Source organism: Myxine glutinosa, chromosome 7, assembly GCF_964187855.1.
Source record: "Myxine glutinosa chromosome 7, kmMyxGlut1.1, whole genome shotgun sequence".
Classification (NCBI taxonomy): Eukaryota; Metazoa; Chordata; class Myxini; order Myxiniformes; family Myxinidae; genus Myxine; species Myxine glutinosa.
Window position 1 is genome coordinate 40591531 of NC_136267.1, and position 235693 is coordinate 40827223.

The 235693-nt window shown below is 45.0% G+C and overlaps 3 protein-coding genes across 3 annotated transcripts in view; all 3 read right to left on the reverse strand.

Moving 5' to 3' along the window:
- Positions 1–29023: 29023 nt before the first annotated feature.
- On the reverse strand, positions 29024–125278 carry LOC137416542 (fibrillin-2-like). The gene is made up of 43 exons (XM_078781561.1): positions 125161–125278; positions 122998–123222; positions 122644–122769; positions 120862–120990; positions 120532–120657; positions 119865–119990; positions 119455–119577; positions 118154–118279; positions 112153–112278; positions 110098–110220; positions 109832–109954; positions 108579–108704; positions 107157–107279; positions 106053–106175; positions 105739–105900; positions 105259–105327; positions 103192–103317; positions 95275–95400; positions 91890–92039; positions 91644–91715; positions 88750–88875; positions 86012–86137; positions 85280–85405; positions 85026–85142; positions 83549–83677; positions 79170–79289; positions 78569–78694; positions 77106–77258; positions 76786–76851; positions 76563–76688; positions 75748–75867; positions 70044–70166; positions 69789–69920; positions 69222–69347; positions 68893–69099; positions 66984–67109; positions 65450–65572; positions 64006–64122; positions 49983–50111; positions 49636–49755; positions 37091–37322; positions 35965–36148; positions 29024–30554 (listed from the first exon to the last, which is right to left on the reverse strand). The coding sequence occupies exons 3-43, from the start codon at positions 122663–122665 to the stop codon at positions 30180–30182; spliced, it is 5430 nt and encodes a 1809-aa protein (XP_078637687.1). The 5' UTR covers positions 122666–122769; positions 122998–123222; positions 125161–125278; the 3' UTR covers positions 29024–30179.
- Positions 123517–170069, reverse strand: LOC144893056 (fibrillin-2-like). The gene is made up of 14 exons (XM_078782677.1): positions 169976–170069; positions 167202–167351; positions 141404–141523; positions 137225–137350; positions 131942–132064; positions 130591–130713; positions 130253–130405; positions 128584–128709; positions 128316–128441; positions 127797–127916; positions 127013–127150; positions 125719–125769; positions 125161–125286; positions 123517–123581 (listed from the first exon to the last, which is right to left on the reverse strand). Exons 1-14 carry the CDS (start codon positions 170067–170069, stop codon positions 123517–123519), a joined length of 1641 nt encoding a protein of 546 aa, XP_078638803.1.
- Positions 170070–173649: 3580 nt separating this feature from the next.
- LOC144893057 (fibrillin-2-like) overlaps positions 173650–235693 on the reverse strand; it is a 147289-nt gene continuing 85245 nt past the window's right edge. The window contains exons 6-9 of the mRNA XM_078782678.1: positions 182383–182508; positions 178051–178203; positions 173762–173983; positions 173650–173678 (exon numbers count right to left, since the gene is read on the reverse strand). Coding sequence (XP_078638804.1) covers positions 173650–173678; positions 173762–173983; positions 178051–178203; positions 182383–182508 — 530 coding nt within the window. The remainder of the gene's footprint in view (positions 173679–173761; positions 173984–178050; positions 178204–182382; positions 182509–235693) is intronic.

Consider the following 235693-nt stretch of genomic DNA (forward strand, 5'->3'; position numbering starts at 1 on the left):
CATTCCCAACCCGTACATTCGCCCTCTCAACTCAAGCTTGTATTCGATTCGTATTCGAAATCGAAAGGGGAAAGGGGAAATCCTTCGTATTCGAATTCGTAAACACGAAATATGAATTAAAATTTAATTCATATCGCACAAAGTCGACACAAAACACGATCGCATAAAGGTGAAAAAACGCAATGGCTTTTCGCCCTGAATTACGTGTAAACGTGTGACGTGTGACGGGATGGAACATCATGTGATCGGTCTGAGCGAATCAGCGAGCTGCTCGCACTGGCTGAGATTAGCGGATACTTCGCTGAAATGCGCTGAGGTAAATATGAATAAAAATATGGATCTCGTCAAATATTGTCTCGGCCATGTTCGTCCCAGGCTCAATGGCCATGTCTATGCCAAATATCAAGCACGTGAGCCTCTCCGTTTCAGTCTTTCGGTAACATTACACACACACACACACACACACACACATACACACACACACACACACACACACACACACACACACACACACACACAAACTGTGTTTTTATATATAGATTAATTTATTTTTTAATTATGTACATGTTCCCATTAGAGCAACAATCAATTCCATTGTTTAAAATAAACCTTTTATCATCATAAGCTTCCAGGGCCTTCTTGTTCACCTCCTCCGTATATAATTGATGTGCATAACTTCTTATCGTATTCATTTTTCTAAACTCCTCTTTCTTTAAAGTTAAACAATTATAATAATGTTCAAACTCTATTTCTTCTTTGATAACACCTTTCTTTATTCCTTTTAACTTCTTATCTCATCTTTCAATATTATTATCATCAATATATTCATAAGCATAAGCCTGAGCTCTCAATCCGACATATTCAGTCATTACCTTTCCTCCTAATTCATCCTTAAACTTTCCAATAACCTTTTTATTCTTTGAGGAAAACAACTTATCAGTTAACTTATAATTACTCGTATCATACGAGTCACTATCATCAAGCATATCTGAATGAACATCTTCCGTTTTAATTTCTAAAATGAAACTATCCGTATCCATATAAAGTAGAGAAACACTATTTTGATATTTCTTCTTCAATTATTGTAAAGGTAATCATGACATTAGTCATTTTGATACATCAAAAACCAGCGTTCCTATATAAATAGGTTTATCCATCTTAATACTCTCTTTTTGCAAATGAATAGCAACAAAGTTCTCTGAAAACACCACTTCTCTTTGAAAACTAGGTTTATTAATTAATTTTGCTGCTTGCTCTAAAGATGTAGTAAGTCTTATGTTTTCTCTATTCCTAGGATTTTCCATCGTCTTTCCAAATACAGAATTAATCATCAATTTATAAAAGTCTTTCTCAAAATCGGTTTTTGCTTTGGTTCTCCTTTGAGTGTTAAAATCAATATACTCCTTCATCCAATGACTTTGCTTAAACTGTATAACTCTATGGACTTTCTTTACTATCAATCCTGCCGATACATATTGCTTTAAGTTCCTTTGGTGTAAAACATAATTTTCTTTATCATATAATGTAGTAAGTAATTTTTCTGTTGGTTTACCTTTTATATTAAACGTTCGTTGATATTCACTTAGACATTCTTCTTTCGGACATTCTTTGGTAGGGGCATAAGGTAGGTCGTCGTGTTTATTATGGCGTTCTTCAGGATATTTCAAATCAACCTCAAAATAATATCCAACTTCCGAATTGTCCAATTCTTTTTGTGAGGATGTAACGATTTTTTTGTAAAACCTTTTCATAATCTTTCTCTTCAACCCATTTGAGCCCTCCATAAGGTAGAGCTGAAGACATAGCCCATCTATACAAATTATTAGCATCGTAATACATCAGGTAAGATGTATGTAGTCTGGTGTTGGCTTAGCGGTTAGGATGCCGGCTTGGGATCCTAGGATCCTGGGTTCTGAATCCCGGTTGATCGTTGAATTAACGCCGGGGGTGGTGGCTCAGTCTGTCATCCTTCCGAGGTCGGCAAATTGAGTACCGGTTTGCTGGGATGAATGATCCCAGTGCGTACACCGATTTAGAATAGGTACACCGTATCCCTGCGCATCGTAAGAGCGTGACCAAGGGTTGGCGTCAGGAAGGGCATCCGGCCATAAAAACATTGCCTCAAACAGGGAACCATGATTGTCATGGAGCCCGCAAGGCCACCCCCCGCTCTGGTGGGGAAAATGGCCTTAAAACATTCATTCATTCATTCATTTTGTAATACATCAGGTAAGAACTATCTTTCGTATCATCATAATTAGGAAGATATTTATTGTTAGCCTTAGCATATCTCTTAGAACATACTTGTGATATTCCTCCTCTTTTAGCCTCTTCTATCATCAAAAGCATATCTTCATCACTGATTAAATCCAACTTCTGTTTCGTCATTTTTAGCATGGCACTCCAAGCTAACCCAGGAGCAGTGTAGTAGTGAATGGGATCTAACCCATATGATTGTTTATTATGACAAACTGTTTCAAAGACGTCGGCTGGTAGTAAGACGTCGGTTTTAAGATACAAATCATGATACTCCCCAAGGTTATTTATGTTAAACGTTTTCCAAATATTTTGTGCTTGAGTATATTCTTTATCGGTTATATGACATTTATTTAACTTGTTATAGAAACATTCTTTAGGGGGAAGTTGTGTTTCTTTAAATCTCTCAAATGAATCCATGTAATCATACGGGTATATTAGGGTGGCCAATTTTTATATGGCATTGTTTTTTTAATTTTATATCGCACACCCTCTCATTTTAGGGGGTTAGATGAACAAATAACACAGTAAAATCTTTTATGGCATCCAACAAGATCAAGCGGTCTCCCAGAACCCTCTAAAAGTACTCTTTGTGACAGTATTTGGTGAAATTTCTGGTGTCCATAACTTTGTTTCTTCTCAGACAATTCTTGTGTTCGATACTTTGCCGCTGTGTTCGATACATTGTTTACCTCAAAGGGACCAGAGATTGAGCTTTTTCGTCGACTCAAGTCACAGTGGGATGTTATCGACAAGTCGAAGTTTGATGCTCTTGATAGCGACGAGGCTGGTGCAGGTAGTTTGAGTGCATCAGAGAAAGCATGGCTGGAATCTCGCCGTACTCTTGTTGTCCATAACCTTCAACAACACCTGGAGACTGTCCAACCTCGTGAAGACTACCTAGAGTTCGCGAGACTCACACTTTGGCTCCTGGGAGAGGATATCGACATTGGTACAGGATTTTGTTCTCCTGGTGCTTATCATCACGCGAGATGGATGGCAAAAGGGATTTATTGTCTTAAAATCTTTGGATTTCGCCATCAATTCCACATGAGCAAGCGTGAGATGGACTCATTGCGACGAATTTGTTTGTTTGTTTGTACAATCTATGCAAGCTTCTGGTTTGCAGCACCTTTGGTGACAGCTGCTCCTACAAATGACTTATTAATGCTACAGCTGATCGAAGATTACCAACAAGTTGACAGCAAAATTGCCAAAGTCGCAGAAAATAAAATGCATCTGCACTTGTGGTACCTAAGTGAGGACCTCGCAGCACTGCCTTTGTTCAGCGATGACAGCACTGATGAAGATAAGGCCAGGGGGCTATCGTCAATGCTCTGCAGAGAGATCTACTCCCAGAAGATGTTCGATGTATGGCTCCAAACAAGATCCCTGAGTTCCGGAACCTTTCCGTGGCACGGTTTGTCACACAGCGCTCGCTCAACCTCTTTGAGTCACTTCATTTGTCACAGGAGTTCCTGACGGCCGCAGTAGACACATGGTTCGAGCATGATGACTACATTGCAGCATGAACGTGCAGTCACTGTGCAGAACGTGCAGATGTCTTGCACGCTGCAATGCAGCGTGTTCGTGCGCTGAAGGTGGTGAACGACTGTGCAGAACGTGCAGTCAAATTGGCTACTGACTTTAATGAAGTCCTTACTAAGAATGACCAGCAGCGCCAGCTCCTCTACCATGTCGTTGAGCATCACCGGAAGCTTCTGCCAACCAGTGCCACTAAACATCAACTGGTCAAGAGCACCAAGTAACACTGATAGCCTGACTGCCCTGGCACCATTGGTTTGTTACGAAACAGATTTTGTTTTTAAACACTGTTTTTGTTTGTGTTAAAAGAATGCAGTTTCACATTCACAATTATTTAAACAAGTGAATCCTCTTGGATTGCGCTGAGGTTCGGGCATGGAATTTCGAGCCTCGATCATGGTTCGAGCCTCGATCTTGTATACAAAAATAATAATAAGAAGAAGAAGAACCTTGGGCCGAATCTCGCGCTTCACCAGTGCGCGTGCGCGAATTTACGTCACGTCGGCAGCGAGAAGGGGTTCCCCAACACGAACCAATCAGGAACTGCCACGTCACACTTATATGATCTCAGAATTCCTGTGACAGGAATTCGCGTTACACTGGCTGGAAGTCATTCGCTAGAGGCGCTTCCTCAGCGCTAATAAAGTGTGCTTGATTTTGGATTCGATGATGTTCATGGGGGACTTTGGGGGCCATTTGTGGGTCAATGGGGATGATGTGTTTTTTTTTAAATATGAAAGGACTTATTAGATCAAGCTAAAATTTGGGTACACATGGAGGCTGGTGTAGATTTGAAAAGAATAGGACCAGAGAGAAAAAAGTTATGGACACCAGAAATATCAACGAATCCGGTCATGCAGAGTACTTTTAGAGGGTTGTGGGAGACCACTTACTGTTATTGGATTGCCCTACGATTTCTACTGTGCTATTATCTCATCAAGCCACCTGAAATGAGAGGGTGTGCTATATACAATGCAAAAATGTAATTTTTCGGGCCACCCTATGGTGTATTCCCTTTTGTGATAAGAGTTCATTTTCTTTTTTATCTGATAAATACTCTGAAAGACACGGAAAGTTTTTAATATTTGATGTTCAGGTAGATAATGGACTTGCCATAAATTTAAATGAGTCAAGAAACCTGATGTGAGTCGTATCATATATAGCTTTACATTTTTTTTTCATCAAATCCTATTTTTGTGTGGATTGTTTTTGTGAATGAAATGTAGTCCTGATCTGTGGTAGGAATTGCTGAAATGTTTCCATATGTTTTTGAAAGCTCCTTAATAAATAGATGTGTGTCATAATGAGCGTTGTTGTGAAAAAAGACCGGAATGAAATTGGGGGTTTTATAATTAAGATTACATTCATTATGAGCCGGACCCCTATATTTACCGGTGAGATGACAATGGTCTCTAACCTTTGGTCCCCCAGTATCTTCCTTCCCATTAATTTTCTTCCCACAGATATGACAGATACAATTTGGTTGCTTAAATTCTGTTTCTTCTTCTTTTGTTAAGGGGTTCATCGGTTTATTGGTTAATCTCGTTATATTTCTTAAGCGTAGACAGTCCTTTTCTAATCGTTTCATAAACTCAGAAGCCACTCCTCTATAAAGTTCTTGTTTGTTGTATTTGTTCCCAACGGATGGTTTGATATAATAACAGAAACCACAAGGAGTATGTTTTTGATATTTATTCGTGGATGTTTCGTTTGGTTTTGAAGAAGCGTCATTTATCTTTTCAAGAATACATTCAAAGTCGGCATAAATCACGAACGGATGTTTTATTGTTTTATCAAAATCTTTGAATGTTGTGTTTGAACCTTCTTCAGGCGTAGTAATTCTGACGGCTTTATGTTTACCACAGAATTCTAAGTGTTTGTCTAACGCTTCTTGGCTCCTGTGGGTGAGGGAGTGACATCGCAAACAGGGGTATATTTTACCCTGATGTTTACTTGCTTGTGAAGAAATTAATCTTGAATTTTTTTTGATGTAAGCGTAATGTGAATTTTCTCCTGAATTATAATATAAAAGGTTATTAGGCTGAGAAAAATATATTTCCAGTCTCTGGTCAGCGCGCGCATCGATTTTGACCCTGCGCGTCAACAATTTTTATTTATTTATTTACAACGGTACCTACAACAGCGCGCGCTTGTTGTTGCCGGGCCGGCGCGCTATCTCGGGCAATACGGGTGAATAGGGACAGTCACTAATAAAAAAAATAATAATCAGGAAATAGGGACAGTTTGGAGAAACTTTATATCCCATTTTTTTTTTCATTGGCACCATGGTTTATATTATGGGTGCATATTATGTGCATCCATCTGAGCTATCAATTTAGCAATAAGTTGGAAACTCAGGATTGTTTCTTGATTATTATTTTTTTGTATTAGTGACTGTCCCTATTCACCCGTAAAACGGGGTGAATAGGGACAGCCATATGGGGTTAATAGGGACTATAAGTTGCTTTTTAAAAAAACAAGAGAACACTTTCAACCCAAATATCAACAAATCAGTATGGTTATCAATTTTCAGCGAAAAGAGTTTCCGAACTTTTTTTCAGTTTGTGTCCCTATTCACCTTGCTGTCCCTATTCCCCCCATGTTACGGTAATAGTAAATCCACTACCCACAAGCGAATGAGCTACCTGTTCTTCTTGTTCTATAAGTTTATCATAAACGTCCGTTAATAAGAATCCCTGAAGTGATGCAATAAAGTAAGGTTTTTGATTTTTTCAATTCCATTTTTACTCCCATATAAAATTTAAGGGGTTTAAACTCATCCAAAACATTCTTTACATAGCTTACAACGGCGGGTTTGACTGTTTCAACCGCCTCAGCTATTGTTTTTGGTTCTGGGGTGGTAAATTAAAAATCCTTATTTTAATGTCCATTAAATGCCCCCATCACAGTCCTTAATAGTGTATCCCCTCAACTTAATGTGTTTTTGTGATTTAAGAAGAGTAGGAAAGCTCCTCTTCAAGACGGTCTTATCAAAAACGCGACAATATTTTGTTTCTCGTTCGGGTGGAGCTACCATATGTAAAAGTTTGAGTGTGTGTTTGCGTGATTTAAGATGTATTTTACGTTCAATTTTATAATCACGTTTACAAACATCACAATACCATGTTTTTGGTTTTTCTTGTTCAAGTGGAGCCATCATCTGTGAAAGTTTGGCTTTGTGTTTGTTGGATTGAAGGTGTTGTTTATAATTGTTTGTATAATCGTGATCACAAACATTACAATATGTTGTGACCCGCTTTTTATATGTCCTCATATTGTTCATTTTATATAAGAGAAAATTCTTTAAACTAAAAATCATTTTTTTTCACAACATAAAATGAATAAAATTAAAATGTTGGTGTAAATGTCCACCCCAATGTGTTAAATAAGTTATGACAAATCTTATCATGAAATTGTTTTCGCTCAATTGTTTTTAAACCAGTAAAATCTTCAAGATTACATTTATGATTATGTTTATGCAATAACTGAAATAATAAATATTGCATATTCAGATTTTTTTTTCGATCTAGTGCTTCAACCTTATCTCCACCATGTTTTTCATAGTGTAGGTTTAATAATGTTTTATAATCGGTAATTAACGCTTGTTCTAAATGAGAAATATCATCCAATTTCTTCTTTGTTAATGTTACATATATTAGATTAATATTACCATATTGTTTAGTGTATTTTAATTCTTTTAGAAATATAGTAATATGAAATTTTGTAATGTTTGAATATTTCTTCACACTATCCTGTTCATCATCGAACAAAAGCCTATATGCTTTAAACTTTTCATTCAGATCGTTATAAATCTTTTCTGGTATTTTACAATATTGTTTACCTTGATATTGAGTAATACATTTTTGAAAATGAGAAACTCTATTGTAAATATTTTTTCCTATTACATTTACTCTCTTATAATCATTATAAGTCATATTAGTGTTAAAACTTAATTGTTGGTTATTACACCACAAACATGTTTTAATAGTCAGGGCCCTTTGGGATATTTTGGGGCCGTTTGGTTCAAATTCTTCCAAAAGCACCAAATTTGGCCCAGATGTTGCCCATGCCATACTCTTTCGATTTTTGACGAGCGCCAAGACGGGCGCCCCCCCCCCCGGGGGCCCCATATTGGCGAAATACTAAATGGCCGCCACCCGGATTAGAGGAAAATCAGTTAAATAACCAAAAGGGTTGGAATCATGCATGATACCACTTTTCAGGGATTTTCGAGGTCGAGGAATCCAATTATGATGTTATTTTGATGATTCGAGGTCAAGGTCAACCCTCAAGGTCATCTTAAAGGTCATTTTTGAGTCAAACATGTCGGTTTTTGAGTTTTTTGTCAAGATTTATGCGAGGTTCACCATTTTATGTTTCTGGGTTGGGTAATCGAACTCTGACCTTATTTTTTACAATTAGAGGAAATATTTACATGTCTATTTCCTAATTTTCAGGCATATTCAGTTCATCAGTCTAATTACAAAGGTACGGATTTTGATGTTTTATGAACTGTATGCCATATCCTTGTGTTTAATTTTTGTGCGATCATGATCCGGGTTCATGTATACATGATTGCATATATGTCATAAATATGACGTCATAGGTCATGTGACCTGGCGGCCATATTGGATTTTATGAAAACCTTAAAAATGGATCCCTGCCTTCATTTTTCGATCGATTCATTTTGAACTTTGACCACTTATAGTACGCCATGTGATTGGATGCATATCCTAATTATGACGTCATAGGTCAGGTGACATGGCGGGATGGACCGGTATGGTCCCCGGATCATACCGCCCTTGGCGCCCGTCAAAAATCGAAAGAGTATGGCATGGGCAACATCTGCGCCAAATTTGATGCTTTTGGAAGAATTTGAACCAAAATATCCCGAAGGGCCCTGACTATAATATTTGTGTTAGTTATTTCAAAATCAGATAAGTTTTGATTTTTACAAAATGTACAAGTAATATTCGCGATAGGTTTAATTTCATATAAAATGGGTATATTCCATAATTTTGACCTTTTGGGTATATTCCATAATTTTGACGGTTACCAATACCATATGTTTGGTCTAATTCACATGCACGGGCTTATGGTTGTGTGGTCGTGACGCACGCGCGGCTGTTGGAGCCACGCCCTCCGAAGAGGGTTTTTGGTTTTATATAAGCCGTTACGACTTCCGTTCGCGAGCAGTTGCTGGAGATTTCTGTACAATAAACAAGCTTTGTACCCAACGAAATGGCCTCTTCTTCTCGTCTTCGGCAACTCCTAAACTGGTGACCTCGGCCACCCCCGAACATATTCGGGGGCTGCAAATGAACACGGCAGTATTTCGACCGCAATTTCTTCCACAAGACCTAAACTCGAACTGCCGGAGTTTTAGCAACGACGAGCGGCCATGTGGTTCGCGCACCGCGCTCGGTTCCTCCCCTACGACTAGAGGGGCGAGCCTGCTCCGGGACCCTCCGAAGGAACGCCGTTACGAGGCGTTGGCGGCAGGGCTACTTCGTCGCTGTTGGGCGACGAAGCCCCTGGTTCTCTATTCGGGCGCTTTTCCGTCGCCAACAACCAGCACAGGTACGCCTCGCATTGGCCGGGACCGTGATAACGGAACCCCGAGCACTGGCCGCCGAGGCAGACAGGTACTTCGCGGCTTCGGACACGCGGATGAGAGTCGGTGCGGCCGTCGCGGATCTCGAGGCTGATGCTGCTGCACACCTCATGGATCCCGAGGCTGATGCCGATGCACACCTCGTGGCTGCCGCCACGCCCCGCCCATCACCGCGGAGAAAACCGCCACCGCGGGGAAAACCGCCGGCTCCGCCAGCCTGGCGGAGCCAGCCGCGCTCCTCCAGCTCCACCACCTGGTGCCGGTTCCACGCCAGGTTCGGCCACAAGGCTCGACAGTGTCATCCGCCGTGCTCCTTCGACAGGTCGGGAAACGCCCGGGCCGGCGCTCGATAGTGGCAATGAGCGCCGGCCATTCGAACAGCCTACTGTTCACAACGGACACCTTATCCGGGCGCCGTTACCTGTGCGACACGGGAGCGCAGGTGAGTGTCATTCCTGCCGATACGTCGGACAAGCACACCGCGGGCGGGGGCCCCGCGCTGCTTGCCGCGAACGGGACGCCCATCCGTACGTACGGAAAACGCTGCCTCTCTCTGCGGTTCGGAGGGCAGGTTTTCCGATGGCCGTTCGTCACCGCCGACGTGCCCATGGCATTGCTTGGCGCGGACTTCCTGTGCGTGAATGGGCTCCTGGTCGACATAAAGCACAGACGTCTTGTCCAGGCCGAGACGTTCAGCTCGCTCGCTTGTGCGCTGCCCAGCTCGTCGAGCAGCTCACTGAGCGGCTCACCGAGCGGCTTGCCAAGCGGCTTGCCGAACGGTTCAGTTCCGGCCACGTTGATCTGTACGCTTCCGGCAGCGGACGAATTCACCCGCCTCCTCGCCAGCTTCCCGGCCCTCACGTGGCCCACCTTCTCGGCGGGGGCCGTCAAGCACGGGGTGGCCCATCACATCCCCACCATCGGGCCACCGGTCTACGCCCGGGCACGCCGCCTCGAGCCGACGAAGCTAGCGGTAGCAAAAGCGGAGTTCGCTACCCTGGAGCGACTCGGCATTGTTCGGCGCTCGGAGAGTGCTTGGGCATCACCGCTGCACATCGTGCCGAAGCCGGCGGGGGATGGCGACCGTCTCAATGACGCCACCACCCCCGACCGCTACCCCGTCCCCCACATTCAGGACTTTTCCGCCCGTTTGGTGGGCATGTCCTTCTTCTCGAAGGTGGACCTCATATGCGGCTACTATCAGGTCCCCGTCAGGCTGGAGGACATCCCGAAGATGGCGGTCATCACGCCATTCGGACTCTTCGAATTCCTGTGGATGCCCTTCGGTTTGAAGAATGCGGCTCAGGCATTCCAGCGGCTGATGGACAGCGTCCTGCGTGACCTGGATTTTGTATACGTCTACCTGGACGATATCCTCGTCACCAGCGCGTCCCGCGAAGAGCACCTACACCACCTCCGCACGCTCTTCGAACGCCTGGGCCAGCATGGCCTGATTGTGAACCCGCAAAGTGCCGGTTCGGCGTCGCCGAAATCGATTTTTTGGGGCACCGCGTCACCAGGCACGGAGCCGTCCCCCTGCCGGCCAAGGTGGAGGCGGTGAAGGGGTTTCCGCGCCCCCGCACGATCAGGGGGCTGCAGGAGTTCCTGGGCATGGTGAACTTTTACCATCGGTTCCTGCCCCGTATCGCCCAGCTCCTGCGCCCCCTGCACGGAGCTCTCCGAGGTAAGCCGGGCAAAGGTGACGTTACCTGGACCGAGCAGATGGACGCGGCGTTCACGGGCGCGAAGCTCGCCTTGGCTAATGCCACCATGCTCGCGCACCCGGCGCCCGATGCACCGATCGCCCTCACCACCGACGCCTCGGACTACGCGGTGGGCGCGGTGCACGAGCAATGGGTGCGTGGAGCTTGGCAACCGCTGGCGTCCTTTAGCCGGCAGCTTCGCCCGCCCGAACGCCGTTACAGTACCTTCGACCGCGAGTTGCTCGGGCTTCACTTGGCGGTCAGGCACTTCCGCCATCTGCTCGAGGGCCGTGCGTTCACGGCCTTCGTCGACCACAAGCCGCTGGTCTTCGCGATGGGCAAGGTCACCGAGCCGTGGTCAGCCCGGCAGCAGCGTCACCTCTCGGCCGTGTCCGAGTACACGACGGACATCCGACACGTCGCGGGGAAGGACAACCCGGTGGCGGATTGCCTTTCCCGGGCCGTCGCCCACGCAGTCCACCTCGGCATTGACTATGCCCGGATGGCAGCGGACCAGGCCGCTGACCCCGACGTCCAGGCCTTGCGGACCGCCGTCACGGGCCTCCGTGTCACCGAGGTGCCGTTCGACGGCGCGGGCGCGGCCCTCTTGTGCGACGTCTCCCTCGGGCGGCCTCGCCCCATCGTGCCCGCGGGCTGGCAGCGCCAGGTGTTTGACGCCATCCACGGCCTGTCCCACCCGGGCACGAGGGTCTCCCAGAGGTTGATCGCTGACAAATTCGTCTGGCATGGCCTCCGGAAGGCCGTCCGCGGCTGGGCCAGGACGTGCCTCGTGTGCCATCGCGCCAAGGTGCACCGGCACACCCAGGCCCCATTGGCCCCGTTTACGGTGCCGGAACGCCGGTTTGACCACGTCCACGTGGACGTGGTGGGACCTCTGCCCCCCTCGCGGGGTTTCACCCACGTCCTCACCATGGTGGACCGCACCACCCGGTGGCCGGAGGCCGTGCCCTTGGCGTCGACGACGGCGGCGGACGTCGCGCAGGCGTTCATCGCCACCTGGGTCGCCCGGTTCGGTGCCCCCTCAGACATCTCGTCCGACCGCGGCCCCCAGTTCACCTCGGAGCTCTGGGGGGCGGTCGCGCGGGGGCTCGGGGTCCGGCTGCACCGAACCACGGCCTACCACCCCCAGGCTAACGGCCTGTGCGACGATTCCACCGCTTATTGAAGGCCGCGCTCCGGGCCACCCTCCGCGACGGCGGCTGGGTCGACAGGCTCCCCTGGGTCCTGCTGGGCCTCCGGACGGCGCCCAAGGATGACCTGCGCGCATCCGCGGCGGAGTTGGTCTTCGGGCAACCGCTGCGGGTGCCGGGAGAGTTCCTCCCCGACTCCACGGCACCATGGTCCGCGGCACAGCAGCGCTCCGCTCTGCAGGAGACCGCCCAGAGGTTCGCCCCGGTGCCAACGGCACGCCACGGGCACCCACCGACGCACGTCGCCCCGGAGCTTCGCAAGGCGGAGTACGTCTTCGTCCGCCACGATGCCCACCGGACACCACTGCGGCCCCCGTACGACGGGCCTTTCCGCGTGCTGGAGACCGGGGTGAAGCACTTCACCCTGGACATCGGCGGTACGCCTGACCGCGTTTCTGTGGACCACCTCAAGCCGGCCCACCTCGACGTTGACCATCCACCGCCAGTGGCCCGACCCCCGCGTCGGGGCCGCCCCCCTGCGTGCGGACCCCCAGCACCGCCCAGCCCCGCCGCCACGCCGCCCCCCGGTCCTGCACCCATCCCAGGGGCAGCCGGAGGCATCCCTGCATCCCGGACGCCACCAGTCGCCAGGGGGCGCTTCGGCCGAGTCATCCGTTTGCCCCGCAAACTGACCCTTCAGGTGCGCGGGGATTCTGGGGGGCGCGTGTGGCGGACACGAAAGCACTGACGTGGTGACATCACCCCGCACACCAAGTGGGGGTGGGCCACGCCGGGGAGAGAGGCGTGGCCTCAGGATATACACGGGGTGCGCAGCCCCGAGCAGCTCAGTGCTGCAGTTTGAGTGCTTTGAATAAAGACTCTTTTGTATGAACCGCGTTGTCCGCTTGCTCCTTTCGTAAGTCTTAGCGCGCGCAGCATCCGCGCTTCAATATCATTTATAATTGTATTCATTTATAATCGGAGGAACGACTTCTGGTCCCTCGAGCGACGAGACTTGCTTCGATCTCTCCACGGCATCGAAGTTTGAGTGTTTTCCCGTTCGTGTCTTTGTCAAATTTCCGCTGCATATTTTGTTGTGTATGTGTTATTGTGTTTCTATTTGGTTTTGGTTTTGTAGTTGTTGCAAATTTGTGTGTAATTAGTCGTTTTTTTGTTCGCGTCTCTCCAGGCTCCCCCCTACCCCCCGTCAGTGTTTTGTGAATATGGGTTCTTTCCTTCATACTATTTGCTTGTTTGTTTGATTTTCTTTTCTCCCCCCCCTACCTCTCATGAACATCTTACCCTTTGTCCAGCGTTTTGAAAACAGATTTAAAATAAAAATAAAAAAATTCTATATTAATTCTTTCTCTCCACCCGGACACGTGCTTGTTCGCTCTCCTCCTCGTCTCGACTTGTGCCCCGCCCCCTATATCTCGTTTTTCTTCCACCTCTGCTCCTGCTTTCTCAAATCCACGTTCTCACTTAGAGACTTTTCACAGATTGTTTTTCATGGTTTTGTTTAAATATTATTTAAATATGTTTAAACCGCACCCGTGATGCTGACGCCGCCCCCCCCCCATCCCCCCACTCTCCCAGAATTTCCATGTTTTAAACGTTTCCCAGTGTGTACACTGGATTAGAATAGGTACACCGTATCCCTGCGTGTCGTAAGAGACGACTAAGAGGGTTGGCGTCAGGAAGGGCATCCGGCCATAGAAACATCGTCTCAAAAAGAGAACCATGACAATTACAACTACATTTGGGCAGGGTACAGCCCGAAGTGGAGATCGGTTAATGAGGTTTGGGACATGGAATGTAGGGACAATGACAGGGAGATCAGGAGAAGTGGTGGAAGTATTGGTCAGAAGAAGAGTGGACATATGTTGTGTGCAAGAGACGAGATGGAAGGGAAGTGGTGTGAGAATGGTGAAGGGTAGGCAAGGACAGAAATACAAGTTTATGTGGCAAGGGTGCCTGGAGGGCATGAATGGTGTTGGTGTCCTGTTTTCTGAGGTGTTTGTAGACAGTGTGGTGAGTGTGACTAGAGTGAGTGATAGGTTGATGATGGTGAAAATGATGACTGGAAAGCTCTTGGTGAACGTCATCTCGGGATATGCTCCGCAGGTTGGTCGGAGCGATGAAGAGAAGGACAAGTTCTGGTGTGCGATAGAGAAGCTGATGGAAAACGTGAAAGATGAGGAAGTTGTTGTGGTAGGAGGAGACCTAAATGGACATGTGGGAAGGAGTATGGATGGTTTTGACGGAGTTCATGGGGGTTACGGATATGGTGTGAGAAATGGAGAAGGTGAAAGGATTTTGGAGTTTGCTGATGGAGCTGATTTGTTGATTTGTAATACTCAGTTCCAGAAAGAGGATAATAAGCTTGTTACATACACGTCAGGTGGGTCGACGACAACCGTTGACTACCTGATGGTGCGTAGGCGAGATAGGGGGCACCTCCGGGACACAAAGGTGATCCCGGGGGAGGAGGCTATTTCACAGCACCACCTGGTTGTCTGCGACACACGGGTGAAAGGTGCGAGGAGAGCTCGGCGGGTGAAGTACCAACCGAGAATGACGGTGTGGAGGTTGAAAGAGGTGAGAGTAAGGGAGGCATTAAAAGAGAGGCTGAGTTGGGTCGAGGATGATGTGGTTGAGCTTGAAAGTGGTTGGGTGTCAATGAAAGCTAGTCTGTTGGGAGCCGTTGTTGGGGTATGTGGATGGACAAAAGGACCACCGAGGCACTCGGAAACATGATGGTGGGATGATGAAATTGGAAAGAGGAGTGACGAGAAGAGGAAGAAGTTCAAGGAGTGGCAGAAGGCGAAGGGTACGGGAGCAGAAACAGCAGAGCATGAAAGTCTTTGCAGCCTTCCTGGCTGCCTTATAAAAGAGGTAGCAAAGGCGCAGGAGGCATGTAGGAAAATGTTCGGAGAACGCTTGGATTCGGAAGAGGGTCAGAAAGCAGTATTCAGGATTGCAAAGCAGATAGCGAAAGAGAGGTGTGATGTGATGGGGGTGAGTTGCTTGAAGGATGAAGTGGGACAAATCGTTGTCGACCCAGATGGAATTAAAGGAAGATGGAAAAGATATATGGAAATGCTGTTGAATACAGAGAATGAATGGGATGGCAACATAGAGAGTAACCCAGTTTTAGGACCGGCAGAGAAGATAACTGAGAAGGAAGTTGAGGAAGCGATAAAAGCAATGAAGGGTAGAAAAGCGGGAGGGCCGACGGGAGTTGTGGGAGATATGTTGAAGGCAGCAGGAAGTTGGGGTGTGAAGAAAATGACAGAGATCTGTAATCTGGTGGTGAAACAAGGCCGCATTCCAGTGGATTGAGAACTGAGTACCCTCGTCCCTCTATACAAGGGGAAAGGTGACCCTCTGGAGTGTGGCTCGTACCGAGCAATAAAGTTATTGGAGCATGGAATGAAGATATTGGAAAGGGTGTTGGAGAGGAGGATAAGGAAGAAAGTGAAGATCGACTAAATGCAGTTTGGATTTATGCCAGGAAGAGGAACGACAGACGCGCTTTTCATTGTGAGGCAGTTGCAGGAGAAGTACATGGAGAAGAGGAAGAAGTTGTTTCTTGGGTTTGTTGATCTGGAGAAAGCATTCGATAGGGTTCCACGCAAAGTATTGACATGGGCATTGAGGAAGTTAGGAGTGGAGGAATGGTTGATCAGAGTAGTGATGGCAATGTACAAAAGCAAAAGCACAGCTGTAAGGACGAAGGACGGGAACAGTGGTGAGTTTGAGGTGAAGGTGGGAGTGCATCAGGGGTTGGTACTAAGCCCACTACTATTTGTAGCTGTGATACAGGTGCTGGCTCAGAACGTAAAGGAGGGTTTATCATGGGAGTTGTTGTATGCAGATGATCTGGTGTTGATTGCGGAAAGTATGGATGGACTGAAGGAAAAGATGAACAAGTGGAAGGAATGTATGGAGGCAAAAGGTCTGAAGGTGAATATCGGAAAGACGAAGGTGATGGCAAGTGGTAAAGCATGTGGTGAGGTGGAAAGAACTGGGAAGTGGCCCTGTGCTGTGTGTAGGAAGGGTGTCGGAGTGAACTCCATTCAATGTGCAATGTGCGCTGAGTGGGTTCATCAAAAATGTAGTGGTCTGAGAGGGTCATTAACCAGTGTGGCAGCTACATTCAAATGTAAGGTGTGCACAGAGGGAGCTGCAGATGGAAGAAATGTTGAGTTGGATCTTGGAGACGGCGTGCAGCTGGAAGGTGTGAAAACATTTTGCTATCTCGGAGACATGCTGAATGGAGAAGGTGGATCAGACTCGGCAACGGTTGCTCGAGTGAGATGTGCATGGAAGAAGTTTCGGGAACTGAGTGGTGTGCTGATGATGAGGGGAGTGTCGTTGAAGCTGAAGGGAAAGGTGTATGCTGCATGTGTGAGAAGTGTTATGATTTATGGGAGCGAGACATGGGTAATGAACGTAGAGCAGCAACGAAGGTTGGAAAGGGTGGAAATGCGAATGGTTCGACGGATGTGCAGAGTATCGTTGAGAGAGAGGAAGACAAATGATGAATTGCGAAAGATGATGGGAATAGAGCCTGTGATTGATGTTGTGAAGAGGAACAGGTTGAGATGGTTTGGTCATGTGTTGAGGAAGGATGAAAGTGACTGGTTGAGAAGAGTGATGGAAATGAATGTAGAAGGAAGTAGAGGACGGGGAAGACCGAGAAAGACTTGGCTAAAGATGGTGGAAGAAGAAATGCGGGCAAGGGGGTTAACAAGGAGAGATGCAGAAAATAGGGCAAAATGGAGATTGTCATGGGGACCGCAAGGCTAACCCCCGCTCTAGTAGGGAAAATGGCCTTTAAAATGCATGTTGTGTTGTTGTTGTATTTGTATTTATAATTCTCACCTGTTGAATGAAAAATTCAATATTTTTATTTTTTATAATTATTTTAGGGAAAATCGGATATTTTGGGGAATTTTAGAAAATTCGAGAAAATCGTGAAAATGTGAAAAATAAATAATTAATTGGTCACTTCCAGTTTGTGGTGAGTCACTTCCTGTTTTTGGTTGAGGTTGTTTCGGTTTGGGGGCAAGGGGGGTGGGAGGAATGTGGGGGAATGTGGTCTGGCCTGGAACTCTCCTTTTCTATCAACTAATAATCCCGCTAGTTATTTATTAATAATCCCGATTGTTATTTATTAATAATCCCACTAGTTATTTCTTAATAACCCACTAGTTATTTATTAATAAACCTGCCAATTATTTATTAATAATCCCACTAGTATTTTAAAATAATCCTGCGAGTTACCCATATTTATTAATCATGCCGCCAGTTATTTATTAATAATCTCGTCAGTTATTTATTAATAATCTCGTCAGTTATTTATTAATAATCCTGCCAGTTATATATTAATAATCCCGCCAGTTATATATTAATAATCCCGCCAGTTATATATTAATAATCTCACCAGTTATTTATTAATAATCTCGCCAGTTATTTATTAATAATCTCGTCAGTTATTTATTAATAATCCCGCCAGTTATATATTAATAATCTCACCAGTTATTTATTAATAATCTCGCCAGTTATTTATTAATAATCCCGCCAGTTATATATTAATAATCTCGTCAGTTATTTATTAATAATCCCGCCAGTTATATATTAATAATCTCACCAGTTATTTATTAATAATCTCGCCAGTTATTTATTAATAATCCCGCCAGTTATATATTAATAATCTCACCAGTTATTTATTAATAATCCCGCCAGTTATTTATTAATAATCTCGCCAGTTATTTATTAATAATCCCGCCAGTTATATATTAATAATCCCGCCAGTTATATATTAATAATCCCGCCAGTTATTTATTAATAATCTCGTCAGTTATTTATTAATAATCTCGTCAGTTATTTATTAATAATCCCGCCAGTTATATATTAATAATCCCGCCAGTTATATATTAATAATCCCGCCAGTTATATATTAATAATCTCACCAGTTATTTATTAATAATCTCGCCAGTTATTTATTAATAATCTCGTCAGTTATTTATTAATAATCCCGCCAGTTATATATTAATAATCTCACCAGTTATTTATTAATAATCTCGCCAGTTATTTATTAATAATCCCGCCAATTATATATTAATAATCTCGTCAGTTATTTATTAATAATCCCGCCAGTTATATATTAATAATCTCACCAGTTATTTATTAATAATCTCGCCAGTTATTTATTCATAATCCCACTAGTTATTATTAATAACCATGCTCATTATTTCTCAATAATCCCGCTGGTTATTTCTTAATAATCCCACAAGTTATTTAATAATAATAACGCTTGTTATTTATTAATAATTCCACTAGTTACTTATTAATAAACCCGCACACACGGAGCGAAAATCAGGGTTAGGCATGTGGTTAACTTCAGTCTGTCTGTCTGTCTGTCCTTCTGTCTACAGACGTCAGTTTATGATCGAGGAATTACTTAATTTCAATTGAATGTCATTTTTTGAACATGAATCAGAAAAGAAACCTGTCATTTAGCAGTCCGTTGGCTCTGAATTTGTCCCAAACGCACATGCGCAGAGAGTAAGATAATATTTTTTGCTCTGTCTGTCTGTCTGTCTGGCAGTTAAACAAAATTGAAAATAATTTCAAACATGAAACTTACTGTTTTGAGAATGTCAGAAAGCACACAAACAACAGGCACGAAGAACTAATGTAATGTGTTAAATAAGGTGGTGAAAAATACGCTATATCAATGGAGGTAAACTTCTGGAATTTAATTTCTACAACCTTTAAAATCCTTATTCTATTTTAAACTAACAAAGGTGCCGGGCAAGGCAAAGTCGCTTCACTGACGGGAGTATTAAGAGAAGAGGGTGAGAGGAGGGGAAGAAAGGAAAGAGATGGGATGGGTGGAGAGGGGAGGGGAAGGCAGGAGAGTGAAGTGGAAAGGGGGAGAGGGGAAGGGTGGGGAGAGCAGCAAGGAGTAGCAGGACAGGGAGGGGGAGAGCAGGGGGATGAGAATGGGGGAGAGCAGGAGGACGGGGAGGAGGGGAGCAGGAGGACGGGGGAGAGCAGGAGGAAGCAGGGGGACAGGGAGAGGGGAGAGCACGAGGGAGCAGGGGGAAAAGGGGGAAGAGCAGGAGGGAGCAGGGGGACAGGGAGGTGGAGAGCAGGAGGGAGCAGGGGGACGAGGATGGGGACAGGGGAGAACAGGAGGTGATGGGGGAGAGCAAGAGGGAGTAGTGGGATGGGGACAGGGGAGAGGTGGAGGTGAGGGGAGAGATCAGGAGGAAGCAAGAGCAGGAGGATGGGAACAGGGGAAACCAGGGGGACGTGGAGGGGGGAGAGCAGGAAGGAGCACGAGGATGGTGAGAGGGGAGCAGGAGGACATCGAGGAGAGCAGGAGGATAGGAAGAGGGAGCAGGAGAATGTGGCAGAGCAGGAGGAAGGAGCAGGGGTGTTCCATTACCAATAAGCTTGAAGAGTGCTCACCAAGAGGTTTAAGCACTCAATGTAACACTCCAATGAAACAGTTGATAATAGTCAGGCAGATAGGTGTATCCATCATAAGAATTGTGGGTTTAGACCTACAAGCATGAAATTTGGCACAGTCATAGATAATAATCTAATGAATAATTCCAGATATGGACCCACCGCGAAAACGTCCTATGGTAGCCATGGCGGCCATTTTACAAAATGGCCGTTTTGACCGTGATTATTTTTTACCGGACGACACAAATGCTTCTTTTTGTTCTAATGAAATGACTCTAGATACACATATATGCCATAATTGTATTCTCCAAATGACCACAATTTGCGTTTGTGTTGCCAGCAATGTCAATTAACCCACCAAGCACTGTAACGGTAACTTATGTTACTAGATAGTTCCAGTTTGATCTTGTTTATACGTCACAATTTTCTCCACCACACTGGCACAAAGCGGTACATTTCAAACTAGCTTGTTTGCACTTGCATCGTCCCTTGCAACCCTTTTTGCATTTACAACAAATCAGCTCCCTTGATGAAATGCTGGCTTCAGGAAGCATGGACCACAGGGGTTTCCAGTTGTGGGGATCGATCCATCCCCAATCCCCAGGTGAGGGCAGATCCATAACAACCTTGAGCATGTTTCCCCAGCAGTGGCCACCCGTGTACACAGCCCTCTTAATTTGTTGTACCAGGGCTCCTCTGGTAGGGGGAATAGCTTGCATGGCTCGTCCTTTCTTCGTGAAGAGTGCCTGTCGAGCTTCGTCTATGTTGACGAGATTGCTGGTGCGATCGTAGAGAAGAATGGTGAACCGCTCGAGCACTGCCACAACGTCATCAGAGATGTCTGCTGTCCCCGTGGAGAGATGAACTAACGCTGGCGTCAATTCGTCAAATACTTTCCAGGTATCCCAGGCTGTATTCTTGCCCCGTGTATTAAATGACGAGACTGTGTCACACCCTGTGTATGCATGGAACATCGGGAGGGCCTGTGACTTATCTGGTCCGAGGAATGCTGCAATTTCATGTGCTGGAATATACCTGAAGTGCTGGCCTGTCCCAAAGGCCACCCAAAGCTCCTGGATTTTGAGTTTGGTTGTTGCTGCCACAGCCAATACCACTATATCTGTATCCACCGTACGCAGAAGAATTTTCTGAAATCCATCACGGACTGCATCCGCGAGATGTATCATCATTCGTGTATCAGCCTCCTCATGGTCACATGGGGCAAGATGACTGGTGTCGCATGCGGGAATGCACGTCACATCTGAACCATCCGTGGTGACTATCTGCTTATCTGATACAAGATGTGTGATGTGTTTTGTCAAGAAGGCAAACAGTTCTGTTTTGTTTGCATCAATTCTCAGGAACTGCTGCCAATTTCCTGGAAGAACAGTGGATCCGTCAACTCTCCTTCGAATGCCTTTCCCACGTTTGTCCCTGGCTTGAGATTTCAGGCTGTTGTCACGGTACTGGTCCCAGACTATATCCACACGACAGGCTCTTTGCAAGTGACCTTGTATGTGTGGCAAGAATACTTTCAGCGCATAATCATCAAAGGTTTTGGCAGCAACTGGTTTCAGAACGTTCACCAACACTGCCCCGTCAAGGATAGTGACGTCAGTATCTGGTTTTGGAGCATCACCTCTGACCTCTGCGCAACTCTCTAGACACACCAATAGATCTGATTTGGTTCCCAGTCGTAACTTCCCAAGCTGAGATAAAGACGGGGGACATGCTTGGTTTTCATGGCGGAAAAATTCTGCAAGATCACCATCTCGTGTTTGAGACGCAATGTAGAGTCTTGAGAATAAAGAGCAGTCACTCTTTAGCGAAGTTACTTGCAAACTTGTCTTGGATTTCTCTCTTGGAGACGATCGACTAAACAATGGGAGTTTATTCTTCTTTATTGGCTCAGTAAGAGGTACGGTTCGCTCCAGTAGACGGTCTGCTACGAAGGTCTTGTACTGTTGCTTACCTATCTCCTCAGCCTGTTGAACAGTAGAAACAACAGTTGGGTCAGCAATGTCTCTTGTGTCCAGCCGCAGCAAGTCTGTACTCTCTTCTAGGAAGGGGTTTCCCATTTCCTCTATTACTTCAACCAGACGTTTGACATGTTGAGTAAAGATTACCTGTGAACTATATGTTTGCTCATGGTGGCGTGTGTCTTGATTAATCCTTATTTTCCTTCCCTCCATGGATGCTTCAAACTCGGTAGTCATTCTAACCAGTTCCGGCCCAGCCACCATCCATCTTCTAAGAGCATTTGGATTTTGAGTGAGTCCAACAGCACCACCGTCACTCTTCACAGCAGCATTATTTTGCTCATGAGCCTGGTCAATGGCCATAGGTGAGAAAACTCGTTTTGTCTTGTGAACTGTGAATTTGCCATTGGTGAATTCAGTAGCAATATCTGGGTGTGACTTGCTAAGACTCATCATGTCTCGAATGTGGACAGGCACCCATCGTGCATAGTTGGTGTGGTCCATGCTGAAAAACCATGGTGCAAGCTGTGTGAGGCTGTCCATGTACAGGGGGAAGTTTGCTGTCCTCAGTGACTTGACAAACGTTAAGAGGAGGACTTCCAGTTGAAGAGTGATGTGCCAGAATTGGAACTGTGGCACATCTCGAATTCGTTGACCACACCAGTCATCAAAGGATTCAGGATGGCTTTCAGACTCCAGAGACTCTGTGTAATGGGCGTAAGATTTTGTCAGTAGGATATATAAGCTGCTTGCTGTCACTTGATGTGCATGTCTGGTTCTTGTAACATGAGATGCATGCAGAAATGAATCTGCAGTTCCAGGAGAAGCAACTTTGGCCTGAACCAGGGCTTCCACCCATCCAGCATCTTCCAGCCAGTCTCCAATCACTTTTAGTCCAGCCATCTCTATATGCAGCCCTCCCAAGATGATGACGAAATGATCTTCCCCGTACGTTGATGGCCAAGTCCACTGTATCTGCTTGGAGATGGTGTAGAGTGGTTGATCCACAGTGATCACTGGTTTCTGTCCTTGGTTGACTTCCATCACAGCTTTTTTAATCACGTCCATGGAGTGCCGTATCATACCAACAGACTTGGAGTCGTCCGGAAAGAGGGGAAGTAGTGCTGTGATCGCCGGCAGATTATCTTGTCCTGACTCCTTACTGGCGTGGTAGGTTGCCCATGATAAGTTACTGTCACTTTGTGGGATTTCTTGATACCTCTGTTTCACAGTATCCAGCCATCTGTAAATTAAGCAAAGTACATTAGAATTGTCAGAAAACAAGCAAACATTTACTCATGGTATAACAATAATGTTATTGCATCACGTTCTTATGGCATGGTATTATGTTAGAATGTTACAAGTACTCACCATACTCTTGGTGCAATGCCTGGGTGATCTCCTGCCCATCACTCTTCAATGAACCATCAGCCTTTGGGAGTGGAGGATCCTTCCGAGGTAACACCAGCGGACGAACACAGGTGTAGGACTCTGGGAGCTCTGACAGTGTAGTGGTAGTAGATGGCTGTTCAAGGACGCTGTGTTCCCTGCGGTCCGTCCCATTATTTTGCAGACTGGGGTGCTGGAAAAGTGATATCCCAGTACCGTGAAAGGAATCTGTCGACGTTGTGGAGCTCGGATTGTGGTCGATATTATCAAGCTCGGATTGTGGTCGATATTATCAACCGCTGCCGTTGTGAATAAGCCCTCGCGTAGATTAGGTGGACACACTACCTCATCTCGGTGATACTGCTCACACACTCTGTTTCCCATGGATGTGGAGATTGCCATCACTCGGTCATAGGAGATGGACAGTTCGAGATCAAACAGCATCTCAATGAGGTCACGTTTCCGAGTCCTTGCATGGACTGTGAGTCCCACGTAGATGGGCAATGGGGTTTCTCTGTCTTTGTTGTGACGCACAGTAGTACTTCCCACTCTGCGACGGATGGAGCTATTGTACTGCAACAACTGAGCTGTGCTGAGGGTTGCTTGGGTTACACCATCACCTGATTGAGACTTGATGTTGGGGCCGTCGAGGATCATGGACACCAAAGTCAACAGTGACTGAGGTACTGATTTTACTTGGCAGTCCTCATCAAATGAACCTGTGAATGTAGCTGCAGTTTGGAACATTTCTCTACGTACTATCTCCGCTGCCCTTGCAAGACATATGGCTTCGTCATCGTAGTCTTCTTTGCAGACTTTACGGAGGGCAGGTCCTACATCTTTATCAAATGCAAGTAGTATATCACGCCCTTCCTTATGAGCCGTAAGGTCTGGGATTTGGGCCAGGATACGATTTTTTAACTCTGTGCTATGTTGTCTGACATGCTGCTCCACTCCAAGTTGTTCTAGACGATTAGAATAAAGTTTGACGAGATTTGCAAGTTTAAAGACAGGGGCATGCTCTTCATCTATTCTTGTTTCATCGATAAATGACAGCAACTCGGCTAGTGCAATCCCATGGTTGACTTTATCAGTTGTGTCCATCTTCTGTTTATCTTGTAATGATTTAGTTTTGTTGTAAAGTGAAACAAGACACCTTGGATGATATTTTGCATCTTGTGCGACCATGTCCCCAGCACTCAATTTTGCAAGTAGCCTCTCGTCCTGCAGGTCTAATGCACATCTTCGTACGCATGAGTCTAGACGAAAAGTTGATGCCTCACGGAGTGGTTCGGAAGTTGACACATCTTCGCATAAAAAACAGACATCCGATGCTGCCACTTCATGATGAGCGACTTGACGAGTGTATTTCTTGGATGGAGTAGCATCAGGGTCGCAACCCTGTGTGCATTTCCTTTTTTCTGCTCGTTGTAGTTTTATATTATTGAATTTTGTATGGCAAGATTTGTGCCACTTGGCATTGTTCTCCAGAAACGTAGCTTCAATGCCATTCCCGTCATCAAGGCGTCCTAATTCTAGTGGCATCGGTAATTCGTGAAGTTCATTGAAACGTCTGATGTTGAAGGCAATGGTAGAATAACCAACTCCAACATCGTGCCGTTTTGATTCTGCTGGGCATTGCAAACTTTCTCGTGTGATTTTTTGGCACAAAACGCACTTGTTCCAATCCGTCTGTAACTGCGCCTTTGATTGTCCAGGTTGCAGTGGATCCACCGGCTGATAACTCTTAGACATTTCGCTGTTCGAAACACCAACTGAAAAAAAAGATAAGATACGATAACAAGTTGCAATAAATAAATAAAAACTTTATTTAATTTGCTAATTTGCACTTTATTTAATTTGCTAATTTGCACTAATTTGCATAAAAATGATACGTGGGACATTTTTTCAACTATTTAACATAGCAAATCATTTTCTACACATTTTTTCCTATCTATAGACACCAATGAGTAGTATATTTCGGGGGGGGGGGGGGGGGGGGGGGTGCACGAGATCTCTATCTAGCCACTAGACTAAAAGCGGCCATTTTACAAAATGGCCGCCACGGCTACCATAGGACGTTTTCGCGGTGGGTCCATATCTGGAATTATTCATTAGACTATTATCTATGACTGTGCCAAATTTCATGCTTGTACGTATAAACCCACAATTGTTACACCTATCTGCCTGACTATAAGGAATGGCGGGCTTGGTAAACGATAGTAAAGCTGATTGGTAATGGAACATTCCTCAGGAGGATGAGGTGGGGAAGAACATACCCTTGGCCTATGTTTCGCAGACACCATTGTTAATCTGACTGTATGAACACCATGGGGCCGCACCGCAGGTCTCTCTAAAAATACCACCCGTTGCTTGGCTGAATATTGAGGAGGGATCTTTTCCATCTTAATTTAAAGTTTTCACGGTCTATATGCACCATGTACCTAGACATAGCAGTGGTGAACAAAGGAGCCTTTAGATAATCTATAACTGAGTTTCTTTGTTAACACTTTCTGAGTTTGAAGAATCATCAGTGGCTGAATTTCTCCGTAATGCTTTATGTTATTTGAAGAAAAAGTTTCTCGTCAAGTTTGAAGAAGAACTGGGCGGTGTATGTTGCCAAAAAACAGAGAATAAAAAAAAAAAACGCATGGATCATTTATGTTGATGTTTTGCCAATCTCATTAGTAGATGAGTTTCTCCATCATGCTTTGAAGAAGAATATGCGCTAATGCTTTGTTCTTGCTGTTTCTCAATATTCTGTTTGTTTACACTCACAATAATGAAATTATGACAAATGGGAAGAAGTTGAAGCATTTTGCAACTTTAAAACATTTGATGCATCATCTCATCCATATATATTCCCAAAGTATATTGCATATCCCATCCAGTAGAGTGACATACTATCCTATGGAGTAATGAATTAAGACGACAGTGCAGAAGGAGGGACACACCCTTGGACATCGCGACAGCATACAGTATAAGGTCGGACCCCGCTATTCACGGTTGATAAAATGCGACATGTTTCTCTATTTGCGGAAAAATGTCCTGCAAATTCGCGGATTTTTTTTCTTTTCACGGCTGTGTTCCGCGAAATCAAAGTTTGAGGAATTCTTGGGATTTTAATTAGTCACCATCAGCATCATCATCACCATCATTTGAAAGTTGCGTGTGTTTGTGAAATAAAAAATGTAAACGGTACATGATGTTGTGTTTTTTTTACTTCCACGGTATGGTATGGTTAAGGACTTTCCCCCTTTTCCCCATTGAAACAAAGCCGTGGCATACATTCACGTGATTTTCATCGACCTTCGCGGATTTTCGTCGAACTTCGCGGATTTTCATCGACCTTCGCGGATTTTCATCCACCTTCGCGGATTTTCATTGACCTTCACGGATCTTGGTAGTGTTACGGATTCGTCACTTCCGTTGTTGTGGTTTTCATCCACTGTAAATATTTTTGATTCCATGTACTATTATTGTTGTCGTTTAAGGGAGATGGAGATTACTATTTTCAAAAGGTAAAAAAGTTAATGTTTTAACCTTCATTCAAAAAATTGAAAAATAAAAATCAGAGGTTGATGAGATGGAGTTTGGCTTTGCAGGAGTTAAACTTGGAAATTGAGCATGTAAAGGGCAGGGACAATGTCGTTGCTGATGCTTTGTCCAGAGTGAACTAACTTTGGAAATTTCTGTAGGTTGTTTGGATGTTTTGTTGCTTTATTTTGGGGAATATTAATTATTGTTGCTCACATGAATTGATAATTTGGGTGTGAGTTTTACTTTTGTTTGTTAAAAGAGTTTTTGCCTGCAAAGAAAGTTTTCACTATGTTCAAACTTTCTTTCTTGAGGGGGGAGAAGTGTTACGGATTAGTCACTTCCGTTGTTGTGGTTTTCATCCACTGTAAACATTTTTGATTCCATGTACTATTATTGTTGTCGTTTAAGGGAGATAGAGATTACTATTTTCAAAAGGTAAAAAGTTAATGTTTTAAATGAAACCGGAACCGGAAGACGACGAAGAGGAAGAGGAGAAAGAAGGCGGAGCGAGTGAGTCGGACAAGAAGCCTAGTTGCTTTGAGGTCTGGAGCGAACGTTGGCGAACGAGAGTCACGAGTGAACTTTGGGTTTCCCAGGAAAGGGATTCCTGCGACAGAGTTGTTATCGCTGTGACAGACCAACCTGCGTGTCAGGTTTTGCGGTTGATTCCGAGGAGAATCATCGTAGTGCCGTTACGCCACGAGAACGGGCCGTCGGCCATTTTGACTCGAGCGCTCTGCGCATCGCTCAAGGTTTTTCTCTTCGCTTCAACCATTTTCACCGCATTCAGACGTTAATCTGGTGTGCGTGTGTCACGTGGCTTTTGAGTGGGAAATCTGCAGTTCGCCGATTTGGAGCCGTGGAACGTCCATACCTGAGGGTGTGATTTCTCAGTCGTCTTGAGGGCACCTTTGCGCAGCTTTGGCAGCGGGACTGTGACTGTCATCCGAAACGGGATTCTGGTCTCGATTGGACATCGTTCTGACGATCGCTGGAGCGGATCGACTTTGGCTTGATGCCGGAATAGAGACATTGGGGAATGTTCTTCTTTTCGCTCACTTGGAGCACAGTGAGTTATATTGTATGAATCTGATGGTACCATCATAGGAAATATATATTGGTTGTACAATTGATTACTATTGTTGTTGTACTGTTATTCTTGTGTGATCTTAATACAATATTTGTTTGTTGGTAACAACTGGTGTGGCTTCACCATTGATCTTTGACATACAGAATAACACATCTTTCTGCCATGACTCCTCTCGGGGTTCGGAGGTACACCGTGACCGGGGTTTGGGGAGGAGCACGTAACAGTAGACCTTTGCGGATTTTCGTTGACCTTCGTGGATTTTCCACGACCTTCGCGGATTTTCGTCGACCTTCGCGGATTTTCGTCGACCTTCGCGGATTTCCGTCAACCTTTGCGGATTTTTGTCAACCTTTGCGGATTTTTGTTGACCTTCGCGGATTTTCGTCGACCTTTGCGGATTTTCGTCGACCTTCACAGATTTTCGTTGACATTCGCGGGTTTTGTCTCGCCATTTTCGGGACATTCATCGACCTTCGTAGATTATCGCAGACATTCGCAGGTTTTGCCATGCCATTTCCGGGACTTTCATTGACCTTCGCGGATTATTGTCGACATTCTCGGGATTTGCGTCACCATTCGTGGATTTTGCCTTGCCATTCACGGTTTGTTCCTCTCTATTCGCGGATTTTCGCGACTCGGGAACCTATCCCCCCTTTTTCCATTGAAACAATGCCCCGCTATTAGCGGGTTTCGCTATTCGTGGATTTTCCAGGAACGTATACCCCGTGAATACCAGGGTCCGACTGTACATCCAAAATTCCAACAAAAGGACAGTCATACCTGCAGGACCCACACCGGTCCACCAGCAACGGTCTCCTAGTGAAACTGGCAAAATCTCGAATCACTGCTCACCTCCGCTCATTGTTCCTCTTTTTCCAGCCTGTGGAACCAACTTCCAGACTCTCTTCAATCTCATTCTTCCCTCCGGGTCTTTAGTACAGCTGTTCACCACCATCTCAAATCACCTGATTCCCCTCTCCCCTCCCCATCCAAAACCATTATCTTTTCCGTTAGACCACCACCACCCCTTCCAAACTTTGGCCTCTGTATCCATCTTGGCCACCTTTTGCGTTCTTCCCTACCCCTCATAGTTATCTGCTTCATGGTTGTCCATTTTCGCCTATTTCTCTCTCCGCCCTGCTATTGGCATTTCCCCTTTCTCCTGAAGTTCCTTTTGTTATGTTCTGTGTTCTATAGCTCTTACACAAGCCTATACCATGAATAAAAAAGAAAAATACTTTGAAAGCAGACAAAATGTATACCACAGGACGTTTCCTTTGACATTTTTGACCAAAATACGTTTATTGTACAAAATACAAGTTTAAAAAAAGCTGAGACTGACATCATCAGCAATCTCACACTTTGAGGGTCAATAGTTCACGACACACGCACGATTTTTTACACAATAAAAAGTTTTTGGTTTTAAAAAAGAACTCAGCAATTAAACCTGATAACGAAAAACCTGCATGAGCCCAAACAGCAAGCTAAACCAGAATGATAAATTAGATTAGATTAGCACCATCGTAAATCGCTGTCTCATAGAAGGGGAGAACTAACAAAGTGGGGGAGTTGAAATGGCTGGAAATTGATAAGGAGGGAAGAAGGGGGAGAGATTAGTGGAGAGAGCGCGAGGGGAGATGGAGATGGGGGAGATCAAGGAGATGGGGAGATCGATGAGAGGAAATGGAGAACAAGATCGGAGATGGGGAGTGAGATAGGAGATGGAGAGCGAGTAAGAGAAAGAGAGTGAGAGAGGAAGAATATGAAGAAGAATGAGAAGAAGAAGAGAAACAATATGATTAATAAATTCAAACTAGCCACCATTACAGGTTTTTTTCTTCCATTTTTTACATGATTTAAAATAAAAGTGTTTACTGAATACCAACTACTTCAATGTATTAAAAATAAGTAGCATATAAAAAGTAGGACAATGCAGTCCATCAGCCTTGAGGAGTTTAAAAGTCACAGTAGCTTTTCTCTCTCCCAGTATTTGAGTGGAATTGTTGACTACAATCAGTGAGTGTGACTGTCAAGTTTTGGTCCAAACTTAGAAATCAGCACCGGCTACTGCTTTGATACGTGTGAAGACATGATTAACGCAATCTATGTGGCTGTGTTCGTACAGACACAGACATTGAGGATACGAGTGCCCTTTGATGCATTGTGCAAACCTACCCTGACTTTTTGCGGTTTCCCATTACCACCAACTATTTGCATTGCATACTGAGTTTTGTGCGTACCCCACTTGAGGAAGTAGTTGGTGGCAAGCTGACATGGGATGCAAAGTCCCCAGTAGGCTGAGTGGCAAGAAGGGCGAGGAAGAAAGAAAAAACAGTGCGAGGCCCACAGAAGTGATGGACGAATGATGTTTGTGTGATGACCGGGTACGACGGTGCGTGTGAGCGTGCGATGTTGTATTGGATGTCACTAGACTAGTTCCAGCAGCAGGGTGAGATGCAACGTGTTTCCTCGCTCTCCATCGAGGTAGTTTGTCTCATGCTTGGCATTGAGCTTCCTCAACTCCTCCCGGCGGAAGGCTGGAATGGCGATAAGTTTGAGATGGTACACTCCTGGGCGTGCTTGGCCTCGCCGTTTGCTGGTCAGCGTGCTCACGCCGTTGTGATGGTGTAAACGGAACAAGCCGAGGCTGTTTCCATCTGTGATGCCATATCGGATGTGGTGCTTTAGGGCAGAAAGAGCTGGTGTGAACTGTAGGATACGCGTATGAGGGCCAAAGGTGCTGACGTTGAGCCGTACATGTAATGGCCAGTCCAGATCCAAACTGGCCTGCCTGGATATTTTCTGTAGAGGCAAAAAAGAAGCAAAATATGGAGATAAAAGCACATGGAATGGAGAAGATGTGGGGGAGGAGGAAAGAAGGCATAGTAAGGAGAAATCCTACAATATAAAACAAGGCAATGTCTGTATGTCTGTTCCTTATATAATCAAAAACAGTGTTGCGGACCTCCACAAAATTTTAAATTCGTGCTTGAGGTATCCAGGGTCAGATCATGAGCATTAAATCTCACTTCCACCCCCCACCCCCCAACCCCCCCAATACACAATCCGCAATTATGGGGATATGACTTGTGAAGGGGGTATTATGGGTAGGGTAACAATGCAAATTCTGAAAACAAATCCTTTTGCTACCAGAAGAAGTGGGTATGACTAGTTATACAGTTTAACAGAAACATGTGTTATCAATCTATTTTTCACGTCTTCCGGTTTTGGGTCTGAGCATGTTGGACTTTTGGTTATGCGATTCCTCCTTCCCGTTCATCAAAGCTGTTTTCCAGACCATATCAGTTATGTCTCTCTTTTATCTTTTCTTCCCTATGTTGCTGTTTGTGTTTTCGTCCAATTTTCCATGTTTAACCGTACTTTGTTGTGCTGCATTGTGCCACTGTTAGTGTCTGGTCTACTTGCAAAGGCCTCAGTTAGTTGATGTGCACATTCTGTCTTTAACCTTCCCCAAACCCAACTCTTTACAGGTGTCCAGCTTTTTCTTCCCGATAATTTGCAGCTCTATCCATCTTGTCTACCCCGTGGATCCTCCTCTAGCTCTCATTTTATCACACATCCATTATTTGTCCAAGTCTCCCTCTATTTTGTCCATCATCCCTGATGTTAGTGTGTTTCCCCCTTTGTTTCTACTTTTCGTTTTATTACGTCCTGGTCCATTCTATATGCTCGAGCTCCTCCACGAGCCTCTACAAAAAAAGTCTTCTTTCTGTGTTTGCGGGATTTTCAGCACTGTCTCTGTACCATACTTTCAAGCTCATGTTTCTCTGTTAGCCTGTTTGTCCTCCTTACGATTCAGCTTCGTTAGCGGTGACAGTGGTTCAGGAAGCCATTTATGATACACTACATGACCAAAAGTATGTGGACACCCAAACATCTAACATATCATTCCAAAATCATGGGCATTAACATGGAGTTGGTCCCCCCCTTTGCTGCTATAACATCCTCCACTCTTCTGGGAAGGCTTTCCACTAGATGTTGGAACATTGCTGCGGGGATTTGCTTCCATTCAGCCACAAGAACATTCGTGAGGTCGGGCACTGATGTTGGGGGATTAGGCCTGGCTCACAGTCGGTGTTCCAATTCATCCCAATGGTGTACGATGGGGTTGAGGTCAGGGCTCTGTGCAGGACAGTCGGGGTCTTCCACACTGAGCTCGACAAACCATTTCTGTATGGACCTCGCTTAGTGCACAGGGTGCTGAAACAGAAAAGGGCCTTTCCCAAACTGTTGCCACAAAGGTGGAAGCACACAATCGGCTAGAATGTCATTGTATGCTGTAGCGTTAAGATTTCCTTTCACTGGAACGAAGGGGCCCAGCCCGAACCATGAAAAACAGCCCCAGACCATTATTCCTCCTCCACCAAACTTTACAGTTGGCACTATGCATTCGGGCAGGTAGCGTTCTCCTAGCATCCGCCAAACCCAGATTCGTCCGCCGGACTGCCAGATGGTGAAGCGGGATACATCACTCCAGAAAACGTGTTTCCACTGCTCCAGAGTCCAATGGCGGCGAGCTTTACACCACTCCAGCTGACGCTGGCATTGTGCATGGTGATCTTAGGCTTATGTGCAGATGCTCAGCCATGGAATCCCACTTCATGAAGTTCCCGACGAACAGTTGTTGTGCTGACGTTGCTTCCAGAGGCAGTTTGGAACTTGGTAGTGAGTGTTGCAACCGAGGACAGATGATTTTCAGACGCTACGCGCTTCAGTACTCGGTGGTACCGTTCTGTGAGCTTGTGTTCCTACCACTTCGCTGCTGAGCTGTTGTTGCTCCTAGACGTTTCCACTTCACAATACCAGCACTTACAGTTGACCGGGACAGCTCTAGCAGGGCAGAAATTTGACGAACTGACTTGTTGGAAAGGTGGCATCCTATGACGGTGCCACGTTGAAAGTCACTGAGCTCTTCAGTACGGCCCGTTCTACTGCCAATGTTTGTCTATGGAGATTGCATGGCTGTGTGCTTGATTATATATATCGGTCAGCAATAGGTGTGGCTGAAACAGCTGAATCCACTAATTAGAAGGGGTGTCCGCATACTTTTGGTCATGTAGTGTATGTACCATGCAAAATATATATTACTGGCCTCAACTTTTGTCCTGATTTATTAATTTGCCTTTGTACAATATGTATGCTCAATACAATTTTAATGTAATTAGAAACAATGCTATAAACCAACCATAACAGCCTGTTTCTTGAACTGGGATATTGATCCAATCACTTAATCTTAAAGTAGTCTATGGATTCCTACTTTTCCCACATACAGTGCCTTCAGAAAGTATTCACACCCCTTTGACTTTTTTCACATTTTGTTGTGTTACTACATTTATTCATTCATATTGTTGCGGATATGGCATTTGGCCTCCATATCCGCTTGTAAATATTCCCCTATTTCCCCAATACTCCCCAACTATCCCCAATCCCCCATTCCCTAGTCCCATTGCCTGTAAATAACACTCTGTAGAACCGACCTTCCCCTTTTTCCCCCATTAAATGTCGTGCCCAGGTCCACCGCATCTCACGTAGACAACTTTCGGACATCTTGCTAGTTATTCTTAGTCTATGTCAGTTAAGGACTCGTTTCCATTAATTCTGACTCTTCGTTGCACCAGAATGTGATCGTATGGCACCAGTAGTGAGTTTAGGACCTCCCCATACCTCCTCCCATCTTCCCCATGCAACAACAACAACAACAACAACAACTACAACCACAACTACAACAACAACTACCACAACAGCGCGCGGGGAGTGTGCGTCCTCACTCCGGCTCGGTTAGCCGCCATTACCCATGTGTGCCGACGGGGTTACCACGAAGGGGCTGCCTGTCAGCTCCTCGTCAAGGGCGGAGCCCGGTAACCCCCCCGCACCCAATAAGAAGGGCGGACCGATTCCATCTGGGGCGGAGCTAACTAGCCGAGGGCGTGTCACTCCCCGCCGGATATGCGCAGCCACTTACCGGACGTGAGGTCAGATGCGCCCCCAGCTTGAACAGACAAGTCGCGACCTCCGAGCGCTGAGCGACCTCCCCGCATCTACTGGACCGGACCGGATCGATTCTGTCCCTGAGCCAAGGTGCACCTTGAGCCATCGACTACCCGCTTTCCTTGCCATCAATCCCCGTGTGAGTCAGTTTTGTCCTGTTTATCTGTCGTCTGTCGGGGCTACTATAAGACCGTAATTAAGTGCCTACCTTACTATGCTGTCTCTCTCATCCCTGTAATCTGACCTTCCGCAATATTATAACCTCCTCCGGAGGTCTTGAGAACTGAACCCTTGGTGTCGTGTCATTTTAACCCAGCCGTTGTGTCCTTTTCCTCAATTGATTTAGCGTAGCGCGACTCGGCAAACGTTCGAGTATAATCGGGTAAACGTGCAGACGCGGTCATACCAAACCGCTCGGTAAACCAACATCCACAACCGCGTCTGTAACAATATTATTCATATTATTCACATTATTCATTATTCATTCATATTATTCACAACATGAATTTAAAATGGTTTAAATTGAGATTTTTTTGTCACTGATCTACACAAAATACCTCATAATGTCAAAGTAGAATTTTGTTTTTTAGAAATTTTCACAAAATAATAAAAAATGAAATGCAGAAAAATCGAATTTACATATTTTCCCACATCTATCAATTTAATAATCTACATTAAGTAATCAGCAACCTGAGTCAATACTTTGTAGAAGTGCCTTTGGCAGCGATTATGGCTTCAAGTCTTCTTGGGTATGTATGTATCAGCTTTGCTCATCTGGATTTGGGGAGTTTCTCCCATTCTTCATTGCAGATTTGCTCAAGCTCTGTCAAGTTGGATGGGGAGAGTCAGTGAACAGAAATCTTCAAGTCTTTCCACAAATTCTCAATGGGATTCAAGTCTGGGCTTTGCCTGGGCCACTCAAGGACGTTCACGTTCTTGTTCTGAAACCACTCCAATGTTGCTTTGGCTATTTGCTTGGGGTCATTATCCTGTTGAAACGTAAATCTTCGCCACAGTCTAAGGTCTTTTGCACTCTGAAGTAGGTTCTCCTTAAGGATTTGCCTGTATTTGACTCCATTCATTGTTCTCTCTATCCTTAGAAGTCTCCCAGTCCTTACCACTGAACAGCATCTCCATAGCATGATGCTGCCACTACCATGCTTCACAGTAAGTATGTTGTTAGATGTGTGATGAGCTGAGCTCTGTTTCCATCAGATGTAGCACTTTGCATTCAGGCCAAGTAGTTCAATTAATGTCTCATGAGACCACAGAATCTTTTGCCTCATGCTCTCAGTCTTTCACGTGCCTATTTGCGAACTCCAGACGTGCTGTCATTTGCCTTTTGCTCAGGAGTGGCTTCCGTCTGGCCACTCTCCCATAAAGTGTAGATTTGTGAAGTGCTGCAGAGAATGTTGTTCTTCCGGCAGGCAGGTTCTCCCAACTCAGCCAAGGAACTCTGTATTTCTGTCACAGTGGTCATTGGGGTTCTTGGTCACCTCCCTGACCAAGGTCCTTCTTGCCTGGTTGCTCAGTATTGTCGGACGGCCAGCTCTAGGAGGAGTCTGGGTAGTTCCATATTCTCTCAATTTCCTATTGCTGGAACTCACTGTGGTCTTGGAAACTTTCAACGCTCTAGGAATTGTTTTATACCCTTCCCCAGATCTATGCCTTCTCGCAATTCTATCTCGGAGTTCTACGGACAGTTCCTTGGACCTTATATAGAAAGGTGTGTTTCTTTCTAAATCATGTCCAATTAATTGAATTAACCACAGGTGGACTCTAATCAAGTTGTAGAGACATTTCAAGGATGATCAAAGGAAATTGGATGCACCTGAGCTCAATTTGGGGTGTCATAGCAAAGGGGTTGAATACTTATTGACTCCAGACATGTCAGCTTTTTATTTTTAATTAATTTGTAAAAAATTCTAAATAAATAAATAAATTAATTCCACTGACATTATGGGGTATTATGTGTAGATCAGTGACAAAAAATAACAATTTAATCCATTTTAAATTCAGGTTGTAACACAACAAAATGTGAAAAAAGTCAAGGGGTGTGAATACTTTCTGAAGGCACTGTATTTGTAGATACAAATAGTCATTCCGAATTGCATTCCCTCAATGGCCCATATTCTTACCCACAATTCCCAAACAACTACAGGTGAAAACTGTCAATCTAATAAGCACCGACTTATTCACACACCTTTTGTGCAGTGTGGTTGTGATGAGCACTGCGACGTCTTCTGCCCGCGTCATAGCCATTCAGCTGGCACTCGTAACAGGTGTCAGGGGAAAGAATGTCCTCGTGATCATCAGTGACCCCTTCGTCACCAAATGTTGAAACAAGAGGTGCGTCGGTGCCAAAGCCCAGGCTGCTGACACAGTGTCTGAAATGATGAGAAGAGTAGAGTTAGAGATGGACAAAAAGATGAGTCACACAAAAAAGAGAAAACATGAGAAGAGTTTGAAAGGAAAAGACTCTTAAGCAAGAGTTCAGAAGGTCTATTTTATTTGAGGTTCGAGGCTCATGGAAAAGCTGGACAAGGGAGGATGAGATATCAATGCACTAACAAGTAGGATATAGCAAAACAGGCAGATATGTAATGAAAAGGTAAGGGTTTAATTAGACAGAGAGGGATAAGACAGGTAGACAATAAAAAGGGTAGAGATTGCAGGGTGGGGATGGGGGCTGTTAGGTCTTTTCTACATTTGATGGTGACACTTGACATCAGCCACAATACTTTAGGATAGTGGTCTCTAGCACTGCCTCCATATTTAATTGAATCACCTCCTCTGTGGATGCAAACATCATGTGATTCTTGATCATTATATTTCTGCATTCTCTGTGTCTTCTTTTACAAGTATCTAAGCTTTAATCATACAATTAGATATCCTAGCATGGAGTGGTGTTACCTGTAGGCCAGACTATATTGGATAGTTATATTGAGTAGATAACCCCTTGGATGACTCAACAATGATGGAGTCCGGACATTAGATGTCCGGATGTTGTGTGTACTGTACATAGTCATTGTGGGGGGAAATATTTTCAGCACAAACCGATCACCCCACCTGGAATTTATTGGTATTCCTATCATCATATTTTGGTCTGTTAATTCATTTCCTTCGAAAATATCTACTGTCTTTTCTGGAAAGCACAATTCCAGAGGCCAGATCATCTCTCATTCAGGTCAATTTATGTAGTTGCCAAACTTTAACAATGTGTGTTGATATAACCATGATCAGTAGCGGAACGAGAGTCAGCAATTGATAAAGGTCAAGAGTTTCAGGACAGGGGTGATGGATGGGAAGATTAGATGCGGAATACCCACCCCTGGCCGGCACGAAGGAAACCAGATGGGCAACCACACTGATAGCCTCCTTTTGTGTTTGCACATCCAAAGCTACACGGAGCTTCGGCCATCGAGCACTCGTTGACATCATCACAGCCGCCCATAAACTCATCGAATGAGAATCCTGAAGGGCAGACGCACTTGTACCCTCCAAGCGTGTTGAAGCAGGAAGCAGAACCACAGGCCTGTGGGTTTGAGCATTCGTTGTCATCTGTCGTAAAGAGATAGGTGGGAACAAGACCGAGGAGTCACAAAGGTGGTGTTTCTGCAGGATCTAGCTCTCAAGTTAAACGTTAAAAATGGTGTTGTAGTGATCAATGAGTTTTAGCCACATGACAAGTAATCATTAATCACTTTTGGTCTTCCATTTACACAGCTAGGTCAAAGGTGAGAGGCACTGCAATCAAGGCACTCTAACCCCTCATACTTAGTTATATTTAAAGGTTCATTATATTGTTGATTTTACGAAGTCGAGCAAGGCTGTTATTTTCTCAACTCGGTTAAATACTGTGCAAGTGCTCTTGCTGGTAGAAGTTGTGCTAAAAATGTTTACATGCCATTTCCTGCTTGGTATGGCACGTCTGCTTGAGGTATTTCTAAGTCACCTTTTCAGGTAGTTTTAATGTAGTGATTTCTTTAAATGAAAACACAAATGAAACCTGGAAAAAACGCACTATTTCCGGTTAATACTGAATTCTTTATTTTATTTTTTTAAATAGGTGCCAATGCTAATTAATGTACGATCTGCTTCACAGATCATATATATATACTAGCAGAAGTACCCGGCATTGCCGGGCGGGGGAGGGGAGGGGGAAGGGGAGGGATATGGGGGAGGGGGAGGGGGGGAGGGGGAGGGGGGAGGGATAGGGGGGACGGGGAAGGGTAGGGGGAGGGGGGGCAAGGGAGGGAGAGGGGAGGGAAAGGGAGGGGGAGGGGAGGGAAAGGGAGGGGGAGGGGAGGGGGAGGGATAGAGGGGAGGGGGAAGGGTAGGGGGAGGGATAGGGGGGAGGGGGAAGGGTAGGGGGAGGGGGGAAAGGGAGGGGGAGGGGAGGGAAAGGGAGGGGAGGGGAGGGAAAGGGAGGGGGAGGGGAGGGAAGGGGAAAGGGAGGGGGAGGGGAGGGGGGAGGAGTGGAGGGGAGGGGGGGAAGAGGAGGGGGAGGGGGGAAGAGGAGGGGGAGGGGGGAAGAGGAGGGGGAGGGGGGAAGAGGAGGGGGAGGGGGAGGGGGAGGGGATGGGGGAAGGGGAGGGGGAGGGGATGGGGAAAGGGGAGGGGGGAAGGGGAGGGGGAGGGGAGGGGGGAAGGGGAGGGGGGGAGGGGGAAGGGGAGGGGGGGAGGGGGAAGGGGAGGGGGGGGGGGGAAGGGGAGGGGGGGAGGGGGGAAGGGGAGGGGGGGAGGGGGAGGGGGAGGGGGAGGGGGAGGGGGGAGGGGGAGGGGGGAAGGGGAGGGGGTAAGGGGAGGGGGGAAGGGGAGGGGGAAGGGTAGGGGGAGGGGGGGAAGGGAGGGGGAGGGGGGAAAGGGAGGGGGAGGGGGGAAAGGGAGGGGGAGGGGATGGGGAGGAGGGAGGGGATGGGGAGGAGGGAAGGGGAGGGGAGGGGGGAAGGGGATGGGGGAGGGGGAAGCGTAGGGGGAGGGGGAAGCGTAGGGGGAGGGGGAAGGGGAGGGGAGGAAGGGGGAGGGGGAAGGGGAGGGGAGGAAGGGGAGGGCCAGTCAACAATGACGTTGCAGTTCTCATGGTAGGAGAGCAGCACAACAATCGCGACATCGTCCTGCATCTTCGCAACAACAGCACGAAGCGGATTTTGGAGACTCACCGATCCTGTGACGCCCTCCAGTACCGGCGTTGCCAGGCGGGGGAAGGGAGACCCGTACATTCCCAACCCGTACATTCGCCCTCTCAACTCAAGCTCACTCGGACAAAAGCCTCGCACAAATTACACCGTGAAGGCCCAATGGCCATGTCTATGCACTGAATTGAAAATATATAGAACGCTCATACTCCGTGAAAAGTGAAGCCGCCGTGTCGCCATCTTGGTTAGCACGACTCGACCAACTCGCTTTGCGGATCACGTTTGTTTTGAACGTGTCCCAGATTTTAAAAGCCAGACAAATGTTAAAATGCCATTTTATGTGGCAATAAACTGCTCCAATCGGTTACGGAAGGGTTGTGGAAAGACGTTTCACAGCTGTTTCAAAGATGTTTAATTAATATCGCACAAAATCGACACAAAACACGATCGTACAAAAGGTGAAAAAACGCAATCGCTTTTCGCTCCGAATTGCGTGCAAACGCGTGACGGAAATCACCATCGCGCAGCATCGAGTGCCAACCAAGATGGCGCCCGGTAGCTGCATCTCCACCTATGTGGTGTGAATGGCAATGGTCATTCTATATATTTTCAGTTCAATGGTCTGGCGGCGGGGATGGAACATCACGTGATCGCTCTGAGTGAATCAGCGAGCTGCTCTGGCACTGGCTGAGATTCCGTGTATAATGTTCCTCGCTGAAATGCGCTGAGGTAAATATGAATAAAAAATATGGATCTCGTCAAATATTTTGAGGTAGGCCCTGTCCTTCCCAGGCTCAATGGCCATGTCTATGCCAAATATCAAGCACGTGAGCCTCTCCGTTTAGGAGTCTATCGGTAACATTACACACACACACACAAACTGTGTTTTATATATATATATGATGATATGATATGTGTGTGTTGGCTTAGCGGTTAGGATGCCGGCTTGGGATCCGAGGATCCTGGGTTCGAATCCCGATCGATCACTGAATTAACACCAGGGGGGATGCCTCAGCCTGTCATTCTTCCGAGGTCGGCAAATTGAGTACCAGCTTGCTGGGATGAATGATCTCGGTGTGTACCCCGGTTTAGAATAGGTACACCGTATCCCTGCGCACCGTAAGAGGCGACCAAGGGTTGGCGTCAGGAAGGGCATCTGGCCATAAAAACATTGCCTCAAACAGGGAACCATGATTGTCATGGGGCCCGCAAGGCCAACCCCCGCTTTAGCGGGGAAAAATGGCCTCAAAACGATCATTCATTCATTCATTCAATGTGTGTGTGCGTGTGCCTGGTGTTGGCAGAGCGGTTGGGGTGCCAGCTTGGGATCCGAGGATCCTGGGTTAGAATCCCGGTCGATCGCTGAATTAACACCAGGGGGGTTGACTCAGCCTGTCATCCTTCCAAGGTCAGCAAATTGAGTACCATTTCACTGGTAATTCCCTGTGTGTCGCAAGACACATGAAAGCCCACAGAATCTTATTTCTCACAGTCTGAGAGTCCTTTAGGTGCTTTTTTGCAAACACCAAGTGGGCTTTCATGTGTCTTTCACTGAGGAGAGGCTTCCGTCTGGCCACTCTGCCATGAAGCCCAGATCGGTGGAGTGTTGCAGTGATGGTTGTCCTTTTGGAAGTTTCTCCCATCTCCACACAGGATCTCTAGACCTCAGCCAGAGTGACCATCGGGTTCTTGGTCACCTCTCTTACCAAGGCCCTTCTCCCCCGATTGCTCAGTTTGGCCGGGCGGCCAGCTCTAGGAAGAGTCCTGGTTGTTCCAATCTTCTTCCATTTAAGAATTATGGAGGCCACTGTGCTCTTGGGAACCTTCAATGTCGCATAATTTTTTTTGTAGGCTTCCCCAGATCTGTGCCTCGACACAATCCTGTCTCTGAGCTCTGCAGGCAGTTCCTTCGACCTCATGGCTTGGTTTTTGCTCTGATATGCATTGTCAGCTGTGAGACCTTATATAGACAGGTGTGTGCCTTTCCAAATCATGTCCAATCAATTGAATTTACCACAGGTGGTCTTCAATCAAGGTGTAGAAACATTTCAAAGATGATCAAGAGAAATGGGAGGCACCTGAGCTAAATTTCAAGTGTCATAGCAAAGGGTCTGAATACTTATGTCAATGTGATATTTCAGTTTTTTTCTTTTTAATAAATTTGCAAAACTTTCTAAAATCCTGTTTTCTCTTTGTCATTATGGGGTATTGAGTGTAGATTGATGAGGGAAAAATGAATTTATACGATTTCAGCAAAAGGCTGCAACATAACAAAATGTGAAAAAAGTGAAGGGGTCTGAATACTTTCTGAATGCACTGTATATGCAGAGACATTAAACAACACTGGACGTGGCCAGACAAATACATCTGGTGACCTTTGGGAGAAGTGACCTAACTTCCCTTTGCAATTTTAGTGCTTGCGATGCGATGCCATATTGTGACTTTGCCTTTCTCTCCGTAGTCCGAAGAAATTGGATGGGGGTGGAGAGTTTGGAGCGTGGAATCTCCCACCCCGCCCGCACCCCACCATGCACAAATGGCATGCCAACCCACTAGGTTTGTCCATGCTTTATCCTCAGAATGCCAAACATCAAGCGAGGAAGTAGCATGTCCCATTTTTTGAAGACCATGCATGGTATGATTCGGCCAGGGTAGGAATCCAATCACGGACTGACCAAGGCCAGCATGCCGACAGCAAGAAGCAGTTGAAGATTTTTTTTATTGCAACTGCAATGTTTCTAAGGCTACGACCCAAAGAAAGAGCGAATACGCTGGCTTGGTTTGGCATGACTCCATTACCTTTCCCTCGACTGGATCCGATCCAGACTGCACACAACACCACCACTCTGCATCCATAGTTTTCAATTTTTACCCCCATACATTTTATAAAAAGGCTTTTGTGTGACTGCCTTGCTTGGAAAGCATCTTTATAAGTTGCCTTAAAAATTATTCACAATATTGCACTTTATTCAATGCTTCGACAAACACATAATTCTGTTCTTAAGAATTTCAGGGTCTGGCTAACTTGACAGATTAACTGATTTGTGATTATTACCTCCATTACATTCGTGTTTGACAGGATAGTGCAGAGGTAGCATATTTACCTTTGACCTTAGTCTCGGTTCGATTGATGATAAACGAACGGATTTTGTGTTTCGCAGCAAGGGCGTTGCATTGCAAGATGCACCATCCCTCAGATGGATGTTAAGCTGGGTGTACCACGTGCGAGCGCAGCAGTCGTTGGACGGTAAAGATCCCACGGTGTCTTTTAGGAAGTGTACATGAGCTATCGTCGACACTCTGAACGAATTCCAAATTTCTACCAACTTCAAATCGAACGTCAGCCCCGGCTATAAAGTTCGTCAAAACCTGGACGAATATGTTCCATGGCCGAGCACACAAAGTGGGAATAATTGGGGCCGTGAAAGAAGAAGAAGATCAAACACGGTGGGCGGTGGCCAATCCTTTGTAAGAGGTGATGTGGGATGCCATTGCTAGCAGACACGATGGCCATTCAAAAGGTCCTGAATGCTACCAGACGGGCCACAAATCCTGACACCCCTTCCAATGAACAGCTCATTGTTGCAACACTCTGCCTGTAAAGCACCAGGAAGACCGTTTACAGCCGTGCCTGGGATCAAATCCAGATAGGACAGCCCTACCATGAGTACACTACCACCGAGATATCCTCTCAGCTCAACGATATGTCGAAATTTTGAATACAAGGTACAAACAGCCTTCACTCTCTTTACTCTAACAGTCGAACTCAAAGACGATAACGTTTAGTTGTTGTGTGTGGTCTTGTTATTCATTGGTCTGGGTTCAATTTCTGGTGGATTTGGAACCCGAATCGAAGCTACAGCTTCCTGGTGCTTCGCAGGCAATGCATTGCATCATTGCGTACACTTTCCTTTGTAGGCCGGGTTCAGCGGCCTATTCCGCCTGCCCACTCGTGCTCGTGGATGTTCAAGATCTCACAGTATATTTTCAAAAGAGGAAGTCATACACGGCTTTGACAATTGCACTTAACCTTAGATGGATCGTCTTTGAGATGCAATCACAACAGGTTTGGTGAGGGTGAACCATGCAACAGTGAGGGTAAAGTATGTTTTTAATCACCTCCATGTCTACACTGCCTATTCGAACATTGACCTCTGTACAAAATATCATTACTTGCATCACCAGGGTTGGTTAACCATTGAACTTCAATGCAAAAACTTGTTCGAGCATACTAGAGCAGTAAAGTCATCATCAGTTGCTGTGTGAATTCCACCGGGTTTAACTTCTGTCGGTTAACGCCAGGGGGGTTGACTCAGCCTGTCATCCTTCCGAGGTCGGCAAATTGAGTACCAGTTCACTGGTAATTCCCTGCTTGTCGTTAAAGGCGGCAAAAAGGGTTGGCGTCAGGAAGGGCATCCGGCCGTAAAACATTGCTTCAAAAGGGGGACCGAAAAACAACAACAACCACGGTTCCCGAAAAAGGCCAACCCCCGCTTGCGGGGAAAAATGGCCTCTAAAGGTGTTTTTTTTTTTTTTTGGTGCTGCTGAAGCATGGCGTGGGTTATGCTGGATGGCGTGTAGTTGCCTTCCAAGCAGTCAGTCAGGGCTGGAGTTTGGAATTGTTTCAGAGTGCTGGTGACAACAGGCCTACTCTTAACGAAAGGCAGCATGGGATCTTTAACACCCACCAATGACTAGTACTGGCAGACAGGTGTTGGGGTTTAACATCACTCTGTTGGATGGCACACACACACTAATGCCTCACCCTGACTGTAAAACACCAGGGCGATAGTTTAATGCTGGGCCGAGATTCAAAACGATGTGAGACAGGTCAAAGGAAAAGAGTGCGTGCCTCTAAGCTGTCCTGCTCCCTCATCCCACTCGCCCCTCAATGTGCACGGACACCCTGCCCTGATCTACAGCGGTACACAGAATTGCTTGTGCTTGTTGACGATCGATGAAATTCAAGCATCCCTGTTCTATAACACCCTCAAAGGAGGTTTCTTGCAGCGCCGGGCTCAACAAGCCTGCAAGGCCCAAAATCACTTGCTTCTCAAACCACCCAACCTCACGAGTACAATGGACAGCACTGACCAAAACAAAGCATCCATTGTGTTAAAGCAAAAGGGTCAGCATAAATCCCAATGTCGGTGGGACATTCAAAAAGTTGAGATACTCACAATAGTCCAAGGCATGCCAAAGTTATTTATTTATTTATCAGAATATGGGGATATATAATCGGTAATAAACAGATATTTGTGCAACTCTGACTATTTGAATATGTCATTTGCAGGACTTTTTGAATGCACCACACACAAAACTTACAAACAGGCAAGAAAGAACAGTAGGAGGTAGGTTTTTTATTTTGTCGTGATTTGCTGATATCCTTCACTGAGATATTAAAATTAATTCAGCACAAGGGATCTATAATTTTACATCTTACGAATACTATCCGATCCGGATTACAAACATTGTAAAGATAGACAGCACACTGAATATACCAGTGTCTCTTCCCATCTGCTTTACTTGGAAGTCAGCTAAGATCACTCCCATTCACAAGAAAAGGTGCAAACAGACCATCATTTTGGATTCCGTCCCAGGTCACAACTCTGAATGTGCTGCTGCTCTTCTCTCAGCAATGGTTGGAGGTCCTAAATGTCACAGACCAAGTTTGGACCTTATCCCTGGACATTGTTTTTGTACACATGATCGAGGCTCATGGACGAGCTGGAAAAAGAGAGTGATTGGGAATGGGCTCATTTGGGGTAGCAGAGATATTTTGGGTATTTGACACTGTCTGGTGTTCTCATGCTCTGCTTGCCAAGCTCTCCACCTGTGACGAATGAGCTGCCTTCATAACTGCCTTTTTGACTTCCTCCACTCGCACAGTCAACAGGTTTCTATCAATGAAACACTTTTGTATCCCAGTGGAGGCTGGAGTCACACAATGTAGTGTCTTGGGTGCAGTGCCGTTCCTCATCTCCATAAATGACAACTTGTAAGTGGTCATTTATGGAGGTTTATTTATGGATATTCAATAAGTGGCGAAAACAGATCCTTGCAACTACAGACCAATCAGCCTGCTCCCAATAATCAGCAAGGTCATGGAATCAATCATCGCTTCTGACATCAAATCCTTCCTCTCCTCCAATGGCTTGATATCTGATCATCAATTTGGATTCAGACCAAGTCATTCTACTCTGGACATGCTGCTTCTGCTGTCTCACAATGGATGGAGGTCCTCAATGCCAAACAGGAAATCAGAGCTGTCTCCCTTGACATATCACGTGCCTTCGATACGCACTTACACCCCGCTCTCCTCACAAAACTCTCCTCCTATGGTATCCATGGAAATCTCCACGCATGGCTTGCAGACTTGCTCTCTGGTCGTAGTCAACGTGTGGCCCTGAATGGATTTCTCTCATCTCCCCTTCCTGTTCAGGCTGGAGTTCCCCAATGCAGTGTTCTGGGCCCTGTGTATTTTCTGGTCTTCACCAATGATCTATCCGACTCTCTGGAAAATCCTCTCTATCTCTTTGCTGATGACTCCACTCTCTGCCGCTCCATTCCTCATCCCTCAGATCAGCAGTCTGCAGCCTCCTCACTCTTTGCAGACCTGGACAAAATCACAGACTGGTCAAACAAGTGGAACATGTCTTTCAATCCTGACAAATCTCACACTCTTACTATGTCTCTCCGAAATGACCAACCGGACAACCCTCCCATCAACTTTCTGAACAATCCTCTCCAAGAAGTTCTGTCACTCAAGTTTTTGGGTCTCACTATCTGCCATGATCTTTCCTGGGAAAACCATATTTCCAAGATGGCCTCCAAAGTCAGTCGCCGACTGGGCATCCTCCGTCGTGTGAAGTCCTTCCTTGGCACACCTGAGCTCCTCACCACATACAAGGCTTTCATCTGCAGCTCAATGGAATACTGCTCTCCCCTCTGGGCTGGTGCTCCTGCCTCACACCTAGCTCGTCTTCACACTGTTGAAACCAAAGCTTTCAGAATCATTGGAATCTCCTGCGATGAAGCTAACTCCGTGGGCCTTTCACTCACTCACCGCCGGCAGGTTGGTGGTCTTTCTGTCTTCTACCGACTCCTCTCCGACCTAGCTCCCCAGCTCTGTCTGTGCTCTGACCCCCAAATATTCCTACAGGTCGCTCAAGATCTACCAGCAACCCTCTTATGGTTAAACTGCCAAAATCAGGACTCTCTATTCACCTTCACTCTTTCATTCCTCTTTTCTCCCACCTCTGGAACAAACTCCCTCACTCTCTTCAATCCCACTCCTCCATCCAGGTCTTTGAAACAGCTGTTCACCACCATCTCTTATCTTCCCCCATCCAAATGCTTGATCTTTTCTACCCCCGTTAATTCACCCCAGATCCACTTTTTTGAAATACCGACCTCTTTCCTGGAAGTCCTAGCAGTGTCCATATGTTTTATACCTCTCCCCCCCCCCCCCCCCCCTTCCCATGCCTCCTCCCCCCAAGCCCTCTCCCTCCCACAGATCTCCTGATGTCCCTGTTCTCTCCTGTTGTACTTGTGTGCTTCCCTCTCTCTCGCCATCTTGTTTTCTACTCCCTTTATCATATGTTTTATGTGTCGGTTTGTTTTTGTGATTAATGTTAGCTCTAACATGAGCCTCGATCTTGTATACAAAAACAAAACAAACAAAAAAAAACAGTGTAGTCCTGGAAAATCCTTTCTTCCTTTTTACAGATGGCTCCACATTGTGTGGTACAGTACCTCGTCACAATGACCGGCAGACAACAATGGCATCACTTTCTGCTAATCTGTAATAAATTCGATTCTGATCTGACAAATGGAACTTATCTTTAATACTGGCAAATCTTTCAGTCTCACATGATCGCTCCAGAAGGATAATCAAACTAACCCAAATATATATTTATATTGTCAGGTGCTGGAGGTGTTTCAGTCTCTTGAACCATTTAGGCTTCACCATCAACTTTTACCTCTTTTGGACAAACCACATAACAAAGCTGGCCTCCACAACCAACCGCAGACTGGACATTCTCCATCGATCCAAGTCTTTCCTTGATAAATTGGAACCACCCAGTCCATAAGGCCTTTGTCTGTAGCTCATTGGAGTACTGCTCTCCCATATAGGCTAGCGCCCTATGAGCGTCACCACCTCCTATATCTCTCTATATATCTCTCACTCTTACACACACTCACTCACTCTCTCTCTCTCTCCCTCTCTCTCTCTCTCTCTCTCTGTACACATCAACCTTTTCTTTTATTCCTCACTTCTCCTGTCTGAGGCTGTTCTGTCTCACTAATCCCTCCAGGGCTTCAAGAAGGTAGTGCACCACCACCTTGTATCATCTTGACCCTTCATAATTCTTACTCCCATTAATCTTTCCTAATATAAAAAGCTTACTTGCTGATTTCAGTATTTGCTCCCCTTCTCCTGTCCTGCTCGTTTATACCCTTGCTGATTGTGCCCAAATGTTACCCCGCTACCCTCACTGTCAACTTAACCTTGCTATTCCATGACCCCAACCTGTGGTAGAAAAGAAAGAAAGAACCCCCAGGCTTCAAGCAAGTGGTGCATCACCATCTCATGCCACTTCCCCCTCTCCCACCCTCAATACCTACTCGTGATGTTTTAAATCCCAATTAACCTTACCTAACCAACATCACCCTTCTTGCTTGCAGGTTAGTGTTTCCTCTTTTCCTGTTCGTTCATTTCCTCCCTTGCTGTGTCCAACTGTTGCCCCAATGCCCCACGGTCACTACTTTGCCCTTTTCCATTTATCACCTCGCTCTTCCATGAGCCGAGATCATGTATTTTAAAAACAATTGTTTTCTCCCTCTCTGTTGTGTCTTGCTCTTCCCTCAATCTTCTGCTACCTAAGATTTTATACTAACTATGAAAAGAAAGAAAAAAAGCAATTACAGTAAATGATGCAAAGAAAATGCATTTTGTTATTTCAAGTTTCTTACTTTAGATGTACAGGTGGCCTAAAAGTCACTTTACCCTGGCTAATTCTAGCACCTCTCTCCCTCACTCTCCATGGCGGTCACAAGTTGTTCGTGTCAAAGAGCGGTTAGTTGCTTGTGTTTTGGTGCATGAAAGGGCACACACAGGCCAAAAAATTGCACAAGTGCAGACAGCTTTCACGGAACGCTTTGGAAAATCTCCTCCACCAAAACAGATGTTAAAGAGAGAAAAACGGGCTTTTGAAATAGGAAGTGTGAAGGCCAAGAAGCGCAGTGGAAGACCGGTAACAAGAGGAAAAATGTACGCTGATGTGTTGGCATGAGTTGTCCGGTCACTCTGAAAGTCAACAAGAACCATGGCATACTGCAGACCACAATGCAAACTCACATGAAAATATTTTCAGTTTTGAAACCCTGGCGTCTGCCATTTGTGAATGAACCGAGTAATACTGACATGGATTGACACTGTGCAGTGTGCATCATGTGATGTCTTGCTTGACACCTTCCCAACTGCCTGTCTCAAAGAAGTGTTGTTTTCGGATGAATGGGCCATCTATGGAAGCTCACTGGTACAAGATGTGGTGTTCTGGTCTAAGGAAAATCCACATTTCACATTGGAACTGGAGCATCATCTTCCGCACATTCCTGATATGAGCAGGAGTGACTCCAAGACATTTATTTGACCCCTATTTTGATGGACCGGTAATGGCGTACCTTATGAACAGGTGTTAAGAAACTGGGTGATATCACGACTTGTTATTGCGAGAATAGCCAAAAGTGTCTGGTTTCCACAAGACGACACACTCACGCATTGTGCATTGCATGTTCAGGACTATCTCAATGAAACGTTCCCTCAACGGTGGATTACACATGGATCATCAACATCACCAGCTCCTCTACAGTGGTCACCATGTAGTCTAGATCTAACGACTACAGACAACTCTTTGTGTGACTTCATCAAGGAGAAAGTGTCGCCAAACCGGTAGAAATTGATTGAAGAATTGCATGCTGCAGCCTCTTTTGCACAATGTGACTCCAAAAATGCTACACAAGATGTCTAAGTAACAAATTCAGTGGTGCAAGGAGATAAGAGTTTAAGAACGAAGACTTTACTGGGGGAGGAGGGGGGGGGGGGGGGTGGGAGCTGAGGGTGAGGGGAGGATGTGACTTTTGGGCCACCCTGTACAATAAAAACCACCTTTAGAGGCCATTTTCCCCCGCAAAGCGGCGGTTGGCCTTTTTCGGGGACCGTGGTTGTTGTTTTTTTGGTCCCCTTTTTGAAGCAATGTTTTACGGCCGGATGCCCTTCCTGCCGCCAACCCTTTTTGTCGACTTTTTACGACAAGCAGGGAATTACCAGTGAACTGGTACTCAATTAGCCGACCTCGGAAGGATGATAGGCTGAGTCAACCCCCCTGGCGTTAATTCAGCGATCGACCGGGATTCGAACCCAGGATCCTTGGATGCTAAGCTGGCACCCTAGCCGCTAGCCCAACACCAGGCTTTACAGCACCAGCCACCCTGTACAATAAATGAGGAAATTTAACAATATGTAGATGGACCTGCCGGGAAACTCTCCTCTGACGAGTGAATGATCAAACTATAAAACAAGGCATTTTCCAACAATGCACACAGCTATCATGGAGTATGGCAGTGCTACATATGGAGGGATGGCATGGGAAATTTAATAAGGTTTGACTGAGTGCAGAAATTTTGTGAGCTGAGAGCAATAATCAGGTAGACCTTCACGATACGGAACTCACCGATACATTGATTCCATTGGTAATGTTGCAGGTAGCCATGCGGGCAGGAACAGCGAAAGCCTCCCATCATGTTCTGGCAGCCGTGTTGGCACTGGTGGTTCCCATCACATTCGTTCACATCTACACACAAGTATGAGCCGGGATTGGTGGGTTTACAACTCGCATCACATGAGTTAAATAAATGGGTTGATGACTCCTCCATTGTGGAATTTGTTACAAATTTCTCTTTTGTACACTGAGGTCACACAATGACTGGCCCACAGGAGGAACACTATATTAGGTCTACTGAGTATTCAAACAAATGCAAATGGCAACACCTCTCATTTCCTCTTAGTCTGGTACCGTACCATGGCAGTCCACCCCGGTACCATCGAGGGAGAAACCCCGTTGACAATCACAGGAGAAGCTTCCAGGGGAATTCTGGCAGACTCCTCGTGTCCCACAAAGAGATGGCTGGTTTACGCACTCGTTATTATCTGCACAGTCAAGAGTAAAAACGGTTAAAATAAAATTGGCAGATAGGTTGATACATTCTTTTTAATTTGTGAGGTTATGGTAAATTGTGAAGTTGAGTCGAGGACAAAGTATAATACATCTCCGAAGACGAGAATCACCATTTATCTATTCCATGGATCCCATGTTATGTCAGCAAAATAATTTGTCTGTTCATTTTGCTTATTTGTGCAAAGATAGAGAGAAACACAAACTCGTCTCCCAGTCACAGATGTTGATGTAGAGGATTCTACAGTGGCCCTAGCGGGCCCCACCCCAGAGACTGCAACCTCCAATTGGAGCGCTGAACACTGAACAGGCTCCTCCCACGTAGAGCATTGGAAGGTGATGATGTCAGCAGAGAGCATTCAATCGGAATTGGTCTTCTAGATAGGTGGCCTATATAGGTTCTTCCTCCATGTCTCATTCACTTTGTAAAAGCTTTGTGGTTCTTTTTAATTCTGCGTTACGGAAATGTCCTTCAGATGTCTCTGCTTATGTCTATATTACAGTTTTGTAGTACTAATCATATATATATATATATACTGAAACGCAAAAGAAACTTACCACCTTTGAAACCTTTAAATAACAACAATAACACTGCGTGTAGTGTTACGAATTCCGGATTTATGTGAATTACTATTCAGGTCATTTCTTATTAATGTTTTGAAGGAGCTGGGCTCCAACGCGAGTCGAAAGAATTGACGCGACCAAAGACGGAATTCGTCCGAGTTGCTTTATTGAAACAAAACAGCTCAGGTATTCTGACAAGCCCGTTTTTCGGGCAACAATATATATACACATTTATGTCGGGAAGTTTGCCCGGCAAAAGCTATACCGGGCATGCCCGGGTATCAAGGGCGAGCCTTGGAAAGGCGAGTCTGGACCTGCCCGGGCGTGTTTGGCTGCGGCCTGGCAAGTCGAGGCTGGGCGTGCCCGGGCGCTCTGGGTGAGCACTGGAAAGGCGATAGCGGGCATGCCCGGACGCTCTGGGCGAGCCCTGGAAAGGCGATAGCGGGCATGCCCGGACGCTCTGGGCGTGCCCTGGAAAGGCGATAGCGGGCATGCCCGGACGCTCTGGGCGAGCCCTGGAAAGGCGATAGCGGGCATGCCCGGGAGGTTCGGGCGTGCCCGGGAACAATGAGTCCGGGCATGCCCGGGAGAGGCGCGTCTGGCCGTGTTCTGGCCGGTGCAAGGCGATTATGTACATCCAGCGGTAACCGCTACACACGCCCCTCCAGAATCGACCTGCACCGGCAGGGTCAATTTAAGGGGGGTCCGGATGACCCGGCCGAAGCGACCCCTGGAGGTTCGTGGGGAGGGGTCTGACGTGGTGGTGGGTGGTCGAGCGGGGGGAACTGTGGACGGGGGGCGGCCTCGCCGCGGAGGAAGGGCCAACCGTGGTGGTCGGTCGACGTCCATGTGCGCCGGTTTGAGGCGGTCCACAGAAATCCGGTCCGGCCGGCCGCCGAAGTCGACGATGAAAGACTTGTCGCCCCGTCGCAGGACCCGGAAGGGCCCGTCGTACGGCGGCCGGAGTGGCCCCCGGTGCGCGTCATGACGCACAAAGACGTACTCCGCTGTGCGAAGCGCCGGGGGGACGTAGGACTGGGGGCCACCGTGGCGGGACGTCGGCACGGGGGCAAATCGTCGGGCGGCCTCCTGGAGGTCCGAGCGCTGGCGAGTGGCGGACCAGGGACTGGTAGCGTCAGGCACGAATTCGCCCGGGACGCGGAGTGGCTGGCCGTAGACGAGCTCGGCGGCGGATGCCTGGAGGTCTTCCTTGGGGGCCGTGCGAAGGCCCAAAAGGACCCACGGCAGCCGGTCGGCCCAACCGTCGTCCTGAAGGCCGGCCATGAGTGCGGCCTTCATGGAGCGGTGAAACCGCTCGCACAACCCATTGGCTTGGGGGTGGTAGGCCGTGGTGCGGTGCAGCGTGACCCCCAACGAACGGGCGACCGCGCCCCAAAGCTCAGACGTGAACTGTGGGCCGCGGTCGGACGAGATGTCCGCTGGTGCGCCGAAGCGCGCGACCCAGGTGGCGATGAACGCCTGCACCACGTCGGCAGTGGTGGTGGAGGTGAGGGGCACGGCCTCCGGCCACCTGGTGGTCCTGTCCACCATGGTGAGCAGGTGGGTGAACCCCCGCGAGGGGGGCAGGGGACCCACCAGGTCCACGTGGACGTGGTCGAAACGCCGTTCAGGCACGGCGAAAGGTGCCAGCAGGGCCTGGGTGTGGCGGTGGACCTTGGCTCGCTGGCAGGCCGTGCAGGCGTTGGCCCAGTCGCGGATGTTTCGTCGAAGGCCGTGCCAGACGAAACGCGCCGACACCAGCTTCTGAGAAGCTTTCCGGCCCGGGTGAGACAGGCCGTGGATGGAGGCGAAGATGCGGCGCTGCCAGGAAACGGGCACGATGGGGCGAGGCTGGCCCTGGGAGACGTCGCAGAGCAGGACGGTGCCCGCGAAGGGGATGTCGGCCAGGCGGAGGCCCGTGTCCACCACGCGGAGTGCCTGCACCGAGGCGTCGGTGGTCTGGTCGGCCGCCATGAGCGTGAAGTCCACGCCGAGGTGGACCGCGTTCGCGCTGGCCCGCGAAAGGCAGTCGGCCACGGCGTTGTCTTTGCCGGCGACGTGCTGGATGTCCGTGGTGAACTCCGACACGGCGGAGAGGTGGCGCTGCTGGCGGGCCGACCACGGCTCCGTGACCTTAGCCATTGCGTAGACCAACGGCTTGTGGTCGACGAAAGCCGTGAACGGGCGGCCCTCCAGGAGGTGTCGGAAATGGCGAACGGCCAGGAATAGCCCGAGCAGCTCGCGGTCGAACGTGCTGTAGTTTAACTCGTTCGGCCGGAGTTGCCGGCTGAAAAAAGCGAGTGGCTGCCAAACCCCGTCCACCCATTGCTCATGGACGGCGCCCACCGCGTACTTGGAGGCGTCCGTAGTGAGGGCGATGGGCGCGTTGAGCACCGGGTGAGCCAGCAGCGTTGCGTCGGCGAGGGCCCGTTTGGCACTGGCGAAGGCCGCGTCCATGGCCGCGGACCAAACAATGTCATGCTTGGCCGGCTTGCCCCGGAGGGCCTCGTAAAGGGGCCGCATGAGCTGAGCAGTGCGCGGCACGAATCGGTGATAAAAATTCACCATGCCGAGGAACTCTTGGAGGGCCTTGATGGAACGGGGACGCGGGAACGTGGTGATGGCCTCGACCTTGGTCGGCAGCGGCACGGCCCCGGTCTTGGTGATGCGGTGGCCCAAAAAGTCAACGGTCGTCGCGCCGAAGTGGCATTTGACCGGGTTGACAATTAAGCCGTGCTCGCTGAGGCGACCGAACAGTGTTCGGAGGTGGAGGAGGTGCTCGGCGCGGGACGTGCTGGCGACGAGGATGTCGTCCAGATAGACGAAAAGAAACGGCAGGTCGCGCAGCACGCCGTCCATCAAGCGCTGGAACGCCTGGGCCGCGTTCTTGAGGCCAAACGGCATCCGCAAAAATTCGAACAGGCCGAACGGCGTGATGACGGCCGTCTTCGGGACGTCGGCCGCCCGGACAGGTACCTGGTGGTAGCCCCGTATCAGGTCAATTTTCGAAAAGATGACCCGTCCCGCCAAACGGGCGGAAAAGTCCTGAATATGCGGGATCGGGTACCTGTCGGGGGTGGTAGCGTCATTGAGACGGCGGTAGTCGCCACACGGGCGCCATCCACCCCCCGGCTTTGGCACGATGTGCAGTGGCGAGGCCCACGCGCTATCGGAGCGCCGCACGATGCCGAGGTGCTCCAACGCGTCGAATTCGGCCTTTGCCACGGCGAGCTTGGCTGGGTCGAGGCGGCGGGCCCTGGCGTAGACCGGCGGGCCCGTAGTGGGTATGTGGTGCTCGATCCCGTGCCGCACCACGACGGCCGAAAACGTCGGCCGCGTGAGGGCCGGGAATTCCACGAGCAGGCGAGCGAACTCGTTCGTTGCCGGGAGGGCGCACGCCAGTTCGGTCAGCGCGGAGCTGCTCATTGTGCACGCCAGGGAGCTGAAGGTCTCGGCGTGGACAAGGCGACGTCGTTTGACGTCGACCAGCAGCCCGTGCGCGCAGAGGAAGTCGGCGCCCAGCAAAGCCACGGGGACGCTGGCGGTAACAAAAGTCCATTGAAAGCGCTGGCTGCCGAAGCAGAGGGTGACGACGCGTGGGCCGAAAGTGCGTATGGCCGAGCCATTGGCAGCGACCAAAGAGGGGCCGCAAACTGCGTCCAGCCTGTCCTGCTCGGAGGCAGGTATGACGCTCAGTTGGGCGCCGGTGTCGCACAGGAAACGCCATCCAGACGCTTTGTCCCGAATAAACAGCAAGTTGCCCGAGTGGCCGGCGCTCATGGCTGGGAATGAACGCCGGCCCGGCCGTTTCCCGACCTGCCGAAAGTGCACGGGGGCCGGCACGTCCGAGCCTTGTGTCCGAACCTGGCGTGGTAATAACACCACGCCCGGTCAGGTGGAGGCCCCGGCCGTCGTGTCGGAAGCGGGCGGTGCGGCGTGGCGGCCGCCAGTTGCACCGGCAGTTCGGCCTCCAACCGCGCAGGGCGCTCGGGCGTCGCCTCGGACGGCGGCGGGCTCCAGGTAACCGCGCCGATGTGCTGGCCCGCCGAGGAGATCTTATCGGCTTCCCTGGCGAGGGCGCGGGAATCCGTGATCAACGTGCCAGCCAGGGCGAGGCGTACCGGGTTAGGCAGCTGACGGAGGAACAGCTCCCGGAACAGGAATGCCGGAGAGTGCTCGCCGAGCAACGAGAGCATATAGTCCATGCGCTCGGACGGGCGCGTGTCGCCGAGCTCGGGCAGGTCAAGCAGGCGCCGTGCGCGTGCTGCCGGTGAGAGGGCGAAAGCGCCGAGGAGGAGCGTCTTCAGCGCGTCGTATTTGTCAGCAGCCGGCGGGTGCTGGAGGAGGCTCAAGGCGCGGGCCGCGGTGGTGGAACCGAGCGCCGCCACAACATGGTGGAAGCGGGTGTCGTCCACGGTGATGCCTCGCAGGGCGAACTGGGAGTCCGCCTGGGCGAACCAAACAGCCACGTGAGCCTCCCAGAAGGTAGGCAGTTTAAGCGTCACTGCCGTATCCATGTCGGTAGGTCACCAATGAAGGAGCTGGGCTCCAACGCGAGTCGAAAGAATTGACGCGACCAAAGACGGAATTCGTCCGAGTTGCTTTATTGAAACAAAACAGCTCAGGTATTCTGACAAGCCCGTTTTTCGGGCAACAATATATATACACATTTATGTCGGGAAGTTTGCCCGGCAAAAGCTATACCGGGCATGCCCGGGTATCAAGGGCGAGCCTTGGAAAGGCGAGTTTGGACCTGCCCGGGCGTGTTTGGCTGCGGCCTGGCAAGTCGAGGCTGGGCGTGCCCGGGCGCTCTGGGCGAGCACTGGAAAGGCGATAGCGGGCATGCCCGGACGCTCTGGGCGAGCCCTGGAAAGGCGATAGCGGGCATGCCCGGACGCTCTGGGCGTGCCCTGGAAAGGTGATAGCGGGCATGCCCGGACGCTCTGGGCGAGCCCTGGAAAGGCGATAGCGGGCATGCCCGGACGCTCTGGGCGAGCCCTGGAAAGGCGAGAGCGGGCATGCCCGGGAAAGACGAGACCGGGCGTGCCCGGGAGGTTCGGGCGTGCCCGGCAACAATGAGTCCGGGCATGCCCGGGAGAGGCGCGTCTGGCCGTGTTCTGGCCGGTGCAAGGCGATTATGTACATCCAGCGGTAACCGCTACAGTTTATTCTATTAAAGGTTGTTGTGGTTAAATGGTTAGAAGCGCTCCTGGTAAGAACGAGGCCGGAAACGGGATCGTGAACCGGAAGAGAAAAAAAGGGGAGACAAGGTCTGGAGAGAAGCGGCCATCTTGATCCTTGACCAGCTCCGACGCGAGCCGAGTCGATCTTTACCTGCTTTGGGAACGTTGAGTTTGAAAAGCCCGTCTGGCGAGAGGAGTTACCTGCGCGGGGTGATTGCCTGTTACGTGTCAGGTTGCCGTGGGTTCCTGGAAGGAACCAAGCATCCGGCACGGTTCGCCTCGGTGCCTCCGAGGGCGTGTACGGGTCGCACCTTGGGCCTCGCGCGCTTTGCGAGCCGTTCACAGCCCAGAGGCCGCGATCACGGGCTCCGACCCCGGTGGCGTCCCGAGGAGGTGTCCGCGGCAGCAGCTGTTCCCGGTACGTGACGTGCACGTTTGGAGCACGTCAGCCAGGGGTCCGTTCAACCGCCCGTGTGCGGAGAAGTCGACCTTCACCTTGGTCTGGAGGGGCCCAGAGACATTGTGAGGGACAGTGACTATGGAGGGTGCAGTGAGTGGGGTCAAGGGGGGAAATATATGAGATGGCCATCTTAGTAATATTGTTGATTGATTGTTGATTGTTGTTGATTGATTGGGAATATATTATTGATTAATCCGGATCCTTGGTGTGGGGTTTCTTATTGACTGGAATTCATATTGATTGCGTTACGAAAGCGTATAAATCATATATCTTTCTGGCGGGGTTCCTCTCATGGTCCGGGGGTCACCGAGACCAGGTAGTCACCGGGAGAACCACGTAACAGAATTGGGGGCTCGTCCAATTGAATTCCGGGATATAAAATTGTATATAATAATAAAATAATATTTTTATTAATTAAAATTTATTAATTAAGTATTAATTGGTAAATTTTTAGGAAATTGTGGTAAGGTCTTGGGTGAAGGTTAACAGGTGTTAACGATAGGCATCATGGCGTTTGTGGCACAGAACTTTGCGGTAACCCCGAGTGAGGCACAGTTCCGAGCGTTACTAAAATCGGACCTCTTGAAATTGGCCAAACATTTTAACTTGGAGGTCCGAACTAATTTGAGGAAGGCAGAGTTGCAGACCGCGGTGATATAATCTATGGTGGGATTAGGAACATGGGACGAGTTAGCCTGGGAGTGGCTACCCGAAGAACCAGAAGACGTTGAGCTCCGGAAACTGGAGTTGCAATTACGGAGCCAGGAACGGATCAAAGAAGAAGAAAGGAAAGCAGAAAAGGAAAGAGCAGAAGAAGAAAGGAAAGCAGAAAAGGAAAGAGCAGAAGAAGAAAGGAAAGCAGAAAAGGAAAGAGCAGAAGAAGAAAGGAAAGCAGAAAAGGAAAGAGCAGAAGAAGAAAGGAAAACAGAAAAGGAAAGATCAGAAGAGGAAAGGAAAGCAGAAGAGAGGAGAGAAGAGAAACAAGCAGAGGAAAGGAGAGTGGAACGAGAACTCCAGGAAAGGTTAGAAGGGAGAAAAGCAGAGGAGAGGAGAGCTTCAAGGGAACTCGAAGCAGAGGAGAGAAAAGTCGAAAGGAAATTAAAGGAACGTGACATGGCGCTTCAGCAAGAAATTAAATTCAAGGAGCTGGAGTTAATGAGAGAACGGGGAGAGGTTCCACCCTTGCTGACTGGGCCGACACCTAGCCAGAACACCTGGGATGTGGGCAGACATGTGAGGCTGGTTCCACCCTTCAGTGAAAAGGAAGTCGCTAAATTTTTTCCACACTTTGGGAAAGTGGCTCGACAGATAAACTGGCCGGAGGAGGCCTGGACCATACTAGTGCAAAGTGTGCTGGTGGGTAAAGCTCAAGATATTTATTCTGTGCTACCAATGGACCAATGTGTAGATTATGAGGTATTGAAGAAGCACATTCTCAAAGCCTATGAGTTGGTTCCTGAAGCTTACCGGCAAAAATTCAGGAATGCCAGGAAGAGGGGGAGTTGGAACCCTTAGAGGTATGGGAAGACAACTCGGAAAGGGGAAATAACCGGGGGAGTGATACCCAGGGATTTCGAGAAACGGTAGCGTCTGGAACGAAACGGGACGTGGAGTGTCCGTCGGAGACCGCGGGGAACGAAGTTGAGCAAACCGCGCTGGTCCGAATGAGACTGGTGGAAGAGGCTACGAAGATACCTGTTGGGTATTTCATGAAGGGGGAAACCCTAATGAGGAAATTGAGGCCACCAGAGGTGCCCGCAGACGATGAGTGGAAAGTTCACTATCAGATTGTGGTGTCACTGCTGTACCGGAAGGAGATATTGAGTTTGGCACATGAGACCCCTTGGGCTGGGCACCTGGGAGTGAACAAGACCTGTGACAGGATATTGGTACATTTTTTCTGGCCGGGATTGCGACGGGATGTGGCGGAGTTCTGCAAGTCCTGCCATTCTTGTTAGCTGGTGGGAAAGCCGAATCAAAAAATCCCATCCGCCCCTTTAAAGCCAATTCCAGCTTTTGAAGAGCCATTCAGCCGAGTCATTGTGGACTGTGTGGGCCATTTACCCAAAACCAAAGCTGGACATCAATACTTACTGACCATCATGTGCGCATCCACCAGGTTCCCGGAGGCAGTGCCTCTGAGGAAAATCACGGCGGCAGTTATTGCAAAGGCCTTGATTAAATTTTTCACTTTGGTTGGTCTACCTAAGGTCATCCAATCTGATCAGGGTTCCAATTTCATGTCCACGCTTTTCCAGCAAGTGGTACACCTGTTGGGGGTGGAACAAGTAAGATCCAGCGCGTACCATCCCGAGAGCCAAGGGGCCCTGGAAAGGTTTCACCAGACTTTAAAGAATATGATCCGAACGTATTGTTTTGAATGTGCCAAGGATTGGGATGAAGGGATACCCCTATTGTTGTTTGCTGCGAGGGAGTCCGTGCAGGATTCCTTGGGATTCAGTCCGTTTGAACTTGTGTTTGGACACGCAGTGCGAGGACCGTTGAAATTGGTGAAAGAACAGTGGTTACTACAGGAGTCCCAGACACCGATGGTGGAGTATATGTCCACAGTGAAACACCGATTGGCAAAGGCTTGTGACGTGGCACGACGGAACTTGAGAATGGCCCAGGGGAAAATGAAGGAGAGACATGACAAGACCTCGCAGATAAGGAATTTCAGTCCTCAGGACCGGGTGCTAGATTTGCTTCCCGTTCCAGGTCAGCCCCTCCAGGCTAGATATTTCGGTCCTTATGCAGTTGAGGAGAGGGTGAATGAGACAGACTACGTGGTGACCACTCCCGACCGACGGAAAAAGCGACAGTTGTGTCATGTCAACCGACTGAAGAAATATCATGAGAGGGAACCGGTGGAAGACATAGTTCCTGTCTCACCTGTCGTACCGGTGAAAATGGACGGAGACGCCGGTGTGAAGTTTGATAACTTGGATGACCAGGCCTGCCCCAAATTGACGAACACCGAAGTGTTGAGTCATTTGAATGAGAAGTTAGGTCATTTGACGAGGGAACAGCAAGGACAACTGTCCAGCCTAATTTTCGAATTTAAACATTTGTTCACAGATGTACCTGGTCGTACGGACTTAGTATATCATGATATCGAGGTGGGGGAGGCCACTCCGGTGAAACAACACCCCTATCGGATGAACCCGGTGAAGATGGAGTATCTTCGGAAGGAGATGCAATATATGTTAGACAATGACATCATCGAACCAAGCAACAGTGAATGGAGCTCCCCATGTGTGTTGGTTCCGAAACCCGATGGCAGCTTTCGGTGTTGTACAGATTTAAAACGGGTGAATGCAGTGACCAAGACCGACTCCTATCCCCTCCCGAGGATTGACGACTGTATTGATCGAATAGGCCCAGCTAAATTTGTTACCAAATTTGACTTGCTGAAAGGGTATTGGCAGATTCCTCTTACCGATAGAGCCAAAGAAATCTCAGCTCTGGTCACTCCGAATGGGTTATATCAGTACAAGGTCCTCCCCTTTGGATTGAAGAACGGGCCGGCTACATTTCAACGACTGATTAATAGGCTCATTGCAGACCTGGAGGGGGTGGAGGCATATCTGGATGATGTAATCATCCACACCATGACCATGGAAGACCACCTTAAGCAAATCCATGCATTTTTTCAGACGATGTCCGAGGCAGGGGTGACCATCAACTTAGCCAAGAGTGAGTTTGTAAGAGCACAGGTAGTGTTCCTCGGCCATGTAGTAGGGCAGGGTCAGGTACAACCAGTGACCGCCAAGGTGGAAGCTATCGATCGCTTCCAAGTCCCAAAGGAGAAGAAAGAGCTGATGAGATTCTTAGGTATGGCGGGGTGGTACCGGCGGTTCTGTAAGAATTTTTCGGATGTGGTAGCCCCTTTAACGAGTTTGTTGAGAAAGGAGACCCCATTCGTTTGGGATGGCAAATGTCAGGCGGCCTTTGCCCACGTCAAAGCGATACTAATGAGCTCTCCGGCCCTAACCGCTCCGGACTTTCAAGCACCTTTCAAGTTGGCCGTAGATGCCAGCGATGTGGGGGCTGGAGCAGTCCTGTTACAGGAAGATGAGGATGGGGTGGACCACCCCGTGTGCTACTACTCCAAAAAGTTCAATAAACATCAGGCAAATTATGCCACCGTGGAGAAAGAGACCCTTGCTCTCCTGCTAGGGCTTCAACATTATGAGGTGTATTTAGGAATCACGTCCTTTCCCATAAAGGTCTTTACGGATCACAACCCCTTAACCTTCATTCAAAGAATGAAAAATAAAAATCAGAGGTTGATGAGATGGAGTTTGGCTTTGCAGGGGTTCAACTTGGAAATTGAACATGTAAGGGGCCGGGACAATGTCGTGGCGGACGCTTTGTCCAGAGTGAATTAATCTGGGGGTTTTGTGAAATTTTGTTGCTTTATTTTTGAGATGTGATAATTGTGCCCGGGGGAACTGATGATTTGGGGTGTGAGATATCTTGTTTGTTTATCAAAGTTGGCCTGCAAAGAAAGTTTTCGCGGTGTTCAAACTTTCTTTCTTGAAGGGGGGGAGTGTTACGAATTCCGGATTTATGTGAATTACTATTCAGGTCATTTCTTATTAATGTTTATTCTATTAAAGGTTGTTGTGGTTAAATGGTTAGAAGCGCTCCTGGTAAGAACGAGGCCGGAAACGGGATCGTGAATCGGAAGAGAAAAAAAGGGACGACAAGGTCTGGAGAGAAGCGGCCATCTTGATCCTCGACCAGCTCCGACGCGAGCCGAGTCGATCTTTACCTGCTTTGGGAACGTTGAGTTTGAAAAGCCCGTCTGGCGAGAGGAGTTACCTGCGCGGGGTGATTGCCTGTTACGTGTCAGGTTGCCGTGGGTTCCTGGAAAGAACCAAGCGTCCGGCACTGTTCGCCTTGGCGCCTCCGAGGGCGTGTACGGGTCGCACCTTGGGCCTCGCGCGCTTTGCGAGCCGTTCACAGCCCAGAGGCCGCGATCACGGGCTCCGACCCCGGTGGCGTCCCGAGGAGGTGTCCGCGGCAGCAGCTGTTCCAGGTACGTGACGTGCACGTTTGGAGCACGTCAGCCAGGGGTCCGTTCAACCGCCCGTGTGCGGAGAAGTCGACCTTCACCTTGGTCTGGAGGGGCCCAGAGACATTGTGAGGGGCAGTGACTATGGAGGGTGCAGTGAGTGGGGTCAAGGGGGGAAATATATGAGATGGCCATCTTAGTAATATTGTTGATTGATTGTTGATTGTTGTTGATTGATTGGGAATATATTATTGATTAATCCGGATCCTTGGTGTGGGGTTTCTTATTGACTGGAATTCATATTGATTGCGTTACGAAAGCGTATAAATCATATATCTTTCTGGCGGGGTTCCTCTCACGGTCCGGGGGTCACCGAGACCAGGTAGTCACCGGGAGGACCACGTAACAGTAGTAAATGTGTGAACTTATTTGTGGACAATAGTGTCCTCACTGTCAGACAAAACGGTCACGGATGGTCACTTGAACCTTCAATGGTCACTTCATAGCACAGCTGTTGAACAGCCGTTTTGACTCTCAGTGATTAGCCAAGGGGTGCCGGATGATTTCAATGAGCTGCACGTGATGTCTTGATATTGGCTTTAAAAAGGCCAGTGCAAAATGGGCATTTTGACCGAAATATTTGACCATTTTGACCATTTTGACCAACTTCAAAAAGACCGAAAACGCAAAAGAAACTTTCCACTTGTTTGAAATGTAATAAAATTGTAACAGTTCAAAATAAAACAAACCAACAATTGCTAATTGAAACATTGGCATTTTATTGATGACATGTCAAGTTTTTGACCAAGATACACCATCTCATCAGTTTATTCTACAGTACAGAACAGCACAGGGTGCAATGTCAGTCCCATTTCAATAGCGTGTGTGGCCACCATTGTTTTGGATACAGGCAGTGCATCGTCGGTGTATACTGCCTACCAGTCTTTGGATGGATTGCTGCTGGATTCTGTCCCACTCAGTCCTCAATGTCTGAAGCAGCTCTGCCCGTGTCCTGGCCCTGCCAACTACGCGTCTTCCAAGCTCATCCCACAGGTGCTCTATGGGATTCAGGTCAGGGGAGAGCGCAGGCCACTGCATGGTGTTGATGTTCTCGCCTTGGAGAAATGCAGTGGTAAAGCGAGCAGCATGGGGACGAGCGTTGTCATGCTGAAAGGTTCTAAGTTCTGGGTGGTCTAGCAGGAATGGCAGCAGATGAGGTCGCAGGATGTTATCCACAAACCGCTGGGCGTTAAGATTCCCATCCACAACCACCAGTGGCGTCCTGTACCGGCCTGATATGGCGGCCCACACCATCACACTTGGGCCACCCCACCTGTTGTCTTGACGCACGCAACTATCGGCATATCGCTCACCAGTTCTTCTCCAGACATGCTCACGCCCATCAGGACTGTCCACACAGAACCTTGACTCATCGCTGAAAGCGACCTCGTTCCACTGCGCCAAGGTCCACCGCTGATGCTGCTGGCACCATCTCTGTCGGTTGCGGCGATGGGCAGCCGTCATCACGGGGCCTCTGTATGGTCTTCTGGCAGTCAGACCATAGTCATGCAGTCGTCTTCGTGCAGTATCATTGGAGATCCATGGGTTTGCACGCCCTGGAGTTTCTGCCGCAGTGCGGGATGCTGGACCGAATCGATCCCGCAGGTGACTTCAGACCATCTGCCTGTCCTGCCTTGCAGTGGTGACTCCTGGCCTCCCTGATCGAGGTCTGTCACCTGCAGAGTTGTGGAGGGTGTCTCTGTCCACCAGGGCCGATATCGTCTGGTGTGAACAGCCAAGGCGACGTGCCACCTCACGGTAGCTCAGTCCGCCTTGCAGCATGCCCAGGGCACGCTGCCGTTGATCCCTTGACAATCGTGGCATGTTGATTGAAATGCCCATTTTGCACTGGCCTTTTTAAAGCCAATATCAAGACATCACGTGCAGCTCATTAAAATCATCCCGTACCCCTTGGCTAATCACTGACAGTCAAAACGGCTGTTCAACAGCTGTGCTATGAAGTGACCATTGAAGGTTCAAGTGACCATCCGTGACCGTTTTGTCTGAAAGTGAGGACACTATTGTCCACAAATAAGTTCACACATTTACTACACGCAGTGTTATTGTTGATATTTAAAGGTTTCAAAGGTGGTAAGTTTCTTTTGCGTTTCAGTATATATATATATATATATATATATATTCCATTATACAACCTACAGCAATACCATGACCTCACCATCACGTTATACTGCGGCCCCTGCTTTTCTTTTTTGTACATTAATACAATATCTGGTCGCAATGCTTTGTTTTCCATGTTCATGCTTGATGGGATCATTAGGTCATACGTGAGGATTAATTCCTTGTTTTCAGTAATTGCTAATTTGGTTCATATTTCCACGAGTTTTCTGGAACTGGGATATAGAGGTTTGCAGATGTGCCAGTGGATTACTCGACATACTTTGTTGTGCCTTTGGGTGTACAGCTGCTCTGACATGAGTTTTCTTAATCCTGATAGGAGGTGGCTCGTACTTTCTGTTTATAAGATCGTGTGTGTGTATGTGTGTGTGTGTGTGTGTGTGTGTTTGCATGGCGACAGTACGATATGGATGAAATGCCAGGGGAGACGTTTATGACACACTGACCGATACACGCAGAGTGGTGTTGGGCGAAGCCAGGTGGACATTTGCAGATAAAGCTACCAATTGTGTTCACACACAGGAAATGACAGTTGTGTTGTTTGCTGGTACATTCGTCCAAATCTGTGGAGGAGAAATGTCATTTTTGGTTAATGTTCATTCATACCTCAGAGGCAAATCACACAACAATCTCAATCTCAAAAATAAATAATTCGCCGCAATATATAGATTAATCATACACATTTGTATCGGAAACTGCATAATGATACACATCATGAGAATACAGAATGCAATGTCATCATTTGGCATTATTTCACACAACGACAATGCCATGCCATGATTTAATAAGAAGCTACAGTATCAAGGAAGCACCACTTTAAAAGAATGACAGTTGACTTTGGTGTGATAAGATTAAAACGATCTGACATTTGAGAGTGACAGAACGATCCCATTGGCATTATTTGCCATATAATAATGGCAAAGCAACACATCTCCATCTTCGGGTGAGTAATTTTGCAGAGAAGGAATTTGGTTTTGGCCAGTATGACGAGCACACAATCACCTCCTCTTCTCAAAAGGAATTGTGGGATCCTTATGAGAAAGCTGACTTCAGGTTTTGCCTGAAAAGATGGCATACTTTGTGAGGAACCTGTGGAATATTGGGACAACAATTTGTAGTTATATCCCATTTCTTTAGAATCTAATACAGATTGGATGCCATAAAGCCACAATGCATCAATTGCATCATAAACTGAGATTTCAAAAAATGAATTATGGAAAAAAGGAAACTGTTCAATCCATTAGGTAGCTCGAGCCATCACAATTCTTCTTCTTCGTTTGTATGCAACACATGGCTGTGGGTAGCATCAAATGCTGGGGGCACAACCATGAGGCCGATGCAGCGCCCCCTCCAGGTTAGGGCAGGAATTTGTAACTTGGCCAGTGTGTCAGTGATAGCTCATCATGAAGGACACCATGGGATCTTTAACATCCCCCAACTAATACTAGCAGAAGAAACGAGTAGTTTAACGTCCATCTGAGGGACGGCACGCACATTGATGAATTTGCCCTGCCTATGAAACAACAGGATGGTCGTTTATAGCTGGATCGGGATTCAAACCCAGGCTCGACAGCTTTGAGGAGAGTACTCATACCTGTGGTCGACCCTGGCAGTTATGCCAGAACAATGACAGTGGGTGATGTGAGTTTTACTCGGATGGACTTACCAGTCGTTGTTCTAAATATCCATCTTACTGAAGGAAACACATGCCGTATTGTAAATGTGTCGCAACTCCTTTTAACAACTGTTCAACATAAAAACATCTTACGAGTCACACAAAGACGTGTTCTGCACAAGTTTGGGAATGAAAGAGGCATCAGAAGCGAATAAGAAAAACAAAACAGGTAAACTATAATCACAGGGAAGTAAAATGAAAGGTTTTGTACAAGCCTTTGCAAGTCTTTCCGTCCTCAAGCATGATGTAACCCCGGGGACAGGAGCACTGGAAGCTTCCCTTGGTGTTTTTGCAGAGGAAGTTGCAGGGTTTGGGAGACTGGGCACATTCATCCAGATCTGTACTCAGTTATTGAGGTAGAAGGGACAAGGGAAAGGAAAAGAATGCAAGGCGAGTTAGTCGGTGAAATATAATAATAATAATAATCTATCTATAATTCCAGTAATCTCTGTGTGTATGTGTGTGTGTCTGTGTGTGTGTGTGTGTGTGTGTGTTTGTCTGTGACCGCTGTTTCTCGACAACCACGGGTCCGATATACTTTAAACTTGCCAGGTATATTGCTGGGGACCCGAGGATGTGCCTTTTCAAGGTTTGAAATTAATCGGACAAGTGGTTCCCAAGGTATGGTCACCGTACTCGCAAGCCGTTCGCTTTGGCTTTGCGAATGGACCAAACCATTTCATGTAAATACAGGGGGGGGGGGGGTTCTACCGTACTCGCAAGCCGTTCGCTTTGGCTTTGCGAATGGACCAAACCATTTCATGTAAATAGAGGGGGGGGGTTCTGTGGTCGTTACTGCCACGTGGTTTGAAAGTTTTTTTTTGTTGTTGTTGTTTGCACGCATGTTTTTTTGCACCCACGTACGGGCACGCCCTAGTAATAATAATAATAATAATAATAATAACAATGATAAGATTGATGCTATAAAAGATAACCCCCTTTGGATGTGTATGAAAGAGGTATAATAATAATAGTAATAATAATAACGAGGGCAAAGTCAATGGTGCGTCATCACAAATCCCCACACTTCCCACCTAAAGCAAAGTTGAAAGATGACAAAAAGTTCCACCAGGAATGACCGAATATCAAATTTCGAGTTAATTTTTTTCTGTTTTGACTCCTGTGACCCCCCCCCCCCCCAAGTTCCCACTCCCTGGGGCAAGAACCTGGGATAAAATGCAATAAATCGTTACATATTTTATGTGTCCCCCCAATGTTGATTGCATATGCAAAGTTCCATTAATTGTTTTTGTAAAAATGTGCCTGCAATTGTATTTTTCGCTATTTGACCCTTTGACCGTGCCCCAGGGGGCGGGGCCAAACTGACACTGCTGCCGCACCTTCGTGCCATGTGGTGATCATAACTACCAGGTACGGTGAATTTCTGCATAACCACCAAGTAACCAACTGTTTAGGGGGAGATAGCGTGACAGAGAGACAGAGACGGAGCGGATTACAATATCCCCCTGTTTTTTTCAAAAAGCATGGGGATGATAATAAAGCCATTAAAATATGACTGTTATAGAATAACCAAAACATAGGGCAATCAATACACTAGTCCCTACAATATTGCATCACAAGGAAACTCAATTAGCATTTGGGTTCGAGAGTTTGAATGAATGAACAATGTGCGATAATTAATGGATACAGGATATTTGGGTTAAACGTCAGAGGTTTGCACGATCCAAGCAACGATTTGAAAAACAAATTGCGTGCAATGAAATGGGCAGTTCTTGCGGCATGGCTCACCCTGGCACACGGTTCCTTCAAGGTCGGTCGTGTATCCACGATCACACAGACAGTGGAAGGAGCCGACGGTGTTGATGCATCGGCCATTCTTGCAGGGCTCCGGCAGCACATGACACTCGTCAATGTCTGGGGGAAGGTTAAAGTTTTGACACCTGTTTAAGTAGCACAAACCTGGATTGGAAGCTACTGGAAAGTAGGCACAGTATCAGGAGAACTATCATGTCACTATCAGAATGTGAGTAGAAACCCATCTGGATCATTAATGATCTTCAGGGAGGTGGTAATCCGCCTGCATCTGGTTTACATCTGGTGGAAGGTTCATGGATTGTTTTTTGACACTTAATGCTTTTCAGGACAACTGAGCATAGGCTTTCGGGAACTGAGTGGCGTGCTGATGAGGAGGAGAGTGTCGTTGAAGCTGAAGGGAAAGGTGTATGCTGCATGTGTGAGAAGTGTTATGATTTATGGGAGCGAGACATGGGTAATGAACGTAGAGCAGCAACGAAGGCTGGAAAGGGTGGAAATGCGAATGGTTCGATGGATGTGCGGAGTATCGTTGAGAGAGAGGAAGACAAATGATGAATTGCGAAAGATGATGGGAATAGAGCCTGTGATTGATGCTGTGAAGAGGAACAGGTTGAGATGGTTTGGTCATGTGTTGAGGAAGGATGAAAGTGACTGGTTGAGAAGAGTGATGGAAATTAATGTAGAAGGAAGTAGAGGACGGGGAAGACCGAGAAAGACTTGGCTAAAGATGGTGGAAGAAGAAATGCGGGCAAGGGGGTTAACAAGGAGAGATGCAGAAAATAGGGCAAAATGGAGAAGATTGTCATGGGGACCGCAAGGCGGTCCCGCTCTAGCAGGGAAAATGGCCTTAAAATGCATGTTGTTGTTGTTGTTGTTGTTGAGCATAGGCACTGAAGGAGGTTAACAAGGGGAGATGCAGAAATAGGGCAAAATGGAGAAGATTGTCATGGGGCCCGCAAGGCTAACCCCCGAAAAAAGCAGGGAAAATGGCCTTAAAATGCCTGTTGTTGTTGTTGTTGAGTATAGGCACTAAAAATCTACTAATTCTTTAATGGCTCCAATTGTTCTTCCAAGGTTCTTGTGTGGTTGGATGGCAAACGTTTTTGGCCCAAGACCTTCACAAACCGGCAGGTCAGGCCTGACATTCGACTGTTGAAATTTGTAGTCTGTTCAGGGCACAGGCAATAACTCACTGACTCTTCACGAAAAAAAACCGTGGCATCTCCAGCATCCATAAACGACCAGTGCTGGAAGTTTAACATCCATCTGATGGACAGCACACACATTGCAGCCTTTCCCTGAAGGTGAAGCACCAGGATGGTCGTCTATAGCTGGGTCGAGATTTGAGACAGCTCACATGTGAGTATGCATACCCTAAGGCCTAGGCTATGTTTCCAGCCCTATCATAGGAATTTAAAATGCTAGTTATGAAAAGGTAGCACAGCTAAAAAATCCTCCTAATTGAGTGGGTAAAAATTCCTTCTCATTGAAATGCTGGTAATCTCACAATCGATGTCTGTCTCGTTCGATTGCGTTGATAAACTCGAAATATCGCCAAAAAGAAAGCGATACGTATTATATATTCAATTTATTTTGCGAGAAGGTATCGGCTTTAATTATTTATTTATTTTGTATACAAGATCGAGGCTCGAGTAAGAGCTAACATCAATCACAAAAAAAAAAAACAGACACAAAACATACAATAAGGGAGCGGGAGACGAGATGGGGAGACAGGGGGAGCACACAAGTACAACAGCAGAGAACAGGGACACCGGGAGATCTGTGGGAGGGAGAGGGCTTGGGGGGAGGAGGCATGGGAAAGGGGGAATTATTATTCAAGGAAATCAGCATTTATGATTCTGCCGTTATTCGCATCTCTCACCCGAGCCATCCGTCGTGTATCCTGATCCATGTGGGCACAACCTGCGGTAGGGCAAATTGCCAGGCAGTGGGCACATCTCACACCCACTACCCCAGCCACGACCAGAGTTGCAGCAGCATTCGGACTTTGTGACCAGTGAAAGTCCACTCGAAGACAGTTGGCACAGTCCGTGGACGGCCTCGATGAAGCAGAAACCCTGGCGTATGTCTGGTGAGGAAAGAAGCAACAGCATGGGCGCACAGAGAGCAGGGTACTTATGAATGTAGGAGGTGAATAAGACGTGATTATGCTGCGCCACATTGGCATCCGGAGTGAGCACACAAACGTACCGATGCATTCGGTGCCGCTCGGGCTTCCGAAGTACCCGTCATGGCATTCACAGAAGTAACTTCCAATGCTGTTTCTGCATCGGCCATTTTCACAGATTCCTGGCTTGGAGCGGCACTCGTTCTCGTCTGCACACATACGAGAAGCTCCTACTTTGATGCCAGGCTGTGCATACCTACTCAATTACCCATCTGATGACCTTACAGTTGCATGCACGTAAATTATGCAGAAATGTATCTGCATTGTCGTGATTTTGATCTCTTCCGGTAAGGGTGACGAATGAGCGTGACGGTGATGTACATTCATGGAAAAGTGTTCTTTATTAACTTATCAGTGTTGCTAAACAACTGTCAAGAATCATCATCTTCATCAATAACTTCCCTTGCCCTAATCGCTCTAATCATTCTACCTCTTCTCTTTCGGCATTATAATTTCAGTTATATCCATGTCTAGTCTCTGATTCTTTCCTTGAAAACTGCCGGCAACTTGCAGTGGATAATCACAGTAGTCACACCTTAATTACGTTGTCCTCTTCTGCCTATAATTCATCACATTTTCAGAACACTCACCAATGCAACCCTCTCCACCTGTCCTGCGCACCATGCCTACAGGGCATATGCACATGAAGGAGCCGATGATGTTCTTGCAGAGCATCCCCTGAATGTCGCACTCGTGCAGACCTACAGCACATTCATCTAGATCTAGAGTGGGATACATGGGGCACAGGTGGAGAAGACGACGTGTGACCTCATTGCCCATGCACACCTGTGAGAAATGTAACTTACCAGGTAGGAGCGTTGCTCAAAATTCTGACCTAATCTTACCTCGACACATCTTTCGGTCCTCCCGGAGGGCATATCCACCAGGACAGGTGCATTCGTAAGAGCCGTAGGTGTTAATGCAACGAAACGCACAGAGCAGTGGGTTCTGGCTGCATTCGTTGAGATCTGTAAGGAGCCAGAAAACAGCCATTACACAGTCTTTCCTCTATGATTATGATGTGCACTGGCAGCATGCAGCCAAGGAGGTCTTAAACTGCAAACCACAAAAATTTGTTTGACCAGATCACTTGTCTTGAAACTGGTTTTTGCAACATTATTAAACGAGTAAAAATGGATAACTCATGTATTTTACATTTGATTTGCAACTGCATTTAAAGATCCAATTGTATGGTGGGGGCCCAATGGTGAGGATACTGCAGGTTGTGGCTGGGGAGGATACCGCAGCAGTGTTGAGAATTTTCTTTATTCCTAACTTCTGGAAACCAAGCTCATTTCAGGAGAATTACTTTGCCACTCTGCGATTTATTGGTTAAACCCTGGCTGGCTCATTAAGTATTTACAGTGGGAAGTAATCTGCCTGGTCCACATGCGATGTCAGCCCACAGTGCACTTGACTCTTTTTGACCTCAAGGCACCTGCGATAGACATTGAGATTATACCTATGAAAAGGTAGTACTGCTCAAATATGCACTAAATGGAATAAAAAGTAATTTTTGCATTGATAAATATACAGGTAACTAGAACAGCACTCTTAGAGCGCATACCTCTGCCAGGCTGAACAGTTTACTTTTGCATCCCACTGATAGGCCTGATCTGGATCCGGACGTGAAACAAAATCTAATCGGTTTGTTCTAGTCACCGAACCAACTCATCGACCTAGTTTTGTCATGAGTTGTCTACAACTTCTTGAAATATCGTGCTATACATAGTTTTTGGCCACATCTCTCAATGGTGAAAAATTTCTTTAAAAAAAATTTTTTTTTCATGTCCGGATCGGGATTCAGATATTCAAACAATTCCAATCAATTCGTCCTTGTCACACTCCAAACAAACCTGTCCATCAAGTTTCGTCCAAAATCCGCTCAGAACGTTTTGAGATATCCCTACTCACAGACAAACAGACAGACAGGGAGGGGTGAAAACAACACCTTGGTCAACCTTTGGTGGCAGAGGTAAGTCTCTTGTTCGTCTTCCCCTCCTCTTCCCTTTATAAGGGGTGAGGTCCGATGGCACCAAGCTTCTGCCCTGCCTTGACCACGATACTCCTCCACTTCCCCCTGTCCTCGGCCAACTCTCCCCACTCTACAACCACACCCACCTCCTCACACGATCCTCCTGTCTCAACCACGGTCTGCCTCTTTTCATCCTAACTTGCTCCCTCCACCTATCTGCTCTCTTTGCCATTCTCTCTTCCCCCATCCCCACCAAGTATCCAGCCTATCTCAACTGGCATTTCACTAATCTCCCCATCAAGCGCATCTGCACACCAATCTCCTCCATTAGTTCATCCATTCTCCTTCCATTCATCCTCTTCACACCCACAATCCTTCTGACCCAGTTGTTCTTGCAAACCCGCAGCCTCTGTTGTTGTCTCTTTGTCAGTGCCACTGTTTGCACACCGTACAGGTAGGCCAGCATTGCACACGACATCAGAACCTTCCCTTTCAATCGCTTTGAAAAATCTGTCTGCCAATACTCCATTCCACACATTTACACCCACCTGAATCCACCTCCGCACCTCTGCCTCTGACTTACCATCATCCCCAGTCACTGTTCACCCCAGATACTCAAACCTATTTCCTCGTCTGATCTCTTTCCCTTCTAACCTGATATTCATTTATTTTCTCTGCTGCTCAACCCACATCACCTCAGTCTTCCCCATACTCCTCTCCAGCCCATATTTCTCAAATGCCTCCTTCCACTCCCCCAATACTTCCTGCATCTCCCGCCCACTCTCCACCACAACAAGCAAATCGTCCACATACAATATGCTCGCCATACTACCCCCTCATGTTCACCTTCCTGTTTACCAGCTCAATCATCATGATAAACAGGAGTGGGCTGAGAGAGCTGCCCTGCCTCAAACCGATGTTCACACTGAGCTCCTCCGACATCCCAAGACCAAACCTCCCTTTGTTCCCTTGTACACCCCTTCCACGAACCTAACTTCTGCCTCCGGCACTCCCAATTGGAGGAACAACTTATTTAAATAGAATGCTATATTTTGAACACAAATTGGAAAACTTCATTCCAATGTCTGACCAACGTCGGTCCAACGTTGGGATTGCACTCCCTTCCAATGTCAACCCACCGTTGGCTCACGAAGACAAAATTACGTTGGCCCAAAGTGTTTTTTGATGTTGGCCCAACGACGGGGCTGACGTTGTCCCAATGTTGGCCCAACGATGGGGCTGACCTTGCCCCAGCGTTGACCCAAAATTGTTGTGTTAGCTGGGTAATGCCCCTGTACTTCCCCGGATCTTGAACATCATCATCCTTCCCCTTCCACATCAGCGTATGAATTAACCCTGTCCTTCAATCCTCCGGAACTGAACCCTCTCTCATAGATACATTCAACAGTCTCTTCATCCAACTTCATAAATACCTGGCGCTCTTCCCTTCTTCATTCTCTTCAATGCCATCCGCAACTCTTCCTCCGTGATCTCCACCAACTACACTTTCCTCTCTACATAACATGGCAGCTCCAGCTCAACAGCTCCCCAAAATATCCTTCCCACACCTTCAACACCCTTCTCTGTCACTCGTCTCATTCCATCATCCTTAATCACCACCACCCGCCCTCTTCACTATCCTCATCCCTGTCATGAGCCAATTTATAGATCATCTTCCTCCCACCACCCTCTTCCAACTTGTTGTACACCTCCTCTTCCATAACATTCCTTGCCTTATCCACAGCTCTCTGTGCTGCTTTCTTATTTTGCCCAAACAGGTTCAGCAACCCCACATCCGGTTGTCTCCCTCTATCCTTGATCTTTTCTATCCTCATCCAAACCACCTTCTTTTCACCAAATGTCTTAGCTATTTCCTCAGTCAGTTACCTGTTTTATATTCCTCGCCGATGCACACTTTCCTGATGTCCTACCACACAAAACTTCTGCAATTCCCCTGAAGGCCTCTCCATACTTCTTCTACTCCTCCTCCAAACCTTCCGCTTCTTCGCAAAGTTGCTCATACTTGGCCCTCATCATCTCCTTGTACTTTACGAGGACGCTGCCCCTACACTTCCCCACCAGTTATCTTCCGATCCCTGCTCTTAACCTCCCTGCTTTTCTTCATCCTCACCACAAACACCACAGACTTGTGGTAACATGCTCTCCTGGGTAACATGCTCTCCCACCACTGCCTTACAATCCTTAACTCTCTACAACTGTCGCTTCCTAAACACCATCACCAAATCCAGTTCTGTTCTATTCTGTACACTCCTACAGGTAATTTTGTTAATTTCCCACTTTTGAAGGAATGAACCAGCTATGGCCATCCCATTCCTCACCACCGCGTCTCAACCCTCTCTATTCCTCCTTCCCCAATCAAATTTACCAACTCATTCCTCTTCACCTGGCTCCGCTACTCCCACATGCGCGTTAAAGTCGCCCGGCATGCACAGCATCACTTCCAGCTCAACCATTCCCATCATTCTCTCCAGCGTGTGCCTCATTTTCTGCTTCTCCACCCGAGCCCTTCCCGTTTGTGGCTCATATACCGACATAATACACACCATTTTCCTCTGTATCACCACTCATGCCATAACTATCTGTCCCTCCCATATTTCCGCTCTGATCACGTTCTTGCTGATCTCATCCGTTACTATTATTCCCACACCGATTACTACTTCCGTCCCCACCTGCATGCAACAACTTGTATTCTCCTACCAACCTCCTCACCCTGTCCCCTTTCCATCTTGTCTCCTGCACACACAACACTTCCAACCTCCTTCTCTGCATCATCTCCACCACCTCGACCCCTCTCCCCTCCATTGATCCCACATTCAAACGACCTAGCCGGACCTCACTTCTGAACCGCTGCCCGCCTGTCAGAGCTAGTACCATCTTGATTAGTTTGGGATGTTTGATTACCATCTTGATTAGCTTGATTAGATAAATCTATTAAAGTGAAGTAAAAGTCTATATTTTTAAAGCGGATAATTCTAAGATCTGATCATTGATCAATTTTTGCCCTTTACATCCTTCTATGAAACATTTTTTTTACATTTTTTACATTTTACATTTTACATTACATTACATTTTACATTTACATCATTTCTATGAAACATTTTTTTTTTACATCCTTCTATGAAACATTGCACTATTAACTAGAATGCCACTCAGTAGAGCGCATACTCCCGCCGTGGGTTTAGTTGGAATAATACGTTTTGTTTAACATCCCCTCTCCCCAAAACAATAAATGAAAAAGAAAGTAGGCCCTAACTGTCAGAGAATTTATTTTGATATATCTCGGAATTAGAGGAGAAAAACATCATTTAAGAATAAGAATAAAAGCTTTAATGCAGTAAAACAGAAAAAATCTTTCCCCAAAAAATTTCCAAAATAAATTCCTGGATCTGGAATAATATCCTGAGCTTCACCAAAAACTAATCAATTCTTCCTTATCCCAAGGGCAATCATCCCACCAACTTTCATCCAAATCCGTTCAGAACTTTTCCAGATATCTTGTTCACAAACACACGAACATACGAACACACACACACACGGACGGACACGATTGAATGCGTTACTCCCTGGCGGGAGTAATAAACCTGAAAATCGCAGAGCCAGAACCAGAATTATTTATTTGGTCTGGGAAGCCCATGCGAGGTTTCTTCTTCTTCAGCCTCTCACAACCCTGGGTGAATATGCGATCTTTTTAAAAAAAAGTTGGAATTTTGCCAAATCTGTTTTATTCGTTTGTTAATACACCTCAGCCATTGACAAATCTGGAACTAAGTCTTTATAAGTTCATCAAATACTGACACCGCGAATGACATTCGCTGAGCTAAATGTTGATATCTCTTCTGAGGTAAAAAACAAAACAAACAAAAAAACAGTTTTAAAGCATTATACGTATCAAATGATACATTTTATGAAACGGGGAAACCTAATACACACTTTGGTGGTTTTAAAATGACAGAATATGTCTTTATTTAAAAAAAAAATGAACATTGAAGACGACGCTGCTAAAAAAATACACCACTCTAACGCATAACCACGAGTTTAAACTACATTTACAACAAATATGAAAACTATTTTCATATCACAATGTTAAATATAGAATATATAGAAGATAATGTTAAAAAAAATGAGACCTATCTTCCAATGGTAAAAAAATCCTTCAAAAAATTCCTGGATCGTGAATAGTATCCTGAGCTTCACCAAAAACTAATCAATTCTTCCTTATCCCAAGGGCAATCATCCCACCAACTTTCATCCAAATCCGTTCAGAACTTTTCCAGATATCTTGTTCACGAACACACACACACACACACACACACACACGGACACGGACACACACAGACACGAGTGAATGCATTACTCCCTAGCGGGAGTAACTATCAAACACACGTGTTGAAACATGTATTTCAACCAATTGTGTATAAACAATGGTTGCAAGGTCAGCATAAATTACTTTACAGGTCTAATTTGTGCTATGATTTTACATCTATTATGTTTATTACAATGAGTAATCAAACAAGGTAACATTATTTTAACCATGTGTGGGTCAATATATGTACCTTCACACGCCATCATGGGTCCAGGTTCGAATCCCTCCTCACATTGACACTCAAATCCACCCAGAACGTTTGTGCACGTGCCATTACCGCAGGGGTTACCAATAGAACACTCATCCGTATCTGCCAGAAAAAACGACATTCGCTGGTCATACAGCTCGTTCACCAAGGTAAAACTTTATTTTCAAGGTAAAAAAAATGCTGGTATTACCTTTTATACTCTTAAAGTGATCTAAGGCCCATTGAAGAGCTTGTACAAATAGGTCATGTTCGGACAAGTCATTATATGAGCCAATGGATGAATCAAACAGTATGTATGGAATTTAAATCTGGGATTTCATCATGAGGTAAGTGGTCAAATGGGAACACCAAACAGCCCAATCGAATATTAAGCACATTTGAGGTTGAAAACTTTTTCCTTATAGTGGAACGTTCATTTTATGGATGAAACCAACAAGCAAAAGCTTTGTTTGTTAGATTAAGCCAAACCAATAGTTATTGCGTAGAGGATTAAAAAAAAAAAAACCACCTTTAGAGGCCATTTTTCCCCGCAAAGCGGGGATTGGCCTTTTTCGGGAACCGTGGTTGTTGTTGTTTTTCGGTCCCCTATTTGAAGCAATGTTTTACGGCCGGATGCCCTTCCTGACGCCAACCCTTTTTGCCGCCTTTAACGACAAACAGGGAATTACCAGTGAACTGGTACTCAATTGGTACTGGTACTCAAGTGGTAATTGGTACTGGAACTGGTACTCAAGTGAACTGGTAATCGGGCCTATTGCGTAGAGGATCTCCTGGTGAAATCCAAGTCCGAGTCTTACCCACACAATTGATGCCAGTGAAGTCGAGGCTGTACCCTAAAGGACACTCGCAGCGGAAGGAGCCATCGGTGTTAATGCACAGTCCGTTGGTGCAAATTCCTGGATTTTCCACACACTCGTTCATGTCTAAGGGACAAAAGTGCAAACAAACAATGCATGCTTAATTTCTATTATGACCTGTTGTCCTACAGACACCTGAAGTGAAGCTTTCATGGACTCTTACCTTCCCGTGTCTCTCCAGGTCCAGGAATAATTCCAACTCCCAATGGGCAAAGATCTTCAAACCCAGCTGTGGGTATAGAGGATGGGAAGCCCCATATGGCCTTCTGTAGTACTATACTATAGACCACCACAATACAATGAGACACATCTCACCAAACTTGAAATGGGGAGAGGATGGGGGTTAAAGGGAAGGGAAAGAGGCGTGGGGGGGGGGGGGGGGAGGCGGGGTAGGGGAGGGGGGCTAGGGGTGGGAGGAAGGGAGGAGGTGGGGGGGGTGGGGGGGGGGGTGGGGGGGGGGGGGTGCCATAACTGAATTCTGACCTTCACCCTCTCGGGGGCAGAGTTCGCAGGGATCTCCCCAACCTTCACCAGGCATTGCACTGCAGCAGCATCGGGCCTTAGTGGTGTTTAGGGCCTTCGGTACGGAACACTTTCCCTCCTCAAAGTTTGTAAAACAAAAACTTTGCCGGGTATCTGTTACATGGTGTGAGAAAGGAAGACCAAATCATTTTTATCATCTGCTATCAATGGATGAGGTGTGTGGCATACTTTTTGTGTCTATTAATTACATCGTCTATTGATTAATTAATTACGTATTACGTACTATTGAAATGTACCTTTTAACTCTTTAGACTGCTGAGACCCCTTTGACCTCTGAAAACCCTTTAAGACCCCTAATATCTGACCCCAAAGAACTCTAAAGACCCAGAAGACCCAAAAGTCCCCAAGGACCCAAAAGACCCAAATGACCCAAAAGTCCTCGAGAACCCAAAAGACCCAGAAGATCCACCAAAAGTTCCCGAGGACCCAAAAGTCCCCGAGGACCCAAAAGACCCAGAATATCCATCAAAAGTTCCTGAGGACCCAAAATACACAAAAGTTCCCGAGGACCCAAAAGAGCCAGATGACCAAAAATACCCCCGAGACTGGCAGGCAGGTATGCTACAAGGCAGTGAAGACCAATGAAAATTTGGCCGAATGGACCAACGGGCCTTCTAGTACAACTTAAGCAAGACTAGTCGGATAGTCTATAGGTATGCACACTCAGCCTTCAAGCTATCTAGCCTGGGTTTGAATCACAGCTCAGCAATAACCTCTCACCTGCCTGCTGGCATTAGTTAGTGGATGTTAAAGTTCCTATAGTGTCCTTTTTGAAGAGTAGGCAAGCTATCGCTGGCACTCTGGCCAAATTCCAAATTCTTGCCACCCTGAGCCAAATATCCTGCATCGGAGGAGCGACCCATCCAGGATTGCAACTCTAGCCAAAGAAACTGCTTATGCAGAACCAATGTTCTGTATAGAGTATGGTACGTGAATGAAAGAATGAATTAATGAATGAATGCAAATTGAACTAAGAGAAATAACTTGATGATTGGATGGTTAAATATTCACTGCTTTACTTCAATGAACAGAATCAGCAAGTGCATCATCCTGGTGATTGTTGATCCGCTAAGTCTAGCCTGAAATAGTTCAGAACTCGCTGGTAGAGAGATAAGGCAAAAAGATGCTATACTATATTCTTAAGAGGAGGCTGGTACTGTTATCATATTCTCTTGCATCATAAGGGTCATTGCTTATCTGTAACGACTACAGCGGCTCCATGATTCTCAATATGGTGCGAGCTTTCAATCTTACATCATGAGGTACAGCGTTTGATTCCAGTGTAAGGTGTTGTGGACGTTTGAAGGACATGGCCATGAGAACTTAAGATGTCATTCAAGTGTTTTTTTTTGAAGAGGTGTTGAAAAAAATATTGATTGAGATGATTGTGTTGGTAGACCCACCAAAGCAACGGCGGCCATTGTCTGAAAGCAGGAAGCCAGGTGGACAATCACAGCGGAAGCTTCCCGGTGTGTTGCTGCAGGAACCGAAGAGGCATATTCCTGGCTCTAAGTGGCACTCGTTAACATCTGGAACAGGAAAGAGGAACAGACATTATTGTATAAACGATAACAAAGTTATTAGTTATATTTTGTGTTGTACAAATTGACTAACCTACTGTCATAAATCAGGGAGCTTTGGTAGTTCAAGTAACATTAAGTTATCGGCATTAGTTTCCGTGTTGGAATCACCATTTGACAGCAATTGGTTACAAGGAAGTGACAATTTTACATTGCACACAAAGAGAGCGTTTTGAGGAGATGAAATGCTCCTGGGTGCAGTGCCATCTATACCCACAAGTGGGCATTAAGAATCGACTGTTTCCATTGCAAGAGGAAATAAAACTCTAAAAAATCTTTTCGAAACCATGGCTAGAAACCTAGTTTGATAGGCCCGTTAGACCTTTGTTATGTACTTTAAAAAAAACTTTTTAAAAATCAACCAACATTGAACCATCTCTCGCCCCACACCCCCTCACACAACTTTCCCCCAACCCAAATCCACCCAGGCACTGGTCGATACGGAGTTGGTATCCAGAAGGGCAGATGCAGCGAAACGAGCCATCAAGGTTTTGGCAGGTGCCAGGTGCACAGGTGTTGGGGTCTGAGATGCACTCGTTCACATCTGTAACAAGATAACCATTCAGACAAGGAAATAAAGTTATAGCTCAATACGATGCAGCTCAATAATAGAGTTATAGCTCAATACCATGTAGCTCAATAATAAAGTTATAGCTCAATACCATGCAGCTCAATAATAAAGTTATAGCTCAATACCATGCAGGTCAATAATAAAGTTATAGCTCAATACCATGCAGCTCAATAATAAAGTTATAGCTCAATACCATGCAGGTCAATAATAAAGTTATAGCTCAATACCATGCAGCTCAATAATAAAGTTATAGCTCAATACCATGCAGCTCCATAATAAAGTTATAGCTCAATATCATGCAGCTCAATAATAAAGTTATAGCTCAATACCATGCAGCTCAATAATAAAGTTATAGCTCAATACCATGCAGCTCAATAATAAAGTTATAGCTCAATACCATGCAGGTCAATAATAAAGTTATAGCTCAATACCATGCAGCTCAATAATGAAGTTATAGCTCAATACCATGCAGCTCCATAATAAAGTTATAGCTCAATACCATGCAGCTCAATAATAAAGTTATAGCTCAATACCATGCAGCTCAATAATAAAGTTATAGCTCAATACCATGCAGCTCCATAATAAAGTTATAGCTCAATACCATGCAGCTCAATAATAAAGTTATAGCTCAATACCATGCAGCTCAATAATAAAGTTAAAGCTCAATACCATGCAGCTCAATAATAAAGTTATAGCTCAATACCATGCAGCCCAATAATAAAGTTATAGCTCAATACCATGCAGCTCAATAATAAAGTTATAGCTCAATACCATGCAGCTCAATAATAAAGTTATAGCTCAATACCATGCAGCTCAATAATAAAGTTATAGCTCAATACCATGCAGCTCAATAATAAAGTTATAGCTCAATACCATGCAGCTCAATAATAAAGTTATAGCTCAATACCATGCAGCTCAATAATAAAGTTATAGCTCAATACCATGCAGCTCAATAATAAAGTTATAGCTCAATACCATGCAGCTCAATAATAAAGTTATAGCTCAATACCATGCAGCTCAATAATAAAGTTATAGCTCAATACCATGCAGCTCAATAATAAAGTTATAGCTCAATATCATGCAGCTGAATAATAAAGTTATAGCTCAATACCATGCAGCTCAATAATAAAGTTATAGCTCAATACCATGCAGGTCAATAATAAAGTTATAGCTCAATACCATGCAGCCCAATAATAAAGTTATAGCTCAATACCATGCAGCTCAATAATAAAGTTATCGCTCAATTCCATGCAGCTCAATAATAAAGTTATAGCTCAATTCCATGCAGCTCAATAATAAAGTTATAGCTCAATACCATGCAGGTCAATAATAAAGTCATAGCTCAATACCATGCAGCTCAATAATAAAGTAATAGTTCAATACCATGCAGCTCAATAATAAAGTTATAGCTCAATACCATGCAGCTCAATAATAAAGTTATCGCTCAATACCATGCAGCTCAATAATAAAGTTATAGCTCAATACCATGCAGCTCAATAATAAAGTTATAGCTCAATACCATGCAGCTCAATAATAAAGTTATGGCTCAATACCATGCAGCTCAATAATAAAGTTATAGCTCAATACCATGCAGCTCAATAATAAAGTTATAGCTCAATACCATGCAGCTCAATAATAAAGTTATAGCTCAATACTATGCAGCTCAATAATAAAGTTATAGCTCAATACCATGCAGCTCAATAATAAAGTTATAGCTCAATACCATGTAGCTCAATAATAAAGTAATAGCTCAATACCATGCAGCTCAATAATAAAGTTATAGCTCAATACCATGCAGCTCAATAATAAAGTTATAGCTCAATACCATGCAGCTCAATAATAAAGTTATAGCTCAATACCATGCAGCTCAATAATAAAGTTATAGCTCAATACCATGCAGCTCAATAATAAAGTTATAGCTCAATACCATGCAGCTCCATAATAAAGTTATAGCTCAATACCATGCAGCTCAATAATAAAGTTATAGCTCAATACCATGCAGCTCAATAATAAAGTTAAAGCTCAATACCATGCAGCTCAATAATAAAGTTATAGCTCAATACCATGCAGCCCAATAATAAAGTTATAGCTCAATACCATGCAGCTCAATAATAAAGTTATAGCTCAATACCATGCAGCTCAATAATAAAGTTATAGCTCAATACCATGCAGCTCAATAATAAAGTTATAGCTCAATACCATGCAGCTCAATAATAAAGTTATAGCTCAATACCATGCAGCTCAATAATAAAGTTATAGCTCAATACCATGCAGCTCAATAATAAAGTTATAGCTCAATACCATGCAGCTCAATAATAAAGTTATAGCTCAATACCATGCAGCTCAATAATAAAGTTATAGCTCAATACCATGCAGCTCAATAATAAAGTTATAGCTCAATACCATGCAGCTCAATAATAAAGTTATAGCTCAATATCATGCAGCTGAATAATAAAGTTATAGCTCAATACCATGCAGCTCAATAATAAAGTTATAGCTCAATACCATGCAGGTCAATAATAAAGTTATAGCTCAATACCATGCAGCCCAATAATAAAGTTATAGCTCAATACCATGCAGCTCAATAATAAAGTTATCGCTCAATTCCATGCAGCTCAATAATAAAGTTATAGCTCAATTCCATGCAGCTCAATAATAAAGTTATAGCTCAATACCATGCAGGTCAATAATAAAGTCATAGCTCAATACCATGCAGCTCAATAATAAAGTAATAGTTCAATACCATGCAGCTCAATAATAAAGTTATAGCTCAATACCATGCAGCTCAATAATAAAGTTATCGCTCAATACCATGCAGCTCAATAATAAAGTTATAGCTCAATACCATGCAGCTCAATAATAAAGTTATAGCTCAATACCATGCAGCTCAATAATAAAGTTATGGCTCAATACCATGCAGCTCAATAATAAAGTTATAGCTCAATACCATGCAGCTCAATAATAAAGTTATAGCTCAATACCATGCAGCTCAATAATAAAGTTATAGCTCAATACTATGCAGCTCAATAATAAAGTTATAGCTCAATACCATGCAGCTCAATAATAAAGTTATAGCTCAATACCATGTAGCTCAATAATAAAGTAATAGCTCAATACCATGCAGCTCAATAATAAAGTTATAGCTCAATACCATGCAGCTCAATAATAAAGTTATAGCTCAATACCATGCAGCTCAATAATAAAGTTATAGCTCAATACCATGCAGCTCAATAATAAAGTTATCGCTCAATACCATGCAGCTCAATACCATGCAGCTCAATAATAAAGTTATAGCTCAATACCATGCAGCTCCATAATAAAGTTATAGCTCAATACCATGCAGCTCAATAATAAAGTTATAGCTCAATACCATGCAGCTCAATAATAAAGTTATAGCTCAATACCATGCAGCTCCATAATAAAGTTATAGCTCAATACCATGCAGCTCAATAATAAAGTTATAGCTCAATACCATGCAGCTCCATAATAAAGTTATAGCTCAATACCATGCAGCTCAATAATAAAGTTATAGCTCAATACCATGCAGCTCAATAATAAAGTTATAGCTCAATACCATGCAGCTCCATAATAAAGTTATAGCTCAATACCATGCAGCTCAATAATAAAGTTATAGCTCAATACCATGCAGCTCCATAATAAAGTTATAGCTCAATACCATGCAGCTCAATAATAAAGTTATAGCTCAATACCATGCAGCTCAATAATAAAGTTATAGCTCAATACCATGCAGCTCAATAATAAAGTTATAGCTCAATACCATGCAGCTCAATAATAAAGTTATAGCTCAATACCATGCAGCTCAATAATAAAGTTATAGCTCAATACCATGCAGCTCAATAATAAAGTTATCGCTCAATACCATGCAGCTCAATAATAAAGTTATAGCTCAATACCATGCAGCTCAATAATAAAGTTATCGCTCAATACCATGCAGCTCAATAATAAAGTTATGGCTCAATACCATGCAGTTATAGATCAGTACATCTTAGAACCACTTTCAATTACACGCATGGTTATGCAATAATTACACATAGCCTGATAGTAAGTGCACACAATAAGACAATTTGAATAAATGAAAATTATTTAACCTCAGACAGGTATGGATTACAGGATAAGAACTATTGTTACATGATAGAATCAGAAATGATGAAGAAAAACAAGTCTAAATTAGAAGAATATGACCTCAAGGGAGCAAACCATATCAAACTAACCGACGCAGTTCTTTCCGTCCAAACTCAGTTCGTAGCCCTCGAAGCAGAGACACTGGAAGGATCCCTGGGTGTTGAAGCACTGGCCACTACGGCACACCTGCGTGCTCAGCGAGCTGCACTCATCCACATCTGACACGCAGTGCAGGAGAGAAAGGTGTAAGCGTTGTAACTTGGTGAAAACACCCATCAAAACACAAACCATGTTGATGGGTTGAGGACTTGAAGAAGAATAGTGGAGTGAAGAACAGAGAGTTGGAGGGAGGGGTGGGGGGAGGAGGGAGGCAGAGAAAGGCCAGAGTTGGGAAAGGGGGTTGAGGCTTTGGGGGCTGGAGGGTTGAGGCTATGGGTTGGGCAGGGGCTTGTGGACTTGTGGGTTTGGTACGAGTTGAGGACTTCAAGAAGAAAGGAGGAGGAGGAGAGGACAGAGAGTTGGAGTGGTGGGGCGGGTGTAGGGGGGCATAGAGGGGGTTGTGAGCTGAGAGAGGGGGTTTGAAGACATGGGGTTGAGGAATTGGAGCTGGGAGGGGGAAGGACTGGGTGAGGACATAACGTTAAATTTTACATTATGTGGAATTTCTGTGGATCCCTGCTATTATGCTATCAAAGGACATTCCAAGCAAATTGTCGAAATATTCCACACTCTATTGGGAACAAATTCCCTTACAACAGCGCAGTGGAACCAGGTTATCTGCTAGTTGTTCATATAATTGTTTTTAAAATGAAGGGAAAGCATTTGTAAATGATTACATTTGTTTTTAAAATAAAGGAAAAGTGTATATAAGTGTTTTGTTAAGGTTTAACAATCTTATGATGCAATCTCTAAAAGGTGGTGGATCCAAGCAACATAGAAGGCTGATTATATCCAAATATTGTAAAACTGTGCAAAGATGTTACATTTTGCCGGCAATAAAATCAACCTGATTCAGGGCTCAACATAAACTTTTTCCAGCCTGTTTAGATCTTACTTTTTCTTTTTCCAGGTAAAATCTAAAACCTACCTGATACAGGTAGGTTTTAGATTTTACCTGCCTCATCAGCCATTGCACCTGTCCAACTATTTGTACTGTGAGCATGGGGTACGATACCATTATGCTACCTTGAAATTTTTGCCGGCACACGGAGGTGGTCGGCTCTAAAATGATCTTCTCAGTCGCTGCTAATCACCGTGGCTTTACGTTAAATAGAACGACTACATTCAAGGTTAAGAAATATCAAGTTTATTAAACTTCCGGGTGGTAATATTGACCTATCCGGTGGACAGATCTACTGGAGCTTTTCCTTGTCCTACCGATCTCGGCTCAGCTATAAACCGTCCTCATGGTGTTTCTTCCACTCCCCTCTCATGAAAAAAACTTCTGAGTTAGTTAGTCTCCCCCTATTGGCTACCTAGCTTCTGAATGAAGTTCAACATTGGTATGCAAAAAAGAAAAAAAAGTGAAACAGATGTGCTGAGTTTTACCTGAAAGGTATGTCTTACCTATGCAGTCATTATTGTGTGTGAGCTCAAATCCTGGAAAGCAGAGGCAGTTGTAAGATCCCACGGTGTTACGACATGTCCCATTGCCACATGGCTTCTGCTCGCATTCATCCACATCTGTGGGAAATGCCACACATTACTCAAGGCCCATGTTAGTCCATCTTGTTGTAGTGCAGATAGAGTAGTTTCCCACTCTACTTTTGTCACAGTCAAAAAGAAACACACAAATGTCCTTAACAATACGCTCTTCTCACCGATGCACATGCCCTTATCCTCAGAAACCGTGAAGCCAGCATGGCAAATGCACACGTAGCTGCCTGGTGTATCCACACATTCGCCGTGGCTGCAAATGTTGGTAATCTCGCTGCACTCGTTACGATCTGCACTCAAGTACATGCACTTATAAAATCGAAATCGCATACAATACATCAGTCATTTTCAAACAACACGCATCATCAGTTTGCTGACCCAACACAATGAATGATGACCTTCTTCTTTTATATGCAGTGCATAGCTGTGGGTAGCATCATTTGCTGGGGGTGCAGTTGTGCTGCGGATGAAGTGCCCCCTGTGGGTTAAAGGAAGAATTTCTAATTTGTTCATGGTGTCATCGATAACTCTCCTACTCTTCGCGAAGGACACCGTGGGATATTTAACGTCCACCAACTAATGCTGGCAGATGTGATGCCCAGTTTAATGTACATCTGAGGGATGGCTAGTTGTTGAAGGATGGCCTTTGGTGTATAGCCCTGCCTGCAAAACAGCAGGATGACATTTTAGAACTGGGCTGACATTTAACTCCTGTATCGACAGCTGAGAGGCGAATACGCTTACCTCTCAGCTATCCTGCCAGCCCACAATGATATTAAACAAGGACAACAGGATTCCGCAAGATGGGTCAGATTTTTGGCTTCCTTTGCATTCATTTTTGTCGAGAAAATTACTGAGATTTAGCACTATGATGGTGAAAAAAGAAAGATACTGACCGACGCAGGTTCCAGACGATGATCGGCTGTAACCTTTGGTGCATTCGCACCGGTAGCTGCCAGGGATGTTGACACAGAAAGCATTGTTGAAGCAGAGGTGTTCGCTATTCACACATTCATCTATGTCTGTGGGGAGATGAAGAGAGTGAAAGTGTTGAAAAAAGGATAAACTGTAGAATCTACATCTAGCATTTAAGGTGGAGGTAGAAGCAAATACATAACGCTCGATTCCATACTCCTCCGTTCATATTTTCAATGTGAATCCCGTTTCATTTCTCTCACCTACACACAAACCCAACAAAATGCTACGTTTGTGGGGGTAGGGAATGAAATATCATAGTGGAAATAGGATTGTATAGATTAGCATGGACCGTGGACGCGCAGGAGACATTTTGATGTATATAAGCAGGGAAAACTGTGAGCTTAAGAGTGTTTACGTGTCACCACACGGAGGGTGGTTTTGTGTTAGTTGAATTGGGCTTAAGGATAATTCCCAGTATGCAATTGCCTCCTGTGATTTTCCCTTATGTTTTTTTACATTCACTCGGCCAGCCATGCAATTGGGCCCCCCTTAACCAACAACACCGACAAGCCGCCGGAAACCCAGCGCATTTTCACCATCGGGCTAAACCCCGCCCCACCATCGCCGACATAATCCGAACATTCCCGTCGAGACTAAACTCCGCCTCGAAGGGACCGTAAATGACAAGACACGCTCCGAGCTTCGACATTGGTCGGAGAAAGATGGAATGATTCGGCAGAGCTCGGGCGATTGGTCGGGGGTTGACGTCAGAGCAGGCAGTCTGGGTTGGATAAGGAGGAGGAAAGAAGAGGAATAGCTCTCTTCTGATTTGGTCGCGCTAGCGAACGGCTGCGTTTCGTGCCATGTGCGTGCGTGAAGCGAGCTTCAGCGCCTTGGTGGACCTGGTGGGGAGAAAGAGCGGTGTGGGCCATTTAGATCGTGAGGAGGGGGGTGTTGACGGCGGGTTGTGGGGCTCGTGGCACTCCGGACGGAGTGGAGAGTGCAAGAGGACCGCCTGCACAAATTACCTCATGTTCATGGCGCGGTGCAGGAGTGCTTGTCATCATCTTGATCGACTCGACACGCGGTCCTTCCGCCGACCTATGGGACCCGTTCGACGACCACTCGGCATCCAAAAGTCTTCATCCAAAAGTCTGAGTGTAGATCGACTAACGAACTAGTTATTCCGCAAGAATAAGTTATTACGCAAGTGTGTCCGTATTTTAGTCAGCATGTGGAGGGTTGTTTTCAACAACTCAAGTAGAGTTATAGTTTTTTAAAACCTCAACTGTCATTTTATTGGTTTACAATTATTTATAATAAACCTCTTATTTGTTGCATTTCTTTGTCGTATTGTTACTTTTCCTTGTCTCGTTTCTGTGTTTGTGGGTTCAAGGAATAAACCCCGTGGCTTTTGTTGGCAATTTCCTATGTAGTAAGCCCAACAACCAGCCACGGCAATGCAGAAGATACCTTCCGTCATTCCATGGGTCTTAATAAATCTGCAAACTTTCCAACCTAAATGTCGGCTAATGGTATATCATCTCTCCTGGTCCTGGGAATGACCGAATTTTCATCTAACATCTCATGTTCCTTCTTAACCACACTAAGCTCCTCTTACAATATCCTTGCAAAAGTAGAAATCTCTATGGCTGTTGTTAAAACTTCCACAGCAGATTCTGGTTACTCACTCAGGCTGACTGGCAGACACTGCATACAATTTGTATTCAATCTTCTCTGCTCGTATATTTGTGATGCAAATACTAATCCCAATTTTGACACATGAGGGTGCTCAACGATCGAGTTACTGTTTTTGGAGAATAAGAATAAGAAGAAGCAGACAGATAACATGGCGGTGATTGAGTAAAGACTGTTTATTGAACGCATGTGGTCCTGATCTTATTTCTTACAAACACAAATCTATGAAGAAGGAGCTACTTAATTTCAATTGAATTTTACATTTTCAACACTGCAGAACACGAATGAGAACATGAATCGGACCATGAACCTGCAGTTTAGCAGTACTTTGGCTTTCAATTTGGAAATTGTATGGAATCTAATCCCAATCGTGCATGCAGGCAGAGAAGCAAGGTATTATTTTTTTTAGTCTGTTTGGCAGTCTAACAAAATTGAAAATCATTTCAAACAGGAAACCTACTATTTTGAGACATCATACAGGACACGGTCAACAGGTGCAAATAACTAATTTAGCGTGTTAAATAATGTGATGTAAAAAAACGGTGCATCATTGGCGGTAAACTTCCTTTTGTGTACAGCCTTTTAAATATTTATAATGTTTCAATTGAATTATGTACTTGAACACGACAACACAAATAAACACTTTCAAAACTTTTGGCACTTTCAAAACCCTGTCGTTTAGCAGTATTGGACAAAATATTACAGCATTTTACATCATCTCGACCAATCAAACTTGTCACTTATAGTACACTCTCAGCATTGTGAAATATCGAGATTCAAACAAAATGGCGGCTTGTGTTCGGAAACGTGCTCGTGCTTGGAGATATAGATTGTACTCGGAAATGGAAAGCAAGAGATGAAAAGAGACTTCCCATGCCCTTTTTCTCAAGACTGCGTGGGGTAAGAAGTTTGATTAACTCTTTCGTTTTATTTCATTCTAATTTTAGTTGATTACGCCTGTTGACCTCCGCATGACACCTTATTACTCAGGTGAAAGCAAGAGATATCTTTTCCTCACCTTCACAGAGCAGGAGTTGATCATTGTAGCTGAATCCCAGCGGGCATTCACAGCGGAAGCTTCCCACCTGGTTGATGCACACTCCGTTGTAACAAACACCAGGTATGTCTCTGCATTCGTCAATATCTGCAAAAACAGGTGAACAGTTGGATGGTGAAGAAGGGAAGAGTGAATAAGGTCTCCACAAGGATATCCACAATATACTCGTTACTCATATTATTATCGTCCACTATCCAAAATGAGTAGTGTGCAAAGGACATGTAGTTTTTGCAAAAGTTATTATTCATCAACGAGAGTCTTGGGCAGCTCTATTATCAAAGTTCAATATTAGCAAGACAACATAGTCACATGAAATGTAAGCCCAGAACCTGGCTTAAAGCTGAGATTGTAACACAAAAGGTGAAAAGATTCAAGAGGAACCCAAACGCTCAAACCACCTCGACGCTAATCTATCAGTTGATACCCTACAAAATACATATGATGTGTCCTTTTCCCATTTGCAATTTATAAAGAAGGTAATTTTACAATTAAAAGTCGAAATCTTCTTCTTCACGATTAGCCATGACGTCACACCATTAAGTCGACCGCCACTTCTGTATTTCTTACGGGTTACAATGCAGTACGATATAACTCAAACAGCGATTAATACTCTAACTTCTACAAATATGTTGGGCCGATGCATCCTTCGTGGTTGTAGTAATACAAATCGAGATGGTTTCATGCTACACCAATGGCAGAAAGATCAGAGAGTTGCCAGAAATTGGATGTGGTTTGTCCAAAATACCCGAGTGTAGATCAGGCCTACAAAACGTTCGCTTTTGTGCTCAGAACATTTTACAGAGCACTGTTATGAAGCAACAGAGATGGCTATATCTGCCAATCTGCCATGATTGAGAGAGGATGCTACCTACCCTCATGATTACGCGGAAGATACAGCCATCACTCAAAACTGCTATACAGCACCACTGCCCCCTCCACAACCCCCCATCAACCGTCACCCTAGCTAACAATACCCACAACCACCCCACACTCCCCCCTCACCATCCCTCATCACCCCTACAATACACACCACCATACCACCTCTCCATCCCCTCTGCAATCCCCCATCAACCGTCACCCTAGCTAACAATACCCACAACCACACCACAAAATCCCCCTCTACTGGGGCGGGACATCAACACGGGACGACACAGCACGGTAACAGCATGACACACACGGACATGGCATGGATACGACACAACATGACCACAGACACAAATGGCGTCCCGGGAAAGTATGAAACTGGACTGTCCTGTAACATACAGGACACCAACCGGGTCAGCTTGTGAAGGTGGGACAAACCATTCGTCGCCCGTTTGGTCGGCGGTGTCCAAGTGTGCCTGAGTGGTGTCCATGTGTGTCTAAGCAATGTCCGAGTGTGGCTGGACAGTGTCCGTGCTGTGTCTTGCCGTGTCTGTGCTGTGTTGTTCTGTGCTGTGTCATGCCGTATTTCTTCTGGAGTCATTTTACTTATATATCGATTAATACAAAATCCCTGATGAACCATCAAGTGAACGGAAAAACAAAACCCACCAATCTGTAGTGATCATGCGACCGGCGTTTTCATCTGCACTACTAACACCGCCATCTTCACTAACACCATGTTCATCTGAATCGCTCGCACGAGGCTCGATAAGATACGGCTCCACAATTCCCCTGAAAGTGTTTCCATCACTAATTTTGCCTCCATTAGTTTCTTCAAAATCCCACTGATCAGTTTCAACATACTGAGAACCTTTAGAGTTGCTAATGATGGTGGAATTGGTATCCAAGCTCGACATGCACGGTTCTCTATGTATCACCGTTTGGATCAAGGTGAGTTAATCATGTGACGCCACTGGCAAAATCAAAAACCGACACTCTAGGAGTCGAAGGCTTTTTTTTGACACTTTGTGATTGGCAAAAAAATTCAGTTTCTTGGTGAGGGTGACAAACCTGGATGGGTCACCACTCCGACGGGTAGTAAGGGCAGGAATTTGGAATTTGGAGAGGGTGCCGGCGATATCTCGCCTACTCTTCACGAAGGACACTGTGGGATCTTTAATGGTCACCAACTAATGCCGGCATACGAGACATCCAATTTAACATCCATCTGAGGAATGGCACACGCATTGATGAATCACCCTGCCTGTAACACACCAGGATGACAGTTTATAGCTGAGCCAAAATTTAAACCCAAGCTCAACATTATAGACCATCCTGCCAGCCTACTACTACTACTACTTCAAAGATTTCAATTATTCCAACCTTCTTGTGAGCTCGAGAGGTGAACGTTTTTGGTCCACATCTTTCACAAACTGGCTGGACAGGCCTGATGTTCGACTGAAGGTGATTTGGGCAGGAATTTGAAAATTGTTCAAGATGCAGCGATAACTCATTGACTGTTTGTTAAAGACACCATTGGCTCTTTAAAATCCACCAACAGCCAGTGCTTGCATGGGTCTTCAGGCTTAACGTCCTTGCAATGGACGGTGCACACATTGATGCCTCACACTGAATGCAAAACACCATGGAGAGAGTTTATAGCTGAGTTGAGATTCAAACCCAGGCCGGACACCTAAAAGTGAGGGTTCATACAATTAAGGTATCCTGACAACCATAGAAGCATAGAATGTAGCTATTCTTTCTTTTTCTTTTCTCTAATGTTGCATGCACTCAACTGAACTATACTTGGAGTGATCTTGTCTGCGTGTGTCCCGAGGGGGTAAGTTTACAATGGGTGTGTCCTGGTTGGATGAATCTTGAGTGGGTGCCCACTGGTTAGGTGAAATTGAAATGGGTGTGGCATAAATGGTGTGACAATGCTGCTTGGCTTGGCATATTGGGTGCCATGCAGGCTATGTAAGATGTCTTACCAACTGGTTTTCCGGTGTGGATATCGATGATGAAGCCAGGCAACTGGTTTCCACAGAGTTGTGTGTATCGAGCTGAGGACAGGAATAGTTGGGAGAAGATGGTGCATAAGATGGGTAAAGCTTTTGTCAAAATCTTACTCTTCGATGATGCAAGCATTTGCAATATTGGCGTTGCAGCAAATGTATTTGCTTGGTGTTGGAAAGTATATTTTATGACGTCATTTATGTGAGCAGGGGTATGCGTACAGGTGGTGGGTGCTGGGCAGGGTTCACATGGCTTGTTCCAAGCTTTCCCCACGTTATATGAGCAACAACACATCTTCTTGGTGAGATTGTAAGGAAGTTCATTCTCGCATGTCTCATTGTAGCTCTTGTAGCAAAAGCTCTTGCGCATGTCTGTAACAACAGCACAGCAGTTTGTGAGAATGACAAATAAACAGTAACTCAGAAGTCACCTTCGATTGCGCAATACACTTTGTACGTTAGCAAATTATATTAAACTGGGTCACGATTTGGTAAGAATATCACGAATATATATGATGTTTCTGCAACAAACTGAACCCGTGTCATGCTAATCAGACATCTCAAGTATCTGATTAACCCCCCTACAGTTAACCCCTTTCCTGCCCACACCCGTGGATTGTCCAAGCCTTCCTCGATCTTGTCTCTTCAACTCTGCTGTTGGTGTTTTCCCCTCTCTCTACTGTTCCTTTTGTCCTGTTACGGCCTGATCCATTCAGTGTACCAGCTCTCCCACGAGCCTCGACTATGAATGCAAAAGAGTAAATTTCCCTAAAATGAGAATTCCAATTTATGATCACTGTAGTTCATTTTCCCTTCACTTCTTTTTATGAAAAAGCATATTCCTCTCATGGACCTTTTTTTTGAGCCAATCAGGGATGCCCAAAGGCTAGACATGGCCACCTCCACAGAAGTTACTGGAAATTTGAACAATGTGCATTTCCTGCTTAACTGTGCATGTTTTCATATAGAAAAAAATTATGTAATAATCAGATGTTGGAATTCTCAGTTTTTCAATTTCGGCTTTAGTTTCCCACTGTGGTAAAGTTTTCCAGCATTTCACATACATTGCTACCTGAGATGAGTCTGACTGTCATAATAACAAAATCGGTGTTAATTGTGCTTGTACGTGATGACGTCATCACTGCCCAAAACAAACATATTTCGAATTAAAAAATAAGTTGAAACCTCCGTAGTGTTTTGTTTTAAGGAAATTTGTGCAAGAAATTCCTGATAATGGAATTCATTTTAAAGTGGAAATGTACTTTGAACAGTGTATATATGTACATATGCGTATTTATTTATTTATATTCCTCTACCTGATTGGATGACCTTCTGTGGCAACGGGGGTTGTGGACCCACTGTTAGGAGAGTTTTTTTGTATACATACAGTGCATTCAGAAAGTATTCACACCCCTTCACTTTTTTCACATTTTGTTATGTTGCAGCCTGATGCTGAAATCGTTTAAATTCATTTTTTCCCTCATCAATCTACACTCAATACCCCATAATGAAGAAGAGAAAACAGGATTTTAGAAAGTTTTGCAAATGTATTAAAAAGAAAAAACTGAAATATCACATTGACATAAGACACCCTTTGCTATGACACTTGAAATTGAGCTCAGGTGCCTCCCATTTCTCTTGATCATCTTTGAGATGTTTCTACACCTTCCTTGGACTCCACCTGTGGTAAATTCAATTGATTGGACATGATTTGGACAGGCACACACCTGTCTATATAAGGTCTCACAGTTGACAATGCATATCGGAGCAAAAACCAAGCCATGAGGTCGAAGGAACTGCCTGCAGAGCTCAGAGACAGGATTGTGTCGAGGCACAGATCTAGGGAAACCTACAAAAAAAATTCTGTTGCATTGAAGGTTCCCAAGAGCACAGTGGCCTCCATAATTCTTAAATGGAAGAAGTATGGAACAACCAGGACTCTTCCTGGAGCTGGCCGCCCGGCCAAACTGAGCAATCGGGGGAGAAGGGCCTTGGTAATAGAGTTGACCAACTACCCGATGGTCACTGTGGCTGAGCTCCAGAGATCCTGTGTGGAGATGGGAGAAACTTCCAGAAGGACAACCATCACTGCAACACTCCACCGATCTGGGCTTTATGGCAGAGTGGCCAGATGGAAGCCTCTCCTCAGTGAACGACACATGAAAGCCCACAGAATCTTGTTTCTCACAGTCTGAGAGTCCTTTAGGTGCTTTTTTTGCAAACTCCAAGCAGGCTTTCATGTGCCTTTTCACTGAGGAGAGGCTTCCGTCTGGCCACTCTGCCATAAAGCCCAGATCGGTGGAGTGTTGCAGTGATGGTTGGCCTTCTGGAAGTTTCTCCCATCTCCACACAGGATCTCTGGAGCTCAGCCACAGTGACCATCGGGTTCTTGGTCAACTCTATTACCAAGGCCCTTCTCCCCCGATTGCTCAGTTTGGCCGGGCGGCCAGCTCTAGGAAGAGTCCTGGTTGTTCCAAACTTCTTCCATTTAAGAATTATGGAGGCCACTGTGCTCTTGGGAACCTTCAATGTAGCAGAATTTTTTTTTGTAGGCTTCCCCAGATCTGTGCCTCGACACAATCCTGTCTCTGAGCTCTGCAGGCAGTTCCTTCGACCTCATAGCTTGGATTTTGCTCTGATATGCATTGTCAGCTGTGAGACCTTATATAGACAGGTGTGTGCCTTTCCAAATCATGTCCAATCAATTGAATTTACCACAGGTGGACTCCAATCAAGGTGTAGAAACATCTCAAAGATGATCAAGAGAAATGGGAGGCACCTCAGCTAAATTTCAAGTGTCATAAGCAAAGGGTCTGAATACTTATGTCAATGTGATATTTCAGTTTTTATTTTTCAATAAATTTGCAAAACTTTCTAAAATCCTGTTTTCTCTTTGTCATTATGGGGTATTGATTGAGTGTAGATTGATGAGGGAAAAAATGAATTTAAACGATTTCAGCATCAGGCTGCAACATAACAAAATGTGAAAAAAGTGAAGGGGTCTGAATACGTTCTGAATGCACTGCAGTCGAGGCTTGGGGAATAGTACTTGTACACTGAATGGATCAGGTGACCGCAGAGAAAATTTAACAAAATGAACTGCAGAGAGAGAGAGAGAGGGGAACACAAACAGCAGAGCCAAAGGCCAAGATGGGGAGGTGGACATGCAATGGGTGTGGGGATGAATGGGGGGTGGCAGGAGAAGATGCACTGGGTGGACAAGATGGATACAGAAGGAAAACTGGAAATTTGGAAGGAGGAGTGATTGGGTGAGGTTAACGAGGGTAGAAAAGGTCATGGTTTTGGATTGGGGGGGACCTGAAATGGTGGTGAAGAGCAGTCTTGAATACCTGGAGGAAACCATGAGATTGATGAGAATGTGGAAGTTGGTTCCACAGGCGGGAAAAAGACAAACAATGAGCGGAGGTGAGCAGTGATCATGGATTTAGGTAGTTTCGGCAGAAATCTAGGGAGTATATTTTCACCTGGATATGCTTCCATACCTTTAATTGTTTTTGAGACTGGGACAATACCATTACATGAATTATCACTCTCACCATATCTCACTGAAACGCTGCACTCCCTTGTCCATTAACCTGAACCTCACCCATGCAGTTGTTGCCGCCGTTGACTTGCATGTAGTCTGAAGGACAGACACAGGTGTAGTTTCCCAAGGTGTTATAGCAGGTGCCAGGGCCACAGACCCCAGGGCTGGTAGTGCATTCATCGACATCTGTGGGGAAATAGAGACACAACATGTGTTTACATAAAAAAGGTGCAAAAACAGATCCTTGCAACTACAGACCAATCAGCCTGCTCCCAATCATCAGCAAGGTCATAGAATCCATCATCGCTTCTGATATAAAATCCTTCCTCTTCTCCAATGGCTTGATCTCTGATCATCAATTTGGATTCAAACCAGGTCATTCTACTCTGGACTTGCTGCTTCTGCTGTCTCAACAATGGATGGAGGCCCTCACCGCCAAACAGGACATCAAAGCCGTCTCCCTTGACATATCTCGTGCCTTTGATATGGTCTGGCACCCCGCTCTGCTCACCAAACTCTCCTCCTATGGTATCCAGGGAAATCTCCACGCATGGCTTGCGGATTTCCTTTCCGGTCGCAGTCAATGTGTGGCCCTGAATTGAATTCTCTCATCTCCCCTTCCTGTTCAGGCTGGAGTTCAGGCTGGTTCAACCAGTTCAGGCCGGTTCAAGGCAGTGTTCTGGGCCCTGTGCTTTTTTTTGGTATTCATCAATTATAATCTTTCCGACTCTCTGGAAAATCCTCTCTATCTCTTTGCTGATGACTCCACTCTCTGCCGCTCCATATCTCATCCCACATAATTGGCAGTCTGCAGCCACTTCACTCTGTGTAGACCTGGATAAAATCACAAACTGGTCAAACAAGTGGAACATGTCTTTCAATCCTGACAAATCTCACACTCTCACTATGTCTCTAAGAAAAGACCATCTGGAAAACCCTCCCATCTACTTTCTCAACAATCCTCTTGAAGAAGTTCTGTCACCCAAGCTTTTGGGTCTCACTATCTGCCATGATCTTTCCTGGGAAAACTACATTTCCAAGCTGGCCTCCAAAGATAGTCGCCGACTGGGCATCCTCCATCGTGCGAAGTCCTTTCTTGGCACATCTGAGCTCCTCACCACATACAAGGCTTTCATCCGCAGCTCTATGGAATACTGCTCTCCCCTCTGGGCTGGTGGTCCTGCCTCACACCTAGCTCGGCTTCATGCTGTAGAAACCAAAGCTTTCAGGATCATTGGTATCTCCCGCAATGAAGCTGATTCTGAGGGCCTTTCACTCTCTCTTGTAGTCTTGTAGGCAGGTAGGGGGTATTTCTGTCGTCTACCGACTCCTCTCTGGCCTAGCTCCCCCAGCTCTGTCTGTGCTGTGTCCCCCAAATATTACTGCAGGACGCACAAGAACTGCCAGCAACCCTCTTCTGGTGAAAATGACAAAATCAAGATTCTCTGCTCACCTTCACTCTTTTATTCCTCTTTTTTCACACCTCTGGAACAAACTCCCACACTCTCTTCAATCCCTCTCCTCCCTCCAGGTCTTTAAAACAGCTGTTCACCACCATCTCTTAACTTCCCCCATCCAAAACCTTGGTCTTCTCTACCCGTTAATACACCCCAAATCCACATCTTTCAATCTCCGACTTCATTCCTGAAATTCCTTGTAGTGTCAAATTGTTTTGTACCGTGTACCCCTTCCCTCCCCCCCTGCCCCCCCCCCCAGCCCTTTCGCTTCGAAAATATCTCCCGATGTCCCTGTTCTCCACTGTTGTGCTTGTGTGCTTCCCTCTCTCTACCCATCTTGTCTCCTCCTCCCTTTATTACCCTGCACTCGCGAAGCGAAATTCGGGGTTAAGCATTCAGTTGCGTACGTGTGCTGTATGTGTGCCGTGTCTGCATTTAAAAAATTCATTTTCTCGGCAACCGTTGGTCTGATTGACACAAAATTTTACCATGATAGCGCCTCCGCCTGTAGAATTTTCTATTCATAATTATGCCGTCATAGGTCACGTGATACGGACGCCATCTTGGAAAAACGTTACACCTCTATATCGCCCAAACTGCTCAATGGAAAAAATTGAAACATGGCTCATTGTCAAGTACTCACCATGGGGAATAAGATATGTTGATGGTGATGTCACCGGTGCCATAATTATGATGTGTTACGGATTCGTCACTTCCGTTGTTGTGGTTCTCATCCACTGTAAACATTTTTGGTTGCATGTACTATTATTGTTATAGTTTAAGTGAAATAGAGATTACTGTTTTCAAAAGGTAAAAAAAGTTAGTGTTTTAAAAAGAAACCGGAAACCGGATCGGGAACCGGACGAAGAAGAGGAGGAAGAAAAAGAGAAAGAAGAGGCGGACGGAGCGAGTAAGGTCGGAGAAGGAGCCGAGATACTTGGAGGTCTGGAGCAAACGCTGGCGAACGGGGGTCACTAGCAAACTTTGGGGTTTCCTGGGAAAGGGATTCCTGCGACAGAGTTGTTATCGCTGTGACAGATAAACCTGCGTGACAGGTTTTGCGGTTGATTCCGAAGAGAATCATTAGAGTGCCGTTACGTCTCGAGAACGGACCGTTGGCCATTTTGCCTCGCGCTGGATTTTCGCATCGCTCCAGGTTTTTCACCTCGCTTCAACCATTTCACCGCATCCAGACGTTAACCTGGTGTGTGTGTGTAATGTGGATTTTGAGTGTGAATTTGCGGTTCACCAATTGGGAGCCGTTGAACGTCCATACCCGAAGGTGTGATTTCCCAGCCGCCTCTTGAGGACACTTTTGCCTATCTTTGGCAGTGTGACTGTCAACCGAACGGGATTCTTGTCTCGATACGACATCGTTCTGACGATCACTGGAGTGTGGATCGACTTTGGCTTGATGCCAGGATAGAGACATTGGGGAATGTTATTTTCGCTCACTTGGAGCACAGTGAGTTATATTGTACGAAACTGATGATACCATCATAGGAATGATATATTGGTTGTACAATTGATTAATATTGTTATTGTACTGTTATTCTTGTGTGACCTAAATACAATACTTGTTTGTTGGTAACAATTGGTGTGGTTTCACCATTGATCTTTGACATACAGAATAACACATCTTTCTGCCGTGACTCCTCTCGGGGCTCGGAGGTACACCGTGACCGGGGTTTGGGGAGGAGCACGTAACAGATGTCATAATTTAACAAGTAGAACGCTTGATCTGATCAGTATGAATAAAACAAAAATTCCTCTGCATCTGTTAGTCTGATGGACACTAAATTTTCAGAATATGTGCGGCTCCTCCTGTAGAATTTTTTAATGATAATTAGAACGTCATGGGTCATGTGGTACAGACGCCATCTTGGAAAAAATCGAAAAAAGTTGCACCTCTATATCTCCGAAACCGCTCCATGGAAAAAATTTAAACATGGCTCATTGTCAAGTATTCCCCTTGGGGAATAAGATAGGTTGATGATGATGTCATCTGTGCCTTCGTTATGACGTCATAATTCGACAAGTACAACACATTCAATCATTGTGAATTTTTTTTCTCAGCAACTGTTTGTCTGATGGGCACTAAATTTTCACAATAGGAGCACCACCTCCTGTAGAATATTTAATGATAATCATGACGTCATAAGCCATGTGGTACAGGCGCCATCTTGGAAAAACCGAAAAATGTTGCACCTCTATATCTTCAAAACCGCTGCATGGAAAAAATTGAAGCATGGCTCATTGTAAAGAACTCTATATGGGGAATAGACGTTGTTAACGATGACGTCATTGGTGCCATAATTATGACGTCATAATTCGACAGGGACAACGCTTAGTCTGATCAGTTTGAAATGTATTGCGCGTGATCTATGCAACAATTATATTAGAGAATATAAATTGATGATGTCATCAGTCATCACTCACGTGGTCTGGCAGCCATATTGGATCAAAGAAAAAAAATGTTGAAAAACAGAAGAGTTGGCTCACAAGAAGTTGACTGCGCAGGGTAAGTATTCTATGAATACCATCTAGTTGTTTTATGTGTCCATTCATGTTTTTTGTGTTTTATGTGGTAATATGTGTTTGATGTGCGAGCTCTTACACGAGCCTCGATCTTGTATATAAAAAAAAAAAAAAAAAAAAAAAAAATAAACAGCTCACACTCTCACAAACTTTTAAGCTCAATTCTGAAAGCAAGATCTTGTTCTTGTTACCTAACCAACTCATCCACCAAGTTTGTCATAACCCATTCATAACTTTTTGATATATCATGCTACATATTTTTGGTCCCTTCTTCTCAATGGTGAAGAATCACTGAATTTTTTAAAATCTTGTATGCAGATTTGAATCTTCACCAAAATCGAATCAATTCGTTACTGTCACACACCCAACCTGTCCACCATGTTTTGTCTGAATGCGTCCATAATATTTTGAGATATCCTGCTCACTAACAGACAGACAGCTTGACAAACAGACAAACAAACAGACAGGGCTGAAGCATAACCTTCATCCATCGAAAAAAAAAAAACTTAAAAAAACAACAACAAAGAAACATCATGACCAGTGTACAGTAGGGTGGTCCAAAAATGCAAAAAAAATCACTTTTTTATCTGGATTTTGATGCTCTATTGGATTATTGTTAGAAATGGTCTAAATCATTCACCCAAAAAATATTTTGCATCTGAGTCATCTATAAACTCATACACACTCAACATATAAATTTGTCATTTTGGTCAATTTTAATGAAAATCGTCCATGTTGAGAGGCTGACAAAGACTTTAGAAATATTTTTTCCCTAAATAATGTCATTGATGGTACATACCCCTGTGAAGTCCTCATGGTCGAAACATGAGTCAGACATGTATGAACATGTTTCAAACATGTTTCAAGCATTGTCAAACATGTTTCGACCATGATGATTTCACACTCACAGGCGCAAGCGCATGCAAAAAGTCATGAACCACAAAATGGCTTAGTACAATAGTGCATGTACTTTTTCCACCTAGGTTGCTATTGGATTGTTCTCATTTAGCCAAATTTGGTGAAAAACGCCATATTTCAATTGAAGTGTGTATGAGTTTCTAGATGGAATTGAGCGAAAATATTTGGTGGGTGAATGTTTTAGACCATTTCTAACAATAATCCAGTAGAGCATCAAAATCGGAGAGATCGATGTTTTTTGGACCACCCTAGTGTACAGTCTGGGTCCTATTGTCCCAGGCCTTAGATAAAGGGTTTTTATGGCACACAGCACGTTGTTTAGGGCTATTAGGTTAGGATTTTCACTTTAGTATTGATCGGGAAGCTCTGTACGCGTTTCCAATCTCCTAGACATGCTTCTACAGCAGATCTACAACAGAGTGGGGGCACAAGTGCAAATCTGGCTCTAGGTGCTTCCATACCTTACTACACCCCTCCTGAGCAGGAACCAGTCCCATTCAGTGAGGGCAATGCAACAAGGCTTTATCTGCTCCACCATGAAGCTACTCACATTCGTGTAGAAAAGTACTCGATTTCCACGTAAACATTCAGCATTAGTGCCATTTCCGATTTTGATATTTGTATTTAAAAAAAAAAATCTTACTTTCTTGGTCAGATTGCCATTTTAATGAGCCATCATGTGACCCAATAGTCGTATATTGATGAGATCCCACACACCCAGTGGAACTAAATGGATTGTAATGTTCTGGTTTCACTCAAAAATGTGATTAAAGTTCTATCAGCAGTAAGGCAGTCATTTTTTTAAAGCTTATTTAAAATGTGTAAATTATATAAACAATGTGGAGCTAGAATGCGCTCATATAAAAGTCGACACTTTTGGGCAGTGTGTAGTAGGGATCTGTTCAAGGAGTGGCAGAAGGCGAAGGGTACGGGAGCAGAAACAGCCGAGCATGAAAGTTTTAAGGCAGCCAGGAAGGCTGCAAAGAAAGAGGTAGCAAAGGCGCAGGAGGCATGTAGGAAAATGTTCGGAGAACGCTTGGATTCGGAAGAGGGTCAGAGAGCGGTATTCAGGATTGCAAAGCAGATAGCGAAAGAGAGGTGTGATGTGATGGGGGTGAGTTGCTTGAAGGATGAAGTGGGACAAATCGTTGTCGACCCAGATGGAATTAAAGGAAGATGGAAAAGATATATGGAAATGCTGTTGAATACAGAGAATGAATGGGATGGCAACATAGAGAGTAACCCAGTTTTAGGACCGGCAGAGAAGATAACTGAGAAGGAAGTTGAGGAAGCGATAAAAGCAATGAAGGGTAGAAAAGCGGGAGGGCCGACGGGAGTTGTGGGAGATATGTTGAAGGCAGCAGGAAGTTGGGGTGTGAAGAGAATGACAGAGATCTGTAATCTGGTGGTGAAAGAAGGCCGCATTCCAGTGGATTGGGAACTGAGTACCCTCGTCCCTCTATACAAGGGGAAAGGTGACCCTCTGGAGTGTGGCTCGTACCGAGCGATAAAGTTATTGGAGCATGGAATGAAGGTATTGGAAAGGGTGTTGGAGAGAAGGATAAGGAAGAAAGTGAAGATCGACGAAATGCAGTTTGGATTCATGCCAGGAAGAGGAACGATAGACGCGCTTTTCATTGTGAGGCAGTTGCAGGAGAAGTACATGGAGAAGAGGAAGAAGTTGCTTCTTGGGTTTGTTGATCTGGAGAAAGCATTCGATAGGGTACCACGCAAAGTATTGACATGGGCATTGAGGAAGTTAGGAGTGGAGGAATGGTTGATCAGAGTAGTGATGGCAATGTACAAAAGAGCGCGCACAGCTGTAAGGACGAAGGACGGGAACAGTGGTGAGTTTGAGGTGAAGGTGGGAGTGCATCAGGGGTCGGTACTAAGTCCACTACTATTTGTAGCTGTGATGGAGGTGCTGGTTCAGAACGTAAAGGAGGGTTTACCGTGGGAGTTGTTGTATGCAGATGATCTGGTGTTGATTGCGGAAAGTATGGATGGACTGAAGGAAAAGATGAACACGTGGAAGGAATGTACGGAGACAAAAGGTCTGAAGGTGAATATCGGAAAGACGAAGGTGATGGCAAGTGGTAAAGCATGTGGTGAGGTGGAAAGAACTGGGAAGTGGCCCTGTGCTGTGTGTAGGAAGGGTGTCGGAGTGAACTCCATTCAATGTACAATGTGCGCTGAGTGGGTTCATCAAAAATGTAGTGGTCTGAGAGAGTCATTAACCAGTGTGGCAGCTACATTCAAGTGTAAGGTGTGCACAGAGGGAGCTGCAGATGGAGGAGATGTTGAGTTGGATCTTGGAGACGGCGTGAAGCTGGAAGGTGTGAAAACATTTTGCTACCTCGGAGACATGCTGAATGGAGAAGGTGGATCAGACTCGGCAATGGTTGCTCGAGTGAGATGTGCATGGAAGAAGTTTCTGGAACTGAGTGGCGTGCTGATGATGAGGGGAGTGTCGTTGAAGCTGAAGGGAAAGGTGTATGCTGCATGTGTGAGAAATGTTATGATTTATGGGAGCGAGACATGGGTAATGAACGTAGAGCAGCAACGAAGGTTGGAAAGGGTGGAAATGCGAATGGTTCGACGGATGTGCGGAGTATCGTTGAGAGAGAGGAAGACAAATGATGAATTGCGAAAGATGATGGGAATAGAGCCTGTGCTTGATGCTGTGAAGAGGACCAGGTTGAGATGGTTTGGTCATGTGTTGAGGAAGGATGAAAGTGACTGGTGGAGAAGAGTGATGGAAATGAATGTAGAAGGAAGCAGAGGACGGGGAAGACCGAGAAAGACTTGGCTAAAGATGGTGGAAGAAGAAATGCGGGCAAGGGGGTTAACAAGGAGAGATGCAGAAAATAGGGCAAAATGGAGAAGATTGTCATGGGGACCGCAAGGCTAACCCCCACTCTAGCAGGGAAAATGGCCTTTAAAATGCATGTTGTTGTTGTTTGTTGTTGTAGTAGGGATCTGTGAATATGCACTTGGCTCTACTTAGATCTTTCCTTGCACAATCAACTGCCCATATACTGTTAGATCAAACATCAGGTTTCACCTTCACAAATGCGTGACTCCTCGTTGAGGAAGAATCCAGGGGGACAGACACATTGGAAGCTCCCAAAAGTGTTAAGACAACTTCCTCCTTGGCACAGCCCTGGAAGCTCCATGCATTCATTGATGTCTGTTCAAGACGAACAAAAAGTAAAACAGATGTGTGGGTAGGCTTAATCACACAAACACACACAAAATGATGTCTCCACACCTATCACCACCTCTTGCTTCCTTCATCATTGTAGTTAATGAACCTAAAATGTTAAAGTTAATCAATGACGAGTTATTTAACAGATCAGAACAAATAAAGACCCATGCTCTACTGAAGCAGTTTTTATGGCTAGGGATACAATCCTGGATGGGTTGCCACTCCGATACAGGAAGTCAGTGCAGGAATTTGGAATTTATCCAGGGTGACGGCGATAGCGTGCCTACTCATCGCGAAAGACACAGTGGGATCTTTAAAATCCACTAATCAATGCCGGCAGGTGGGACGCCCAGTTTAACATCCATCCGAGGGACGGCAAACACATCGATGAATAACCCTGCCTGTTTGTGAAACACCGGGATGACAGTTTGTAGCTTGTGAGAGATTCAAACCCAGCCTAGATAGCTTAGACCGTAGAGGCAAGTGTGTGTACCTCTAGGCCTATCTAGGGAGTGTAGGCCATTCTGTGAGCCCATTTCCTTTATGAATGAATGAATGAATGATCGTTTTAAGGCCATTTTCCCCGCTAGAGCGGGGGTTAGCCTTGCGGGCCCCATGACAATCATGGTTCCCTGTTTGAGGCAATGTTTTTATGGCCGGATGCCCTTCCTGACGCCAACCCTTAGTCGCCTCTTACGATGCGCAAGGATACGGTGTACCTATTCTAAACCGGGGTACACACCGTGATCATTCATCCCAGCAAGCTGGTACTCAATTTGCCGACCTCGGAAGGATGACAGGCTGAGTCAACCCCCCTGGTGTTAATTCAGCGATCGACCGGGATTCGAACCCAGGATCCTGGGATCCCAAGCCGGCACCCTAACCGCTAAGCCAACACCAGGCGCCATTTCCTTTATGGTGGCAATTAATCACACCTTGCGTTTGGCCTGTCTTTCACAAACCGGTTGGCTTGGCCTGACGTTGGATTGAACGTGGCAGTAATTTGGAATTTGTTCAGGGTGCCAGCTATGACTTGCCTACTCTTTGTGAAAGACACCGTGGGGTCCTTAATATCCAACAAGTAATGATACCATAAGGGGCACCCAGCCTAACAACCATCTCGCGGATGACACACTCGGTCATGCAACGCCCTGCCTGTAAAGTCCCAAAGTTTACAATCAGGTCAAGAATCGAATTAAGGCTAGGCAGCTCAAAAGGAAGCGCACTACCTCTTTTGAGGGTCAACCTTCCACCAAAGTACAAAGACTCAAACAAACTAAAAAAAAGAAAGAAATGTAATCCACTGAAATACTACAATGAAATTTTTTTTACCATTGAAAATGGCACAAGCTCCAATGAGGACCACTTATGATCAAAACAACCATCATCTAGTGGTGGTGGTGGTGGTGGTTCATATGCAGATTGTGACTGCTTGGCTGCATCATTTCCTGGGGGCGTGGCTGTGCCGCTGATTCAGTGCCCAGTCAGCTGGAACTCATTTTGCCAACCTCGGAAGGATGACAGGCTGAGTCAACCCACCTGGTGTTAATTCAGGACCTTAATATCTCAAGCCAGCCACCTTAACCAATAAGCCAACACCAGGCTTATCATATCGTAAAGAATCAAGATAATGTTGTCATGAATTGGTACTCCCAGTTCGATCCAGTTGAAGAGTATGACCTGAAGAAAGTAAATCATCTTGAGCAGGTATGTCGTCCTTTGTCCAAGAGAGAACCTTTGATCTGATGATGAACCCCTGAGCCTGTTTTATAGTCTTTTTGCTCCTCAAACATACAAGACCCCCCCAAACAGCATTTTATAGTTGTTTTTAGGTTTTCACTCCATATTTATGCACAAAAAGCAAAACATCGACCTTTTTAATTTAAATGCTTATATGGTTGGTGTCTGGGTCAGTGCATGCACCTTCGAGGATGACGGTAATGGGGTTAGGTCTGAAACCCTCTCCTCCTGGGCACAGCGTTTTGTACTCATCTGCGTGTGGGTGAGGGTGGGGTGGGAGGATAGTATGGGAGAAGAAAAGGAAAATTGTGTTTTATCATTAAAATCCCGTATGTTGTGTTGATTTGTACATCGTCTCCTGTTGTCCATGTAATTCATGAAAAAGTACACCTGAAGCCTTCAAAAGTATTTATATTGCATATGATGTTATACAAGCTCCTCCATGCACTTTATGCAAAGTAAAAAAGAAAAGGTCCAAAAAGAATGAGGAGTTCTTGTTTTCATGGTCAAAATAGACTGCCAAACCAACTGCCCATATACTGTTAGATCTCTTTGGCTTTTTTGCTGCAACTATTTGACAAGGCCCCTAAAGACACCTCAGCGAATTTAACAGAGGTCCCTTAAGGCACAGATGTCCCAGTGTTACCTGCCTGTTGGGTTTACCTGTGCTGGGCGGTGGACACAGCTCACATGGGTTGCCCCAAGCACGTCCGAGGGAGCAGCAGCAGGAGGCTCGGCTCACCCCGACCCCAATCTCAGCACTGCAGCTGAACCCCCCGTCCCCTCGCGGCTCTGGCTCAAAGTAACAGCTTCCGACACGCGTGTCTGCAATGTGAAGACAAGAAGAAAAGATTTGTATTTTTAACACCGATTCTGTTCAACTATTGTTTCACTTGTTTTGTTGAGGAAGGTTTAGGAGTGCACGATTTGGTGAGGAATAATGAATATGACAACAAAAGTGAGAAGTTAATTCTCACCTACACAGCCGACACCGGTGGGGTTCAAGTCGAATCCGGTAGGACAATCACAGCTGTAGCCGCCAGGTGTGTTTCCACAAACACCGTTAATGCAATTTACTGGGTCAGTGCATTCATCAATATCTGAAACATTATAGGTCGTCATGACAGGAAATGAAGTGAAGGGTCAATAAGTGATAATGTCAGCCAGGAAGCAAACAAGCGTCGAAAAAGTCAATTTAAACTCCCGTAGCAAACATTATAATTGTAACTGAATGAATGAATGAATGAATGAATGATCGTTTTGAGGCCATTTTTCCCCGCCAAAGCGGGGGTTAGCCTTGCGAGTCCCATGACCTCATGGTTCCCTTTTTGAGGCAGTTTTTTTTTATGGCCAGATGCCTTCCTGACGCCAACCCTTAGTCGCCTCTTACGATGAGCAGGGATACGGTGTACCTATTCTAAACCGGGGTACACACCGGGATCATTCATCCCAGCAAGCTGGTACTCAATTTGCCGACCTCGGAAGGATGACAGGCTGAGTCAACCCCCCTGGTGTTAATTCAGCGATCGACCGGGATTCGAACTCAGGATCCAAGGATCCCAAGCCGACACCCGAAACGCTAAGCCAACACCAGGCTTTTATAATTATAACTCATAAAGATAAATTAAGGTAAATTTAAAATCCGTAGATGGAGGGAATGCAGGGATCTCACAATCTTAGTGATGACCCACACTTAGTGATGGAGGTCGGAGGGAGGGGGGAGGGGGCTTTTGGCTTTACCTTATCCTGTGTGATACCACATTGCATGTACATTGAGCAAAATACTTAATTACAATAACCCAAAGTTCACGTAACTCATCGGTGATGTCACGTTGGATTCACTCATCAACGGAATGAGATATAAAGAGGTAGAAAAGCAAGGGAAGAAAAAACGACAATGTAAAATGCGAGTTAAAAAAATAGAGTGGTAGGAACGTATGGGGAGAAAGAGGGGTTGGGGTGCCACATATGAATGGAGAAATGGAAACAATAACAGTCAAACAAAAGAGTGAGCAAAATGAAATTGAAAAGAACAAGAAGAAACACAGAAGATAATATGAGTGTTATCATTGGAGGCCTACCCGTGCAGTTTCCACCACTTTGGTCCAGTTCATAGCCATCATCACACACGCAGCGGAATGTTCCAGGAAGATTTTGACACGTACCGAACACACAGATGTTGTGAAATGTGCATTCATCGATGTCTGGAGCATAAAGGTTTCAAATCCACATGAGGTTTCAATAAATACTTATACAAATGAATGGCAATAATCTATAATGTTTATACTCCATATGCGGCCTGTCAAGCCGAGCATTGTCGTTATCGTTTTGTATGCAGCATGTCGCTGCGGGTTTGCCTCAGTTCTGGCAGGGAGGTGGCAGTGGTGCTGATGCAGTGCTCACTGTAGGTTAGAGCAGGAATTGGTAATTTGATCAGGGAGCCTGTGATAGGTCGCCTACTCTTCATGAAGAACTCCTTGGGGTCTTTAATGTCCACCAACTCATGGTAGCAGGTGGGATGCCCAGTTTAACATCCATCCAAGGGATGGCATACACATTGAGGCCTAAAAATTTTAGTACATGCCAGATGTTGCTGTTGTTTAGCCCTGACAGTTCTGCTCGAACAGGCCTGTGGCACGGAGATAGCCAATTGATCTCCTCGGAGCGACATGTGATTCCTCACATATAAGATGGCATACTCCAGCCATTATAAAGCCAGGACCACGAGAGAGAGAGATAGAGATAGAGATAGAGATAGAGATAGAGATAGAGATAGAGAGAGAGATAGAGATAGAGATAGAGATAGAGATAGAGATAGAGAGAGAGATAGAGAGAGAGAGAGAGAGAGAGAGAGAGAGAGAGAGAGAGAGAGAGAGAGAGAGAGAGAGAGAGAGACAAGAGGGAGTGAGATGGGGGGTCACCTGGTCCATGGGGACCAGAGTTACCATGACCGCACTGCCCTGGCAAATCCAGGCAGCAGGGAAGATTTTACCCCCGATTTACGTCTGGGGATACAACCAGCGCAAAGTGGCATCCTCGATAGTTGTAGATTCCAGATGTTCATATAAGCTTGGTGGAAGTGAGCGTGCTGTGAAAGCATATGATTTAATCCATTGTCTAGTGTCTCAAGTAAATGCTTCAGAATTTTTGAGGAAATATAAACACGAAGAGGCCATTGGGTTTTTAATGTCTGATTTGTATTCACAACTGATTTTAGTACAGGTATTTATTTATAATGAGCTAAGCTCAGAGTCTTCTGTCCAATCTACTCTCCCCTATTTGTAACATTTCAGTTAGGTGGTTTGATAACGAAAAGTATAAACAAAATGCATGTTAGTTCTAACATCCGTAAGCAATTATCTTGTGTAGGACAATATTCAGGGTCAACTCCTAGAGGTGTGATTTGTCATCCCGTTGTTTTGTCGACCAGCTACCCTGTCATTTAGGGCTTTTATGCACCTCGACCTCTGTAGAGTAAAAAAATAAATCCCATCAGTGCTCACCTTGGCAATACCGACTGTCATCAGAGGGAGCAAATCCCATCTCACACTCGCAGCGGTATCCACCCGGCGCGTTCAGGCACTGCCCGTTCTCACACAACTCTACGTTTTCCGCACACTCATCTAGATCTGCAGACAAATTGCGAGGAAGGAGGGAGTGGAGTAAATGAGGCTTTGTTGGGTGGAGCATTAGTCCATCTTCTTAAAAATAGGGGCAATACCCCTGGGTGCTCACCTGGTAGAATAAAGCAGTATACTACAAACTGACAAAGTGTTTTAAACAGCATTACGGTATTTTAAACCAATTTCTATGGATGCTAGAAGACAGGGCAGCATGTAGAATCATATCAACGTAATCATAAGACTTTAAACAAGCAAACAAAAATTACCTATTTTTGAGGGGTGGGGACCACACCACCCCCTCCTCCCCCGTAGACCTCCTCAGACCCCGATTTTTCTAATGCCGTGAACAAACATCGATGCATCACGAGTGATAAAGGTTGTGGTAAAGTTTCATCGAAATTGTGTGTGTAGTTTTGTAGGATAGAACAAATACATATTTTGGGGGGCAACGCCCCCCCTCCCACCCACACCTCGAATTTTTAAATGCCGTGAACAAACTTTGGGTCCATCACAGGTGATGAAGGATGTGGTCAAGTTTCATTGGGATTGCGTGTGTAGTTTCGGAGAGAGCAAATACCTATTTTTGGGGGGCAACCCCCAGTTAACCCCCTAGACGTCGAATTTAAAAAATGTCGTGAACAAACTTTGGTACATCACAGATGATGAAGGATGTCGTCAAGTTTGTGTAGTTTCAGAAGAAAAAGCAAATTTGTTATTTTGGGGGGTTAAACTTGGATCCACTTTGACCCTCGCTTGACTTTTGACTTTGACCCCTAAACCCCAATTATTTTAATGCCGTGAACAAACATTAGTCACAACATACCAAATACCATTTGTGCCAAGTTTGGTCACAATCCCATCAGCGGTTTCAGAGAAGAAGTTGCAAGTGTTTACGGTCTGACGATGTGCCATCGCATAAGCTCCACGGAACTATGTTTGATGGCATCAGTGGTGAGGTTGGTTGGGGAAAGAGGTGGGGGGTATAACTAAAACAAAGACTTTCAAAATTAAATTTATTAACAGCTACTTTGTGGGAAAAAAGGGAAAGTCCATCATTTGGGTAAAATCTGGCATGTACATATGTCCTCAGAACTACAGGTCTAGATAAAGCATAGACAGAATGAGTACCATACCGGTGCAGGTGTATCCATCCCCAGAGAAGCCATCTTGACAAAGGCAGCGATAAGAACCGGGGGTGTTCATGCAATCAGCATGAACATTGCACACGTGAGTCTCATTGCTGCACTCGTCAAAATCTGTAACATACACAGGATAACACTACATCACCATTTAATCATGACGTACCAACATGCCACTGTACTCCCCAGCATCTGACATCTCCTTCCAATAGTTTTGATTTCTCTAAAGATTTTGGAATGCTTCTCGTGCAAGGTCATACCGGAGCAGTCAATACCATCTCCAAACCAGCCCGGGCGGCAGGCGCAGTGGAAACTGCCGAGGCTGTTAGCACAGGTGGAGTGCATGTCACAATTATGTGCTCCAATTTCACACTCGTCCACATCTAGCGCAACACATGAGAGAGTAAAAACAAAAGTAAATGCATGGGAAAGGAAAGGTATCGTTTTTTAAGAGCAGATCATTAATTTAACATATTAAATGATGATGAGAGTCAAAATCAAACTCAAAATGTCAAATCAAAATCAAATCAAAACAAAATCAAATTAAACATGAGTCCCCTTACAAGGACATTCAACGCAGGAGGAGGCTAGTAGGCCCATAAAGACTGTGCAACAGTAGCTAACTTATTGTTGTTTGTTTGTGCTTTATACTTTTAAAATGCTAAGCATCAACTATGGAAGCAGTATACACCATATTTAAAGGTCCACAGACACAATATATATGTATGTGTGTATATATATGTGTGACATATATATGTGTGACATATATATACACACATACAAATATATATATATATATATATATATATATATATATATATATATATATATATATATATATATATATATATATATATATATATATATATATATATATATATATATATATATATATATATATATATATATATATATATATATATATCTTATCTATCTATAATTCCAGTAATCTCTGTCTGTACGTCTGTACGTCTGTACGTTTGTTTGTCTGTGACCGCTGTTTCTCGACAACCACGGGTCCGATATACTTTTAACTTGCCAGGTATATTGCTGGGGACCCGAGGATGTGCCTTTTCAAGGTTTCATATTAATCGGACAATTACTTACCGAGCTATGTCCAAAAAACGATTCAACCAATCAGAGAGCAGCGAACGATCGCGTGTGCCGAACGTGGCGGGCACACTCTGCCTCGGATGGCACATTTGAGAGCGTATTCATTTATTTCACGTTTGCAAACTATGTTGGCGTTAAACTATGTTTTACAACTAATAAAAACGAATTTGCGATTCATTCGCTTTCCTGCGCGTTTGTGCACGCGATGGCGATTTCTTTACCAAACTCCGGAAGCCGTTCGCTTTGGACCAAACCATTGCATGTAAATAGAGGGGGGGGATTGTCACCACTCGCAAGCCGTTCGCTTTGGACCAAACCATTTCATGTAAATAGAGGGGGGGGATATAATTTTAGATATAGATATAGTACGGGCATGCCCTAGTATATATAAATATATATATATATATATATATATATATATATATATATATATATATATATATATATATATATATATATATCAGATTATAATTTAGGTTCTCCAGCCTAATGAGCGCACGCTGTGATGTCACCGTCATGTACGTGTGCTTTGCCTGCCAAGCTCCGGAGGAGCCATCCGACAGTGCGTAATTTAGATCTTAGTTCAGATACTGTCATAAGTGCATACAAAAACTCATAGTTACCGACCTGGTTTCGCTCTTGTTGGGGCTTCATCGGGGCAACGCAGTGAGATCTGCATACACTTATGACTCTGAAAGCCTTTCGGTTATATACCAGTCATTATGCGACTTCATACCATGAGTGGTGAACCACCATTAAGGTATCCCATCCAGCTATGCTGTACCTTAATGGGAGCGACTAGCACCGCCTGCCACACGGTACATTATCTCTGGTATCCACTCACTATATGGAGTCGTCTGAATGCGGCCGGGAGTAACAATCAGATTATAATTTAAGTTCTCCAGCCTAATGAGCGCACGCTGTGACGTCACCGTCACATACGTAGGCTTTGCCTGCCAAGCTCCGGAAGAGCCATCCGACAGTGCGTAATTGAGATCTTAGTTGAGATACTGTCATAAGTGCATACAAAAACTCACAGTTACCGACTTCACAGTTACCGACAGTTAAGGGCGAAATCAGGTCGGCAACTGTGAGTTTTTTCATATTCAGCACATGGCTCCATTCTGTGAATCCACTGAGGGGATTGTAAGTGAAAATAAAAACCCAAAAGCAGAGTGCATGTTGTTGCAAGTGGTCCTCACCGGTACATCCAGACGTGCCCTTCCGCACATGGAAACCTGGTGGGCAGTGGCAGATGAAGGAGCCACGTGTGTTCTCACAGTCCCCATGTAGGCATATGTTGTGGTTCAAGTCACACTCATTCACATCTGCCAGAGGAAGAATATTTATCAAACATGAATATTATTTGGATACATATTTGTGTTCAATGTGTTGTGCTTCTGTACTTAACACCAACCAACGGATTAAGTCATTCACTATTCTGTGACACAGGGTCTTTGTCAGTTCTAAAACGTTTGTCTTCAGTTACGCGAGAGTTTGTGCCCTTTGCATAATGACTTGTCCCTTCACATGTTCCCGGTGAAAAATAATCATGGATCCAAATCGAGGCTACGAGTGGGCCATGCCAATCTACACCGGTGTCTGTGTGGAACCTTATAATATAACAAATAACACAGTCTTCAATGATGTCAGCGAAGTATAGTCCAGTGCAGCTCTCATGGAGTTTATGTGGACATGCACCATCCTGTATGAACCATTGTCTTAGCGCTAATTCAACAAATGCACTAAAAAGCCTTTATGAATACGGGAAGATACTGAGCCAAATTAACTGTCCTTTTAATGAACCAGTGGACCAAAAAGGCCATGGTTTGTGTTACGGATCCCGGATTTAGAGGAGTTACTATTCATGTCATTGCTTATTAATGTTTATTCTATTAAAGGTTGTTGTGGTTAAAGGGTTAGAGCGGCTCCGGATAACAGGAGACCGGAAATGGGATAGTGAACCGGAAGAAGAAAAAGACACGAGGTCCGGGAGAAGCGGCGATCTTCTTCTTCCTCGCCCAGCCCCGACGCGAGCGGTGTCGATATTGAGCAGCGTGGGGAACGCTGCGTTTGAAAGCCCGTCTGGCGAGAGGAGTTACCTGTGCGGGGTAATTACCGGTTACACGTCAAGTTGCCGTGGGTTCGTGCACGGAACCAAGCGTCCGGCACAGTTCGCCTCCACGTCTACAAGGACGCGTACGGGTCGCACCTTGGGCCTCGCGCGCTTTGCTTTGCCCGCTTTGCTTTGCAAGGAGGTGTGCGCTGCAGCAGCTGTTCCCGGTACACGACGTGCACGTTTGGAGCACGTCAGCCAGGGGTTCGTTCAACCGCCCGTGTGCGGAGAAGTCGACCTTCACCTTGGTCTGGAGGGGCCCAGAGACATTGTGAGGGACAGTGACCATTGAGGGGTCGTGAGTGGGGAAAGGGGGGAAATATATGAGATGGCCATCTTAGTAATATTGGTGATTGATTGTTGATGGTTGTGGATTGATTGGGGAATATATTATTGAGTAATCCGGATCCTTGGTGTGGGGTTTCTTATTGACTTGAATTATTGTGTCTTTCATATTGATTGCGCTACGAAAGCGTATAAATCAGAGATCTTTCTGGCGGGGTCCTCCCACGGTCCGGGGGTCACCAAGACCAGGTAGTTACCGGGAGGACCACGTAACAGAATTGGGGGCTCGTCCAATTGAATTCCGGGATCTAAAATTGTATAACATAATAAAATAATAATTTTTAGTAATTAAAATTTATTAATTAATTATTAATTGGTAAATTTTTGAGAAATTGTGGTAAAGTCTTGGGTGAAGGTTAACAGGTGTTAACGATAGTCACCATGGCGTTTGTTGCACAGAACTTTGCGGTAACACCTAGTGAGGCACAGTTCCGAGCGTTACTAAAAGCGGACCTCTTGAAATTGGCCAAACATTTTAACTTGGAGGTCCGAACTAATTTGAGGAAGGCAGAGTTGCAGACCACGGTGATACAATCTATGGTGGGATTAGGAACATGGGACGAGTTAGCCTGGCAGTGGCTACCCGAAGAACCAGAAGACGTTGAGATCCGGAAACTGGAGTTGCAATTACGGAGCCAGGAACGGATCAAAGAAGAAGAAAGGAAAGCAGAAAAGGAAAGAGCAGAAGAGGAAAGGAAAGCAGAAGAGAGGAGAGAAGAGAAACAAGCAGAGGAAAGGAGAGTGGAACGAGAACTCCAGGAAAGGTTAAAAGAAGAAGAAAGGAAAGCAGAAAAGGAAAGAGCAGAGGAAGAAAGGAAAGCAGAAAAGGAAAGAGCAGAAGAGGAAAGGAAAGCAGAAGAGAGGAGAGAAGAGAAACAAGCAGAGGAAAGGAGAGTGGAACGAGAACTCCAGGAAAGGTTAGAAAGGATGAAAACAGAGGAAAGGAAAGCAGAAAAGGAAAGAGCAGAAGAAGAAAGGAAAGCAGAAAAGGAAAGAGCAGAAGAGGAAAGGAAAGCAGAAGAGAGGAGAGAAGAGAAACAAGCAGAGGAAAGGAGAGTGGAACGAGAACTCCAGGAAAGGTTAGCAGAAGAAGAAAGGAAAGCAGAAAAGGAAAGAGCAGAAGAAGAAAGGAAAGCAGAAGAGAGGAGAGAAGAGAAACAAGCAGAGGAAAGGAGAGTGGAACGAGAACTCCAGGAAAGGTTAGAAGGGAGAAAAGCAGAGGAGAGGAGAGCTACCAGGGAACTCGAAGCAGAGGAGAGAAAAGCCGAAAGGGAGTTGAAGGAACGTGATCTGGCGCTTCAGCAAGAGATTAAATTCAAGGAGCTGGATTTAATGAGAGAACGGGGAGAGGTACCACCCTTGCTGACGGGGTCGACACCTAGCCAGAAAACCTGGGAGGTGGGCAGACATGTGAGGCTGGTTCCACCCTTCAGTGAAAAGGAAGTCACGAAATTTTTTCCACACTTTGAGAAAGTGGCTCGACATTTAAACTGGCCGGAGGAGGCCTGGACCATACTAGTGCAAAGTGTGCTGGTGGGTAAAGCTCAAGAAATTTATTCGGCGCTACCAATGGACCAATGTGCAGATTATGAGGTATTGAAGAAGCACATCCTCAAAGCCTATGAGTTGGTTCCTGAAGCTTACCGGCAAAAATTCAGGAATGCCAGGAAGAGGGAGAGTGAGACCCATGTGGAGTTTGCCAGAGTGAAAGAAAACATGTTTGATCGGTGGTGCGAGTCAAAAGGAGTCGGGAACGACTTCGAAGCATTGCGTGACTTGATCCTGGTGGAGGAATTTCAACAGTGTGTCCACGAGGACATCAAAGTGTACCTGCAGGAAAAGAAAGTACCGAAGTTGTGGGACGCAGCCACCATGGCAGATGATTATGCCTTAACACACCGGATAGGGGTCCACGAACCTAACTCCTCGCCTAGATTTCCGCAGGGGAGTTGTGGAACAGCAGGTGCGGAGAACGACAATACATGGCGGCGGCCTCGAGATGATTATGGGGACAACGCTGATACCCGAACTGTTCGAAATCAGAGGGCGACGGGCCCAGGACAAACTTATTTTTCGGGGGGCCCGAGGCAGACCACGAGTTTCTCCTCCGGACCTACTTGCGCTTTTTGCAAGAAACCTGGACACTTGATGTCCAGTTGTTACCTCATGAAAAGGGAAAACCCAGAGCGGAGTCCGACTATTACAACTCCGAATGCGATGGCAAGCGTAAGAAATTGCCCACAGAAGAGTTACCAACCATTTATTTATGAGGGGTTGGTCTCCCTCGAGGGAGACTTGACTAACCCAAGACCTGTTAGGGTATTGAGGGACACAGGAGCCCATCAATCCTTAATGCTTGAAGGCATTTTGCCATTGTCAAAGAGTACCGCAACTGGTGATAGTGTTCGGTTACAAGGGATCGGTGGCTGTGTTCGTGCTCCACTTCATGTCATCCATTTGGAATCCGATTTGGTGTCAGGACCAGTCACCGTCGGTTTACAAGCCACGCTTCCTGTAGAGGGGGTATCTGTGATTATCGGGAATGATTTGGCCGGGGGGCAAATTTATGGTAACCCGAGGGTGGGTAAAGAGCCCCGCAGGGGAAATAACACCACCCCAGCTCGGGATGGCGACAAAAGTTCCAAGTTATTCGTAGGGGGACTGAACTTCAACACAGAGGAAGAAGTTCTGACCTCTGTCTTCACCAGATATGGGCCGCTGGTGGAAGTGCGGGTGGTAAAAGACAGGGAAACGCAACAGTCAAGAGGGTTCGGCTTTGTCACGTTTGCAAGCACAAGAGACGCCAGGGAGGCAGAGAAGAATTGGAATGGTAAGGATTTGGAGGGTCGGACCATAACAGTAGGGAAGGCATTTCGTAGGCGTCGAGAGGTCTACAGAAGAGGACCACTTGGCGGTAGTTTTGGTGTTGGCAGCAGCCGATATTACTATGGAGGCTCCCAGAGTTACGGCATCTCCCGAAAGAATGATTGGCAGAGGACTGGCCGAGAAGGAGACCGCCAGTCAGGGGACTGCTGGGACAAGGGGTCCCACCGTAACTGTTAGGGGTCCGGAGAAGTTGAAGCACTCTATATACGGCGGAGCCGCCGAGCCTGGGCTCCTACACGGGCTAACCGTGAACGCCACGTTCTTAAAAGGCGTCCCGGTAGGGAACGTTCCTACACGGACTAACCGTGAACTCCACATTCCTTAAGGCGTCCATGTAGTGAGTACTCAGCTGGTCCTCCATCCAAGAGCAAATAGAAGTGGTTGACGCTTGGTCTAGAGGGAATTACCTTGGAATCTCTGGGGGGTTTTGGTGAAAGTTTGTTGCTTTATTTTTGAGATGCGATAATTGTGCCCGGGGGGAACTGATGATTTGGGGTATCGGGTTGGTTTATCAAAGTTGGCCGGCACAGAAAGTTTTCGCAGGGTTCAAACTTTCTTTCTTGAAAGGGGGGAGTGTTACGGATCCCGGATTTAGAGGAGTTACTATTCATGTCATTGCTTATTAATGTTTATTCTATTAAAGGTTGTTGTGGTTAAAGGGTTAGAGAGGCTCCGGATAACAGGAGACCGGAAACGGGATAGTGAACCGGAAGAAGAAAAAGACACGAGGTCCGGGAGAAGCGGCGATCTTCTTCTTCCTCGCCCAGCCCCGACGCGAGCGGTGTCGATATTGAGCAGCGTGGGGAACGCTGCGTTTGAAAGCCCATCTGGCAAGAGGAGTTACCTGTGCGGGGTAATTACCGGTTACACGTCAAGTTGCCGTGGGTTCGTGCATGGAACCAAGCGTCCGGCACAGTTCGCCTCCACGTCTACAAGGACGCGTACGGGTCGCACCTTGGGCCTCGCGCGCTTTGCTTTGCCCGCTTTGCTTTGCAAGGAGGTGTGCGCTGCAGCAGCTGTTCCCGGTACGCGACGTGCACGTTTGGAGCACGTCAGCCAGGGGTTCGTTCAACCGCCCGTGTGCGGAGAAGTCGACCTTCACCTTGGTCTGGAGGGGCCCAGAGATATTGTGAGGGACAGTGACCATTGAGGGGTCGTGAGTGGGGAAAGGGGGTAAATATATGAGATGGCCATCTTAGTAATATTGGTGATTGATTGTTGATGGTTGTGGATTGATTGGGGAATATATTATTGAGTAATCCGGATCCTTGGTGTGGGGTTTCTTATTGACTTGAATTATTGTGTCTTTCATATTGATTGCGCTACGAAAGCGTATAAATCAGAGATCTTTCTGGCGGGGTCCTCCCACGGTCCGGGGGTCACCAAGACCAGGTAGTTACCGGGAGGACCACGTAACAGTTTGTTTGACAGAGCACATCAAAGTGTCAAAAACATATTTCCACCATGCAACGGCACTTTGTGAATGTTGCGTGGATTTTTTGAACCCCAAAACTGAACCTTCTGTAAATGCATATAACTCCACTGAAATGAAATATATCATCTGTCCAAAAACGAACGAGAGTAGTGTTTTATCATGTGATTTCCTTGATCTACAATGCAACATGTGGCATAGTCACTGCTTACAAACCTGTAAAGAGAGGAAAACCATCGACATTTTGTGGGCCACTGTGCATAAGACGAGAGCAGTAGTAAATAAAACGTTGAGGAATGTGAGGTTTTCCTTATGGAAGAGTAATATAAGTTTTCCTTATGGAATGAATGAAGCATGTGGATATGAAGAGGGAGTTCAGCTTGGCACATACTTATCCCGATTTAATGGCGATCCCAATAATTACCGAGGCAGGATTTCAAGTCCAGGGCAGCCATGAAGCCGTCATAGCAAAGACAACGGAAATCTCCGGCCACGTTGGCACACTGACCCCCATCACAGACTTCCGGATTCTCTTCACATTCATCGATGTCTGATAGGGTTTGGGTTACAATGACAGAAATACGTGTGTCAAACCAACATTTTGTGAGCTACCTTACACTTCCTTACTATCGTATGGAAATTCTTTCCAGAAGCCCACCACATTGTTGCTTTGGATTGCTTTAATGTTTCCAATAGGTATACAGTGCATTCAGAAAGTATTCAGACCCCTTCACCAATAGACAGTTGTGTGCCTTTCCAAATCATGTCCAATCAATTGAATTTACCACAGGTGGACTCCAATCAAGGTGTACAAACATCTCAAAGATGATCAAGAGAAATGGGAGGCACCTGAACTAAATTTCATGTGTCATAGCAAAGGGTATGAATACTTATGTCAATGTGATATTTCAGTTTTTTCTTTTTAAGAAATATGCAAAACTTTCTAAAATCCTGTTTTCTCTTTGTCATTATGGGGTATTGAGTGTAGATTGATGAGGGAAAAAATGAATTTAAACGATTTCAGTATAAGGCTGCAACATAACAAAATGTGAAAAAATTGAAGGGGTCTGAATACAATATATATATATTCTATAGGAACAATTCCTATATATATATATATATATATCAAAAAAGGCTTTTCCAACCCGAAGGCGATATGATGCTGAATCACATGTGCAACTACAACTTCGCCCCCAATACCGGATGGATTCAATGGAGTTACCCAAGTCTTCAAAGACTGATATTTAAATGGCCGGAAATGCTCATTACGGGACTCATCTGTGCTTTGATGCTTCACCAAGTTAGGGGGTTTAGTTCAATATATACATGTATTCCTGGCTTTATTTCTTTCTTTAAAGGACATATTCCCACCACCTCATGGGTTGAGCCAGGGAAAGTGTTTGGCATAAGTATGTTACAAATCGGCTGGCCTGGCCTGACATTTCACGAATTAGGTTGGAGCAGGAATTAGTAATTTGTTCAGGTTGAAGGCCAAAGCCCGCCTACTCTTGGTGAAGAACACCGTGGGATCTTTAGCATCCATCAACTAATGCCAGCAGACGGGACGCCAAGTTGAATGTCCATCCGAGGGCAGCACACACATAAATGGTAACTAACTCATAAGCCCTGGTGATAACTCAGGCCATATGTAAAATAACATTTTAAACATGCACGAAACCTTTCGTCTTGTAGATTCTACTGTTGTCAATGAGAAGGTGCACTCACCCGTACAACTACGTTCGTCAGGAAGAAGCGCATAACCAGGGGTGCAACTGCACTCGTAGCCACCTTCCGTGTTGGTGCAGTGTGTGTCGCAACCCCCATTGATAATGGTGCATTCATCAATGTCTGTTCAAGAAAAAGGTACAAAAAACAACAACACCCAAACATCAAGTTCCCTCAACCTTTCATCGTTTGTGAGTTTATAGTTGGTAATGCATTTCTCAAGCATGTTGGAGGCCTATCACAATTGGGGGACAGGAGAAGAATAGGTATGGGTGAGGTAAAATAAGGGAGGATCTATTGGGGATCATATACATTTTGATTTGAGGGTCTACTTGAACGAGAACGTACATGAACAAAAGGCAAAGACATAAATATGAAACGAGTCGTATAGTAAGTACAAGGAGGTTTACCAATGCAGGCCTGGCGGTCGGGCGTTGTTTGGTATCCCTGATTGCAAGCACACTGGAAATTTCCGATCATGTTGACACAGCGCCCATCCTTGCAGAGGCTCTCGCTGAGTGCACACTCATCCACATCTGCACACAAATCACGTCGTACAACATGTTAAGTGACATTATATCACTAATTTTACCCCCTTAGGCCAACAGCATTTCTCCTTGATAAGCCTGGGTGGTGCAGAGCTATAAAAAAAATATTAAAAAAACACCTTTAGAGGCCATTTTTCCCCGCAAGGCGGGGGTTGGCCTTTTTCGGGAACCGTGGTTGTTGTTGTTTTTCGGTCCCCTTTTTGAAGCAATGTTTTACGGCCGGATGCCCTTCCTGACGCCAACCCTTTTTGCCGCCTTTAACGACAACCAGGGAATTACCAGTGAACTGGTACTCAATTTGCCGACCTCGGAAGAATGACAGGCTGAGTCAACCCCCCTAGCCGTTAATTCAGCGATCGACCGGGATTCGAACCCAGGATCCTACGATCCGAAGCCGGCACCCTAGCCGCTAGCCCAACACCAGGGTAAAGAGCTATAAACAAAAGACAAAATTCATCACCAGGCTTGACAAGGTGTGGAATGAATCTTAAAGCAACATCGTTATCCCACATATATTGGTTATGTTTACCAATGCAAGCCGTCCCATCTGGATTGAGCTGGTGGCCAGGAGTACAGAGGCATTTGAAACTCCCCTCGGTGTTCACGCACGTCCCACCACGGCACAGCATGGGATCTCGCTCACATTCGTCGATATCTGGAATAACCAAGGCAGGGTAGAAATACATCAAGGAGAAAGAGATAAACAGCGAGGAAAAGGGACAGAAGATGACGAAAATGAAGACTGAAAAGAAGAAGTACGAATGTAATCAAGGTGTTCACCGCACACTGAAACAACAACGTGGTCAGACCACGCGCACCATCTACGGGCCGTTGCTGCCGAGACGCTCCAGACTCTTACCCATGCAATTCTTCATCATCATGAAGCCACTTTCGTAGCCTTCGAAACATTCGCACTCAAAGCTTCCTGCCATGTTCACACAGGTCCCTTGGCCACAGAGGTCTGGTGAAATCCGGCATTCGTCTATATCTGAACTCACACGTGTACAGAGAAACCGACATGGACGAATGAGTTAAACGTAGTGGGAACGGGACAAAAACAATACTGTTATTTTCTCTCCTGTGTGATGATGTCAAGAAAGAATGAACTTTTCTCATTGGCATCTTCAGGTTTTTATCGAAATATCTACAAAGCTCAGTTGACTTTTTGCTCCACCAAATAACAGCGAAACGGAGTTGAGTAAAAGGGTGAAACTTCTACAGATGCTGTGATAAATAACTACCTCTGTCGGTTTGAATGTTTGAAAGAGAATAGACGTCTGGATCCATTTTCTGAATTAAATTTAAATCGCGATTTATCTATATATATAAAAGAAAGTTTTTGTTTGTTTGTTTGTTTGTTTGTCTGCACGCGCTAATCTGCTGAATGGTGAAAGATAGGAGGAAACCTCAAATACAAAAAATGTCGGGACGGGCCCCGGGAAGGTTAAAGGCTAGGTGGCGAGGCCGGTCAAGGCCCACCTCGGCCGGGCCGGGCCCATTTCGCAATTAAAAGCTGAGCTGAATTATAGTAGTCAATCTTCTACGGCCGTGAGTAAAAGCTGAATTATAGTTGTAAATTCATTCAAAAAGAACCAAAAATGTCGGGACGGGCCCTGGGAAGGTTAAAGGCTAGGTGGCGAGGCCGGTCAAGGCCCACCTCGGCCGGGCCGGGCCCATTTCGCAATTAAAAGCTGAGCTGAATTATAGTAGTCAATCTTCTACGGCCGTGAGTAAAAGCTGATTTATAGTAGTAAATTCATTCAAAAAGAACCAAAAATGTCGGGACGGGCCCTGGGAAGGTTATAGGCTAGGTGGCAAGGCCGGTCGAGGCCGCTTTGGCCGGGCTGGGCCCATTTCGCAATTAAAAGCTGAGCTGAATTATAGTAGTCAATCTTCTATGGCCGCGAGTAAAAGCTGAATTATAGTAGTAAATTCATTCAAAAAGAACCCGGGCAACGCCGGGTGCTTTCGGCTAGTATATATATATAAACGCGAGTTGTCTGTGTGTGTGTCCGCGTTTTATTTAGAGATGGCTGAACGGATCTTCATCAAACTTTCAGAGTTTCATCAGTGAGTGCCTGAGAGTGTTTTCGGCAAAAAATAATAATAATAATAAATAGAAAAACAAAAGTTCGTTTTTTTGGAGTAAAAAAAAAAAAGGACAGGAGTAAAAAAGTGGGAATTCCTGCAAATGTGGGAATTCCTGCAAATCAAAAAAAAAAAAAAAATCGCTTGATAGTGCCTAAGCCTTTTAAAATTAATGACAGTTATATACAAGTACACATTCACATAAATAAATACAAAACAATCACCAGACATTTGAATACAAATAAATCAAACAATTCTGGAAGTATACGAAGTTGGTAGTACGGCTTTTTCTTCTTCCTGATCGGCAACACACTTAACCTTCCCCCCTCCCCCCCTCCCCCCCTCTCCCCCTCCCCTTTCCCCCCTCCCTCCCCCTTCCCCCCTCTAACCCCCTTCCCCCCTCTCCTCCCCCCGCCCCTCCTCCCCCTCCCTACCGTCCCCTCCCCCGCCCGGCAACGCCGGGTACTTCTGCTAATATCCTATATTTCCAGTCTCGATGAAATGTCGCTTGATATGGCCGACACAGTCTAGATCAGTTCCTCTTTGGTCTTACCTGTGCAATTCCTCTCCTCCATGTCCAGCGCAAATCCATCTTGGCAGCGGCAGCGGAAACTTCCCACTGTGTTACGGCATTTTCCGTTGTCGCACAGTGATGAGAACACCTTGCACTCATTGATGTCTGTCATTCATGAGTTGTGGGACACAAACGTCCAGAATTATTTAAAAACAATGTATTTGAGGACACTACATTTATTAAACAACCGTAGTTCCATCCTTGAGGGTGGTTAACTGACCCGAATTCCTAACGATGAGATGGTAAACAATGTCCAGGGAACAATGATAACATAATTAATATACGTTAACCATTTTAACCCGTTTCCTGCTAGGCAACAATTGCTGGCCGTACCTTTAAACAATGCCTTCCCAGCAAGTACGTCACCCCGGTTTGAAAAACCTGGGCCGCGGGGGCAAATCAACTGGAATTCAGGACTTCCGGGAGTCGGACACTCTTCGCAGGCTGAGCCCCACGCCGTACCCAGAGAGCAGCAGCATGCGTCGTGCCGGAGACGAGCGCTTGGAAGGTTGCACTCACCGTCGTCCCATGATAGGAAGCATTGCTCCTGACGTAAGTCTGCGATCAAGCAGAGTTTATCGTGTCATGTCAGTCACCCTCCGGTCTTTGAAAGGAAGGACACGTGATGCCAATCTAGTCAACATTCTTAAATGGGTGCAGGTCTAAATGCAGGCTCCTAAACCTCTACCAGAATTCCTGGCTGGTCGATTCATTTTCCTAAATCTAGCAATTTGGGCCTGTGTGGCCATCAATGACCTTCATTTAGACACGAGTTATTTTATCCGATATATTGGCCAATTAGCATCGTCGGCTGCTTCAATTGTTCACCTTTTCATTTCAGATTTGTCATTTTCAACCCAGTTCACTACAGTTCAAGCATCTGCATCGCACTTCTGATGCTACATTTTCCGAGACACCTAGGGAAATATATTATATTTATTGAAAAAACAAAAACAACAAAGCCTTTTCTGCATTCGCAAGCAATTCTAATCGTCTTTACAAAAATAATTTAGACTTCTTGTTCATAGACTATGTCTGTGGTCTCGTGTTGATGACACACAGGCACGGTGGGCCAAACGGCCTCCTCTCATGTTAAAGTTCCTTGTGTATATCCTTGTGACATTTGCCCCCCAATGTATAGTTTGTCTTGCTCTGTCAACTCTGACATTAAACAACTTTCAGCATCTTGAATGTTTCTTTCTGACAAACTCCATGATTAACCCTTTGAGTACGGGATTTTTTTTTGATAAAAATACCCCCGGTATGGGATTAATTTGGCATTTTGGTACGGGAATGCAACCACGTACTGACGATCTATTTATAGGTATAGTTGATGACGTGTAGTAACATCATCAGTACACAAAACTTTTTCGAGGGTTGCGGCACTGGACATCATCCGTACTCTAAGTGTTAACATCTCATCATTCTTGAAATTCAGTTACAATCAATGTCAACGAGCTACACAATCGAGTGATGTATTTGAACCCCGACAATAGAAGAGTTCTAATTGGATATTATGACAATGTAGCATATTATTAGAGAGCTTCGTAAGCGAACCTCTATGGCAATTGCATGTATATGTAAATCCATTCAAAAGTTCACTTTCATTTCAAATTTCACAAAAAAAAAATTCAAACTTTTCCCCATTCCCTCGGGAACAAAATTTCATGTTGTCATTTGAAATGTCCCTTCCATGATCCGCCATCTTGTCCCTTCCATGATCCACCATATTGTCCCTTCCATGATCCGCCATATTGTCCCTTCCATGATCCGCCATATTGTCCCTTCCATGATCCGCCATCTTGCTCACGTGATCTTGCTTTGGTCTGGCGCGACCGATAAATTATTTTCACCTGGTGATTAAAATCAATATACATATATATATATATATATATACAGTATATATATATACATGAATTCATTTATTCATTTATTGTTCGCCTTTTCATAAAAGCATCTTGCTCACGTGATTTTGCTTTGGTCTGGCGTGACCGATAAATTATTTTCACCTGTTGATTAAAATTATTTTCACCTGGAGATTAAAATCAATAAATTACAATACAGTACTATACAGAACGGATTTTGAATTCGAAACCGCTCATCATTTATGCCAGCTACACCGGCTTCAGTTTTCCACCAGCTACACCGACTTCATTTCAGCCAGGTACACCGATTTCAGTACGTACCTGCCAGTCGGACCTATGTACCTGGTTCAGTCGACTAGAAGTCTAGACCATATAGCCTACAGTAGGTAAGTCCTGCATTCTATCCCAATCTATCCATTCAATAAAATTAATTTGAATTTTAATTCTAAGCCCAAGATCAAACAACCTAGCCTAGCTAGGCCTAGGCCTACAGATGTTTGCGATGGCTGCGTACTCGATCGACTGACTATTGTCGACGAAGCTCTTACTCTACGCAATGCGTATTCATATTATTATTTTCATACTTTTGACAACAGCAAACATGAAAACTGGTGGGGTTGTAATGACTCACCGACACAGGAACGTTCACTCCTATCCAGGCTGAGTCCCTCTGGGCACGAGCAGTGGAAGGAACCATGCGTGTTGACACACCGTCCATTGTGACACACACCGGGGAACACCTCACACTCATTCACGTCTGTGGACATACATCAAAGGATCATCCAGTGAGTAGGTCAGAGGACTTTCAGGCTTCTCTGTGGATGTGTCTCTCCTTACTTTTGAGATAAAGCCTTAAGTCCATTTAATACTCAAGTTGTATGTATCAGCATGGTCAAATTTTAAAGTTATATTTACCTCAGCCAAACCGAAGGTGGACGGAGGTTATGTTTTTACCTCTGTTTATCTGTCTATCTCTAAGCAGGATATCTCAAAAAGTTATGGACGGATTCGGACGAAACCTGGTGGACAGGTTGGGTGTTTGGCAATGACAAATGATTCAATTTTGTGGTGAAAATCCGGATCCGGCCTATCGGTGGGATACAAAACGTAAACTGTTCAGCATGGCGGAGGTATGCACTATACCGAGTGACGTTCTAGTTGAAGTTGCAACAGATAGAGCACGACTTGCCTTTGCAGTTTTTGCTGTGAGATCGTGAGAAGCCTTGCGGGCACCCGGAATCTGTACACAGACGTGCACCCGCGTGAGAACTACAACCATCAACGCAGTAATGATGACAAGTATGTATGACCCATCATGATAAAAATGGCATGATCATAAATAGCGGCAGAAAAAAGTTCACAATTTTTTTTTTTCACATCTTCAAGGTTAGTACAGAAAAGTTAAAATGATATGCTTAATCAACCGTGCGTTGTCAACTGGAAGGGATTCCTATAGGGGTTAGCATACTTTCATCAACTTCCGGGAGATAAAACCTGTCGTTTGAATTGTCTGTCAATGCAGACCGCCATTAGGCTTGACAAAGTCTAGTATTCCTCAGAAAAGATAAAGACAGATCAGTCAAATGTTTCTGAATAGCATCAAAGGTTACGTTCAGGTGAAAGGGTGTGAAATTTTGTAGCTGTATGTTCTTTTTTAGTAATGAAAAAAAACATAGGGGCAATAGTAATACCCCTGGTGCTCACGTGGTAGAATAAACAGTATACTGCATGACTAAAGGTATTTTAAACCAATTTCAATGATTGCAAGAAGACAGGGCAGCAAGTAGAATCATACTAACATAATCATAAGACTTTAAACAAACAAACAAACAATAAAATACCTATTTTGGGGGCAACCCCCCCTCCCACAACCCTGTATACCTCCTCAGACCCCAATTTTTCTAATACCTTGAACAAACATTGGTACATCACGCGTGCTGAAGGTTGTGGTGAAGTACCATTGAAATTGCGTGTGTAGTTTCTGAGAAGAGAGAAAATACCTATTTTGGGGGCAACACCCAAAGTAGACACCCAAAGGGGCAGATTTTTTTAATGCCGTGAACAAACTTTGGTACATCATGGGTGATGAAGGTTGTGGTCAAGTTTCATCGAAATTGTATGTGTGGTTTCAGAGAAGAAAGCAAATCTCTATTTTGGGAGGTCAAACCTGGATCCACTTTGACCCCCGGTAAGCCCCCTTAGACCCAGATTTTTTAAATGCCGTTAACAAACTTTAGTCACAACACAACATATATCACTTGTGCCAAGTTTGGTGACAATCCCTCCAGCGGTTTTGGAGACGAAGTTGCAAGTGTTTACGGACTGAGGGACTAACGGACGGACTGACGACGCGCCATCGCATAAGCTCCCCTAAACTTCGTTCCAGGTGAGCTAAAAACAAAAATCAAGGTAAGCACATGACAAAAAAACGGTCAGGTTCTAATCAAAATGTCTGCATATCGCTTAAGAAAAGAGGGTCTTACCAAGTTCACAAGGCTCGCAAGGACTTCCCCAGGCAGCACCCAATGTCGCACAGCACTCTGACTTCATAGTTCCACCATTAATGTTCACTTCACAACGATTGTCTAATATTTGCATCCAGCAGGTACCCTTCACACTATCTGCACCCAGAAACAAGTAGTTGGAATTGCAGAACAGAGGTGACAAGCCTGGCTCGTTACAACAGCCTCCTCTCCTCCCACACATTTCCTCCATGGTTCTGCTCATAGACACCACCCACTGGCCTTACTCACAAACAATGCCAACCAAAAGGACAAGACAATGATCAAAATGGCATGTCTTGTTGTCTACTGCAGGCAAGTGAAGCCACCCCTCCCTACTTCCCCTATATTGGAAGGGTAAATATATAACACCTGGTGCATGTTAACCACATAGTCCAGAATGAAGTCCACACGTCACTGCATTGTCGTTCTTCTGACATTCCCCACTAATGAGCATCACCTTTGTGTCCCGCAGTACAAATGTGCCCATCTACAAATCGACATTCATCGAGGAAAAGCAAAATAATAAAAATGCAAAAGATTATGCAACGTAATACATAAAACAGGAGAAGAAACACAGCCGGAAACATCATGAAGCATGATGAACACCTAATAAAACAGGAAGTATGATCAAAGTCAAAGACAGGTAATCAAAGACAGGCACCACGTCATATGATACACATTCGAGGAGGACGCATTAGTTTCATGAAGAACTGCATGATGGCGATAGAAGAATTTCAAGCATTTTGTGCTGCAGAACTCATACCGATACAGATGGTTCCAGTGTCGTCGACCTTCGTTCCGGTCGAACATTCGCACACAAAGGATCCGGCGGTGTTCTTGCAGTAACCGTTGACGCAAGGGTTGGCTTCACACTCGTTAACGTCTGCCGGTGGCGAAACCCAGAGAAGGAAGAGTAATTACATGAAGAACAATCATTTTTTGATTACGACACCATCTCGCCAGTAATCTCGGCAATGATATTTCACGTCCGATCGCCAAAACATCATTTTGATGAGCGCAAAATAAGCTTCTCTCTAATAAGACAAAATAAGACGGGTTTAACCCCTTCTCTCTAGTTGGTGACTCTGAGATGCTGACACTGAAGCTTGTGCATCTCAAAAACTCATGAATGGTATCTCGGCCATCAAGTGTCCGAACGCCACAAAATAGAGGTGTTACAAAATAGTCAAACTTTCTTCTCTAACTCTCGAGTCTCCATCTTGATATAATGCAGCACCCATACAGATAGATACAGATAGAGAGGGCACAATGTTATTCTCACCTTCACAGGTGTCTGTGTCTGGATTGAAAGAATAACCCTGTGGACATGAACAGCTGTAGCTCCCCGGGGTGTTACGACACAGGCCATTGTCGCATAGCAAGGGACTTCTGGCGCATTCATCAATATCTGGAGAAAATGACGAAAAGATCCAGAAAGGAAGAATTTAAATGAAGCTTCATTTCCTCGTTCAGCCTTTGAGGTTGTTATTTTTAACCTCCCCACCAACCCCTCTAGATCCCCCCCATTCCCGCCATGGCCCGCTCCATACCAATACACCTCCTTCCAGAGATATCGGCTTCATATCCAGTGTTGCATACACAGCGATACCCGCCGCGCAGGTTCTCGCACATGCCATTGGGACAGATGTCGGGATCCAATGAACACTCATTTATATCTGCCGGAATAATAGTTTACTTCATTGTAGGATTCTTATGGCAAGTAATGTGCAGGTACAACACAGCTTTATTGTATATTTGAACGAGGTCGCAATGGGAATTATAATTCCTGTTGCAGACTATAAAGTCACAAAGTACGTAGCTCTTGAACTTTTAGTGTCAGGTTAAGCGATATACAATCATGTTCACTGAAGGCCTAGACTCGTATCCTGAGACTTATGATGTTCCATTGAATATGCAATATACCTCGTCCATCCGCCGTAATTCCGACACCACTGCTGCACAGGGATTGAAACTCCGCTATGGCAAATAGGGAGCAGGGAAGAGGACTTGAGAAACACATATGTAATGTGACTTAACACAAGGTATCACATGGTTATTAAGGTGCAGATAAGGCCATTTCATGTATCACATCATGCTTGTTCCTATTCACATCAATGATGCCAACTGCAGGGAGTGCAAATTATACAGAAACCATGGAAACCTCCAAATAAACCTTTTCCGTGGAAACCAAGCCCTTCAAGATCATTGCATCATTGGAGTCTCCCGCAATGAAGCTGGGTCTATGCACTCTATCACTTTCACATTGCAGACAGGTCGGTGGTCTCACTGTCTTTTACCGCCTCATTTCTGGCCTTGCACCTTCTGCTCTTTCCATGCTCAGTCCCCTCCTCTCCCCTCCCCCTTGTGATGTACCTGCAGGGTGTACCCGGTCTGCCAGCAACCACCTTCTGGTGAAACTACCTAATTCCAACGTCGCTGCTCACCTCCATGCATAATTCGGTCTTTTTTTTACACCTGTGGAACCAACTTCCACATTCTCTTCAATGGAATTATTCCCTCCAGGGATTCACGAGAGCTGTTCAAAAACATCTCAGATCATCCCCTATCCAAAACCCATGATCTTTTCTACGCCCATTAACCCACCCCAAGCCCACCTCTTTTCAGGTTTCCATTTTTTTATTGCTGAGAATTTGGGCTGTGTCCATCTTGTCCACCCCATTTATCCTCCCCTAACCCTCATTCTTCCCCGCATCTCTTATTCCTGCAAGTCTCCCTCGATTTTGTCCCTCATCTCTACTCTTGGCGTGTTTCTCCACACTTTGTTATACTGTTCCTTTTGTTCTGTTACATTCTGATCCATTGTATGTTCTACCTTCTCCATGAACCTGGAAGTTGTGTATACTGTACACAGTTATTGCACCCGACCACAGAATTTTGCAAAGAGGTGCCAGCACAGAAGTGGCCTATTCACTTAGAGAGATATCACGGGATCTTCGACATCCACAACTGAAACGCAGATGGAATAGTCATCTTTACATTTGTGTTCAAAGAACAGCATGCTCAAAGATGCAACACCCCAAGATGCAGGGTTTAATTCGATTTGACCCTCTCAGGGATCCAGCTCACCCTAGAAAGCTCAATGGTGACCATGTACTATCAACTGAAGATGTCCTGCAAACCAAGTGGATATGCATATTTTTTGGAAAAAAAACCAAGTTGGAATTAAGGTTCAGTGATGGTTAATTCAAACAGGTGTACCAGAGTTTTTCCCAGGACATGGCCGACAAGGTTCTCCAAAGCTGTAATCTGTGTTGGCACAACAACACTCCGACTTTGTCACGGCTCCGGGGAAAGGACGCTGGCATACTCCCTTTTTGATGCCTCCATAGCATGTACTGCGCATGTGCGTGTCTGCGGTGGAAAAATGCACACGAGAAAAGCATTGTCGTGGAACTCTAGCAGGGTAGTCAGGTTGTCCAAACAATACACAATCGTCATTCGACATATTTTAGACAGCCCATACATGTTTAACTCTTCATCACGTCTGGCCAAAGCTAACATATGTGGCATCGACAAAGTGCGAATGCGTGGCACACCCACACACACGCGCCCATCCATGCTGATGACAAGGCCAGGTGAGCATTCACACTGGAAGGACCCTTCCGAGTTGACGCAGCGGCCATTCATGCAGATCCCCGGTGTGGAACACTCGTCTACATCTGTTGGCAAAAACAATCAAACAAAGGCACAAGTACAAAATCAAAGCCAACACGAACAGGTTTTAAAACCAAATCATCATCATGTTAAAACAGTGGGATTAACAAGAATGGAAAACAGCTCGGACAACTGCCAAGGTCCAAAAGAATCCTCGTCAAAGCCAGAAAAAAACATCAGTTTGTAGTTGAAAGGGCACAGAAAACTAAAAAGGATTAAAAAGAAAAAGGAACAGGAAAATTTTGGATGTTATCATAAGAATTATTGAGTCAGTGTGCGTTAGAAATGTGTAACAATGTGCATGCTTGTGTTTCCATCCTCTTCAAAGAGCAATTAGTGTTAAAGCGTGGGCGCTGCTTAAACAGGTGTAAAGAAAATGTAAATGTTAATTCCCTCACTATGATGCAACCTGAATCTGCACAGCTAGCAAATGATGCTTAAAAACGAAGCTTACATTGAGTGTGAGATTGTGGCAAACATCGAATTTATTTCACATATCTTTCTCCGGATCAAGTGTTTCACAGCCAAAGTTGCATTTTTATCTTTTGTATACAAAGTCCAGGCTCGTGGAAGAGCTATAACACTGGACAGAACAGAACACAGGGGAAAGTTGGGAAAAGTACCAACAATAGGGTAGACGGTAGAGGGACATATCAGAGGGACACTTTGAGGAAGAATGAGAATAAGCAAAGGAGGATACAGGGAGTGAACAAGCTGGATACAAGCTCAAACACAGCAAGAAGAGGTAGGGAAGAACTGGGGATGAAATACAATAATCTGGAAAGGAAGGAGTGGGTTTGGGTAGTGTTAACCGGGGTAGAAAAGATCATGAGTATGGATGGGGGATGACCTGAGGGGTGAACAGCCACCGTGAGGCACTGAAAGGGAAGAAAGGGACTGAACAGACAGAGCAAGTTGGACCCACAAGCGAGAGAAAAGAGGAACAAATGAGTGGAGGTGAGCAGCGAGCCAGGAGCTTTGGAGTTTCACCAAAAGGGAGTTCCTATCAGACTGTGTGTGCCCTGGTGTCACCAGATGTATATACTCTACTGCAAGGTGCAAATGTGCTCTTGTGTTTAATCACAAAATGCAACAAAAGCTCCTTGCAAATCTACAAAAAATAAAAACGATATCGCCTGAGTCTATAATATGATACCTGGAAACCGCTATTTTTAGTGTTTGTAGTTTAAGAAAAATATGGTTATTGTAATGATGTTTATATGAATCCCACACCGATGCAATATCGACCGCTTGGTGCAAGGACAAATCCTGGCTTGCAGATGCATTTGAAGCTGCCGTCTTCATTAATACACATGCCATTCAAACACATGTTGGTTGTTGCACACTCGTCCTGATCTGTGGAGAAAAACAATGCCATGTGATTATGTTTTGGGAAGGCCTCAATAACCTTCTACAGCAGTCCTACCTACTTCTTATTTTGCATCAACTTTGCTGTTCAATATAGTCCAACTGCTTAGCCAAAATGGTTATTTCAAGTATCAAAAAAGTAATTTTAGGTCCAGGTAAAGCGCATTTGGTTTGTGTTACGGATTCGTCACTTCCGGTGTTGTGGTTTTCATCCACTTGAAACATTTCTGGTTCTATGTATTATTATTATCATTGTTTGAAGGAAATAGCCATTATTATTGTCAAGAGGTAAAAAGGTTAATGTTAAATGAAACAGGAAACCGGATCGGGAATCGGAATATGAGGAAGAAGAGGAGAGGGAAGAAGGTGGGGAAAAAGTCAGACAAGAAGCGGGTCGCTTCAAGCTCCGGAGCGAGCGTTGTCGAACGAAAGTCGCGAGTGAACTTTGAGTTTCCTTGAAAGGAAGTCCTGTGATAGGTGTTATCACTGGGATTGATAAACCTGCATGGTCAGGTTTGGCGTTGGGATTCTGAAGAATCATCGCCGGGTCGTTGCGACGGGTCGTTGCGACTCAAGTATGAGCCGTCGGCAATTTTGACACTCGCGCTTTGCTCATCGCAAAAGGTCTTTGCTTCGCGTCAGCCTTTATCACCATTCAGTCGTCTATCTGGGATGTGTGTGTGCAACGCGGAGTTTGAAGATTAATTTGCGGTTCGCCGACGGTGAACCGTGAACGTTCATACCGGAAGGGTGCCTTTGGATTTCCAATTCCTCCTCGAGTTTGCCTTACGCGGTTTTGGACCACGTGACTTTTTGCGCCGCTTCGGCACCTACGCCTGTCTGCTGTTTTGGCGGTGTGACTGAGCCCTTCATCTGAACGGGGTTCGGGTTTCGATTCGATATCGCTCTGACGCTCGCCGGAGGGGATCACCTTGGAGCTATAGAGACATTGGGGAGTGTTCTTTTTCACTCACTTGGAGCACAGTGAGTTATCTTATCCTAGCTGATGGTACCATCATAAGATGTGTTGATTGTATTGTTGATTGCTATTATTGTTGTATCGTTATTCTTGTGTGATTTTTAATACAATATTTGTTTGTTGATAACCATTGGTGTGGTTTCAATATTAATTTTGGACACGGAATAACACATTTTTCTGCCGTGGCTCCTCTCGGGGCTCGGAGGTACACCGTGACCAGGGGGTCGGGGAGGAGCACGTAAGAGAAATTGGGGGCTCGTCCAATTGACTCGTGGGCTCGAAATTGGGTATTCGTCCGGGATTGACCCAGATTGAAATTGGGGGCTCGTACTGTGGAGAAATTGGGGGCTCGGCTTTGCTGATTAAATTCCCTAAATCTCGTACTGTGGATTAAATTCCCTAAATTTTGTCTGGGAAAGAATTCCCTAACATTCCCAAAATTCCCAAATTTTGAATTTTTTTCTAACAACCCTAACCTCCCACTTCATGTCATCCACATTTTCCAGAGCTCCACATTTTCTTGTTCCTCGGGTAACCAATCCAAGGCTACCTCTTTCCATGTTCCTTGTCCCACCAGAGATTCTATCATCAATGTCTGCATCTCTGCTTTCTTCATATTAACTCGGACCTCCAAGTTAAAATGTCTGGCCAATATCAAGAGTTCCGATTTTTTTAACGCTTGGAACTGTGCCTCACTAGGGGACGCCGCAAATGTTTCTGCGTCAAACACCATGGTGACTATCCGTTAGCACCTGTTAACCTTCACACAAAAATTTTCCAATTTTTGAAAAATTTCGTCGGCCTCCAAAGCGACGGTTTTGGACCACGACAACTCCGAATGCATTGGCAAATGTGAGAAATCGTCCTTGGAGGACAGAGCCTTGTGAGGGTTCCCATGCCAAAGTTACGGCGTCACAGAACGACCTTGTTCAAGAGGGTTACAAACCATTTATTTCAGAGGGGTTTGTGTCACTGGATGGAGACTTAACGAACCAGAGGCCTGTTAGGATATTGAGGGACACAGGAGCACATCAATCTTTGATGCTTGAGGGCATTTTGCCATTGTCAGAGAAGACGGCAACTGGTGTCAGTGTTCGTTTACAGGGGGTTGGTGGCTATGTTAAAGCCCCACTTCATGTCATCCATTTGCAGTCTGATTTGGTGTCAGGACCGGTCACCGTAGGTTTACAAGCCACTCTTCTTGTAGAGGGAGTATCTTTTGTTATCGGGAATGATTTGGCCGGTGGTCAAGTTTCTGGTAACCGATGTTTGTTGAAAAGCCTAGTGTGGAAAATAACACCGCACAGGTAGAGCAGGAGATTCCAGGTATCTTTCCATCCTGTACCGTGACTCGTGCTATGGGTAGGAAGTGCCCTGAAGAGAAGAGGAAGTACCCTGAAACTAAGTGTCAGCACACACAAGTCAGGGATGTAAGCAATGTTGGCAAGCTCTTTGTAGGTGGATTGGACTTCAAAACAAGGGAAGATGTTCTGGACTCTGTCTTCGGCAAATATGGACCGCTCTTGGAAGTGCTGCTGATAAAAGACAGGGAGACGCAAAAGTCAAGAGGATTTGGCTTTGTCACATTTGAAAACACAAAGGACGCCAAAGATGCAGAAAAGGATTTGAATGGCAAGGATTTGGATGGTCGGACCATAACAGTAGAGAAGGCAGGCCATAGGCGTCGAGGGGGCTACAGAGGAGGAAAATGTGGAGGTAGTTTCAGGGGTGCCTATGGCTCCCGGGGTGGGAGTAGTAGTTTTGGTGGTGGCCGCAGTCGATATTACTATGGAGGCTCCCAGAGTTACGGCAGCTCCCGAAGGGATGATTATCAGGGTAGTGGCTGAGAAGGAGACCGCTATTCACGTGACTGCAGCGACAAGCGGTCCAACCGTGATTATTATGAAAGTTAGGAAGAGTTGAAGCACTGAATGCTGCGGAACAGCCAAGCCAAGATTCCTACACGGATTAACCGTGAACGCCACGGTCCTAAAGGCGTCCATGTAGTGAACTTTCCTACATGGATTAACAGTGAACTCCACGTTCCTAAAGGCATCCATGTAGTGAACTTTCCTACACGGATTAACCGTGAACTCCACATTCCTGAAGGCGTCCATGTAGTGAATACTTCCAGGCCTCACCACCCAACCACCATGGAACCTGGCTCTCAGCTTGGCCTCCCGGAAAAAGTGCTATAGATTTGCTTGACTTTGGAGTTTTGATCACAACCCCTTAACCTTCATTCAAAAGAAACTAAAAATAAAAATCAGAGGTTGATGAGATGGAGTTTGGCTTTGCAGGAGTTCAACTGGGAAATTGAGCATGTAAAGGGCAGGGACAATGTCGTTGCTGATGCTTTGTCCAGAGTGAATTAACTTTGGAAATCTCTGTAGGTTGTTTGAAGTTTTGTTGCTTTATTTTTGGGGAATATTGATTATCGTTGCTCACGGGAATTGATGATTTGGGTGTAAGTTTACTTTTGTTTGTTGGGAGAGTTTTGCCTACAAAGAACGTTTTCACTATGTTCAAACTTTATTTCTTGAGGGGGGGAAGTGTTACGGATTCGTCACTTCTGGTGTTGTGGTTTTCATCCACTTGAATCATTTCTGGTTCTATGTATTATTATTATTATTGTTTGAGGGAAATAGCCATTATTATTGTCAAAAGGTAAAAAGGTTAATGTTAAATGAAACAGGAAACCGGATCGGGAACCGGAAGAGGAGGAAGAAGAGGAGAGAGAAGAAGGCGGGGAAAAAGTCGGACAAGAAGCGGGTCGCTTCAAGCTCCGGAGCGAGTGTTGTCGAACGAAAGTCGCGAGTGAACTTTGAGTTTCCTTGAAAGGAAGTCCTACGATAGGTGTTATCACTGGGATTGATAAACCTGCATGGTCAGGTTTGGCGTTGAGATTCTGAAGAATCATCGCCGGGTCTTTGCGACTCAAGTACGAGCCGTCGGCCATTTTGACACTCGCGCTTTGCTCATCGCAAAAGGTCTTTGCTTCGCGTCAGCCTTTTTCACCATTCAGTCATTTATATGGGATGTGTGTGTGCAACGCGGAGTTTGAAGATTAATTTGCGGTTCGCCGACGGTGAACCGTGGACGTTCATACCGGGACGGCGCCTTTGCATTTCCCATTCCTCCTCGAGTTTGCCTTATGCGGTTTTGGACCACGTGACTTTTTGCGCCGCTTCGGCCACCTACGCCTGTCTGCTGTTTTGGCGGTGTGACTGAGCCCGTCATCTGAACGGGGTTCGGGTTTCGATTCGATATTGCTCTGACGCTCGCTGGAGGGGATCACCTTGGAGCTATAGAGACATTGGGGAGTGTTCTTTTTCACTCACTTGGAGCACAGTGAGTTATCTTATCCTAGCTGATGGTACCATCATAAGATGTGTTGATTGTATTGTTGATTGCTATTATTGTTGTATCGTTATTCTTGTGTGATTTTTAATACAATATTTGTTTGTTGATAACCATTGGTGTGGTTTCAATATTAATTTTTGACATGGAATAACACATTTTTCTGCCGTGGCTCCTCTCGGGGCTCGGAGGTACACCGTGACCAGGGGGTCGGGGAGGAGCACGTAACATTTGTCATGCTTGTATCACGTCCACATTATGCACATGCACTCCCACACAGCTTGTGCAGGAAATGCTAATTATATGGTTAACCTCTAGCAGAAATTTTGGCCTGGATACCGGCACACTATCACCTACTAAAGGAACCATGGGATCCCTTAAACCGACAACCATAGGATCCTTAATATCGGACCCAGTGGCATAATAATCAGTGTCAGATCAGACCGGATGGCATAATAGTGTCAATGATTTTTTTTAAACACTTAGCATTTTAAAAGGATAGAGCACAGAAAACAACCATAGGTTGGCAACCATTGTACAAGCTCCTTGGGCCTCATGGTCTCCTCCTGTGTTGAAGTGCCTTGTAAGGGAACTCATATTGTAACTTTAACGCAGACATGACAGCTTGCTTTACATTCCCATTCGAAAGATGGTATGCTGCACCCTTCAACAACCCCCCCCCCCCCCCCCCACCCTCAGTGAGGGTTTAGCAAAGTGAATCAACTGCATTTTGGGATCAAACTCATTGAGCATCCTAATAACTTTGATATCCATCAATTTACAAAGGGGAGCAGCTGAGAAGTCCTCACCAACACAGTTCTTTCCATCAGACATGAGTTCAAAACCAGCGTTACAGATGCATTGGAAACTTCCATCAGTGTTGGCACAGCGCCCCTTACTGCACAGCTGCCCATTTTGGATGCATTCATCGATGTCTGCAAAGGCAACACCACAAACATGTGGCAACACGACAATCAATAGAGTTTGGATGAACTTTTGCTGAATCAAAGTCGACTTCACACCTGCCATAATAATGTCACACCAAAAGGGCAGGTAATAAAAAATAAACCAGGAAGTGCCTGAACCGATTTACTATTCTCACTAACCCGGCCCCTCCGTCTCCCTGCAGTATTGTCTTGTCATGCGAACTGTTTTGTCTGCATGTTACTTGTCTGCCTGCTGCCCTCCACGCTGCTTGTCACTTCATCAACCTGACATTATTTGCCACGCAGATATTTTCTGAGCCTAGGCTTCTGAGTAAATAAACTTGGATTTATCTTTTTGCCAGCTGTGTCTCTGTAATGTTAAAATTGTGAAAAATTCCATAAGGGCAATTAGATTCATCTGAATATGAGAGCAGCACTATGTGAAGTCGCAAGGCCAGCGGAAGATACCTGACAAGCCATGCGCTCGAAACTTCAGAAATATAGTCAACTAAGTGATGTTCCTAAAATTTCCATTTATATTTTTCAAATCTAGGTTTGCTTGCTGATTATTAACCCTCAAATTCCTCCTCAACGTTACTATTTGACGATTTGAAAGCCTCTCAACATCATAATCACCAGCATCAATGTACCTTACTCTATACAGTGTCAATTTTCCCAAGGCAGTCTCTTGGGAATGGTTAAAATCCTGGATGGGTCACTACTCTGATGGAGGACACACTACTGAGTGTGCAGGAATTTGAAATTTAGTCGAGGTGCCGACGATAACTAGTCGACTCTTTGCGAAGGACACCAACGTCCTCAAAAGTCCACAATCTTTATGAATCATTAACATCCATAAACTAGAGAGTTTGCAGCAAACATTATCCCACGCTGTTTTGAGAAACAAGGCCATGGGCGGGGTCTACGAGCGGCAAATTTGATTGGTCGTGATGATGTAAAAGGCCGTAATACTTTGTCCAAGTATTGCTAAACGGAAGGGGTTTGAAAGTGTCAAAAAGGCGATTTGTGCTCTACATTATTCAAGTATATAACTCAATTGAAATAAAATTGATATTTTAAAAGTCATAGAAAAAAATCTGGAAGTTTACCGCCATTGATGCAGTGTCTTTTATACCTCCTTATTTAACGCGTTACATTAGATATTTGTGCCTGTTTGTGTCCTTTATGATGTCCCTAAAAACAGTACGTTTACTGTTTGGAATGATTTTCAATTTTGTTTGACTACTAGACAAGCACACAGGATAAAATAAATATTATCCCACTCCTCTCTGCATGTGCGATTGGGACAAAATCAGAGCTATAGTAATGCTAAGCTCCAGGTTCGTTTTTCAATTCATGTTCAAAATACAACATTCAATTCAAATCAAGTTGTTCCTCAATCATAAACTGGCGTTTTTTTAGTTTCTAAATGTTGGAGAATCCAGGCACAGAATGTATAGCCCTCATCGAGGCTGGACCTGAAATAAAAGAGAAGAAAAGCGTATGGTGTTTGTTTGCAACAAAGAGAGATTGAATCTAGTCCGGTAGCTATAGTTTGAGTGAGACAGAAAGTAAGACCAGCAATCCTGACGCGGAGAGTGTAAGATGGTCCCGGGCACCACTTTAACGCTCCTGAGTCAGGACGGTAGTACTACCCTAGGCGGTTGATGTCTACAACCTACTACCTAAAATATGTGTGTGTGTTTGCAGACGGACAGACAGAAAAGTGAACAAATTGCTTAACCCTGATTTTCACTTAGCGTGCGTGCAGTAATGAATGCTAGCAGACAGAACACATAGTTTGACGTCCATCCGAGGGACAACACACATATTGATGAATTGCCATCCCTATATGAGAAAAATCAGGATAAGAGTTTATAGGTGGGTCGGGATTCAAACCTAGGTCAGAGAGCTCAGAGACTAGTGTGTATACTCTGAGGCAATCCTGCCACTCTGACGGCTTTTCTTTTGCCAATTACAAGGAAACCTATATTTACTCCCACCAGGGAGTAATGCATTCACTCGTGTCCGTGTGTGTGTGTGTGTGTGTTCGTGAACAAGATATCTGGAAAAGTTCTGAACGGATTTGGATGAAAGTTGGTGGGATGATTGCCCTTGGGATAAGGAAGAATTGATTAGTTTTTGGTGAAGCTCAGGATATTATTCCCGATCCAGGAATTTTTTGGAGGATTTTTTTACCATTGGAAGATAGGGCTCATTTTTTTTAACATTATCTTCTATATATTCTATATTTAACATTGTGATATGAAAATAGTTTTCATATTTGTTGCAAATGTAGTTTAAACTCGTGGTTATGTGTTAGAGCGGTGTATTTTTTTAGCAGCGTCGTCTTCAATGTTCATTTTTTTTTTCTAATAAAGACATATTCTGTCATTTTAAAACCACCAAAGTGTGTATTAGGTTTCCCCGTTTCATAAAATGTATCGTTTGATATGTATAATGCTTTAAAACTGTTTTTTTTTTTTTTACCTCAGAAGAGATATCAACATTTAGCTCAGCGAATGTCATTCGCGGTGTCAGTATTTGATGAACTTATAAAGACTTAGTTCCAGATTTGTCAATGGCTGAGGTGTATTAACAAACGAATAAAACAGATTTGGCAAAATTCCAACTTTTAAAAAAAAGATCGCATATTCACCCAGGGTTGTGAGAGGCTGAAGAAGAAGAAACCTTGCATGGGCTTCCCAGACCAAATAAATAATTCTGGTTCTGGCTCTGCGATTTTCAGGTTTATTACTCCTGCTAGGGAGTAACACATTCGATCGTGTCCGTCCGTGTGTGTGTGTTCGTGTGTTTGTGAACAAGATATCTGGAAAAGTTCTGAACGGATTTGGATGAAAGTTGGTGGGATGATTGCCCTTGGGATAAGGAAGAATTGATTCGTTTTTGGTGAAGCTCAGGATATTATTCCGGATCCAGGAATTTTTTGGGGAAATTTTTTTGGGAATGATTTTTTCTGTTTTACTGCATTAAAGCTTTTATTCTTATTCTTAAATGATGTTTTTCTCCTCTAATTCCGAGATATATCAAAATAAATTATCTTACAGTTAGGGCCTACTTTCTTTTTCATTTATTGTTTTGGGGAGAGGGGATGTTAAACAAAACGTATTATTCCAACTTGACCCACGGCGGGAGTATGCGCTCTACTGAGTGGCGTTCTAGTCACCAATTGAGACAGACACTTGGTTTGTGATTAAGAAACATAAAATTTCATCATGACTGAAACATTCTATCAAACCTCCTTATTAACTGCTAGCTTAAAACCAAGCAATACAGACATTATGTTTTATGGTCACCCTGCCATATGTGAGCTAAGAAACTCGTACCTTATAACGGCCACATCGGCATGATATTCAAACCATGTAACGAGAGATGAGACCATAGCAGACATTTAGATAACTCCCGTGGCCTAGAATCAAAAAGAATTAAAATCATAACAACTTTTGCTTCTTTCCCCCGTCACATGTCCAGTGAAATCTTATTAAACCGTGGAATTCTGCAATTGCGGATAGGAAAGACTGCAGACAATGGAGGCGGCACGGCAGAAACGTGTTTCACTCTGCATTTCTCCTTGGCCCAATGAAAATATGAATCAGCTCGACAAACATGATGAATGTCCCAAGTGTAGGGGCAAATGCAGGAACGTAGGGAAAGTTGACGGCACTCAGCTGCCAGACAAAAACAGCTCCCTTCCCATATTCCCAAATGCCTATTCTAAAATGACTCCAGTGAATAGGGAACGGTTTCAAAACATCTCAAGAGGAGGCCCCAATATGCCAAATTTAATGTTCCTCATCTGCGGCTTATTCTGCATGACGTAGTCATTTGGGCTTCGGTAGTCTTTACGTCAGTACGCGTGTCATCCCAGTTAGGTTAATGCAAATTATAGCAATGCTGGCCAGGGAGAAGGGTAGAAGGAATGAATCAAGAATATAAACTATCAAGAAGGAAAGTGCGTTGAGGAAAAGACAAACTTGAATGATCCATTGTTAAATTTATACACCTCAAACTGGGGTGCATGTATTTGCTCCTCGCACTCACCGATACATGCCTGCTTTGTGAGAGTACTCTGAAAGCCAACATGGCAGCGGCACTGGAAAGTGCCAGGAGTGTTCACACAATCTCCATGTACACAAGGGCTGCATGCACATTCATCTACATCTGGAACATGGTGAGGTTGGGGTGGGGAAAGAAAGAATATTCCAGGGAAAATTACATTTCCTTTATTTTATCGCACTTAAGAGCCTTACATGTTAGAAAGATAAATACCGGAACATATTACATGAAACTTAAGAAAGACAAATCGATGTTACATACAGAGAGGAATTGCGTAGCACTTATACACATCATGATCGAGAAGCATTTTTAGAAACCTTTTATTGTAATTAATTTCAAAGCTATTATTGGTTAGATCCTTCTGTCATGAGAAAACAGAGAAGAGTTCAACAATACACAAGTATGACGCTATCTTTGCCACAATGGTCAGGATTGATACCAATGACCATTATTATTAGGAAATCATTTTTTTGTGTAAAAAGCCAAAATCAAGCTTCTCAAAAATTGTAATTCACTGTGCCAACAACGGCTCTGTGCATATACATTGCCTGTTTTCTGTGATTACAAAAACACTTTCCGTGAGAATCCAATTCTTTTGTAGAATTGGCCAGGAATGAATGCAAGCTGGTCTGGAACAATATATATAATATATATACTAGTGGGGTCACCCGTGGGAATCCCACGGGCATGGACGTGTGTGACATTTCGACATATTGAGTTAGATGCTGCACCTGTTTCACAATAACACACACACACACACACACACACACACACACACGTACACCGACACACATACACATATACACACATATACACATACACACACATATATACACACACACACACACACGCAAACACACATCCACACACACACACACACGCACGCACACGTACACACACATGTACACCGACACATGCATATACACATACACACATATACACATATAGATACACACACATGCACACACATACACATATACACACACAGACACATACACACACACACACGTACACACATGTACACCCACACACATGCACACACATATATATACACATACAGACACACATATATACACATAGACACACATATATACACATACACACATATATACACACACATAAACACGTGTACACACACATGTACACCGACACACATGCACACATATGCACACACATATATATATATATACACATACACACATGTACACCCACACACACACATACATACACACACACATACACACACACACATACACACACACACATATACACACACACACACACACACACACACACACATATACACATACAGACACACACATATATACACATGCACAAAAACACACCTACGTGTCACACTAAATAAAAGTTGTAGGCCCGGGACGTGCCTAAGAGGAGGAGGGTGCAGTGTTGCGGATATGAGAACTGTATATTTTTTTTGATTGTGTGAATTGTTATTATTGTTTATTCTGCGCCCCCCTGCCTCCGGAGCTGTGTAAAGGTGAAAGGGCATCCCATAATTAGTCCACAAGCATACACGTCAGCCAAATAATAGAATACCCCTGTTTGATAGTTATCTCTTATTCTGTGTTTTAGGGTAAGGCTGTGTCTCCCATTAATTGAAGTACTCCATTGCACCAGTGAAAGAGAATAGATCCCCTTTCATTCCCATCCCCAAAATCTCCATTTCCTGTTACATCCCCTCTCGCGATTGCCAATATTACATCCCCTCCAAAACCACCATTGAACATGTGCTCGGGTCGGGGAAGAAAGGCGTGCCCGCCCGTCGTCATCAAGGGCGGAGCCAGAGGGTCGCGCGACCAACCAGGGCCGAGGTGAGCACCCCGATGGGCGTGTCCTGAAGGCCGGCGGCTTAATCGCCGGAGGCGTTATAAAAGGCGCGCACGCAAGAAGCAAGTGAGTTGGTCGTCAGTGGTGGTCAGTGGTGGTCAGTGGTTGGGTTGGTCGTGAGTGGGTCGTCAGTGGTGGTCAGTGGTTGGGTTGGTCGTCAGTGGTGGTCAGTGGTGGCGTTGAGTGGTCAGGGGTTGCGTTGGTTGCGTTGAGTTGTCGGTGGTGAGGAGACACCAGGGCCAAGAGAGAGAAGGTTCAAGGTCAATTACCAGCAGTTGCGCCAGAGACGGCAGACGCGCCCTGAGGTGAGCCAGAGAAGCAGCTTTGGCTCCACAAGCAGCGTTGACTTCACCAGGCAGCTTCAACCCGTTACCCCGCGGGGACCAGATAGCGGTGGCATCGGTGGCCGTCGAGGTCCAGCCGACGTCCCGTGCGGGATCAAGCCCGAACCATCTGCCCCAGCTGAACCTTCCCATTCCTCCTTCCAGCATTCATTCCTTTCCTCCACCCTTCTTGTGTACGTGAGTTTGTTCTGTGTGTCTTGTCCCTGGGTATTTAATTAAGTCTGTATAAGCTAGTATTTGCACTGTGTCACCTGCGTCTTATGTGTTGTAAATAAACGTGACTGCTTGCTTTTTGCTTATGTGTGTAAATAGTAAATAAATTCAGTAGTATTTCCAAACCTTTCTTTGCCTTCGTCTTCCTCTTTGCATTCGTCGTTTTAGTCTTTTCCCTCATTGAGCAGCCGCGGTGCGATCCGGCCAACGTTTGGGTGGAATCGGGTTCTAATCGGGGAATAACTGTTCGGTCGCGGAGCCTTCGCTCGGCAAAGTAACATCTAAACCGCGATCAGTAACAATTGGTGTCGGGAAGTGGGATTGGACCCGAAGCGCGCTTAACGCGCTCAAAATTATAAGCTGCCGAAATTGTGTTTTAAAGAAATAAAACCCGAATTTTGAAATCGCGCCATGGCTGGTCAAGGCGACGGGATGCCGGTGGGTGAGATAGAGGAGGGGTTAGGAGTAACCCAGGATCAAATGGAGGGGAGCAATGAGGAGGCGGTTGAGGGAGTATCAGACGCACAAAATGGCGTCCTCGCGCATGTGGGTGTAGCGGCACCAAATTTTGCCGCACCCGCGACCGTAGCAGCGCCAGTGGTGGATTGGAATCTCTTTATGATCCAAATGAAGGCCCTTATGGACAAGAATAGTGAGCAATTGGAAGCCAAAATGGGGAACCGGATGGATGCTAATAGTGAGCAAATGAGGGCTGATAGTGAGCGATTGGGTGAGCGATTGGAGGGCCAAATGGGGGTAATGAGGGACGAAGCGAGGGGTACCGGTGAGGGATTAGACAAGAAATTTGAGGGGTTAGACAATGGGATAAAAGAGGTGAAAAAGGGGTTAATGGGGTTAGAAAATAGGATGGAAGACAAATTGCGGGAAATAGGGGAACAATCTGCCAGGGAAATCAAACGAATGGGGAACCAGATAGAGGAGGTGCAAATCGGGTTAGAAAGTAAACTGGATGCTCAGAGGGATGAATTGGGACAGATGAGGGTGGCATCTACAAGGGAGATGGAGGAGATGAAGGAGGAGATACGACGAGGTGTGAGTGAGGAGGTCTCGGGGCTACGCGAGGAGGTAAAGCGAGGTGAGAAGCGTATGGAGAAAGAGGTGAGAAATAATACGGCAAAGTTACAAGGGGGAATAGAAGATCTGACGGAGGAGGTGGAGCAGCTGACAGAGGGACAAACGGAGTTAGTGGAGCAGGTTCAAAGGAACACTGCGGTACTAGGAGGGTTAAAAGCGACACAAAGAGACATCAAGGAAGACTTAATAGCGACACAGAGGCAATGTCAGATGGTACGTGAGGGACTGACAATGAGGGTGGACGAGGTGACAGAGATAATGGAGACAAAGGACCGGCAGGTGAGGATGCACATAGAGACGGTCACGGTAGCCTTAGAGGACGAACTTGAGGAGACGCACCGGGAAATAAGAGAGGTGAAGCAAAAATTAGAGGAAGTGGAAGAAGAGGTGAGTGAAATTAAGAAGAGACGGACAGAAACTAAGAGGGAGATAAAGGAGGAAGTAATGGAATTGGTACAAGGTCTGTGCTCGAATCATGATGTGCTGCTCACTAACCAAATAAAAAGTTTGTAGGTGGCAAAAGAGGTGCGGAGACGAGGTGCCAAGGTGAGTGGCGAAATATTCGGCAATGTATATGATGTGAGGAAAGCTTCAGTCGGCTTGGGGATTGGTTTGGATCCGGGTGTTCGTGAAAGGCCGTTGGTGAAGTGTGCGACAGGTCTGGTGTGCAAAAAAAGAGGTGTGCGAGAATGTCCCACCATGGGGTGTGTGAGGAAAAAGTGCGCGCCGACCAGTGAGTGTGCTGTCGAGAGTGAGTCGGTCGTAGCGCGTGTGCGAGGGGGTACATGGAAGCGCGGTGTGGTGAGTGTTACGGAGGAAGTAACGAGAGAGTGTACACCTGTGGTGAGTGTTACAGAGGAAGTAACAAGAGAGTGTACACCTGTGGTGAGTGTTACAGAGGAAGTAACGAGAGAGTGTACACCTGTGGTGAGTGTTACAGAGGATGTAACGAGAAAGTGTACGCCTGTGGTGAGTGTTACAGAGGGTGTAATGGGAGAGTGTGCACGAGAAAGGTGTGTAACGGACAGGTGCATGAGGAAAGAGTGCGCTGTCGAGAGTAAGGGTGAGTGCGTTGTCAAGAGTGGTGGGGAGAGTAGTGAGAGTGACACGGAGCGTGAGTTGGTTGTGACAGGTGAGCGAGGATGTACACCTGGCATGGAAGGATGCACACCTGGAATGGTAGAGCGTGTGTGGGAATGCACACTTGAGTTGGTCGTGAGGCACGTGGTTGGGTGTGCGAGTGAAAGCACACCTGTGATTGTCACAGAGGAGGTGACCGAGGAAGGGGCGCGAAGAGGTGTGTTGGTGAGGTGTGCGAGCGACGAATGTGTGCCAACGTGTTCGGTGGTCAGGTGTGTGACCAAGTCTGTGAGCGGAATGAGAGTACCGAGGTGTGTAAGGAAAGGTACGAGGAGCATGGGAACAGCTGGAGGTATGAGCAAGAAAGGGGTAGCGTATGCGTGTAAGCATCCAGGTGAGGCATCGACGGTAACCGGGTTAGCGGTTAGAGCGACTTATAGCCGAATCGGGCCCTCGGTGCGTGCCGGGCTTCGCGTGCCGCGAGAACCAGCGGGGATCCGAGCCACGGCGGGTTCGAAAGGACCGTCGTATGCGATCCACGCTGTGCCTCGCTTGGAACGGCCGCGTCCGGGCTCCACTAGGCGGAGCGGGCAGCCCGATAGGAAGGGTCGTCATGGCGACCACTTTTTATTGAAACGTTCCGGCAGGTCGAGATCGGGCAATTGGATGGCTCCGCGCCGAGGTGGTGCGTGGGATCTCGGCACGGGTAAGCCCCCGTCCCTGCACCGAGTGCCGGACGCATCCAGCCGCCGGCACCAAAGAACCCGCGTTCATTGCTCGGCTGTACGAAGCCGAGCTTTGGAAGGGAATTGGCGCACCGAGAGGATCTAATAAGTAGACGGGTGATGAGGATAGTGTTTTGGCCCCGAAATTAAAAAAAAAAAGCAAAATGTGATGATGGTAGAGTGATTGGCAAATTTTTGATTTATTGAATTTGGACGAACAAAATTTCTAGTGAGAGACCCCCGATGTGGTGGGATGGCAAATCCACCATCCCTCACAGACGGTGGGGCAAATGCGCACTAGCTTATGGGGTTTATGGCAGTGAAAACTAGCCCGGGTGGGTTAGGATATTGTGTGTAGGGCCCTAGAAGATGACATTAGGTAACGTTAAGATTAGTTAGTGACTGATACCTGTAGTGGGGACGCAGGTAGATTAGTGTGGATGATAATGACGTGGGAGCGCAATAGTTTAAAGGGACGACTGGGAAGCGCAAGTTTCAGAGGGGAGTAGTTAGCTGAGATGGTGCCGTGTGTTTGAGGATTGAACAGGTGTGATTGAACAGGTATGATTGCACAGGTGTGCAACGACAGGTGAATGGAGGACAGGTGTATGGAATAAATGGTATGGAGTATTGGAATGGATGGTCGTGGAGTGAGTATGGTGGAAATTGTGCAGTGGAGTGGATGGTGCGAAGGTGTGAATGGGGGAAGGGTGGACCCCATCACGAATACCCGGGGCGGGTAGTGTAAGTGTTAGGTAGAGGGTATAGGTAAATTGTGGTTGGATATTGGCATCTGTGGTGCGAGTGGAAGAATGGTATTTGGATGGGTGCATTAGTGTTGTGGAAATGGCTGGGCGTGTAGCCTGTTAGTGTGTGTAGTTGGTTTGGGCACTCCACCACTGTGAGGATGTCGGCCAGGTGAGGCCGCAGGTGGGCTCTGGGAGCCGGTAGTTGTTGTGGATGGGGCCCGAGGATCCGGAGGACGGACCCGGGTAGCCCAGTGCCAGAGGGCACCGAGTGGGGTGACAGAGCCAGGAGGGGCCTTCCCAAATTAGATAGGTTAGGTAAGGAGCTAGGTAAGCTCGGGTGGCAACTACAGTGGTGGAGGTGTGCAGGTGGGTAGACCTGCTGGGAGAGCTACACGTCACAGCCCAGAAATTGTGCGAGGGCACCGGGAGATGAATCGGGGGAGTGAGACCCCAAATTGAGAAGCACCACAGTTTGGTCAATGGGAATTGGTTGTTAGAACCCATAGTGTAAGTGGCCAATGGATTGGCAGGGAAAGACCCCGGGTAGTGTAAAGTGTGTTAAAATCATTTAGAGGATAGTTAGGATGAAGGATCTCCTCGCACCATCTGCATCCACTCACCTGAGGTGACAGGAACTCCACACCATGCCATGTTTTGATTATTTTTTACTGTGCAAATGTTTGGATTGTGAGACGCATCATGACGTGGGTGTGACATTGTGCTTGATGTTCCATCTCTTCCTCCTTATGAGGATTGATGATGAATTGGGTGATGGCAAATTTTGGTTAGAGGGATTGTGGTGACGAATTTGGTATAGAGGAAATATGGGGAGACGTGACAGTAGCGACGGATTGGTAATGTGTAGATTTTTGTACATATGGGGTAAGGGCAAGGGTAGTGTAGGTGACAGGGGGGTGACGTACGGTAGGGACGAGCTTTCTCACTTCGCCCTCCGTACGCATTTCGCCTTGCATTGCCTTATTGATGTGTACCCTTGTGACCTTACCCCTCGCTCAATTGCCCCCCTTTTGTCTCCCACATGACCTGTGCGCCATTGGGTGCCGAGGGGAGCGTGCGTGGGTCGGCCATTGGGCGCCCGAAATTCCCAGAACCAGCTGTCTGCATCGATGCACCACATTATGGACCACATGCCTGTGGCCGAGCACCACTGATGGACCCCATGGGTTGGGGCATGGCCCCTCTGCTGCAACCGGCCATGAGGGCCCGAAATCTTGCTGGCGGACCTTGGCCACAGGGCACCGATGCCCCACAGGTGAACCACACGTAGTCGGCCCTGTGGGCCATAAATAAAGAAAATAAAAAGGACACATTGGGCACACTTTATTGCAAATAGGCCGCCAGTAAGAAAATGAAAGAATGACAACATCTGGAAGACCAAATAATAATAACCAGCAGAGGGAGCCGAAGAGCAAGAGATCACCTGCAGGGTTAGGGGTTGTTGATTTTATTTTTATTGAACATGCATTGAACACTGATGAACTATGGTGACTGCACCGATTGGTGCTTGAGGGTGCTTGTATTGGTGCGTTTTTGGGTGCTTTCATGGTGCATTGATGCAGAGCAGACTGTCTCCCCCCCAGAAAGAACAATCACAGGTCCTGGGTTAGTTTTGTAAATAAAAATAGCGTCATTGTAAATAATGCTCCCCACCGTCAGTGTGTAGTTTGAAGACCATTCCGCAATTCGGTTAACTGTGGGCGTAAGTCTGTTAGGCAGGGTGCAATGGAGCAGCGGGACACATTTATTTATGTTTTAAAACTGTCGCACTCAGGGTCAGGTTAAAAGTAGAGGGAACTACACCTACGTGTCACACTAAATAAAAGTTGTAGGCCCGGTATGTGCCTAAGAGGAGGAGGGTGCAGTGTTGCGGATATGAGAACTGTATATTTTTTTTGATTGTGTGAATTGTTATTATTGTTTATTCTGCGCCCCCCTGCCTCCGGAGCTGTGTAAAGGTGAAAGGGCATCCCATAATTAGTCCACAAGCATACACGTCAGCCAAATAATAGAATACCCCTGTTTGATAGTTATCTCTTATTCTGTGTTTTAGGGTAAGGCTGTGTCTCCCATTAATTGAAGTACTCCATTGCACCAGTGAAAGAGAATAGATCCCCTTTCATTCCCATCCCCAAAATCTCCATTTCCTGTTACATCCCCTCTCGCGATTGCCAATATTACATCCCCTCCAAAACCACCATTGAACATGTGCTCGGGTCGGGGAAGAAAGGCGTGCCCGCCCGTCGTCATCAAGGGCGGAGCCAGAGGGTCGCGCGACCAACCAGGGCCGAGGTGAGCACCCCGATGGGCGTGTCCTGAAGGCCGGCGGCTTAATCGCTGGAGGCGTTATAAAAGGCGCGCACGCAAGAAGCAAGTGAGTTGGTCGTCAGTGGTGGTCAGTGGTGGTCAGTGGTTGGGTTGGTCGTGAGTGGGTCGTCAGTGGTGGTCAGTGGTTGGGTTGGTCGTCAGTGGTGGTCAGTGGTGGCGTTGAGTGGTCAGGGGTTGCGTTGGTTGCGTTGAGTTGTCGGTGGTGAGGAGACACCAGGGCCAAGAGAGAGAAGGTTCAAAGTCAATTACCAGCAGTTGCGCCAGAGACGGCAGACGCGCCCTGAGGTGAGCCAGAGAAGCAGCTTTGGCTCCACAAGCAGCGTTGACTCCACCAGGCAGCTTCAACCCGTTACCCCGCGGGGACCAGATAGCGGTGGCATCGGTGGCCGTCGAGGTCCAGCCGACGTCCCGTGCGGGATCAAGCCCGAACCATCTGCCCCAGCTGAACCTTCCCATTCCTCCTTCCAGCATTCATTCCTTTCCTCCACCCTTCTTGTGTACGTGAGTTTGTTCTGTGTGTCTTGTCCCTGGGTATTTAATTAAGTCTGTATAAGCTAGTATTTGCACTGTGTCACCTGCTTCTTATGTGTTGTAAATAAACGTGACTGCTTGCTTTTTGCTTATGTGTGTAAATAGTAAATAAATTCAGTAGTATTTCCAAACCTTTCTTTGCCTTCGTCTTCCTCTTTGCATTCGTCGTTTTAGTCTTTTCCCTCATTGAGCAGCCGCGGTGCGATCCGGCCAACGTTTGGGTGGAATCGGGTTCTAATTGGGGAATAACTGTTCGGTCGCGGAGCCTTCGCTCGGCAAAGTAACATCTAAACCGCGATCAGTAACAATACACATGCACAAAAACACACACACATACACGCACACACACACGTACAGACAAATGTACATCGACACACATGCACACACATACACACATATGCACACACACATATATATATATATATATATATATATATACACACATACACACACACACACACACACAGACATATATATACACACATACACATATATGCACGCACACACACACACACACACACACACACACACACACACACACACACACACACACACACACACACACACACACACACACACACACACGTCCCACATGTATATATCCCACATCCCACATCTATATACAATTATACATGTTTAAAGTGTACGTGCCCTTCTCCCCTCCCCCGCCCGGCAACGCTGAGTACTTCTGCTAGTAACTAATGAAATAAAAACGAAGAAAGATCTCTGGGTAATTTCCTGAAACTTGGTGAAATTAGCTGAAATTCGCTGAAATTCGCTCGGTGTATCGGTGAAATATTTTATTTGGGCGGTGTATAATTGCTTCGAACGAAATATCTCTAAGCAATTTCCCGTCTGTGTTTCATGTCCATGCACACGTGAAATGGAGTTTGTTTTTGCACACGTGAAATGAACATGTGAACCTTTACTTCCGGATAATAATGTTGAATGAAATAAAAACGAAGAAATATAGTGGGGTCACCCGTGGGACATTTCGACATATTGAGTTAGATGCTGCACATTCATTTTTACAAAATGGTTACTGGCAAGTCATCAGATCCAGAAATGGTGTAATGAACACAATTTATTTATTTCACATAATATGTGACCCCTCACTCCTCTCCACCTGACACTCTCCTCTCTCCACCTGACACTCTCCACTCTCCACCTAGCACTCCTCTCCTCTCCTCTCCAATCCCTCACATTCCTCTCCTCTCCAATCCCTCACATTCCTCTCCTCTCCAATCCCTCACACTCCTCTCCTCTCCAATCGCTCCTCACTCGCCTCTCCAATCGCTCCTCACTCGCCTCTCCAATCGCTCCTCACTCGCCTCTCCAATCGCTCCTCACTCGCCTCTCCAATCGCTCCTCACTCGCCTCTCCAATCGGCTTTCCCCGTCTCGTTTCTCTCGTTTTTCTCCCGTCTCATTCTTTTTCTTGCTCCAAATCGGCCCGTCTCGCCCGTCGGCCCGTCGGAATCGGAAATCGGGCCGTCTTGCTTTCTTGCTTGCGCGTAAATAAATTGTGTTCATTACACCATTTCTGGATCTGATGACTTGCCAGTAACCATTTTGTAAAAATGAATGTGCAGCATCTAACTCAATATGTCGAAATGTCACACACATCCATGCCCGTGGGATTCCCACGGGTGACCCCGCAAGTTTGCATTGACGTTCGTCGATGGACTCGTTCGCCCGTCTCATTCGCTTTCTTGCTGCATCCTGTTCAAGTCTGCGTTCTTCATCGACCGTCTCATTCATTTTGGAAATAGAAGTTTCCACGCAGCGCATGAATTGTCGCGATCCTCAAGAGGAAGTGTCTCATAATCATCAAATGATAAATGGCAAGTAAATTATATTGTGGAAAATTAAAGATTTCAAATAAACCTATTTAAAGTGTATGCGCACATAACTAATAAAAAAAACGAAGAAATATCTCTCGGTAATTTCCTGAAACATATTTTACTTCCGGCTAATAATGTTGAATGAAATAAAAACGAAGAAATATATGTCGGCATCATTGTTGACGTTTTTGTGACGACTGTCATCAAACGAAAAAGTAATATACCTTAACGGAAAAGCAAAAGTGAATTTTTAATATATATCGACACGTTGCCGTCGGTCATGTTGGGCGGTGTATGATACACCATGACGCGATTTTTAAAAATATATCTCTGCATTTTCCCACGTGTGTGGAATGTTTGTGGAAAATTAAAGATTTCAAATAAACCTATTTAAAGTGTATGCGCACATAACTAATAAAAAAAACGAAGAAATATCTCTCGGTAATTTCCTGAAACACATTTTACTTCCGGCTAATAATGTTGAATGAAATAAAAACGAAGAAATATATGTCGGCATCATTGTTGACGTTTTTGTGACGACTGTCATCAAACGAAAAAGTAATACAGTATATCTTAACGGAAAAGCAAAAGCGAATTTTAAATATATATTGACACGTTGCCGTCGGTGTCATGTTGGGCGGTGTATGATACACCATGACGCGATTTAAAAAAATATATCTCTGCATTTTCCCGCGTGTGTGGAATGTTCTCAATTATTGCTGACACCGAGTCTGAAACCATCGATAAAAATGAAATCATATGGTGAGTTAGATTGGAGATAAAGGCGTGAGAGAGATTGAATGGCCTTGAAGTTACAGGCGTTTGAGAATTCATTTCGTTCTATCAAGGGCAACTTTCATTGGATTTTCTTCCCGTTTTTTTTCAACCGAGTCTAAAACTATGTTAGCGACTGTGAAAAATGAAATGATGTATCGAATTTGATTTGAAATAAAACTGGGAGAGAGAGCAAGACACCACGGGCCTACAAAACAGGCCTCAAAGCTATGCGAGTTAATAAAATGGTGGATATTTGTTTATAATTATATGAAGCCACTCCCAGAATGGGTGGAGCTATGGGTGGAGCTACTCTGCAAACCGAGTAAGCCACACCCCGGACAGACAGACAGAATCATCTACGGCTATTATCTATATAATAATACCGTAAGGACTCGACTTTGTTATCCCTTTTACGCCGCACCCAGTGACCCGATGCCCACGGCACTAATGCATTTTCCATCTACGAACCGCGCTCTTTGTTTATCACGTACAGCCATACTCGAAAAATCTGAATTCGCCGACTTTGGGACCCAAAAGCATCCGATTATCGGCCGATATGACGCCATCTTACGACGCCATCGTATTGGCGTCTGCTGGGCGAAGGCGATGCGAGCCGTCCGCTGATTGGACAGTCGAGTGGTGTGATGGGTGGTGTGAACCAAATGGTCTTTTTATTCCCTTGAACATTTTAAATTAGGATATATAAGGAAACGTCTTTATCATCATTTTAATAAAGTTAAATGGAGTGACGTTGCAATACTCGGGGTGCGTTGCATAAATCCTCGTAACTCAGAGAGGTATAGCAGGTGGCGAGACGTAGGGAAGCTTTTTTATTCCCTTGAACATTTGAAATTAGGATATATAAGGAAACGTCTTTATCGTCATTTTAATAAAGTTAAATGGAGTGACGTTGCGATACTCGGGGTGCGTTGCATAAATCGTCATAACTCAGAGAGGTGTAGCAGGTGGCGAGACGTAAGGAAGCTTTAAGATAACGAGCTGAAAACAGACGAACGATATCCCTTCCGTGGATGTTCCACGGGTTTCACGTCTTTATCGTCATTTTAATAAAGTTAAATGGAGTGACGTTGCGATGAGTGAGTTGTACTTGTATACGAAGAGATAAAAGGATGGCATTGACTTCGAGACGGTACGTGATAGTTGGCTGCGGCTGGCTGATGCTGCGTTTTTTTTCTAAGTGCCATGGATGCTGATGGACATAATAAAGGTATCGGCTGATCTCTCATCGTAATGTTACCCGATGGAAATTAACTGTTTCTTTGTTTGTCATTTCCTGTGCAATAATGTCAAATTGATGTCAGACATCCTTTTCTATTGACAGCTGCTCTCCTTTTCGATGGCATCGTCTATTGATATGCATGTTCTTCTTTCATATAATTTTACACATTCACAATCAGTATTTCAATTCTTGCAGACATTGGAAAGGAAGTTGACTCACAGGCCAACTCTCTGGCTCAATCACAGGCCGACGCACAGGCGATGTAATTGTGAGTAGCATTTTTGCACAAGTGAAAATTGATCTTTCTTCCTAACTCTTACTCGGACAAGCAAATCCCCTATGCCATCCATAATGGTACACTCTATCCATACACCACATCCTCCCTTCCGTGGATGTTCCACGGGTTTCACGTCTTTATCGTCATTTTAATAAAGTTAAATGGAGTGACGTTGCGATACTTGGGGTGCGTTGCATAAATCCTCGTAACTCAGAGAGGTGTAGCAGGTGGCGAGACGTAAGGAAGCTTAAAGATAACGAGCTGAAAACAGACGAACGATATGTCAATCTCTTTCTACACCGAACGGAAATAAAAGTATGAGAGCGGGTAGGCATGGCCTGAGCACTTCAAGCAGAGAGGACTGATTGGACTTAACTTAAAGAGAAAAAATTGGAGCTTAACGGAAGAAGAAGATCCCATGAGCGCTCCCCTATGCCATCCATAATGGTACACTCTATCCATACACCACATCCTCCTTTCCGTGGATGTTCCACGGGTTTCGGCTAGTTATTATTATATATACATATATATATATATATATATATATATATATATATATATATATATATATATATATATATGTTACGTGTATGGGGGTAGGTAATGAAATGCCGTAGCCGAGGTAGAATTGTATAGAGTAGCGTGCTCAATATGCCATGAAGCCACCTCAATGTATTTAAGTTAGGACCGGATGTCTGTGTCAGCGTTATGTGTCTCCATGCGAGGGGTGGAGCTATGCTAATTAGTTAGGGCCTATGGATAAATTCCCAGTGTGTAATTGCTCTTGTGATTTTTCCCTTCGTTCTTAGAAAGCACACTCAGCTTGCCATGCGACCGGCCCATGATCAAAATAACATAATCGCCGACGGTTCCCAGATACTACGACACCACCCAGGCAAAACTTCTCGATGGGTGCCAAGTGTAGCCGTGAGGCCACGCCCCGAAGTACGATTGGTTGGGACGATTCGACGGCGCTCAGTGATTGGAGCGATGGTGACGTCAGAGAGAACGTTTGAGACAGTCGGAGCAAAAAGGGAGAGCACGGCCATTTTCTCTCTCTCTTGGTCCGGGCTCTGGGTACGAGCAGTCGCATTCTCTCTCTCTGTTCCTCGCACGGTAAAAGGTGGTCGCATTCGCATTCACTCTCTCTGTTCCGGGCGTTGGTGAAGATGGACGCATCCCTCTCTCTCTCTTTGTGTTGGCTCATGACGGCTGCGCTTCATTTTCTGTACATTTTTAAACCCGGTTTTTGTTTGAGTTATTTTCTGCAGGTTGAAGACTGCCTGGCGGGATCGCTCAGGTAAGTGCTTCAGCTTCCTCCCCTTTTCCCTTTCTTTCCTCCTATGTGGTAAAGTCCACAATTGAACTGAACGCTTTGGAGTTAAAGGGGTTTGATGGGGATCACTCTCCGGGTTTGATGGGGATCACCCCCTCCTCACCCCTCCTCCACCCCTACCTTTTTTTAACCTCCACCATCTGGAATGGACAGAGGTTGTTTTCACCGCTGTCAGTTTGTTTGCGTGCAGGATATCTCGAAAAGTTATTGACGGATCTAGATGAAATCTGGTGGGCATGATGAGTGTGTGAAATGGACGAATTGATTTGAATTTTGTGAAAATCCGAATCCGGATATGAGAATTATTAATTTTTTCAAGTGATTCTTCACCATTGAGAGATAGGGCAACAATGGTATATCAAAAGGTTGTGGATGGATTCGGCCGAAACTTAGTAGTCATATTCAGAGCGTGACAAGGAAGAATTGATTCGATTTTGGTGAAGATCCGAATATGGATCCAGATATGATAATTTTAAAAAGTGATTTTTCACCTTGGAGCGATTGGTCTAAAAACGACCTATACTAAAACCACCGTTTAGAGGCCATTTTTCCCCGCAAAGCGGGGGTTGGCCTTTTCGGGGACCGTGGTAGTTGTTGTTTTTTGGTCCCCTTTTTGAAGCAATGTTTTACGGCCGGATGCCCTTCCTGACGCCAACCCTTTTTTCCGCCTTCAACGACAAACAGGGAATTACCAGTGAACTGGTACTCAATTAGCCGACCTCGGAAGGATGACAGGCTGAGTCAACCCCCCTGGCATTAATTCGGCGATCGACCGAGATTCGAACCCAGGATCCTAGGATCCTAAGCCGGCACCCTAGCCGCTAGCCCAACACCAGGGATCAAACGCATCACCAGGGATCAAACGCAAACGCAAACGCATAAAAACGACCTATACTGTAGAATGATATTTCAAAAAGTTGTGGATGGATTCGGACGAAACTTAGTGGACAGGTTGGGTTTGTGACAAGGACAAATTGATTCGATTTTGATGAAGATCCGGATCAGGATCCAGATATGATAATTATTTAATTTTATAATTGATATCTATTCACCATTGAGTGATAAGGCTAAAAACGATACATAGCATTTTATCTCAAAAAGCTGTGGCCGTTTTATAACTAAACTTGGTGGATGAGTTGGTGAGGCGACAATAAGAAACCGATTAGATTTTCGTTCAGGTCCGAATCCAGATCCGGTTTATCAGTGGGATACAAAACGTAAACTTTTCAACCTGGCGGAGGTATATGCTCCCTACCAAGTACCTTTCTAGTCTGTCACATGATCGTTGTGCGAGATATCATTGGACAATGCACAATCCCACGCATCTTTTTCTTTCACACAGCAATGAATCCAAGCCACGTTACTTTTCTCCTCTAGCTCTGTGTTAATTCCTGATACGAAGTGTTTAGATTTGTTGTAAAATATTGTCATTTTACATGACATTTTACATCTTTTTAGCTAAATATTGTCAAGTGAAAAAAATAGAAGACGAATACAAATGACTTGAATAAGGCTTGATGGTAGATTTTGCGATCTTCGAATATGTAACCTCAAGTAAATCCCGCCATAAATTTTTTCTGGATCCGCCCCAGTATATAGAGACATAACAAAAGTAAATAGACAACTTAAAATTATTCATTTCATCTGTATAACGCATCTTTACTCAGTAATTTGTATTAATATTCAACTATTTCTTTGCAGAAACGAGTTCCTGGGTCTTGCACGACAATTAACTATGCCTCACACCCAGGAAGCACACAAACTTTCCGATTTTCAAAGAGGACGAATTATTGGCCAATCGGAAGGTGGAGTCAGCCAACGTCAGATAACTCAGAACCTTGGCAATCCGCTTTCTATGGTCAATCGGGTGATGTGCAATTCACCCGCGAAGGCAAGAAATCGACATCTTGCCATTCTGGTAGACCTGGACCCTCAGAACGGTGTCTTCGAGCTGTCAAACGGTTCATTGAGAAAACTCCCTGTTGTAAGGCAGCAGATGCTGCAGAGGAGGTCCAAGTTAGCTCAAGAACTGCCATGCGGTACCTTCATCAACTGGGCTACTATGGGAGAGCAGCTAGGAGAAAACCTCTTCTTGGACTAGCCATCATTCAAAGGAAATAGAAGTGGTCTAACGAGATGGCGAACAGACCTTTGGAGTTTTGGCAAACTGTCATTTTTTCAGATGAGTCCCAATTTGCTCAATTTTCTGACAGTGGACACGTATAGGTCCGGAGACTTCCCAGTCAAGAGTTTTCATAGAGAAATTGTGGTTTTTCAGTGATGGTGTAGGGAAAAATCTGGAGTGCTGGTCGGTCAGAGTTTGTGGAGTGTGTTGGCAACATCAACTCTACGATATGCATTTCTATCCTTGAGGATGGACTTCTCCCTGTCTTGTCCACTGGTCAGATGGTCAAAAACAATACTCTGTTCATGGAAGATGGAGCTCCATGCCACACTGCAAAAAAGGCCAAAGAATGGCAGGACAGAAATGGGATCAAGCGACTTCCATGGCCAAGTCATTCTCTTGACATGAATCTCATTGAGCACCTCTGGGCCATATTAGATCGAGCTGTGCGGAAAAAGTCCAGGAAACCAACATCACGGGCAGAATTGCTAAACCTTTTGCATGAAGCCGAGGCAGAAATCCCACAAGAGAAAATTTCGGCACTCGTTAGTTCTGTGCCTAAAAGAGTAAAAGCGTTGAAATCTGCAAATGGCAAATCTAGTGTGTGTATTAAAATGGATCAAATGTACTTCAAATGTTCAATAAATAAATTTCTTTTAAAATCATGGTGTCTATTTACTTCTGTCATATCTGTATGTATATATTGCTCCATCTGGTGCCATTTGAAAAGAAAGCAAATAATGTTTTACACAAAAGAAAAAAAGATTTTGTTTTTGTTTCAGACAATGCCATCATCAGCATATTTACACACCATCATAAGGTGTGCATGATTTAATGCAACACTATTCTGTATCATGGAATGTGCAATGAACTTCTTGAATATATCTTCTTCCGTATGTAGCACAAAGCTGTGGGGTAGCATCATTGGCTGAGGGCTGTGCCGCTGATGCAGTGTCCTCTGTAGGTTAGGGCAGGGATTAAAAATTTGTTCAGAGCGCCGGTGGTAGCTCGCCTACTCTTTATGAAGGACACAGTAGGAGCTTTACCGTCTACCAACTAATGCCGGTAGACATTTTGAGACTTGTAATTATGATAAAGTTAATTTAAGAACAGGGTGTTACAGAATTGGTTTCAATTTCAAAATCCTTTCAATGTTCATATATTTTAAGGATAGCTATTACTATTCAATAAATGACTAGATTAGTGAGGAACACACTTGTGAATAAATGACGTCTGTAATATACAGTGCATTCAGAAAGTATTCAGACCCCTTCACTTTTTTCCCATTTTGTTATGTTGCAGCCTTATGCTGAAATCGTTTAAATTCATTTTTTCCCTCATCAATCTACACTCAATACCCCATAATGACAAAGAGAAAACAGGCTTTTAGAAAGTTTTGCTAATTTATTAAAAAGAAAAAACTGAAATATCACATTGACATAAGTCTTCAGACCCTTTGCTATGACACTTGAAATTTAGCTCAGGTGTCTCCCATTTCTCTTGATCATCTGAGATGTTTCTAGACCTTGATTGGAGTCCATCTGTGGTAAATTCAATTGATTGGACATGATTTGGAAAGGCACACACCTGTCTATATAAGGTCTCACAGCTGACAATGCATATCAGAGCAAAAACCAAGCCATGAGGTCGAAGGAACTGCCTGCAGAGCTCAGAGACAGGATTGTGTCGAGGCACAGATCTAGGGAAACCTACAAAAAAAATTCTGCTGCATTGAAGGTTCCCAAGAGCACAGTGGCCTCCATAATTCTTAAATGGAAGAAGTTTGGAACAACCAAGACTCTTCCTGGAGCTGGCCGCCCGGCCAAACTGAGCAATCGGGGGAGAAGGGCCTTGGCAAGAGAGGTGACCAAGAACCCGATGGTCACTCTGGCTGAGCTCCAGAGATCCTGTGTGGAGATGGGAGAAACCTCCAGAAGGACAACCATCACTGCAACACTCCACCGATCTGGGCTTTATGGCAGAGTGGCAAGACAGAAGTGAAACAATTCAATCTTGGTTTCATCAGACCACAAAATCTTGTTTCTCACAGTCTGAGAGTCCTTTAGGTGCTTTTATGCAAACTCCAAGTGGGCTTTCATGTGTCTTTCACTGAGGAGAGGCTTCCGTTATTATATGGCTTCCTGTCTCCTCCCACCAGAACTTCTTGCAGAGCATTGTCGGGGGTTCTTTGGATCCTACCACCTCTGATAGAAGGAGGAAAAGGTCTCGGGAGTCTGGGGATACTAACAACAACTTTTCCTGGGGTGACCAAAGATGCGCCTCATGGCACATTGTGTGTGGGGGAATTGCAGCTTCCTTCTCCCTTCAAATCTAAGCGAGGGAGCCTCGTTTGCCTCAAACAGGCCTGAACCAACCCTTTTATTTTGTTTTATCTTCCCACATATTCTAATCCTTCTTCTCCTCCTGAGTAGCTGGCAGCTTCTTGAGAGATTATGTGTCCTTAAAGATAGGTCAAGTAGTTTTTATAGGAACAACCACAATTTATTTTCCAATCGGGACATCTTCTTCTTCTTAATAGATCTGTAAATTATCGATGTTTTATGTGCTCTTCCCTAGTTTATTTTAGATATTTTATTGAACATTATTTATCATTCTTGTAGATGGGGATCGGTTACTCATCTGTGCATCAAAAAATTACCAGTGGGCACACACGAGTTATGTTCTCGGCGTGTGTAACCAAATTGAGGATTTGGCGCTTTGTAATTCAAAGTAAAGCCCCCATGCTCAGCGTCTTAGGAGTTCATCTTCGGTGGTCTCACATGGCATGTTAGGGAGACCTAGTCTGTTACACTGGTGTCAGGAGTGGGATCGTTCGCTTCATTAAAATTGCTAATTCAATTTTGGTGGCAGGAACATTTAAATTTGAGTTTAAATTGAGTGCAATTTGGCGTAAAATGTATTCTCTTAAAATTTGGCATTGGGGCGTTTTATTTATAAAATGCCATGGACGAGGATTGGCATTTATGGGATGCTACAGCACCACTGACAGGTGCAGGAAGTGAGTACACAGATGTGATAGCTTCTTCACCGAGTGATATACCGGTGGAAGAACCATTAGAGAGTGAAGAAGGGACTTTCTCTAGCATTAGTAAACAGAGTGGAACAATGCCTTCAGAAGAAGCATAGTATAGAGGGGCGGTGATGAAGATTATTGCAGCCGATGGAAAGACTTACCAAGCAGATGATGAAAGAAATAAAAGAGGGAATGGGAGAAAAGCTAAACAAAAGCATAGTAGGAATAACAGAACAGATGAAAGAACAAATTGGAGGAATAAAAGAACGGATGAGGGAGATGGAGGAATGACAAAATAAAAAGGCAGTCGAGAGTTAGATTGAAATGGATATACTCAAGGAATGCCAAGGATGGAAATTTATTTTGGAAATAAAATTGAAGTGAATCGGAAGCAAATGGCTGAGATTCATGTGGCAGTGAGTCACATTATAGAAAACCAAAGGAATATGAAAGCAAAGTGCGAGCAGATGGCCGGGGATGTCAGGAGAATGAAGATTGAGCGGAGGGAATTAAAATGGGCAGTGCAAGAAAGTGAAAAAAAAATAATTCAACTGGAAGCACCTACATGATGTGAAGGAGTTTGACGACATAATAAGAACACGCATTGGGGTTCCACTGAGTAAGGTGCATATGCGTGAGAGAGCTGAGTGTGTGACAGGTGGGTATATTCAAGGTGAGTTGTATGAGCGAAAGGGTTATGCCAGAGAAAAACCAAACATGAACATGTGGGGAACAGCAGATTTGTTAGGATTGGGGATGAATTGGCTGTGTAGGGTCTGTGAGAGCAGAGAAGGAAAGGTGAGAGTCAACGTGAACAACTGCATCAGCTCCAAGAGCTGAGAAGGAAAGGTGGAGGTCGAAGTGAGCAACTACGTCGACTCTACGAACTAAGAAGGAAAAGTGTGGGCCACTATTGGCAATGTTAATGGGTGCAAGGCACAAGCAAGAGGAAATAATGTTAGTGACAGATTTGACATGGTATGCAGGTATGGGTGAGATCAGACAGTGACAACAGAGGGGATGTTGGTAGAAAGGTAGTGTAGAAGTCACAGGGAAGTGTATGAGTCTGTGAATAGTGCAATATTAATAAATAGCACCGCAAAGCGGGCGTAACTCCTCAGCCCATGCATGGTGAAAGGAAGCCGTGGCGGCCATATTGAAAATCGCAGCGCGCCCATTTTCGAAAGGAACCTTCTTCTACTCAACCCCAAAACACACTGCAAAAATGAATTTAATCGGACAAGCCGTTCTGCTCGAAATTGATGGAAACCAATTTCAAGATGGCTGCCGTGGCGGCCATATTGAAAATGGCAGCGCGCCCATTTTCGAAAGGAACCTTCCCCTACTCAACCCCAACACACACTGCAAAAATGGATTTAATCGGACAAACCGTTCTCCTTGAAATTGACGGAAACCAAAAGTTGACGGACGCCCGCCCGCCCGCCCGGACAACATCCGTGACGACAATACCCCTTAGCCCATTGGGCTGAGGGGTGAAAAGTGAATGTCAGCTTCTTTGAGGATGTGATGTGAATGGAATATGGTGAGGAGGTAGTGGACTCTAATGCAAACACTGGATTGTACAGGCTAGAGTGGTGTTATTATATGGTGTTAAAGCAATTTAACATCTGTTTAGATCTGATCATGTTCGGACATGCCATTTGGGAGAAGTGAGAGCACGAGTCTAGGGAAAGGGTCAAAGTGAAATTATAAAGTTGGAAGTGGTATGGTTCAGTGTTGATAGAAGTATTGAAGGGGAAACGATCGCTCCCTAAAAAAAACAAGACCGAAAGTCTAACAGCGGCATAGCCGTAGTACTCTACTCGCTGTAGCGTACAGCTGTCCGTGTGTAAAAACACATGACAGGTTTGAACGCTTTGACGACAGGTCCGACCGCTTCGACGACATGTTCGGCCTGTACAGCATATAAATTAAAATGTTGGTCGGTGGAGTCAGCCGTAGTACGCCTTCGTACGCCGTAATGACATCATAGACGTAATGACTTAGCGTGATGGACGGACACAAAACTGCCGCTACTTTAATATATAGAATATAATATATTTTAACCTCCAGTAACTTTACAGTCACTACGAAGGGATTAGTGTTATGATTAGATTTACTATAATATTAACATTACATTATCATTATGATGAAAATGATATTACTATCAAAAAACCGAGGCTAATTCCTTACTTCTGTGGTTATTAGTACCGTACACCTCTTATCATCGATTCATGAACCATACACCACTTCAATCTAGAAACTTTGCAATAACGACAAATGGATTGCAGTGTTACGATTATATTTATTATATTATTGGTATTAACGCTATTATTATTATAACGAAAACAATAGTACTGTATTAAGAAACCTGGGCTAATTTGTCCAAAGCAGTCTGAAGGTGAGGCATAAAGGCATGAAGCCAAAGGCCTATTGGTTGACACGTGCTGTGTCGTTGGAAGATCCGTAACGTCTATGCTTTTGATATTTGATGATCATTTTAACAATCGGTTTGTTTGTGTTTCACACTGAATGAAAAAGGTAAAGGTAAAGCATGGTGATTGTGATATATGGCAGGTTCGACGATATGTTCGGCCTGAATGGCATAGGAATCAAAATGGCGGAGTGTGGCGTCAGCCGTTGTACACCGTAATGACATCAGACGTAATCACATCACCCTGTCATGTGACCAGATCCTCAGCTCTGATTGGTATACGTTTGAGGGGACATACATACATACAGACGGACAAACACTGTTCCAGACGGCTTTGCCCTATGGGTTACGCCGTAAAAAAAATTCCGTTAAGAAATGTATAACCTTCCATTTTTGAGATCTTCATCCAACGCAAGAATAAAAGGCTTCCTTTATTACTCGTATATCATGTTATTTTTACCATGGACTGCTATCTGCTCGTTGACCAAAATGCAATGCGACTGGTCACACAACGTCTGTGGCTACTAGATCTTGAGCACTGAGGCAAGGTATCCTGCAATGAGTGACATCTCCTGACCCCTCGAAACCTTTCTTCCATCAACAAGAAACAAATCATGAATGTGATAGAAAGCTTTCCACTTGTGTGTCTGGATGGGTGCAGTGACAAGTGACAACAACACTTAAGGAGCAAGACAAGATCCAGGATAAAACAGTTCATTTGAATGGATCCTCATCCACGAGCTTAACCATTCACCCAATTAACCATCAGTAAAAATGATGTTGCCGTGCCAACTCGCGAACCAGTGATGGGATTTTGAACAAACTTGGTAAAAGTATATATGATGAAAAGATGAACTGATTAGATTTTGAAGTCAAGAGGTCAAAGGTCAGAGGTCATGTCAGGTAAAAAAGTGATAAATTGAGAACAGCTGAATGGATTTAAATCAAACTTGGTACAAGTATTATAATGATGTAATAACGTGGGCGGAGGCATATCGGGAGAGGTCGTGACATCGAAGTGTCGTAGTTTTAAATTGTTTTGATGGAACAGGCAAACATGGAAAGAGCAAATGAAGCTAGCAAATATGCAGCACATGGCTGCTGGTTGCATCATTTTCTGGGTGTGTGGCTATGCCACTAATGCAGTACCCCCTGTAGGATAGCGAAGGAATTTGTAATTTTCTCATGGTGCAAATTCCACCAGGGATCTTCAACATCCACCAGCTAATGCTGACAGACGGGACGAACGGTTTAACATCTCTCAGTGGGACGGCATATACATCGATGCTTTGTCCTGCACGGAAAAACAGCAGGATGACAGGTTATATCTGGGTCAGGATTCAGACCCAAGCGAGACGACCTATACCTCTATGGCTATCCCACCAGTGTAGATCAACTTTTTTTGGTATTCATCAATGATTTTTCTGACTCTCTGGAAAATCCTCTTTATCTCTTTGCTGATGACTCAACTCTCTGCCGCTCCATATCTCAACCCTCTGATCAGCAGGCAGCAGCCTCTTCAGTCTTCACTCTCTGCAGACCTGGACAAAATCACAAACTGGTCAACCAAGTGAACATGTCTTTCAATCCTGACAAATCTCACACTTTTACTATGTCTCTCCGAAAACACGGTCTGGAAAACCCTCCCATCTACTTTCTCAACAATCCTCTTGAAGAGGTTCTATCACTCAAGCTTTTGGGCCTCTATCATCCATGATCTTTCCTGGGAAAACCACATTTTCAAGCTGGCCTCCAAGGCCAGTCGCCGACTGGACATCCTCCATCGTGCGAAGTCCTTCCTTGACACCTCTGAGCTCCTCACCACATACAAGGCTTTCATCCGCAGCTTGATGGAATACTGCTCTCCCCTCTGGGCTGATGCTCCTGCCTCACACCTAGCTCGGCTTCACGCTGTAGAAACCAAAGCTTTCAGAATCATTGGTATTTCCCACGATGAAGCTAACTCTGAGGGCCTTTCATCCGCTCACCGCAGGCAGGTTGGTGGTCTTTCTGTCTTCTACCGACTTCTCTCTGGCCTAGCTCCCCCAGCTCTGTCTGTGCTGTGTCCCCCAAATATTCCTGCAGGACGCACAAGAACTGCCAGCAATCCTCTTCTTGTGAAACTGACAAAATCAAGACTCTCTGCTCACTAGTGATGGGCGTAATCGATTACTTTGATTACTGTTAAGAACGGTGGAGTAATCGGTTACTTCATGAGTAGTCGGTTACTTGGATGAGTCGATGGTCGCCGATGTCCTGATTGACAGATGCCAAATTCTATTAAATTGTTATAAAAGCTATTAAATTGTTTTATTTCGCTCGTCTTGTCTCAGAGATGAAGTCAAACGCAACTGCTGAAGCTTCAGGAGGCAGCACTTCATCTGCAGCTGGAACAAAGGAAGAAGAAGAAGACGACATGTGGTCCTGGTTCAGCAAGAAAGCCAAGGCATCTGAAAGTCACCGCACCCAATTCACCGAGGCGACAGTGGAAACAGATTCCTATATGAAAGTGAAGCTCATTGGGATGAAAGAAAATCCCCTCGCATGGTGGAAAGAACACGCCGCTGGATACCCTCTGTTGGCAAAGCAGGCAAAAATATATCTCTGCGCACCAGCAACATCTGTGCTGTCGGAGCGACTTTATTCCAAAGCCGGAGAGCTGATTTCAGAGACGAGAAATCGCCTCAAAGACAAGCATGTCAACATGTATTTGTTCGTTAACAAGAACTTGTAAAGTCATGTTCCTATATTGTACATGTCGTTAAAAACTTGCTGCAAATAAATTGATTTCGTCTTCATTTTCATTTTTTGCATTGCGATTGTAACAATGATTTGAAAAATAAACTTGAAAAGACGCCCCCCTCCCCAAAAAAAATCAACTCAAATATTACAATAAATAACTAGTCCCCGTCTCTAACAACAAACAGCAACCCGTCTCGAACCGCCCCCTCCCCTCCCCCCCCCAAAAACACAAAAAAAAACTGAGTGACAAAAATCAGACCAAGTCGTCGATTACTCTCGATTACTCCTTGCAAAAGTAATCAGTAATCGCGATTACAAAGAATCGATGGTATCGCCCACTACTGCTCACCTTCACCCTTTTATACCTCCTTTTCCCCCACATCTGGAACAAACTCCCACACTCTCTTCAATCCCACTCCTCCCTCCAGGTCTTTAAAAATCTTTTAAAATCTCCAGGTAAATCTTCCGCCATTCAAAACCTTGATCTTTTCTACCCACATTAATACACACCAAATCCACCTCTTTCAATCTCCGACTTCAGTCTTGAAATTCCTAGTAGTGTCAATTTGTTTTATACCGTGTACCCTTTCCCTCCCCATCCTCCGTTCCACACCTCCCCCCTACCCCCCACCCAGTCCTCTCCCTTCCACAGATCTCCCGATGTCCCTGTCCTCTACTGTTGTGCTTGTGTGTTAACCTCTCTCTCCCCATCTTGTCTCCCCCTCCCTTTATTGTTTTATGTGTCAGTTCATGTCTTTGTGTTTTACGTGCTAATGTGTGTTTAATGTGCTAGCTCTTACACAAGCCTCGATGTTGTATCCAAAAATAATAATAATTATAATAAATAAATAAATAACTTCATTCGTAAAGACAAAAATAGAGGAAAGAACAGGATTGCCTAAAAAATCCCACAACTTTTGTATACAGGTACACAATAAATAGGTGACCCATCAGCTATTAGTCTTACTTTACTTTCCAGGCCTGCTTTTTTTTCCCCCTGCCCCCCCCCCCCCCTCGCTCAGTGATGCTAACAAAACTCACCAATACACACTCCACGTATATCTTGCTGGAAGCCAAAGTTGCATTCGCAGCGGTAGCTCCCTGGTGTGGGTACGCAGCGTCCATTTAGACAAAGGTTTGTGTAGTGTCGGCACATATCCACCGTTTGATTCAGCGTTGATATGTCTGGACCTGGGGTTAAAACGAGAAAGGATCATAAAAGGAGAATTATAAACATTAGAAGAAAATCTGTGTTAAGTGAAATGACATTTGGCCTAACCTATCAGTGGTAATCCTTGCCTGAGCATTTTACATGATGCTATCACTCTCTCTCCTCCCCACCTCCCCACACACAGGCCTCCCCACCACATAAATACCGCAGACATGAAAAGCTTCCAAGTGACTTTACAGATCAATCAAACATAACAAGCACTGTGGATCATTCAAAAAGAGACACATCATCTCCAACATAAAAGATTATATAAGATGTTATATAATCACAGATGTATAGAATGGTGAGCTATGTAGACACACGATGTCCAATTTGTTCAAAATTGTGTTTCAAATTCTAAATACAAAAATTTAATTGATCCAAAAGAAAACTTGCACATATTTTGTTAACATGATTGGCTGATTCCTTCCTCTGTTCTAATTCCCCATAAAACCGAGCTATCTACATATTACCAGGAGAAAAATGGTGGAACCTTGAATCCGCCCTGTCCGACATGTGTTTCGTACACAGTCTTTCCCTTCTCCCCATCACTGCATTCCATTCCAACCTCATTTCGATTTTCTTCACATTCCTTTCTAAGTGTCCACACCCCTTTTCCCAAATGTAATTTTTCCAATTTGCTTTGGCCATTCACATGAAGCACCATGAAGAAACTATCAACATGACCTACTTAAGTAAAAGTCGTTTGAAGCTTATATGTAGTCGAACACCTTGACCCTCATTAAATAATCTCATCAGGAAATGGAGACTTTCTGCTTTGGTACAGAATGATTAATGATTCTTAAATATTTTTGAAGCCATCTTCAGACACTGCACTCTAGTCTATTTGTAATGAGCACCCAACCTAAAGGCCATAGGAATCCAGGTGTGCATTGGCTAATCTGCTTCTTGTTCACCCATGACCCCTCACCCCCTTGTCTAAAATGCTATCTTGAAGAATGTGATGCAGTTGGAGCTCCTGGTAGTTCTATTTCAATATATATGTACATATATAATGAATATCTACACTATAATAGTCATACAGTCTGTATTTCCATCTATTCAGGGTGGGGCTTCTCCATTCAGGGTGGGGCTTCACCCATTCAGGGAGGGGCTTCACCCATTCAGGGTGGGCCTTTCCACATTCATGGGGGGCTCCACCCATTCAGGGAGGAGCTTCAAAATCAAATCTCCACCATTTTGTTTGATCCATATCGCTTTGAAACTGAGGCCTCGTAAGCCTCTTTTGTAAGGCTCATTCTTTTGACTCTCTCATGGCTTTATCTCAACTCTAATGCGAAGTATGATTTCATTTTCCATAGTCGCTAAAATGGTTTAAGACTCGGTTGCAAAGAACAGCAAGAAAATTGGACGAAAGTTAGCGTTTTTAGACAAAAATGCATTTTAAATATTAAGGCCTGTAATATAAAGTCCATTCAGACTCCCTCATGGCTTTACCTCAACTCTAATTCACCATCCCATTTCATTTTTAGTAGTTGCTAAGATGCTTTAAGACTTGGTTACAGCAAAAGATGAGAACATCGGAATAATATTGGCGTTTTATTGCCAAAAATGCATTATTATAGCAAAATGCAAAGGGTATGAATACTTATGTCAATGTGATATTTCAGTTTTTTCTTTTTAATAAATTTGCAAAACTTTCTAAAATCCTGTTTTCTCTTTGTCATTATGGGGTACTGAGTGTAGATTGATGAGGGAAAAAATGAATTTAAACGATTTCAGCATAAGGCTGCAACATAACAAAATGTGAAAAAAGTGAACGGGTCTGACTACTTTCTGAATGCACTGTATATTATATATACAACAACAACAGGCACTGTATATATATATATATATATATATATATATATATATATATATATATATATATATATATATATATATATATATATATACACATGCGGATAGGTCTTCGTTGACATGGCTTGGACTATTGTGATACCTCATTTGTTAAACTTTTTGAATACCCCGCATATACCCCCTTAATATCCAGGCAATGATTAGTTGGCAGACCAAGCATACGTTTGCATTTGTGGTAAAATACTGGGAGTATAACTGCATCATTAGTATGTTTGATATGTGCACCAGTGCTTAGGCCACAAGAGTTGTGCAAGACCCTTTGGTCTTTGGCTTTCACAACGATAATAATGAAGCAGCAATGAAGATAACTGCACAACCCTAGAACGAGGTGCTTGTAATATAAAGGGACAGCCAAAGTTGATGAAACAGCATAAATCTAAGCCAACTCCAGACCAGATATCTGATTCCAGCAGAAAGTCCAGTTGAAAAGATTCCGTAAGCCTCCATGATCCCTGCATGTAATCATCTGGCAATCCACGATTAAGCCGCAGTTCAAGCAAGATGCATGTTTATTTTCTCAAGTTCCAAACATCGGGCTTAATGAAGCCCAAAAACGTTTTCTTTGTGAATGTAACAGGAGTTGGCATCAAGTACAATTCTTGTGTACATACTCTGAATACCAAGTCAAGTTAAAAGAATGGATTTCCCAGGCGATTTAGGTTACAAGCATGAGCCATATAATATAGTACAACACCAAAAGACCAAGCCATCACTCCTTCCAAACCCGTTACAACATTCAAGGCATCTTGTAATGTTTGGACCTTGACGCCTTCAGCAAGAGATGAGAGCAAAGACATGCCATCAGGGCTGCCCAGCATCGTTGTGGATGACGTAATCGAAGTTCAGTGTGCTCTGTCACGGACAGGCTAACGATTTCCAGCTGCCAAGCCGTTAACACACAGAAACAATTACCGCTTGCACCCGGACGTCTGGGGTTTGGTCTGGCAGCATAAAGCTAGGTGAGTGAGGCTGAGAATGGCTGTGGGCCAGTAGAATAACCGTGGCCTGTCCGTGCTGCAAGAGTCAGCCTAAAAGTGGGCCCATGTGGTCTCCACTCGATCTTTTTCTGTCAAACAACTTTATGTTGCATCACACAAAGTAAAATTACTAAGGGCATGTCAAGGGACAAAGGATAGAGCTGCATACACAAAAAATAATATTTAAGTTTGACTTCCTGTACGAACATCCATTGATATACAAGTCGATGATGTAACAAATGGAATCTGTGATATTAGCCAGGAAGTAATCCTTGTTACTTATTTAGTGTATAAAAGGCTCAAGCCTGAGTCTCCTGTTTGATTTTATAAGCTTGTCTTTCTTTTTAATATGTGAGGGTGGTTCAAATTCACCTGGTTAGAAAGTCAGACCCGGCCAACTTGGCCCAAAAAGAAAAAAATTGGCCCAAAAAAACTTTCCCCAGCCAACCCCACAAAAAGGCGTGAATAATAGAGGCCATTAAAATAAGTCGTAGCTGCAGTCAATTTCACTGCTGGACTTTCGCTTATAAAATCTCTCTGAACAGCAGGGCCACAACTTGTTTTTAGTGCCGTCTAAAGGTCACTCAGTCAAGGATTACAGTTAAACTTTGAGGCATTTCTTTGCCTGTTGGTCAGACATTTACCTTCATCTTTAGAGGTTGCTTGTCCTACATTGCCATGCAAGAAAGTAGGAACTTCTTAAGTTCAATACTTTTAAAAATCCCTTCAAACTGCAGTGATCGATAAAGGAAACTTTACAATATGGTCATCCCAGGTGAGCCAACATTCCTCTGTATGTCTAATAATACTGTATTTATTTGTGCTTCCTGTATAAGGTTTACTACTCAGTTCCAGAAATACTCAGTTCCAGAAAGAGGATAATAAGCTTGTTACATACACGTCAGGTGGGTCGACGACAACCGTTGACTACCTGATGGTGCGTAGGCGAGATAGGGGGCACCTCCGAGACACAAAGGTGATCCCGGGGGAGGAGGCTGTTTCACAGCACCACTTGGTTGTCTGCGACGTAAGGGTGAAAGGTGCGAGGAGAGCTCGGCGGGTGAAGTACCAACCGAGAATGAAGGTGTGGAGGTTGAAAGAGGTGACAGTAAGGGAGGCATTAAAAGAGAGGCTGAGTAGGGTCGAGGATGATGTGGTTGAGCTTGAAAGTGGTTGGATGTCAATGAAAGCTAGTCTGTTGGGAGCCGTTGGTGAGGTATGTGGATGGACAAAAGGACCACCGAGGCACTCGGAAACATGGTGGTGGGATGATGAAGTTGGAAAGAGAATTGACGAGAAGAGGAAGAAGTTGAAGGAGTGGCAGAAGGCGAAGGGTACGGGAGCAGAAACAGCAGAGCATGAAAGTTATAAGGCAGCCAGGAAGGCTGCAAAGAAAGAGGTAGCAAAGGCGCAGGAGGTATGTAGGAAAATGTTCAGAGAACGCTTGGATTCGGAAGAGGGTCAGAGAGCGGTATTCAGGATTGCAAAGCAGATAGCGAAAGAGAGGTGTGATGTGATGGGGGTGAGCTGCTTGAAGGATGAAGTGGGACAAATCGTTGTCGACCCAGATGGAATTAAAGGAAGATGGAAAAGATATATGGAAATGCTGTTGAATACAGAGAATGAATGGGATGGCAACATAGAGAGTAACCCAGTTTTAGGACCGGCAGAGAAGATAACTGAGAAGGAAGTTGAGGAAGCGATAAAAGCAATGAAGGGTAGAAAAGCGGGAGGGCCGACGGGAGTTGTGGGAGACATGTTGAAGGCAGCAGGAAGTTGGGGTGTGAAGAGAATAACAGAGATCTGTAATCTGGTGGTGAAAGAAGGCCGCATTCCAGTGGATTGGGAACTGAGTACCCTCGTCCCTCTATACAAGGGGAAAGGTGACCCTCTGGAGTGTGGCTCGTACTGAGCGATAAAGTTATTGGAGCATGGAATGAATGTATTGGAAAGGGTGTTGGAGAGGAGGATAAGGAAGAAAGTGAAGATCGACGAAATGCAGTTTGGATTTATGCCAGGAAGAGGAACGACAGACGCGCTTTTCAATGTGAGGCAGTTGCAGGAGAAGTACATGGAGAAGAGGAAGAAGTTGTTTCTTGGGTTTGTTGATCTGGAGAAAGCATTCGATCGGGTTCCACGCAAAGTATTGACATGGGCATTGAGGAAGTTAGGAGTGGAGGAATGGTTGATCAGAGTTGTGATGGCAATGTACAAAAGAGCGCGCACAGCTGTAAGGACGAAGGACGGGAACAGTGGTGAGTTTGAGGTGAAGGTGGGAGTGCATCAGGCGTCGGTACTAAGTCCACTACTATTTGTAGCTGTGATGGAGGTGCTGGCTCAGAACGTAAAGGAGGGTTTACCCTGGGAGTTGTTGTATGCAGATGATCTGGTGTTGATTGCGGAAAGTATGGATGGACTGAAGGAAAAGATGAACACGTGGAAGGAATGTATGGAGACAAAAGGTCTGAAGGTGAATATCGGAAAGACGAAGGTGATGGCAAGTGGTAAAGCATGTGGTGAGGTGGAAAGAACTGGGAAGTGGCCCTGTGCTGTGTGTAGGAAGGGTGTCGGAGTGAACTCCATTCAGTGTACAATGTGCGCTGAGTGGGTTCATCAAAAATGTAGTGGTCTGAGAGGGTCATTAACCAGTGTGGCAGCTACATTCAAATGTAAGGTGTGCACAGAGGGAGCTGCAGATGGAGGAAATGTTGAGTTGGATCTTGGAGACGGTGTGAAGCTGGAAGGTGTGAAAACATTTTGCTACCTCGGAGACATGCTGAATGGAGAAGGTGGATCAGACTCGACAACGGTTGCTCGAGTGAGATGTGCATGGAAGAAGTTTCGGGAATTGAGTGGCGTGCTGATGATGAGGGGAGTGTCGTTGAAGCTGAAGGGAAAGGTGTATGCTGCATGTGTGAGAAGTGTTATGATTTATGGGAGCGAGACATGGGTAATGAACGTAGAGCAGCAACGAAGGTTGGAAAGGGTGGAAATGCGAATGGTTCGACGGATGTGTGGAGTATCGTTGAGAGAGAGGAAGACAAATGATGAATTGCGAAAGATGATGGGAATAGAGCCTGTGATTGATGCTGTGAAGAGGAACAGGTTGAGATGGTTTGGTCATGTGTTGAGGAAGGATGAAAGTGACTGGTTGAGAAGAGTGATGGAAATGAATGTAGAAGGAAGTAGAAGACAGGGAAGACCGAGAAAGACTTGGCTAAAGATGGTGGAAGAAGAAATGCGGGCAAGGGGGTTAACAAGGAGAGATGCAGAAAATAGGGCAAAATGGAGAAGATTGTCATGGGGACCGCAAGGCTAACCCCCGCTCTAGCAGGGAAAATGGCCTTTTAAAATGCATGTTGTTGTTGTTGTGTTGTTGTATAAGGTTTGCTAACATTTTAGATCTTTGCTGTGCTCATTTCTACAGCAATCCAGTCTTAAGGTCCTGATCTGACATAAGGGACCATTGGTTCAGCATGCAGCTACGTGGAATATTTCATCCGATAAAATGGTCAAAACAAAACACAACTCACCCCGCAGAGGACCCCCTCCAATTCCTGGTCCAAACGAGCTTGGCCCTGAACCTGGTCCAGCACCACCAGGCCCAAAAGGAATTGCTGGACCAAAGGGACCACCAGGACTGTAAGGCAAACCACCAGTGGCTGGTCCATATGGAACAATGGGCCCACCAAAACTGGCTGTACCAGGGCCCGGTGCAAATGGCAAGCCGTTAAGGCAGAGATGGCGAAACTCCTCTGAAAAGATAAAAGGAAGAGGAAAATTCACATTCTACAACAGCAACCTATAATACCGAGTGGATATACAAATTAAGTCGACACATTCTTAAACATTTGCTTTACATTTGTGACAGGGTCTATTGAAGGTCACATGATGGCAGTTATATTTTAGGAATTTTATCTTAGAATGGCTGTTCTCTTTTTAATCGGGGTACTCACTGAATAGTCTAAACTTGAACTCGTTAATTTTCCTTCAGGTATCACGGTTAACTCCATCCATTGTTGATACAGTTCAGCCTGTGATGATGTGAGGAATTGTAATCGTGTTCACATTTTTTTTTCTTATTCATATAGCAGGAAGAGCACAATTTTACTGGCTTTTGTCTTGATGGGATGGCGTAAAGGTCACACTCGAGCTGGAATTTTGATTAAAGGCTGAATATTATCATTTCGGGCAGGCTGTCTAACATGGGATGGTGCAAAGATCAGAGGTTATCATTTCTATTTCACAATCGACACTGCAATTGGAAGATGTTTAAAAGTATTAAACTTAAGAAGTTGCTGTCTTCTTATGTTTAATAATGTCACGTGACGTGAAGAGCGCTTCGATTCAACGCCTCATCGCGTAAGCCGTAAAGTATCGCATCATCAGTGACATCTGGTTGGACAAATCAAAATAAAGATGAGCCATAATGGAGACAGTCGTTTTTAAGCTACTTCGCCAATACAGAGAGAAAGAGAGAGGAAGATAGAAAGAGAGAGAAGGAGAAATATATTAAGGTAATTTACCAAGTACAACAATCTCTAAGAAGTATGACAGCTCAGAAGAATAATTCCAGCATCAGTTTTGGACATGAGTTTTGGCCTTAAGACCTCATCAGCACAACATGTCAGTGTAAAATACAGAGCTTGCTCCACTGAGAGTTGTAATGATGCACGCGTAGAGATGAGCTGTCAGCAAGCACAGGCCGAAACTGATTTTGCCAAAGACTCGGATTAAACGACGAACAACTGTTCGTTGATATACAAATTGTACACATTGGAAATCATGTTCCACTAGATTGAATGAAAAAAACGACCCGTTTTCTCACTATTAATTTAAATTCGAATTTGCTGGATCGTCATAACGTGACTTGATCATAATTGCAGAAGCCATTTTCACATGATTATTGCAATGAATAAACGAGTTACCATTTCTTGTTCAGTCGGTCATCCGCATCTTCTCCAGCTAGGAGGTTTTCTGTCGAGAGCCTTTCGCTTGTGTTCCTGTTGACTTAGTTTGATCCAATATTCGTTGTTATCAATCAACGGATGACATCGCCATCCTTGTGCTCTTATTTTCCTTCCACTTTGCCTTCCAACAACACCTTCTGTAAACTATTGTCTTGGGCACATAACCCAAGCTTAATTCTATTTTCTTGATTATTTTCTGCTCGACTTCTCGATTCACACTGACTATATTAAACACCTTGAATACAATCTCTCTCTCTCTAACCACGGTATTTTTCCCATTCTTCTGTACAACCACATTTCCAATGCTTCAAAATTGTTTATGATCTCGTTCAATGTATGTGTTTCCACTCCACGCAGCAAGGTTTCTTGTTGTAAACTATTAAATATAATCTTTGCATTGCCAGTCTCCATAAGCTGAACCGGCAGTCTTCCGAGAAGGTACATGATCGCGTGCCTGTAGAATGCTTTTGTGACTGGTGTTTTCACAGATGGCTATAATCTCAATATTTTTGTAACTTGTGGCGGTTTTTTTTTCATCTGTTTTCTTATGTTGAAGCAACAGTCAATGACAATTTGCCTGGAAATGTGTATATTGTACTTTCTTCTCTGGTACCTTTTGTGTTAAAAAAATAATATAAATAAATGGAATATTATAATGTCATAAGTTGAAGTTCTCAAGTGACAAGGAAAATGTTTGCAGTTGAAGTCATGCTCTTCCGACCAGGTATGGCACACTGTGGGCAAAAAATGGAAGTTAACCCTTTCCTCCACAAGCATCCTCATCTCATCCGGAGATTGCCGGATGCATGGTCAGATTTCGTGTTTTTAGCAAAACGTGCTGCAGACCATGACACAACTGGCTGGACCGCGGTAATAATGCATGCGGGTTGCAGCATTTCATGAAACCTTCTACGACACCTGAGTGTTTTCCATCTGTAACAAGTAGGATGAAACATGACCCGGTCCACATAAACTTTTTATGATTGGCCCGAATATCCATTTACGGCGTCACAGAAACTACAGCAAGCAGACTTTTTTGTACACTCTAAAGTATGTTCTGTAACCCCTGAGGGGAGTTCTATCTCTGTCGTCGATCACCTTGTCTTACTTTTCTCTATCAGTTCGGATTTCTTCAATGAATCCACCCACACACTGTCAAGCAAGTATACTATCAGGAAGCATTACATCAATGGCAGGGTTTTGTGACAGTGTCGTTTTTAGAAATAGTTTTCTGGGCTGGATTCCTTCTTTTACCAACAGCACAGATGAATACTATTCAGAGCACGCTGGTGTTCTGCAATAGAGCATATACGCCATGTTTTATTGAATTAAAGTTGATAAACTCATTGATTGACTAAATGTGGTAGAGATGCAGCATAGGCTTGATGGGCCAGATGGCCTCCTCATGCATCCAAGTTCACTGTGTTTCCTTAAGCTTATGTTTATGAGTGAAAATGTTCACAAGATACATACTAATGTTATGACCCTCAAATTCATTGTCATATTAAAATGCCCAAAAACCTGAAATATAACTATGACTTGAGATGGAATGTTCGTTTACTGCACTCCAGGACAAAAGGTGGTGGACCGATAAAAAGATCCATCTCATGTGTGGGGAATCGGAAAACCTTAAATATATATATTTCTCAGGGTGAACCTCTCGGTATAAATCTCATGCCCATCTCACACCTGCTCACCGCCGTCCCGTTATAATGAATTCCAATACAACGGCTGGTGTACAGGATGTCTCTGTTCATCGTAATGAGACAATGCTGTGCATATCTATTAGTTGTCACTTATTGTGCATTTTTATTATTTAACTAGCCGAAAGCACCCGGCGTTGCCCGGGTCCTTTTTGAATGAATTTACGACTATAATTCAGCTTTTACTTGCAGCCATAGAAGATTGACTACTATAATTCAGCTCAGCTTTTAATTGCGAAATGGGCCAAGCCCGGCCGAAGCGGCCTCGACCGGCCTCGCCACCTAGCCTATAACCTTCCCGGGGCCCGTCCCGACATTTTTAGTTCTTTTTGAATGAATTTACTACTATAATTCAGCTTTTACTCGCGGCCGTAGACGATTGACTACTATAATTCAGCTCAGATTTTAATTGCGAAATGGGCCACCCCGGCCGAGGCGGCCTCGACCGGCCTCGCCTAAAACCTTCCCGGGGCCCGTCCCGACATTTTAAGTTCTTTTTGAATGAATTTACAACTATAATTCAGCTTTTACTCGTGGCCGTAGACAATTGACTACTATAATTCAGCTCAGATTTTAATTGCGAAATGGGCCCAGCCCGGCCTCGGCTGGCCTCGCCACCTAGCCTATAACCTTCCCGGGGCCGGTCCCGACATTTTTAGTTCTTTTTGAATGAATTTACTACTATAATTCAACTTTTACTCGCGTCCGTAGACGATTGACTACTATAATTCAGCTCAGATTTTAATTGCGAAATGGGCCCAGCCTGGCTGAGGCGGCCTCGACCGGCCTCACGACCTCGCCTAAAACATTCCCGGGGCCCGTCCCGACATTTTTAGTTCTTTTTGAATGAATTTACAACTATAATTAAGCTTTTACTCGTGGCCGTAGACGATTTACTACAATAATTCAGCTCAGATTTTAATTGCGAAATGGGCCCAGCCCGGCCGAGGCGGCCTCGACCGGCCTCGCCACCTAGCCTATAACCTTCCCGGGGCCCGTTCCGACATTTTTAGTATTAGAGGTTTCCTCCTATCTTTCACCGTTCAGGAGATTAGCGCGTGCAGACAAACAAACAAACAAAAACTTTCTTTTATATACATATAGATAGACTACTACATTTTTGCAATTTAACGACAATTCCATCATTACCGGAACCTTGGATGGGGCACATTTCAGGCAGACCGCTAGATGCCCAGCACCGTCCAGCCTGGCAGCAGCACTGAGCTTTGCTGAACCGTCCAGCCATATCTCCTCCACAACGTCCGGCGACGAGGCTCCCAAAGCATGTCCCATGCCGCTGGTCTGTCACAGCCACGGTCACGGGGCAGAGGGTACAAACACATAAAGGTCATAATGCATTCGCTGGAATTTACCATTTCATGTTAAGTAAACCATTGTAGTGTTCCTTGTCACCAACAAATTTTACAATAAATGTAGGAAAACGATATTGGAATCACTTCACCTCTTACACCGCTTTCTACTTTACTTGAGTTCCATTAAAAGGAACTTCAAGGCAGTGGGAGGTTATTAGGCCCATCAAGTCGTTTATTGCTCTGATGCATATGATACTCGAATCTTCACAATCAAGCTAAATTATAAACCTTAACTGAGGTCAAAAATATAAAAGGAAAAGTGATCATAGTTAGAGAAAGTCCTGTGATATTATGAGGTTGATCATCGTTGGACACCATTGAAAGGTCAGTGAACAGTTTGTAACCTTTGTAGACAAAATTTTGAAGATTGCAGCAGCTACATCAAACATACTTGTTTGCCATAGGAAGTGTATTCTCTGTCTTTGTAGTGTTTTGTTTGGTTATTTAATTTCTGGTAACTTCTTGCGATAAGCAATCTGAGTGTAAACAACTGTATTTGTACCACACCGATATAAAAGTGTTTAAAAATAATGGCGAATAAAAAAGGCCTTAATTGCATTCTTAATTCATTCCTATTTTATTGTCTTTACCAAATATTATTTGTTCTTTCTCCGTTCAGAAAATAATTTCCATCAACATTAATCTCGTCTCGACTGATAGCACCATTTGTCACAGTGCTATCCTTTCATTGTGGCTTGGGCACAGAGTACATAGCATGTGTTTTAGTTTATAAAAATGAGAAAGAGGTGGTGAGGAACAGCAGGAATGAAGGGAAGGCTGTCAATGGCTGAGTGAGGATGGGTTGGGAAGTAAGGGAAAAGATCAGGTAAGTATGTAGGGGTCGAGGTGAGAAGCGACAGGACAATAATCCAGAACATACCAGTGTTCAATCAGGAAAAAAAAAAAAATGTCTCGAGGCACAACTCGAGACTCGACCCACGGGACATTGTAAGCAGGTCTGATTACAATGCAATACAAAGGATCAAAACTGCCATTTCCGTTGAAATCGTTGACCTTAGTTGGTGTGTTTCCCCACCGCAAGGAGCATGAATTGCGACTTCTTAGATGCCACATCTCTCCATTATTGGAGACCACTGACCGGAAACAATATAAAAACTTCTACTCCTTTATCATCATCAATTAATTCCACCTTCATGTGGGGTTGGCCGAGGGGGAAATTTGGTCCAGGTGTAATATGAACCGGCTGGATAGGCCTGACGGTTCGACTGGACCTGATTTGTGGTAGGAATTTATAATTTGGCTATGGTGCCACCGATAACTCGACTACTCTTCGTGAAGGACACTATGGGATGTTTAACGTCCACCAACTAATGCCAGAAGATGGGACACCCAGTTTATCATCCATCCGAGGGACGGCAAACACATTCATGAATCACCCTGCCTGTGAATCACCAGGATGAGAGCTTATAGCTGGGTCGGGATTCAAACCCAGACGAGACAGAAAGACAACATAAATAATGAAACAAGGTGATCCAAACTTATTTGATAAACCTACATAAGCTTCATGGATTTATTCGTTTATTTAATATATTTTAATTTTCTTCCTTCACTTGCGTTTCCTTTTTTTCACGACTTCACAACATAAAAGAGATACCTGATATCATGAATGGATTCAAGACTAACAAAACAAAATTCATCGTTCTTCAAAATATCAAATCTCTGTTTCATTCCACAAAATTAAAACCAAATTTTATTGAAAAACTTTCACCGAGACCAATAAAACACTTTCATTCAGTTTTTGCCATTTCAGAAAGTGCTGGCGAGGCACCATCGTAACCTCACACCATGCACAACGCCGGCCTGCACCCATGACTGTGACTAAGAAACTCCGAGTCCTCTGTTAGCTCACAGCATGTGCTGCTACACAGTCTGCCATTGTTTCATCATGGCGAAAAGCCACCTTCTCACCGCAATCCTGCAACCGGACGCCCACAGACTTTCATATTTGGGTTCGTTAACAAAACAGCCATTTATACAACATCTCGTGCCCTATTTATATAAGAGTGTGATAAAAATCAACAGAGGTTTCTGTTCCAAAAACGAAGTGAAACAGTAAATGTTCATAAAGCAAATGAGTCTTTGGGATGCAGAGCCTGAGGCCCAGTGGGGCTAGTGAAAAGACTGCAAAGCTGAGCCGTTTTCAAACCCACTCATCCAAGCAATGCCCTGCCTGTGAAGCACCAGGATCTTCATCCCTTCTTCTTTCATATGCAACACATGGCTGCAGGTAACATGATTTGGTGGGCACGGCTGTGCCGCTGATGCACTGCTTCCTGTAGGTTAGAGCAGGAATTTGGAATTTGGTCATGGTGCCAGAGATAGCTTGCCTACTGCGCACCAGGATGACGGTCTGTAAATGTGAGGAATCAAACCCAGAGTAGAAGGTTAAAGTGGAATATGTTGCCTCTGGGTTATCCTAGCAGATCCCATAAGTACCACTGTACATGAGGTTATCTTAAATGACGAAACAAAAGTCATGTCAGCAGAATAATAAAACAAGAAAGACGTCAGGCAGAGCACATTACTTGTGAAATCTCTAAAACAAATTTGATCTTAAAATAATTGGTGGTTTAATTCAAAGACCAAATGTGCAAATCTTCTTCAAATTTCAAGTCAATTGAATGAAAATTGACAATTTTAGAAACTAGGCCTATGTTGACCTTTTGACCTTTAGCCTTCAAAAATAATTGCTGGTTGATTTAAGTGACCGGATATGCAAATCCCCTTCAAATTTCAAGTCAATCGGATAGAAATTGAGGATTTTAGACACTTGACGAAGTTGTTGACCTTGGCCTATGTTGACCTTTTGACCTTTTGACCTCAAAATCAATAGGCTCCTTCCTTATGACCAAGTCTACCATTTGGTAAAGTTTTGTGAAGATCGTTTTGAAAGTGTGACCTGTAGGTGATTGACCTAGAGAGACAGACAGACAAACAGACAGAACAAGCATTCTGAGTATTGCGCTGCAATACATGTCCCCTACCAAAGTTCAAAGTGCAATAACTTTGTCAAAAATGATCGAATATGCAAATTTATGCACGGTTGATGCTGGTTTTCAAACTTGATCTGAGGTATGCTGAGACACATGTGTGTCATGCCTCGCCTCGTTGATAAGCCTGCAATGTCGCTCCGTGGAGCGGCCCGCACGTATTGCACTATGTGTGAATTATATAATTACCAACTCACGGTCTGAGGTACTAGCGATTCAAGAGATATCCTTTTTTTTTTTTTTTTTTTTTTCGTTTAATTAACGATATCTGCCAAACCACGTGCCCTATCGCAAATTCCAAAAGGACATTTTAGTAGACTGACATGCTGAACAGATCTATGAAGTTTCCCTTCGATTGGATCAAAAATGAGGGAGGAGCTCGGTTTTAAAGGTTCATGCTTAAAAACGTCATAACTCTGAAACCACGTGATGCATGACGTCATGCTCACTGACGTTTTTGTTCATCTTGGGTATGCGATTCTGCCTCCAAAGTTTGGCCTCGATCTGTTCAGCCGTTGTAGAGAAAAAGGGGTTTTAACAATATGGCGGCCGAACCACGTGACCTGTGACGTCATAATTACCATTAAAATATTCTACAGACCGAGTCCCCCCCCCCCCCCCCCCCCTATGGTGAAAATTTGATCTCAATCGGTCCGATTATTGCAGAGAAAATATTTTTTAAAGGAAATTAAAACTTAAAATGGCACTGAGTTAAGGATCATCAGAATTATCAGAATTCCCAAAGTTCAAAGTGCCATAACTTCGTCAAAAATGATCGAAACGTCGTGAAGTTCGAACTTGACCTGTAACTTATCATGAGAAAACCATGTGCCAAGTTTGAAATCATTAGCATTAAGAGTTTAGAAAAAAAGTCCAGAAAACTGTTCTTTGTGTGACGGACTGACGGACTGACAGACGGAGAGACGGAGTGCAAACCTATAGTCCCCTCCGGTGTACACCGGTAGGGGATTAATAACACACACGACCAACCAATATACGTGAAAAATCTTCGATTTTCGCAAGTGATATATGCAAGGTCAGGATTACGATGGCGATTTGGAAATCCATCACATTTTGTGCAGAACACGGACACTCACCGAGACACCGAGAGCCATCGGTCGAGGCGGAGAATCCAGGAGGACAGCTGCAGAAGTAGCTTCCGGCCGTGTTCGTACACTCGCCACCATCACATATTTTGAGTTGCGTCTCACACTCGTCGACGTCTGTGCAACGAGAGGAGCCCACAAGCCGTCACAGATGTTGCATCATACAGCACGCAAATTAGTATTCGCGTGTGGACATTCGAGATCCCCACTATCGTGTTCACCTGATTTGCAGGTGTCGTCAGGTATTCTCGAAATTATCAGCACACTGTTGCAGCCGGGAATTTAACAGAAACATTGCAAAAGATTCCATTATTGCTCCATTGATTTGTTAATTTAGTTTGAGCCCGAGGTAAGAGATGCAATTATCCTTGGAAAGGGGTTTCTTTATTCCATAGTGGTCGAGCGGTTTTCCTTCCCTTTCCTAATACCCGTCAGCATGAAGTACGGTTTTAATCGAGTACGTTTTGCCCGGACCACATATCAATCCCAGCTGTTTTTGAAAGGCCCATGAAGGGATAAGTTTCAGACAGGAATTTGTAAATTTGGCATCAGCATCACCTCATGTGGTAAACGTTTTGAGAACACCGTGCGGTTCTTCAATGACCACGACGAGATGAAGTTGAGGGTGTACTTTGCATGTTAACGTAAATAATTTCACTGAAATTGAAGTCCAAATGGTGTTGTTGTTGTTGTTGTTGTTGTTGTTTTATATCCCTGGACTAGGCCTGGTGTTGGCTTAGCGGTTAGGGTGCTGGCTTGGGATCCTCGGACCCTGAGTTTGAATCCCGGTTGATCATAGAATTAACGCCAGGGGGGTTGACTCAACCTGTCATCCTTCTGAGGTCGACAAATTGGTACCAGCTCTCTGGTAATTGGGGCACTGCATCAGCTGCACTAATGCGCTTCCAGAAAAGTGATGCAACCAGCAGCCGCAGGCTGCATACTAAACAGCAACAATCCCTGACTGTTCCCTCGAACAAGACTGCGGCACAGAGACAGCCGATCGATCTCGCAAGAGCGACCCAGAGGTCCCCCACATCCAGGATGGTGTACCCCCTGCCTTCACAAAGTCAGGGCCATGGAAGAGTTAGAAAGGGGGAGAGAGAGAGAGAGAGAGAAATAGAGAGAAGAGACAGACACAAGAGGGAAAGGGCCGGTCGGTACTCTGACCATGACCGTGCTGCTGCCATGACGAATCTGGGCAGCAGGGAAGAATTCGGAAGATATGGCCCCTGACTTGCGTTGGGAGGTACAACCACCATTAAGAGGCATCCCAAAAAGTTGTAGTCCAAATGTAAAGTTGCTGCGTGAAAGCTCTATAAATCTATTGAATACCAAGATCGACCAAGGATGTGAAGCCCCCAAACATAGACAGCAATTCGTCTGCTTTTGATATCCGTTGAATGATATATGTGTTTGTCCATTGGTCAAGGTAGAGAAAAACTCTGAGTCACAGTCGCAATATTTTGGTGCAATAACGTGCTGTATCAGCATGCCTTGTATTCAGTTATATGATGTCATGACACAAATGTGATGTCAAAACCGTTCATTCAGCTTGGAAATAAAAATGACACATTGTTTAACAAGCAGATAAGTTGTTAAGTCAGCAGTTTTGTTGGCAATTGTAATATCGTTTAATGCAACCGCTACCGTAATCCTAAATGAAACTATGGCAGAGGTCACGTGACCTCCTGGATGCCAACATGGACCGTTGACGGCTTCCAGCCCAAACGCCTACTGGAAGGAAGTGTGACGTTCCGATCTTCGCCCCCCCCCCCGCCCACATCGCCCCCCGCCTGCCTCCCCAGCAGCCCGCCCGGGTTTCCCTCTGCCTAATTGTGAACAAGCCTCACACACATGTGCAAAGCGTAGGCCTTGGCGCGAAAGCACGGTTCTCATTTCTGCACCACAGGAATTGAGATGCTGTCTGCTGCTCCACAAGTTTCGACCCATTACTGTGGATATTGGGTTTATTTTCTTTTCAAAGAAGTCCGTTTCTTTCTTTTTTTTGTCACAATTTTGGCACAGAAAGATTACAAGCATGTCTCCATATACCTCGTAATAACCCACGGAATTCTGCAGCGTCCAAACTAGTGCAAAACAAGGTTCGTGGTGTCTATATAACCACATCTGGGCATTCACCGTTACCAAATCACCTTCATTCTGCAGTTCTACCATGAAAACCTTTACTTTACATACACAGGAACTGGGCCGCTCGGCTGCCCGCAACACAACTTCCTGCTCAATGTTAAATTATCAGCAATTATACTGAAAATTGCAACAACAAGAATTAAATCCCGAAAAGAGAAAAACCATTGCAGCTGCAAAATGTTTATAATAGGAACCAACGAAGCAAGATAATTCCGTTCTATTCACCAGCGGTGAAGAAACTGCTCTGTCTCTCTCTCTCTCTCTCTCTCTCTCTCTGTCTCTCTGTCTGTCTCTCTGTCTGTCTCTATGTCTGTCTCTCTGTCTGTCTCTCTGTCTGTCTCTCTGTCTCTGTCTCTGTCTGTCTGTCTGTCTCTCTCTCTCCCTGTCTCTCTCTCTGTCTCTCTCTCTGTGTCTCTCTCTGTCTCTGTCTTTGTCTCTCTCTCTCTCTCTGTCTCTCTCTCTCTCTCTCTGTCTGTCTGTCTCTGTCTCTGACTCTGTCTCTGTCTCTGTCTCTGTCTCTCTCGCCAGTCGATGGCGTGCACACAGCAGTGAGGCTGCTATTTTGAGATATGGGAGCTAATTTGTCATGGAGAAGCTTGTGTGTTTGTGTGTGTGTGTGTGTGTGTGTCATATGCAGGACGAGGACATTCAGAGACATCTGTATATATGTATGTGTGTGTATATATATATATATATATATACACACACACACACACACACACAAGTTCAAAACACACCTGGCCACAAGTGTGCCTCACTGACCGGGTCCTCAGTCGAGGTCCTCAGCATCATTCCGTTTCGGCCCTTCAACCTCGATACGGTCAGCCAAGGTGGGCCAGCAGGGGCAGATACGCCTCCACATACAGCAGCTCCACCCGGATGCATACACACCCCCACCCCCAGCCAGTGAGAACACAGACTACAACAAAACTGCCTCCCAGAATCAACAGCCCCTCATCCACTCACTCACACACACACCAACAAAAAAACGAAAACTGTATATATATATATATATATATATATATATATATATATATATATATATATATATATATATATTGCTGCGGTTTTGAGATTGGCACATTGAAGGCAATAAATGTTAAAGGTTTGCCCCCCATAGTTAGTCACACGAGCAACATATAGGCCCATTTGTAGTATAGTTATGTCTTAGTATGTGTAAGAATAGGCCATTTCCCGTCTTAGTACCTGCGTTGTGTAAAGACAGGAGAATAGGCCCTCCATTCATTTTGCATACACCTCCATTCTACCTCTATGGGCGCAATCCGTCCCGCGTCCCATTTTGCTGTCCACTAGTCAAGTTAACATGAGGCAGGGCCTCGAAAGGTGAAGGAGGGTTGAGCTCGGCGCGGCAGCAGTGGGGACGGTAAGAATGAACCAGCAAATCAGAGCTCGAGCGGCATGGCATGAGAGGGCGTGGTGAAGAGCGTCTGGTGAGTTCCAGAGGGCTCGAAGGGCGTGGCATATATAACCCGATGCGAAAAGCCCTTGGAAGGACTCGCGTGCACACGGCAGTGGCAAAAGGACTCGCGGAGGGAAGGACTCGCGGAGGGAAGGACTTGAGAGTTATCGAGGGAGGTGCGCTGAGCTGGTGCGGAGTTTATGAGAGGATTCTAAGGAGACGCGCTTGAAGCGGCTCACCCGCGCTGTAAGAACTTTGTTACGAGGGATACGTGGGCGCAGCCAGGGCGTTGATAACTCACCAAGCGGTTCAGCCAAAGTGAGTGAACGCGGCTGAACAGCTGCCAGCCGCGCTAAGTCCGCCCCCTACCGTTCGCCCCGAGATAACGCGCTTTGTTCGAGCGACACGATATGCGGTCCTGCCTTCCCCGACCTCCATCTTCGCGGGACGAGCCGGGGTCCGTGGAGAGCCGGACGGGGCCGATCCTGGACGACCAAGCCGGCGCGTTCGGCCTGAACAGCATCCTGCCCATCTGCAATCCCCGTGTGAGTGTGTGTGTCAGACGGGCCCGTTGTCCTGGGGTATTAAGTATAAGACTGTATAAGGATTGCTCTGTGTCTCTTCCTCCTGTGCTGTAAATACGTGCGTAATAATTAAACCAATTTGTTCTTCCTTTTCTTTCCAATTCGATCGCCTTTGTGATTTCTCCATTGACTAAGCGTGGTACGAATAAGATCGCTCCAATCGGGTCTAGTAATTATAAATAGCGCGGATCACGTGTACGCAAACCGCTCGGTGTATCACCATCACACGTGGTTCGTGCGAGGCTTATTCCCTCGCTTCCAGGGCAGCGCTAGTACTTAGGTAACAGCGAATTTGGTCCCGAAACCCTATTTAGCGCTGTCCAGAAGGGACGTAATAGGTCTCGGGTCGCGCCAGGTCAGTAAAGGCAAGGGGATTAATCCCCCCTTGATAAGGGGAGAAGGCCGGCGACAGATCCACAACAATATATATATGTATATATATATATATTATATATATGTATATATATATATATATATATATATATATATATATATATATATATACATATATATATATATATATATATATATATATATATATATATATTGTTGTGGATCTCGAGCTCGTCGACGTACTGAGGGGGGGGGGGGTTAAGTCCTGCTCCCCCTCGAGCTCCGAGTCCACGAGGCCGCCCCCCACACTATACTTGTGGTGGATGGATTGCTAAGCAATTTCAGCCACCGAGCCCGCAGCTACGCGTGGAAGGGTTAACGGTCACGACCCGAGTACCTTCAACACACGCAGCCGTGAGAACGGGGACTGAACCTCGCACGAGTCACGCTGGTATTTAACGCCTGAGCGGTTGTGCGTCGCGTAACACGCGCCGTTAACACTATGGAACCCGAACGAGCGGTTTTAATTCGTGCAATGCTAGGTCAATGGTGAAAGGATGTTGACGGCCAGGTTGGAAACGAACCACAGGATTTATTCACAAATGTACAGTATTCATAGAAAAGGGACACAGCGAAGAATCTTAACGGCCTTACTTACGTTCCCAGACAAGTGCCCTCAGACTCGTTCGGGGAAGGGGAGGAAGAGGGGAATGCGCCCAAAGCGCGGCCGCTCGTGCAGTTTGCCTGGACGGGCTCGTTTGGCAGATACCCCCATGGATCGCTCCATCCCCAGGACACTACAGCCGAGGATGTTCGCGGCAGGGGCGTTGATCGCGGATGTGCGCGTAGCAGGAATCCGAGGAGCATATCTCAAGGTCAGCAAGGCAAAACCACGCGTATATTCAGGGAGTCCAGGCAGAGAGACCAGAGTGCCGAGCCAGAGAATCCAGAGAGAGTCCAGAGAGAGAGAGAGCAGGGGTCCGGGCCGGGTTTTATAGCCCCCCCGAAGCCCCACTCGAATGTTCCCTGGGCCTCCACTGGCAGCCTGGGGTCACGTGTTGTGACAGCCCCTTATTGGTCACCCTCGGCCACTCCCTTCAGCTCTCATTGGCTGTAACGTATTGGCCACTCCCTTTAGCTCCCATTGGCTGTAACTTATTGGCCACTCCCTCTAGCTCCCATTGGCTGTTCACTGCTCTCCGGCCACGCCCTCCAGCTCCTCCCTCGGGCCTGCAAGACTTGTCCTAGGCCCATGACCAGGCACTTTAGGCTTCAATGAGGCCTACCATTACTCTACCTGCCTCAACGCATACTAACACTGGGAAGGAGACTATACTTCACATTTAATAAGAAATAACTAACGAAGCGAGGCTGCATGCTGTGGTGTAACTAACTATGGGAGGGTTGCCATTATTTACAAAACCGCAACAATATATATATACATACATTCATTCATACATATACACACACACATGTGATTTAAACTCAGGTTCTGAATATTGAAAGCAAAGTTAAATTTGGATGGGATCCAGATTCAAGATTAGCAGGCCAACATGACTGTGATGAAGATGAAAAACTTCATTACTTGTGTGGACGCTTATCAAAACGTGTCTGAAAAAGTGCTACTTGCCTCCTTCTTCCTTGATCTTCTTCATGAACATGCCCCTCGTGAGACTATAGTTACATATTCAAAATATTTATGACTGCACAGTTAGTCGGGCTTACAATCTCAACTATAATATATCCAAATTTTCCTTTTACATCCTTTACTCTCACTTAAATACTTCATTCTGCTACTTTACCTGCCCATTCCTTTTGCAAAATTGAAGTAAAATGTGTTTTTAACTTTTCCATTTTTCTTGATACAAAACCTACATTTATTTAACCGATCTATATCCAACAAGCAGGTGGCTGTCGTGCAAACGTGCGTTTAAATATTTAAAATATAAAACACAACAGATACACGAACATGCACACCGGCACGGCAAAGCACACACAGCAAAACACATGATAACTGGCTCTCCCTCTAATTTACCATCTATATACTCAGTCCAAGGACATTCACAAATGCCTCTCCCTCTATAATTATCTGACTCGAAAATTACTATACATGGAAGTAGATGCAGATTCCACTATAAATCGCTCACTAACACGAGATGGTTCAATATCCGGAAGTAACCAGAAATTTCCCGAACTCTCGAGATCTTTCCACATGGCTTTTGTGGAACCATGGCTTTTTCCACAATCTCATTACAATACTAACACCTGTCACTTTTTTTACTCTACTCAACTTCCAAAAAACAACAAAAATTACAGTGTCATAAATAATTGAACGGCATTCGGTAGAAAGCAAAGCTCCGCCAGGCTGAATAATTTACGTTTTGTATCCCACTGATAGGGCAGATCTGGATTCAGACCTGAACCAAAATCTAATCGGCTTGTTCTTGTCACCTACCAAACTCATCCACCAAGTTATGTCATAATCCGTCACCAACTTTTGGAGATTCGTGCTATATATCATTTTTGGCCCAATCTCTCAATGGTGAAGAATCACTTTAAAGATTCTCATATCTGGATCTTCACCAAAATCAAATGAATTCATCCGGTCATACACCCAACCTGTCCACCAAATTTTGTCCGAATCGGTCCAAATTTAGCAGCAAATTTAACCTCACTGAATACACTGGTCAACAGCCAAATTGGTTCTGACTTATTTTCAACTGTTTCTAATTAATTTGGTGCCCACAAATCCGAATCTGACCTTAAAATTTCGCTATCACGTAACTTTGACGTAGTACATCATAAGTGTGGAAAACATCTTTAGAGCATTCGAATTTCTTGATTAAGTCTCAATAAGTCTATTTGAATGAATGATCGTTTTAAGGCCATTTTCCCTGCTAGAGCAGGGGTTAGCCTTGCGGGCCCCATGACAATCAGGGTTCCCTGTTTGAGGCAATGTTTTTTTATGGCCGGATGCCCTTCCTGACGCCAACCCTTAGTCGCCTCTTACGATGCGCAGGGATACGGTGTACCTATTCTAAACCGGGGTACACACCGGGATCATTCATCCCAGCAAGCTGGTACTCAATTTGCCGACCTCGGAAGGATGACAGGCTGAGTCAACCCCCCTGGTGTTAATTTAGCGATCGACCGGGATTCGAACCCAGGATCCTAGGATCCCAAGCCGGCACCATATTTATTGTCACAAAAAATAATATGAACTTAAAGTTTTTATTTACATCACATAAAAAATGTAAATCTCCAAAAATAATTTGAACCTTATAAAATATCACAAAAAATAATATGAACTTTAAGTTTTTATTTACATCACATTAAAAGTGCTTCTGAACTTTACTTTTGCGTTTGTATGAGCAATCACTTTCACGCTGTAAAGTCCAACAGTAGTCGCCCATCATGTTTGGATTGAATCGGCCTCGATATCGAGTCTCCATGATGGCAATTTCCTGGTGAAACCTTTCTCCATGTTCATCACTGACATCGCCAAGATTTTGTGGAAAGAAGTCCAGATGACAATGGAAGAAATGTATCTTGAGTGACATTCGAGCACCGAGCGCCTGGTAACTCTTCAACATCTTGTCCACAAGCTCTTCATAATTTGGTGCTCGAAAATTTCCAAGTTAATTGTTAGCAAGAGCAACAAAACTATCCCAAGCAACGCTTTCCAGCTCAGATAGTCTCGTTACAAAGTCCTGATTAGTGAGTACAAGACGAATTTGACCCAAATTTCGGCTGTGGCTGATATTCCTATGGTATACTGGTTCTCAAAAACTGGATGTGCTCGTGAAAATTGGATATCATAATCGAAATCTGCAGGTTCATGTTGGTTAGAATCACCTCAAAATATACGAGAACCATAAAACTTTTAACATTTTGTTGACCAGTGATATCCATGGAGGCAGCCATGTCTTACACATATGTATCTGTGATTGGCTGTGAAATTCTGCATGAATGTCCGCATGGATAGAATCTTCACTCCTTCGAAAAGGGCCTTATGAAAGAATGCAGTACTTAACTACGTGGCCTTACAAAGTACTTTCATCAGAAGCCAAGCTCTAATAATGTTCCGGTCAATGCATCATAAATGCTTTCTCACTTAATTAATTTCAGGATCAATCATAAAAACAAATTTCAGGACAATTCCCAGACATTCCAAGAATTCCCATTCTCAGAAACTAATTAGGCCGGACTGCATGGCTGGTGGAGCGGTCTGAGTATTACTTCATGATACAAAGAGTACAGTTTCAATTCCCATGTCAAATGTTCATTTTTACGCTGTTTCATGTTCTTATTCCTCGCGTAATTATATACTGTATATACAACACAAACTGCTCTGTGTGCTCACAATACTCCAAAGATCTTATATGTAGGCTTGTTCATAAATGGTCTTGAGTCGGTTACTCGAAGATTAACCAGAAAGCAAAGTTAAATCCTTCATGATTCTCTGGAACAAGTATTTTGATCCTAATTTCTGATCAATCTACGTATACAAGTAGACATGCCAACCTATTATCAACTTGTGTATACAAAAATGTAGTGTTTATTTTAATTTTCTTGCTCAGATAAAGATTATAGCAGCTGGGGTAGTTTAGTGTTGAATTAAAAGTATGAATGGTGAATTAAGAGCATTATATTTAGTTGTATCTTGAAACAAGGGCATATAAATAAAAATCAATTGTTTATCTTTCTTCAATTATGACCAGTAGGTATGTCTAATAAAATCTAGCCCAAAACTGGTAAAGTCAAGTACGAGTACACGTCAGATGTGGATATGACAAAAGCATGATGGACCAAACATAATCTTCCCTTGTGCAGGATGTTTCCTTGTTTGTAGACTTTGCCTTTGGATAGGGGTGCAACCAGGATTTTCCTTGTTTGGGGGGCGGGGGGAGGGGGGGAGGAGGTGAAGGGGGCTGGTTTGGGGGATTTGGGGTAGGGCTAAGGTTACCTGCTAAGTAAGTCTCTCCCATACTTGAGCCAAGGAGGGGGTTCGAGTCCTCTGACCTCCCCCTCCCTTTGGTTGTGCCAGTGCCTTTGGATGATATTTAAAGACAGTACATTAAAGTAGTTTCATAAATTAATACTTTATTGCTGGTGTAAACTAATTTCAAACCTGTTCTTTTGTTCACTCTAAACCTGTAACAAACGTTATTTTATTCAACTTTACATATGATGTATCTTTAATACTTTTCTGACTATGTAAGACTTGTGAAAAATAGAGAACATAAGGATGTTAAAAGACAATAAGTAAATTAAACAGGATTAAAAGCTGGGGCTACAAGATTACGTGGTAAGCACTGAGGAAGGATCCTGAAATTGGCCATCTTAACTGCCCTCTAATTTGCAATACCAACATCATTCAGTTAAAGGTAATGGGAGATCAAAGCCATAAATGAGACATTTCAATACAAACTAGCACGGGCACTCGTGGAGAGCATACCTGTGACAGGCTGAACAGTTTATGTGTGGTATCCACCGATAGGCCAGATCTGGATTTGAACCTGAACCAAAATCTCATCGACTTGTTCTTGTCACCGACCCAACTCATCCACCAAGTTTTGTCCACAACTTTTTGAAATATCATGCTACACAGGTATCCCGCTTAACGAAGGTTCGCACAGCGAAGTTTCACTATAAAATGAATGGTTTCATTTAGGGCTATTCATCGCTTAACGAAGGTCTTTCTTCATTACCATCAGTGTCTATGTCTGGTGATTGTGCAATGTCACTTCAGTGGTGATGATAAGTACAATACGTTTTTCCACCTAATAACCTTTCAATGGAGGGATTAACTTTTTAGAAAGTTTGCGAATAATTTACTTTTCAGAATTAATGAAAGGATTCAAAACATCCATCTCCTCCACCACCTTCTGGCTATCTTCTTATACAAAACATGGATTCAACATTGTTTTGGTGAGTCTTACAACTAAATTAACTTTATTATTTTGTAACTGTCTATATTATTCGATAGCCTGGTGTTAGCTTAGCGGTTATGGTGCTGGCCTGGGATACCTAGGTTCCTGGGTTTGAATCCCGGTCAATCGCTGAATTAACACCAGGGGGTTGACTCAGCCTGTCATCCTTCTGAGGTCGGCAAATTGAGTACCAGTTCACTGGTAATTCCCTGTGTGTTGCAAGGGGCGACTAACAGGGTTGGTGGCAGGAAGGGCATCCGGCTGTAAAACATTGCTTCAAAAATGGGACCAAGGTGCCTGAAAAGGCCAACCCCTGCTCTGCGGGGAATGGCCTCTAGAGGTGGTTCTACTGTCTTTATTTTTCGGTAAATATTATTATAATGTCACTTTCAACTAAAACTATCATTATACCAAGCATAGGGCTTTCTATTCAATATTTAAAAAATATTCAAACCGAAAAGTTACGGTTAGGAAACGAAGTGTAATTTCCCAAAAATAAGTAATGGAAACGTAGGTTCGCATAATTAAGGGGTATAAAGGTACAGAACCTCTTCGTTAAGCGGGGGATACCTGTATATCGTTTTTGGCCCCAGCTCTGCGATAGTGAAGAATGACTAAACAATTTTTTTTCATCTTGTATCCGAATCTTCACCATAATCGTATCAATTTGTCCTTGTCACAAACCCAACCTGATCAAGTTTCGCCCGAAACTGTCGATAACGTTTTGAGATATCCTGCTCACAGACAGACAAACAGACAGACAGAGACAAATACACAGACAGGGAGGAAAACATAAAGGTGACAGAGGTAATAAAGAGACTCGACATAGAAAAAAAAACGAACTAAAGAAGGTATACCGTAAGTAAAATAAATCAGAAGTATAGTTGATGTATCGCTACTCTGGAGGACCAGAATGGGAAACTGGATTGACTAAATATATACAGTAATCATTTCTAAAAAGTAAACTTCAGTAACTATCAGCGAACAAGGCTTCAAAAGCAGAAACACCGAGATGAAATAAGAATCACGAAACACCTTAAAGTTTAGCAGTTTTGAAATCAGCACGACTATAAACTGACAAAAAGTTGTTTTTATTGTCGGAAGTGGCATTAGTATCTCGGTTGGACGCCATATTGGATGCTAAGGATGCATTCACGGGATATGGTCACAGGTGTTCAAATCAGAATCCCGATAGCATACAAGGTGTCCGAAAAGTCTGGAATCATAGGAAAATTTTATTTTCAAAGAATATGCTCAACATGCTTCCCATCGACCTCCAGGCACATTTGCAGACGAAGTACCATGATTCTCTGTATTCGAAGGAGCATAAGAGGATCAACATCTTGACAGGTGACAGTAATTCGCTCTTGCAGATGCTCCAGGGTTTGGATTTTGTCAGAATAAACTTTTTCCTTGAGGAAGCCCCAGAAAGAAAAATCGAGAGGATTCAGGTCAGGAGATCCCGGAGCCCATTCAATTGATCCTCTCCTTCCTATCCATCGGTTAGGAAACATGTTGTTCAACCAGTTACGAACCGGGAGTGCGTAATGGGAAGGTGCGCCAGATTTCCACTATGATTCCAGACTTTTCGGACAACCTGTATAACCGACATAAACCAGTTTTCATGAAAATCCATCAACTTCCAGATGACGAAAATTGATCAGTTTTGATTGGCTCATGCAGGCCATTTTATAATACAGAGGTACCTCGCTTTCACAAACTTGAAATGCTAAATCTCACGGTTCATATACAGACTCGGCATTTAATATGGATTTTTTTTTTCTTGACTTGGGTTTACTTTCTTAACTCAGTATATCAATCTGGTGAGTTTCTTTTACACTTTGGTGATTTATTTGTTAAAAGAACCATGTCACTGATTGTCTGTCGCAGCAAGATGTCAACAACAGGATTATATCACAGGTGGCGTGGCAAAATGTACGGACAGGTACATTTGATGATTGGCTTCACAGTCGGGTATACAAGGGTTGTTGCGTTCTGTATTAGTGGAAAACAACTGCTGCACGTCTCCAAAAGTTATTGCCGCTTCCTCTGGAGATGGTCCGTCAACTCGACAATGCTGTTTGTCATGGAGTGGTGGCTTTACGAAATTACAGCATGAAACAGCGTGCTATTGCTCGGCAGTATGGCATCACTCAAGGTCAGGTGTCAAAGATCCTGAAACGAAATGCTCAGAGGGGTGTCCCTAATCCAATACCGAAGCCAGGACGTCCCCGCAGAACCACAAGGAGGGATGATCGCCAGCTGCACCGATTAGTCCGCAATGGCCGTACCAAGTCAGCTAATCGGCTTAGGGCTGAGTGGCAGCAACTGACAAATGTGCCTGTATCCAGAAAGCTAGTCAACCAACGACTGGTTCAAGCAGGCTATCGTGCCAGGCGTCCCCTGAGAAAGCCACGCCTGACCAGACAACACCGCCAGCGCCGATTGCAGTGGGCCAGAGAGCACCGTCAATGGCAGCCAGGACACTGGAATCACGTGATCTTCAGTGACGAGTCGAGATTTCTGGTCTATCGTCAAGATGGGAATGTCCGAGTGCGCAGACAAGTGCATGAAGCCTACAACAAAGATTGTATAGTGCCAAGAGTCCAAGCTGGAGGTGGTGGGGTGACCGTTTGGGCTGCTTTTCATGCAGGGGGCAAAACTGGCCTGGTTGTTCTGAATGGAAACCTGAACCAGTTCAAGTACAGGGCCATTCTGGAAGAAACATTGCTTCCATTTGCTCATGCAGCCTTTCGAGGAAACTTTGTCTTCCAAGATGACAATGCACGGCCTCATTGTGCTCGCATGATCCAACACTTTCTTGCTGACCGTGGTGTAGAGCATATGGAGTGGCCTGCCATGTCCCCGGATATGAATCCGATAGAGAACATGTGGGCAGAATTGACGCGTCAAATCGACCACTTGGACCAGCAGCCGACCTCTGTGCGTGAATTGCAGCAGACTATTGTCACTGCATGGCAAGCGATTCCTGTCCAAAGCTTGGCAAATCTCGTGAACAGCATGCCTCAACGTGTACGTGCTCTCCTGAATGCTCGTGGGGGTTACACGAAGTACTGAACTGTAATTTTACTGTCCGTAATCCCAGTCGCAATTTAACTTTGTTTTTTGTTAAAAAAAATTTTGGCTAATGTGCAAAATAAAGAGATACTTCTGGAAAACGTACAGAAGTTTAACACAGTACTGTCCATGAATTGAGTTCGATATCAGTTTACATCACTTTCAAGGATCAATTTATTTGTTTCGAAATGTCAAATGTGGTTTTTGTTTCTTTTAAAGGTCACATTAACAAAATCTAGAATAATTTCAACATAATTCCAATGACTTTTGGTTCTAAGACATCTTGAAAAGTAAGTTCACCCCCACAAAAAAAATATTCCATATTAAATGCCAAGTCTGTCGATTGATTCTGCCATTTTGAAGAAGTAGATCTTTGAATTCTGTTTGGAAAAATTCACAAATACAAAATGGCCACCAAGCCTTTGGAATAATGTGGGTCATTGAGGGACAGGCACTATATCTCATGACTTGTAACAACCCTGTGAAGTTTGAAGTTTATTATAGTGTTGCAGTCTTTGAGAAAAAAGAAGAAAATAAAACACGCCACAAAATATGGTGGGATAATTTAAAAAATAAATTGTTTAAAATTGCCTTGGTGGTCCATCGAGCTGCTACCTGTCGGTGAGTCACAGGCACCCTTGGTACAATACACCTTGCTTTGATTGAACAGCTGAACTGGTACAAGCGTCAGTCCATCACAAATTGCATTACAAAGTTAAAGAACAATCTAACAAACGAACTTTCACTCAAACTAAGGAAGAGAGGTCCTGGAGTGTCCAGCAGGAACTGAATTTATATTGATGAGTGAATTAAGGAAGGGGCTAAGGATCTAGAGAAGAAAAAAAAGAAAAAGAAGAGACAGAGAAAATAAAGAAGCCTTTTCCATCCCAAGGAGCAATGTAGCTTTAGCCGTTTTGATTTAAGCAAACGAACTTTCTGGATTCCGCCCAAAATCCGGCGCCCGGGGGCCAGACCGAGAGCGGAAATTGTGTCCCGTCGAAAAAAAGATCGCGGAAAATCGAAGGGGAGCACGAGTTGGGAGGGAGTGAAAGGGTAGGGAGGGGAAGAAGGGGACACTGCAAAATAAATTTGCACCAGCAGGCAAGCAACCTGTGGGACATACAAGAGACCATGAACTTCATCATTTTATCGCTCTAAAGTGAAATAATGACTTTTTAATCAAACGCTCCGCGATACGTATGTGTCAAAACGTCGTCTTACTTGCACATGGCCCAATCGTATGTTGCATCCATAAAATAACAGTAATAATGGGCTCAAACCATACATCTTGAAGTACACGACATCATTTTCCTTTCCCACTCATCCACTGATGAACATGGAGGAAGATAAAACTAGATGATGATCATGGTAGAACTGCTGTTAGGTCATACATAAAGGTGCAGTGTGAGATAAAAGTAACCAGAAGGTCAGGTGTCACCATGGTGGAAATGTAATCTATCGTGCGTAAAGCACAGGCCACTATCAGTCTCGACTCTTCACAAAATAAATTAAATGTCTGTTGTCCTATCCAGTTGCCCTACAATCCTAATGACGTCACATGCCATGATTGGTAGTGAATATACAATTAATGGACTTTGCAGTGCTCAAGAAATGTCAAGAACGAAACATCCCCACTGATGGTGCATTTGACAACAGGTCCTCTGTACGAGGCCCATACACACCTTTTGACCATTGGTTCTGAAAAAATATTTTCCTGTGGACCTGGAGTGGAACAAATAGGAAGGTCTCACACCACATCACTTACGAGGTCCTGATTGATATCTCAGTCCAAACAACTACACACTTTATTCCACCGTGCGATGTTTGTGAAACTCATGCTGCTGTACTTCTTGAGATTATTAAAGCGACTTAAAGAGGCGAATTTTATCATTTCTTTTAGAGGTGATAGATCTGAGATTAAAAAAAAATTCATTTTATAGGTGATTTAAATGAAAAAGCACCATAAAATGACCACTGACATCTACATTTCTTTATTTCAAGCCAATGTAGAGATAGACGTAGTTGTGCTGGGAAAAAATTCCCAAAACACATCCGAGCTTGGGAAATCACAATGCTGATTTTGATCTGCAATGCATGCTCACTGCAACTGATGTCATGACAAGAAAAACATTCCCTCTCTACCCTTGTATAAGCTACGGAGGGTAGTGAAGAGGAAATTGTTTTGTCGTCTTGCATTACCGAGTGGATATCAACCGGAATCATCTGATTTGTGCAAGAATGCATTTCGAGATGTTAAAGCAAGGCCATTTCTTGCATAAATATCTTGATAAACAAAACATGGCATGTAGCAATGTGATTCGGCATCAAGATGCATAGTAATGTTTTATCCAGATGTGTTATAGAGAGGTTTGCAACGGATTTTGCAATGGGAATCAAACATCAACCGTACGAAATTTAGTGGAGTGGTCGGGTATGTGACAAGGTTTGAAATGATTAAATTTTCGTGGAGATCCGGATTCGAGAATTTCTAAGTGATTCTTCACCATTGAGCAATAGGGCCAAAAACGATATATGGCATTATCTATCTATAATTCCAGTAATCTCTGTTTGTACGTCTGTACGTTTGTACGTCTGTTTGTCTGTGACCGCTGTTTCTCGACAACCACGGGTCCGATATACTTTTAACTTGCCAGGTATATTGCTGGGGACCCGAGGATGTGCCTTTTCAAGGTTTCATATTAATCGGACAATTACTTACCGAGCTATGTCCAAAAAACGATTCAACCAATCAGAGAGCAGCGAACGATCGCGTGTGCCGAACGTGGAGGACACACTCTGCCTCGGATGGCACATTTGAGAGCGTATTCATTTATTTCACGTTTGCAAACTATGTTGGCGTTAAACTATGTTTTAAAACTAATAAAACCGAATTTGCGATTCATTCGCTTTCCTGCGCGTTTGTGCACGCGATGGCGATTTCTTTACCAAACTCCGGAAGCCGTTCGCTTTGGACCAAACCATTGCATGTAAATAGAGGGGGGGGGATTGTCACCGTACTCGCAAGCCGTTCGCTTTGGACCAAACCATTTCATGTAAATAGAGGGGGGGGATATAATTTTAGATATAGATATAGTACGGGCAATGCCCTAGTATCTCAAAAAGTTGTAGACGTATTCGGACGAAACTTGGTGAACAGCTTGGGTGTGTGACATGGACGAATTGATTCTATTTCGGTGAAGATCTGATTCCTGATCCAGATACGAGAGTATATTAATTCTCAAGTGATTCTTCACCATTGAGTGATACGGCCAAAAACGATATTTCAAAAATATTTGATATTTCAAAAAGTTGTGGACGGATTCGGACAAAACTAGGTGGATGAATTGGCTCGGCGACAAGAACAAGCAATTCGATTTGGGTTCAGGCCCGGATCCAGGTCCGGCCTATCAGTGGGATACAAAATGTAAACTGTTCAGCCTGGCGGAAGTATGCACTCCACTGAGTGCTGTTCCACGTTCCTACTGTTTTCCCTTTGCCCCATTTTATGTCCGTTGACTCTTTGCCTCCTGCTCTTCCATGAGCCTCGTATACCTGTATAATATAGTTTTTTTTAAATCTCCATCGCTGCCAATGCCCCACAAGGACGTTGGATATAATATTGGTATTCGTGGCATAAGAGTTCTTGTCATTGGAAGAACATGCTTGTAGACATAGGCAGCCAGAAATATATGCTTTATAGATCAAGAAGAAAGAGGTGAAAGCAGTATATCCAAATGACATGTCTGCCGATATCCTGTTCATACAATGTCTCCCAATACACTGCTCGTACCATGTAGAGGGATGCCACTACTAGTGACCCTGTCAGAGTAGCCATATTGGAGCTATTCTGATCGCTGTGGTAAATTAAATGTGACTAACAGACAGTAGAGGTAAATGTAACAATGATCTGCTTTTGTTCCTTAGCATAATTAATTTTAATACAAGGTCGAGGCTAATGGAAGAGCAAGGCGAGAGAGGGTAAAAAGGCAACACACTGAAAATGGTGTCATGGAGCAACAAGCGGACACATCAAGGAAAGGAATGAAGAGCAGAAAGAGGAGGGAGGAAACAGTAACCGAGAAGAAAGAGTGTTGGGATAGGTTGTGTTAATGGTTGCAGAAAAGATTGTGGGTAAGGATGGGGGATGACATGAGATGGTGAGTGACCGCTTGCTTGAAGCCCTGGATGGGAAAATGCGAGTCATATTTGTAGAGACAAGAGTTTTATTTGTGTGTACAAGAAAATGTCTACCTATATTGTTGACTGGGCATCCTCCTTCATACCATATTGATGATGTACTGCTCTCCCCTTTGGGATGACACCCCTGCCACACATCTTGCCCTTCTTGATGCCGTGGAAAGCAAGGCTTTCAAAATCTTGGGATTTCTTGCAACGAACCTGAGTGTCTAGGCCTGCTAGTTTTGCATCGCAGACATGATGGTGGCATCTCTGTATTCGACCACCTCCTTTATGCTTCTTGCACCCTCTTCCCTCTCTTGGGTCTGTTCTTCCCAGATTTTGTACTCCCCCCCCCCCCCCGCCCCCGCCCACCCCCTCGCCCACCTCATTACTTGTGAAAATTGAAGATTTTTCAAGTATATTGGTTGGTTGCGTGTGTTATACTGTCTGTCTGTCTGTATGTCAGTCGTCTATAGGTCGCAATTTTAAACCAATCTTCACAAAACTTTACCAAACTGTAGAGTTGGTCATAAGGAAGAAGCCTATTGATTTTGAGGTCAAAAGGTTAACATTGGCCAAAGGTCAACAACTCTGTCAATTTTCTTAAATCCGCAATTTTCATCCGATTGACTTGAAATTTGAAGAGGATTTGCACATCGGGTCAATGAATTCAACCACAAATTATTTTTGAGGTCAACATAGGCCAAACGGTCAACATAAGTCAAAGGTCAACAACTTGGATTAAATTTCTAAAATCCTCAATTTTCAGCCAATTGACTTGAAATTTGAAGAGGATTTGCATATCAGGTCACTGAATTCAACCACCAATTATTTTTGAGATCAACATAGGCCAAACGGTCAACATAAGTCAAAGGTCAACAACTTGAGTTAAATTTCTAAAATCCTCAATTTTCAGCCAATTGACTTGAAATTTGAAGAGGATTTGCATATCAGGTCACTGAATTCAACCACCAATTATTTTTGAGATCAACATAGGCCAAACGGTCAACATAAGTCAAAGGTCAACAACTTGAGTTAAATTTCTAAAATCCTCAATTTTCAGCCAATTGACTTGAAATTTGAAGAGGATTTGCATATCAGGTCACTGAATTCAACCACCAATTATTTTTGAGATCTAAAGGTCAAAATAGGCAAAATTTCTAAAACTGTCAATGTTCATCCAATTGACTTGAAATTTTAAGAGGATTGCATATTTGTTCTTTGAATTCAACCATCAATTATTTTAAGGTCAAATTTGTTTTAAGGATTTCGCAAGTATCGTGCTCTGCACGACATGTGTCTTGTTTTTTTTTTTTAGTTGTCAGTTGGTTTGTTCCTTTTCTGTTTCATCCCCACTTTCCCTTTCCTCTTCTTGGTGTGTTTCATTCAGCTGGAGTGCAGCTTGCTCATCCTCCTCCCCTTGATGTCATTCTCACTTATACTCTGCTGTTGGTGTTTCCCCTTTCCATTCTGCTCTGGCTCTTCCATGAGGATCGACCATGTATCCAACAAAAATGTGATGGCATACTACTGTGTTTATGCATTCACTTTACTATATGGACAATAATTCCACAGGCTGATTATTCTACAGGTAATAATTCCCACCCTACTGACACATGTACCCAAATACACATCAGACCCCATTTTTAATGTCAGGTGAGCCACGTACTTTTCATATGCTTAGTGTGTGGGTGCCACTGAGGGTGGGTGTTTATGTACCCAGTTAGGCAAGTATACCTACGGTGAATGTAATATAACCACAAAGGATTGGCAGCACCTAATATTAATGCTCATCTCCAAAAGTAAATCTGCATATATGGAGTGGGTGTTGTGGCTCAATAAAAATCAAAATGCCTTGAAAATGGGAGTAAGAGGCAGGGGAGTTGGGGTGTAATAATGTAAGTGGGTTATTGTAATATTAATCGGACACTGAAGTGGTGTCAGCATTGGCAGCAAAAAGCAGCAAATCGGTAAATTAAAATTCCTGGATAAAGACATCGTTTACTTGGACATTGCAGGACGATGATACAACAAGCTGTGCCACTGGCACAGCTTCTGTATGATTATAGAGATATTTTGAATATGAAGTTGATAGTTAAGTTATTGCCTTTAAGAATGGCAAAATGATGCAGAACATAATCTAATGTCTGGGCGTTCAGGTGCCATGGTTTCAATATAAATTTCAGGGTGATGTGACATAAGACGCTGACAAATAATTGTTTGGACAATACATTAATGGCATATTAATCTAAATAGAAAGTGAAAATGACATATGCGACGACGTTTGTACATAAAATATGCGCAACTTGCTTCTTCTTTTTATAGTAATCTTACTTGTGCTCCGAAACAAGTGATATTCTCTTGTTAATCATAAAAAAGACTTAAGAAATCCAACAATTCAGGACAAAAAAAAGTTAAAACAATCTCCATATTCCCATCACCGACCATGCCTTTCTTCTTCCAAATCCTGGGTCTACCCCTCCCCAGGACAAAACACCAACACTCAAACGTGCTGGAAAAACAGATAGTGCTGATGTTGTTTCAACAAAATCATTTGGTGTTCCTCCAGACTTCAAAGAGGAACTATTTTATCACAGATGGGTGGGAAGTGGGAATTAGGAGGGATAAAGGGGATTTCTGTAAGGTTAAGAGATGAGAGTGAAGAGGTTATGTGGGGGTGGTGGCTCTCATGGCAGAAACTGCTGCCTACAGCTCGCCAAGGTCAGAGATCGCCATCTGGAAATGATCCAAATGAACCCAGCACCCAACCCCCAAATTACCTTCCCAACCCTTATTCCCTTGCCAATGTATAGTTATTCTGTTGGGTCAATCACACTATGCTAAGGTCCTTCACCTTCATACCTCACTCATTCCTTTATTTATCTACAGTTCATTCTGAGCACCTGCTAATATCAATCACTCACAATGAACTTTATATACAGGTATTGTCTATTCATTATTTTGGTCAGACTTCCTGAAGGAGGCTCACTATTTATTTGATTACAATTATATCCAATATGATGTACCATACTCTGTTACAGAGCATTGGTGCAGCCAGAGCAATTTCTTGGCAAGGGTTATATTGGGTGGTTTGTCATTGTCTTCCCAGCAGTCAGCCAAGACAGGAATTTGTAATTTGTTCAGGGTGCTGGGAATAACTCACCTCGTCTTCACGAAGAAGACTGAGGGATCTTTAATGCCCACTGACTAATGCTAGCAGATGGGACACAGTTCAATGTCCACCGGAGAAACAGGGCACACACTGATGCTTCACACTGCCTGAGAAACACCAGGATGACAGTTTATAGCGAGGTCAGGATGCAAACCAAGGCCAGACAGCTCAGAGTTGAGAGTGCAAACCTTAAATCTATCCTGCCAGTGTATGTATACAGCATGTATATATATATTAATATATATATATATATATATATATATATATATATATATATATATATATATATATACATATATATATATATATATATATTATTTATATATATATATATATATATATATATATATATATATATATATATATATATATATATATATATATGTATATATATACAGACTTGCCATTTAATATGGAATTTATATTTTTTCTTGACTTGGGTTGACTTTGTGAACTCAGTATATCAATCTGGTGAGTTTCTTTTACCCTTCGGTGATGTCTTTGTTGAAAGAACCATGTCACTGATTGTCTTTCGCAGCAAGAAGTCAATAACAGGATTAAATCACAGGTGGCGTGACAAAATGTAAGGACAGGTACATTTGACGATTGGCTTCACAATCGGGTATATAAGGGTTGTTGCGTTCTGTGTTAGTGGAAAACAACTGCTGCACGGCTACAAAAGTTATTGCCGCTTCCTCTGGAGATGGTCCGTCAACTTGACAATGCTGTTTGTCATGGAGTGGTGGCTTTACGAAATTACAGCATGAAACAGCGTGCTATTGCTCGGCAGTATGGCATCACTCAAGGTCAGGTGTCAAAGATCCTGAAACGAAATGCTCAGAGGGGTGTCACTACTCCAATACCGAGGCCAGGAGGTCCACGCAGAACCACAAGGAGAGATGATCGCCAGCTGCACCGGTTAGTCTGCAATGGCCGTACCAAGTCAGTTAATCGGCTTAGGGCTGAGTGGCAGCAACTGACAAATGTGCCTGCATCCAGAAGGCTAGTCAACCAACGACTGGTTCAAGCAGGCTATCGTGCCAGGCGTCCTCTGAGAAAGCCATGCCTGACCAGACAACACAGCCAGCGCCAATTGCAGTGGGCCAGAGAGCACCGTCAATGGCAGCCAGGACACTGGAATCATGTGACCTTCAGTGACGAGTCTAGATTTCTGGTCTATCGTCAAGATGGCCGCGTCCGAGTGCGCAGACAAGTGCATGAAGCCCACAACGAAGATTGTATAGTGCCAAGAGTCCAAGCTGGAGGTGGTGGGGTGATCGTTTGGGCTACTTTTCATGCAGGGTCAAAACTGACCTGGTTATTCTGAATGGAAACCTGAACCAGTTCAAGAACAGGGTCATTCTGGAAGAAACATTGCTTTCATTTGCTCGTGCAGCCTTTCGAGGAAACGCTGTCTTCCAAGATGACAATGCACGGCCTCATCGTGCTCGCATGATCCAACACTTTCTTGCTGACCGTGGTGTAGAGCATATGGAGTGGCCTGCCATGTCCCCAGATATGAATCCGATAGAGAACTTGTGGGCAGAATTACCGCGTCAAATCGACCACTTGGACCAGCAGCCTGCCTCTGTGCGTGAATTGCATCAGGCTATTGTCACTGCATGGCAAGCGATTCCTGTCCAAACCTTGGCAAATCTCGTGAACAGCATGCCTCGACGTGTACGTGCTCTCCTGAATGCTCGTGGGGGTTACACGAAGTACTGAACTGTAATTTTATTGTCCATAATCCCAGTCATAATTTAGCTTTTGTTTTTGTTGAAATTTTTTTTGGCTAATGTGCAAAATAAAGAGATAATTCTGGAAAACGTATAGAAGTTTAACACAGTACTGTCCGTGAATTGAGTTCGATATCAGTTTACATCACTTTCAAGGATCAATTTATTTGCTTCGAAATGTCAAATGTGGTTTTTGTTTCTTTAAAGGTCACATTAACAAAATCTAGAATAATTTCAACATAATTCCAATGAACTTTTGGTTCTAAGTCATCTTGAAAAGTAAGTTCACCCCCACAAAAAAAAAATTCCATATTAAATGCCAAGTCTGTGTATATATATATATATTGTTACAGACGCGGTTAAAGATGTTATTTTACCGAGCGGTGGTATTACCGCGACCGAACAGTTATTCCCCGACTAGAACCCGATTCCACCCAAACGTTGGCCGTATCGCACCGCAGCTGCTCAATATGGAAAACTCTAAAGCGACCGAATACAAAGAGGAAGAAGACGTACAGAAGAGTAATTGGGTTTATTATTTACACATATAAGCAGGAAGAAAGCAGTCACGTTTATTTACAGAAGATATTAGATACACAGTGCAACGCTAGCTTACCTCCAGTCTTAATTAACCCAGGGACAGACAAACAAGGACAGACTCACGCGGGGAATGATGATAGGACTGGCGGGAGATGGATGGCTGGCGGGATAGGGAAGTCCAACTGGTCCTGCAACCGATCGACTCGTTGGGCAGCCGCCGCTCCTTCGCGGCCCTGCTCCAAACTGCCGTCCAGGCCTCACGCTGCTGTGGCTGCAGTTTCGGTGGCTCCAGCTGCAGTAAGTGCAGTTTCGGTGGCTCGAGCTGCAGTAAATGCAGTTTCGGTGGCTCGAACTGCAGTAAATGCAGTTTCGGTGGCTCGAGCTGCAGCTCAACTCTGGACTTCTCTCGGACTCAACTTAAAGCGCCTCTCTTGGACTCAACCCAAAGCGCCTCTCTTGGACTCAACCGCTTGGACTTCCTCTCGTCTCTCTGTAAAAGCTCATCTCCTCGGACCTCCTCTCGTCTCCCTGTAAAAGCTCATCTCTTTTTGGAAACGCCCTGCCTGCGGGTTATATAGGCCCCACCCCTCAACCTTCGCGAACCTCCTCGATGTTTCTCTCCACACCCTCTCCAAGTCCAACCCCTTGTTCGTGGTTGGTTGAGTGGGGCTGACTCACTCCTCCCCTCTATGACGAGGTGGGGACCCGCCTTTCTTCCCCAACCCTGCCTCGTGGCCAATGGCGGCAATTGTTGGTTGGCCATGCGAATGGCAATTGACGAAAAGGGGGAATGGAAGTTTTGGGAGTGGGAATGAAGGGAACCTATCTCTTTCACTGGTGCAATGGAGTATTTCAATTAATGGGAGACACAGCCTTACCCTAAAACACATAATAAGATATAAGCTATCGAACAGGGGTATTCTATGATTAGCTGTGGTGTGGATGCTATATTTCTTTATATATATATATATATATTTATATATATATATATATAGACAGTCACGTGAAAAAGTAAGTACACCCCATGTAAAATTTTGACTTTTTCAACATTTCAACATACAGCTATTTGATCTTCATTTCAACAATATTGATAGATAAAGGTGATATAATATAACAAATATCATGAAACATTTACATTTTGTTGTCCATTGTATAATTTAAATAAACATAAATGAAAATTTTGCATGTGGAAAAAGTAAGTACACCCTTGGCTCTAAAAGGTGGTATTGCCCCCTTTGGCAAAAAAAACAACCTCAAGCAGGCGTTTCTTATAACAGTCTACCAGTCTTTGACCGACTGGGAGAAATTTTTGCCCACTCCATGCAGAATTCTTTCAGCTGTGCGATGTTTGAGGGGTTTCTTGCATGCACAGCTCGTTTCAAATCCGCCCACAACATCTCGATGGGATTTAGATCCGGGCTTTGACTTGGCCAATCCAGAACCCTCCATTTCTTTCTTTTCAGCCATTCCTTGGTGGATTTACTGGTATGTTTAGGGTCATTGTCATGTTGCAAGGTCCACCTTCGGTTGAGCTTCAACTTTCCGACAGATGGCCTCACATTATCCTCAACCACCCTCTGGCACAATGAAGAATTCATAGTGGATTCTGTGATGGTGAGCTGCCCAGGCCCTGATGCAGCAAAGCTGCCCCAAACCATAATATTTCCACCACCATACTTTACAGTTGGTATCAGGTTCTTGTGGTCAAATGCTGTCTTTGGTTTTCACCAAACATGTCTTCTGGTACTTTGGCCAAATAGCTCTACCTTTGATTCATCTGTCCAGAGCACATCATTCCAGAAGTGCTGGTCTTTGCCGAGGTGTTCATTGGCAAACTTTAGTCTTGCCCTGATGTTCTTTCTGGACAGCAAAGGTTTCCTCCTGGCACACCTCCCATGTAGATCAAATTTGTGCAGCCTCTTTCTAATGGTAGACTCGTGCTCTTTGACATCAACAGTGGCAAGAGCTACCTGCAGGTCCCGTGATGACATTCTGAGGTTCTTAGAGACTTCTTTCAGCCTCTTGCGGTCTGCTCTCGGGCGGAACTTGCTGGGGCTGCCTGACCTGAACAAGTTGGCAGTTGTTTGGAATTTTCTCCACTTGTAGATGATCTTCCGGACAGTCGCATGATTGATTTTAAATAGTTTGGAGATCTTTTTAAATCCCTTTCCAGACTCGTAGGCATCTATAACCTTCTTTCTGAAGGCCCCAGAGAGCTCTTTTGATCTAGGCATGGTGACGCCGCACACTTCAACAACAAAGAGCAAACCAAACTTAATGTCTGAGGTTTAAATAAGACAGGTTCCTCCAAGATCCTCTCGAACAATGTTCTAATCATTTGCACCTGAGCTGGTGCACCTGATTCTAATTTAGGTATTTGAAGTAGTGATAAATGTAGGGCTGTTGGAAGCGAGAAGGAAGTTGGAACTGAGAAGGAAGTTGAGGAAGCGATAAAAGCAATGAAGAGTAGAAAAGTGGGAGGGACGACGGGAGTTGTGGGAGATATGTTGAAGGCAGCGGGAAATTGGGGTGTGAAGAGAATGACAGAGATCTGTAATCTGGTGGTGAAAGAAGGCCGCATTCCAGTGGATTGGAAACTGAGTACGCTCGTCCCTCTATGCAAGGGGAAAGGTGACCCTCTAGACTGTGGCTCGTATCGAGCGATAAAGTTATTGGAGCATGGAATGAAGGTATTGGAAAGGGTGTTGGAGAGGAGGATAAGGCAGAAAGTGAAGATTGACGAAATGCAGTTTGGATTTATGCCAGGAAGAGGATCGACAGACGTGCTTTTTATTGTGAGGCAGTTGCAGGAGAAGTACATGGAGAAGAGGAAGAAGTTGTTTCTTGGGTTTGTTGATCTGGAGAAAGCATTCGATAGGGTTCCATGCAAAGTCGTGACATGGGCATTGAGGAAGTTAGGAGTGGAGGAATGGCTCATCAGAGTAGTGATGGCAATGTACAAAAGAGCGCGCACAGCTGTAAGGACGAGGATGGGAACAGTGGTGAGTTTGAGGTGAAGGTGGGAGTGCATCAGGGGTCTGTACTAAGTCCACTACTATTTGTAGCTGTGATGGAGGTGCTGGCTCGGAACGTAAAGGAGGGTTTACCGGGGGAGTTGTTGTATGCAGATGATCTGGTGTTGATTGCAGAAAGTATGGATGGATTGAAGGAGAAGATGAACAAGTGGAAGGAATGTACGGAGACAAAAGGTCTGAAGGTGAATATCGGAAAAACGACGGTGATGGCAAGTGGTAAAGCATGTGGTGAGGTGGAAAGAACTGGGAAGTGGTCGTGTGCTGTGTGCAGGAAGGGTGTCGGAGTGAATTCCATTCAATGTACAATGTGCGCTGAGTGGGTTCATCAAAAATGTAGTGGTTTGAGAGGGTCATTAACCAGTGTGGCAGCTACATTCAAGTGTAAGGTGTGCACAGAGGGAGCTGCAGATGGAGGAAATGTTGAGTTTGATCTTGGAGACGGCGTGAAACTGGAAGGTGTGAAAACATTTCGTTACCTCGGAGACATGCTGAATGGAGAAGGTGGATCAGACTCGGCAATGGTTGCTAGAGTGAGATGTGCATGGAAGAAGTTTCGGGAACTGAGTGGCGTGCTGACGAGGAGGGGAGGGTCGTTGAAACTGAAGGGAAAGGTGTATGCTGCATGTGTGAGAAGTGTTATGATTTATGGGAGCGAGACATGGGTGATGAACGTAGAGCAGCAACGAAGGCTGGAAAGGGTGGAAATGCGAATGGTTCAGTGGATGTGTGGAGTATCGTTGAGAGAGAAGAAGACAAATGATGAATTGCGAAAGATGATGGGAATAGAGCCTGTGATGGATGCTGTGAAGAGAAACAGTTTGAGATGGTTTGGTCATGTGTTGAGGAAGGATGAAAGTGACTGGTTGAGAAGAGTGATGGAAATGATTGTAGAAGGGAGTAGAGGACGGGGAAGACCGAGAAAGACTTGGCTAAAGATGGTCGAAGAAGAAATGCAGGCAAGGGGGTTAAAAGGGGAGATGCAGAAAATAGGGCAAAATGGAGAAGAATGTCATGGGGACCACAAGGCTGACCCCCGCTCTTGCAGGGAAAATGGCCTTAAAATGCCTGTTGTTTGTTGCTTGATAAATGTAGGGGTGTACTTACTTTTTCCACATGCAAAATTTGCATTTATGTTCATTTAAATTATACAATGGACGACAAAATGTAAATGTTTCATGATATTTGTTATTTTATATCACCTTTATCTGTCAATATTGTTGAAATGAAGATCAAATAGCTGTATGTTGAAATATGTTGAAAAAGTCAAAACTTTACATGGGGTGTGCTTACTTTTTCACGTGACTGTATATATATACATATACTGTATATATACTCCGGCACATAAGACATCAGCCATTATAAAGCTCGCAGTGTTAAGTGTGGAAAGGTCTGAGGAGATTACGGCTGGCTCAATAGCGCAGTGGGCTGTTGACGCGTAATCAATGGAGTGAATCACGTAATCAATAGATATCCGTGGAGGTCCGTGGTTCGAGCCCCATATTGAGTCAGAATTTTTTCACACTTAGCCCCTCGCAGGAATTTGATTCCTGTTTATAAAAATTAAAAATAGATATCTGGTGAATAAGAATAAGAAAGTGAATTTTATTTTGCTGTGTATGTGTCTACTGTGTTTCTGGTTCGATCGTGTTTCACATTTCGTGCACAATTGTGTACAAGTCAGTCAATTTGGTCGTGTGTGCTTTGGGGCCTGGTTAGCCTCAAGACCTGCCTGCCTCTTTGTCTTATGGTCTTTTGTTATTCACGTTCGATCTCCCTCTGGATTACCTTTTTTTTTTTCACCCCCTAACCTCTTACCCTTTGTTTGATGTCTAAAATACAAAAATGGAAAAAATTTTTATAATAGTAAAAACATCCTCCTTCTCTCCTCGCGGTCTACCCCTTCCCCGCCCACGTGCTGTCCCACCCCTCCCTTCTACCCATCATAACTCCTTCCTCTTCAGCCGTTTCTTTCACCATTGCAATTTTAATTCACCATACCCCTTCATCCGATCTCCTTCTTTCTCAGATCCGCTTTCACCTAACCTTCAAAAAAAAAATTATAATATGAACAAAGAAAATAAAAAGGTCTCCTTTCGTACTAACAAATTGCTTATACGCCTCTCATTTCCTTTGCTCTGCTCTCCTGGCTTGTTAATCTATTCTTCGGCATTTCAGGAATTTCCCAGACCGTTCACAGTTTTGCTTTAGATTGTTTAAAGTCCCCCCTGCCATGTTGTATTAATTTGTATATTATAACTCACTTTTATTCTTCCTGTTCAAAAGGCTGCAATGAAATTGTTCATTCAATCTTTCCATCACAAAAAAAAATTCAATCTCGTACAGTTCTTCCTTTCTTCATTCGCTAAACTCACTTTCATTCCACCACTCCTCAAACGTTCTCAAACGGATCTCTGATTTGAATATCTCAAGAAACCCAGTTTGTAATAAATGTTCGATTTCCTTTAATCTTTCAAATCTCCCCCCTCCCCCCACCCACTCAAAACTCCCAACCCACCCCTCCACTTCAAATCTCCCCCCTCCTCCTCAAATTTCCCCCCTCACCCCTCTCCCTCAAATCTCCCCCCTCAACCACTATTCATCAAATTTCCCCTCTCACCCCTCCCCCACAAATATACCCCCCTCACCCCTCCCCCTCAAAACTCCCTCCTCACCCCTCCCCTTCAAAACTCCCCCTTCACCATTTTTCTTCAATTCTCCGTCAGGCGTCAGGAAGGGCATCCGGCCATAAAAACATTGCCTCAAACAGGGAACCATGATTGTCATGGGGCCCGCAAGGCTAACCCCCGCTCTAGCGGGGAAAATGGCCTTAAAACGATCATTCATTCATTTTTTTTTCTCCCCTCTCACCCCTCCTCCTCAAAGTTGTCTCTTAAATCCTCCACAAAGCTGCCTCCTTCCCACTTCCTCTCCCTTTAAACTCATACCTCTACATCCTCCAAGTTTCTACTTCACTCTGCCACCCCTCAAACAACTCCTCACTGTGCCTCGTCCCATCACCATCAAACCTTTTGTACTCCTCATCCTTCCCCTTCTCCTCGCTCTCCTGCAATCTCCGACACACTGTCAAAAGCTCTACCTACCTCTCAACAGCTCTCAAGATGTCTCTGATTCCTTAGTTTCTCTCCCTGGTTACTCCCTCCTCCAGTATGATAGACCTGAGCCTCGTCTTGGTGGTGGGGTCGCTATCTTTATCAAAAACTCTCTTCCTCACTCTCCCTGCACTGCCCTCTCTCCACCACACTCCCAGGAGTACCTCTGGCTATGGCTTCCCCTCCGCTCCCACCTTTTGTTCATATGTGTGCTGTACCGTCCACCAAACAGTGATGACTCCATTTACATCTCCCTGTCTGACAACACGGACCAACTTCTATCCACTCATCCCAACTCTGTCTTCCTCATATGTGGTGACTTCAACTGTCATCATGCCAGCTGGCTGGGTGTGGGTACCTCTCGCTCCCGCCGCGGCACCTCAGCAAAGGACTTCTGTGACTCAATGGGACTGACAGAATCTGTCAATTTCCCGACCCGGATCTCAGTCAATGGTACATCATCTCTTCTAGACGTGGTTATGACAAACTCCCCTGCAAATTTCTGTTGTTCTTATTCTGCTCCAATCAGTTCATCTGATCATTTGCTTGTTAAAGTGGACATCTCTCTGGCCATTCTCAGAGTCCTCAGCGTCGACGAGTCTGGCATTTCACTCAGGCCAACTGGCACGGTCTTCAAGCAAACGCCAATCATCTGGACTGGTCTCCCATCTCTACTGCCTCTGACATCAACTCATCCTGGGAATTCTTCCAAAGTAAATTGCTCTCTCTCTCTCATGCACAGATTTATCGCATCTCGTCTTCAGTTGTCATACCCTTCCTCCTATCCAAGGTACACTGAATCTTGTGGTGCGGCAGTTGCCCTGAAACAATTTGCCTTTGCCTCATGGAAGGCAAATCCAATGGAAGGCAATCTCTGTTCCTTTTACAGAGCTCGGAACAAGTGTGGGTCTCCACTCAGGAGAGCCAGAAAACGATATCTCTCTACTCTCAAGAATGAACTCTCAAACCTGTCTCCCTCCTCCAAATCCTGGTGGAGTCTGGTCAAATCTGTTTGTTTCTGATGTTTGTTCCCCTTCCATACCTCAAACGGCTATACAGCTGACTCCGCACGTAAAAAAGCTGAATGCCTAAACTCTATGTTTGCCTCAAAATATTGTGTCCCAAACCCATCACTCTCTATACCCACCTTACCCAGTCGAACCCAGCTGCACCTGGACTCTGTGTCCTTCTCTCCTGACAAGGTGGAGAATTTTCTGGCAAACCTAGACTCTGATTCTGCAACTGAACAAGATGGCATCAGCCCACGGGTCCTAAAATCATGCTCTGCCGCTCTATCTCACCCTCTCTCTGTTCTCTTCGCCCTCTCTTTTGCTCAAGGTCATCTGCCATCTGCTTGGAAATCAGCCAACATTACCGCTTCACACAAAAAAGGTGCAAAAACAGATCCTTGCAACAACAGACCAATCAGCCTGCTCCTAATAATCAGCAAGGTCATGGAGTCTATCATTGCTTCTGATATTAAATCCTTCCTATTCTCCAATGGCTTGATCTCTGATCATCAATTTGGATTCAGACCAGGTCATTCTACTCTGGACATGCTACTTCTGCTGTCTCAACAATGGATGGAGGTCCTCAATGCCAAACAGGAAATCAGAGCTGTCTCCCTTGACATATCTCGTGCCTTCGATACGGTCTGGCACCCCGCCCTGCTCACCAAACTCTCCTCCGATGGTATCCATGGAAATCTCCACACATGGCTTGCGGACGTCCTCTCTGGTCGCAGGCAACGTGTGGCCCTGAATGGAATTCTCTCATCTCCCCTTCCTGTTCAGGCTGGAGCTCCTCAAGGCAGTGTTCTGGGCCCTGTGCTTTTTCTGGTCTTCATTTATGATCTCTCCGGCTCTTTGGAAAATCCTCTCTATTTCTTTGCTGATGACTCCACTCTCTGCTGCTCCATATCTCATCCAACATAATCGGCAGTCTGCAGCCACTTCACTCTGTAGACCTGGATAAAATCACAAACTGGTCAAACATGTGGAACATGTCTTTCAATCCTGACAAATCTCATACTCTCACCATGTCTCTCCGAAAAGATCGTCTGGAAAACTCTCCCATCTACTTTCTCAACAACCCTCTCGAAGAAGTTCCGTCACTCAAGCTTTTGGGTCTTACTATCTGCCATGATCTGTCCTGGGAAAACCACATTTCCAAGCTGTCTTCCATAGCTGGTCGCCGACTAGGCATCCTCCGTCATGTGAAGTCCTTCCTTGGCACTTCTGAGCTCCTCACCACATACAAAGCTTTCATCCGCAGCTTGATGGAGTACTACTCTCCCCTCTGGGCTGGTGCTCCTGCCTCACACCTAGCTGGGCTTCACGCTGTTGAATCCAAAGCTTTCAGAATCATTGGAATTTCCCACGATGAAGCTGATTCTGAGAGCCTTTCACTCTCTCACCGCAGGCAGGTTGGTGGTCTTTCTGTCTTCTACAGACTCCTCTCCGGCCAAGCTTCCCTAGCTCTCTCTGTCTGTGCTCTGTCCCCCAAATATTCCTTCAGGTCGCACAAGAACTGCCAGCAACCCTCTTCTGGTGAAATTGCCAAAATCAAGACTCTCTGCTCACCTTCACTCTTTCATTCCTCTTTCCTCCCACTTATGGAACAAACTCCCTCACTCTCTTCAATCCCACTCCTCCCTCCAGGTCTTTAAAACAGCTGTTCACCACCATCTCTTATCTTCCCCCAACCAACACCTTGATCTTTTCTACCCCCATTAATTCACCCCAGATCCACTTTTTTGAAATACCAACTTCTTTCCTGAAAGTCCTAGCAGTATCCATGTGTTTTATACCTCTCCCCCCCCCCCCCCCCTTCCAATTCCTCCTCCCCCCAAGCCCTCTCCCTCCCACAGATCTCCTGATGTCCCTGTTCTAGACTCTTGTGCTTGTGTGCTTTTCTCTCTCCCCAACTTGTCTCCCACTCCCTTTATTAAATGTTTTATGTGTCCGTTTATGTTTTTTGCGTTTAATGTGCTAGCTCTTACACGAGCCTCGATCTTGGATACAAATTTTATTTATTTAATTATAAAAACTGTAAAGTGCTGTATTTCATAGATGCCATTATTAATCCGTATGACTGTTTCTGCATAACATAGTTAGGGCAAGCACTTTACATTCTCATTTTTTGCAAGGGAACCCCTGACTGATCGAGATGGAAAATAATCATCTCACATTTGAGCAGATGAAAAATATTTTGAAGTGTTTATACGTTACTCTGATTCACTCTGTAGATATGTACATTCCACATGTAATATGAAAATATTTAATGTATTGAAAATATATCTTTTTTGTATTGACTAATATTTACTGATATATTGAAAAACAAGTTGGCGTTTCTTGTTACTAGGGCATGCCCGTACTATATATATGCCCGTACTATATATCTATCTAAAATTATATCCCCCCCCTCTATTTACATGAAATGGTTTGGTCCATTCGCAACGCCAAAGCGAACGGCGAACGGCTTGCGAGTACAGTGACAATCCCCCCCCTCTATTTACATGAATGGTTTGGTCCAAAGCGAACGGCTTGCGAGTGGTGACAATCCCCCCCCTCTATTTACATGCAATGGTTCGGTCCAAAGCGAACGGCTTCCGGAGTTTGGTAAAGAAATCGCCATCGCGTACACAAACGCGCAGGAAAGCGAATGAATCGCAAATTCGTTTTTATTAGTTGTAAAACATAATGCCCAATTATTCAATTATCGCCAACGTATTTTGGCTTTTTGCAATTTAATCGCAAGGAAAAGTAGAAAGAGAAGAGGGGAAAAAAGAAAAGCCTTCCCTTGCTGCAAACAGCTGCTGCAAACAACAACAACATGGAAGGCTGCACTGTCCGGAAGTTGGCATATCGCAGTTACGATTATTTTAGTGTTAATGGCCAATTATTCAATTAGCGCCAACGTATTTTGGCTGTTTGCAATTTAATCGCAAGGAAAAGTAGAAAGAGAAGAGGGGAAAAAACGAAAAGCCTTGCATTAACGCATTAACGCTTGCATTGCATTAACGGTTCGGCACACGTGATAGCTCGCTGCTCTCTGATTGGTTGAAGCGTTTTTTGGACATATCTCGGTAAGTAATTGTCCGATTAATATGAAACCTTGAAAAGGCACATCCTCGGGTCCCCAGCAATATACCTGGCAAGTTTCAAGTATATCGGACCCGTGGTTGTCGAGAAACAGCGGTCACAGACAAACAAACACACAGACAGACATACACACACACACACACACAGAGATTACTGGAATTATAGATAGATATTGTGAGTATATAGTTTGTAGAACCTTTTGAATACCCCACATATGTTGGTTTGTCAATTATCTCCTCATGTAAATAGAAATAGCGTAAAAGTGAATTAAAATCTCCTAATGTCTTTGCCCTAAATGTTACCCTGTTTTATGCATAACTGTAAAAAATACAGTTCTCCCATATGGGGAGGAAACTGCTTAAATATCTTATAATTAAACTTGCAAAAGAAAAAAAACTGCCTCTTTTTGTATCTTCTTGCTGATTTGACTTGGCCCCCTGTGGTTATGTCTCATGTTGTACAGTGAAATACCATATAACCTGCACACGAATTTTTGATACCAATTTAATGTATGGCCCTTGGGTTATTTGCGTGAAATTAGTCATCAACAAAATTCTGTTTTTCTGAGTTTTGGCGACATTACGTTTTATTGAGACTGAACAATGTTGAGACATTTTCTACAATAAAGCAAAAGATTGCTGTAATATTGGCTACAATAATTATTTGCTATTTGCCTCCACAATTTTGCTGATTAGATTATGGGGGGTAGAGGTCAAAGGTCAAAGGTACCTTGATCTCTTCTACTCACATGAATTCACCCCAGACCCACTTTTTTTTGAAATCCTGACTTCTTTCTTTCCTGGAAGTTCTGGCAGTGTCCATGTGTTTTATACCTTTCCCACCACCCCCCCACCCCCACCTTCTCATGCCTCCTCCCCCCAAGCACTCTCCCTCCCACGGATCTTCCATTGTCCCTGTTCTCTACAGTTGTACTTGTGTGCTTCCCTCCCTATCCCCATCTTGTCTCCCACTCCCTTTATTGTATGTTTTGTGTGTCCGTTTTTTTTGTTGTTAGCTTTTACACGAGCCTCGATCTTGTATACAAAAAAAAGACTGGAACTTGAGAAAGGAAGAGGAGAGAAATCCTGCAGAGGACAGATCTGTGGATGCTAAAAATGCTGCTACGGACATCTCTGAGGGAAAGGTTCAGAGGAATGAGGATATTAGGAAAGACATGAGAGGCAGTCTTTGTTGGTTGGGGAATGCACTCAAGGAGGGGGGGGGGGGGTGTCGTTAGGCAGGTCTTTGTTATAAATGCAGTTTGCAGGAGGAGAAGACCCAAATTGAGGTAGATGGAAGTGGTGGAGAGTGACATGACAGAAGTGGTGGTCCAGAGAGAGGATTCTTTAGACAGCGAGGTGAGGAGAAGGAGAACTCGTGTGGCCGACCACACAGAAAGGTGGGAATAACTGGGGCCATGAGAGTAGTAGTTTCTGTTGTACTCGGACTAAGCAATGCACTAACTACTACGATGTAATCCTTTTCATTCAAGTTTCCAGATTCAGCAACAATGTGCAGGATTTACATGTCACTATTTGAACCCACAATTTTCCAAAAGTTGGTCTCGTAATGTTGCAATTCCTGAAGAGAAGCAAAATGCGTCGTCTTGGAGCCCAGACAACTCAGGCAGTTCTCCAGCTGGCTGGGCTCAGCGAACATGTGGCCAATGTGTTTTGGCAGTACTCATTGCCGGAGCCGAATCATACCAGGAGCTCTCGAGTTACGGGGCAGAAGCTACTCTTTCTTGGCTAGCCGAAAAAGAGTAGCTTCTTATTTTAAGACAATGACATTCTTTTGCTCCTTCAGCTGACAGGCTAGCCGAAAGCAGAGTGGGTGGCGTGTAAAGACCGAATGCAGCGTAGGATCCATCTTAGACACCTCCTGCCTTGAGCAATCTTTAACGACACATCGACACTTCCTCTGGAACTTTTTCTGAAGGCAATGCCCTTTGAAAACCGTACCATTTACACCCATCAGTAAGTTTGGGTTTCAGCTCACAGAGTTACTCATGTAACATATGAAGTCAATCATATATGTAAGGTTGTTCTCAGTGAAAGGAATAGGTTACTTAAATGCAATAAAGCAGGAAACAGGACTATAATGACAAATTTCACACTCTCACTCTGTGTCTGTCTCTCCGACAGGTCCATCTGGCTAGCCCACCCATGTATTTAACAATCCTCTTGAAGAAGTCCAGTCACTCAAACTTTTGAACCTCACCATCAACTACGGTCTTTCTTGGGCAAACCACATCTCTAAGTTGGCCTTCAAAGTCCGTTGCCAATTTGTCATATTCCGTCGTGGAAAGTCTCTCCTCGGCACACCTCAACTTTTATCGACCTTCTTCATTAGCAGCTTGATAGAGTACTGCTCTCCCCTCTGGGCTTGTGCCCAACTCCCCCCCACCCCTTGCTCAGCTTGATGCCATGCAAACCAAGGCCATCAACATCATTGGAATCTCCCGTGATGAAGCTGAATCTCTGGGCTTTTCACTTTCACATGGCAGACAGGTCGGTGGTCTCTGTCTTTTATAGCCTCCCTTCTGGTCTTGCACCCACTGCTCTTTTCATGATCTGTCCCCCCGCCCACCACCACCAGGTTTCTGCAAGGTGCATGTAGTCCGCTAGTAACCCACTTCTGGTGAAATTCCAAAACTCTAGGCTCACTGCACTCCTCTACTCATTTGTTCCTCTTTTCCCTTTGCCTGTGGATCCAACTTTCTCTGACTGTTCAATCCCATTCTTCCCTCCAGAGCTTTGAGATGGTTGTTCACCACCACCTCAGATCATCCCAAATCCATACTCATGATATTTTCTACCCCCATTAACACTCATATGAAGGCAATGTGATCAGAATTTTGTGAGCGCATGTCATCAATGGTATATGTAAATGGTGCAAATAAACTGGTAGTATAAGTTACACATGTATTCAAGAAACAAGTAAACAACAAACTTTCATTTTGTTGAACAAAAATTTAGAAAGAGGAAATTTTCAAAACTGCCTCATGCAACACATTCCTCAAAATGAAGTCTTTCAGATGAATTTTGGGAAAAGAATGGTGATGATGATGATGATGAGTTTTCCAGGGCATGAGTGATGCTGAAGCAGTCTCACAGCAAGGGCAACACTAAATGTTTGTTCCCATTGTGCTTCTAAAGTTAAAACAATAGTCAACAAAATAAAACAAATGAGTAAATAAATGAAAGTTCATTCAATTGTAAAACTTTTCATCGTTTTTCAAATCAATCTTAAAGGCTTCATTTAAAGTTTTTAACGAGTTTACAGTATTCAAGTAAGTAAGTTGTAGTCTTAGAATCAGGAATAGTTGTATATCGCAGGATTGCAGGAATATGTAGTCAAAAGGAAAAGCAAATACTGCATTGGAGTCATCAGAAGGGACACGAAGGAGTAAAGAGCAAAGATAGAGTCATCAGGAGGAACCCGGATAGGATTCGGGTTTCAGCCGCTACTCCACAACCCTCAAACACATCCAGGCGCAGCCGAGTGAACCTTTCAGAAACATTTCTGCGATTATGCACTTCTCTTTAAGCAGACAGATATATGGAGATAAATAAAGAGTAAAAAAGATAAAGAGTAAAAAAGATAAAAGAAAAGAAAAAGCAAAAATTACAATGAATAAAGAGAAATGAGAAAAATAGAAAGAAGTGCGAAAGGAACGAAGAACAAAGACGTCGGGAAGAACCCGGATGATAGATTTCAGCAATTACTCACCAGACTCAAACACAGCAACAGGTACAAGCTACCAGAGGCCCATTAGCTGAGAAACACAGTCTACACAGCATCAGGATATGGTACAAACATATAATCAGACAGAAAGACAAATACAGCATTGGAGTCAAATTATTTCAACAGCATTTCATGTTTCCGGTGGCAGTGGAAACCTTGACCACTGATTGATTCGCTGATTGAGCAACCAGCTGGTGGAGAAGTCACACCAATGGCCCGTAAACTGGTTTGAGCAGAACAAATGTCCCACAGCCTCCAGATACATAGAAATCACATTAGTGCAATACCATGTACATCATGGCAAGGTGAGTGAGGAGCGACCCATTGATCCACAATTTAAAACACCCTTTCCACCCATGTAAGTATTCTTATTGTTATAAAATGCACACTTAAAATGTCAATTGAATGAAAAGGTGAACAACCAAAGGGGTTGTTACATTCGCATGATACCCAGGTCAATCTCTGTACAATCATTTTCATTCTCCCTTTACCTCAGCTCAGCTAACGCCAAAAAAAAGACAGGCAATTGTAACTTTGAGAAATGAAGGCCAATCTTTGAGACAAATTGCTATAAAAAAAATTACAAGTGTCAGTAAATGCAGTTGCTTGTGCCATTAAACGACATAACGAAACTGGTAAAAATGCGGATAGAAAACGTTGTGGTCGACCAAGAATCACAACAGAATCGCAGGACAAGTAATCCGAGTCACCAGTCTGCGAATCAGACGTATTACAGCACCGGAAACTAGAGCCCAGCTAAACAGCTCCAGCATTGCAACTGTTTCAAGGCCTTCTTTTCTCAAAGTTACAATTGCCTGTCTTTTTTCTGGCCTTAGTTGAGCTTTGGCACCCATGTTCATGCAATCTGAAACACAAAAACACTCATTAGATTGTACGGCTGGCCTTTCTGTAAGCATTTTTTGCAACGCCTGGCAATAATAGACATTGCATGTGATGAAGAAACTAAGCACAAACATTCATTCCACACAGAGCAGGGTATTTGCAAACAGTTTTTTCTCCTGAGATGAAACGTTAATAAAATTAACTTTGCGTTTCAGTTTGGATTTAGCATTGCACGTTTTGACCTATTTCCAAAAATCGCTTTAAACCTACGTTTCACACAAGATAGATGCATTGAAGCAGAATATATTATCAGCAGATAAGCAGATACATCTTATGTTCATTTTGCACATTAAACACATTATGTTGGGTGTACCTAAACTTTTGACTGGTAGTGTGTATATATATATATATATATATATATATATATATATATATATATATATATATATTGTTACAGTTCTCCGCCACCCTTCTTCCCCTTACCAAGGGGGGATTAATCCCCTTGTTCTTTCTGGGCTTGGCGGAACCGAGACTTGAAACGCCTCTTTCCGGGCAAAATGCAAAGTAGGGTTTCGGGACCAAGTCTCGCACATACCTAAATCCCTGCGCCGCCACGGAAGCGAGGAAGCGAGGAAGCAAGCCTCGCACGAGCCACGTGTGATTTGGGTACACCGAGCGGATTGAGTACCACGTGGTCCGTGCAGTTTTAGGTAGTGGAACCCGATTCGAGCGGTTCTATTCGTACCACACTTAGCCAATGAGGAAATCACAGGAACGATCGAATGGAAAAGGAAGAACACAGGTTTAATTATTCCCACACGTATGTACAATGATCGGGACGCAGAGACACAGAGCAGCACTTAGTCAGTCTTATCTTACTTCCCAGACTCGGGCCCATCACACTCACACAGGGAATTGCAGATGGGTAGATGTTCCAGCCAAACGCGTCGACGTGGTCATCCAGGAACGGCCCCGTCCGGCTCTCCATGGTCCCAGCACGTCCCGCGAAGATGGCAAGCAGGCGGTGGAAGGAACCTCGTAGCGTGTCTCCCGAACAAAGGCAGCCGATGAGGTACAAGGGAAAGTGCGCGTCTCTCAGCGCGGCTGGCGATTACACAGCCGTTATCACTCGCGTGACTTAATGCACTGTACGCGGCTCGGCCTCCAGCTCAACTGAGCGTCACTTTATAATCGCGCGTATTCCAGTTCATGCGCATCTTTCTTCACCCGCGTATCTCTCACAGTCCTTAGACGCTCTCAACTCCTGCTCGTCAACGATTCCTCTGGGTTGGTCAGTGCGCGCGAGTTCTCCCTGGGCAGCAGTCCTCTCGGGGGCAAGTCCTCTCACGCTAGTCCTCCAGTCTTTCCTTCAGTCCTCTTGGGGGCTTTGCGCAACGGGTTATATAGGTACGCCCCCGAACCTTCTGGAACCCTCTCGAACCTTCCAACCACGCCCTGTGACGCAGTGCTGCCGCCACCACCTCTGAGCCCTGATTGGAGGCTCGTGCTTATCGTCAGCGCCTCTGCCACCCCTCATTCGGCTCCGCTCGACCCTCCTAGGCCTGCCTCGTGTTAATTCGCCCAAAATGAACCAAAGTCAGCGCAAAGGGGCATGAGACTAGGGAGGCTGGAGAGTCAATGGAAGTAGGACCTATTCTTCTTACTCTCTACTCAACGCAGAACTAACATAGGAAAAGGACTAAGCTCACAAATACTAAGAGATAACTACACTATCGCGAGGCTACATGTTGCTTGTGTGACTAACTATGAGGGGGAAATTTTAACCTTTATTATACTGACTGTACAAAACTCAAAACCGCAACAATATATATATATATATATATATAATTTTTATTTGTTTTTTTTTAAGAAACAGGAAGTAAATTCCTGCGTGGGGCCAGTGTGAAAAAATTCTGACTCAACCCGGGACTCGAACCCAGGAAATCACTTACGCGGTGACAGCCCACTGAGCTATTGAGTCTCCGGGATATCTTCAGAGATTTCTCACACCAACACTGCCAGCTTTATAATGGCTGATGTCTGACGTGCCTGCTAGGCAGACCCCAGATGTGAGTGTATGTCTGTGTATGTAAGTGTGAAAGTGCATTGAAGATGAACTCATCTAACAATTTTTGCCCAACAAGGGCAAACCCAGGTCGGTAACTGTGAGTTTTGTATACACTTGTGACAGTATCTGAACTAAGATCTAAATCATGACGCACTGCTAGATGGCTCCTCACTGATCAATCAATTGATCCTAGATCAATCACTGCTTGGCAGGCAAGGCGTACTTACGTGTCACACAGCGTGCGCTCATTGGGTTGGAGAACGGAAATTATAGATTCCGATTGGTTACTCCCAAACCAGATCCAGGCGACTCCATATAATGAGTGGATACTAGAGGTAATGTACCGTGTGGCAGGCGGTGCTTATCGCTCCCTTATCGGTGCTTATCCATGACTAACTTACCTGGACAGCCTCCACTCAACGTCTTCACACCTGGATAAATTAACTCAAACCGAGACGGAATTAAAATGTACAAATAAACAGGTTTAATGAAAGAAATGACGGCAACAAAGAAAATGCACGATAAACTAAATTCCTAATTGGAGCGCTCACACATAGACTTGAATACAAACAATGGGATAAAATAACTGAAAATAAATACGTGTTATTTAGTGGGCACTTAGTTCAAATTGGCTGGTGTATCTCATCAGTAATCGTCAACGTTCGTCTGAGGCCTTGTCGGGAACCGTGCACAGTTCGCTCTTCCAGCCACGCTTATCTTCGTCGTCCTCGCGCGGGAAACCGCAGTCCTCAGTCGCAGCTCTTCCTCCTCACGACCATCAGCAAGATGTCCTACTCAAGGACATCTTGCAGGCCGTTCATGATGAAGCTTCCTTGCGCAAGAGCAATAGCGACTGTTCGCTATGGGATCAAGAATCAGAAGGACCAAGAGGACGTCGATGCTGGGAGAGATAAAATGCCTATGCTGAGAGAGAGCTTTTCGGCGACCATTCACCAACAAAGTCCGGACCCAAGAGAGAAGGGAAAAATGTCGGCACATGACCATTCACCACCAGAATCAAAACAAGAAGGGCAGAATGTACGCCGTTCCAAGTGTTTTGTACACACGGCTCTGAAGTCATCCATGCCTGCTTCACCAATCCCAAGGTCCCATCTTACCAGTCTCTGTGCCAAATCCCTGACCAATCACTGCTCTTCGGGGCTAGGCCTCATGAACTTGCCTGTCCTCTGCACTCACCAAGACGAGGTCGTCAGCGATAGTGCTTAATGCCTGGTTTCCGGTTGGTTTTTAATTGGTGTGGTTAATGGCCGATTTCTGGCTAGGAGTCTGTAGTGCGGTGTCATTAGGAACACAGGAAAAGATGACAGAGGCAATCACATACAGGGGATTAATTACCCATAATCCCTCGCTAATTAACAAGCCCCACCCCTCTGATGGGGACGAAGATACAGGCTTACCCGACATCCTGTCTACACAAATTCCCTACTTATGAAACATCGAGGTTTCTTCTTCTTCACGAGTCAGAGCACACTAATCTATACACTCTACCTGGACTAAGGTATCCCTACCCCCTACAAACCTAACAATATATATATATATATATTATATATATATATATATATATATATATATATATATATATATATATATATATATATATATATATATATATATATATATATATATATATATATATATATATAAAGACTTGGCATTTAATATGGATTATTTTTTTGTGGGGGTGAACTTACTTTTCAAGATGACTTAGAACCAAAAGTTCGTTGGAATTATATTGAAATAATTCTAGATTTTGTTAATGTGACCTTTAAAAGAAACAAAAACCACATTTGACATTTCGAAGCAAATAAATTGATCCTTGAAAGTGATGTAAACTGATATCGAACTCAATTCACGGACAGTACTGTGTTAAACTTCTGTACGTTTTCCAGAATTATCTCTTTATTTTGCACATTTGGCAAAAAAAATTTCAACAAAACCAAAAGTTTAATTACGACTGGGATTTACTGACAGTAAAATTACAGTTCAGTACTTCGTGTAAACCCCACGAGCATTCAGGAAAGCACGTACACATTGAGGCATGCTGTTCACGAGATTTGCCAAGGTTTGGACAGGAATCGCTTGCCATGCAGTGACAATAGCCTGCTGCAATTTACGCACAGAGGCAGGCTGCTGGTCCAAGTTGTCGATTTGACGCGTTAATTCTGCCCACAAGTTCTCTATCGGATTCATATCCGGGGACATGGCAGGTCACTCCATATGCTCTACACCACGGTCAGCAAGAAAGTGTTGGATCATGCGAGCACGATGAGGCCGTGCATTGTCATCTTGGAAGACAAAGTTTCCTCGAAAGGCTGCACGAGCAAATGGAAGCAATGTTTCTTCCAGAATGGCCCTGTACTTGAACTGGTTCAGGTTTTCATTCAGAATACAGGTTGCTTCTGACAACCCAGACGTGATCTGCTTAACAGAAACTTTCCTCCTTCATGATGTCTCTGATTCCTTGGTATCTCTCCCAGGTTACTCCCTCCTCCGGTACGATAGACCTGAGCCTCGTCCTAGAAGTGGGGTTGCTACTTTTATTAAAAAAACTCTCTGCCTCACTCGCCCTGCACTGCCCTCTCTCCACCTCACCCCCAGGAATACCTTTGGCTACGGCTTCCCCTTCGCTCCCACCTTTTGTTCATATGTGTGTTGTACCGTCCACCAAACAGTGATTACTCCATCTCCATCTCGCTGTATGATAATATGGACCAACTTCTATCTACCCATCCCAACTCTCTCTTCCTCATATGTGGTGATTTCAATTGTCACCATGCCAGTTGGCTGGGTGTGGGTACCTCTCTCACCAGCCATTGCTCTTCAGCAAAGGACTTCTGAGACTCACTGGGACTGACACAATCGGTCAATTTCCCGACCCGGATCTCAGTCAACAGAGCATCTTCTCTTCTGAACTATGGTTATGACTAACTTCCCTGAAAATGTCTGCTGCTCTTCTTCTGCTCCAATCGGCTCATCTGATCATGTGCTTGTTAAAGTGGACATCACTCTGACCATTCTCAGAGAGCCTCCTCAGCGTCGACGAGTCTGGCATTTCACTCAGGCCAACTGGCACAGTCTTCAAGCAGCCATCAATCATCTGGACTGGTCCCCCATCTCTACCGCCTCTGACATCAACTCATCCTGGGAAATCTTCCAAAGTAAATTGCTCTCTCTCATGCACAGATTTATCCCATCTCGTCTTCAGTTGTCATACCCTTCCCCCGTCCATGGTACACGGAATCTTGTGGTGAGGCTGTTGCCCAGAAACAACTTGCTTTAGTCTCCTGGAAAGCAAATCCAATGGAAGGAAATCTCATTTCCTTTCACAAAGCCTGAAACAAGTGTGTGTCCACCCTCAGGAGAGCCAGGAAACAATATCTCTCCGTTCTCAAGACCGAACTCTCTTATCTGTCTCCCTCTTCCAAATCCTGGTGGCATCTGGTCAAATCTGTTTCTGGTGTTTGTTCCCCCTCCATCCCCTCCCTCACCTCAAACAGCTACACGGCTGACTCCGCACGTGAAAAAGCTGAATGCCTCAACTCTGTGTTTGCCTCTAAAGCTTGTGTCCCAAACCCATCCCTCTCTGTACCCACCGTACCCAGTCGTACCCAGCTACTCCTGGACTCTGTGTCCTTTCCTCCTGACAAGGTGGAAAAGTTTCTGTCAACCCTCAACTCTGATTCTGCAACTGGACCTGACGGCATCAGCCCACGGGTCCTAAAATCCTGTTCTTCCGCTCTTTCACTCCCTCTCTCTGTTCTCTTCACCCTCTCTTTTGCTCAAGGTCATCTGCCATCTGCTTGGAAATCAGCCAACATCACCGCTTTGCACAAAAAAGGTGCAAAAACAGATCCTAGCAACTACAGACCAATCAACCTTCTCCCAATTATCAGCAAAGTCATGGAATCCATCATTGCTTCAGATATGAAATCTTTCCTCTTCTCCAATGGCTTGATCTCTGATCATCAATTTGGTTTCAGACCTGGTCACTCTACTCTGGACATGCTGCTTATGCTTTCTCAACAATGGATGGAGGTCCTCAATGCCAAACAGGAAATTAGAGCTGTCTCCCTTGACATATCACGTGCCTTCGATACGGTCTGGCACCCCGCTCTGCTCACCAAACTCTCCTCCTTTGGTATCCATGGAAATCTCCACGCATGGCTGGCGGACTTACTCTCTAGTTGTAGTCAATGTGTGGCCCTGAATGGGGTTCTCTCATCTCCTCTTCCTGTTCAGGCTGGAGTTACCCAAGGCAGTGTTCTGGGCCCTGTGCTTTTTCTGGTCTTCATCAATGATCTCTCTGACTCTCTTGAAAATCCTCTCTATCTCTTTGCTGATGACTCTACTCTCTGTCGCTCCATTCCTCATCTCTCAGATCGGCAGTCTGCAGCCTCCTCACTCTCTGCAGACCTGGACAAAATCACAGACTGGTCAAACAAGTGGAACATGTCTTTCAATCCTGACAAATCTCACACTCTTACGATGTCTCTCCTAAAAGACCGACTGGACAACCCTCCCATCCACTTTCTGAATAATCCTCTCCAAGAAGTTCTGTCACTCAAGCTTTTGGGTCTCACTATCTGCCATGATCTTTCTTGGGAAAACCACATTTAAAATCTGGCGATCATCCCTCCTTGTGGTTCTGCGGGGACATCCTGGCCTCGGTATTGGAGGAGGGACACCCCTCTGAGCATTTCGTTTCAGGATCTTTGACACCTAACCTTGAGTGATGCCATACTGCCGAGCAATAACACGCTGTTTCATGCCGGAATTTCGTAAAGCCACCACTCCATGACAAACAGCATTGTCGAGTTGACGGACCATCTCCAGAGGAAGCGGCAATAACTTTTGCAGACGTGCAGCAGTTGTTTTCCACTAATACAGAACACAACAACCCTTATATACTCGATTGTGAAGCCAATCGTCAAATGTACCTGTCCGTACATTTTGTTACGCCACCTGTGATATAATCCTGTTGTGACTTCTTGCTGCGACAGACAATCAGTGACATGGTTCTTTTAACAAGGAAATCACCGAAGCATAAAAGAAACTCACCAGATTAACATACTGAGCTCAGAAAGTAAACCCAAGTCAAGTATATGTATATATATATTGTTGCGGATATGGGACTTGGCCTCAATATCCGCTTGTAAATACTCCCCTATTTCCCCAATACTCCCCAACTATCCCCAATCCCCCATTCCCTAGTCCCATTGCCTGTAAATAATACTCTGTAGAACCGACCTTCCCCTTTTTCCCCCATTAAATGTCGTGCCCAGGTCCACCGCATCTCACGTAGACAACTTTCGGACATCTTGCTAGTTATTCTTAGTCTATGTCAGTTAAGGACTCGTTTCCATTAATTCTGACTCTTCGTTGCACCAGAATGTGATCGTATGGCACCAGTAGTGAGTTTAGGACCTCCCCATACCTCCTCCCATCTTCTTCCCCAAACAACAACTACAACAACAACAACTACAACAACGGCGCGCGCGGGGAGTGTGCGTCCTCACTCCGGCTCGGTTAGCCGCCATTACCCATGTGCGCCGACGGGGTTACCACGAAGGGGCTGCCTGTCGGCCCCTCGTCAAGGGCGGAGCCGGTAACCCCCGCACCCAATGAGAAGCAACGGGCCGATTCCATCTGGGGCGGAGCTAACGAGCCGAGGGCGTGTCACTCCCCGCCGGATATACGCAGCCACTTACCGGACGTGAGGTGAGATGCGCCTGAACCACGGAGAGAAAAGGACGCCACCCCCAGCGCGACGATACCTCCCCGCATCTTTGGACCGGACCGGGTCGATTCTGTCCTTGAGCCAAGAGTGCACCTTGAGCCATCGACTGCCCGCTTTCCTTGCCATCAATCCCCGTGTGAGTCAGTTTTGTCCTGTTTATCTGTGGTCTGTCGGGAATAAGATAAGTGTGTCTAAGTGCCTATCTTTCTATGCTGTCCCTCTTGTCGTTGTAATCTGACCTTCCGCCCTAATATAACCTCCTCCGGAGGTCTTGAGAACCGTATCCCTGGTGTCGTGTCATTTTAATCCCAGCCGTTGTGTCCTTTTCCTTCATTGATTTAGCGTAGCGCGACTCGGCAACGTTCGAGTATAATCGGGTAACTTGTGCGGACACGGCGGCCATTCCGCTCGGCCCACCATAACATCAAAGTCGTGTCTGTAACAATTGGTGTCAGGAGTGTCGGATTCGGACCTGGGACTAAATTTGTTAGGCCCAAATTTTGGGAAGTAGAATTCGATCCGGAGCGCGTTTACGCGCTCGAAATTATAAAGGCGAAATTTGATTGTGTTTTACAAAATATAAAAACCCGAATTTTGAAAGTCGCGCTATGGCGGATCAAGACAGCTGGGGTCCGGTAGGGGAGAGTGAGGCAGGGTCGGTCCAGGACCAAATTGAGGGACGCGAGGAGAGCGAAGCAGCGAGGGTAGCAGACGCACAAATTAGCGTCGTTGCGCCCGACATGGCGGGTGCGCAAAATGGCGCCTCGCTGGTCGCAGCGCCCGCGACCGTGGCAGCGCCCCTGGTGGATTCGAACCTTTTCCTCCTGCAAATGAGGGCCTTTATGGAACAAATGGGAGACCAAATTGGAGGTTTGAAAAACCGGATGGATGCTCAGAGTGAGCGATTGGAGGGCCAAATGGGGGTAATGGGAAACCAATTGGGGGTAATGGGAAGCCAAATGGGGGTAATGAGGGACGAAGCGGGTACCGGTGAGGGATTAGACAATAATTTTAAGGAATTAGACAATAATTTTAAGGGTTTAGACAAGAAATTTGGGAAGTTAGACGACAAATTTGAGTGGGTTAGACAACGGGATAAAAGAGGTGAAAAATGGGTTAATGGGGGTAGAAAACAGAATGGCCGCTCAAGAGAATCAAATGGAAGGGATGCAAAAGGGGTTAGAGGGGTTAGAAAACAGAATGGAAGGCAAATTGAGGGACATGAGGGACCAAGCAGAAAGGGAAGTTAAACAAATGGGGCAGCAGATAGAGGGGGTCAGAATGGGGGTAGAAACCAAACTGGATGCTCACAGGGAGGAAATGGAGCAGATGAGGGTGGCATCTGGGCAGGAGATGCAAGTGATGGGAGAGGAGATCAGAGGAGGAGTGAGTGAGGAGGTCGGAGGAGTGCACGAGGAGGTGAGGCACTGTAAGGAGCACATGGAGAAGGAGGTGAGAAAGGGGACTGTAAAGTTACAAGGGGGCATAGAGGACCTGACGCAGGAGGTGGAGCAGCTGACGGTGGGACAGACGGAGTTAGTGGAGCAGGTTCAAAGGAACACTGCGGTATTAGGAGGTTTAAAAGCGACACAGAAAGAACTAAAAGATGACTTGGTAGCGACGAAGAGGGAATGTCAGATGGTACGTGAGGGACTGACAACGAGGCTGGACGAGGTGATAGAGGTAATGGAGACGAAGGACCGGCAGGTGAGGACGCACATGGAAACGGTCAAGGTAGCCTTGGAGGACGAGCTTGAGGAGACGTACCGGGGAATAAAAGAGGTGAAGCAGAAATTAGAAGAAGTGGAAGAAGGGGTGAGCGAAATTAAGAAGCGACGGAGAGGGGATAACAAAGAGATAAAAGAGGAAGTAAAAGAATTGGTCCAAAGTCTGTGTTTGGATCGTGATGATGTGCTCATTAACCGGATGAGGGATTCGCAGGTGATGGAGGAGAAGCGAAGAGGAAGAGGACCCGGTGTAAGTGGTGACCAATATGGTCGTGCGTATGATGCGCCAGGTGATTTAAGAAGCTTGGGGGTCGAGATGGACCCGGGTGTTCGTGAGAGGCCGTTGGTGAAGTGTGCGACAGGTCTGGTGTGCGAAAAAGGAGGTGTGCGAGAAAGTCCGACTCTGGGGTGTGTGAGGAAAAAGTGCGTGCCAAGGAGTGAGGGTGCTGGCGAGAGTGAGTCGGTCGTAGCGTGTGTGCGAGGGAGCACATGGAAGCGCGGTGTGGTAAGTGTTACAGAGGGTGTGACGGGAGAGTGTGCGCGGGGAAGGTGTGTAACAGACAGGTGCATGGGGAAAGAGTGCGCTGTCAAAAGTAAGGAAGAGTGTCCACCTGTGGTGAGTGTTGCAGAGGGTGTAACGGGAGAGTGTGCGCGGGGAAGGTGTGTAACAGACAGGTGCATGAGGAAAGAGTGCGCTGTCAAGAGTAAAGGTGAGTGCGCTGTCAAGAATGGAGGTAAGAGTAGTGAGAGTGACAAGGAGAGTGAGTTGGTTGTGACAGGTGAGCGAGGATGTACACCTGGGATGGAAGGATGCACACCTGGAATGGTAGAGCGTGAGTGGGAATGCACGCTGGAGTTGGTGGTGAGGCACGTGGTTGGGTGTGCGAATGAGAGCACACCTGTGATTGTCACAGAGGAGGTGACAGAGGAGGGGGCGCGAAGAGGTGTGTTGGTGAGGTGTGCGACCAACGAATGTGTGCCAAAGTGTTCGGTGGTCAGGTGTGTGACCAAGGTTGTGAGTGGAATGAGAGTACCTGGGTGTGTAAGGAAAGGTACGAGGAGCATGGAGACGGCTGGATGTAGGAGCACGAAAGGGGTAGCGTATGCGTGTAAGAACCCAGGTGAAGCATCGACGGTAACCAGGTTAGAGGTTAGGTCGACTTTTAGCCGAAGCGGGCCCTCGGTGCGTGCTGGGCCTCGATTTGAACGGCCGCGTCCGTGCTCCACTAGGCGGAGCGGGCGGCTGGATAGGAAGGGTCGTCATGGCGACCACTTTTTGTTGAGGCATTCCGGCAGGTCGAGATCGAGCCATGGGATGGCTCCACGCCGAGATGGTGCGTGGGATCTCGGCCCGGGTAAACCTCCTTCCCTGCACCGAGTGCCGGACGCATCCAGCCGCTGGCACAGAACAACCCGCATTCATGGCTTGGCTTTACGAAGCCGGGCTTTGGACAGGAATTGGCGCACCGAGAGGCATTAGTGAGTAGACGGGGTGATGAGGTTAGTGTTTTGGACCCAAAATTAGAGAAAAACAAAATTTGATGATTGGCAAAGGAGTGGCAGTAATGATTGGCAGATGATGGGCAGTGAGTGGCAAATTTTTGATTTGTTGAAATTTGATGTGCAAAATTGGTAGTGAGCGATGGGCCCGGTGGGTAAGGGTGGCATCCCTGCCACCCTTCCCATGTGGGGCAAATGCGCTATAGTTTATGGGGTGTATGGCAGTGAAAACTAGCCCGGGTGGGTTTGGATATTGATAGGGATCTAGCGAAGATGACATTAGGTAACGTTAAGTTTAGTTAGTGACTGATACCTGTAGTGGGGACGCAGGTAGATTAGTATGGATGATAATGACGAGGGAGCGCAATAGTTTAAAGGGACGACTGGGAAGCGCAAGTTTCAGAGGGGAGTAGTTAGATGAGATGATGCCGTGTGTGTGAGAATTGAACAGGTGTGATTGCACAGGTGTGCAACTGGACAGGTGTGTGGAGCAGTGTGTGAGTAGTGAGTGTGTGGATCAGCGCGAATGCGCTTGGGGAGAGAAGGGTGCAGGTGGCACCAGGTGTGAGAGCACAGGTGTGCAGGTACAGGTGTGTGGAGAGAGTTGGAGTAAGTGGTACGGAGTGGTGTGCATGGTGCGAAGGTGTGGATGGGGGAAGAGTGGACCCCTTTCACGAGTACCCGGGGCGGGTAGTGTAAGTGTTAGGTAGAGGGTATAGGTAAATTGTGGTTGGATATTGGCATCTGTGGTGCGGGTTGCAGAATGGTATTTGGATGGGTGCATTAGTGTTGTGGAAATGGCTGGGCGTGTAGCCTGTTAGTGTGTGTAGTTGGTTGGGCACTCCACCACTGTGAGGATGTCGGCCAGGTGAGGCCGCAGGTGGGCTCTGGGAGCCGGTAGAGTTGTGGATGGGGCCCGAGGATCCGGAGGATGGACCCGGGTAGCCCAGTGCCAGAGAGGGCACCGAGTGGGGAGAGCGCCAGAGGGCCTTCCCCAGGTAGTTAGGTTAGGGTAAGGAGCAGGTAAGCTCGGAGGCAACTGCAGTGGTGGAGGTGTGCAGGTGGGTAGACCGGCTAGGAGAGCTTCACGTCGCAGCCCCGAAATTGTGCGAGGGCACCGAGAGATGAATCGGGGGAGTGAGACCCCAAATTGAAAAGCACCACAGTTTGGCCAATGGGAATTGGTTTTTAGAACCCATAGTGTAAGAGGGCCAATGGTTTGGCCGGAGAAAGACCCCGGGTAGTGTAAAGTTGTTAAAGTCATTTAGGAAATAGTTAGGATTGATGAACCTGTCGCACCATACGCAGCCACTTACCTGAGGTGATGATGATGACTCCACACCTGTGTTTTCTTTGTTTTGGTGCAGGAAATGAGAATTGCTGTGAGGATTTGTGAGACGCATCACGACGTGGATGAGACATTGGGGTGATTCCATCTCTCCCTCCCTAGGAGGGACTGATGATGAATTGGTGATAGCAAATTATGATGTTGAGTTGGAGATGGCAAATTTTGATGAGAGTTGAAAATGGCAAATTTGATTGGTTAGGAGGGAGAGAAGACGAATTTGGTATATGGGAGGAACGGGGAAGACAGTAGGGATGTTTGTTGATTTGTAAAGTAGATGTTTATGGGTAGTGTTGTGTTTTGTGGATACAGTAAGGGGTAAGGGAGGGGCCATGTAGGTTACCTGGTGGGGGGGGGGGGGGGGGGGAGCATACGGTAGGAACGTACCTGTCTCACCTGGTTCCCATGTGCCCCATGTGTGCATTACCTTGTGCTGCGTGCACTTTTGCGCCCTTACCACCTTACTCACTTGTCTGCTTCTTTTGTCTCCCACCTCCGAGGATCTGGCTTTGGGGCAGAGAGAGAGAGGAGAGAGAGGTGCTGGCTTCGCAGTTGTGGGCCTGCACTTTCGCTGCTTGCTGCCTGGATCGATACACCATATGGACCGCAATGTTTGTGGCCGCCCACCATGGACCGCAGTCCTTTTGCGGCCAAGCACCACCCGTGGATGGACCTATGGGTCAACGTGGCACCTATGCCATACAGGTGAACCACTTATAGTTGGCCCCCTGATGGCCACAATAAAGAAATGGACGCGGTTGGCGCCTTTCTTTATTTTTAAAGAAGCCAGAAGGCCAAGTGCACCACACGAAGGCAAGACCAGCGGCAGAACATCGGCCGGCTGCGACACCACCGGTGATTTATAGACACTTTATTGGTGCACCGGATGGTGCTGACTGTACATGATGGGGTGGTGCTTTTGGTGCTTGGAAGGGGTGCTCTGCACATTATTAAAGGCCGTAAGGCCACAGAGCACTCGTGGGTTGGTGTATCGATGCTGGCATGCGTGCTCTCTCTATGCATAACATCTGCATGTGTTCCTCCAAAAACAGGTCCTGGATCGTAGTGTAAATAGCAGCGTAGTCTTGTAAATAATGCTCCCTACCGGCTGTATGTTTAGTTTGCGAATTCTTTCCGCGATTCGGTTATCCTGTGGGTGTGTTTCTGAGAGGAGAAGGGTGCAACGTCGCAGGGGGACATATTTACTCATTTGTGAATATCTGTAAAACTGTCGCACTCAGGGTAGAGTTAATAGTAGAGGGAACTACATCTGAGTGCCACACTAAAATAGGTAAAAATTTATCGGGTCGGGACGCCCCGAGGGTAGAGAAGGGTGCAATGTTGCGGATATGGGACTTGGCCTCAATATCCGCTTGTAAATACTCCCCTATTTCCCCAATACTCCCCAACTATCCCCAATCCCCCATTCCCTAGTCCCATTGCCTGTAAATAACACTCTGTAGAACCGACCTTCCCCTTTTTCCCCCATTAAATGTCGTGCCCAGGTCCACCGCATCTCACGTAGACAACTTTCGGACATCTTGCTAGTTATTCTTAGTCTATGTCAGTTAAGGACTCGTTTCCATTAATTCTGACTCTTCGTTGCACCAGAATGTGATCGTATGGCACCAGTAGTGAGTTTAGGACCTCCCCATACCTCCTCCCATCTTCTTCCCCAAACAACAACTACAACAACAACAACTACAACAACGGCGCGCGCGGGGAGTGTGCGTCCTCACTCCGGCTCGGTTAGCCGCCATTACCCATGTGCGCCGACGGGGTTACCACGAAGGGGCTGCCTGTCGGCCCCTCGTCAAGGGCGGAGCCGGTAACCCCCGCACCCAATGAGAAGCAACGGGCCGATTCCATCTGGGGCGGAGCTAACGAGCCGAGGGCGTGTCACTCCCCGCCGGATATACGCAGCCACTTACCGGACGTGAGGTGAGATGCGCCTGAACCACGGAGAGAAAAGGACGCCACCCCCAGCGCGACGATACCTCCCCGCATCTTTGGACCGGACCGGGTCGATTCTGTCCTTGAGCCAAGAGTGCACCTTGAGCCATCGACTGCCCGCTTTCCTTGCCATCAATCCCCGTGTGAGTCAGTTTTGTCCTGTTTATCTGTGGTCTGTCGGGAATAAGATAAGTGTGTCTAAGTGCCTATCTTTCTATGCTGTCCCTCTTGTCGTTGTAATCTGACCTTCCGCCCTAATATAACCTCCTCCGGAGGTCTTGAGAACCGTATCCCTGGTGTCGTGTCATTTTAATCCCAGCCGTTGTGTCCTTTTCCTTCATTGATTTAGCGTAGCGCGACTCGGCAACGTTCGAGTATAATCGGGTAACTTGTGCGGACACGGCGGCCATTCCGCTCGGCCCACCATAACATCAAAGTCATGTCTGTAACAATATATTGTTACGGACCGCGGATAAGATGTTGTTTTGCCGAGCGGATGGCACCGCGGCCGAACAGTTACCCCGACTAACCCGATTCCTGGACGTTGGCCGAAATCGCGCCACAGGTATTCAATTTGGAAACCTCTAAAGCGACCGAATGTAAAGAGGAAGAAGAAGAAGACGTACAGAAGAGTAACAGGATTTATTATTTACACACACTAAGCAAAAGGAGCAGTCAAGGTTATATACAGGGAAAATGGAAAAAGCAGGTGACACAGTGCAAATATTAACTTATACAAGCTTAATTAATACCCAGGGACAAGACACACAGAACAAACTCACGTACACCAAAGGATGGAAAGGCAGGGGTGGTTTGGGACGGCAGAGGAGGGTCCAGGCAGATGGTAGGCGTCGAGGTCCGGCTCCAAGCGCGCGCTCCGATCCACGCTTTGGGGTCGAGGCGAAAACCCGGTAAACACAGCCTCGCGTCTCACCGACCAGCGATAGGGCCTAGAGGGTGTCGGCCTATTGCCGCAATACAGGCACC

What these genes read in the sequence shown, in the direction of transcription:
- LOC137416542 (XM_078781561.1), bottom strand. Translation starts at nt 122,665, where the DNA reads ATGGAGGAGAGGAATTGCACAG. An exon ending in CGACCGCCAGGCCTGCATTG is followed by an intron (nt 119,578 to 119,864) that starts GTAAACCTCCTT and finishes TTTCTTGAACAG; the next exon opens with ACATTGATGAATGCACCATT. An exon ending in CTGCCCCCGAGAGGGTGAAG is followed by an intron (nt 76,852 to 77,105) that starts GTCAGAATTCAG and finishes CTATACCCACAG; the next exon opens with CTGGGTTTGAAGATCTTTGC.
- LOC144893056 (XM_078782677.1), bottom strand. Translation starts at nt 170,069, where the DNA reads ATGCTGGGCAGCCCTGATGGCATGTCTTTGCTCTCATCTCTTGCTGAA. An exon ending in TGATGGAAAGAACTGTGTTG is followed by an intron (nt 132,065 to 137,224) that starts GTGAGGACTTCT and finishes TTTTCTCCACAG; the next exon opens with ATCAGGACGAGTGTGCAACA. An exon ending in TCACAGCAAAAACTGCAAAG is followed by an intron (nt 125,287 to 125,718) that starts GCAAGTCGTGCT and finishes GTATGTCCACAG; the next exon opens with ACGTGAATGAGTGTGAGGTG.